Genomic DNA, 288,358 nt, shown 5'->3' with positions numbered 1-288,358 from the left:
GAACCTTAATTGGGTAAGAATATTGAAGTCTATATAGACAACATGGTAGTGAAGAGCAAAGTGGTGTCTGAGCATGTGGGATACCTCAAAAGCATTTTTGAAATACTGAGAAGACACAAGTTGCGCCTTAATGCCTCCAAATGTTCTTTTGGTATGGGATTAGGAAAATTCTTGCGCTACATGGTAACCCACCGGGGGATTGAAGTTAATCCCGATCAGGTTAAGGCGATAAATGAATTACAACCACCTCGGAATCCCAAAGAAGTTCAGAAATTAACCAAAATGATTGCTGCTTTAAACCGATTTATTTCTCAATCCGTAGATAGGTGTAGACCTTTCTTCCTATTGATGAATAAATGGAAAGGATTTGAATGGATTGAAGAATATGCTTTGGCATTTCAGCTACTTAAACAATACCTATCTTGGCCGCCTATTATGTCCAGTCCTAAGACAGACGAAGTCTTGTTTTCTTATATTGCGGTGGCCCCCCACGCTGTGAGTTTGGTATTGATATGGGTCGATAATGGAGTACAATGGCCAGTCGATTATGTGAGCAAATCACTACATGAGGTCGAAATTCGCTATCTACCGCTGGAGAAGGCTATCCTGGCAGTGGTGCATGGTATAAGAAAGCTTCCCCATTATTTTCAAGCACATACAGTCATCATCCTAACTCAACTTCGACTCAAGGTCATACTTCGAAGTGTTGACTACACGAGGAGGATTGCAAGGTGGGGCACAGTTCTAAGGGCTTTTGACATCAAATATATGCCCCGTATCTTCGTCAAGGGTTAGGTATTGGCAGACCTTGTGGCCGAGTTCACTAAACCCCTATTGGAAGAAATATCAACAACACAGAACATGGATGGAAATCGGTTGGCACAGTATCCCTGCAAGAACCTTCATGCTGGAAGGTATATGTTGATGGTGCAGCAAACCAAATGGGCTCTGGAGTGGGGCTAGTTCTGATCTCACCCGAAAAGCTCACTATAGAAAGTCACTAAGATTGGGCTTCTTGGCCTCGAATAATGAAGTTGAATACGAAGCCTTGCTGGAGGGGATGTCCATGGTTCAAAGAATGGGAGGAAATGCGGTAAAAATGTTCTCAGACTCGAGGCTGATCGTCGGCCAGGTGAAGGGCGAGCTAGGAGCAAGAGATGAAAGGATGTAAGGATATTTAAGTCAAGTTAGACATCTGCAATCAGGATTTGAATCCTTCATTCTTCTGCATGTCCCCAGGAGTGGAAACACACACGCTGATTCCCTAGCCATGCTGGCAACATCCTCGGCGCAGAGTCTATCTCGGGTTATCCTTATAGAAGACTTGTGTAAACCCACGAAGGTCAAGGGACCAACGGTTCTTGTCCACCAAATCAGAGTAGGACCCAGTTAGATGGATTCTATAGTACTATATCTGAGAGAAGACATCTTGCCAGAAGACAAATCAGAGGCTGAAAAGATAAGGAGAAAAATGCCTCGTTTCTGGCTATCCGAAGACCAAAAATTGTACAAGCGCTCTTTCTCTAGGCCATACTTACTCTGTGTTCACCCCGAAACAACAAAGCTACTCCTTGAAGAACTGTATGAAGGAATTTGTGGAAGCCACACACGAGGCAGATCTTTATCTCATAGAGCCATCACTCAGGGCTATTAGTGGCCAAATATGCAGAAAGAATCACGAAAGTGTGTGAAGAAATGTGATTAGTGTCAGAGATTTGCACCAAACATACACCAGCCAGGAGGAATTTTGAACCCCCTGTCTAGTCCCTAGCCTTTTGCCCAATGGGGCTTAGATATAGTTGGCTTTTCCCCAAGGCAACATGGAATAAGAGGTATTTGCTGGTCGGCACTGACTATTTTACTAAATGGGTTGAAGCTGAACCACTAGCAAATATCAGAGATGTGGATGCTAAAAAGTTCATTTGGAAAAACATTGTTACCCGATTCGGGGCCCTTCATTCCCTCATCTTGGATAATAGTCTTCAGTTTGACAGTAAGTCCTTCAGGAGATACTGTTGTGAATTGAGAATTACGAACAGATATTCTACTCCAGCTTATCCTCAGGGAAATAGGCAAGCCGAGGCTATTAATAAGGTCATAGTTAGTGGACTCAAGAAAAGATTAGATGATGCGAAGGGAAAATGGGTGGAAGAATTGCCACATATCTTGTGGACATATCGAACCATGCTCCGCAGGTCAACAAGGGAGACCCCCTTTTCGATGACTTATGGAGCCGAGGTTGTTATTCCCTTAGAGACAAGCTTCCCAACACTAAAAACCAGCTTATTCAGTCCAAGCAGTAACAATAACTTGCTAGAAAGGAGCTTGGATCTTATCGAAGAAAGAAGAGAAAGTGCGATGGTCCAATTGGCGTACTACCAACACAAACTCAAGCAAGGTTATGATACCAAGGTAAAGTTAAGGCCACTAGTACCTGGTGATTTGGTATTGAGGAAAGTTCTGGGAACTGCAAAAAAACCCAACATGAGGAAAGCTAGGACCCAATTAGGAAGGACCATACCACTCACCTTTGTGGCTGGTATAGGGGTCTATTTCCTTGAAGACTTAGATGAATGTGTAATACCACGAACTTGGAATGCAAACAACCTGAAAAGGTATTATTATTAATGAAATTTTCTTTTATCAAATAAATTCTCTTGTTGTGCAAAAGCATTGTGTTCTATGTTACTCATTCAAATATTAAACAGAACCTAAGTCCTGCAACCTATGTCCTGCATGGCTCCTCGGACCACAAGTTTAGGGGAAATTAATTACTTTTGACATTTGTTCAAGTATTAAACAGAACTTCAGTCCTGCATGGCTTCTCGGACCATAGACTTAGGGGAAATTAATTATTTTTGACAATTGTTCAAATATTAAACAAATCTTAAGATATGTCAGGTCTCTCGGACCACATGTTGAGGTGAAATTAATACTCAAAGGTATGTAAATAAGTGTTTAAATAGAACCTAAAGCCAAAACAAATCCTAGGCAAATTTAAACTTATATTTATGAGCAATATATAGATTGTCTACCTCTTTTATTTTCTTTCACATGATATAAGTCTATGAATATCAATCTTCATTACCTAAGATTCAATTCACAATATACACACTTAATTCACAACTTTACTCTTGACACATAATCAGATTATTAAGCAGCGTATTATTGTTGGCCTTAATTGAAGGCACAGTCACATCAATTCAATGCTATGTATAAAACTAATAAAATTCAAATAACATGAGGCAAAAGAACAAAGAATGAAATGAAGAACATTCTCATTAAGTGATAAAGAAAACACATTGAACACATTGACATAATGTCATTAAAAATAAAAAATAAAACTACTACAAAAAGGGATCCTAAGGGCTAAGCTTTAGCAGGAGGATCTTCCTTCTGGCTTGGTTGAGTAGTAGGAGCATCCTTGGCCTTGGGGTCATCTTCTTGAGTCTCGACCTCTGCTTCCTTTGCCTTAGCTGCATCTTTGGCCTTAGCAGAGGGCTTTTCCCCTTGTCTTTGCCCTTGCCTTTCTCCCCTTCAACCCTCTGGCCTTGGTCACCAGCCTGGCTAGATTTCTTTGAAATTTCAGGAAGAGGGAGGGCATCTAGGATGGCCAATGGCTGCTCGGAAGATTTTGGGGCAGGGGCAAGAAGAGAGGAGTCAGCCGGGACCTCACGGATCTCTAGATGATAGTAGACATTTTCAGGCAGCCTCCAAACAAAGTCGGCAGAGACTCCTGCAACAGTCAGGGCCTTATCCCATGTCGTGTTTCAATAGTCCCTGCACACCTTTGCAAGCTTCTCGGAAAGCCTTACTTACGTCTCCTCCACACCAAGCTGATACGCAGCCTTCTTCTCAGCCTCGACTGCTTCCCTGGCCAGTTGAGCTTCTTCCTTAGCCTTCTGCAACTCAGCCTTAAAATTTATGACCAATTGCTTTTGTGTGGCTAGATCTATTTCGGTCAAGTGCAGTTTTTGGTACTGATCCTCAACTTTTCAGCCGTTTTCAAGCCAGCCTCAACACTTGAATAAGCTTGGTTCGCCACTTTGAGTTTCTTGGACAGCTTTATTTGCTCCTGCCTAGCAACCCCCAACGATTTCTCAACATCGGCACGAGTGAGGGCCTCAGCATCGGCCTGTTTATGAGCGTCACGGTACCTCTCCTCGGCCACAAAAACTTGTTGAGTAATCTGCCCAAAGACCACAAAAATAATATGAGTTAAAAACTAAAATACAATTTAACATCTAGGTTCATAAATGGATAAATTTTTTACCATAACAAGGTCTCTCTTTAAGGACATAAAGAGGCCAGTCTGTGAAAAGCGCATGTAAGCCTCCATATCCATAGATAGGAGTAGAGGTTGCTCCAGAACTTCAGCTATGTATCCAGCTCGACCCCTTTGAAACTCCTGAATCGAGGCATTCCAAGGAATGAGAGCCCCGTCCACTTCTAGCCGAGGACTCCATGTTGTTATATGCACATCAACCCTGTTTTGTTCTTCTCGGCTTTCCACAGACTGGGATCTCCTATCCCGGGCATCTGGGATCACCTTCTGCTGCTTCATCCCCTTCTGAGGACCCACATCACCTTCTTCAAGCGTCTCGAGGGGCCTTTTCTTCTTTAGATCAGGATTAGGCTTTAGACCGAGATCAATGGGAATCTGTGGAGGAGGAGGGAGAAGATTTGAGGGAACTTGGGACTTAAGGGCTACCTTCGATGTTGACTCCTTGCCCTTAGAAGCCAAAAGCTCCCTTAAACTCTTATTGCCCTTGTTCAACGCCATACTATCTTCCTTTTCGTTGGAGGAGTTGTCTGGGCGGGCGATTACAAGAATAGGAGTGCGAACACCGAAATTTCTGTCTGACTCACCCTCGATGTCCGAGATGTTGATTAAAGGAACCCTCAGATTATTTTCTTCTTCAAAATGGAATTTGTCTATCTCCTCCTCTAATGATAAATGAGATGAGGCAATCTCCTTTTCAGGAACTGCTGTTACTTCAGGAAGATTTTGTGGAAGCGGTAGTGCAGCTGGTGGAAGGTTTTGTGGAATTGGCAAGGCAACTAGAGGAAGATCCCTTCAAGCCAAAAATCCTGGCTTGGAGACGTCAATTTGAGCCAACCTTGAACTTCCGGCCTTTATTGCTTAGCCTACATCTTGGAAGATGCGGGACAGAGGCTCATAATCCAAGATTAGGTGAGCGGCTCGCAATTGTCCATCCTCGCTCACAAAAATCTCTGACCTCAGAAGGTAATTGAGAGCCTAAACGTTAGTAAAACTGAGCTTTGGTGCAACGTTATTTTTAAATGCAAAAACATCCAAGAAGAAGATCATGGTCAAATCACCAAAAAAGAATATTTTTCAACAAAAGAAGATGAAGTGTCAAGTAAAAAGAGTAAAACTAAAAAGGCTAAGTCCCCTTCTAAAAGGACTAATCCTAAAGGTACCACACCTGAATCTCCTACCTGAGTTGGACAATGAAGACCGTCGTTCCACTCCCCTGAGACAATCAGGTAGTCATCTTTCATACCCTTATTGGACTTGGGGAGACAGGATATCAGCTTGACGACCTCGAACCGGGATTTAAGGTAGTATCCCTCATTGGCGAGCTTGTGGCACTTGTACATGTGAACCACATCGTGCCACGTGAGCCCTAAGCCCAACTGCTCATTCAGGACGTCTACGCAGCCTAAGATCCTAAATAGGTTAAGGGCACACTGCTAAGGGGTCAATCTATGGTTAATCAAATAGTCCCTAGTTATCCTACTCATGGAAAGTGTCATTCCTCCCTCTATGAAAGCAATCATGGGAATGACGACTTGACCTATATCCCTATCAGTAAGTACTCGGTTCGGGGGACAATATTCTAAAACCACCCCCTGTGGGATACGGTACTTAGCTCTAAAACCCTCCATACCGGCTGGTGTGTCTACTAAGTGCTTGAACCTACCCATCTAGATAAACTGGGAGGCCGAGGAGAAAGGCCGAGGGAAAAGAGGACAATATAAAGAAATAAAGACTTACAGGAATTTGTATGTTAATCTCTGAAACTTTCAGAGATTTTTCAAAAACTTCTTACAGGAAATAGCTATGGAGACTCAAGAGTTTAGTGCGTTTTGTGAAGACGGGGCGCTGGAATTCTCTGAAGTTCTTAAAGATTTGTGAAGAAAAGAGGAAAAAGGGGTTCCCTCATCGGTGAGCTTGTGGCACTTGTACATGTGAACCACATCGTGCCACGAGAGCCCTAAGCCCAACTGCTCGTTCAGGACGTCTACGCAACCTAAGACCCTAAATAGGTTAAGGGCGCACTGCTAAGGGGTCAATCTATGGTTAATCAAATAGTCCCTAATTATCCTACTCATGGAAAGTGTCATTCCTCCCTCTATGAAAGCAATCATGGGAATGACGACTTGACCCATATCCCTATCAATAAGTACTCGGTTCGGGGGACAATATTCTAAAACCACCCCCTGTGGGATACGGTACTTAACTCTAAAACCCTCCATACCGACTGGTGTGTCTACTAAGTGCTTGAACCTACCCATCTAGATAAACTGGGAGGCCGAGGAGAAAGGCCGAGGGGAAAGAGGACAATATAAAGAAATAAAGACTTACGGGAATTTGTATGTTAATCTCTGAAACTTTCAGAGAATTTTCAAAAACTTCTTACAGGAAATAGCTATGGAGACTTAAGAGTTTAGTACGTTTTGTGAAGACAGGGCGCTGGAATTCTCTGAAGTTCTTAAAGATTTGTGAAGAAAAGAGGAAAAGGGGTTCCCTCAAGGCTTTATATAGAGGGAGAAAATGAGTGAGAGTACTCCCGCTCAAAATATTAGGAGAAATGTCAGCTATTGGATTGACGTTTCACCGTTGTATGTGGGGGACATAAAGCCGCCTGGAGTAATTAATGACGCCTCGTGGACTACGAAGTGTCAGTGACAATTATGAGGCATGTAAAACCGCATTCTCACACGTGTAAATCAAAAAATCAATTGATCTTATCTCTTAAAAGTCAAAACCCCACTTTTTCTCCTCAGATAGGAGGGAAAAAAATCAGAGTTTTGAGGGGTTATTGTAGGGATTAGGGCCCAAAATAGTATATTGGACCTTAGGCCTTATCTGAGGACATTGATAAGTCCGAAAAGGAGCAAGTAGCTGTTCAAACGTTCCCAGTTAAAGTTTCAAAGATGGGGAACAAGTGAGAGGTTATCCGAAAGGGAAATCCTCCTCAGATATAATGAATATAGTTCATAACATGTACTTTGTCTATTAGCCTAATCCCCCAGAAAGCTCCAATAAAAGAGACATACTTAATGAACATACGAGAAGGAAGGAAACCCAAAAATATCTAAGGGAAAGCTGCCACCACCACATTAAATGTACTGCAACTACTTTTTTGGCCACATTTATGTGGAGAAGACATCTGAATAGTACTACCTTGGTTACTACAACTCACAGAAAACTAGAGAGGGTGTTTGATGGGACAGGTACTTAAGTAAGGATTCAGATGATCCAAAGGAGGATATATAAGGTGAAAGACTCTTCATCGAAGAGGGGTGGTAAAAAAGAGAGAAAGAGAACACTGTAATAATTCAAATTGTTTTTGTATTCAACTGTGATCATTATATATAATTACGGTCTCCTCAGACTGAAAGTCTACTGATATCAATACCTCTTGTTTGTGCCTGATTATCGTTTAAACTCTATACTAGCCGTTGTTCAAATCATTAGGGCCTAGTTCTTTGACCTACTCTCTATAAATTTATTGTATTGGACTCATTGGGCCGAGATTCCATATACTTTGAATTTGGGCCACAAATCGAGATCCTACATAATGAAATATATAATATATTTTGCATTCAATAACAATATATATATATATATATATATGAAGAACATAATTTAATAAAAAGATTTAAATTACATAATTGTAATATTGTTTTATATAAAGAGAAGATGTAATTAATTTTTTTTTTTTAAATATACCATAATCGGTTGAGTAATTTGAACATATCCAAGAATATTTTAAAAAAAATATACATCCTTATTTCATGGAACACATGTAACATATTACATTAAGTTTATTAAGCATTTTTTTTTTCTAAATATAATTACAATGCCTATATTATTGAAACTTTAATTTTAAGGTAATCTTGTGGATATTTATCATTAATATTTCTTTTCTAGGACTCATATAAATTTCTAGTGCCTATTTTGTTTGTATTTTTTAGCCCAAAATTAAAGAGTTTGGCCCAAATAGAATAAAATTTCATACTTTTTTCAACCCAAAATTAAGGGGAAAAAAAATGAAAAATTGAGTCTTAAACTAAAAAGGTATCCTACAAAAATGAATCAATTTTGAGGCCCAAATTGAACAAATTGGACAAGAGGTAACTCCAAAATGCAGACAAGAAGTTTCAAACCCAAGATCTCATGGATATCATAGTTCCTTAGGAACCAGTTAGCCAAATCTATTAACAAATGAAACTGTTTAAACTTTTTTTTAAATAATTTTTATAATAGAAGTCAGCAAAATATAAGGTCTTAATAATCGTGCATCTCATGAATATGTTAAGTTAAAATTTTAATTAAGAAAAAAAAATTTTGAACAGCATCATTTTCTAACATATTTGGAGACAATGATCAAATTAACTCATTTTAATAAAGTGAGTGATTAAATTGACAAAAACTAAACTTTAGAAAACTAATTTGTTAATTGAAATAAAAATCGGACTAGATTTAATTTTAGTCCTTTTTTTTTTATGTGTACAATTGGACCGAATCATCCAATTCAAACAACCAGCAAGAGTTTCATCAAACTAGTTTAATATGTATTAAAATTTTAATGAGCATTTTAGGTAATCTCAAGAAATACTTTTTAACCAAAATTTACATGAAACCCGCAACTTGAAAGTAAAAACTATAGCACTAACGTGTATTAAAAAAAAAAAAAAATTCTACTCTAAAATCTTTATTTTTCTTAAGTTTATGTCTAAAACTTTAGTTCACAAAAAAAAAAAAAAAAAAAAATCAAGAATATCAATTATTTATGAGTAGATAAAATTTCATTGTGAAGGTTAAAACTTGACATATAAAATCGACATTGTAACAAAATTTCCGCCATAAACATTTTTTTTCCTTTGTGTAGTTGTGGTAGTCTCGAAAAAATCCCTAGGACTATGCTTGGTTGTAAGGAAGGGAAGAGAAAGGAAAGAAAGAGAAAAGAAGGAAATAGAAAAGAAAATATATATCTGAATATAAAAGAGAAAATAAAAATAAATGTATAGCATTTTCATCATTTTAAATTGTAAATTAATAAGGATGTAAAAGTAATTACAACAAAATTCAAAAAAAAATTTAAGGGTATAAGAGTATTTTTGGTATTGGAAAAATGGTAGTTCTCACAAAAAAAAAAAAAAAAAAAAAAAATCCTTCTTATTCTCCTTTCTTTCCTCTTTTTCATTTTAACCAAATGGGAGAAATCCTTTCATTTCTCTTCTCTTTCTTCCATTTCCCTGTAACCAAACGTAGCCTTAAATCCCCATGACCCAATTTTCTTCGCGTGAGTTTGGCCTACCAAAACAAAATCACAACAAAACAAAAGACCACTGAATTCTTTTTTCTTTTCTCACGCCCCAAGATTTCAAACACACGTTAGCCGCCCCCACGTTTTTAGTGACGTGCCGTTCTTGAAATTTCAAAGTGGGGTTTCTATAATTGTATTGGAGTGTGGTTGGAGCTGCTCAACATGGAAGACTGCTGTATTTTTTTATTTTTTTTGAGAATCTGGAAGACTGCTGTATTTGATTTTAAACAATAGACAGTGTTTTTTTTTTTTTTTTTTTGGGGGATGACAGGCAGTGTTTAAACGTTGAAAAGTGACATTGTATAATGTTGTAATAAATATATTAAAAATCGTGAGACTCATATGATTTGACCAAACACTCTATAAATGACAGGTGATGGGACTCTCTTTTTTTTTTTCTTTCGCGTTCCTTTTCTCTCTCTCTCTCTCTCTCTCTCTCTCTCTCTCTCTCTCTCTCTTATAGAAACTCACGCCCATTATTAATTTTATGAATTCGGTTAATGTGTGTTTTTAATATTAAGTTATCCATTAAACTATCAATTTTTGTATAGCTTATTAACTTAGACACACATTAAATTATTCATTTTTTGAAGTATTCCTAAAAATAATTAATTATTGTGTGTCTTTAGGACACACATTAACAAAATCCTAATTTTATTGTACATATCAAATCAGTAATCACTTTTGTTATAAAAACACACCTATCAAATATACGATTTTTTTTTTTTTCACTTTTGAAAACTTGTTATTAGAAATATTGTATTAAATATATTTTTTTAATATTATAAGTACTTTGAACATGTGTTTTCATAACATTTTTTAAACTACAGTTTTTATATAATTTTGAAAACGGTTGTTTACAATCACATACCAAACAAGTATATTTTTTTCTTATTTTCAAAAATTTGTATGAAAGATTATATGTTGGATTAAGGGAATTGAAGCATGAACATCCAACTATGCATTGTGACTTGTGAGCATCACCAACAAGAACTCATTGACTTGAAGGAAACACTAGATGCAGACGGTGGCTTTTCATCTGTATCGAAACGCCACCGAAGTCTAAATACAATCCACTTTTGAGCTTCAGATCTAATGCTTAATTATTAGACTTTTTTTTTTAATTTGCATTCCGTAATTGAATATCACTCAACAGTGAATACTACTCGTTTGATATGTGATTTTAAATTGGACAAAATTTGATTACAAACTTGGTTGTAAAAAAAAAAAAAAAAATTTAACATTGCTACATATTTTGAAAAATTGTTGGATTTCATGTTCTTTACACTCTTAACATACCTGTCAAATTTTGTGCTAATTAGATTTTATTTACTATATGATTTATAAATTTATGTTTTATGCATAATTTTAAACTACAAAAACTTTTAATTTATACAATTTATTGATGACATAGTTATTGATCTCGGATTTTTTGAAAATTTTACAAACACTAAGGATATAAGAAGAAAATGTAATCCAATGGTGGATTTGTCAAAGTTCACATTCAATAAAAAGATATTGAGTGAAGTTATAGTTTTAGGTTATAATTAAATTTATAACCAAACTTTGTCCTTTTAAATTTAAACAATAGTAAGAGTTTAGCCATTGAAAACTATGACAAATAAAGTATGTTTGGTTAGGGTATTTGATTAAGAACATCCATAGCAATGCTCTTAAAATAGCTTTTTAGTTATTTTATAGCTCCAAACAAACAAAAACACCACACATCAATGTTGCTAAACTTAAAATATTTTACTAACTTATTACAGTTTGCTACAGTGAGTTGTTAGTAGTAGCAGCTCACTGTAGTAAGTTGTTACAAATATTAAATTATTTTCTCTTTCTTCTCTCATTATTAAATTAGTTTCTCTCTCTCTCTCTCTCTCTCTCTCAATTTTGACCATGTCTAATGTTTATTATATTTATTTTATTTATTTGTTTATATTATTTTAATGTATTATTTGTTAAAATAAAACTTAATATTAAGTGTATTGTAAAATGAGATATTAAAATAAATAAAATAAATTCTTATGTTGTTAAAAGCTATATTTTTTAAAAACCCTACTATGAATGCTGTAAAAGAAAGTCAAAGTTTAAAAAACTCCATATTTTGAAAACACATCAAAATAAACTTCTAGTTTTTGACTAACAATATAAGAGGCATCGTGCATTATGTAAATATATTGAAAATCGTGTAACCCATATGATTTGACCAAAGTCACCAAACACTCTGAATGATTGCTAATAAGACTCTCCTTTTCTTCATTTCACATTCTTTTTTTCTTTTTCTTTGTCTCTCTTTTTAGAAACTCACGACTATTAATAATTTTATTATACATATCAAATTAGTCATCACCTAACAAAAACTCTTACACATGTCAAACATACCATTTTAAAAATCTTACTATAAATGCTCTAAAGAGAGTCATAGTTCTCAATTTAATTTAAAAACATCATATTTTGAAAACACATCAAAATAAGGAACTATTTGGTACATTATTTTAAATATATATTTTTAATTTTTAAACAACATTACACATATTTTTACATTCTTTTTTACTTATATATGTTTTAAAAAAATTAAAAACTATTATTTAAAACCCTAAACTTTTAGTTTTTGACTAACAATATAAGTGGCATCGTGCTTTGTGTAAATATATTGAAAATCGTGTAACCTATATATCATTTGACCAAACGCTCTATGAATGATTGCTAATGGGACCCTCTATCTCTTCATTTCACATCTTTTTTTTTTTTTCCTTTTTCTTTCCCTCTCTCTTTAGAAACTCACGACAATTAATAATTTTACTATGCATATCCATCGGTCATCCCTTAAATAAACAAAAAAAAAAATTCATTCACATATTAAACACATAATTTTATTTTATTTTTTTCTTTTAAAAGTATGTTACTAAAAATATGATATTAAATACAATTTTTTACATTATAAGTATTTTAAACATATATTTTCACAACATATTTTAAATCATAATTTTTACATCATTTTAAAAACTATTATTTGCAATCACATTCCAAGCGGGTATTTTTTTTTTTTTTTTTTTTTTTTTTAAATGTATGAAAGACTATATGTTGGATTAAGGAGATTGAAGCATGAACATCCAACTGTGCATTGAGAGCATCGCCAGTGAGAACTCATTGACTTGAAGTCTAAATGCAATCCGCTTTTGAGCTTCAGGCATTTTAAATTTGCATACCGTATTTGAATATCACTCAACACTCAACAGTGAACAGACATGTACATTTGCAAGTCAAATAAATAAATAAATAAAAAACAGAGAATGGATTCACAATCAAAAATTGGATCTACAAATACACAAATTAAACCACTATATGTACTCCATTTGGAGACTGTATCACCTGTAATGATAATGAATTATCAATACGTACATAAATGCAATAACCACATGAGATTCCTAGCCTTTGAAGATTCATGATCAATGATCAGTTTTGCTCCAATATTTGATATTCATCCTCCAAACACCAAAAAGAAATCCTCCACTTCCAAGAAAGGCGTCCATTTCCACTATTCTTATCCATGGATGTAGTATCTACAGCACAAACTACTATCTTTTCTGTTCTCTTGACATGGAAAAAATCAGACTAGGCAGCAGTGGCCACCTTAAGGCCAGGATGAAAATAAAAAATTTTGGGGTAGTCAAATCCATGATTAACATCAAATGGCATAAATTGGGTTCAATTCTGTATCAGAATCCAAGTGATTCCATAAGCTAGTCCCACTTTTTGACATCTTCTCTTTCTTCCTCACTTTGCGAACTTGTTTCGACTTGACCACGCAATATGTCATGGTTCCAAGAACTCCTGCCATGGTGACTCCCCCTATAACTGTAATAAGCACTGCAGCCCACTTGTTATGCCGACCAACCACTATATATGCTGAAGAGATAAATGCAACCGTAGTGCATACAGAGGCCAACCACATTAGCTTATTGATCACCTCAACAACCCGCCTCTCAGACTTCATCTCCCCTCTGACAATTGTGATTTGTACCAGCACAACAGCCAATGACGTAAAGAGTGCAATGGCATTAAAGATGAAGAAGATCTTGAATGGTGTACTGCTCGCCATCACAGCATTCCCACTATCTGTGTCACCACCAGGAACTGTAAAAATCGCCGCGAATGCAACAGTGGCAAATAGCACGGCAACCACTGTGACTGAGTTGGTGGCATTGTTGATTCCAGCTATGTGGAGCTTACGGAGCTCCTTGGCTATCCCATTCACATTTCTGTTCGTTTTGCGGGTTTGTTCAAGCTGCGTGTGTACATCTTTTTTTATTTCTGTCACTGTTATCCTAAGCTCATCTCGTGGCTGGTTAAGTTCATTTGCTCTAACGGCACCATAACGAGCCAAGCAGTCCTTAATTTCTGAGGATTCTTCTGAGAGGGGCATTCCATCAGCTATGTCAAAGGCTGTTTTATGGTCTCGTGTTAGTGCATTCACATTAGTGTCGGGAAGCAATAACAGCTCATTCACTATCTGCAAGAAATAACAAGTGTCACAATTGTTGCATTTTAACTGACTTTAAAATTGTGATCACGTGTTCCTAACTACCAGTATGGTAATGATTTCTCGTCCAAACATGACAACTATTGTGCTATATCTATGTAAATAATAAAATCCAAAAAAGAAGAAGAAGAAATCGAATAGAAAACAAAAAGTCAATGTACTCTATGGCTTGTTATGAATGTTCGATAAATCATATTTGACCAGCCAAATTATATATGAGAAAATAAATCCAAATCCATTTCCTAGCTGGTATAGAGTTTGCTTCTGAACCAAAATAAAAATGGTAATATGCACTAAAGCGAAATCATACAAAAGACAGTATTTTGCATTTTTGATAATTTCCCTAGAACCTGTAAAAGCATGTTATGCTATCCTTTGAAGCAGTTCCCAACCAATTTCCAGACATCCATTAATCAAAAATAAAAATAAAATCTAAGTTGGGACTTGGGACACGAGAGAGAGAGAAGAAAAGGTTCTCTAAATATTGAAGCAGTTTTTCAAATATAACAAAATTTATTAAAAGAACATTACGTAGGAACATGTGTATAAGATGTGGATAGCCAGCACAAGTTAACTATAGCTGAAATATCTATTAACCTTCACAAGATGTTGTTGCATAACTTAGGGTCGAAATCAAGCAAGGCCGAACCAAATGGTACTTGGCTCATAACATAATGGGCTAGGAATATCATTTGTCAGGGGAAAAAATGAAAAGATCTCCAGTGGTCTAAACTTGAGTAATTAAAGTATTATTTCATGCTCAACTAACACAGTGTTGCAGGTCCAACTGAGCATGAGAATGAGGAAGCATATAAAGACTTAATATCTCAATACTTGGACCAAACTTTGCTCAAACTAGGCTCAAATAAGTTTGAAGAGTGATTTTTTCAAGGAACAAAAAGAAGGTATTAGGCTATCTCAGCTTAATTTGCAACCCTTCTTATAAGGCTGAAAAGCATGAAATTAAGGGAAATAATTATAATTGTAGCAACAGCAGAAAATATCCATACATGAACATAAGATTTAGCAATAACAATAAATACCTCTGCCCGCTTTTTCCTGGTGGCTACATGTAATGCCGTATTGCCAAACTTGTCTGGGAGCATGACAATAGCTGCATCTGCCTCAAGAAGCAACCTCACCACTTCACAGCTGACCCCTTTTACAGCCATATGCAGAGCAGTCTGCCCTTTCTTATCAGTCCTTCGAGCTAACTGTGGATCTTTGTCAAGCAATGCTTTTACAATATCTTCATGCCCTTGCCGGGAAGCTAAATGTAACGCGTTCTTTCCATTGGATCTAGATATCTCCAGCAAGCTAGGATCTTTTGATAGCAATTCTTTAACTACTGCTGTATGCCCTCTTGTGGCAGCAGTTATAAGAGGGGTTGCATTTGATTGGCCAACTGTTTTGCTTAGCCCTGGGTCATGATCTAATAGCACCTGGACAATGGCTGCATAGAGATAGTTAACGATTGAGGATAAGCGGACAAACACTTCATAAGAAAAGCATATCTGTTTCTGAAACCATGTTGAAAACAGCACTACCCTTAAATATTAGAAGACTTATTTTAATAAATGCTTTGAGCAGACCGTAAAATTAAACAGAACGTTACTAGAATGGGCTTTGAACTCCTTCCAATTTTTATTAGTAAGTTACACACGTACTAAGTGGATTTTGAACCCACAACCTCACCCTCCACCTATTTTTATGGGAGAAAGAAGTGTCATTTGAGCTAGAGCTCATTGGCTTTCAATAGCTTACTATTATTTTTTTCTTCTTGCCTTAGAATGTCTCAACAATATCCTTCAATTTCAATCATATACGTTACAGAATCAGTCTCTTGTGGGCATGAAGAACAAATTGCTCCTCTCGTTCAACTTGCACATTAGAGGCATGTTATGGACCTATGGTCATCAATTTTAACATTTACATCATTTGATTCATAGCATATAAAAGAGAACAAGATTAAACAAGCCAACTAAACTATGATACAAATGATTAGACTACACCACAAAATCAAAATTCTAAAAAGGGTTACCTTCATGACCTTGTCTTGCAGCAATGTGCAAAGGATCAAACCATGACCTATTCTTAAACGAAATTGCCTCCTTAGTGGTATACTGCAACAACTCCTTAACAACATCAAGATGACCCTTCTCGGCTGCAGTAAACAACGCGGTCTCGCCCAATTCATTCACCTCATTCACAATGGCTGCCCTTATATCAAGCACCTCAGCATCAAAATCCGCTCCGCTTATTGTCCCAACCAACTGTGCATCAATTTCACCCAAAATTTGCTTCACGGCTTCCAAATCCCCACGCTGCACAGCCAAGTGGAGCTCAGTGTCATTGTGTCGACCCGTCACCTGCTTCACATACTTCTTCTTATCTATCTTCTTGCCCGAATTCGACATAACCAAAGACTTGCTAGAATTCGAAACCAGCAGAGCCTTGCCGGAATTGGATAGCACCATAGTCGGTGTCCTTGGAGTTGGAGGTTCAGAGATATGGTTGGCATTCCGGTCCAGGCCTAAGCCCAAGCCCAAGCCCAAGCCCGGACTCTTTTCCATATACCTCTCGTCTCCTTCACAACCTATCATTTACTTAAGCTTTCACATCAAATCGATCAAACGTACTAAACATACAAAATCTCGCTACATTTTTCCAAAAAAAAATTTGTGGGTTTGATTCAAAGAAACCAAAATATTCAAAAATTAACGCAAACTATAAATCAAACTATGCTATTTCTATAGACGCCAGTATGACGCGGTAACACAAACAAATTCTAAAAAATTATAACATGAAAATGCCAGTACGACAGCTTAAATAAAGTGTATGTGATTCTTAGCTTTTCATTTAAGAAACACATAAAACTCAGTTTTCATTTGCTTTATATCGAAAGATAATGCAAGGAAAAAAAAAATTACCTTCTTCAGGTACGGACTCCATACGGAGATGGGACAATGGAGCTCTATTGATTCATAATTGAGAGAAACTTTTTTTTTTTTTTTTTTTTTTTGATAATAATAAAAAAAAATTTCCAAGAGGTTAGGAGGAGGCAGTGATCTAAGGAAATGGAAATGTCAACGGCGCCGGAGATAGCATAATGACCACCGGACCACCCGGGGTCAGGCGCGAATCACACAACAGGGAGCTTTTATTGCGACTTGGGACTTGGGAGGTAGTTGGGTTTGTTGGTTGGTTGGTTGTTTGTTTTTATTTGCCATGTCAGCACAATAATGATAAAAATAAGTCAAAAGTTATATTCTACATCCTTTTATGTTGGACAGTTTTTAGAAGCGTCTTGCTTTAAGGTGGGGATTGAAACTATCTTTTATATGTATTTTTAGTTTCAATGACTTGTTTAAATCATAATGATAATAATATAGATAGTTTTATAATGAGTTGGAAAAGATAAGTTTTAGTCTGTTTGAAGTCAAACTATATTTTTCTAAAATTTGATCAATTATCATATTCACATACAATTAGTCCCTCTTATATTTTGTTAAGGACTAATTGTGATAGCTAATGTGAAATCACATGACTAAAGTAATAAAAACAAAACTAATAAAACTAAAATGACAATTGACCAAATTTTTTTTTTAAAGAAAGTTTTAACCTATAGTGTCTGCTTTTAATAAATACTCTTTATATTAACTAAGACATCAATCTTTTTTATATAAACGAGAATTGAATTCCAAATCTCTTATTCAACTATAAGAGATTTTACCGAGCTAACTGGAGCATAATTGACCAAATGTAATTTTCTTAACTATGAAAAATTAAATTACAAATTTACTTAATTATGGATATTCTTATATTTAAGATAAAGTAAATATCCTTATATTTAAGATGAAATAAACATTTTGAAAAAGAAAAAACATTATCATTAAAAGATTAAAAAAAAAAAAAAGAGGTTTAAATTGTGTAATTTACTTAACTATGGAAATTTAAATTACAAATTTACTTTAACAATGGATATCCTTATATTTAAGATAAAGTAAACATTTGGGGGAAAAAAAATACATTATCAATAGTAAAAGATAAAAATGAGGTACACTCTCAAATCTAACGGTCCAATAGTGTCCCGCAAATATCAACCAACGAGAAGGCTCAGATGGAATAACATTTTTACATATCCGAAGCAACGAATAAAACCTTAAACCTCGAATGTCGGCAGTTATCTCTGTTAACAGGAGACACAGACAGAAACAGAAACACACACATATACACACAGCTTTAGAGTTCAGTTTCAACTTTAAAAGTTGAAGTTCCAACCTTAATTAATATCTGAGTTAAAAAAGCCGTCTGCAATTAAATGGGGAACATCCATGGCCATCGCAAACACCGTAACAGCTCTCATCAAAATAAACCGCCTTCAAATTCACAGCCCTTTAAATATGGTCCGTCCGATCAAGCTCCACAAGTCCCCAGCTCCACCAAGCCTAAGCCCAAAACCAACATGGTCTCCTTGCCTTACGGTCATGTGGACTCGACCCTACGAGCCCTCGCCGGCCAAGCCGAGGGGTTCGGCCACCGCGCCATCGGTGGGCTCCACGGTTCTCTTTACCATGTCACCACCTTAGCAGGTCACAGCCTTTTCGTCCCTCTATTTTGTTTATATAAAATTATGTGTTTGTGTTTATGAAATTCAAAATTCTGGCATTGGGATTTTTTGTGTTTTTATTAGGTTTCAAAAGTTGGATGCGAAACAGTGGTTTATGGTTATATGTTAGGCTTTTGGGATTTTACTGTTCACTGGTTTAACAGTTAGTTTATTGAGCTTTACTTTTTGGTTACTTATATATATGTAAATATGATCTTCATGATAATGTGAATTGCCTGGACATTGTTAATTCGATGGGGTTGTTTCAACTGGTTAGGTAGATTAGTGAGTTTGGAATTGTTGCATTAATAGGGATTTTACTAATGTAAATAATGGAAATGTTCGAGGTTTTAGCGAATAGCAGAATTTTGGCAAGTGGAATTGAGGTAGAGTTTTACTAGGTTGTTCATTGTTGCAAAGTTTAGACTTTGGAAAATGCTAAAAATCTTAGTGTAAATTTTATTAGAAAAGTTTACAAATTGACATGGCAATGTAACAATGAATGTGATTGGTGTCACTTCAACGATATGATAAGTAAGTTTTGAATTACTTTTTTATGATTGATAACACACCTATTTGTAAAGCTTATATAGTAAAATTTGTAATATCCCTAACATCACTCTTAGACTTTGTAGCACTAAAAGTTTTTATTGGGGCTACAAGTATATTTTATTGATAGTCTTCAGTGTGATTATGGTTATGTGGGCTTCAATCAATAAAAAAAAAAGGTTATGTGGGTTGGGTTGCCAAACCTGAATTTGTAATTCAATTTGGTATTCCCTACCTGAACTATTGATAAATTGCATTGGTGTAGTTGGGGCATCGGCTTGTCAAACTCTTCTCTTTGGAGGGCCATTCTAGAGGTTTCCCAGAGTCTGTATTTGATTGTGTTCTGATGTGCATAACATATTCTTCATTATGGTTTTGCAGATGATGGGCCAGGATCACTTCGTGAAGGATGTCGTAATAAAGAACCACTATGGATTGTGTTTGAAGTTTTAGGCACCATTCATCTCTCTTCTTACTTGAATGTGTCGTCTTATAAGACCATTGATGGCCGAGGCCAAAGGATTAAACTCACTGGGAAAGGTTTGAGGCTGAAGGAGTGTGAACATGTAATTATATGCAATCTGGAGTTTGAAGGTGGTAGAGGTCCTGATGTTGATGCCATCCAAATCAAACCTAATTCAAAACATATATGGATAGACCGCTGCACCCTTCGTGACTATGATGATGGACTGATAGATATCACTAGGGAAAGCACAGATATTACTGTTTCTAGGTGAGATCAAAATTCCTTGTTTCAAGAAATTTCTCTCATTGAAAAATAAAGAATAATAGTTAATGTCTTCAAACATTGGCTTCAGGTGTCACTTTTTACAACATGACAAGACAATGCTCATTGGAGCAGACCCTTCTCATATTGGTGACAGATGCATTCGAGTGACCATTCACCATTGTTTTTTTGATGGGACCAAACAGCGGCATCCTCGAGTTAGATATGGGAAAGTGCATCTTTACAACAATTATACCAGAAACTGGGGCATTTATGCTGTTTGTGCCAGTGTGGAATCACAGGTGCTATTTTTATTAACCAAATTCTATTATTTGTTGGTTTGAACATTTAAAAGGTTTCAAGTTTTTTCCTACTCTAGGTGATTAAAGATCTTGTATCTATATTGTGATATCAGATATACTCCCAATGCAATATATATGAAGCAGGACAAAAGAGGGTTGCATTTAAATATCTCACAGAGAAGGTATATCCACTTTCTAGTTTTGAACTGAGTACATTTCTGAAGTCTGCACAATCATCTAGAACTGATTGGTTTTAATTGTCTGAGGGCTTAAGTAAAGTTTGTATACATAGATGTAAATACACACAAACACAACGGGATTTTGGTTGTGAATTCAGCTCTTTGAGCATTCTTTAATTGAAACGGCAAAAGGAAAGAAATTTTAAAGAAATCCTTGGGAGATTACTATGTAACATACATAAAGACACATTTTTGCATTAAAATATCAGTTTCTTATTCATGTAAAAAATTTATCTGCAGTAAGAGAGCTTTATATGCTAATAATATTCTGCTTTCCAGTAGGTAGATATTTTTTTGCTAGTATATGAAAGTAGAAATGGATAAGCAAACCTATGGAATTTCTGTATCTTTTTTTTTTTCAATTTCTGTTGTCTCTATTGTGTTTTGATCTATGATATCTATCTCTTTATGTTCCTTTCTAAATGTGGTATAGGAGCACAACAATTATGATTGCATAAATTAAGACATTTTGGCTTCCTCTCAACATGAGTGACTATATTTTAGCATTCCACAAGAGCTTTTGTTATCCTCTTTTTGGTTCCCATTTCCATTTAGCAGTGAATTTCTTTCAATATTTCATATGTCTTCAAGTATCAATGATTGTGATTAACAATCTTGCTATCTAGAAGCCTTACAGAACCCAACATTTAGAAGTAGGAAAAATAGAGGAAAAAATAAGAAAGCAAAAGATTTTCAATGATGAGACCCCTGATGCCTATCTAATTGAATTATACAAGAATTATCCGATGGAAAGAGGACACCTCATAGCAATGGAGCAGATGGTATGTGACTTCTGCACATGATGCAAAATTGAGTAGAAAGGCTGTGTGCTCTCTCACTCATAAAGGCGTGTGACCTGTAGTTCATTAATCAAGAACTGTGAAAAGACTCCCAAGTCCTGACCTGTAGTGCCCTTCTACAAGCATTATTTCTTATAGTTCATGACCAGTTGGATTGAACTTTGAAATTAACTTTCAAGGTGTTCATAGGAGTTTTCCACTCCAAAAGTAATCCAAACAATCTCCCATAAGAAAAGAAGACAGATATCTTGAGTTGTCGATTTCATACATAAACCCTTGTGATGGTTTCATGTAGCTGGCTATGTGAATCATTCATATGAACAAGTTGAATTTTCATGAAACACATACATGAGAATCTTTGGATATTGGAGGTCTTAGTCAGGATAGGTAGGAACCGACTCTTATTGTGTTATTTAAAGGTTTGTAAGTATTTTATTTTATTTTTAATTGTCAAGCTTTGTTAGTATTTATGATAGGCTTAAACTCAGTTTTCAAGGAATGGAAGGATGGAGGGAATGGTCCATTAGCTTATACTTATCCGATGTGTCTTGTGTATGCATATCCATTTTTTATTTAATTAATGGTTTCTGGTATTAGCCTCTGCATTGAGAAACAAAATATTTTTTGTTGCTTGACTATATAATTGAGGATGCATGACATAATTTAGAATTGTGTTTATGTTGGATTTTTCTTATTGCCTACTTTGTTTGATCCACCTTTTGATCGTCTTAGCCATATACAAACAACCAAAATGTTGGTTAACCATTTTTCCCTTGTGGCCTTATCCTGTTTTCATCTACTGGATGGTTGACACTATAAATCCCTGTGCTAGATATTGGGAAAAGCATGACATTATGTGAAAGTATATATGTTGGAATTTTACTAGCTGCCCCTACATTGTAAATCCATTGGTTGATAGTAATAGCAATATTTAAAAATGCTTGCCAATTAAGCTGCAGAGACAAATGCCATCAAAAGTGTTGAATCAATAGTTTTTGAGTTGTGAAATTGCGGAATATGATCTTTTTCAAAGTACCACGTCTCCATTTGGTTAGAATGATCCTTCCTGTGAAATTGTATATTTGACTGGAAGTACATGAATTTGTCCATGACCAATAAATTATTTCAGCATCTAACAGCTGAGACGTGTTTTTCCTAATGAGATTGAAATTGGTTTTTTGTGACCTCTGTCTAGGCAACTGACAGGGAGGAGGCAACAACTGGCTGCATAAACTCTGAAGGGGATTTATTCATAAGTGCAACTCAAGCGGGGCTAATGACCAAGGATACTGCGCACAAAATGTTTCATCCTAGCGAACACTACCCTATATGGACAGTGGAACCTCCCACGGATGATCTTAAGCAAGTTCTCCAGCATTGCACAGGATGGCAGTCTGTTCCACGACCTGGAGATCAGAGGGCGGTAGCATAGTATCTTGATAACTACATATATAATCTCTAATTAGTAATTTTGACTATGATGTTTATTTCAACAAAATACCTCTTCCCGTGTGTAAAAGGCAACCAGTGAGTTTTCCTTTTAAGCAAGGATGAAATAAATAAGATTTCTGTTTTGATGTTGTTAGAGCATCCACAGCAGTGGAGCTAAATTTTTAGCAATTTAGCTCCACCAAAAGTTACTTTATCTATTTACCTACACACATGCTGCAGCAGTGGATCTATTTTAACTTTCAACACAATAAAATAATATATTCATCACAATAAAATAATATTTCTACTACAATAAAATAATAATATTTCTACTACAATAAAATAATATATCACCACCAACATATAGCACAAACATCCTTCTCCTCCTTCTCCACCACCCCCAGTCCACAGCAGAAAAAAAAAAAAAAAAAAAAAAAAAAAAAAAAAAAAAAAAAAAACACACCCAAATCCTCAATCTAGACCAAACAAAATCACCAACCGGAGACAAACCCAGCACAAATCGGAGACAAGCCCACGCGTCGATGTTGCCCACACTACACTCCTCGCGACTTCGTCCTCTCAATCCAGCGCCCCAGATCCATCATCATCCTCGTCAAGGCCGGCTCCCCGGTCGATCAAACCATCGCCGCCATCTCCCCTTTCATGGAGCCAGGCGACTCCATCATTGACGACGGCAACGAATGGTACCTAAACACCGAGTGTTGTATCGAACAGGCCTCGTCGCAAGGCTTGCTGTATCTCGGCATGGGCGTATCAGGCGGCGAAGAAGGTGCCCGATACGGTCCTTCGTTGATGCCCGGAGGTTCTTATCAAGCGTATTCGAATGTCCAAAATATTCTTCAGAGAGTCGCGGCTCAGGTCGACAACGGTCCTTGCGTGACCTACATCGGCGAAGGCGGTTCTGGCAACTTCGTCAAAATGGTACACAACAAAATTGAATACGACGACATGCAATTGATTTCCGAAGCCTACGATGTGTTGAAGAATATCGGCGGGCTATCGAATTCGGAGCTCGTCGATATTTTCGCCGAGTGGAATTGCAGCGAGTTGGAGAGGCCGGATTGAGAGAGAGAGAGTGATGTTCAGAGATGAATGAGAGAGAGAGAGAGTGAATGAGAGAGAGAAAGAGAGTGCCATTATTTTAATGCCTCGGATGATTAAAATAATAATTTTTTTTTCTCCTCATAAACAGTGCACATCTATTTTTAGATGTGCACTGTAGCAATGGAGCTAAAATTTTTAGATTTAGCTCCACTGCTGGAGCATCATTTTAACAACAGTGTAGCTAAAATATAGCAATATAAGAATATAGCTACACTGCTGCAGTATAGCTAAAATATAGCAATATATTAATATACCTACTTTTACTTCCCCATTTTCCTGGTTGACATAGACAGTTGACAGGTCTCAGAATTCGTTGTGCCCCATTTCTTTGGTTGGTGTACATCGGATCTTGCTGATAGGTAAGCTTATTATCTAATTTGATGTGTTGGTTTCACTGACAATAAGATAATTATTATAAAAGTTTTCTTGGTCCTGTTTTGCACTTTTCTTCTGCTGTATTCTTTGAATCTTACTTTAAGAAGCAACAAAAATAGTTTTAAATTAGCAGCAGGCCAACTTGGAAAGAAGTTAAAAAGAAAACTATTTGTTGAAAATAGCATCAAAAGATTGGAAAATCCGCATGCAATTAATGTGTTGTAATTAATGTGTTGTTTATGACCCGGCATTATAAATGATATAGGTTTGAGTGTCAAGAGGTACGTCAAATTTTCTTGGAAATTTTTAATGGCTCTAAATGATTCAAATGTATATGCATGGAAACTTTGAAAATGATAATATATATGCTTATATCTAGAAAGTGAAAGGGTATATTGACATGACCATTTCCATACAAACCAATTATAACTAGAATCTTCTTTAGAGCCCATATAAGCAGCGGTTGTTATTTGACTCACCATTTTGTTAAGGAGAATTGTTGCTCATTCATTTCAAGGACAAAAACTTTTTTCAAACCATGACGCGCCCTTTTGAAACTCGAGACCACAACTCAATAGCCTGTTGTCCTCAACGTTCATAAGTATAAACGGGGGAAAAATACCATGCAAGTGAAATTGTCCTAAAAAAAAAAAGAAAAAGAAAAAAAAAAGGTTAATAGGCAAGTATTCCATTATAATAATAATAATAATAATAATAATAATAATAATTATTATTATTATTATTATTATTATTATTATTATCTATATATACATATAAAACCAAAACTTTTGGAGCTCCCACAAATTTCCACATCAGCATAATATTTAAAAAAAAAAACATAAAAAAAAAAAACGTAATAAAAGTTTTCTAAAACCTGATGCTGTGCCTTTCCCTTGCGCGAACCCAACTTTTTTCTGTCCAACGTCTCTTATGCTCTTTCATAAATTCTTAACTCTTCGACAACTTCAGAAGCCAGAAATACTTCCTTAGAATTATCCCAAATCTGCCAATCTGATGCTTCTCTTTTTGTATCATGGTCTCTTCTCTTCTTCTACTTTGTTTCTTGTGAGCTTTGCAATACAATTTTTTCATTGTGGTCTCTGTGTGTTCCTCTGCTCTCGGTCTTCTTCGTTTTTTCTATCAGATCTGTCTCTGTTGGTTACCGCTTCTCTCTATTGGTTTTTGAGTTTTGCTTTGGGTTATCAAGTTATGAATGACGAAAGGTAAAAAGAGCCAACTGCCAAGACTTTTGTTTTGTAAATTTTGAAATGTAAGTACATATTGGAAGAGAACATGTGGAGGAGATAATATGAAGATTAAGAAAATAAATAAAACCTAAAAGCAACAAAGAATGAGTGGAGGTGAAAAAACGTTAGTTAAAAAAAAAAAAAAAAAAAAGGCTGTCAAATGTTAGGTGCTGCAGTACTTTTTTTTTATTTTTTTTATTTTTTATGTTAGGTATTGCGGTACTTGAGATGAGATATGTATAACAAAAAAAATTGTCAGGGATATTACAAATTGGGTTTTACTAAAGTATACTTTTAGGATATATATTAGTAAACCATTTTAGAAAATTTTTTTAGTGAAAAATTAAGTAGCTTAAAGAAGTTGAGAAGAGCTTAAGAAAGGGAGAAAATACATTCTTGAAAAGCATTGAATAAAGCTTGAAGATGTAAGCACAATTGTATATTTATTCTATTTACTAGGTCTTTTGTAATACTTATTAAACCAAATGTAAGAGCACATTATGATTATAGCAATATATTACTTCATAATATTACATGTTTCATCTTATATTAGAGCCAATTTAGCTTTCAATAATTGAAATTTGAGAAATGATTAAACCTGAGCATGTTAACGTTTGATTTAATTTAAAACAATCCTGTGCATCGCACGGGTTAGCGACTAGTTATTATTATTATTATTCTATGCATTGTACAAACATAATAAGTTAATATAAATATATTTAAAAAAAAAAAAAAAAAAAACCTAATTGTGCGGTCAGTGAACTTATGATCCGGCCCACGCTTTACTAAGGTCCAGGGCCCGTGCCGAGGAGGGTATTTGCCGAGGACGAATGGGGAAAAGCCGAAATGCCGGGGGCACAGCCGAGGATGACCCTGTCCTCGGCACTCCAAGACTTCAAAGGGAAGATCAACATCTCGTTGAGGGCTGCCCCCAAAAAGCCCCCTGAAGGAGATGCGAGTAGAATGGGGCCCACATGGGGGTACGGTGAGAAACTGGTTCAAGGTAAATACGTCCCCTCCGCATTAAATGCACCCGCCAACGTCCTAACCATGTTAATGAGAAAAGACGCCTGGACAGGGTGACTTCGATCATTGCAACTAACAAAAAGCAAGGAGGGACAGCTGATGGGACGGGTACTGAAGTAGGCACCTGCCTGATCAACAAGTGGAGGGTTAAGATTAACCAAGAAGGGCTATATAATGTGAAGGTTGATGCACCAAGAAAGGGGGCTGGGAAAAAAGGCCAAGAACCAGAGCCTCCCAGACCGCCTCAAGGAGAAAGATTTCTCGAGCGAACAAGGCCTAATTCTGTACGAACAAGATGACTAATCCTCGCCCGGTGACCAAGACCTAGCCTTTCAAACCCACGCTCTATAAGTGATATTGTTTGGGCCTTTTTACGTGCGAACCCAACCTTATTATGGGTCGTTCCAAATTGTGTCCTTACAATTGGCGCCGTCTGTAGGGAAGGTTTGTGTCTTAGCACAGGTGGTAGGTTGAGACAATCCCTCATATCACTTCCAACAGCCGGATATAGTGTTCTAGCGTAAAGTTCCATTAGGGGCTACGTTTCTCCACTAGGGGCTGCGCTTCGTAGCGTCAGCAGCACAGATGGTTCTAGGGGCTTGGCCGAGGAGCTAATCCCCCCAAACCAAGGTCCCACGCCATAGCCGAGGGGTTAATTCCCCCAACTACTTAAAAAATCAAGTTTTGGACAGAACCAAGGTATTGCATGGTTCTCGGACTCAAACCTATGGGGAAACCAACTACTTAAAAACTAAGTTTTGGACAGAACCAAGGTATCGCATGGTCCTCGGACTCAAACCTATGGGGAAACCAACTACTTAAAAATCAAGTTTTGGACAGAACCAAGGTATTGCATGGTCCTCGGACTCAAACCTATGGGGAAACCAACTACTTAAAAATCAAGTTTTGGACAGAACCAAGGTATTGCATGGTCCTCGGACTCAAACCTATGAGGAAACCAACTGCTTAAAAGAAATTTGGACACCAAGTTGGTCCTAATGGCACATATGACATTTCAGATGATGCCTATGTATCCGCTGAAATAGGTCCAGACACGAGTTCAATACCCTATGGGCGCGGGCGTGCTAGTATTCTGAAACAGGATCCTAAACATGTCATATGTGCAACCATGCATACATGTTACGATAATTAGTTCAGAAATCATAAACAGTAGTAAGTATCGACGAGGGCAACTGACAAGTAACCAAAAGGAAAAAAGAAGAAAAGAATTTCATATATGTGGTCAACAGGTTCAAACTATCAACAGACTACAAAGTTTTGTCAATAAAAAATAAAAAATAAAAAAAAATAAAAAAAACAACTAGTTAATCATTAAACTAAAAACAAATACGAAGCCTGGCCGGGGTTTCTACTTCTTCAATTCTGCGTCGGCCACATCCTGGGAAAGCGGAATGAGATCAGCTTCGACGCCCTGGAGGACAGTCCCTTCTGGGGAAGACTGAGCAGGATCGGTGTTGGTGCTCTTGGGGATCATAGTGAGGGGAATTGCCTGTAGGGGCTGGACAAGTATGGCTGGCTCTTCGGCATTAGGCATCTGAGCGCCGACCACGGGCTCAACATCCTCTTTGGGTACCTCAGGATCCATATGCTCAGATGCTTCTATCACATCCTGAAGCTCTCCCCCTTTGAGCGGCTCGCCAGAAGAGGCGCCAACTTGCATAGCTTCCGACTGAGTGGCCCCTCCCTCATGTTGGTCGCTCACAGCCTCGGAGCTGGTGGAGGTGGCCTCACGGATGGCTGTAGGGTAGAATATGTTCTCTGCTTTCCACAAATCAGACGAAGCATCCACCCCAGCTCGCTTCAAGGCCTCTTCCCAAACCTGGGAGCAGTAAAACCTGCATACTCCGGGAATTTGGGCTTTAAGGGAGGCTTGGGTGTCAGCTACCCCCGCGTTGTAACCCTCATCCTCGGCCGTTTCCTTGGCAGCCTCAGCCTCGTTTCTGGCAAACTCAGCCTCCCGCTTGGCCCTCATGGTTTCGTCCCGGGCATACTCCACCACACCTTTGTCATTCTCTGCCAAGATCAGTCTTTTATTTAAATCACTGATCTGCTCCTTGGCTATTCGCAACTAATCCTCGACTTCGAGCAGACGTTTTGTTTGGTCCTCGGCTTGTTTTTGGGCGCCAGCTAAACCCGCCGAGGCGCTATCCCTATCTCGAATAGCTTCTGTTAAGGCAACCTTGGCCTTGGCGAGGTCGTCCTCGGAAGCTTTGAGAGTCCGCGTGGCCTCTAAGCGCTTGGAGCGTTCATTCTCGGCCGCCTTACTCTGCTTGTTCACTTCCTCCTCCATCCTATAGGTGGCCTGGAGAGCCTGTCAAGGGAGATAAATACATCGTGAATGGCAAACCGAGAGTAAGAGTTAATAAAGCTTTAGGTTTCAAGAGCCTTACCATGCTCAAGTACCTCTTCGTATTGAGGAAAATCTCCTACATCCTCATTTTCTTAAACTCATCCACGTCGGTGGGAAGTAGCATGGTTCTCCCTAGTGCGTCTGCCACATAACCACCCTCGCCATCTCCAAGGTCCCTCATGGACGCGGTTTCCAGCAGTGGCCCCCCGTGGAGCATTGTGGCGAGAAGCCAGGCGCTTGGCAAGGATTGGGTCTCGATCCCCTTTCCCTTGCCTTGGGCAGATTGGGCTTCGGTCTCTTTACCCTTGCTTTGGTGCCCAATCTTCAATTGTTTCACACGCGGGGCTTCCTCCCTCTCCTTAGAAGGTTGGGATTTTCCCCCATCCATGGTTTCCTTGCCCTTGGGACTCCTCTTTCTTTTTGAATCAGTGGTCTCCGGCCGAGGCGGCAGAACTGGTTGGGGAGGAGCAGGAAGTTTGGGGCGGGGGGATTGTGGCTGTGACTTTGTGGAGGATGACCTAGTCTGGATAGTCTGGGGCTGAGGTGGTGGGGACAGAGCATTGGATTGCGGTGTTCCCTACGCACCCTTCCCTGGTTGACCCTCGAGGAGGTCGAACAAGCTGGTCGGGGGCTTTCTCTTAAGTCCCATCTCGGCTTGGGAAGATGTGCCTACTGATGACAATTCCGCCTCGGACAAGGCTGGGTCACCTATATCACCAGAAGGATCCTCGGATTGGTCGGCTAGGTCAAATACCCCAAATCCCTCCTTGGACTGATCTAACTCGCCTTCGTCCTTCGCTCCTTGATGAGATAAGGAGAGGTCCACCAGTGGGATGCCCTCTGGGACAGATGATCCTTCGGAGATTAAAAATCCTGACTCGACCACGGTAATTTTTGGAAGCCGAGGACGACTGTCGCTGATCACGTGCCTAGGGTCGGCAAATGACTTCTGAAGGGGAACGTACCCTAATATTTTGTGAGCGGCTCGGACTTGACCATCTTCGTCATTTACGAAAACTACCGCTTGTAGAACAGTCTCCAAGTCCACCCGGTTAACTAAGTGAAAATGCCGTTGAAAAGCATGTGGATCTGCAAAAAAAAAAAACACATACGCATAATTAGTTACCGAATCACATCAGATTAGAATGGCGCAAAAGGTCGGCGCCCTTCCATTCCCTATACCCCGCCTGGTTCTCCTTCTACCATAGGGCACGGATTGCCATCATGCCATTCACCGGAGACGATAAGGAAATCCTTGTTTAATCCCTTGTTGGAATCAGGGAGGCATTGAATTAGTCGAACCCTCTCGTCTCTCGTCTTCATGTAGTAGGATTTCCCCTTCAAATTTTGGAGATTATAGCACCAATTCACGTCATGGTGGGTCAGTCTTAGCCCCATCTTTTCGTTTAAAGCATCCACATAACCCAGAATCCTAAACATGTTGCCGGTGCACTGGGTGGGGGCTAATCGGAAGTGCCTGAGGTAACCCTTCATTACCGACCCCATAGGGATTCTCATACCCCCCTCTACAAAGGCGAGGACGGGAATTACCACCTCGCCCGTTTCCCTCATATAGTACCACTCCCCCATCTTACAATGCCTCAGACTTACGTTGGGAGGAATCCTGTAATCGGTGATGAACTTTTTCATCGCCTCTTCGGTATTGACTAATTTCCGCAGTCTCAATTTAGCCATCTCTACGATTTACTAAACAAACTCAACCAGCGACGGGAGAAGAAAGGGAACCAAAGAAAAATAAACCCAGAAAAGAAAAAGTACGAGTTAATGGAGGCAGGGAACTTACAAAAAAGAGGAAAGACGCTTCGGACAGGCTTTTTGTGCTGGAGATAGACTTGAGTTTGGACGAAAGTTCAAATGAACCCAGGGTATATGCGCTAGAACTCTTAAGTGCAAAACTGAAGAGACAAATCCGTTCCAAAAAACATTTATGTTTCCTATTAAGAGTAACTGCACGAATTTTCCCACCCATAAAGGCCAAGAAATCCCCACCGTTAGATCTCCATCATGCCGTAGAACGTGGGAAACACAGAGCCACCCGCATTTAATGAGGCCACGCTTCACCTTCCAAAGTCTCCAGGAACGTGTCTCGGGCAGACGAAAAGTCTCGGGAACCGATAGGTGATAAGGATTGACAGGCATTGACAGATGTCTGATGTCATCAAAACCCTCCTATCTGTCCGAGGAGTCGGATAGCAGGATTTTGAGGGGCTATTGTGGGGCCAGGGAACTTATGATCCGGCCCACGCTCTACTAGGGCCTAGGGCCCGTGTCGAGGAGGGTATTTGTTGAGGACGAATGGGGAAAGGCCGAAATGCCGGGAGCACAACCGAGGATGACCCTGTCTTCGGCACTCCAAGACTTCAAAGGGAAGATCAACATCTCGTTGAGGGCTGCCCCCAAAAAGCCCCCTGAAGGAGATGCGAGTAGAATGGGGCCCACGTGGGGGTACGGTGCGAAATTGGTTTAGGGTAAATACGTTCCCTCCGCATTAAATGCACCCACCAACGTCCTAATCATGTTAATGAGAAAAGACGCTTGGACAGGGTGACTTCAATCATTGTAACTAACAAAAAGTAAGGAGGGACAGCTGATGGGATGGGTACTGAAGTAGGCACTTGCCTGATCAACAAGTGGAGGGCTAAGATCAATCAAGAAGGGCTATATAATGTGAAGGTTGATGCACCAAGAAAGGGGGCTGGGAAAAAAGGCCAAGAACTAGAGCCTCCCAGACCGCCTCAAGGAGAAAGATTCCTCGAGCGAACACGACCTAATTTTGTACGAACAAGATGACTAACCCTCGCCCGGTGACCAAGACCTAGCCTTTCAAACCCACGCTCTATAAGTGATATTGTTTGGGCCTTTTTACGTGCGAACCCAACCTTATTATGGGTCGTTCCAAATTGTGTCCTTACACTAATCAAAATGAAAATGATGGTAACAATAATATTAATTGATGATACTTGATGGATGGTGAAATCTTACCTTGATTACTTACCAACAAGGTAAAAAGTAAAAGCAATCTAGAGATTTGTCAGGAACGATTCTAGCCGAGGACTCTTTCGTACATAAGTTAGTAATGAACTTTTCAATAAAAAGGGAAAAGGTAAAGTTTTGCTACAAACTAGTTATGGCTACAACTCCCACTAAAAAGTTAACACTACTTCATATTTTGTAAATTTAACTACTGGATTGCATGTTCTTAACATGCACGTCAAATTTCGTGTCAATTCGTTGTTATTTACTATTCAATCCATAAGTTTTTTTAAATTTTTTTTTTATGAATAATTTTGGACTATAAAAATTGAAATTTAAACATTTAATTGATAATATAACTATAAGGACCAGATTCGAGATCGAAGCCCAAAGTATGAATGAACTTAGGCCCAAAAAGCCCAAAATAATGAATTTGTAGAGAATGAGTTAGAAAAACTGGGTTTTAATTAGCCAAAAAACAAATTAGGTAGGTTAGACATTAAAAGAATGAAAATACACGAGTGTATGCTAAAGAAAAAACATCATCGGCAAAGTTCGAGGACACTAGTTTTTATTTAATGCTCTTAGGTAACGTTACAAGTTTGATTCTCAATTGCTACAATGTTTCTTTCCTCCTTTTTCCGATCCCCTTTCTCACTCACCCCTTCTCTTTTTATACTGTCTTTCCCTTTCATCTCCACCTTCCACGTGCATTCTAGACGGTTGGTTTGGATACTTGTCCCACCAACACTCCCTATACGTCCTTATGTAGTAGCTGTAAGGCTGAAACCCACTATTCATGCATCATCTCCACATTAATGCGGCCAGAGAGTTAGCTGCAGTACATTTAATGTGGAGGTAGCAGCTTTCACTTAAGATATTTTGGGACTCCTTATTTGATGTCTCTGCAATGCTTGTCCGCTCCAACTGAATCTCCGGGATCGTCACTCTTGCTGATAAACCATCTCTTAGGACCTCGACACACTCTCTTGAGTTATTATGACCAAATCCCACCTTTTTATTTATCAACACTGAAAGTTCAAAAACGTGTACAAAAACACTTTTGAACGTTTAGACCCCCAAAAACCAACTTAATCAACACACGCAATATGTTAAACTACTAGAGTGCGGAAACTTAACATATGCTATAACATGGAATTGATTAAACAACTATCTAAGCCACAACAAAATAAACCACAGCAGATAATGTAAAGGCAGAGATAGAGAGGAAGGAAGATGCAAACACAGCGATAACACCAGATATGTTATCGAAGAGGAAACCGAAGACCTCGGCGAAAAACCTCTCAGCCGCCCTCCAAGCGGTAATCAATCCACTAGAAAATACAGTTGGGATACAAGGACAGCAATAGACCCTCCAAGCCTAATCTACCCAATGCACCTAAGCCCTCCAAGCTTCTTGCTCCAACGAGGTTGCGCCGAACCTTTTTCTTTTCTAGCTTTCCGAATTCCGCTACTACACCGTAGCATCAACCAATGAATATTGGCTCCTTCCTAACTGCTTCCCAGAACTCCAAACGTCTGTCTCACAGGGATGATAATGGTGAGAACCAGGTTTGGTATAAAGGCCTCTCAAGGATTTGACAATGGAGAGGAAGAGAGTGAGGGATTTTGATGAGACTCTAAGGTAGAGATTGTGGGTGAAACAATCTGGTTTTTCTTTAGGGTTTCTCTCTCAAAATTCTCTCTGGAAGCTCTCTTTCAATCGTGGGTTAAAAGGGTATTTATACTGGAGTGAAGAGGAATGCGAAACGTCAGGTTTTTCCAAAACAGGGGTGGCTCGCGGCTTGACCTCGCGGCTTGACTAAGTCGCGAGTTCCAGTCGCGAGTTAACCGTATGGCCAGTTGTCCTGTTTTGTCCTGTAGTGCTCCAGCTAGCATGACTGTTCATCTTCCAGCATGCTTGGCACGTGTGCATCTTCTGGCGGGTTGAAGCCGTGAGTCCACCCGCGAGTCCCAGCCGCGACACTCTGTTTTCTTGCACACTCTTGAGCAATCTTCACACTATCTCACTCACTACCCTTACAACAATCCCACCTAAATACAGGGTTACTAAATGCTGAATTACAAGCAAATTTGGCACGGAATAAAGCCAATTAGATGGTTGAATAAATTCAACCTTACAATCTCCCCCTTTGGCTATTCCGTGACAAAACCCTAAAACAGACTCTAGACTTAACGTGTGAGTTGGGAACAGTTGATCAAAACTCACTCACACCTAACTCTAGAAGCTGTGAAGCACTTGAATCATATGAACATAAACTCCTGAAACACAACAATACACCATGATCATTGTAAGCAGAAAATTATAAATGCATATGAAACAGGCAATATGAGATCAAGCAAAAATGGAGTTAATAAACAAACCATAGCTTGATCAACCAAGTGAACACCACAAGGTAGTGATCACAGTGCTCATTCACACTTGGAATGAACACAAAGACATACAAGTTAACAAGCACAAGGCAAGACACTTGTATGCTCAACACTCAACCAATGCATAGCTCACATGGCATATGCATCTAGGAACAATCCTACAAGGGCACAAGAGTGACAGTACATAGACCAAAATGCAGAACATTTAGATTAAGTACTGATTTCAACATAGCATAAAGGCTGCACTTAAGCATGGTACATACCATAAAGCCTACAAACTATGCATAAAACAATAACCCTAAAAGCTTACAAAAGCATATGGGTACAAACACATTATATTGAATAAAAACTTAAACAATATAAACTAAAAGTGCATAAAGTTTCTCCCCTTCAAAGTGATTAAAGTTTCTCCCCTTCAAAGTGATGAGAAGCTGTGATGCACTTGGAACATATTTATACTTGTACCCTGAAACACTTGCACAAACCACATTAGACCCTCAAGGTAAAGCAAGTAATAAATGACAAGTATAGAAATGACAAGTGTAGAAATGACTACAATGATCACATAGCAAAACAAATGATCATCTGAACATGCATTCAATGAAGTATAATAACATAGGGATATATGCATGTCCAAAGCACAAACATGATGCAATGAGAACACCAAAGCATAACACAAAGCACCATAAAGCCAACAAGAAAACAAACAGAACAAGGTTTTTTAGTTAACACAATGTCTTCTCCCCCTTGGTATATGCATCTCCCCTATGGAATATCTCTCCCCCTACAAATGTGCATGAGAAATAGAATTTCTCCCCCTAAGGATGTGCACAAGAGTCATATAGAAATGACAATACACTCTGACATACTCTTTAGAGTATACTCTCCCCCTTTTTGTCAGGAATAGACAAAGGGTCAAGGAGAAACGAGGGTAAGAGATGAAGGTAAGAACAAAGAGAAAGATGCAGGAGGGAAAAATGAAAAAATTTTGGAAAACAATTTTGAAAATAACCCTCAAAATGCAAAACACGCGATTTTCGCGACTGAGTTAAGTCGCCAGGGCAAGCCGCCAAAACACTCAAAGACAAAATTTTGAAAAATTTTCTAAGTGTTTTTCGCGACTGGAGGGTCTACCCGCGAGAGAGTCGCGAGCTGAGCCGCCAAAATCTCTGAGTAACCCTCGCAACTGGACCTTCCACTCGCGAACAAGATGCCAAAAATGACCCGCGAAGACGCGACTGAGTCTCGCGACTTGACTTACCCGCGACTGAGTCGCCAAAACAGGGCAAAACAGGGATTCTTGAAAAATTTCAGATTTTTTAAACAAAAAAACATTCCAAAAACACCTAAAACACTCAAAAATCTTTTTGCGCTTGAATTAACAAAGATTGAGCATGTGAAAACACATTTCATCAAGTACAATCACACAAATGAATATGGCATTTATTGAACATAAACTTGTGTGTTGTGTGTGGATATCAATAATGAAATAGTCCTTAGTCTAATGTGAAGCTTCAATGATCAATTCAACCAAGGCATACACAATTAGCACTAGATCAAGTGATCCATCTCAATTATAGAAATATGTATATATGACCTCCCACAAAACTTGATAACATATCTTGGAGCTTTACATTTGACTCCATAACATTTGATCATTTTGATCTCTTGAGACAATCGCCTCTCATTGTGAGAGTGATATTTGATATTTCACTTTAATGAACAAGCCTTTGGCTTTTTGAATAAACATTCTCTTTAATATAAGGTCGTTTACCCTTTTTCCTAGTCGAATACTAGAATGTGCGACAGGCTTTTGCAGCTCAATATCTCTTTTCATTTGGAGATTTACATTTGGTGAGCTCTTCTTAGCAAAAACAAAAATAAAGAGTGGGAAGATATATAGACACAAGTCTATGCAAGTTTCAAGATCAACATAACCATTCACTAATCATTCATGACAAGTTTGAAGATCTATTTACAACAATCACATAGATTTCAAGATTTCTTCCACAGTGATATGAGTGCAAAGAAACAAGCAATGCTCGAAAATGCACAAAGCCATTAGCACAAAGGTACAAGGCAAAACAAGTTTTGAGACAAAACTCAACAACGTCGATCAAGCTTTTTGATTTTCTACTTTTTATGTGGTTTTGGATTTTTACACACACAAACCAAAGACATAAAAGTAAGATCAAAACAAAAACAAAACAATGCATATAAAGATATGCATGATGCACAAATGCATGACAATGAAGCATCTAATGCATGAAGGGTCCTACAAAGATCGAAAGAATTAGATCAAGGACCAAAGGAGCAAAAGCTCAACCATAGGAACCCTTCCTCATCCAAACAGAACAATTGTTTGGAATGAGTGTCTCATGAGAAGTGAGACGAGGGTTGGAAGAATGAGAACCGGAGATGCACATAGACAAGGAGTTAAGAGCATTAAACACTTTCTTTAACAACATGCTATTATCACTCAAATCCGGTTTATCCTTTTTAGCACAACTTCCAAGAAGCTCAAGTTTTTCTTTTCTTTTGATTCTTTTAAAAGCATGAAACTTAGAGCATTGAGGTCTTAGATGACCAAAGGCACCACAATGGTGACACACAATGTGTTTAGGTCCACTAGGCCTTTTGGGAAGGGATCTAGCAATATGGTTTTGTTCCCTCTTCAACTTATGACATTGAGGTCTTATATGACCAATCACACCACAATGGTGGCAAGTTGGAACAAACTTAGATCCATCCAAAGCCTTAGGTTGAGACCTAAACAGAGGCTTTGACTTAACAGCCTTTCTCTCCACCTTTTGATTTCTTTTATGTGGAGGAATGTACACCGATTTGTCCTTTAAGGTAGAACACACACTAGGCACAAAATCGGGTATCACAACATGATTGCAACAAATATTTTCATCCTTTTTAACAATAGGTTCAGCAATCAAACACTTGGCATGCATCTTAAGAGATTCATTTTCACATTTAAGATCATCAACAAGTTTGTTAGACAAAACAAGTTTAGCATCCAAGTCCATATTCAAACATTCAAACTCTTTCAGCTTTTCAAGAGAAATTTCAGCAAGTTTTTTATATTTCTCAACCAATTTGTTGGATTCATTGAGCTTAGCAATCAAATCATCATTTTCACAAAATAACTTGCTCAAATTCTTTTGAAACTTCTTAGTATTTTTCTTCAAGAGTTTGTCAACAACACCCATGGATTCAATTAACATGTCATCACAATTATGAGGATTAGCACTCATAGAGGCATTTTCACAAACACATGGCATGTTACAATCAACAATATCCATAGAAGCATACAAAGCATTATCCATGGCAAAACACACAAGGGGTCAAGGATCACACTTAGGTAATAAAACCAAAACAAGTGTACCCGCTCTGATACCAATTGAAAGTTCAAAAACGTGTACAAAAACACTTTTGAACGTTTAGACCCCCAAAAACCAACTTAATCAACACACGCAATATGTTAAACTACTAGAGTGCGGAAACTTAACATATGCTATAACATGGAATTGATTAAACAACTATCTAAGCCACAACAAAATAAACCACAGCAGATAATGTAAAGGCAGAGATAGAGAGGAAGGAAGATGCAAACACAGCGATAACACCAGATATGTTATCGAAGAGGAAACCGAAGACCTCGGCGAAAAACCTCTCCGCCGCCCTCCAAGCGGTAATCAATCCACTAGAAAATACAGTTGGGATACAAGGACAGCAATAGACCCTCCAAGCCTAATCTACCCAATGCACCTAAGCCCTCCAAGCTTCTTGCTCCAACGAGGTTGCGCCGAACCTTTTTCTTTTCTAGCTTTCCGAATTCCGCTACTACACCGTAGCATCAACCAATGAATATTGGCTCCTTCCTAACTGCTTCCCAGAACTCCAAACGTCTGTCTCACAGGGATGATAATGGTGAGAACCAGGTTTGGTATAAAGGCCTCTCAAGGATTTGACAATGGAGAGGAAGAGAGTGAGGGATTTTGATGAGACTCTAAGGTAGAGATTGTGGGTGAAACAATCTGGTTTTTCTTTAGGGTTTCTCTCTCAAAATTCTCTCTGGAAGCTCTCTTTCAATCGTGGGTTAAAAGGGTATTTATACTGAAGTGAAGAGGAATGCGAAACGTCAGGTTTTTCCAAAACAGGGGTGGCTCGCGGCTTGACCTCGCGGCTTGACTAAGTCGCGAGTTCCAGTCGCGAGTTAACCGTATGGCCAGTTGTCCTGTTTTGTCCTGTAGTGCTCCAGCTAGCATGACTGTTCATCTTCCAGCATGCTTGGCACGTGTGCATCTTCTGGCGGGTTGAAGCCGCGAGTCCACCCGCGAGTCCCAGCCGCGACACTCTGTTTTCTTGCACACTCTTGAGCAATCTTCACACTATCTCACTCACTACCCTTACAACAATCCCACCTAAATACAGGGTTACTAAATGCTGAATTACAAGCAAATTTGGCACGGAATAAAGCCAATTAGATGGTTGAATAAATTCAACCTTACAAACACAGTCTCCTCTAATGAAGACTTCTCCTCCTCGGGTAAATCCTTGTTCTCGGCTTGGGCCACAGGCCCAATATATGGGTAGATAATGAACTCCTAAGCCTAAGGACCCTACAATAACATTGATCTTTGATTTTTAGAAACTTTTGCAAACATGGAGAATATAAAAAGAAAATGTTTGATTTGTCGAAATTCACATTTAATAAAAAGATATTGAGTTAAGTTGTAACCAAACTTTGTCTATAAAGAAATGCAATATTTGAAAAAAAGTTGTGCACACCTTTTTGGAGGTCCTTCTTCCCCTTTTAAACTTTGTTTTGTTGGGGGGTGGGGGGGGGGGGGAGGGGAAGAGGAGAAAATGAAAATCTCTTTGCCATTGCAACACATACTTCATATTTGACTTAGGGGTTATTATGGATACGATCCCGAAATATCAAAGGTAGGGTTCAACATTTCCAATGGGATCAGCCGCATTTCTATATTGGAAAAGGACATACTTCAAGTTTGATTTTACACGAGGTAGCTAGGGTTGAGGACAGTAATAGAACTATATTATATATATATATATATATATATATATATATATGAAATTAAAAAAAAAATTATATTCGGCCTCCCTAAAAATTAAAATTGGTCATAAAAGCTGTAGGGATAAAGGGCCCCAGAGTATATATTGGGCCATGGGTCTTGTCCAAGGATGTTTAGTAGTCCGAGGACAGATAAACGATAGTGAAGATGTGAGAATCAGAACTTCATGAGCAAGTTATGACTGAGAAGGTTGGGGAAGGTGGGTTGAGGAGGAATGCCTCCTCGGTTAAGCAAAGCAGAGGTCAGAAGGTGTGGTCTGCCATCCAGAGTAATGTTCTAGGATATCCTCTTAATAAGAATACACATCATGAAAGCACAGGACAAAGGAAAGTTATGAAATATCTAAGAAAAAGTTGCTATCACCGCATTAAATGCTCTGCAGCTAACTCTCTGATCGCATTAATGTGTGATGATTCCTTGATTATCAGTGGGTTGATAAGACTTGAACGTTGATCTTCGGGCTATCTCCTGTAATACCAAACACACAGAATCAGAGGGGACCGGTGAGGACCGGCCAAAAATCCTCCGATGATCAAGTTAGTTACTTTGAACTCTCTGTAACGAAGAAGTATTCTCTTAGAAGTAAGAAAAATGTCTGAATACCTTTTTCCTTCATCGAAGAAGCCTTATATAGTGTGTGTGTGGAACGGTTATCTGTTTGGTAACCGTTCCCAGTGTCGAGGAGTCCGGAGAATTGGGAGTAACCGCTGTGGAAGTTACCTAGGTCGGACGGGCCGATGAACTTGTCCATCCATAGTGAGGATGGACGAGACCTTCATGAGGAGCTCGTCCACTTTTAGTCCATCCATAGTAAGGATGGACGAGACCTCCAGGATGATCTCGTCCACTTTTAGTGAAAGACGGACGAGATCATCTTGGAAGGCTTGTCGTTCATAAATGACGAGTAGATCTTGAGGTATTAAGCTCGTCCATATACGGACGAGGGTCGCTGGTACGCTTGCAATTCTCTCCGCCTATTGTTGCTTCTGTCGTTGGACGAGACATATGGACGAGTTATGGACTTGGGATTATTTGTGACACCATCAGTTGCCCCCTCGTCCATGTGAGTCGTCCAAAAGGTTGAACGTTCTTGGACACAATTGGTTAATAATTACTGTACCACGTGTCTTTTTCTTATTAGAAACTGATTCCGTCGATTTATTTTTCCGAGGTAGATGCCACGTGTTGCTTCTGTATTGGTTGGGTCGTTTCGATTACCCAGGTCAGCATCCTATAAATAGTGGAATGCCTCCCTTGACCCTCCTTATTCCAGAAATTTTCTTCCTTGACATCCACCGTCTAGAGCCTCGTCTAGGAGTTCTCTGCGTCTAGAGTCTTCTTCCGTCTAGAGCCAGGTACTCTTCTTTTTCTCGTCTTTAGGTTTAAGTTTCTTGTTAGGGATGTCTGTCGCTTCCTCGTCTACAGATAGCCTTAATAAGGTTATAGACGAGTATTGTGATGATACTAGTGATAGGTCTAGCTCTAGCAGTGCTAGTGATGAGAGTGGAGGAAGCACGGACGAGAACGACTCTTCTGGGGCCCCTGGGCTCCCTATTGAAGTCGTCCAAGAACAGCTTAGGAGAGCTTCTGGCTCTCAAGCTGGTTCTCCGTCCAATCCTACGGACGAGGTAGAGACCGTCTTTAGTTGCGCTGTAGGCGTCCATTCTAAGACGGACGAACAAAGGTTAGGTAACCTTAGGTCCTGGTATCAAATCCCAGACGAGTTTAACCCTAGGCTACCCGTCCGTGGAGAGTGGTGTTGTGAGCCCCGTTTTGGAATAGGCGTCTATGAATCTTATTTCTTAGGTGGCCTTAGGTTTCCTTTAAATGCCTTTGCTAGGGAGTTACTAGTCAAGTTAGGTTTAGGTGTTTGTCAATTCAATCCCAATGCATGGAGGTTAATTATCTCCATGCAAATTTTGTGGAGGGAAGTTTTTGGTGGGGACCGTCCTCTTACAGTGGACGAGTTCCTTTATTGTTATAAACCTTCTGCCATAAGTCAATCTGAAGGTTTTTATCAGTTTACTGCTAGAGGGAATGATTGTAGGTTGATCAAGTCCCTAGCTTCGTCTGATAGGAAGTGGAAGATGGAGTTCATTTTTCTTTCAGGCTTCTGGGCAGGGAACCCTGTGGACGTTGGCAGGGATCCCTTTCCCCCTTACACTGGGGACTTAGGGAACCTTCGTCCAGAAGGTACGTCCCTTCCCCTTATCTATTTTTATTCTTACTCCTATTTGGTACATTTACAATTTCTAACCTTTATTTGTTCATTGTGTTGTAGCTGCCAAACGTCCGTCCTTGAGCAAATTTCACCGTGACCGCGTCCACAGGGCTCGTCTACACGCAGATAGGAGCTTCCATTCTCTTGTCACGCTTAGACGTCTAGCCAAGTGGGGTTTAGGTCCCGAGCCTTCAGACGAAGCTATAGCTCACGAGGTTACTGTGCGAAAAAGTAAGTTTTTAGCTAAACTTCCTTTCCCTTTTCTTCTTTGTATACATTTCTTAACTTGTTCATCTCGTCTTAGGAATGTCAACCATGAAAGAGAACAAAGGGAAGGAAATTGCTGGAGAAGGGAAGCGTCCTGAGGGTGTAGCCTAGGATCGTCCTGAGGGTCAGACGCGTCCAACGGCTGGGGACAAAAGAAAATTCTTGCCAAAGAGTATTGACCTGGAAGGGCTCCCCAGTCGTAGAGACAAAAGGGTTAAGCAGAGCTCGTCCAAGGTGGTTAAGTCAAAACCTCCTCAGACTCAGCCTGCCGTCCAGATAGTCGACGTGGACTCGTCCACTCCAGTTGAATCCACTCCGTCCAAGACTCCGCCCAGAACTCCTTTAGCCAAGTTTACTATGCCTGGCTCGTCCTAGCCTTCTACGAACATTATTGAGAGCGAAGATCTGGCTTGGGAACGTTTCCAGACAGCCGTCAAGGACGAGGATATAAACATGTGCTACAACATGGGCTTGAAGGAATTTGAACATTCAGGCGTCCATGACCTCTTCAAGGTATGCCAGTATCCCTCGTCCTTGTTCAGTTATTAAATTTTCCTCATCTAATCATTCTATGTTGTTCTGTCTATTCACAGGCCATGTCGAAGTTTATAGCAGCGTCTAGACAGGCAACGGAGCTGGACAAGACGAGAGTCTTGTTGGAGACAAGGATTCAGGAGGTGAACGCTGATTGTAAGAAATGGGCTGGGTTTGCTGAAAAAGCTAAGGACGAGGTCAAAGAGCGTAACAAGTTGATTGAGGAGCTAAGGACGGATGCATTGGAGAAGGAGACGCGCATTGATCACTTACAACAGATGAACAATGAGTTGAATGCTCGTCTTTCCAAGGCAAGAGAGGACGCTGTGGCTGAGTTCAAGTCGTCCAAAGAGTATACAGACACTTTGGATCGCAATTATGCAGTTGGTTTTGAAGATTTCAGAATGGATGCTGTTGAAAACTTTCCTGAAGTTGACTTCAGCACAATCAAGCTTAACCTTGCTGCTGCCACAAGCTCTCTCCTCCAGACTGGCTCTGATGACGTCAACGTGGAAGACGACGCCAGTACTCAGCCTCCTCAGGACGAGCCTGCTGTGAATGCTCCCCCTTCTTAGGACGAGACTTTAACCTTTGTAGTTTTGCTTTTTCTTTCTTTTTGTAACTTTTGTGTTTGGTCCTTTGTTTTTGGACCTTCTTTATGTAACAAGAATACATTATACTCGTCCATGGTTTTAGGATGGGTTTTTTAAGTATACTATTTCTGCTTTTCAAACTAATCAAGGGTTTTTGGACGTAGGATGTCCACCCTTTGAATGAAGTTTTATTTTCTTTGCATGGATAAATGATTTCATTTTCTTTGTATGGACGAGTGATTTCATTTTCTTTGCATGGACGGATGCTGCTAAGCTATTTTACTCCTAGCTCGTCCATGTCGAGAATACATATTTTTCATGTAGTCTAACTCATCTTAGCAGGTAGTATTTTTAATTAGCTTGATTCGTCTTAAGACTTGCAAACTAATTTTATATACCATCTACTTATTTTGCCAACTTTTTGTCTCGTCCAGAATTTGGATTGTTTCAGTTGGCTTTACCTCGTCCATGAGTTGGACGAGTATGGATGTGGTTTCTTTTATTCAAGAAAATTTAGACGTTACATCTCTGCGTCCAGAGATTTTGTTCGTCTTGGATCTTTCAACCCTCTTGAGGATTGAATTGGACGACAATATCATGGAGAATTCACACAACATTTTGTACATAACATAAATATTGTTTACAGACAAGGCACATGCACACTGATGCCTTTTTATTTAATAAATACATACTTCATGACTTCGTCCATAACCACAACACAACTATAAAAAGTAAATCATAGTTTCAAACTTCACACACAAACAATACCAAACATAGTAGTATCAAACAGCATCACTCATAATAGTACGCTAGTAGACAGATAAGACCCAAGTCTCGTCCATAGGTTCACTCTTACTGGTAGTACCTCCTCAGGTGCTCCACATTCCAAGGATGTTCCAATTTTCTCCCGTCCAGGGCCTCCAGGTAGTAGGATCCTTGCCTTTTACAGTTGATTACTCTATAGGGTCCTTCCCAGTTTGGGCCCAACTTCCCATGTGCTGGGTTCTTGGTTGACAAAGAGACCTTTCTCAAGACGAGATCTCCTATATTGAAACGCCTAGGCTTCACCATCGCATCATACTGCCTAGCCATGAGGTTCTTATACTTTGCTGCCCTGTATTCTGCGTTTGCCCTTACCTCGTCTATTAGATCGAGGTTCAGACGAAGCTGGTCCTCATTATCCTTGTCTTGATACGTCATCACCCTGTGATTAGCCATATGCACTTCTGCAGGTATGACTGCATCGCTTCCATAGGCTAACTTGAAAGGGGTCTCCCCTGTAGGGGTCCTCACAATGGTCCTGTATGCCCATAAAACTCCTGGTAATTCATCTGGCCATATTCCCTTTGCCCCCTCAAGCCGAGTCTTGATGATTTTCAATAAGGATCGGTTTGCTACTTCAGCCTGGCCGTTGGCTTGGGGGTGTGCAGGCGAGGAGTAATGGTTCTGAATTCCAAAGTGTAAGCAAAAGTCCTTGAAGAGTGCATTGTCAAATTGCCGTCCGTTGTCAGACACCAATACCTTCGGCACTCCAAATCTGCAGACAATGTTCTTCCACACGAAGTTCTTAACATTCTGTTGTGTGATATTTGCCAACGGTTCTGCCTCCACCCATTTGGTGAAGTAATCGATGCCCACAACTAAAAACTTCATCTGCCTTACTCCCAAAGGGAAGGGACCCAAAATGTCCAATCCCCATTGTGCGAAGGGCCACGGTGCTACCATTGGGGTAAGGTATTCCGATGGTTGCCTGGGGACATTGCTAAATCGCTGGCACTGGTCGTAGACTTTAACGTATGCTTTTGCATCAGCTTGCATGTTCGGCCAGTAATATCCTGCACGGACGACCTTGTGGACAAGTGATCTGGCTCCTGAGTGATTGCCACATGCCCCTTCGTGAACTTCTCTCAGCACGTAGTTCGCTTCGTCCGGAGCTAGGCACCTAAGGTAAGGTTGAGAGAAGCCTCTCTTGTATAGCACTTCATTCATAAGGACGTATCTAGCTGATCTCACCCTCACCTTTCTGGCCTCGTCCTTTTCTTCTGGTAGTCGTCTGTCTTTCAAATATGATATAATGGGAGTCATCCAATTTTCTCTGTTATCCACCTGCTGTACTTCCTGGGCATCTATACTCGGCATATACTGAACTTCATCTGACTTCTCTAATGATTCATCTGCTGAGGCCTCTTTTGTTATAGTATCAGCTTCCACGTTCTCCTCCCTGGGGATTTGAACGAAGTCAGCTTTTTCGAACCTTTTCACAAGGCGCATCACCCTACCAAGGTATTTCTTCATTCGTCCTTCCTTCGCTTCATACATCCCATTCACTTGCCCCATGATCAGTTGGGAATCTCCCATGACACATATGGACTTGGCTTCCACGGACTTCGCCAATTCTAGCCCTTTGAGGAGGGCTTCATATTCGACTTCATTGTTTGTCGTTTGGTACTGTAGACGGACTTTATGTTTCAGTTTGTCTCCCTCTGGGGACTGCAGGACCACACCAATTCCTCCTGCATGCCGTGTAGACGAACCATCCACGTGGACGATCCATCTCTTGCTGTCCTCTGCCTCATTACGACTTGGGGTAAACTCTACGATAAAATCTGCTAGGGCTTGAGCTTTTATGGCATGCCTTGGTTGATATCTGATATCGAACTCACTTAGCTCCACAGTCCACTGGATTAATCGCCCTGCAGCTTCCAGTCTATTCATTGCTTTTTTGAGAGGATGATCTGTCATAACATTAATGACATGTGCTTGGAAATAATGCCTCAGCTTCCTTGAAGCTGTGATTAGTGCGAAGGCCAACTTCTCCATTTGTGGATATCGTCCTTCCGCTCCTTTCAATGCTTTGCTTGTATAATACACAGGTCTTTGGACTTTATCTTCCTCTCTTATCAACGCTGAGCTCACAGCATATGGGGTTACCGCTAGGTACAAATATAGTTCTTCTCCTTCCACTGATGGACTTAGCAGTGGTGCCCTGGTAAGGTATACCTTCAAATCTTCGAAAGCTCTCTGATACTCGTCGGTCCATTCGAATGCTTTTTTGAGAACCTTAAAAAATGGCAAACATTTATCAGTAGCTTTAGAGACAAACCTGTTAAGCGCAGCGACTCGTCCAGTGAGGGATTGGATTTCCTTGGTATTTTGCGGTGGCTTCATGTCCAGTATTGCTTGAATTTTATCTGGATTTGCTTCAATTCCCCTGTGGGATACCATAAAGCTAAGGAATTTCCCTGATGATACTCCAAAAGCACATTTGCTAGGATTCAGCTTCATGTGATACCGCCTCAATGTCTCAAATGTCTCCTGCAGGTCGTCTAGATGTCTTCCTTCGTCCTGACTTTTCACCAGCATGTCATCTACATAGACTTCCACATTCCGCCCAATCTGCGGACGGAACATGTGGTTGACCAACCTCTGATATGTCGCCCCTGCATTCTTTAAACCAAACGGCATCACCTTATAGCAAAATAAGCCTTGACTGGTGACAAAAGATGTCTTCTCTTGATCAGCCTCGTCCATTCTTATCTGATTGTATCCTGAAAAGGCATCCATGAAGCTGAGCAATTTGTGGCCTGCAGTTGAGTCTACGAACTAGTCAATGCGCGGTAACGGATAGCTGTCCTTGGGGCAAGTCTTATTCAGATCAGTGAAGTCAACGCACATTCTCCACTTTCCATTCGCTTTTTTTACCATTACTACATTGGCCAACCAATCCGAGTAGTACACTTCCCGAATGAACTTTGCTACCATCAGCTTTTGGACCTCGTCCTTGATTGCACTATCTCTTTCTGGGGCAAACACCCTCTTCTTTTGCCGCACAGGCTTGGAGGAAGGACATACATTCAAACGGTGGGTAATGACACTAGGGTCTATACCCGGCATATCATCGTGACTCCATGCAAACACGTCGATGTTGTTCTTCAAAAATTGGACGAGGTCCGTCTTAATCTTCTCTTCTAAATCTGCTCCAACCCTGGTACACCTCTCAGGGTTATTTTCATCCAAGGGAATATCTTCCAATGCTTCAGTAGGTTCTGCTACAACCCTCTTTTCTTCAATGTTCATTGCTTGAACTTGTTCATCCATGGCCAGCATGGCCAAGTAACACTCTCTTGCTGCCAGTTGGTCACCTTGTACCTGTCCTACCCCGTGTTCTGTCGGAAACTTGACTGATAAGTGGTAAGTAGAGGTAATAGCTTTCCAACTATTCAAAGTTGGCCTCCCAATGATGGCATTGTAAGAGGATGGACAGTCTACCACAAGGAAGTTCACATCCTTGGTAATCTGTCGTGGATATGCCCCCACTATCACGAATAAGGAAATGGTACCCACTGGTTGCACCTTCATCCCACCAAAGCCTACTAGGGGGGAGTTCACTGGACGGAGCTGGTCTCGTCCTAATCTCATCTGCTGAAAAGCTGGATAATATAAAATGTCTGCTGAGCTTCCATTGTCTACAAGCACTCTTCTGGTTGTGTAGTTTGCAATTAGTAAGGAGATGACGAGGGCATCATCATGAGGGTGATGAATTCTGTCAGCGTCCTCGTCCGTGAAAGTAATTGCCCGCTCGTCCGTGGATCTTGCTATTGGTGATCGTCCAGAAAGCTGGACGCTTTGTACTACCTTCAAGTAAGCTTTCTTGGACTTGGACGACTGGCCAGTTGTACTTCCCCCAATGATGACTCTTATCTCCCCGAGTGGTGGTCGCGATGAATCTTCCATCTTTCCCTTTTGTTTCTCGTCCCTCTGGTCTCGTCCAAGGAAACCCCTCAGCTTCCCTTGCCTTATGAGATTTTCAATTTGTTGCTTCAAGTCAAAACACTCGTCCGTGTCATGACCATGATCCCTATGGAAACGACAGTACTTGTTCCTGTTGCGCTTGTTGGGATCACCCTTCATTTTCTCCGGCCACTTCAGGGAAGGATCATCCTTGATTTGCATAAGGACTTGCTCAAGTGGGGCGTTTAAAGGGGTATACTGCTGGTTCCGTACTGGAGGACCTGGCTTCTTACTTTCTCGATCTCTCCTTTCCTCCATCCGTCCCTTCTTTGGACGAGTACCCTGCTCGTGCTGACGACTGGGATTTGCGTCCATTCTCTCGGACCTCTTCCTCTTCTTAGCAATGATTGCATCTTCCGCATTCATAAAATTTTGAGCCGAATGGACGAGTTCGGCCATGGACTGGGGCTCTTTCTCGTAGAGCTTATGTATAAACAGATCTGAATTCACCCCGTTGTGGAAGGCTGCCAGTAGAAGCTTATCATCTGCTTCGTCCACACTGAGTGCTTCCCTGTTAAAACGGGTGATAAATGACCGAAGGCTCTCGTTCTCTCCCTGCTCTATCGTCAACAAACTGGACGAGGAACGCTTGTGCCTTTGTCCTCCAATGAAATTGTTAACAAATAACTTGCTCAACTCTTCAAAAGAACTCACCGAATTTGGAGGTATTTTACTAAACCAAACTCGCGCCGAACCCTTAAGGGTGGTTGGGAAGGCCCTACACATTATCTCATCAGGCACTCCTTGAAGATGCATGGTGGTCTTGAAAGTGGCTATGTGATCAAACGGGTCACGTGTTCCATCATATGAATCCAGAGAAGGCAACTTGAACTTTGATGGTAGTGGGTGACCGTTGATGGAGGCCGTAAAGGGAGAATCAGTCCTGTGAACCAAGTCTTCTATCGGATTCGCTCTTTTCATATTCTCTTTCATCTCCTCCATAACTCTCTTCATTTGGTCCATTTCTTCCTTCAAGTATGGTACCGTTCGCGAAGTGGTGCCTCTAAACTGACTTCCGACTTCGGTATTCTCTCTTCCACCATGACCATCTGTTTGTCTTCCTTCACGTTCTTCTTGTGTTTGCCTCCTCATATTAATCTCCATTCGTAATTCTTGGTTTTGGCGAGTCAACTCCGCCATAGCGTCTGCCATAGATTGTGCATGTTGGGCAGATGACTGCATGACCGGCGCAGACTGGCGATCGCGAAGCGGGTTGCTGCTTCCCTGATGGCCTGGGCTAGTAGCCCTTGATCTAGTCCGAACCATCAACCCTTTGTCACGGAGAAACAACCTGTAAAAACAATCGTTCCCACAGACGGCGCCAACTGATGATTCCTTGATTATCAGTGGGTTGATAAGACTTGAACGTTGATCTTCGGGCTATCTCCTGTAATACCAAACACACAGAATCAGAGGGGACCGGTGAGGACCGGCCAAAAATCCTCCGATGATCAAGTTAGTTACTTTGAACTCTCTGTAACGAAGAAGTATTCTCTTAGAAGTAAGAAAAATGTCTGAATACCTTTTTCCTTCATCGAAGAAGCCTTATATAGTGTGTGTGTGGAACGGTTATCTGTTTGGTAACCGTTCCCAGTGTCGAGGAGTCCGGAGAATTGGGAGTAACCGCTGTGGAAGTTACCTAGGTCGGATGGGCCGATGAACTCGTCCATCCATAGTGAGGATGGACGAGACCTTCATGAGGAGCTCGTCCACTTTTAGTCCATCCATAGTAAGGATGGACGAGACCTCCAGGATGATCTCGTCCACTTTTAGTGAAAGACGGACGAGATCATCTTGGAAGGCTTGTCGTTCATAAATGACGAGTAGATCTTGAGGTATTAAGCTCGTCCATATACGGACGAGGGTCGTTGGTACGCTTGCAATTCTCTCCGCCTATTGTTGCTTCTGTCGTTGGACGAGACATATGGACGAGTTATGGACTTGGGATTATTTGTGACACCATCAATGTGGAAGTGATATCTAAACAGTAATTTTCAGCCTTACAGCTACCCTCAAAGATTTCAGGAAGGTGCTAATGGGACAAGAATCAACACTAGCAATCTAATCTACATGTGGAGGGTGGAGATGAAAGGAAGAAGATAGTATAATATAGAGAGGAGACCCTAAGGGAAGGGGATCGGAAAATAAAAACAAAAACATTGTAGAAACAAGAACCAGACTTGTAATCAAATTCAAGAGAAATATATATAAAAACTGATCTCCTCGGATTGTGCCGATGACGATTTTTTTTTAGATAAAACCTGTTTATCTTTGCTTTCAAGTGATCTAGACCCACCATAATTGTTGTCCAATTCATTAGAGCCTAGCTTTCTAACCCACTTTCTACAAATTCATTGTATTGAGCTCTTTGGGCCAAAATCCTTTTGACTCTTGGGCTTAGGATCCAAACTAGGTCCTTACAAAAGCCAATAAAACACAATAAACATCTCGTTCCTTGTGACTCTACACTATATAATCAAGTGTATTTGGGTGGTGTGTGTACTTATGTTTATTGATTTTGACTTTTTGTAAACTTTAGAACACATTTATTGATTAATTAGCATTTTTTTTATATGCAAATGACTCAAGTTGTATAGTTGTTTGACTTTGGTTATTTGTTGTTTTGGACTTAAAGTTAGAAGCGTGGTTCTTTTTATTTCCTTGGCGATGTTAATTATTATTTTTAGTTCAATAATATTTGACATATAATTAGATGATAAATATGATTTATATTTGATTGGTAAATCTAGCTACAATATTAGATTTATTTCAAGAAAAAAATGCAAATAATTCAAAAACAACTATCATGTGTCTTTTTTTTTTAATTGATTTGTTAAATGAATTTATTTAGAATGATGGAGCAACTATTATAAATTTTACTAGACAAGTCATAAAAATTGATTTATCAATCGTTGAGACACAACAAATAAATAATTAAGACATTTATTTATTATATTGTTGAAATGATATCAAATACATTCATTGTCATATCAATTTGTAAATATTATATAGTAAAATGATAGGTACTGTAGTGTGACAGTGTGGATATTTGTAAATGTATGCATATGTGGATATTTGCAGGTATTTGTAAATAGGCATTGTGGCAGTTGTAGGCTATTGATATTTGTAGATATTTGTAAGTAGGTGTAAGGATGTGCACAGGTGGTGCGTATATAGTTACCCGGGGGGGGGGGGGGGGCGTGTGTGCCTGCATGTAGGTGCGTGGGAGTGTGCAATGACTACACTGTATTGCAGATAAATTGTACTGCTATTGTGGGTTGTTAGTTGGTTTGGCCAGGGTGTCAAGTAGGTTGTTAGTTGGTTACATGGTGTAGTGCTTATAAGGAAAGGGTAAGGATTGTAAAGCTCATGGAGAAGAATTTCATTGTTTCTTCCCTATTCTTTCTCTCTACCTTGTTCCTTGTTCCAATTATCAATTCTTCTTCCCTTTCCTCCATCGAACTAGAATCTTATCATAAAATTGGTAGTAGTTTTGAAGTTTTATTTATTATGATCTTAACATGACACTAATCTAATTGTAAACTTATAAACATACTGACACACTAATAGTGATTAATTTACAAACTTTATCTATTGTCACGTTAGTTTGTAAACTTGTAACATAATTAATAACAGCTTTAGCGTTTTCTTGTCGAAATTTTATAAATACTAAATAAATACTAGTTTGCATTTAATAAAAGAAAATCAATTATACTTGGCCCCGCCTAAAGTAAATTCTTGGGCCCGTCCCTGACTTAGGAACGTTCCTTGAATTTTTCTTGAGTTGACATCGATTTGGTCAGGCTCCACCCATCAAAGATGACCAGCCATAAATTCATATATCATCATCAATGATGATGACTAACTTTTAAAGTGAAATTTTATAATTATCACTAACTTGAATTTGATCATCCATGCAATCAGGATTTGAGCCATAAGTTTGTTCAGCTGAAATTTTCCAAAAATAAATACCAAAATATAAGCCAACTACACCATTTTTCTTTGTTTTCTGTTCACAGGATGTTTCTTTTGTTTGTTTTTTACTCGAATGTTTGGCGGAAGGATTATTAATAATAATTAACAAATGGAGCAAGCCCGGAAAAACGATAAATTCACATACAATAGACTCCAAATAGGTACACATCCAGATTCCAGTCACATTCAACGAATCAAAAGTCGATTTTGCCATGATTCGAGCAGCACGGTTGGCCTTGTAACCAAATATGGGGTACGCCTTTGTTTATTGTTTCAACAACATCACATCACATATACTAGCTGTTTCAACAGTATCACATCACAAATAAATATAATGACCACTCATTCGGCCTTAATTTTTATAACTTGATCTGAAGTAGGAAAAGATTTAGGGACACGCAAACTTTGCCATAATTTGTTAAAGTAGCCAATCAGGAGAGGGTAAAGAAAACAAAACATGTGAAAGATATTGTTTATCGCTCCCAGTTTCAAGTTTCAACCACTTCGATAAATTATAGCATGTACCTTTTTTTTAACCCGCGCTTATGTTCAACTTATGTCCATATTAGGAGAAATTATAAAGTTCTCTGGTAGATCATGTCGCTTATCTACCATTCCATTAAAAACCTTTCATTTGTTTAAAATTGCTGAGTTAGTAATCAATTTCTATTAAAGATTTTTTTCTAACTCGGTAATTTTAAATAGGTAGAAGTCTTTTATTAGAGTGGTAGATCACATCATTTGTCCATCATAAGTACCTTATAAGTTATATGAGACTACAAGACTACAGTATGAAAAGAGAAAGAGTTTGAGAATCTAAATGGGATTTGGAAAATCTGAAATAACACTTTTCTACAAACGCAGGTATAAAAAATTGAAAAGGGATATAATTATATAACGATATTAGACAAGAGTACAAAACATAGCCAAAAAAGCCGTAGCATTAACTGATTATTCAAACTGAGTACTTTTACACAAAAGGAAAAACAATGAACAACATGTACATCTTTTTATGTAATCGTGTAAAAAAAGTCCAAAATCTGGCGATCAAAACAAAAACTTGCCAACTAAGTCCAAGACTTCTTTCACATATTTAAACAATAATTTTTAATATTTAAATAATAATAACACTTTTAATATGTATTTTTACCACATCTAAACACGTATTTTTATAATACTGAAAATTGAATAACATCGCTTCAAAACTACTACAAACTGAACACTTAACCTCTAGATCACGAATGTCGTTGATGAGACGAGGAGTACGAAGAAGAAACACTAGTACTCCCCGAGTTATTGTTGTTCCCAAAGAACAGGTCCGACAAGTAATTCCCCACATCCTCAGGGGCAAATCTGACAATCAACCCAACATTTCGCTCTCCAACAACATTAGACCTGTGAGCGTCGTAGAATTCCCGATAACTTGGGACAATCTTTCTCGCTAATGAGACTTTCATTTCGTCTCGGAGTTTCGGGTCCGATACGACAAACGAGCTCTGTTTCCTACGAGTTTCGTCGAAGCTCGAATTGAATTTCCTGAAAATTTCCTTCGCCTGAGCTGGAGTAATCGTGGCCGTTGGATTTTCCGGCAGCGTTGCAATCACTGGGCCCCACGCTAATCTCTCGTAATTCGCAGCGAATAGTTTCACTTTCTCTTCGTGCTTTGCGATCCAATCCTCGCCGAGAAGGTACTTCAAGTTCGACGTTTGTACTTTGGAGACAACATGGTTAAGGTTGTTGGCTAAGAATATGTACGAGAGACAAACGTCTTTGTGATGTTCAACTTTACCGTCGAGTTTGCAGAGGAGTACGAGGATTAACCAAGCCATGCGCATGGAAATCGCCGGTGCCGGAGAGTCATCGGTGGATGGACTTTCGAAGTAAGATTCCGGTAACGATGATCTCGGCGGCGGAGGCCAGTCGGCGAAAATGTCTGCGAGGATTTTACTGTAATCGGCGAGGAGAGAGAGGTAGTTCATGGTGGTGAGAGTCAGAGTGTGAACACCGCCGCCACCGTGGATTTTCGACTTCGACGAGTCCTTTTGCATTGTTGACTCGAACTCTGATAGCATTGAGCGGACCGAGTCGCTGAGTTTGTTCAGCGAGTTGAGAGCTTGAGCTCGAACGGTGACGGTTGATTCAAATGAGAAGATGGAATCGATTTCGATCCAGTTGGTTGAAATCGCTGTGTACATGTCGAGCAACCGGAAAATTTTCTCAGGATGAGATTTCTTGCTCTTAGCTACGAGTTCGGGGAATCCGAAGAGAAGAGTAGCTCCTTCTTTGGAAATCTCAGTGAAACAAGATTCTCTGATCGAGTCTGAGGAAGCGAAAACATGGTCGCAGAGGATTCTCTCTCCGTTGAAAAGAGTTGTCATCGAAACTTTCACTGCTTCCAACCAATCCTTGATTCTGCGATCGAGAACTTCCCACTCCATCTTATTGATTTGTGAGGAGCTAATTTTTTCAACACCAAGTCGATAAATGCCTTCGTCGATAATCGATTTTCTGATAATTTTGTATATACTGATACACTCTTTGGCGTAACCAGAAGAGATCATACACTCAGCTATGGATCTCAAGTCAGTCATAGCTATGGATGAAACTTCTTCAACTTCATCGATTGAATCGCCTACGTTGCGCACTTCATCGTCGTGTGAGACTGAGCCATCATCGTCGAAATCAGAAATGCTTGATCGAGCGGAGGCGCGTGAGGATCGAGCGGAGACTGATTCGGGGTCCAAGTGAGCTCGATTCATGGAAAGGATTTGATAGAACTCCTTCTGGAGTCTCTTCATGGCTATCTGCATAAGGTTCTGTGCGTGCACGAGCTTCTCCGAGGTCGAGTTCTCGGTGACCAAGGCGTGCATGGATTTCTGAAGATCGTTCACGCACCTGATGAATTGGATGGCTTCACTTTTGCTTTCGTAGAACAAAGATGTGACTCTGGCATAAGTGGAGGTTTCTGGGTTCCACTTGTTTATCAAAACCGTGGCCGCTTCGATGCTCTGCTCGATCAATGACTCCGAAAAGCTGCGTCGAGGAGTACCTGTTGAAATTGAGTTTCTTGCAGGCGAAGAATATCGAGACATAGAGAAAGATGAAGTTTTGGAGTTGAAGCAAATACTCCTCATTCCTTTTCTAGGCATTTTTAAGATCTTGGAGTGAATATGAGTGATTGTTTGTGTTTGGGTGTGATGGATAAATACTTGAGCTCTGTGATGGTGTGTGAGAAAAGGTATATCACCGTATCAGAACTAAAGATTTATTTCTAGTTCTTATTTAGAGTCTTTGTTTATGGTAAATTGTGAGTTGGAACATTGTTGTGGGGGTATATATAGACAAACGAACAACGCCGTTACTTGGCCGAAACTCAAAAAAAAGAAAAGAAAGAAAGAAATGAACGCCGCCATTATTGCTTAAAGAAATATTCACTGCACGTAAATTGACTCTTACACGTTCCACGCGTACAGTTGTATACCTGTCTTCTCGAGTAATTTTGAGGTACACTCGCATTATAGATAATAATACTAATTTTTTTCATTTTTTTTTAAGGTTTACTCATTAAATTTAGGCTAAAATGTAAAATTAACTTTCTAACTTTTTTCAGATTTTATTTCAGTTTTCTAATTTCGCTTTTATTTATTTCAGTCCTTTAAGTTTTAGATTTATTTAATTAAGATCTTTTCGTTAACTTTTGTTAATTTTTTTTTTTTAAAACACTGAAAAATATTTTTCAATCATTAATTGATTTTTTTTAATTTAAAAAATTTGAAGAAAATTTTATAAAATTGAAAAATTAACCACAACATATAACAAAAGTTGATGGAAAAGCCTTAATTGAATAAACTTGAAAGTTAGAGTACTGAAATGAACAAAAATAAAGTTAGAAGACTGAAATGAAATCTGAAAAAACTTAGAGGGTCAATTTTTTTTAATTTTACCCTTAAATTTATAGTAGAATTCACCATAAATGTAAGGAGAATGAGCATAATTTTTCTGTGAAATATTTAATAATTTTCCATCTTGTATTGTGTGTCTCTCAGAGAAGCTGGGAGCTTGGGACTTTGAAATTTGATAAAAGTAAAACCCAAGGAAATATCAAAATAATAAGAGGTGGAAATATTTTTGTATAAAATTGACGAGAGAAAATAGATTTGCCTGTGTGTAACGACACCCAACTCTTCCGTTTTGTAGTGATACATATTAAAAATAAAATAAAAAAATTCTGAATTGGGTATATTATAAAAATAATAATACTAATTATTTCTGGTCTGTGTTTATTTGAATCAACTATCAAGTCAAATAAATATCATTTCTAAAATAAATAAAAACTATCAAGTCAAAAAGGATAAATTGAACCCTTCAAAAGAGGATAAATTGACATAAATATCAATGGGGATATAAATCTCTTGATAACTTATCGTTATGTGCGCTTGATAGTTTTGAAAGATTATTGCATGTGATTTGAAGATGTTGACTAGATTTTTATAATTTACATACATTCTTTATTTATTTTTCTCTAAATCCCACCTTAAACAATTTTTTTTTTAGTAATCTATATATACATAAAGAAATTTGTGTTTTACTACATGAAAAAAAAAATTGATTTTTTTTTTTTTTTTTTGTTGGTGTCTGGTTCTATTTGAATCAACTATGAAGTCAAAAATGATAAATTGTAATAAATATTGTAAGAACGGGGTTTAGCAACCCAAGCCCTCTTAGAATAGTGGTGCCTTGGACTTTAACCCAAACCCAAATAATAGAATTGTTTTGTGTAGAGGTGGGAAGACAATTATAGTTTAGTCGCAAGCTAAGCTTAAGGCTAGTGATACAGTTGTCAAAATACAGAGGAACAAATCAAGTAGTTGATGGTAAGAAAAGTTTTCCTTTGCCACTTTCGAGGAAGAGTTCTTATATAAGTCTTACCTAGGTTTTTTATCAAGTTATACACTGTTCAATTTTCTATTTCTTACTCTCTTTCTCTCAGCCTCTCCTTGGGTAGACCAACTCCTCGGGTCAAACGCGCTTTTCCGCAATGAGTTGGTGCAAGATATCCCGCTCCTTATTCTTCTCGGTCCTCGGATGTTTGACAAATATAATAGGAGAAATGGAGAATATGATTTGAAGATTATTAAATATGTTTTTGAAAGATCATTAAATGGTTATAAAACCATTATAGGGGCCTTCATGAGCCGCTTCATGTCCGTTACAAACACCTTTATAAGCCATTCCATTACTTTTAATCACCTAGCTCAGGCACAACGTCCAGGGGAGATCAACAAACCTTGCAATAACTCATAAGTTGTCTATATAAAGCCATAAAAAGCAAGTAAACACACATGAACTAAGCTACAATACATATTAGAGATTTCCTAAAAAAGATTAACTAATTTAAGCATTAGAGGGTCTTTGGCTGACACCAATCCAATGTCTTTTATTATCACCTTGTTTTCTTTTAACAGGAAACCTAGGTCATCCATCGAGAGAAACGAGGAATATATGTACTAACAACACTTTCTGTGTTTTATCAATTCTATTCTAGAAAAATAAAATAAATCCATGTGGAAAAAAGTATAAATTGAAATAAATATCATAGGAGAATATAAATCTCTTGATAACTTATCCTTACTAGCGCTTGATAATTTTGAAAGATTATTGTGGTTACACGATTTTCCTGGCCCAACTCGTGTCGATTAGGCCCTGGCCCAAAGCGCAACCCACAATAATTATTTGTAGAGGATGGGTCAAAGAACTTGGCCTCAGTGAACTTGTTCGGTCTTATGCATGGGCAGTATGGTTTGCAAAAGGAAAATAGAAAAACACCAGAATGGATCTTTCTCAAGTCTGATTTTATTTCTTTTTTTGTTTCTGATACAGTTCTCTCGTCCCCTTCTTTGAGGGACTCCACTACATTATATATTTTTCTTCTTTTCATCCCAGCCTTACACCTGTTAATCATCCAAGCATCCACTCGAGCACCTGTCCCATCAGACGCCCTCATCAGACCCTTTGTGAGTTGCAGAGGCTAAGGCGGTACTGTTCAGGAGTCTTTTCCTCATTAATGCGGCCAAGAGGGTGGTTGGGGCGCAATTAATGTGGTGGTAGCCTTCCGTGAGATATTTTTGAATTTAATTCGTTTTATATGTTGGGAAGACGAGCTGAAATGGCTGGGGCAAGTTTCTCGTCTGGGCTTCGCGATGTCCGAGGAGGAGTTACTCCTCGGACAGGTTTCCTTGACGCTATTGGGGTTGAATAGCGCTTCATATGAGGCTTTTCGTTGGACAGGACGCTCCTCGGACGGGCCTGAGCTTGGAATAGCCCATCATTTTTGGGCCGGGCCCCACAATTATCATATGTGATTTGAAGATTTTGACAATATTTTTCTAATTTACATACGTTCTTAATTTTTTCTACATAAAGAAAATTTTTGGGATCTAGTTTTATTTTTTGAGAGAGTTTCAATCTATAACATCCACTTCTAATAATAACTCTTTATCATTAAATCAAGAGTCTGGTTTTAATTAAATCAACTATTAAGTCAAAAATAATAAATCGGAATAAATATAATTGGATAATATGATTTTGAAAGATCATCAAATATGATTTGAAGATATGACCAGTCTTCTAATTTACATACATTCTTAAATTGTATGAATGGAAATTAAATGAGGATGGTGAAACAAGGGGGGAAAAGGAAATAGTATTTGATGTATACTCGTATTTGATATTTGTTTCATTGTTTATTTTTTTAGCACCTCGTCAGCACTTATATAATAGGAGGAAATAGTAAATATTTCTGAAATATTTTTTCATGCGCGGGTTGACTAGATTCACTTGTTCAGAGTCTTTGCCCTTTAGGTTGAAAAGGATGCCATTTCTCTCCACAAAAAAAAAAAAAAAAAAAAAAAAAAAAAAAAAAAAGTTGAAAAGGAAGCCAATAGAAACAAATTTAAGTTGCGATTTACACGTGGACGTACGTAAGCATAAAAATCATGGACAGCCTAGCAAAGAAGAAAAGACTAAACTAGAGAATCAGGCATGACGCAAACACAATTATATCATGGCCCTCGCTCTTTTCGAAGTAATTTTCGAGACAAATCATAATCAAGGTGTTGTAAACAAAATAAAGTACATACTTGTTTCGCACGCGGTTCACTGTGGTTCAACTAAAAGTCTAATTTTGTTTATGTGCGCGTCAAAAGTGAGGCTCATGGGCCATCCTTCATTTGGGTTTACAATCTATTTGTAATGTGGATTTCAAATTTCCTATCTTATGTAGTTCCTTATATAGAGACCCAACAGAGCTGCCTCTCCCTACTATTGCTACCCAAGCTTAATTCTCACTTCTTCCACTCTTAATCTCTTTTAGAACTTTTCCAACCACACCCCTTTCTTCCTTAGCTTCTCATATTTATAACCAAAAATTAGTAGGGAGTTATGATTACTTTCATGGTTAGTGGGAAAGGAGGTTCAATGTCATTAACCTTAAGTGGGTGTTTAGTTGGGAGTGAGGCGTGGTAAGAGTGGCATTGGAACTAGTTCCCACCTAAGTAGAGCTGCTTGGCAATGATATTCCGAAAGGCACTGCTGAGTAGCCAAGAAGCGGTAAACCCGAGCAATTGTCTTAATATTCGGTGAGTGGTTCACCGAGCGTGATCCGAGTGATGAAGCATGGTGCATACTAATTAAGACCATTCGCTTAATGAGCTTTAAGGTGGCATGAGACCTGGGCCTATGGTCCTTGTGGGCCTAGGGCTCGGGCCTCAGGCAAAAAGAGGTTGGTGTCATGGGCCATATTGTTGGGCCGAAGCCCAAGGTCCAAATGGGCTTAGGGTCCGAGTGCTGTACAGTTTCTGTCTTTGCTTGTCAACTAATAATTCTTCTTATTTAAAATTGCAACATTTTTCATGATTATTTCATTGTAATGTTTATGATAAAAAAAAAAAAAATCTAATTAAGGGAAAATTTAACGAATGCCTTAAGGGCATTGTCATTGGAAATATTTTTAGAAAATTTTTATGAGAAAAGTTTTTTTTTTTTTTTTAATTTAATTTTTTTGATACATTTTTATAATATTTCTTGTTCTGAGCGAGTGTATTCTTATAAATAGAAGATGCATTCTTCCAGGAAAATGTCAAAATGGTCCTGGATCACACAACATCCAAGAGAAAATACGACCACAAATTTCATTTCTCTATCAAGAGATTTCTATCTAGGCATGTAATCCTTAGGCTCTTAGAAGGCTTGTGGAAGAATTTAGGCTTGTAAGTTAATTTCCCTCGTACTTGCGGTCTTCTTAAGTCCTATTAATTTAGGCATTACTGAACCCATATCCTCTCTCAGAGTGACTATGCATGTATCACCTTGAGTTGCAAAAAACTGGTTTACACTATAACAGTTTTGCAAGTTAGTCACTTCCTAAACATTATGACATAATTTTGAATGCATATAAGTTAGTAGGGGTTTAATGTAGCTTTAAAATGATAAGTGCAAAAGGGATAAAAAAAAATGTTAAATCTAATATAACCAAAGGAGTAGAGGCGCGCATATTGAGACACTTATGAGGATGTTGTTATACTAGAATGGATGATGCTATAAATTGAAACGAGAGATGTGTAGTTGTCCCATACCCACTATGTACAAGTGGGAAATTATAGAAATATTGGGTAAGACCTAGGGACAGAACTGTTGAGGGGATAAACACTTTGGGGAGCTTCCTTAAGTAATTAATATAACATATAGAAACACATTTTAACCTAAAAGGCTTAAACCCAATGGGTATGTGCTCAATTATGTTATATTAATCACTCATTCTTCTCATCTTTATTCAATGTGGGACTTCACTCACACGTGTAACCTAATAATCTCCCCCTCACGTGTGAGTCTCTGCTCCTCTGTGGGCTTCAAGACCTCTCTATGGGCCATGAACAAGTCCTACTCACTCCCCCTTGTCTAATGGGCTTTTCACTTCATCAATGCATCATCCATGAATCTCTCGTACGTCATCCATGGGAACCACGTGTCAACCCCACACGTACATCCATGGGAACCCCGCACGTCAATGTCCATGGGAACCTTGCATCACACCATTATTTAGCACCATTAGCAATATTCATTTGTTGGGCTCTTTTTTTTCTTCTCCAAGATCTTTGTGTGTGGGCTGTTTAAGCTTTTTTTTTCCCTGCTAGGTAGGGACCATGAACACCTCACCACCTTCGCCGCACACCACCATAGACTCTGATACCACTTGTCGAGGGGATAAACACCTTGGGGAGCTTCCTTAAGTAATTAATATAACATATAAAGACACACTTTAACCCACAAGGCCTAAGCCTAATGGGTATGTGCTCAATTATGTTATATTAATCACTCATTCTTCACATCTTTATTCAATGTGGGACTTCACTCACACGTGTAACCCAACAAGAACCACCCTTGGACTAGGGAGACAATGGCCCCCTAATTTTTTTTAAAAAAAATATTATTATATAAATTTACTAATTTTAGCAATTTTGTTCTATAAAATTACATTTTCTTTCCATTTAACAATATCATTGATTTTTTTTTTTTTTTTTTTTTTAAGAATAATGCTATACTCAAACTTTTTTATAACATTTTTACAAACTGTTTTGGAAACAAATTCTTATTAGTTTACATATGGGCACACCGCTCACATCATTTTTTACTTACCAGTAACCACTTATCACATTGGTAACTGTAAGGACTCGATTTGTGACGACCCACAATAGTGTTGGGTTCGCACGTAAAAATGCCCAAACAATATCATTTATAGAGCGTGGGTTTGTAAGGCTAGGCCTTAGTCACCAGACGGTGGGTTTTTCGTGGTGTTCATACATAGTTAAATCGTGTTCGCCCTGGGAGTCTATCTCCTGGAGGCGGGCTGGAAGGCTCTGGTTTTTGGCCATTTTTCCCAGCCCCCTTCTTGGTGCACTAACCTTTACATTATATAGCCCTCCTTGGTTGATCTTAGCCCTCCACTTGTTAGTCAGGCAGGTGCCCACTTCTGTACACGTCCCATCAGCTGTCCCTCCTTGCTTTCTGTTAGTTGCGATGATCGAAATCACTCTGTCCAGGCGTCTTTTCTCATTAACATGGTCAGGACGCTGACGGGTGCATTTAATGCGGAGGGGACGTATTTACCCTGAACCAGTTTTGCACCGTACCTCCACGTGGGTCCTATTCTACTCGCACTTCCTTTAGGGGGCTTTTTTTGGGGGCAGCCTTCATCGAGACGTTACTCGTCCCCCTGAAGTCCTGGAGTGCCGAGGACAGGGTCGTCCTCGGCTGTTCCCCTTGACACTTCGGCCTTTCCCCATTCGTCCTCGGCACGCACCCTCCTCGGCATGGGCCCGAGCCCTAATAGACCGTGGGCCGGATCATAAGTTCCCTGGCCCCACAATAGCTCCTCAAAATCTTGCTATCCGGCTCCTCGGACGGATAGGAGGGTTTTAATGACATCAGACATCTGTCAATGCCTGTCAATCCTTGTCACCTATCGGTTCCCGAGACTTTTCATCTGCCCGAGACACGTTCTTGGAGCCCCTGGAAGGTGAAACGTGGCCTCATTAAATACGGGCGGCTCTGTGTTTCCCACGTTCTACGGCATGATGAAGATCAAACGGTGGTGATTCCTTGGTCTTTATGGGCGGGAAAATTTGTGCAGTTACCCTAGAAAGTATAAATGACTTTTTGGAACGGATCCGCCTCTTCAGTTTTGCACTTAAGAGTTCTAGCGCGTACACCCTGGGTTCATCTGAACTTTCGTCCAAACTCAAGTCCATCTCCAGCACAAAAAGCCTATCCGAAGCGTCTTTCCTCTTTTATGTAAGTTCCCTGCCTCCATTAACTCGTGCTTTTTCTTTTCTGGGTTTATTTTTCTCTGGTTCCCTTTCTTCTCCCGTCGCTGGTTGAGTTTATTTAGTAAATCATTGAGATGGCCAAATCGAGACTGAGGAAATTAGTTGATACTGAGGAGGCGATGAATAAGTTCATCGCCGATTACAGGATTCCTCCCAATGTAAGTCTGAGGCATTATAAGATGGGGGAGTGGCACTATAAGAGGGAAACGGGCGAGGTAGTAATCCCCGTCCTCGCCTTTGTAGAGGGGGGGTATGAGAATCTCTATGGGGCCGGTAACAAGGGGTTACCTCAAGCACTTCCGATTAGCCCCCACCTAGTGCACCGGCAACATGTTTAGGATTTTGGGTTGCGTGGATGCTTTAAACGAAAAGATGGGGTTAAGACTAACCTACCATGACGTAAATTGGTGCTATAATCTCCAAGATTTGAAGGGGAAATTCTACTATATGAAGATGAGAGACGAAAGGGTTCGACTAATTCAATGCCTCCCTGATTCCAACAAGGGGTTAAACAAGGATTTCCTTATTGTTTCCGGTGAATGGCATGATGGCAATCCGTGCCCCGTAGTAGAAGGAAAACCAAGTGGGGTATAGGGAATGGAAGGGCGCTGACCCTTTGTGCCATTCTAACCTGATGTGGTTCGGTAACTAACCATGCATATATGTTTTTCTTTTGTAGATCCACACGCTTATCAACGGCATTTTCACTTAGTCAACCAAGTGGACTTGGAGACTGTTCTACAAGCGGCAGTTTTCGTAAATGACGGAGATGGTCAAGTCCGAGCCGCTCACAAAATATTAGGGTACGCTCCCGTTCAGAAGTCATTTGCCAACCCTAGGCATGTGATCAGCAAGAGCCGCCCTCGGCTGCCAAAAATTTACTGTGGTTGAGACAGGATTTCTAATCTCCGAAGTACCATCTGTCCCAGAGAGCATCCCATTGGTGGGCCCCTCCTTATCTCATCAAGTAGCGGAGGACGAAGGCGAGTTAGATCAGCCCGAGGAAGGGTTTGGGGTGTTTGACCTAGCCAACCAATCTGAGGATCCTTCTGGTGATATAGGTGACCCAGCCTTATTCGAGGCGGAATTGTCATCAGTAGGCACATCTTCTCAAGCCGAGATGGGACTCAAGAGAAAGCCCATGACCAGCCTATTCGAACTCCTCGAGGGTTAACCAGGGAAGGATGCGCAGGGAACGCCACAACCCAATGCTCCTTCGCCACCACCTCAGCCCCAGAATGTCCAGACTAGGTCAGCTTCCACCAAATCACAGCCACAATCCCCCCGCGCCAAACTTCCTGTTCCCTCCCAACCAACTCTGCCTCCTCGGCCGGAAGGCACTGATTCAAAGAGAAAGAGGAGCCCCAAGGACAAAGAAACCATGGATGGGGGAAAATCCCAACCTTCTAAGGAGAGGGAGGAGGCCCCGCGTGCAAAACAACTGAAGATTGGGCACTAAAGCAAAAGTAAAGAGACTGAAGTCCAATCTTCCCAAGGCAAGGGGAAGGGGATCGAGGCCCAGTCCTCGCCAAGCGCCTGACTTCCTGCCCCAATGCTTCACGGGGGGCCACTGTTGGAAACTGCGTCCATGAGGGACCTTGGAGATGGCGAAGGTGGCTACGTGGCAGACGCACTAGGGAGAACCATGCTACTTCCCACCGACGTGGATGGGCTGAAGAAAATGAGGATGCAAGAGGTTTTCCTCAGTACTAAGAGGTATTTGGGCATGGTAAGGCTCTTGAAACCTAAAACTTTATTAACTCTCACTCCCGGTTTGTCATTCACGGTGTATTTATTTCCCCTGACAGGCTCTCCAGGCCACCTATAGGATGGAGGAAGAAGTGAACAATAAGAATAAGGCGGTCGAGAATGAACGCTCCAAACGCTTAATGGCCGCGCGGACTCTCTAAGCTTTTGAGGAGGACCTCGCCAAGGCCAAGGCTGCCCTAACAGACGCTATCCGAGAAAGGGACAACGCCTCGGCGGGTTTGGCTAGCGCTCAAAAACAGGCCGAGGATCAAACAAAACTTCTGCTAGAAGCCGAGGATTAGTTGCGAATAGCCAAGGAGCTAATCGAAGATTTAAATAAAAGACTGGTCACGGTAGAGCATGACAAAGGTGTGCCGGAGTATGCCCGTGACGAAGCCATAAGGGCCAAGCGGGAGGCCGAGTTTGCCAGAAACGAGGCTAAGGCTGCCAAGGAAACGGCCGAGGATGATGGTTATAATGCGGGGGTAGCTGAAACCCAAGCCATCCTTAAAGCCCAGATTCCTGGAGTATGCAGGCTTTACTGCTCCCAGGTTTGGGAAAAGGCCTTGAAACGAGCTGGGGTGGATGCTTCTTCCGATTTGTGGAAAGCGGAAAACATATTCTACCCTACAGCCATTCGTAAGACCACCTCCACCAGCTCCATGGCTATGAGCGACCAACGCGAGGAAGGGGTCGCTCAGTCAGAAACCGTACAGGTTGGCGCCTCTCCTGGCAAGCTGCTTAAAGAGGGAGAGCTTCAGGATGTGATTGGAACATCTCAGCGTACGGAGTTCGAGGTACCCAAAGAGGTTGCTGAGCCCGTGGTTGGCACTCAGATGTCTAATGCCGAAGAGCCAGCCATACCTGCTGAGCCCCTACAGGCAATTCCCCTTGTTGTGGTCCCCCAGAGCACTGACGCCGATCCTACTCAGCCTTCCCCAGAAGGGATTATCCTCCAGGGCACCGAAGCTGATCCCGTACAACCTTCCCAGAACGTGGCCGATGCAAAATTAAAGAAATAGAAACCCCGGCCAGGCTTCGTACTTGTTTTTAGCTTAACGATTAACTTGTTTCATTTTCATTTTGAAAACTTTGTAATCTGCTAGTAGATTGAACCTGTTGAACACATATATGAAGTTCTTTTCTTCCTTTTTCCTTTTGGTTACTTGTTAGTCGCCCTTGCCGATACTTACTATTGTTTATGAGTTTTGAACTAATTATTTTAACACGTATGAGCAGTCGTGCATGCGATATATTTAGAATCATGTTTTAGAACGTTAGCTTACCTGTACTTATAGAGCCTTGAACTCATGTTTGACCCTCATTCAATGGAGATATAGGCATCATCCGAGATGTCACGTGTAGTGTAAGGTCCTGCTTAGTATCCAGGTTTCTTTAAAGTCGTATATTCTATCTCTTCTTTTTGAAATGGTTATGTCGTAAATAGACGCGTTACTTTGCGACCTCTCTTTTATTTCTATACTTTGAACGATGCTTAGGGCCAAAATCCCAGTTAATAAAAAGATCTTGCTTTGTGCTTATTGAAACTACTCGACTTAATAATACTAAATCGAACAAATGATACTTAGGGCTGAAATCCTTATTAAGAAGAAAAGGAAAAAATATTATGATGAGCTTATTAGGGCTGTCTGGCACAATACCGCCGACCTGAGAACACAATACTTAGGGCCGAAATCCCTTACCAAGAAAAAAGACGCTATCATGAACTTACGAGTGCTGTTCGACGCAATAATACCAACTTGAACAAATGACAATTAGGGTCAAAACCCTTGCTAAGGAAAACATATTATTATGAACTTAATAGAGTTGTTTGGCACAATAATGCCGACCTGAGAAAACAACACTTACCCCAAAATAGCCGAGATGACAGCTGAATGCTCGGTGCGGTGTAGGAGGTAATCATCCGAAGACATATAACCCAAAAATGAACGGCCCCAACAGGTTGCTGAGTAATAAGGTGTTTCACCATCTTCCTAATAACTTTCATAGCTTTAACCTCTTCTAGTATTTGATCCGAGGATTGAGCAACTTAGAATTTTTATTAAGTAGCCGACCTTTCCATAGGTTTGAATCCGTGGACCATGCAATACCTTGGCTCTATCCAAAGCTTAATTTCTATAAGTAGTTGGTTTCCCCATAGGTTTGAATCTGAGGACCATGCAATACCTTGGTTCTGTCCAAAACTTGATTTTGATAAGTAGTTGGTTTCCCCATAGGTTTGAGTCCGAGGACCATGCAATACCTTGGTTCTGTCCAAAACTTGATTTTGATAAGTAGTTGGTTTCCCCATAGGCTTGAGTCCGAGGACCATGCAATACCTTGGTTCTGTCCAAAACTTGATTTTGATAAGTAGTTGGTTTCCCCATAGGCTTGAGTCCGAGGACTATGCAATACCTGGGTTCTGTCCAAAACTTGATTTTGATAAGTAGTTGGTTTCCCCATAGGCTTGAGTCCGAGGACCATGCAATACCTTGGTTCTGTCCAAAACTTGATTTTGATAAGTAGTTGGTTTCCCCATAGGCTTGAGTCCGAGGACCGTGCAATACCTTGGTTCTGTCCAAAACTTGATTTTGATAAGTAGTTGGTTTCCCCATAGGCTTGAGTCCGAGGACCATGCAATACCTTGGTTCTGTCCAAAACTTGATTTTGATAAGTAGTTGGTTTCCCCATAGGCTTGAGTCCGAGGACCATGCAATACCTGGGTTCTGTCCAAAACTTGATTTTGATAAGTAGTTGGTTTCCCCATAGGCTTGAGTCCGAGGACCATGCAATACCTTGGTTCTGTCCAAAACTTGATTTTGATAAGTAGTTGGTTTCCCCATAGGCTTGAGTCCGAGGACCATGCAATACCTGGATTCTGTCCAAAACTTGATTTTGATAAGTAGTTGGTTTCCCTATAGGCTTGAGTCTGAGGACCATGCAATATCTTGGTTCTGTCCAAAACTTGATTTTGATAAGTTTGACTACGGCGTGGGACCTTGGTTTTGGGGTACTAGCTCCTCGGCCAAGCCCCTAGAACCATCCGCGCTGCTAACGCTACAAAGCGCAGCCCCTAGTGAAGAAACGTAGCCCCTAGTGGGACTTTACTTTAAAACACTATATCCGGCTACTGAAAATGATGTGAAAGATTGTCTCAACCCACTGCCTGTGCCAAAACACAAGCCTTTCCCACAGACGGCGCCAATTGTAAGGACTCGATTTGTGACGACCCACAATAGTGTTGGGTTCGCACGTAAAAAGGCCCAAACAATATCATTTATAGAGCGTGGGTTTGTAAGGCTTGGCCTTAGTCACCAGACGGTGGGTTTTTCGTGGTGTTCATAGATAGTTAAATCGTGTTCGCCCTGGGAGTCTTTCTCCTGGAAGCGAGCTGGGAGGCTCTGGTTTTTGGCCATTTTTCCCAGCCCCCTTCTTGGTGCACTAACCTTTACATTATATAGCCCTCCTTGGTTGATCTTAGCCCTCCACTTGTTAGTCAGGCAGGTGCCCACTTCTGTACACGTCCCATCAGCTGTCCCTCTTTACTTTCTGTTAGTTGCGATGATCGAAGTCACTTTGTCCAGGTGTCTTTTCTCATTAACATGGTCAGGACGCTGGCGGGTGCATTTAATGCGGAGGGGACGTATTTACCCTGAACCAGTTTTGCACCGTACCTCCACGTGGGTCCCATTCTACTCGCACTTCCTTCAGGGGGCTTTTTTTGGGGGCAGCCTTCATCGAGACGTTGCTCGTCCCCCTAAAGTCCTGGAGTGCCGAGGACAGGGTTGTCCTCGATTGTTTCCCTTGACACTTCGGCCTTTCCCCATTCGTCCTCGGCACGCACCCTCCTCGGCATGGGCCCGAGCCCTAATAGAGCGTGGGCCGGATCATAAGTTCCCTGGCCCCACAGTAACTTATAAAAAAAACTTGTAGCTCTACCATTTTCCTCATTTTAGTGACTATAAAAAAATTTATAAATCTAAAATCTAAAACAAAATATACAAGCAAAAAAAAAAAATAAAAAGTTCGTAACAAAAATTATTTGTAAAACCAAAAACAAAATTAAGCTCAATTAACTAATTTTATCCAAAATAAATAACCCTGCCCTTTTAAAAAATTCTAAACAAAAATAATTTTGTTCTTACCCACCAAAAAAAAAAAAAAAAAACTCAGCAACTAAGTAACAAAATCAGAGGTTGAAATTGCTGCAAACAGCCAACAGTAAAACCGCTCTCCTAACTCAAAGTTATAGCTTCATCTATAATTAGACCAAACCCAAAATGAGTATATTCATTGGGTTCAACCAACACATTGCTAAAAGTTGTGCCTATTGCCAAGAGTTCCTTCTCTCTCTCTCTCTCTTCTTCTATTTTTTTTTCTTTTTTTCTTGAATCAAGAGTTCCATCTCTTGGCTTCATACTTCTTGGTTATCAATATAAAGCGGATAAGAGCTAATATTTGCAAGAGCTTTTTTACTATGATGTTGTAAGGCAATGACATAACAGCTAATAAAATGTCTCTTTCCCTTCTCATCAATATCAAGGGGGTGGGTTCCTCTTTACTGTTATTAAGGATATCTCCACCACCACCCCCCCCCCCCTCCATATTAAATAAAACCATAGATGCACAGGATCTCAGTTATGCAGTCAAAAGGGATTGCAATCTCTTGTTCGAACCTAAGCTAACACTACGTTTGTTTCATTGAAAAATCTTTTGTAAAAATAGTTTTTTTTTTTTTTTTTTTACATATATTTTTTAGTGTTTGGTAGCACAATAAAAACTAGTTAACCACAATTTTTAGTCAACAAAAAACCATAATAAAAATAAGGTTTATTTTCTATAGGTTGTTTTTCAAAAAATAATTTTGGAAAACAATCTCTTTCACATGTTACATCTCCTATTGCCAAGAGTTCCATCTCTTGGCTTCATATATACTTCTTGGTTATCAATCTCTCTCTTACAATATCAAAGATCCTAAGCTCATTTAAAAGTAACTCTCCTCACTAAGATAAATATCTATTAAGAGCATCCACCTGCCCATTGGTTTTCACCTTCTACCCCAAGATTTGTGAATAGAAGATAAAGAAATTTAAACATAGACCCAAATAATCATTTGCAAAACGGCCTCACATATCAAATAATCAATACGTAAATACCAGATAAGAATATGTCCATAAGAAAGAAAATCTGCAACTCAAGAACGTTGAGAATAGGCACCTGTGCAAGGTTAGGAAATTAAAATAATCATTTGCAAAACGACCTCACATTTCAAATAATCAATACGTAAATACCAGATAAGAATATGTCCATGAGAAAGAAAATCTGCAACTCAAGAACATTGAGAATAGGCACTTGTGCAAGGTTAGGGGTAAATTAATTAGGAGAGAGAAAGAAAGTAGAAAAGAAAATAATATAAGGATCATGCTAACAAGTGCCCTTAAAACAATGGTTAATAATCAATTTTAGGAAATTTTTTACATCACTTTTATGAGAAATTAAAAAAACTATTAAAACATTAATTTTTTTTTCTTTTTCCATATAAATTTTCTTTAAATAGATTGTTAACTCATACCCGATGGGCATTCGTTAACATTTCCCATAATATAATGCTCTCTAAAATTAATTAGCTAGGTTAGCTAATTTGGATAGCAATTAATTTTAAAGATGACATTAATTAGAGTGATTTTCTAATCATTATATTTTTTTTAAAATCTACAATTTAAAAAATGTATAACTTTTGTAGAGTTACACCTCTTTTAAACCATTGGATTTAAGTAGATCCAACGGTTAAAAAAAGACTATAATTATTACAAATATCCTGATTAGAATCTAATTAATTACCCACATTTATTACCTTCTAAACCTATTTTTAAACCTAAAAAAAGTTTGACTTCTGACTCTCTCTCTCATTTACATTTCTCTCTCTCTCCGTTTCTCTTTCTCTTTCTCCTCCGCCACCTCCAACAGCCCATCATATATCTCTCCAGATTTCTGCAAGAGCCGTTGACGTTTTAAGGTCGGAAGTAGGATCTATATATAAAAAAGTTTCCACTTCATCCAAGAACCATGCATACTGTACGAAGGAAGGGAGGACTTATTGATTGACTATATTTTAGGCCAGATTATTGTTCTGTCAAGTAGTTTACACACGTTTAAAATAAAGGTGAGAATTTTCTTAATTAAGAAGTAGTCTCTGTTCGATAAGCATCTTATTTTATAGGCACCATTTTGAGAAATACTCGACTAGAAAATCAAAATAACTCATTCTCGGACATCATCCCCCCAGAATATGTATTTGACATGCAGATCCCAACCCACCAACTATACGAGAAAGGAAGCAGCAAAAGTTTAAAGACTATATTTAATTCACAGAAATATTACGCAAATGTTTACCATGTCTTCCTCCTTGTAATCATTAACACGCACTGTTTTCAACCAAAAAAAAAAAAAAGATGATACGCTTAATTGAAACTCCGTACCTCTGTTCATTTTTTAATTTTGCTGACTCAATCCAGAACCAAGAAAATATTCGATAGCGCTTCATAATTGACTACGTTGCTCCAAAAGAAAACAAGGAAGAAGAAACTTCTATGAGGAAGTTTAAGCATGTGATGATGATGCATTGTTTGAGATATGCTTGATAAATTTATGTCGAATAAAAAAATTGTGACCAAAAAATTGGCATGTGGGTTGTATTTTATTACAGTGAAGATCTATCATGCGAAAACCCTACTTTAAAAAGAAAGAAAGAAAAAAGTCTTCAATTTGAGGCTTCATGCATATATCACTGCCTAATAAGGTTATTATTGTAGTTGTTGTATTTTATTTTTTAGCACCTGCTAATTTTTGTTTTCTTCCAGTTTCATGTGAGACAAAGTTTATATCCGCAGTCTCTGTACGATTACTACATGAACTGCCAATTTTTAATTTGTATTATGGCTCACTTGATTGTACAAATAATTCTTTAATTTTGATTGGATTTCTACGTTTATTTGAGTATTTAGATTAATTCATAATAAAAACATCTAACGTCTTTAAGAAATCAAGGCATACATATAATATTTTAGAAGTTTTCAATATTTGATCATACTGTTAACTTCTAAGTTATTTTATTTTTCAACTCTACTTCTTCTCTCTTTAAAAAAAAAAAAAAAAAAACTTTATGTGATCAACTTTACTTTTAAGTATTCATAAGATTTTTTTTGAATATCTTATACTTTGATTAATTTTTAACTTCATATATTAATTACTATTTTTTTAGAACAATTAATTACTATTTAATGGTTTTCATTTTTACTTGTTTGAAATATACATTTATAGTTAGTTTAAATTATGAAATATCTTAAACATAATAATGATTATACTAATTCCTACAAACACTAGGCTCAAAAATGTTTTTTTGAAACCAAGCATGAAAGGAAAAAATTATAACTTACATTTATATTATAATTTTTCTATGTTAATCAAGTATTTTTTTTTATATAACTTAATTTTTTTATATTTAGAATTTAAAAAAAAAAAAAATTTTATCTTAATCTTGTCCCCTAAATCAAAATCCTAACTCTGTCATTGTCTGTGTAAATAATTATGCATCATGATATATATTATTAATTCATAATTGCATATTACTATTAGCCCATGTCAATTAATTTATAAAATGGATACTGAATTACTGATCATAACTTCTGGAGTCATGGCCGAGTTATGGGCTCTAAAGGATGGTTTCACGCTAACTTCTCAACTTAGAATTTTTGACATATGTGTAGAGCTTGATGCCGAGCTTATTGTTTTACTTCTTACTAATTACTCGATAAATAATCTCATGTTAGAGCCTTTGCTTGATGATTGCCAGACCCTACTGAAGAAATTCCATAGTTCAACTGTCCACCACATTTTCAGGGAGGCAAACCAATGTGCTGATGCATTGGCTAAGTTTGGAGCCACCCTTTCTTTGGACTATGTTAATTTTTAACCCACCACCTGTGGTGGAAGACTTGTTAGCTTTTAACAAGACCGAGCTTTTTTGTAATAGACTTATTAGTGTTTAATCTATTTCAGCGTTGGTTTACCCAAAAAAAAAAAAAAAAAGATCATACAAATTAATCATACATGTGTCAGGAATCATATTTTTATTTATTCATTTATTTTGACAAGTTGGAATCAGATTGTTTTTTATTTTTTATTATAAAAATTGGAATTAGTCAGATTTGTTGAACTACTGAAATGGGAATTTTTAGTCCGCTAATCTACCAGCAGTTAACTATTTGACCTTGTAAGCATATAAGTTTGTAACTAAGAATCTGTATAGACACAACATGTCCTTCCATGCAAATCAGACATAACATTTTGGTAGCAAAATATCATTTGTTACTCGTGTGACGAGTCTTGTAGTACCGAGATAAGTCTAAAATGCAGTTTATTCGGTTTTCTGTAACTTTTAGTTAATCATTTAAAACTTTTAAGGCTTTAAGCTTTAAATTAGAATGTTTTAAAATATAAGGTTTATTACATTATTCATTGTGTTATACTTTTATAATTTAAAATTATTTTATTTTTTATTATTTAAAACTGAAGATACATACATACACATACGAAAGTACAACTTATATTGTCATTAGGGTCTAATAATCTTAGTTATAGAAATTAGAAAGTTCATGATAGATAAGGACCTTTTTTTAAAAAAAAAATTTAATTAAAAAAAAGAATATTTGGATGTTTAATACAAATAGTAGAAAACAGAAATAAAGAATGCTGATTTGATAATTTTCTTATTGTATACTAGTCTCATCACACGCGCTTTGCGCATGCAATGAGACCTTTTTTTTTTTTTTTTTTTAAAATACATGAATTAGTAGAAGGGTGTCCTATTTTGTAGGTATTTTAAAAGGAGTTGGAGATATATTTTTACTGGATTGTTCTTAAGTTTTTTCCTTATTAAAAGTAAGGTTTAGAGATATTTCTAAATCACATAAAAATCCGATCAAAAAAGAGAAATTTTTTTATAAATAATATAGGTAAAATATACTTTATAAAGTCCATAAGAGTTAGTCAAACTAAAATATTTTTATAAAAATTTATATAAATATGAGTATTTTACTAGGATTTGATTGGATACCACTTATTACTGAAAATTAAAAATACTATGACAAAATAATTTTTAAATGTGTGAATAATACCGTAGGACCCAGTTTTTTTTTTTAAAAAGTTGCTGAATAAAGGTAATTGTGGGTCTCGTGAACAGTGCACGGGACCCATAGAAAAAAAATGTTTCTGCTGGGAAATGTGCAAAATGTGCTTCCCAAACAGAGGTGAAATATAACAATAAGTGTGCGTTTGGAACGCACAGTTTTCTGTGCGTTCCTATGTTTTGCTGAAAAATAGTGGGTCTCGTGTACTGTTCATGAGACCCACAAAAACTTTTTTCAGCAAAAAAAAAACTTTAAAATTGGGTCCCACGGTATTATTCACTCATTTAAAAATTATTTTGTTATAATGTTTTCAATTTTCAGTAATAAGCGGTATTCAAACAGACCCTAAAAGTAAAACCCAAGCAGGACAAAATCTATTCGGTTTTATAAACCATGCCGGGCCATTTCCAATTCAACCCTGTCATTCTACGTATGGGTGTGACCATGTAAATAAAGTACGTATACCAATGCGTGAACCTCGTAATAGAAAGTAAAACTTAGTCACCCAATTAATGGACTTTATCTTCTGTGTGCAACCACCATGACGTACTAGTTACTACTATGCTCGTATTTGACTCATTGAGATTGCCTCAATTTGCTTCTATCCCATTTTTTATGTGAACCCTTAGAAGCTGTGAGATATCAGATTTATGGACTTTTTGAGTCTTCTATTAATTAAATGTATTGCATCCATTTCTCGTTTATTTATCTCTGGAAACTTTCACAGTCTTATTTGACGGCTTATATATGTGTGACTCATGAGTTCTTCTGCCATGGAAAATTATTTACTATGATGAACCAACTGGGTAGCTAGGTATACATAATAGTATGGTTGGTGATTATTTTCCAGATGCGTTTAGACCAATTAGTACTTCCACATTCATACATATCGTTGTCTTTTTTTTTTAAATTTTTTTATTGATAGTATTGTCCTATTTAGATAATAATGAACTGAGCTCCATTGTCAAATTCATAACGCTAGTTATTTTAGGAATCTATATATATAATAATAAGTGAAGTTGAGAAAAACTCAAATTATAATTCCAAATTAGAGTTCCAATTTTGCGCCATATATCCTAAATTATTTATTTTTAAAGAGTTTTATTTAATTTTAGAATAAAATACGAGACCACATCATAAATATTCATCTATATATATAATAATAGGTGAAGCTGAAAAAAACTCAAATTAGAATTTCAAATTAGGGTTCCAATTTTGCACCATGTGTCCTAAATTATTTATTCTTAAAGAGTTTTATTTAATTTTAAAATTAAATGTGGGACCACATCATAAATATTCGTACAAGTGAGTTATTAGGTACAAAAACCAAAGACTCTAGAATAAATGAAGTAAAAAAGGGTGTTTCACAATAATTAAAAAAAAAATGGACAATTTACATTTTATACCCAATAATATCCTTACAAATTTTTTTAAAAAGTTAACAAAATATAAAAATGGCTATCAATAGTATTTAAATTATATATATATATATATATATATGAATTATATTATACATCTTATTGTATATCTTTGCATAAGCATGGTTTACAAACTAGTTCAAATAAATGGGATGTCCAAATATAAATAAATTATCTAATATGTGTTTGCTTCTAGGTCAGGCTTAGTTCTAGTGTCCAGTAGTATTGAACCCATTGAGATGATGACATGTGTCGACTTTTGGACATGTATCACCATCTGACCGGGTCTAGTGAATTAAATGTATTGGACCTAAACCAAGTCCTTTGCTTCTTAGAATCAAGAGAGAGAGAGAGAGAGAGAGAGAGAGAGGAGGGGAGGGGGAACTAGATTTATTCCTTTTGGCCATTTGTTCAATCCCATAATGATAACATTGCTTTCAGTCCATTCGCCCCCCCCCCCCCCAAAATTGTTCGTAATATAAAGTCTATTAGATTTTTTTTAGAAGCTTTTATTTATTTATTTTATAATTTGATACATTGGGGGGGGGGGGGGGAATTTGATTATTGGACACTTCTATTGAAAATAATAGGAATTGCTAATTAGAAACAGCGATCGTTTTGTGCTCTCATGTTCTCTGGACATGTGGTAGCAGTGTTCGTCCTGTAGTATTTCTCTTACAGGAGTTTAGTGACCTCCCAACGTGAGGTCTGGTTTCGTGTCTGTGAGTCTGCTAGTTGTGTTTGGTGTAGTGTTCGTTACTGTGCGTGAAAGCAGATCAAATGGCTGATGAGCTGGAACAACTGTGTAGTAAACTTAAGGTTACAGAAGAGGAAGATGAGGGTATAGAACTAGGAAGTAGCTGTACAGAGGCAGCGAAAGCAGTGGGAAAAAACTGTATAGTTATGAAGATTCTGACCATGAGGAGTTTAAATCTAGACACACTGAGGAAGAACTTGAGAATGCTCTGGAAGCCGAACAGGGGATTGCAAATTTCGGAAATAGATGAAGAAATTTTCCTTGTAGAGTTCGGTGATGGAAAGGATAAACAAAAGGTACTTGAAATGTGTCCCTAAAGCTTTGAAAAACAGCTGATTGTCATGAAGGAATTCGAGGGGGAGCTCGTTCTAAGGGATATTGAGATGAAGCATTGTCCGTTTTGGGTGTAGATTTTCAATCTGCCTCTCAAGAGCAGAACAAAGGAAACGGGTTGGGCAATCGGGTCTACACTAGGGGAAGTGCTGGATGTTGATGTATCGGATTCAGGTGTCCAATGGGGGATGCTTGGGGTACGTGTGAATGTTGATATCACAAAGAAACTCATCCGTGGGAAGAAGATAAAAATTGAAGGAGGTGAGAACAGATGGGTAATCTTCAAGTATGAAAGGTTACCAAATTTTTGTTACAGGTGTGGAAGGCTTGACCATGCCATAAAGGAATGTCTAGAGGAGCAATTGGTAAATGAAGGGAAAGAGGAAGGAAGCCTACAGTATGGGGCTTGGTTACGGGGTGATCCATGGAAGAAGTATGGAGGGGACACGACCCATTCTGGTCAGGGGAGAGGTCAGGTACACCGGCAGAAGTATGCCGAGAATGCAGCGGTTAAGGTAGTGGAGCATAGAAGGATGGCTGGAGCTGAACAGGGGCAGATTGGTGAGCTGGTGCGATCAGTTCCAGGCGTGAATCACAATGCCCAAAGGGAGATTTCCCAATGTTCTGACAGCCCAAAGGTGTTGGGGAGTGTTTTACATGATTTGGGAAAGGTCAATGGGAGTCTAGAGAAAGCAGAGGAAAAGGAAGCTAATTTAGGGGATGATAGCCTAGGAATCCAATCAACTCAACCTGACATGAAGATGGCCATGCAGTGGGAAAAAGCTGATGCGGACAAGACTATGCCTCCCTTTAAATTCAATCTGGCGCCAAACAAAATCCCCACTCAACCCGGTTTGGAGGAGGTGATATCTGAGAGCGAAATGGGCCTTATGGCAATGAGCTTTGAAGAAAATGTGGGCTGGGTTGCTGAAAAAATGGGCCCAATATCCAAGCATTGGAAAAGGTTGGCAAGAAAGATTAAGTCTGATGCTCCAAAGAAAAATAAAAGCCCAACAAAACAAAAAAGGGAGTGCCCAACACCATTAATAGAGTTAGACCCAAATGCTCTGGAACTGAAACATAGAAAGGGGAAAAATAAACTTGTTGTCTCAGAAGATGAAAACACAATGGATGGCGGTGTGACGGTGGCTGCGAGGCAGCACCGCTGAGCCAAATGACGCTCTTAGCTTGGAACTGCCGGGGTCTAGGGTCAAACCTGGCGGTTCGAATCCTCACCGACGAAGTGAAGGCAACTGACCAAATGTTGGTCTTTCTAGCAGAAACAAAGGCTGGCATCAATCGAATAAAAGGTGTGTAACGTAAACTTAATTATACTCAGGGGATTATTGTTCCCAGTGACAGAAGAAGCGGCGGCTTGGCATTATTGTGGAAGGAAGGTACTATGATTGATTTTAAGAACTGCTCGAATTCGCATATCGATGTGGTTGTTCGTGAATCACCATCCTCTGAGCCATGGCGTGCCACTAGCTTCTATGGTCATCCGGAAACCAATAAAAGGTACATCTCTTGGCACTTACTTGATTCACTTAGTATACAATGCAATTTGCCTTGGGTGGTTTTGGGAGATTTTAATGAGATTCTATATTCTAATGAGAAGTTGGGTGGTGCTGTGAAAGAGGCAAAACAAATGGCGGATTTCAGGGATTGTTTGAATAGATGCGGCTTAGTTGATCTTGGTTTTATTGGGCAGAAATACACATGGTGTAACGGACGTTTTGGGGGAGATAGGACCAAACTTAGGCTAGACAGGGCTGTAGCCAATGAGGGGTGGATGCTGAGATTCCCGGATGCAAGAGTGTTTCACTCTTCGATGTCTATATCGGATCATTGCCTCATTAAGTTAAGCTTGAAAAGGGATCAGATTAGGAGACCACAAAAAAAGAGGTTTATGTTTGAAGCATTGTGGACGAGAGATACTAGATGCCGGGAAGTTGTGGAGTCATCGTGGGACTTTGGGGGGAATTTTCCTAATGCTCATTTGGTTGATAGATTGAGATATTGTAAGGAAAGGTTAAAGAGTTGGAATTGGAGAGAATTTGGCAATGTGAACCAATTACTGAGGCAAAAGAGAGAACAGCTCCAACACTTGGAATCTATGAACAACCTTCACGAAAAGGCAGAGGAAACTCAGCAGCTAAAAGGGGAGATTAATGAAATATTGACAAGGGAGGAAAAAATGTGGAACCAAAGGTCTAGGACTATGTGGATGAAGTGGGGGGATCGAAACACAAAATTTTTTCATGCCACTGCAAGTCAGAGACGTAAAAGAAACGGTATTGTGGGGCTGGTGGACTCGGATGGGAGATGGCAGGTTGACCCAGGAAACATTGAGGGCATCATTCTGGAGTATTTTGGTTCCATTTTCAAGTCAAACGAGCCTGTTGATTTTGAAGCAAGCCTAAGTGCTATCCAGCCCAAAGTGACCCCGGTAATGAATGCAACGTTGACAGCCAACTTCAGAGCGGAGGAGGTTTGGAATGCACTTCAGCAAATGCACCCTACTAAGTCACCTAGCCCAGACGGTATGTCCCTAATTTTTTATCAAAAATACTGGGATGTAGTTGGTACAAATGTCATTGATTGTGTGTTTCATACTCTTAATACGGGGGTGATGCCCCCTGGTCTGAATGAAACTTTTATTTGTCTCATCCCTAAAGTTAAGTCCCCCCAAAAAATTACTGAATTTCGCCCTATTAGCTTATGCAATGTTAGCTATAAGATAATTTCCAAGGTGCTAGCTAATCGGCTAAAGAAAATTCTTGCCGAGGTTATTAATGAATCTCAGAGTGCTTTTGTTCCAGGGAGGCAAATAACGGACAATGTCCTTGTGGCGTTTGAAACGATGCACTGTATCAATGGAAAGAGGAAAGGCAAGGAGGCTCTGATGGCACTAAAGCTCGATATGAGCAAAGCATATGATAGGGTGGAATGGCGGTACCTAGAGGTGATTATGCGAAAATTGGGTTTTAATGAGAGATGGATTTCTCTGGTGTTGATGTGTATTAGTACAGTTTCTTACTCAGTGCTAATTAATGGGGAAGCAAAAGGAAACATTGTTCCTTCAAGAGGGCTTCGACAAGGGGATCCAATTTCTCCTTATTTGTTCTTGTTGTGTGCGGAGGCATTGTCTGCAATGCTAAGAAAGGAGGAAGAGCATGGAAACATTCGAGGAATCTCAGTTTGCAGAGGAGCGCCCCAAATATCCCATCTATTCTTTGCGGACGACAGTATTGTTTTTTGTAGGGCAAATGTAGAGGAGGGTAGAAGAATCCTTAAAGTCTTGGAGGATTATGAGGGTGAGTCGGGGCAAAAACTAAATAAGGACAAAACTTCCTTATTTTTCAGCAAGAACACAAAGAGGGAGGTACAAGAACAAATTAAGCAGATTTTTGGGGCCCAAATCATCCAACATCATGAAAAGTATCTCGGTTTGCCACCACTAGTGGGAAAGGGGAAGCGGAAGGTTTTTAACCGCATTAAGGATCAAGTGGGCAAGAAAATAGCGGGATGGAAAGGGAAATTGCTATCAAGTGCCGGAAGGGAGATTTTAATCAAAGCCGTCGCCCAAGCCACCCCCACATACACGATGAGTTGTTTCAAGTTGCCGGATTCACTTTGTAGGGAGTTAAATTCAATGATGAGCAGCTTTTGGTGGGGGCAGAAAGATAAGGAGAGAAAACTGGCGCGGATAGCATGGGAGAAGCTCTGTATTCCCAAAGAAGAAGGGGGCATGGGTTTCAGAGATTTAAGAGCTTTCAACCTTGCTCTTCTCGCAAAGCAAGGATGGAGAATCCAACAGAATTCTAACTCCTTAGTGCACCGGGTATTCAAAGCAAGATATTTTGCGGATAGGCATTTTAAGGAGGCCGTACTAGGAAAACGCCCATCATATGCTTGGCGTAGCATTTTTGCAGCGAAGGATGTTGTGCTTTCAGGATCAAGGTGGGTGGTTGGGAATGGTGAGCAAATTGATATTTGGAAGGATAGGTGGTTGCCCACTCCGGATTCCTTCAAAGTTATTAGCCCGAGGACCAGCTTGGAATCATGCAAGGTTGCCTGGCTGCTGGATAAGGAGACCAGATTGTGGGATGTAAGCAAAGTAAGAAGCTCTTTCCTCCCTCATGAAGCCGATACAATCCTTGGAATTTCCATCACTCCGCGCTTGTTGAAGGACTCTTTAATTTGGGCATGGACAGCCAATGGGAGGTTTTCAGTTAAAAGTGCATACAAGGTTGCTCAAAAATGCTTGAAGGTGAGTGGCCACAATGCGAATGCAGGAAGTGCCTCAAAAAGTGATAAGATGAGATCCTTATGGAATTTGATTTGGAAGTTAAAATGCCCAAACAAAATAAAGCAATTTATGTGGAGATCCTGTAGAGACATACTTCCAACAAAACATCGATTGAGAGCTAGGGGAATTCTCATTGAGGATGACTGTGAACAGTGTGGGATGTGTGAATCTGTGGGGCATGTCTTATGGGGGTGTAAGGTGGCTGCTGATGTTTGGGGTGCTTCAAGACTTAAGCTCCCTACAATACCCAACCAGACACAAGTGTTCCTTGATTTAGTGTGGGAAATTAGAGAGAGGAAACCCGACATTGATTGGGAGACTTTTGCAGTCATGGCTTGGAGCATATGGAACCACAGAGATGCTCTCAAACATGGGGGGCAACGTAAAGATGCAGGCCGAATTATAAAAGACGTAGCAGAATATATAAAGGAATTTAGGCAGGAAAATCTCTGCCTGAAAGAGCCTTCTAAATTACCAAAGTCTCATTGGTCTCCTCCTAGGTGTGGCTGGTATAAAATAAATGTGGATGGGGCTGTTTTTAAGGAGTCTGGAAGTTGCGGAGTGGGGGTGGTCATAAGGAATGAAGAGGGGCTGTTGATGGGTGCAATGAGCAAGCGGGTGGAGTTGCCGCTAAAGGCTTTGGAGGCAGAGGCTTGGGTTGTGCAGGAAGGTATCCAATTAGCAGGGGAGTTGGGCTTAAGGGAAATCATAATTGAAGGGGATGCTCAAGTAGTCATAAAAGCTCTGCAGAATTTTGAGTCTTGCCCGTGGCCTGTGCAGAAAGTTGTTGAGGGATCTTTGCAAAGTCTTAGTTATTTTAAGGCGTGGTCTGCTTCTCATGTTCGCAGGTGTGGAAATGAAGCTGCTCATTTGATGGCTAAAATGGCCAAAACTCTATCAACGTGTAAGATTTGGGTGGAAGACATTCCACCTAATATTGTTGACCAAGTGCTCAAAGATGTAACAAACATGTTCTCTGTTTCGGTCAATTGAAAAGTTATCCAAGTTTCTTATCAAAAAAAAAAAAAAACAAAAAGGAATTGCTAATTGAACAAACACATTTTTGTATATTTTATATTTGTGTTAGAATCTCATATTCTTTTTCCCTTGTGTGAGAGCTTGTTTCTTTATAATAAAATCAAATAAAAAAACAAAACAAAAACTAAAATGGTCTTGGGACTCTTGGCAAGTCTATTACACTTATTCTTCTAGAAAACGATCATGATCTTATCTGGAATAAGATCAATGACTTCTTTTAATGGCTGTTTCTGCATGTTGGTCACATGACTCACATCAACATGTGCTTCTCGTTTAGGTTTTAAATCAAAATGTCTGGTTATAATTCATTGTAAATACTAATATATAAGATCACATGTATAATAAAAATTTTCGTTCAATTTCTTTCCTGTTTAGTTGTCCCAATTTTTTCATCGATATTTTAGAGAAAGCAAGTAGCCTGTTCTTGATGAAGTTTGTTTTTAAAGCTCATTAGGTAGAATTAATGATGGACTATATAATTCCCCCATAATTTAGAGGTATTATTAATTTAAACCTTAAATTTCAATTACTTTTAGTTAAAACTAATTAAAACTTCTAAATATTTTTAATTGACTTCTTAGTGAACACTATTAACTAAAACTAACAAAAGCTCAAATAAACTACACTTAAAAACTTATGCTAAATCGCAAATGACTCTTTTTATGTTTGACATGTTTTCAATTTCATTTTTAAGGTTTCATTCTTTTCAATTAATTTGTACCGCAACTATCATTTCCTGTCAGTTTGGCTATTCCTTTCAATGCCGTCAAGTGGTTTGCCGTTAACTTCTCAAAAACAACATATTTGATTTGAATTTAATCAAATTAACTGAATCTTAAATTGGATTTCTTGATAAATTTGTTATTGGAAATATAAATAATATAATGAATAATTTAGATTAAAATCTTACAAATGTATAAGAAATTCATATATATATATATATATATGAGTTAAAAGATAATGAAATACTACTAAAATAGAAATATAATAATTATAGGAATAAGGTCTCAAAATTGTATATTGGGCCTTGGGCTTTGGCCGAGGACGTTGATTGGTCCGAGGATGACTAAACAATAGTGAGAATGTTAAGTTCAAAGTCCCATAAGTAACATGAAAGTAGAAAGGTTAGGAAAGGTGGTCTGAGGAGGAGTGTCTTCTCGGATAAACAAAGCACAGGTCAAACGTATATTCTATTATTCAAAGTGACCTTCTAGGAAATTCCACTGAGAGGGACGTGTATCGTGAATGTACTGGAAGAGTGGAAGCTAGGAAATATCTAATGAAAGTTGCTACCATCACATTGAATGTCTTACAGCTAACTTTCTGACCGCATTTATGTGGAGAAGACCTCTGAACAGTGCTGCCTTGGCTACCACAACTCACAGAAAACTAGAAAGGGTGTTTGATGAGACAAACACTCAAATAGTGACTCAAATGATCAACAAGTGTAGGATCAAGATAGTTTAAGAGGAACTATATAATGTAAGAGATCCTCCATGGATAGAGGATCGAAAAAAGGGAGAAGAAAGCACTGTAGCAAGCAAAATTGTATTTGTAACTGTTTCCAATTAATATACACTAGAACTTATTCCTCGGACTAGGCTGAGAGTGAATTTATTTAGGCTAATCCTTCTGGCTTTTGTTTGATTATCTTTCAAACTTATTCTATCCGTTGTCCAACTCATTAGGGCCTATTTCTTCAACCCACTCTCTACAAATTTATTGTGTTGGGCTCACTGGGCCTATATCCCTTTACATTTTGGGTTTGGACTTCAAAACGTGTTCCTACAATAATGAAATTAATTGCAAAGATATTCAAATATGTATTTTAACAATTCTTGATTATATAATCAAAATTAGTTTGTTTTCTTCTTGTATGTATCGCTTATAGAATTTTACTGACAATGCTTTGACAATTGTTTAGGTAGACATAAAATTTTCAATATTAGAATTTATAAAAACCAACTTCAAATTGATTATTTCATAATAGGATTAAGTGGATTAGCCTAGAGGCTAAAATAATATATATATATATAAAATTAAGGTGATCAAGATAAATATATCAATAATTTTTTAATCCATAAAATAAACACTTACACACACTTATAATTTATACTTAAAGCATATCTTATAACATGATCTACTATATATATTATATCTCATATTGTTGGAAATACACATGTGAGTGAAATCTCAGATTGAATAAAAATGACAAGAGGAAGTGGTTAATTTAAGAGCCCAAACTCATAAATTTAATCTTTTGGATTAAGTGGTGTCTTTAGATGTTATGTTAACATTTCAATTGGAATCTCCTCCAATGTGTTAATTGACTTAACTCCCTAACAAGTGGTGTGGCAAGGTGGTGAGGTGCTCTAGGTAAATTTCCAAGTTGGAGCAAGGGCAAAGCAAAGCCTAAAAGGCTCACCCAAACGATCTTGGAAAAAGACCCAACAAATTAGTATTGTCAATAGTGCAATATCATGGTGTAGCACGAGAACATGGAAGTGTGGATCGGATTCCCATGGATGAGCGTGCTAGGTTGACACAAGATTCTTATGAATGGTGTATAAGAAGCCTATGGATAATGCATTAGTGAAGGAAAAAACTCAGAAGGTAAAGGGAAATCAGTAGAACTTGTTCGTGGCCCACAAAGAGGTAAAGACTCACATGTGAGGCAAAGATTGTTGGGTATATATGAGACAAAGACTCCAATTATGAAAGGAATCTTGATAATCTTGTCACTTTTGGAGAGAATTACTTGAAAAGACTCCTTGAATAGTTAATTAACATATAGAAACACATTTGATTAAAAAAATCAAAGCCTAAGAATATGACCTCAACCATATTATATTAATCTTTCACTCTTCCCATTAATATCCAATGTATGACTTTACTCTATATACCTTACAAATAGATTATATACCTAAAAAATAATGTATGAACTATGTATGAAAGTGAAACTATGGATGTAACATTTTCAACTCATGCAATTTCGCTTTCTGAATTCCGCGGACCTTCATGATTTTCATAAGTATGCATACCCGTCATGAATTCATACACGTAAAATCAAAAATGGTCTGTACATGTATTGATTTCTGTGACGCATATTTCAAAACTGATGGTGATTTAAATCTAATCAAATTTAAGAAGCTTGTACAAGTAATTCAAGACAATGAACCTTCAGCAGCGACCAAATTCATGTATAAATTGTTATTCCTTTTGGCAGTCCTAATGAAAAAGGTTGAAAGACAGAGACCTTTTACAGCTTTAAATTTGCAAATTCAACATTTTAATTCATAGCAGAAGTTCAAGTTCCCCGACAATCAAAGAAGCTATTAGCAAGTTAATTGCCATTGAAAGCTCACATCGACTCGTCCTATACTCCTACGTTGAAGTTGCTCATTTCTAATGGCGACTAGATGTCCAATAGTTATGTGCCACATTTGGCTAGCTGGAATGGAAGTAGAGACTGGGACCAATGTCTAATTCAAAAGGATTGTGATATCATGGAGGTGGACAAGGTGGAAAAGACAATCATATCTTTTTTCTTTTTATTTTTTTAATATCAAATAGCAAGAATTTGTTTTTTTGCCCCTTATATGGTATCGGTAATTGATGAGTGTATAGAAATATTTATTTTAAATTATTTTATTCATTTATAAAGGTTAATTGTATTTTTATTAGTTAAATTTAAGGTATATTGTTGTGGGTTCTTTTTGGGACAGTTTCTTGGTCCAAAGCCAATACAGAATCTTGGGTCATTGAAAAGAGCCTAAAGTAAGTATTGAGAGAACTGTGTCTAACTCACCATGGCTTATTTGGGTCGTTATACGAATTGATTTGTGCATAAGTTAGATGAACTCTATAACAAAATATAGAGGGTAGGTAAATGTCAATTAAGGGGAGAGGAATAGACTAGCATTACATAGATGCTTGAGAGAATTTCAACCTTGCACATTGCATGAAAGTGACCTCACTACCATTCTTAGCATGGCTTGGAAGACAAGATGTTGGATATTTTTTATTTGATGAATTTCAGTTTTAGGGTTTAGGTTTAGGTTTTGGTGGTGATGATGACAGCAATTTGAAAGGAATTTGGGTTAGTGGTTTCATGAGGTGACAGGCTTCGAGGACATGAGAACCTTTTAGGGGAAATAAGGCTTGGGAAGGCCCAATCGTTACTTTGGTTGGTGGTGGATTCATGGTTGGGTCGAGTCTACTATTGGGTTTAGGTCTAGGTTTGAATGTAGGTTTGCTTGCCTATATGTGAGATGATGCTGTTGGGCATTGGAGAGTGTGGGGAAGAAAAAAGAAATTTACCAAATGGTTTTAATAAGATATACTACAAAATGAAAAGCGTGAGATTTTTAACAATGATGAGAGATATGTGGTGTATTTGAAGAGTGGGCAATTAAAATAGAAAAAAAAATGTATACATTTTCTATTTTAATATGTGATCAAAATTTGCAAAACTGGTAATGAATGGTCTTTCTCATGTACTTTAACATCAATTATAGGAGTTCATTTTTAAGTTTCAAAACATTTTTGTCAACTTACTTCTTAGAGCCAAAGAATGCACAAGAAAGAATCACGTAAGAGAAATTGTTCGGTTCTAAAGTAAGAGCTCTCTCTCCTTTCACAACAAGTGTATGCTCTTGTGTGGGACCCATGGGGGGATCCACACTCATTTGAGAATAAGAACTACTATTGTAGGATTGAATAATTTTACAATTACATAGGGGCTGCACTTGATGAAATTGACATTTTTAGGAGACATGAAAAAAAACAAAATTTTGCTCCAAATTGGTTTGGAGCTATCTTTTTCAACCTATTACTTGGTGATTTATAAGATTATTCGTGTGTATTATTTAAATAAGTCACATGACTTATATAAAATTAATGTGACTAAAATTATATGTGAGTGATTTCTTCAATCACCATATAAAGGATTGAAGAAAGATAATTCTAAACCAGTTTGGAACCAACATTTTCCCAGCAAAAAAATCATTTGCTACCACCAGAAATTCAAAGAAACATAATTATTGGTGATGATTTAGCAATTGTTAAAAAGGTTATGATGTTAAAAGAGATCACAAATTTGAATTGCAAAATTAATAAAAGAAAATCTTGATGGTGTCACAAATAATCCCAAGTCCATAACTCGTCCATATGTCTCGTCCAACGACAGAAGCAACAATAGGCGGAGAGAATTGCAAGCGTACCAGCGACCCTCGTCCGTATATGGACGAGCTTAATACCTCAAGATCTACTCGTCATTTATGAACGACAAGCCTTCCAAGATGATCTCGTCCGTCTTTCACTAAAAGTGGACGAGATCATCCTGGAGGTCTCGTCCATCCTTACTATGGATGGACTAAAAGTGGACGAGCTCCTCATGAAGGTCTCGTCCATCCTCACTATGGATGGACGAGTTCATCGGCCCGTCCGACCTAGGTAACTTCCACAGCGGTTACTCCCAATTCTCCGGACTCCTCGACACTGGGAACGGTTACCAAACAGATAACCGTTCCACACACACACTATATAAGGCTTCTTCGATGAAGGAAAAAGGTATTCAGACATTTTTCTTACTTCTAAGAGAATACTTCTTCGTTACAGAGAGTTCAAAGTAACTAACTTAATCATCGGAGGATTTTTGGCCGGTCCTCACCGGTCCCCTCTGATTCTGTGTGTTTGGTATTACAGGAGATAGCCCGAAGATCAACGTTCAAGTCTTATCAACCCACTGATAATCAAGGAATCATCAAATCTAATTGTCTACGAAAGGTTAAAATGGTTGCAGGCAAAATAAAAGTTGTTGAGAATTTTTTGTTGCCATTAATTTTCCATGAATTTAAAAAATAAAATAATTTATACTTTTCTTAAATAGTTTACTTAAAAAATAAGTTAGATAAAAGTATCATTATACCTTAAAAAAATAAGGCCTTCAAAACTGTAGATAAATTCACTATGAAAATAAAGTGAATTTAAGTTATCTAAAAAAATAAATTACAGTTCAGTTAATTCCAATTTTTGCCAACCTCCTATCAAAAAATATTTGTAAAAGAAAAATTAAATAGGACTTTGAAAAGCCTAGACTTCAAATGTATTTTGCTCATTTGATAATATTTGTATAGAATTTTTTTAACTCTGTGATATGGTCCATTGTTCTTTATTAGAAGAATCAAAGTTGATATCTCCTCACTTCCTACTATTAAATTACCAAATCATTCTTTTCACAACGTGTAAAAACGAACGCACATATCAAATATGCAAGGTTGGTACAGCCTTTTATATTTGAATTATTCATTTGAATAATTGAATGATAGTTGTGTTGACATTAGAGAGATTCTAAACACTAATTTCAATGATTTGTACTAAAATAGTTTGTCTTGAACCTTTAATACAATCCCGGTTTTTTTTTTTTTTTTGAAACCATACAATCCCGATGTTTAAAAAAGAAATCAAATATACAAAATTATTATTGGTAGACATGTAAAAATTAAACAAGGAGCAAACTGACACAAGAATTTCTTGTCACTACAACTGAGATTTATAAAAAGGAAGCGTAAGTGCATAACCCGTTCACAAAACACCGCGTAGCGCAGTGGATTAGCGCGTTTGACTTCGGATCAAAAGGTCGTGGGTTCGACCCCCACTATGGATAGACCGCTGCACCCTTCGTGACTATGATGATGGACTGATCAAAATTCGTTGTTTCAAGAATAATAGTTAACGTCTTCAAACATTGGCTTCAGGTGTCACTTTTTGCAACATGACAATTAAGACAATGCTTATTGTGACTATGATGATGGACTGATAGATATCACTAGGGAAAGCACAGATATTACTGTTTCTAGGGTGAGATCAAAATTCCTTGTTTCAAGAACAATAGTTAATTTCTTCAAAATAAAGAATAACAGTTAATGTCTTCAAATATTGGCTTCAGGTGTCACTTCTTGCAACATGACAATTAAGACAATGCTCATTGGAGCAGACCCTTCACATATTGGTGACAGATGCATTCGAGTGCCCATTCACCATTGTTTTTTTGATGGGACCAAATCGCGGCATCCTCGAGTTAGATGTGGGAAAGTGCATCTTTACAACAATTATACCAGAATCTGGGGCATTTATGCTGTTTGTGCCAGTGTGGAATCACAGGTGCTATTTTTATTAACCAAATTCTATTATTTGTTGGTTTGAACATTTAAAAGGTTTCAAGTTTTTTCCTACTCCAGGTGATTAAAGATTTTGTATCTATATTGTGATATCAGATATACTCCCAATGCAATATATATGAAGCAGGACAAAAGAAGGTGGCATTTAAATATCTCACAGAGAAGGTATATCCACTTTCTAGTTTTGAACTGAGTACATTTCTGAAGTCTGCACAATCATCTAGAACTGATTGGTTTTAATTGTCTGAGGGCTTAAGTAAAGTTTGCATACATAGATGTAAATACACACAAACACAACAGGATTTTGGTTGTGAATTCAGCTCTTTGAGCATTCTTTAATTGAAACGGAAAAAGGAAAAAAAAATTAAAAATCCTTGGGAGATTACAATGTAACATACATAAAGACACATTTTTGCATTAAAGTATCAGTTTCTTATTCTTGTAAAAAATTTATCTGCAGTAAGAGAGCTTTATATGCTAGTAATTTTTTGCTTTCCAGTACGTAGATATTTTTTTGCTATTACTATATGAAAGTAGAAATGGATAAGCAAACCTATGGATTTTCTGTGTCTTTTTTTTTTCAATTTCTGTTGTCTCTATTGTGTTTTTATCTATGATATCTTTCTCTTTATGTTCCTTTCTAAATGTGGTATAGGAGCACAACAACCATAATTGCATAAATTAAGACATTTTGACTTCCTCTCAACATGAGTGACTATATTTTAGTATTCCACAAGAGCTTTTGTTATCCTCTATTGGGTTCCCATTTCCATTTAACAGTGAATTTCTTTCAATATTTCATATGTCTTCAAGTATCAATGATTGAGATTAATAATCTTGCTATCTAGAAGCCATACAGCACCCAACATTTAGAAGTAGGAAAAATAGAGGGAAAAAAAAAAAAGCAAAAGATTTTCAATGATGAGGCCCCTGATGCCCAACTGAATTATAGAAGAATTATCCGATGGAAAGAGGACACCTCATAGCAATGGAATAGATGGTATGTGACTTCTGCACATGATGCAAAATTGAGTAGAATGGCTGTGCGCTCTCTCACTCGTAAAGGTGTGTGACTTGCAGTTCATTAATCAAGAATTGTGAAAAGACTCCCGAGTCCTGACCTGTAGTGCCCTTCTACAAGCATTATTTCTTATAGTTCATGACCAGTTGGATTGAACTTTGAAATTAACTTTCAAGGTGTTCATAGGAATTTTCCGCTACAAAAGTAATCCAAACAATCTCCCATACCCTCCCATAAGAAAAGAAGACAGATATCTCGAGTTGTCAATTTCATACATAAACCCTTGTGATGGTTTCATGTTGCTGGCTATGTGAATCATTCATATGAACAAGTTGAATTTTCATGAGACATATACATGAGAATCTTTGGGAAACAGTTTATTTTTTCTTTTCTCTAAAGTTAAGTTCCTACTTCCATCCCTTTCTATCCGTTCTTATCTGAGCTCAGTTGTTATGGAAGAGTTATCAAAACAATGGACCAAATTTTCGTTGTTGGACAAAGAGGGAGACAAAATCACGTTGGGAAAAAATCAAGGATCCAAGGAACATATCATTGCAGCAAAGTTCTTAACCCGAAGAGCTTTGAACATTGATGCTATTGCTAGGACCTTCAAACCTCTGTGGAGAGCGATTAAGGGGTTCACAATAAAAAACATGGGTAACCATGTTCTGTTGTTTGTCTTTGAAAACCAGGAAGATGTACACCGGGTTTTGATCAGTGAACCTTGGACTTTTGATAAACATTTGGTGGTGATTCAGAAGTATGAGAAAAACACCCCATTACAAGATATTAGATTTAACAAAACATCTCTTTGGGTGCAAGTTTTCGATATTCCAATAAGATACATGTCTAAGGAAGTGGCAGAAGATATATACAGTTCTTTGGGTGAGGTTGGCTTCTCGGAAACTTATCCAACAGAGGTAGGAGGCTGTTGTGTGCGTGTGAGGGTCAGAGTAGATGTGACACAACCACTATGCCGGGGAAGAATAGTTAATCTGGAAGAAGGTGACCGAGTATGGGTCTCCTTCAAATATGAAAGGTTACCCATCATATGTTACTGGTGTGGGTGCCTTGATCACGATGAGAAAGATTGCCATCTGTGGATTGAAAGTAAGGGTTCTCTTAAGCCTCAGGATAAACAATTTGGACCATTTATGCGTGCTTCTCAGACAGGCAACATCAGAAAATCTGTTGTTCATGTATCGGGTTTCTTTGAAGACAAAGGGGGTCATCAATCAAATGGGGAGTAGTCACAGGTGAACTCAAGTGCTCAAACGGAGACTTCATCGTCACCGGAAAACTCTGGCCATCCTCCCTCTGGAGAACAAGCCGAAATGGAAGCCTCGGTATTGATAGGGAATGCAATAAATGTCGCTGTGCCTCTGGTTGCCTCGAGACTGCGGACTGATGTGGAGTTGATGACGGATTTGTAGGGTAAAGCTGGCTCTTCCTCACCACCAGCTTTCGCGCACCAAACCAATGACAGCGACGTGAGCACTAGTGGAGGTAGAGCCTCGATGGGTGATGTGGAACACTTACCTATGACCTTAAACTCTGATTTTCTCCCAAAAAGCATGGGAACATATGCTGAGGGAGACCCTTTTCTGGCAAAACTTCAGGAAATTAACAGTGACATACAAAAGTATAATCATGTCCCATGTGAGAAAATAGGGTGCTTAGAGGGTCAACTAGGTTCACAACTACCAAAAGCTAAGGGCTGTCAGAGTAGAGAGGCGGATTGGTTGGGGTGTGTATCAGACAACAAAATGAGTGCAAAAACAGATATAAGTAAAGGGTTGGCTGGACCGGGTAGGAAAGGAAAAGCTGGAGTTGGGCCGGGCCCAATAAAGGAAGTGAAGAAAGGCCAGTGGACTAGATTATTAACTAAGCCCAATTCTGAGTTAATGGAGGAAGCACCCTATGGGGTTGAAGGCCCAAAACGCAAAATAAGGGAAACTCAAGCCCGTGAGGAAGCTAATGCAGTGAAGGAAAAAAAAATAAAAAACAGAGGAGGAAGCTGAAAAACAGAGCATGTTGTTTACTACACAAATAGGATCGGCGGAGGTTGCGAAGCAACTCCGCCAGGAATTATGAATCTTCTATGTTGGAATTGTCGCGGGCTTGGAAACCGGCAGACAGTTCAGGAGCTTGGCGATTTAGTCCAAGCACAAGATCCTACGGTGGTGTTTTTAGCCGAAACATGGCTGGATGAGGTTAGGCTAACTGGTTTACGTGATTCGCTTCGTTTTGGTCATCACCATGGAGTTTCTCGATTAACTCGTGGTGGTGGCTTGGTGTTGTTTTGGAAGAAGGACTTTGACTTGCAAGTCATGTCTTCCTCTCATAATCATATTGATGTCTTGATCAATAGATGAAAGGTGAATGTTTGGCGCTTTATCGGTTTTTACGGTGCTCCTGAAACCCAACTTCGTATGGAATCATGGGATTTGTTACGAGAATTAAATAATCGCTTCTCGATATTGTGGCTATGTGGAGTTGACTTAACGAACTTTTGAAGTCGCAGGAAAAGTTGGGAGGTCGGTTAAGGCCTTATGGTCAAATGCTGAAATTCCGTGAAGCCTTAGATGAATGTGGTTTGTTTGATCTTAGTTTTGTGGGTAGTAAGTTCACTTGGCACAAAACTTATCTGGATGGTGGTATTGTTTGGGAAAGGCTGGACAGGGCAGTGTGTACAACGGAATGGTTTAACCTTTTTCCTGCAACTAAAGTGAAAACTCTAGTGTGTGCTTCATCGGACCATAGTCCTATCTTGGTCCTACCCGATGGGATTAGTTTAAACCCTCAACGCCCCTGGCGTTTTGAAAATATTTGGTTAGAAGAGCAAGGCTACCATGACACAGTGAAGAGCACTTGGAAGACCATCTCCTCGGAACCACCTATGCCCAAAGTTATGATGAACGTCGATACATGCAAAACCCAGTTGCGTGATTGGAGTAAGAAATCTTTTGGTAATGTTGTAAGTACATTGGCAGAGAAAAAAAAGAATCTAAAATTAGCGGAAGAGGCTACAACGAAAGGAGGGAGTGTGGAGTTTTTTCTTCAATTAAAAACTGAAGTGGCCGATTTGCTTAGAGTGGAAGAAAAAATGTGGCTGCAGCATAGTCATGTGCACTGGATGATCTCTAGGGATAAAAATTCTAGCTATTTCCATAACCGTGCGTCTCAGCGTTTCAGGAGAAACAACATTACTGAACTCAGAGACTCTCGGGGAAGAATAGCTTCAGGTGATGAAAAGGTTTCTAAGATGATTATTGAATATTACAACCAATTGTTTACTACCTCTAATCCGTACAACATTGAGGAAGTAGTCCAACATACAAAAAAGGTGGTGTCCAATGATATGAATAACTGTTTAACCAGAAATTTCTCGAAGGAAGAGGTGGAGACAGCCTTGAAGCAAATAGCCCTTTTAAAAGCGCCGGGCCCAGATGGAATGCTGCCAATCTTTTTCCAACATTATTGGGAGAGTATTGGGGATGACGTAGTCAAAGCTGTGATTTCTTGTCTAAATTCGAATTCAATTGAACCAGGTTTGAATCACACTTTTATTACTCTAATTCCTAAGGTGAAAAGTCCCGAATTTGTTACTGAATTCCGTCCAATTGCTCTATGTAATATTTTGTGAAAGCTTGTTTCGAAAGTTTTGGCCAACAGGTTGAAGAAAGTGTTACCCCATATTATCTCAGAATCTCAGAGCGCCTTTCAATCGGACAAAGCTATTTTCGATAACATTTTGGTGGCCTTTGAGACGTTGCATCACATGAAAAGAAAAAGAACAGGAAAAATGGGTCATATGGCCTTAAAATTGAATATGAGTAAAGCATACGACCGGTTGGAATGGGTGTTCCTTCAAAGGATCATGGAGAAAATGGGCTTCGACTCGAAGTGGATAGGATGGATTATGGAGTGCATAAAATCTGTATCCTATTCGATCTTAGTCAATGGCGAACCTAAAGGTCATATAGTGCCAACTCGAGGTATTCGGCAGGGTGATCCTCTCTCCCCTTATCTTTTTCTAATATGTTCTGAAGGTTTAAATGGGTTAATTGATCATGCAGTGGACAATAAGCATATTGAGGGGGTTTCCCTTTGCAGAAATGGCCCAAAGATCTCTCATCTATTTTTTGCAGATGATAGTGTATTGTTCTGCCGAGCTAGGGTGGGGGATGTGGAAAAAATTTAGGAGATATTGGGAAAATATGAACGTGCATCCGGTCAAAAAATTAACTCGGATAAAACTACCCTCTTTTTCAGTAGCAATGCCTCTATTGCTACAAAGGAAGAAATAAAAAATTTGCTTGGGGTGGCCGAAATAAAGGAGTATGAAAGGTATTTGGCCTTACTGACGGTGGTTGGGAGGAAAAAAAAGGCGAGCTTAAATTTCATAAAAGATAGGGTGTGGGGTAAACTCCAAGGGTGGAAGGAGAAATTATTGTCGCAAGCGGGCAAAGAAGTTCTATTGAAGGCGGTGGTTCAAGCCATCCCTACGTTTGCAATGAGTTGTTTTCGATTGCCTATTGGGCTTTGCCAAGACATTGAGATGCTCATTCGAAAGTTTTGGTGGGGTCAAAGGGGTGATAGGAGAAAAATTCATTGGAAAAAATGGAAGGTTTTATGTCAACCAAAGAGTGAGGGGGGACTAGGTTTCAAAGATTTATGTAAATTCAATAAAGCCATGTTGGCTAAACAGGTGTGGAGGTTGATTCATGATAAGGAGTCTCTTTTTTACAGAGTGTTCAAGGCAAAGTCTTTTCCAAATTGCTCAATTTTTGAAACTAAGACTTCTACGGGCTCTTTTGCATGGAAAAGTATTTTGTGGTCTAGAGATTTAATTAACAAAGGAGCTTTCTGGAGAATAGGTAGTGGAGAATCTATTCAGATTTATAGAGATGCTTGGCTTCCTAGTCCTGATGGTCGAATCAGCTCTCCTGTTTTGCATCTAACACCAGAATCCACAGTAGTTTCTTTGAATAATTCTGCAACGGGTTGGTGGAATACCAACCTTATTGATTTGTGCTTTTTTCCACCTGAAGCAAGTCTCATCAAGTCTATTCCCCTGTGTTCTACCCCACAACCCGACACTTTGGTTTGGAAAACAGAAAAATCAGGCTGCTATACGGTAAAGTCTAGTTATAAACTCCTTTGCAAGCTCCATAATTTTGAAATGAATTGGCCTCAAGTCTCGGACTCGCAGAAAGGCTCTGGAAAAACATATGGAAGTTGAAGGTGCCCGGCAAGGTCAAGCATTTTCTCTGGAAAGCTTGCACCAATTCGCTGCCCACTAAAGATAACCTTCTGAAGCGAAAAATTCTCCATGAATCGGGTTGTTCTCGCTGTTCTGGGGACTCGGACTCTGTAGTGCACACTTTATGGAGTTGTAGTTGCATCCAAGTTGTTTGGGATTCGGATTTTGGATGGGTGGACAGGAGCTTAATGGCCCCTGTTTCTTTCTCGGAAGTTCTGCAAAAAATCCGAGTCAAATCGTCTTTGTTACCGTTATTTGCAGTTACGGCTTGGTCAATTTGGTATCAAAGGAACAAATCTCACCTCAATGAAAATCCCCTGCCTCTTCGCAATATCGCTGATTTTGCCAAGAACTACCTCTACGAATTCAGGGGGCTGGACAGCCACCATTCCTACAGACGCCGAGCTACTCCTATCAGATGGCAACCTCCTAGTGCAGGTTCAATGAAAACTAACTATGATGGTGCCATGTTTGCGGAATCTAATAAGGCCGAAATTGGGGTAGTAGTCCGCAACAGTGAGGGTCGGGTGTTAGCTGCCCTATCCGAGCAGATCGTGAAACCTCCAGCGGTGGAAATCCTTGAACTCCTCACTGCCCGGCGCGCCATAAGCTTTACTACTGAATCGGGTTATGATCAGTTTGTATGCGAGGGCGATTCTGAGTTTGTGGTAAACTCTTTAAGGTGAACCGGTATGGAGAATTCTCGAGGTGGGCATCTCATCAAGGATATTGTCTACCTATCAAACTCAATTCGGAGTATATCTTTCGCTCACGTACATCGGCAAGGCAATGCGGTCGCTCATGCCTTAGCCCAGCGAGCGAGACAATTTTTTTCTTCTCTAATTTGGTTGGAGTGTGTTCCAACTGATGTTATGTCTTTTGTATTGGATGATTCTCCCTCTATTGCTTAATATATATCAGCAAGTATCCATTTCTCAAAAAAAAAAAAAAATGATATAAGTTTGAGTGTCACGAGGTAGGCCATAAAATCTTGGAAATTTTTAAAGGCTCTAAATGATTCAAATGTATATTGTGGGGCCAGAGAGTTTGTAACCGCAGCCCATTTCACGTTAAGGCCCAAGGCCTGCACTGAGGAGATACAGGGTAGAGGATGCACCATGAGAGTCAAGGACGGTCTAAGGAAATGACTGAGGACGAACTCCTGCTCGGCATGCCATAAATGCCCCTAAAAGGAAGAGTGATCATAGTGCGGAACAGCACGATTAAAAGGCTGCCAAAACTGCAATAAAGCATTCTGCACCTGACAGAGCCATACTCTTCAACTTTTACAACCACCCCCAACCACTTTGGGTATGGGCTGATGGGATAAGTATCAGCCTTGGAAAAGTCGATCCTACACGTGGACGAAGGATAAGAAGTACAGGCTAATATAAAAGGAGGAACAAGCAATCCGGGAGAGAGGCTGAGAAAAATGGCCAAAAACCAGAGCCTCTCAGCCCGTCTCCAGGAGAAAGACTCCTAGAGCGAACACGACTTAATTATGTACGAACACCACGAAAAACCACCGTCTGGTGACCAAGGCCTAGCCTGTCAAACCCACGCTCTATAAATGATATTGTTTTGGCCTTTTTACGTGCGAACCCAATATTATTCTGGGTCATTACAAATTGTGTCCTCACAATTGGCGCCGTCTGTGGGGAAGGCTTGTGTCTTGGCAATGGTGGTGGGTTGATACGATCCTTCACATCATTTTCAGTAGCCGGATATAGTGTTTTAGCGTAAAGTCCCACTAGGGGCTATGTTTCTTCACTAGGGGCTGCACTTTGTAGTGTCAGTAGCACGGATGGTTCTAGGGGCTTGGCTGAGGAGCTAATCCCCTTAAACCAAGGTCCCACGCCATAGCCGAGGGGATAATTCCCCCAACTACTACTTAAATATCAAGTTTTGGACAGAACCAAGGTATTGCATGGTCCTCGGACTCAAACCTATGGGGAAACCAACTACTTAAATATCAAGTTTTGAACAGAACCAAGGTATTGCATGGTCCTCGGACTCAAACTTATGGGGAAACCAACTACTTAAATATCAAGTTTTGGACAGAACCAAGGTATTGCATGGTCCTCGAACTCAAACCTATGGGAAACCAACTACTTAAATATCAAGTTTTGGACAGAACCAAGGTATTGCATGGTCCTTGGACTCAAACCTATGGGGAAACCAACTACTTAAATATCAAGTTTTGGACAGAACCAAGGTATTGCATGGTCCTCAGACTCAAACCTATGGGGAAACCAACTACTTAAATATCAAGTTTTGGCCAGAACCAAGGTATTGCATGGTCCTCGAACTCAAACCTATGGAAATGTTAGCTACTTAAGAAGAATTCTAAGTTGCTCAATCCTCGGATCAAATACCAGAAAAGGTTAAGGCTATGAAAGCTATTAGGAAGATGGTGAAACGCCTTATTACTCAGCAACCTGCAGGGGCTGTTCATTTTTGGGTTATATGTCCTCGGATGAGTACCTCCTACACCGCACCGAGCATTTAGCTGTCATCTCGGCTATTTTTGGGGTATGTATCGTTTTCTTAGATCGGCATTATTGTGCCAAACAACCCTATTAAGTTCATAATAATATCTTTTTCTTAGCAAGGGTTTCGACCCTAAGTATCATTTGTTCAAGTTGGCATTATTGTGCCAAATAGCTCTCATAAGTTCATAATAACGTCTTTTTTCTTGGTAAAGGATTTCGGCCCTAAGTATTGTTTTCTCAGGTTGGCGTTATTATGCCAGACAGCTCTAATAAGCTCATCATAATATCTTTTTCTTTTTTTCTTAGTAAGGATTTCTGCCCTAAGTATCATGTGTTCAAATCGGCATTATTATGCCGGATAGTTTCAATAAGCACAAAGCAAGGACTTTTTATTAACTGGGATTTCGGCCCTAAGTATCATTCATAGTATAAAAATAAAAAAGAAGTCACAGGGTAGTACGTCTATTCACGGCATAACTATTTCAAAAAGAAGAGATAGAATATACGAAATAAAGCAATGATGACTTTTATTAATATAAAGAGGTATTACAGCATACAATGAAGGGCTTAAACAAGCCTATATAGAAAATGAATTACAAAAACAATAAAAAACAAAACAAACAAACGGCCAGAAATCTTTTTAAGATCTGCTTTCAAGTCTTTCCAAATTTTGCCCCAGTAGCACCCATATTGAGAGAAGGACCTTCCTTGGTGGAAGAGGAGAAGAAGAGGAAGAAGGAAAAACACCAGGATGGATCTGGTGATGGGAAAGAAGAAGAAGGGGAGGCAAAAGGAGGCGCCAGTGAAGGAAGAGAGGAAGAAGCAGGGGTACTTTGTCCCTGCGTCAGTCCTGACTCTTAACACGCTGGTGTCCTATTAGCTATGCTCATAAGAGAGCGGTTGGTACTAATAATGGGTGACCCCAGCTCAGTCGCACCAATAGTTTGACGCGATGAGCCCCTGCTTCGGATTTTGGCTAAAGGGAGGATGAGAGGTATCTTGAGTCTCTGCCATCCCTGCCCTGACTGAGCCATTTTAAGCTTCAGAAGAACATAGCATTTCTGGGAAGGGTATGGTCCCTTCATTCTCGCTCCTATCTCGAACGTATCACAATTCAAAGTATAAACTAGCGGATAAAGGAAACTCTGGGGGAGGCTAAGGGTTTCAGACCTTAAAAGGATTAAAAGGTCTCTGTGTAAGAGAAGTAACCTCTTGTCTTTCTTCTTATATGAAGGACGAAACAGGAGGCATTTAATCTATCCAAATTTCCAAGGAAATCTGTAAACGAGAATATACCCGTTCCACTTCCCCACGCCGTCAGTAAACTGTTGAATTTAAATGATCTCGTAAAGGGAAGTCATTAAAGGCGCGTTTTGAATAATGAAACGGCAAGAACGCAGCGTGAATGAATTCAGAGGAATGTCTCGTAGTTCGGTGTGCTTCCTGGATAGATGAAGAGACACTCACATTAATGAAGGGCAAAACTAGGCAGATTGCAATAAAGACGTGACATCACCCAAAACCCTCCTCTCTGAACAAGAGGTTGGACAGTAGGATTTTGAGGGGCTATTATGGGGCCAGAGAGTTTGTAACCCCAGCCCATTTCACGTTAAGGCCCAAGGCCTGTGCCGAGGAGATACAGAGCAGAGGACGCACCATGAGAGTCAAGGACGGTCTAAGGAAATGACCGAGGACGAACTCCTGCTCGGCATGCCATAAATGCCCCTAAAAGGAAGAGTGATCATAGTGCGAAACAGCACGATTAAAAGGCTGCTAGAACTGCAATAAAGCATTCTGCACCTGACAGAGCCATGCTCTTCAACTTTTACAACCACCCCTGACCACTTTGGGTATGGGCTGATGGGACAAGTATCAGCCTTGAAAAAGTCGATCCTACACGTGGACGAAGGATAAGAAGTACAGGCTAATATAAAAGGAGGAACAAGCAATCCGGGAGAGAGGCTGGGAAAAATGGCCAAAAACCAGAGCCTCTCAGCCCGACTCCAGGAGAAAGACTCCTAGAGCGAACACGACTTAATTATGTACGAACACCACGAAAAACCACTATCTGGTGACCAAGGCCTAGCCTTTCAAACCCACGCTCTACAAATGATATTGTTTGGACCTTTTTACGTGAGAACCCAATATTATTCTGGGTCGTTACAAATTGTGTCCTCACATAAATATATGCTTATATCTAGAAAGTGAAAGTGAAAGGGTATATTGACATGACCATTTCCATACAAACCAATTATAACTAGAATCTTCTTTCGGGCCCATATAAGCAGCGGTTGTTATTTGACTCACCATTTTGTTAAGGAGAATTGTCGCTCATTTATTTCAAGGTCAAAAACATTTTCAGACCATTACGCGCCCTTGTGAAACTCGTGACCGCAACTCAATAGCCTATTGTCCTCAACGTTCATGTGTAAGTATAAACGGGGGAAAAAACCATGCAAGTGAAATTGTCTTAAACCCAAAAACAAAAAAAAAGGTTGATAGACAAGTATTCCATTATTATAATATGCCCTTAGGGCACTGGTTAAGAATCCATTTTAAGAAAATTTTAACATCACTTTTATGGGAAATGAAAAAAACTGTCAAAACATTAATTGTTTTTTTTTCTTTTCCCATAAAAACTTTCTTTAACTGAATTTTTAACCAGTACCCTAAGGGCATTCGTTAGCATTTCCCTTATTATTCTATGCATTGTACAAACATAATAAGTTAATAATAAATAATAATAATAATAATAAAAACCTGATCAAAATGATGGTAACAATAATATTAATTGATGACACTGTTGATGGATGGTGAAATCTTACATAGATTACCTACCAACAAAGTAAAAAGTAAAAACAAACTAGAGATTTGTTAAGGATGATTCTAGTAGGGGACTCTTTGGTACATAAGTTAGTAATGAATTTTTCAGGGCAAAGTTTTGCTACAAACTAGTTTGTAATGGCTACAACTCCCACTAAAAAGTTAACACTATTACATATTTTGTAAATCTAACTATTGGATTGCATATTCTTAACATAAATGTCAAATTTCGTGTCAATTCATTGTTATTTACTATTCGATTCATAAGTTTTTTTTTTAATGAATAATTTTGGACTATAAAAACTTGAAATTTAAATATTTAATTGATAATATAACATTGATCTTTGATTTTTAGAAACTTTTTCAAACATGGAGAATGTAAAAAGAAAATGTTTGATTTGTTAAAATTCACATTTAATAAAAAGATATTGAGTTAAGTTGTAACCAAACTTTATCTATAAAGAAATGCAATATTTTTGGAGGTCCTTCTTCCCCTTTTAAATTTTGTTTTTGGGGGGTTGGTTGGGGGGGGGGGGGGGGGAGAGGAGAAAATGAAAATCTCTCTGCCATTGCAACACATACTTCATATTTGACTTTAGGGGTTGTTATGGATACGATCTTGAAATATCAAAGGTAGGGTTCAACATTTCCAATGGGATCAGTCGCATTTCTATGTTAGGAAAGGACATACTTCAAGTTTGATTTTACACGAGGTAGCTAGGGTTGAGGACAGTAATAGAACTATATATATATATATATATATATATATATATATATATATATATATATAAAATTAAAAAAAAATATTTGGCCTCCCTAAAAAATAAAATTGGTCATAAAAGCTAAAGGGATAAAGGGCTCAAGAGTATATATTGGGCCATGGGCCTTGACCGAGGACAGATAAACGATAGTGAAGACGTGAGAATCAGAACTTCATGAGCAATCTATGACTGAGAAGGTTGGGGAAGGTGGGCTGAGGAGGAATCAAGGAAGTTAATCTCGTACCGTACTGGCTAGTAAACCGGTACAAATACCCTCCTTGTTTCGTACCGGAAAAAATACCGGCCGTATCTACGAAATTCGGCTGTTTCAGCCGGTAAATGGATACCGGGCCGAAACATGAAATGCTTACCCTTTTTTTTGTGGTAATTTTGGCAGTTTTTTAAGGGCAAGATGGTGCAAATCTGAGTAAGTTAAGAAAACCCAGTAGAAAGAAAGAGAAAAATGAAAGAAAAATGCACAATAGCTTTGCAAAATGAAGTTAGAATCATCTCTTCTTCAAGACTTCGACTTCATTATTCTTCACATTTTTCTTTTACCATCTTCTTCTTTAAGGACTCAACGACAACCGATTTGCTTCTTCTGTTTTGTAACTTCCGTTCTCTACACTTAGAGCAATTACATCAGCTTGTGCATAAATGTGCAAAATGGAAAAACTAACTACTTTTACACAATTTAAGTAAAAAATCACCTACATCAGTGGGTGTAAAATTGTGTATAAATACACAATTGATACAGTAACCGTGCATATATGCATGGTTTCTATAGCATGTGTATTTATTATTTTATTAATTTCTCGTTCGCTCCTTTTTTTCCTCTCTCTTCTCCGTGCACAACGAACTCACTGGCTTCTCCTCTCCTAATCTTCTTTTTCCTCAAATGCACACAAACACACCCACGCACAAACACATCCACACAGACAAATCAACACACAAATACACAAACACACCCACACACAAATACACAAACACGCCCACACACAAACAAACCCACACGGACAAACCAACAGAGAGACAGATCGGTGCTTGTGGAACGATCGGTGCTTGACTAGAGTTCTTGGGTCTTGATTGGTGCTTGACTGGAGCTCGTGGGTCTTGATCGGTGCTTGACTGGAGTTCGTGGGTCTTAATCGGTGCTTAACTGGAGCTCGTGGTCTTGATCGGTGCTTGACTGGAGCTCGTAGGTCTTGATTGGTGCTTGATCGGAGCTTGACCGAGATGGGTCTTGCCTGATCGGAGCTAGGGAGATCTGACCAAGAGGGAGAGTTGATCTGTGTTGGTATAGAGTTGGGTAGAGAGATGGGTCTTGCTGGACATCAGTGCTTGTTTGGAGATTGGGTCTTGTTTGAGGAGTGAAGCTATCTACGGAGATCTGACCGGGTATAGAGATGGATGGAGATGGGTACAGAGATGAGTTACATGAGTACAGAGAGAGAGCAACAAATCAAAAAATATGGGTAGAGAGAGAGAGAGAGAGAGAGAGAAAGCGCGTATGTGTAAAGGGGGTAGTTGAGAGAAATAATAAAAAAATTGAGAAGAATGAATATTTTATTGAAATATTTTGTAAAATAGATAAACTGATATGAATGTTTTGTAAATGTGATGGTGTAAAATAGAAAAAGTAGATTTTAAGTGTAAAATAGACGGAATCTTATGTACAATCTGATGTTATTGCTCTAACCATGCATATATACACAGTTACTGTTCACCGTGTAAATAATTTTTTTATTCTTTTTTCTCTCTCCTCTCTTCACCTCACTCTCTTTTCCTTTCTCTCTCCTTTCACAGTGACTGTTCACAATGTTAAAAAATGAATATTTTATTTGATTAAATGTGTATAATAGACAAACTGATGTGGGTGTTTTGTAAAAATAGATGTGTAAAATAGAAAAAATAGGTTTTAAATGTGCAAAATGGAAAAACTTTTGCACATACTGATGTAGATGCTACCTGTTTAGTGACTGAGTTCAAACTCACATTTTCACATTTTAAACAATATTATACATTTCCACACACTTTTTCACCCATACGCATTTTAAAAAATTTCAAACAATCATTCTCAAACTACTCTACCAAACACCGCCTAAATGAGATATGGAAAATCCGAAATAACACTTTCCTAAAAAAACGCAGGTATAAAAAATTGAAAAGGGATATAAGCATATAACGATGTTAGACAAAAGTACGAAACATAGCAAAAAAAGTCATAGTATAAACTGATTATTCAAACAGTACTTTTACACAAAAGGAAAAATTATGAATAACATGTACATCTTTATATATAATCAGGAAAAATAAGTCAAAATCTGGATGTCAAAGCAAAAAATCGCCAACTAAGCACAAAAACTGTTTGATATGGTCGTTTAAACAATAATTTTCAATATTTAAATAATAATAATACATTTAACATGTATTTTCACAGTTCAACAACAATACTTAACCATTACTACCGAACAGCCCTTTACCTCTAGACCACGAATGTCGTTCATGAGACGAGGAATTTGCAGAGGAAACACTAGTACTAGTACTCCCTGAGTTATTGTTGTTCCCAAAGAACAGGTCCGACAGGTAATTCCCCACATCCTCAGCGGCAAATCTGACAATTAACCCAACATTTCGCTCTCCAACAACATTAGACCTGTGAGCGTCGTAGAATTCCCGATAACTTGGGACAATCTTTCTCGCTAATGAGACTTTCATTTCGTCTCGGAGTTTCGGGTCCGATACGACAAACGAGCTCTGTTTCCTACAAGTTTCGTCGAAGCTCGAATTGAATTTTCTGAAAATTTCCTTTGCCTGAGCTGGAGTAATCGTGGCCGTTGGATTTTCCGGCAGCGTTGCAATCACTGGGCCCCACGCTAATCTCTCGTAATTCGCGGCGAATAGTTTCACTTTCTCTTCGTGCTTTGCGATCCAATCCTGGCCGAGAAGGTACTTCAAGTTCGAGGTTTGGACTTTGGAGACAACGTGGTTAAGGTTGTTGGCTAAGAATATGTTCGAGAGACAAACGTCTTTGTGATGTTCAACTTTGCCGTCGAGTTTGCAGAGGAGTACGAGGATTAACCAAGCCATGCGCATGGAAATCGCCGGTGCCGGAGAGTCATCGGTGGATGGACTTTCGAAGTAAGATTCCGGTAACGATGATCTCGGCGGCGGAGGCCAGTCGGCGAAAATGTCTGCGAGGATGTTACTGTAATCGGCGAGGAGAGAGAGGTACTTCATGGTGGTGAGAGTCAGAGTGTGAACACCGCCGCCACCGTGGATTTTCGACTTCGACGAGTCCTTCTGCATTGTTGACTCGAACTCCGATAGCGTTGAGCGGACCGTGTCGCTGAGTTTGTTCAGCGAGTTGAGAGCTTGAGCTCGAACGGTGACGGTTGATTCGAATGAGAAGATGGAATCGATTTCGATCCAGTTGGTTGAAATCGCTGTGTACATGTCGAGCACACGGAAAATTTTCTCAGGATGAGATTTCTTGCTCTTAGCTACGAGTTCGGGGAATCCGAAGAGAAGAGTAGCTCCTTCTTTGGAAATCTCAGTGAAACAAGATTCTCTGATCGAGTCTGAGGAAGCGAAAACATGGTCGCAGAGGATTCTCTCTCCGTTGAAAAGAGTTGTCATCGAAACTTTCACTGCTTCCAACCAATCCTTGATTCTGCGATCGAGAACTTCCCAGTCCATCTTATTGATTTGTGAGAAGCTAATTTTTTCAACACCAAGTCGATAAATGCCTTCGTCGATAATCGATTTTCTGATAATTTTGTATATACTGATACACTCTTTGGCGTAACCAGAAGAGATCATACACTCAGCTATGGATCTCAAGTCAGTCATAACTATGGAAGAAACTTCTTCGACTTCATCGATTGAATCGCCTACGTTGCGCACTTCATCATCGTGTGAGACTGAGCCATCATCGTCGAAATCAGAAATGCTTGATCGAGCGGAGGCGCGTGAGGATCGAGCGGAGACTGATTCGGGGTCCAAGTGAGCTCGATTCATGGAAAGGATTTGATAGAACTCCTTCTGGAGTCTCTTCATGGCTATCTGCATAAGGTTCTGTGCGTGCACGAGCTTCTCCGAGGTTGGATTCTCGGTGACCAAGGCGTGCATGGATTTCTGAAGATCGTTCACGCACCTGATGAATTGCATGGCTTCACTTTTGCTCTCGTGGAACAAAGATGTGACTTTGGCATAAGTAGAGGTTTCTGGGTTCCACTTGTTTATCAAAACCGTGGCCGCTTCGATGCTCTGCTGGATCAATGACTCCGAAAAGTTGCGTCGAGGAGTACCAGTTGAAATTGAGTTTCTTGCAGGTGAAGAATATCCAGACATAGAGAAAGATGAAGTTTTGGAGTTGAAGCAAATACTCCTCATTCCTTTTCTAGGCATTTTTAAGATCTTGGAGTGAATATGAGTGATTGTTTGTGTGTGGGTGTGATGGGTGTGATAGATAAATACTTGAGCTCTGTGATGGTGTGTGAGGAAAGGTATATCACCGTATCAGAGCTAAAGATTTATTTCTAGTTCTTAGAGTCTTTGTTTATGGTAAATTGTGAGTTGGAACATTGTTGTGGGGGTATATATAGACAAACGAACAACGCCGTTACTTGGCCGAAACTCAAAAAAAAGAAAAGAAAAGAAAGAAAGAAATGAACGCCGCCATTATTGCTTAAAGAAATATTGTAACGTGTATACTGTATAGGCCTTAGGGAAGAACGTGGGATATTGACTGCACGTAAATTGACTCTTTCACGTTCCACGCGTTCAGTTGTATACGGAACTCTCGGTAGAGAATAATACTCATTTTTTTCATATTTTTTGTAGGGTTTTTTCATTAAATTTAGGTTAAAATGTAAAATTACTCGAAAAGTGAAATCTGAAAAAATTTAAAGGGACAATTTTGTATTTTACCCTTAAATTTATAGTGAAATTCACCATAAATGTAAGGAAAATGAACATAATTTTTCCGCGAAATATCTAATAATTTTCCGTCTTATATTGTGTGTCTCTCAGAGAAGCTGGGAGCCTAGGACTTTGAAATTTGATAAAAGTAAAACCTAAGGAAATATCAAAATAATAAGCGGTGGAAATATTTTTGTATAAAATTGACGAGAGAAAATAGATTTGTCCATGTGTAACAACACTCAACTGTTCCATTTTGTAGTGATACATATTAAAAATAAAATAAAATAATTCTAAATTGGGTATATTATAAAAATAATAATACTAATTATTTCTGGTCTGGGTTTATTTGAATCAACTTTCAAGTCAAATAAATATCATTTCTAAAATAAATAAAAACTATCAAGTCAAAAGGGATAAATTGAACCCTTCAAAAGAGGATAAATTGACATAAATATCAATGGGGATATAAATCTCTTGATAACTTATCCTTTCGTGCGCTTGATAGTTTTGAAAGATTATTGCATGTGATTTGAAGATCTTGACTAGATTTTTGTAATTTACATACATTCTTTATTTATTTTTTCTCTAAATCCCACCTTAAACAATTTTTTTTAGTAATCTATATATACATAAAGAAATTTGTGTTTTACTACATGAAAAAATAGGTTTATGGTAAACAATTTTTTTTAGTAATCTAGTTCTTAGTGTCTTTGTTTATGGTAAATTGTGAGTTGGAACATTGTTGTGGGGGTATATATAGACAAACGAACAACGCCGTCGCTTGGCCGATAGTAAAAAAAAATAAATAAAAAAAGAAAGAAAGAAACGTGTATACCGTATAGGCCTTAGAGAAGAACGTGGGGTGTTGACTTTTTAAACTGTACAAGGAGTCACGTAAATTGAGTAATTGACTCTTACAGGTTCCACGCGTACAGTTGTATTTGTGTGTCTCTCAGAGAAGCTGGGACTTTGAAATTTGCTAAAAGTAAAAAGATATTAAATTCTACAAAGATATTAATATGTGAATACCGTATTAATGTTACATTATAAACCATTTTATAATATTTTTATAAATTACTGATATAGTTTTAACATTTTCCAAATAGTTATTGTCATTAAAAATGTAATGTTACGGATAAGCCCATATTAGAACTAGTAAGAATTTACCACGTCATCAGTTTGTAAAAATATTGTAAAATAATTTGTGTCCATAGTATTACTCTTGATGTATACTTGTATTTGATATTTGTTTCATTGTTTATTTTTTTAGCACCTCGTCAGCACTTATATAATAGGAGGAAATAGTAAGTATTTCTGAAATATTTTTTAATGCGCGGGTTGACCAGATTCCTCAAAAAAAGAAAAAAAAAAAGGTTGACCAGATTCACGTACGTAAGCATAAAAATCATGGACAGCGCCTAGCAAAGAGGAAAAAACTAAACTAGAGAATCAGGCATGACGCAAACACAATAATATCATGGCCCTCGCTCTTTCCGAAGTAATTTTCGAGACAAATCATAATCAAGGTGTTGTAAACAAAATAAAGTACAATACTTGTTTCGCACGCGGTACACTGTGGTTCAACTAAAAGTCTAATTTTGTTTCTGTCTTTGCTTGTCGACTAATTCTTTTTCTTATTTAAAATTGCAACATTTCTCATGATTATTACCTTGTAATGTTTATGATAAAAACACAAAAAATTCTAATTAAGGGAAAATTTAACGAATGCTTTGAGGACATTGTCATTGAAAATATTTTTAGAAAATTTTTATGAGAAAAGTTTTTATTTTTAATTTAATTTTTTTGATGCATTTTTATATTTCTTATTCTGAGCGAGTGTATTTTTATAAATAGAAGATGCATTCTTCCGGGAAAATGTCAAAATGGTCCTTGACCACGCAACATCCAAGAGAAAATATGACCACAAATTTCATTTCTCTGTCAAGAGATTTCTATCTAGGCATGTAGGTAAACCAGGTAATCCTCAGGCTCTTAGGCTTGTGAAAGATTTTAGGCTTGTAAGTTAATTTCCCTTGTACTTGCGGTCTTCTAAAGTCCTATTAATCCTTAGGCTCTTAGGCTTGTGGAAGATTTTAGGCTTGTAAGATAATTTCCCTCGTACTTGCGGTCTTCTTAAGTCCTATTAATTTAGGCATTGCTGAACCCATATCCTCTCTCAGAGTGACTATGCATGTATCACCTAGAGTTGCAAAAAAACTGGTTTACACTCAAAACAGTTTTGCAAGCTAGTCACTTCCTAAACATTATGACATAATTTTGAATGCATATAAGTTAGTAGGGGTTTAAAGTAGCTTTAAAGTGATAAGTGCAAAAGGGATAAAAAAAAAAAAATGTTAAATCTAATGTAACCAAAGGAGCAGAGGCATATTGAGACACGTATGAGGATGTTGTTCTACTAGAATGGATGATGCTATAAATTGAAACGAGAGATGTGTAGTTGTCCCATACCCACTATGTACAAGTGGGAAATTATAGAAATATTGGGTTAGACCCAGGGACAGAACCACCCCTTGGACTAGGGGGACAATGGCCCCCTAATTTTTTTTAAAATATATATATATATATATATATATATATATATATATATATATATGTGTGCCAATTTTAGCAATTTTGTTCTATAAATTTACATTTTCTTTCCTTTTAACAATATCATTGATTTTTTTAAGAGTAATGCAATACTCAAACTTTTTTATAACATTTTTACAAACTGTTTTGGTAGCAAATTCTTATTAGTTCACATATGAGCACACCGCTCACATCATTTTTACTATGATGTTGTAAGGCAATGGTATAACAACTAATAAAATATCTCTTTCCCTTCTCATCAATATCAAGGGGGTGGGTTCCTCTTTACTGTTGTAAGGACTCAATTTGTAACGATCCCCAAACTCGTATTGGATTCGAACGCTGAAGGCCCAAATAATAAATTTGTAGAGCATGGATATAAAAGAATTAGATTAACTTCAAAAGAAAAACGATTAAACTTAACATTTCTTAGATGGATTAACACAAATATTACAATCAATTTCTTCTTTAATCAAGCTAAGTTTTCCTCTAAGCGTCCCTTGTTTAGAAGTTCCAATCCCCTCTCTCAATGCATTCTTCTACGTTATATACTATCCCGTTGGTATCATCTTTACCACATATGTGTAGGTTGGATTCGGGGAATCCCTTCCTGTCCCATCCAACCATTCTTGGATCCTTTAATCAGCAGCTGTAAGGCTGCTTCATCACTGTTCAGACATCACCTCCACATTAATGCGGCCAGAGAGTTGGTTGAGAGGCAATTAATGTAGAGGCAGTAGTTATTTAAGATATTTGTTTACCTTTTCTTTCTTACCCTTGGTCCCATGTCCCACTTTTAGTGGTAATGTAGCTTTAAAGTGTGTTTGTAACAATATGGCGTTCAGGTCGTCCTCGGACACATATTGCCGAGAAGGATTTTTTCCTCGGACGAATACTAAACTCACCTAACGTGATATCTACTCTTATTTTCATTTGGTTACTCTTATAACTTGATATGGGCCTTCTCGGAAAGTTTTACGTTCTCGAATGGGCCACAGGCCCAGTTAACACGGTTTTAATAATTATTGATTAACCGGCCCCCACAACTGTTATTAAGGATATCCCCCCCCCCCCCCGCCCCCAATTTTTATTAAATAAAACCATAGATGCACAGGATCACAGTTATGCAGTCAAAGGGATTGCAAATCACTGTGATTCCTTCGCTTGTTCGAACCTAAGCTAATGCTATGTTTGTTTCATTGAAAAACCTTTTGTAAAAATAGTTTTTATTTTTTTTATTTTTTAGTGTTTGGTAGCACAAAAAAAAAAAAAGGGTTAACCACAATTTTTAGTCAACAAAAAACCATAATAAAAATAAGGTTTACTTTCTATAGGTTGTTTTTCAAAAACTAATTTTGGAAAACAATCTCTCTCACATGTTGCATCTCCTATTGCCAAGAGTTCCATCTCTTGGCTACATATATACTTCTTGGTTATCAATCTCTCTCTTACAATATCTAAGATCCTAAGCTCATTTAACAGTAATTCTTCCTTACTAAGATAAATATCTCCCTTATTAAGAGCATCCACTTGCCGTTGATTTTCACCTTCTACCCCAAGATTTGTGAATCAAAGGTAAAGAAATTTAAACATAGACGCAAATAATCATTTTCAAAATGGCTTCACATATAAAATAATCAATACGTAAATACCAAATAAGAATATGTCCATGAGAAAGAAAATCTAAAACTCAAGAACGTTGAGAATAGGCACTTGTGCAAGGTTAGGTAAATTAATTAGGAGAGAGAAAGAAAGTAGAAAAGAAAATAATATAAGGATCATGCTAATGAGTGCCCTTAAGGCAATGGTTAATAATCCATTTTAGGAAATTTTTTATCACTTTTATGGGAAATGAAAAAAGCTGTTAAAACATTAATTGTTTTTTTTTTTTTCTCATAAAAAATTTCTTTAAATAAATTGTTAACCTGTGCCTTGAGGATATCTGTTAGCATTTTCCATAATTATAATACTCTCTAAAATTAATTAGATAGGTTAGCTAATTTGGATAACAATTAATTTTAAAGATGACATTAATTAAAGTAATTTTCTAATAATTATATATTTTTTAAATCTACAGTTTAAAAAATGTATAACTTTTATAAAGTTATACCAGATATAATTTGAACCTATATCATATATATATATATATATATATATATATATATATATATATATATAAAAGTTTCCCTTTCGATCCAAGAACCATGCATATTGTACGAAGGAAGGGAGGACTTATTGATTGACTATATTTTAGGGCAGATTATTGTTCAGTCAAGTAGTTTACACTTTACACACGTTTAATGGGTCTGGCTCCCCTGCCGTTTAAACCCTCCATTTTTCTCCAGTTTTTATTTTGATGAATGACACCTGGCAAGAAAATGATCCAACGGCTAAAAAATAAAAGCAAGTCAATCCCATCTTCTTTACCGCTTTATTTCCCTTTTTTTTCTGCAACATCTCCTACAGTATGAGAGAAGCCCCTCAAAGCGCACCAACGTCACAAATTCTAATGAGCTTCTTTTCAACCAGCTAGTGTAAGTGTTCATTTATGTTTTCCTCTTTTGAGAGACCCAAAAAAGAATTCTGCTATGAAAAGGCTTTATTGTTTCCTGCTAAGTGCTAAATTGAAATCAATCTCTCCAAGATCCATTTCTTTGTTTTCTTCCTTCTTCTCATTGTAAGCATTAGAACACAGAGGCCCTTTATAGAATTATATATATATATATATATATATATATATATATTTATTTAAATTGAAAGTAGTGGGCTTTTGGGATTTGCAGAGTAGTGACTGGCAGGTCGAGGTCAACGGGGTTGGCTCTTGGCATTGAGTTTCACTTTCATTGTGCCGTTACCACCTTATAGTTACCAACTTTTCTTCATCTTCTCTCTCTCTCTCAGTGTGTGCAATGAGATTTGGAAATTCTCATTTATGGCATTGGTGACCTTAAATTGCACAATTGATTCAGTCTATTCGTGATTATTTTTTGGAGACGTGCTGGTACAGACTTTGTGATGGGATACACTCGTAGACTTTTCTCATGCTCCGGCGGTGATGCTGCGAGAAGAGGACTTGCCTTTTTAAAACTATTGGGTTCCTCTCATACTTTTTTTTTTTAAATTGATACGTACGCTTAATTGAAACTCTGTACCTCTGTTCATATTTTAATTTTGCTGACTCAATCCAGAACCAAATTTAAAAAAATTGATACTGTGGGGACCGGCCCAGAATAATAAGTTGACTGGGCCCTGGGCCCGTCCGAGGACCAGTCTATCCGAGGAGATATCGTGGCCTAGAATCCTTATTTAGGCCCACTGGGGCAAAGAGAACATGTCCGAGGAGGAATTCCTCCTCGGACACTGCAAAATCCAGATCAAAGGTGCGTCTCAGCCACTGTAGTCCATTCCCCGAATACGCAAAAAGGAAGGAAACCCAAAATATCTTAGCAAAGGCTGCCACCACCACATTAAATGCATCACAACTACTCTTCTGGCCGCATTAATAAAGAGAAGACCCATGAACAGTACTACCTTGGCCACTGCAACTCACAAAGAATTGATAAGGGTATCTAATGGGACATGTGCTCAAGTGAGGGTTTGAATGATCAACAAGTGTAAAGTCCAGATAATAGGAGAGGGCCTATATAATATGTAAGAGTCCCCCAAGAGAGAGGGACGAAAAAGAGAGGAGGGAATGAACACAGGAGAGAAATCTTACTGTATGAATACATGTCTATGAATAAAGTTTGGAGCCTGATCACTTGAGAGGGATCTCTCTTCACGTCCATCTTTTTCGTTCTTGTTTCTGTATTTCCTTAACTCATGCAGCAAACCGTTTAAGTTAATTGAAACCAAGTTCTTTAGCCTATACTTTACAAAAAATTCATTGTGTGAGACTTCTTGGGCCAAGAATTGACCGACAAGGATTGGACCATTAAAATTGTGCCCCTACAATTAGCGCCGTCTGTGGGAAAAACTAAAGTGTCAGTAAGCACAACGGTTGAGCATGGCAGGGCTAGGTCCACACCTCGAGAATCCTCACCAGGCTAACCCTTAACAGACAGAACCCATTGAGTCTCAGCAGCAAAATGATCCTGCCAACCCAGGCAACAGAAGGAATCATGAGGGGAGCGTACATACTACCCAGACAAGCCAAAGTCATACCAAAATAGGTAGTCACGTATCCCAAAGGCGAAACAATCATCAGCCCATGCAGCGAGAGATAGATGACCTGAAAAGAAAGTTGCAACGTGCGCAGCGAAAGCAATCTCCCTCTAGCTCAGACGCATCCTCTAACGAGGAGGACATTAGTTATTGACGGAGGTCGAGAACACCCCCAAGTGAGACCTTTTCTTACGAAAAGGAGTCTCACCCTATGCGAAAGCATGAGAGCCCATCCAGCAAGGGTTTGGGAAATGACGCTATGAACAAGGCATTAGATCAGATCTTCAGATCACCTTTCGCACACAGAATCGAAGGGGCTAAGTTACCTCGAAACTTTAATCAACCAACGTTTGCCATCTACAATGGCCGAGCAGACCCGGTGGAGCACGTAAGCCAGTTTAACCAAAGAATGGCCATCCACTCCCAAAATGAGGCTCTGATGTGTAAAGTCTTCCCGTCGAGCTTGGGGCCAATGGCGATGAGATGGTTCAACAGCCTAGAGGCAAATTCCATAGGCTCCTATAGGCAGCTCACTCAGGCTTTTTGTTCTCGCTTTATTACGAATAGTAGGGTCCCTCGACCCTTAAGTTCGTTATTGTCTTTATCCATGCGCGAAGGAGAAACCCTAAAGACGTACTCGGATAGATATTGGGAGATGTATAACGAGCTAGATGAGAACCACGATAACGTTGCTATCAGTACGTTCAAAAGCGGTCTCCCTACCGAGCATGGCTTAAGAAAATCTCTCACTGGTAAACCCGTTACCAACGTTCATCAGCTAATGGATAGGATTGACAAGTACAAAAGAGTAGAAGAAGATCAGCTACAAGGAAAGGGAAATGAGAAGATCGTTCCCCCCAAAGGGAATGATTTCAGGTCGGAACGATATAACCATAACTAGCCAAGGAGAAATTTTTCAAGACAGGCTGGACAAAATAACATGCAAACGGTTAATGCTGTGTTCAGAGAGCCAGTACAACAAGTTTTAGAGAAAGTCAAGAATGAACCCTTCTTCAGATGGCTGGGAAAAATGGCTGGGGACCCTTCGAAACGTAACCAGAACCTGTATTGCCACTATCATCAGGACCATGAACATACCACTGAGGATTGTAGGAATCTATGGAATCACCTAGATCAGTTGGTCCGAGAAGGAAAGTTACGTCACCTTTTACACCCCTCAAGCAGTCATCTGGGCCAGGTAATGCAAGAGCCTCGAAAAGATGTATCCTTAAGACCCCCCACAGGAACGATCCATGTCATCCTCGCCACTCCAGGAAGAACCAGGTCATTTCCTTCCAGGGTGCTGTCTGTGGCTCGGCTCTCTGCCGAGGACAGGGAAAGAGGATTTAAAAGGTCTAAAAAGGGAAGCTCTTTGATATTAGGATTCTCGGACGAGGATAAGAAGGGAACTATCCAACCTCACGACGATGCCTTAGTAGTTACGCTGAGAATCGGAGGCTTCGATATGAGAAGGGTACTGGTAGACCCGGGTAGCGCAGTAGAAGTAATGTACCTTGATCTATACAAGGGGCTGAACCTGAGGCCGGAGGATTTGATGGCTTATGACTCTCCCCTTATCAACTTCGAAGGGATGACTGTTACGCCAAAAGGGCAGATCAGACTACCCATACAAACTGGGTCAGAGGTGGTGGAGGTGAACTTTATCGTAGTCGATGCCTACTCACCCTACACAGCGATAGTAGCCAGGCCATGAATTCATGCCCTAGAAACTGTATCTTCCACGCTTCACCAAAAGGTAAAATACCCGTCCAGAGGCCAAGTAGAAGAGATTCGTGGAAATCAGGCCATGGCCAGGCAGTGTATGGTGGCCGCCATCTCACGTCGGTCCAATGCCGAGTCCTCGGCCTCTGAGAACTTATAGCAACCAGTCACCTCAGCGGGGCAAGTCAATGAGCCAGCTGAGGAGATAAGGTGTAAAAGTTTAGAAAAGTTTATCGTTGACAATGACCCGGAGACATTTTTCCAGGTCGGCTCCGAGTTGCCTCCTTAAGAAAAAGAGGATCTGGTTGGGTTTCTAAGAAGAAACGTCGATGTGTTTGCATGGGACGCTTACGATGCCCCGGGGATTGACCCTAGCCTTATTTGTCACCACTTGAATGTTAACTCATCTTCCATTCCAAAGAAGCAACCACCCCGACGTCCCTCAAAGGAACATGCCAGTGTCGTTAGAGACAAAGTGACAAAACTGAAAAAGGCAGGGGCTATCAAAGAAGTCTTTTACCCCGAATAGCTGGCAAATACGGTGGTGGTAAGAAAGAAAACGGGGAAGTGGCGAGTCTGCGTAGACTTCACAAACTTGAACAAGACATGCCTGAAAGACCCGTTCCCGTTACCTCGAATAGACCGACTGGTAGACGCGACTGAAGGCCATCCTCGAATGAGCTTCCTGGATGCCTTCTAGGGCTATCATCAGATACCTCTGGCATTAGAGGATCAAGAGAAAACGGCGTTCATGACACCTGTCGGAAACTACCACTATAAGGTGATGCCTTTCGGACTAAAGAACGCAAGGTCAATGTACCAAAGGATGATGACCAGAATGTTTGAACCGTAACTAGGCAAAGTTATTGAAGTCTACATAGACGATATGGTGGTGAAAAGCAAGGTGGTGTCCGAGCACGAAAAAGACCTAGAGATCATTTTTGACACCTTAAGGGAGCACAAGTTGTGGCTCAATGCTTCCAAGTGTTCATTCGGGGTCGGATCTGGGAAATTCCTAGGCTATATGGTAACCCACAGAAGGATAAAGGTAAGCCCAGATCAAATCAAAGCGATTAATAGCCTACAAGCTCCTCGGAATCCGAAAGAAGTGCAAAAACTCACTGGCATGGTTGTGGCATTGAACCGATTCATATCACGATCTGCAGACCGATGCCGACCTTTCTACCTATTAATGAATAAGTGGAAAGGGTTTGAGTTGTCAGAAGATTGTGTCCTGGCCTTCCAGCAACTCAAAGAATACTTGTCGTGACCACCCATTATGTTTAGCCCTGAGGTAGACGAGGTACTGTTTGCATACATAGCGGTAGCCCTTCATGCTATAAGCCTGGTACTGTTATGGAATGATAATGGAGTTCAGCAACCAGTGTATTACGTGAGTAAATCGTTACATGAGGTTGAAGTGCGTTACTTACCACTGGAGAAGGCAATTCTAGCAGTGGTGCACGCCACGTGAAAACTCCCTCATTACTTTCAGGCACACACGGTCATCATTCTAACCCAGTTTCCCCTTCGATCGGTTCTTCAAAGCGCCGACTACACGGGAAGGATCACCATGTGGAGTGCACTTTTGGGGGCCTTTGATATCAAATATATGCCTAGGTCCTCTGTCAAGGGTCAAGTCCTTGCGGACTTAGTCGCAGAATTCGCTGAACCCTCTGTAGAAACAATAACCGTGAAGGAAGGCATGGATGGAAAATCGGTTGGCACAATCTCAACATGGGAGACCTTGCACTGGAAAGTCTACGTGGATGGCGCGGCCAACCAAAGAGGATCTGGAATTAGGCTAGTTCTAATATCGCCCGAAGGTATTGCCATTGAAAAATCGCTAAGGCTCGGGTTCTCGACCACGAACAACGAGGTCGAGTATGAAGCCTTACTTCAAGGAATGATGATGGTTCAAAAATTGGATGGAAGGGCAATGGAAGCGTTCTCGGACTCCAAATTGGTCGTTGGTCAAGTGATGGGTGAGTTAGAAGCTAGAGATGCTAGAATGCAAGAGTATCTCGGACGAGTCAAACGCCTGCAGTCAGACTTTGAATCCTTCAATCTGACACATGTTTCCAGAAGTGGGAACACACATGCAGATTCGCTGGCCACTCTTGCCACGTCTTCAGCGCATGATCTATCGCGAATGATCCTTGTTGAGGATCTAGTCCAAGCGAGTTCAATTAGAAGAGACCCAACTCAGGTCCATTAGGTTAGAAAGAGTCCAAGTTGGATGGATCCTATAATGAACTTCCTCAAAGATGATACATTACCAGAGGGAAAACTAGAGGCCAAGAAGATACGAAGGAATGCTCCTCGGTTTTGGTTGTCGGAAGACCACAAGCTATATTGGCGTTCCTATTCTGGACCGTACCTATTGTGTATACACCCAGAGGGGTCCGAGTCCCTACTTAAAGAGCTACACGAGGGAATTTGTGGGAGTCACATAGGAGGAAGATCGTTGGCGCACAGGGCACTCACCCAGGGATATTGGTGGCCGAATATGCAGAGAGATGCCCAAGAATATACAAAGAAGTGTGATCAATGCCAGAGATTCGCCCCAAATATCCACCAACCTGGAGGAATCCTTAACCCCCTCTCCAGCCCTTGGCCGTTTACTCAATGGGGTCTTGATATTGTCGGTCCTTTCCCTAAAGCAACAGGGAATAAGCGATACATAATAGTCGGCACCGACTATTTCACCAAGTGGGTAGAGGCTGAACCTTTGGCCAACATCAAGGACGTGGATGCCAAGAAATTCATTTGGAAAAACATTATTATGCGCTTTGGAACTCCTCACACCCTCATCTCGGACAACGGTCTTCAATTTGATAGTAAGAACTTCAGGGAATACTGCAACGAATTTGGCATCACCAATCGATATTCCACTCCTGCCTACCTCCAAGGAAATGGGCAAGCCGAGGCCGTGAACAAAGTCATAGTAAGCGGTCTGAAAAAAAGATTGGATGATGCAAAGGGGAGATGTGTGGAAGAGCTCCCGCATGTTTTATGGACCTATCGAATGACGCTGCGATGGTCAACGGGCGAAACTCCCTTTTCAATGACTTATGGGGCCGAAGCTGTACTCCCAATCGAGAACAGCTTCCCCACATTGAGGTCTAGCACTTTTACCCCAGAAAACAATGACGAGTTATTGGGGAGAAGTCTAGACTTAGCTGAGGAAAAAAGGGAAAAAGCGATGATCCATATGGCCTATTATCATCAGAAGCTAAAGCGGGGATATGACGCTAATGTAAAGCTGCGACATTTAAGTCCAGGCGACCTCGTAATGAGGAAGATTCTCGGCAGCGCTAAGAACCCTTCCTAGGGCAAGCTGGGACCCAACTGGGAGGGACCATATCGCATCGCATCTGTGGCCGGAACAGGTGCTTATTACCTAGAAGACTTAGATGAAAAAACTGTACCTCGCCCGTGGAATGTAAATAATCTAAGAAGATATTATTATTAACGAAAATAGCTCTGCCTATGTTTTGTTCCATGATCATCGCATTGGTCCATTTCCGTCTATCCAAGTTTTATCCATAGCCAACATGTTCATATCTGGAGGTCTTCAAGAGGCACCAACAGTGGGATCTGAGGGTTGGTATAATGGTTCTTTGTTCTTTTCTTTAGGAAAAGGTTCATTTTGTGACTTAGCTTGAGGTTCTGGTTAAGACGGAGCTGAATATGTTATGCTAGGGAATATTCCACTTGGTTTAAAAGGGTTATGATCAGGATGTATCATGACTAATGGTTGGAGGTTTTGGTAGGGAAAAGTTGGTGAAAATGGAGAGGATAAAGGTATAGCCAGGACTTTGTATAGTGATTGTCGAGGCTGGTAAGGCATATAGACATGCATTGGGAAAGTTTAGATGGCTTCTTTCTGTGATCCTTCCAAGGATTGAAGTTGTGTCAGCAACTTTTTTTTTTTTTTCCCTTTTGCCCAATAAAAGGAAAAGAAATAGACAAATCTTTGACTGTGGAAGCAATTGTTGCCAATTCTTGTTCAACCATCTTGATCTTCTTCTTTAAATCTTAAATAAGAGAATTGGAGGATGGGAAAGTATGAGTAACTACCTCAGCTATCCTTTGTTGATTATTAAGAATCTTGGAAAGGGCTTGGTTTTGTGGCTTGCCAGTTTAAAGCTGCTTCAGTTGAAGAAACCTGTCTCTTGGTTCCAACAGGAATTTTAATTTTCCAAACGTGTTTTGTGTTGGTTTGGGGATGTTCAAAACTTTCAAGAGAAGGAAAATTCTGTGAATAGGAGGTTGAGGCTGGTCAAACATATAACAAGGTAAAGGCTTCTATGTTTAGGTTTGTCTAGTAGAAAAGGATCAGTATTTTGATATTTGGGTAAGGACTTTTTGGTAGTATGGGATCAAAGGAGGTTTAGAGGTTTGATTATGGTCTTTCTTGCATGGAGGGGAAGGAGGGGTTTTTTGCTTTCTAGTTCTAGGATAAAAAACATAATAATCAAATTTTCCAGAAGATTCTCCAAGGAGATCAACTTCTGGATCTCTTGCATCATATCTTTCTTTGAGTATTATCTGGGAAGATTTTTTCTTTTGTTTTGAATGATCTTCTTCAAAAGCTTCTTCTTCTTGGCAATCAGCACAATCACAAATATCCCACCATATGTGACCAGAAGGTGATTTACCTTCATAGCAAGGCTTTCCATCTTCTCGAAATGTCTTGATTTTAAGACCACTTTCACAAACATATGACACTGGTTGAAGCATAGCAATTTGTGTTGGAAAGACCGTTACATCTTTCTTCTCTGGGGGGGGGTCGTCAAGAATCTTGTCTCCACCTCACCATTTGCTTTCCTGATAAGGAAAGGATCATTTGACTAAATCGGTTTAGTTGCCTGATGAAGCATCTAATATCTCGTAATCCATGATTCTAGAAAGAGAGTAGTCATCTGGTCTCTGTTAAGTTGTCACGGAACAAACGTACACATGGGTGTTATTCTTGGATCAACTTGAATCAGCAATGCATCATTGGATTGAACTATGTCTGGTACCGTCATGTCAAAAGCATGATTCTGAAGTCTATAAGCAAGCTGGTAATGAAAAAAGCTGTTAAAACATTTTTTTTTTCTTTTCCCATAAAAACTTTCTTTAAATAGATTGTTAACCTGTTCCCTAAGGGCATCCGTTAGCATTTCCCATGGTATAATACTCTCTAAAATTAATTAGCTAGGTTAGCTAATTTGGATAGCAATTAATTTTAAAGATGACATTAATTGGAGTGATTTTCTAATCATTATATATATTTTTTAAATCTACGGTCTAAAAAATGTATAACTTTTATAGAGTTATATCAAGTGTAATTTGAACCTATATCATATATATATATATATATATATATATATATATATATATATATTGTAAGGTCTCAATTTGTAACGATCCTAAAACCAGTCTTGGGTTCGTACATTAAAAGGTCGAAACAATATAATTTGTAAAGCGTGGGCTTGAAGGGCTAGGCCTTGGTCATCGAACGGAGGTTAGTCATGGTGTTCATACAAAAGTAAACCATGTTCGCTCGAGGAGTCTTTCTCCTCGATACGGTCTGGGAGGCTCTGGTTCTTGGCCTTTTTTCCCAGCCCCCTTTTGGCGCATAAGCCTTTACATTATATAGCCTTTCTCGATTGATCCTGACCCTCCATCTGTTGATCAGGCAGGTACCTACTCGAGTACCTGTCCCATCAGCTGCCTCCCCCTACTTGCTGTTAGTTGTAATAACCGAAGCCATACTATTCAGGAGTCTTTTCCCATTAATATGACCAGGACATTTGTGGGTGCATTCAATGCGGAGGTGACGTCTTTTCCTTGAACCACTCCCACTCCGTACCCCTATGTAGGTCTCATTCTACTCGCCTTATCTTCTGGGGGCACTTCGGAGGCCGCCTTTGACAACATGCTGCCCTTCCCCTTGAAGTCTTAGGATGCAGAGAACAGGGTCGTCCTCGGCTGCATTTCTAGGCCATTCGGTCTTTCACCACTCGTCCTCGGCAACTACACTCCTCAGCACGAGCCCTGGGTCCTGACTAGAAGTGGACCGGGTCATAAGTCTTTTGGCCCCACAATAGCCCCTCAAAATCCTGCTGTCCGGATCCTCGGCCGGATAGGAGGGTTTTGATGACATCAGGCCTCTGTCAATTCTGGCTCCTAGATTTTCATTCATAATATATTTGTCTCAATTGGCAGGCTATTCAGGCCACCTATAGGATGGAGGATCAAGTGAAGGGGCAAAGTAAGGCTGCCGAGGATGAGCACACCAAGCGCATAGATGCTTTGCGGACCTTCAAAACTTCCGAGGCTGACCTCGCAAAGGTTAGGGAGAACTTAAAGGAGGCTACCCGAGATAGGGATAGTGCCATGGCAGGTTTAACTGGTGCCCAAAAGCAGGCCGAGGAGCAGACAAAGCGCCTACTTGATGTCGAGGAGCAATTGCAGATAGCCAAGGAGCAGATCAGTGATTTAAAGAAGAAACTGATCATGGCCGAGAATGCTAAGGGCGTGGTGGAGTTTGCCCGAAACAAGGCCGAAGCTGCTAGGGACAAAGCCGAAGAGGAGGGTTACGAGATGGGGATGGCTGAAACCCAAGCCTCCCTTAAAGCTCAAATTCCTGGAGTATGCAGACTATACTACTCCCAGGTTTGGGAAGAGGCCTTAAAACGAGCTAGGGTGGATGCTTCGTCTGACTTGTCGAAGGCGGAGAGCATATTTTATCCTCCAGCCATCCGTGAGACTGCCTCCGCCAGCTCCGAGGCTATGAGCGATCAACACGAGGCAAGGGTTACTTAGTCAGAAGCTGCACAGGTCATCGTCCCTCCTAGCGAGTTGATTGAAGGAGGAGAGCCTCATGATGCGACAGAAGTACCTGGAGGTATGAATCCCGAGATACCCAAAGAGGGTGTCGAGCCTACGGTCAGCGCTCTGACCCCTAATGCCGAGTAGCCAGCCATTCTTGTTTAGCCCCTACAAGTAATTCCCCTTACTGAGATCTCCAAGGGCATCGAAACCGACCCTGCTCAGCCTTCCCAAGAATGGGATGTCTCCCAGAGCCTCGAGGCTAGTCTTGCTCTGCCTTCCGAGGACGTGGACAAAACGACATTGAAGAAGTAGTAGCCCTGGCCAATCTTCGTATTTGTTTCCAGTTCAACGTTTTAACTAGTTTCCCTTTTGTTTTGAAAATTTTATAGTTTGACTACAGTTTGAACTTATTAGCCACATATATAAAATTCTTTTCTTCCTTTAAATTGTATGTTAGTTGCCCTTGCTGATGCTTACTATTGTTGCGGATTTCTTGATTTTTGAATTGGTTATCTTAACATGTATGAATGGTAGTGCATATGATGTATTTGGGATCATATCCCGGAATTCTAACTTACCCGCGCCCATAGGACGTTGAATTTGTGCCTGAACACACCTCTAAGGAGATATAGGCATCATCCGAGATGTCATGCATATTGTTAGGCCGAGCCTGGTATCTAGATCTCCTTTAAGTAGTTGGTTTCTCCATAGGTTCGAGTCCGAGGACCATGCAATACCTTGGTTCTATCCAAAACTTAGATATTTTCATTAAGTAGTTGGTTTCCCCATAAGTTTGAGTTCGAGGACCATGCAATACCTTGGTTCTGTCCAAAACTTAGATATTTTCATTAAGTAGTTGGTTTCCCCATAGGTTTAAGTCTGAGGACCATACAATACCTTGGTTCTGTCCAAAACTTAGATATTTTCTTCAAGTAGTTGGTTTCCCCATAGGTTTGAGTCCGAGGACCATGCAATACCTTGGTTTTGTCCAAAACTTAGATATTTTCATTAAGTAGTTGGTTTCCCCATAGGTTTGAGTCCGAGGACCATGCAATACCTTGGTTCTGTCCAAAACTTAGGTATTTTCATTAAGTAGTTGGTTTCTCCATAGGTTTGAGTCCGAAGACCATACAATACCTTGGTTCTGTCCAAAACTTAGATATTTTCTTCAAGTACTTGGTTTCCCCATAGGTTTGAGTCCGAGGACCATGCAATACCTTGGATATGTCCAAAACTTAGATATTTTCATTAAGTAGTTGGTTTCCCCATAGGTTTGAGTCCGAGGACCATGCAATACCTTGGTTCTGTCCAAAACTTAGGTATTTTCATTAAGTAGTTGGTTTCTCCATAGGTTTGAGTCCGAAGACCATACAATACCTTGGTTCTGTCCAAAACTTAGATATTTTCTTCAAGTACTTGGTTTCCCCATAGGTTTGAGTCCGAGGACCATGCAATACCTTGGATATGTCCAAAACTTAGATATTTTCATTAAGTAGTTGGTTTCCCCATAGGTTTGAGTCCGAGGACCATGCAATATCTTGGTTCTGTCCAAAACTTAGATATTTTCATTAAGTAGTTGGTTTCCCCATAGGTTTGAGTTTGAGGACCATACAATACCTTGGTTCTGTCCAAAACTTAGATATTTTCATTAAGTAGTTGGTTTCCCCATAGGTTTGAGTCCGAGGACCGTGCAATACCTTAGTTCTGTCCAAAACTTAGATATTTTCATTAAGTAGTTAGTTTCCCCATAGGTTTGAGTCTGAGGACCATACAATACCTTAGTTCTGTCCAAAACTTAGATATTTTCATTAAATAGTTGGTTTCTCCATAGGTTTGAGTCCGAGGACCATGCAATACCTTGGTTCTGTCCAAAACTTAGATATTTTCATTAAGTAGTTTGGGGGGACCAGCCCCTCGGCCAAGGTGTGGGACGTTGATCTGACGTTGGAGGCCCCAAGAACTGCCCGTGCCACTGGTGCTTCGAAGCGCAGCCCCTAGTGGAACTTTAGGTTAGGGCACAACAACGGGCCGTTGGAAATGGTGGAGGGACTTTCTCGATCCACCGCCTGTGCCAACGCATAAGCCTTTCCCACAGACGACGCCAATTGTAAGGACTCAATTTGTAACGATCCCAAAACCAGTCTTGGGTTCGTACGTTAAAAGGCCCAAATAATATAATTTGTAGAGCGTGGGCTTGAAGGGCTAGGCCTTGGTCACCGAACGGTGGTTAGTCATGGTATTCATACAAAAGTAAACCATGTTCGCTCGAGGAGTCTTTCTCCTCAACACGGTCTGGGAGGCTCTGGTTCTTGGCCTTTTTTCCTAACCCCCTTTTGGTGCATAAGCCTTTACATTATATAGTCTTTCTCGGTTGATCTTGACCCTCCATCTGTTGATCAGGCAGGTACCTACTCGAGTACCTGTCCCATCAGTCGCCTCCCCCTACTTGCTGTTAGTTGCAATAACCGAAACCACACTGTTCAGGAGTCTTTTCCTATTAATATGGCCAGGACGTTTGTGAGCGCATTCAATGCGGAGGTGACGTCTTTTCCTTGAACCGCTCCCACTCCGTACCCCTATGTAGGTCCCATTCTACTCGCCTTATCTTCTGGGGGCGTTTCAGAGGCCGCCTTTGACGACATGCTGCCCTTCCCCTTGAAGTCTTAGGATGCCGAGGACAGGGTCGTCCTCAGCTGCATTTCTAGGCCATTCGGTCTTTCGCCACTCATCCTCGGCAACTACACTCCTCGGCACGGGCCCTGGGTCCTAACGGGAAGTGGGCCGGGTCATAAGTCTTCTAGCCCCACATATATATATATATATATATATATATATATATATATATATATATATATATAAAAGTTTCCATTTCGATCCAAGAACCATGCATACTGTACGAAGGAAGGGAGGACTTATTGATTAAATATATTTTAGGCTAGATTATTGTTCTATCAAGTACTTTACACTTTACACACATTCAATGGGTTTGGCTCCCCTGCTGTTTAAACCCTCCATTTTTCTCCAGTTTTTATTTTGATGAATGACACCTGGCAAGAAAATGATCCAATGGCTAAAAAATAAAAGCAAGTCAATCCCATCTTCTTTACCACTTTCCTTCCCTTTTTTTCTGCAACATCACCATCGTCACAAATTCTAATGAGCTTCTTTTCAACCAGCTAGTGTAAGTGTTCATTTATGTTTTCCTCTTTTGAAAGACCCAAAAAAGAATTCTGCTGTGAAAAGGCTTTATTGTTTCCTGCTAAGTGCTAAATTGAAATCAATCTCTCCAAGATCCATTTCTTTGTTTTCTTCCTTCTTCTCATTGCAAGCATTAGAACACAGAGGCCCTTTGTATAGAATTATATAAATATATATATATATATATATATATATATATATATATATATAAATTGAAAGTAGTGGGCTTTTGGGATTTGCAAAGTAGTGACTGGCAGGTGGAGGTCAACGGGGTTGGCTCTTGGCATTGAGTTTCACTTTCATTGTGCCGTTACCACCTTATAGTTACCAACTTTTCTTCATCTTTTCTCTCTCTCTCAGTGTGTGCAATGAGATTTGAAAATTCTCATTTATGGCATTGGTGACCTTAAATTGCACAATTGATTCAGTCTATTCGTGATTATTTTCTGGAGATGTGCTGGTACAGACTTTGTGATGAGATAGACTTTTCTCATGCTCTGGCGGTGATGTTGCGAGAAGAGGACTTGCCTTTTTAAAACTATTGGGTTCCTCTCAAACTTTTTTTTTAAAAATTGATACGTACACTTAATTGAAACTCCGTACCTCTATTCATTTTTTAATTTTGCTGACTCAATCCAGAACCAAATTTAAAAAAATTGATACGTACACTTAATTGAAACTCCGTACCTCTATTCATTTATATATATATATATATATATATATATAACTGAAACTTTTGAAGCTCCCACAATTTTTCACATCAGCATAATATTAAAAAATAAAAATAAAAATATAATAAAACCTTTCTAAAACCCCGATGCTCTGCCTTCTCTTTCACGATGCGCTCCCCTTTCTTTCACCAAAACATCTTCTTCCTCAGAACAGAGACAGAAAAAAGGAGATTGAGAAAGGATCATCGGAGTGTCAGACTATCATCCACCGGCAAGCCAGTCGCTCATCAACATCAGGCCGCCTAAACTGCTACCGGTAATATATATATATATTTTTTCTAAATCTGGTACTCTTTTTTTCTCCCAAAATACCCGATGCCCTCCACTCTCTTTTCAGATTCTTTCATGCAACCCTCTCCTTCCCCAAAATCAAAACCCAAAAACCCAAAACTCAAATGCTACCGGTGTCATCGAGGAAGCTATGAGCAAAAACCCTCTCCTTCCCCAAAATCAAAACCCAAAAACCCAAAACTCTGCAACCCTCTCCTTCCCCGAAAATCAAAACCCTCTCCTTCCCCAAAATCAAAACCCAAAAACCCAAAACTCAAATGCTGCCGGTGTCATCGAGGAAGCTATGAGCAAAAACCCTCTCCTTCCCCAAAATCAAAACCAGAAAACCCAAAACTCAGATGCCGCCGATGTCATCGAGGAAGCTATGAGCAATCTAACGTAGCCTCTGAAGCAGGTTTTGGAATTTTCCTTTTGTGGGTATTGTTGAATATTGCTAAATGACTGAAATATTTGTTTTGGGTTTGTCTTTATTTTCTATTTCTATTTTCGTTTGTGGAATGCAAATTATGTCTTTGATGAAATGCTTCAATGAACTATCTATGAGTTTTTGTCATATTTGCTGTGTTTGCACTGTGTTTGAGATATTTTCCAACCATTGTATAAAGTTGTTTTGATGCTTGAAAGTAGTGGTGGGATTAATTAAATTATATTATATTAAGATATTTGTCTTCTTGAATCTTTGTTTGACTGAGCATTGGTCTATATATTTGCTGGTCTGTGCGTATTGTGCCTGCGCTGCATTGTTTGGTTTTGAAAATTTTTTTTTTTTCTTTTTTGAGAAACGTTTGGTTTTGAAATATAGTTGGCTTATAATATATTATATGAGGTTAAAGCCTTTTTGTCTCTTACAGTTTATTGCTTGGCTGGGAATTATTTAATCTGTAGTGTGTTCGTATTGTGCTGCTCTTTTTCTGCAATTCGGTGATGAAGTCAAAGCAAATGTTTTATTTGCATCTCTTGGTAAGTGGTGATTGGTCATTGTAGTACATACACGACAGTATATGGTAAGGCAATGAATAACTACCTTAAGATTTTATGTTTCATACATTTTATGGATAGTTGAAGATATTTAAGATTTAATTCTTCATTTTATTTTAAACTTAAGTTTGATTTCTATTTTTTATTAAGTAATTGAATGTTTCATCTTTATACAAAATAGGTTTCCCGTGCATCGCACGGATTTAGCGACTAGTTTTTTTAATTTTGCTGACTCAAGCTAGAACCAAAAAAATATTCGATAGCGCTTCATAATTGACTACGTTGCTCCAAAAGAAAACAAGGAAGAAGTAACTTCTATGAGGAAGTTTAAGCATGTGATGATGATGCATTGTTTGAGATATGCTTGATATATTCATGTCGAATAAAAAAATTGGCATGTGGGTTGTATTTTATTAATTACAGTGAAGATCTATCATGCGAAAAACCTACTTTAAAAAAAAGAAAGAAAAAAGTCTTCAATTTGAGGCTTCATGATAAGGTTATTATTGTAGTTGTTGTATTTTATTTTTTAGCACCTACTAATTTTTGTTTTCTATTTGAGGCTTCATGATAAGGTTATGATTGTAGCTGTTGTATTTTATTTTTTAGCACCTACTAATTTTTGTTTTCTATTTGAGGCTTCATGATAAGGTTATTATTGTAGCTGTTGTATTTTATTTTTTAGCACCTACTAATTTTTGTTTTCTATTTGAGGCTTCATGATAAGGTTATGATTGTAGCTGTTGTATTTTATTTTTTAGCACCTACTAATTTTTGTTTTCTATTTGAGGCTTCATGATAAGGTTATTATTGTAGCTATTGTATTTTATTTTTTAGCACCTACTAATTTTTGTTTTCTATTTGAGGCTTCATGATAAGGTTATGATTGTAGTTGTTGTATTTTATTTTTTAGCACCTACTAATTTTTGTTTTCTTCCAGTTTCATGTGAGACAAAGTTTATATCCACTGGTCTCTATATGATTACTACATGAACTGCCAATTTTAAATTTGTATTATGGCTCACTTTATTGTACAAATAATTCTTTAATTTTGATTGGATTTCTACGTTTATTTGAGTATTTAGATTAATTCATAATAAAAACATCTAACGTCTTTAAGAAATCAAGGCATACATATACTATTTTAGAAGTTTTCAATATTTGATCATACTGTTAACTTCTAAGTTATTTTATTTTTCAACTCTACTTCTTCTCTTTTTTTTCTTTTTTTCTTTTTTAAATCTTTGTGTGATCAACTTTACTTTTAAGTATTCATAAGATTTTTTTCAATATCTTATACTTTGATTAATTTTTAACTTCATATATTAATTACTATTTTTTAGAAGAATTAATTACTATTTAATGGTTTTCTTTTTTACTTGTTTGAAATATACGTTTATAGTTAGTTTAAATTATGAAATATCTTAAACATAATAATGATTATACTAATTACTACAAACACTAGGCTCAAAAATGTTTTTTTGAAACCAAGCATTAAAAGAAAAAAATATAACTCACATTTATATTATAATTTTTCTATGTTAATCAAGTATTTTTTTTAATAACTTAATTGTGGGGGCCGGCCCAAAAATGATGGGCTATTCCAGACTCAGGCCCGTCCGAGGAGAGTCCTGTCCGAGGAAAAGCCTCGTATGCAGCATTACCCAATCCCAGCAGCTCGAAGGAAACCTGTCCGAGAAGTAATTCCTCCTCGGACATCGCGAAGCCCAGACGAGAAACTCTGCTCAGCCATTTCAGCTCGTCTTCCCAACATATAAAACGAATTAAATTCAAAATATCTCACGGAAGGCTACCACCACATTAATTGCGCCCCAACCACCCTCTTGGCAGCATTAATGAGGAAAAGACTTCTGAACAGTACCGCCTTGGTCTCTGCAACTCACAAAGGGTCTGATGAGGGCGTCTGATGGGACAGGTGCTCGAGTGGATGCTTGGATGATTAACACGTGTAAGGCTGGGATGAAAAGAAGAAAAATATATAATGTAGTGGAGTCCCTCAAAGAAGGGGACGGGAGAACGGTATCAGAAAAAAGGAAAAGAAATAAAATCAGATTTGAGGAATCCTTCTTTAGTTTCTTATTTTCTTTCTGCAAACAGTACACTACATGCATTAGACCTGCTAGTTTCACTGAGGCCAAGTTCTTTAACCCATTCTCTACAAATAATTATTGTGGGTTGCGCTTTGGGCCAAGGCCTAATCAACACGAGTTGGGCCAGGAAAATCGTGTAAACACATTAATTTTTTTATATTTATAATTTTTTAAATTAATTTTATCTTAATCTTGTCCCCTAAATCAAAATCCTAACTCCGTCATTGTCTGGGTGGATAATTATGCATCATGCATGATATATATTATTAATTCATAATTGCATATTAATGTTAGCCCATGTCAATTAATCTATAAAATGGATACTGAATTGCTGATCATACAAATTAGTCGTGCGTTTGTCAAGAATCATATTTTTATTTATTTATTTATTTTGACAAGGTGGAATCAGATTGTTTTTATTTTTTATTATAAAAATTGAAATTAGTCAGATTTGTTGATCTATTGAAATGGGAATTTTTAGTCCGCTAATCTACCAGTTAACTATTTGACCTTGTATGCGTATAAGTTTGTAACTAAGAATCTATATAGACACAACATATCCTTCCATAGTTCCATGCAAATCAGACATGACATTTTGGTAGCAAAATATCATTTGTTACTCATGTGACGAGTCTTGTAGTACCGAGATAAGTCTAAACTACAGTTTATTCGGTTTTCTGTTACTTTTAGTTAATCATGCATTGTGGGCAGGGCCGGCCCAACGCCTAGGCAACTTAGGCCCAGGCCTAAGCCCCCACAACAAAAAATATTTACCCTTTACAAAAAAAGGCCCCTATTCTGTTGTAAAATGTCCAAAATTTTATAAAAAATATGAATTTTTTCAAATAATTGTGCACTTTTAATTATTAGTGATGTTAGGGATATTATAAATTTTACTATAAATTTATAAATTGACATGTTATCAATCACAAAAAAATATTTTAAATATTCATCAATTACATTATTGAAGTTCATAAACCACTATTATTGTCATATTATATTGTGAACGTATTGTAGTAACTTTAGCATTTTTTTTTTCCTAACGAGGCTTTAAAAAAAATTTACAAATATGTTAGATCATCAATGATGATTAATCTTCCTTAATAGTTTGAAACTTTCATATCTGTAAACTAATCTACTACAAAGCCACACATCAATTAATATCATATATTATACATTAGATTATAAATGTAATTAACTATGTATCGTCACATATCCAAGATAAATTAATTTTCTTTTTAAATTTTTTTCTTTTTGTTAAATTTATGTTTCAACTATTATATTCAATTCTCTATATGAAATTAACCTTAGTTTTAATTAGTATTATTCATTAAATTATGTATTTAATTCATCAAATTAACCTCAATTTGATTAACATTAAATAATTTTATTTAATTAATATATACATATAAAAGGCCCCACATAAATCTTTTGCCTTATGCCCCAAATTAGGTTGGGGCGACCTTGATTGTTGGGGTGGGGGGGGGGGGGGATAATTGAAATACTTTAAAACTTTTAAGGCTTTAAGCTTTAAATTAGAATGTTTTAAAATATAAGGTTTATTACATTATTTATTGTGTTATACTTTGATAATTTAAAATGATTTGATTTTTGTTTATTTAAAACTGAAGATACATACATAAACATACGCAAGTACAACTTATATTGTCATTAGGGTCTAATAATCTCAGTTATAGAAATTAGAAAGTTCATGATAGATAAGGACTTTTTTTTTTTTTTAATAAAAAAAATAATATTTGGATGTTTAATACAAATAGTAGAAAATAGAAATAAAGAATGCTGATTTGATCATTTTCTTATTGTATACTAGCCTCATCACACATGCTTTGCGCATGCAATGAGTCTTTTTTTTTTTTTTTTTTTGTCTAGTGTCATAATTTTTCTTTTAAAAAAAAATTGGATAGTTTTTTTTTTTTTTTTAATACATGAATTAGTAGAAAAGTGTCTTATTTTGTAAGTATTTTAAAAGAAGTTTGAGATATATTTTTACTGGGTTGTTCTCAAGTTTTTTTCTTATTTAATGTAAGGTTTAGAGATTTTTTAAATCACAAAAAAGTCTGATCCAAAGAGAAAAATCATTTTATAAATAGTATAGGAAAAATATACTTTATAGAGTCTATAAGAGTTAGTCAAACTATAATATTTTTATAAAACTTTATATAAATATTAGTATTTTACTGAACATAACAGTAAGAGTAAAACCCCAAGCAAGACAAAATCTACTCAGTTTTATAAACCATGCAGGACCATTTCCAATTCAACCCTATCATTCTACGCAGGGCATAGCCATAAATTTTAGTTTTTTGGGGGGGGGGGCGCATATTCATATATAAATACATTTGCACAACTACATTTTTACCCCTAACATAAAATTATCCTCTATTTTTTTTTCATTCAACATTTTTACTCTAAATAAATCACTGAAAAACAATGGGAAACTTAACAATAGAAAATTTCTTTTTAAGTATTGTCGCTCCCTAATGTCACATATCCTCAGTGTAGGTTTTTTTTTTTTTTTTTTTTTTTTTTTTTTTTTTTTTGTGACTAACTAATTAAGTATTGACAAACAATTTGAAACTTCACAAAAACAACAAAAAGACTTAGTCCCAAATAAAATAAGATAACTCTAAGAGAAAATTTATTTTATTAAAAACTTACTTTTTGAACCTAACAACCGAAACTACCAATTAAGAGAGGAAAAAACTAAAAATTTGAAATTAACAACTATTTTTGTTACAAGGTGGATAGTTTGTTGTTCTTATCAACTATTTTTTGGAACCCAACAATTAGTTGCTCAATTCTTTTTTGCAGGGCCAGCTCTTATTTTTTGGAGGGGCCAAATATTGATTTTAAGGTCTAATATTTTAAACAATTGCAAATTATGCATACATTATTATGAAGTTTTTTAAAAATTTTAGGGGGGCCATCCCCCCCCCCCCCCCCCCCTCATTGCTAAGTGTAGCTCTGCCCTTGATTCTACTAATGGGTATGACCATGTAAATAAAGTACTAATACCAATGCATTAACCTAGCAATAGAAAATAAAACTTTAGTGGCCATTTGGTATGGTAGTTTAAGCAGCACTTTTCAGTTTTTAAATAATATTACACGTATTTTCACACACTTTTTCACTCACATGTATTTCCAAAAAAATACAAACAACGTTACCAAACAGCCACTTAGAGCATCTCCAGCAGCTTCAGCAAATTTTTGTACTGTTTGGAGAATGAATAGTGATATTTAGCTTTTACCTACCCACTTTTTCAAATACATTTCTAACAGATTCTCTATCCCATTCTATATCTCATTTAAATATTATTTCTTCATTCATTGTTTATTCTTTTTTTAATCACCGTTTATTCTTTTTTTAACAACTATATTTTTCAATGAGAAGTGTTATGTTTACAACATTTTTCGTAATACTTTCACAACAAAATTTATGTGGAAAGTTGTTACTAGTTCTAATTTGAACCCACTACTGAAATTGTTTTTACTCGCCAATATTAATTAATAACAATCTGTTACTTAAAATTTATTGTGAAAATATTGTAAAAATATTGTGGTAATATTTTTCAATTAGGATTTTTTTATTATTTTTCTTCCAACCATTTCATTTTCATCCACGTTTCCTTTCATTTTTTCTTTTTTCTTTTTCTTGTTTTTCTCCTCCACACAAGTGTCCAGCCCCCTTCTTTTTATTTTCTTTTTCACCTCATCAAGAACATTCCAGCATCTCTTTGCTTCACATCAAAGAGAGAGAGAGAGAGAGAGAGAGATCGGCTTGTCTTCCTCCAGCCGCTGTAGCATCTCCACCACCGCTGGGTCAGATCGGCTTGTTCTTTCTTTTCTTTTCTTTTTTTTTTTTTTTTTTTTTTTTTTTTTTTTTTTTTCATATTTGCTTGTTTTGATTCAACTTTATTTTAAGAATTGGATTTTGTTTTGTGATTGGATTAATTCTTTTGCTCATGAATAGGTCTCTCTCTTTTCTCTTTTTTATTTTTTTTTCTTTTATTTTTCTGATTTCATTTGGTTTATGAGAAAAAAAAGAAGCAACGGCAACAAAGTGAATGAGAGAATGAGAGGAAAAAAAAAAAAAAAGAAGCAACGGAGTGAATGACAGAGAAAAAGAAATTTGGAGGAGAGAGAAAGAATTAATATAAAAAGTAGTTGGTATAATATTTTATTCAAGAAATTCAATAGCTAATGAACAATAGCCCATCAGACTAGATGGGCTACTTTTCATAAGCCAAAAAAAAATTTGGGTATGCATAATCCGCTGGAGTTGGTTTTTTTGCTCACATTCTCTATTATAGCTAATATTTTGGGTATGCATGCACTGCTGGAGATGCTTTAGTCACCCAATTAATGGACTTTTTCTTCTGTGTGCATTGTGTTGGCTTCCTGGACCATCAACCACCATGACTTATTACAATGCTCGTGTTTGACTCATTGAGATTGCCTTAATTTGCTTCTATCCCATTTTTGATATAAACCCTTAGAAGCTGTGTGATATCAGATTTATGGACTTTTTGAGCCTTAAAACTTTTAAGGTTTTAAGCTTTAAATTAGAATGTTTTAAAATATAATTAGGTTTATTACATTATTTATTGTGTTATACTTTTATAATTTAAAATGATTTGATTTTTGTTTATTTAAAACTGAAGATACATATATACACATACGCAAGTACAACTTATATTGTCATTAGGGTCTAATAATCTCAGTTATAGAAATTAGAAAGTTCATGATAGATAAGGACTTTTTTTTTTTAAATTTAAAAAAAAAAAGAATATTTGGATGTTTAATACAAATAGTAGAAAACAGAAATAAAGAATGCTGATTTGATAATTTTCTTATTGTATACTAGCCTCATCACACGTATTTTGCACATCCAATGAGGCTTTTTTTTTTTTTTTTTTTTTCTTTTTCTTGTCTAGTGTCATAGTTTTTCTTTTTTTTAAAAAAAAATTTTGGATAGTTTTTTTTTTAATACATGAATTAGTAGGAGAGTGTCCAATTTTGTAGGTATTTTAAAAGGAGTTGGAGATATATTTTTACTAGGTTGTCCTCAAGTTTTTTCTTTATTAAAAATAAGATTTAAAGATATTTCTAAATCACATAAAAATCCGATTCAAAGAGGGAAATCTTTTTATAAATAATATAGGTAAAATATATTTTATAGAGTCCATAAGAGTTAGTCAAAATAAAATATTTTTATAAAACTTTATATAAATATGAGTATTTTACTGAGTATAACAGTAAAAGTAAAACCCCATGCAAGACAAAATCTACTCGGTTTTATAAACCATGCAGGACCATTTCCAATTCAACCCTGTCATTCTACGTATGGGTATGACCATGTAAATAAAGTACACATACCAATGCGTGAACCTCGCAATAGAAAGTAAAACTTTAGTCACCCAATTTAATGGACTTTATCTTCTGTGTGCATTGTGTTGGCTTCCTGGACTTTATCTACTGTGCTTGCGTTTGACTCATTGAGATTGCCTCAATTTGCTTCCATCCCATTTTTGATGTGAACCCTTAGAAGCTGTGTGATATCAGATTTATGGACTTTTTGAGTCTTCTATTAATTAAATGCATTGCAGTCATTTCTCGTTTATTTATCTCTGGAAACTTTCACAGTCCTATTTGACGGCTTATACATGTGTGACTCATGAGTTCTTCTGCCATGGAAAATTATTTACTATGATGAACCTTCTGGCTAGCTAGGTATACATAATAGTCTGGTTGGTGATTATTTTCCAGATGCGTTTAGACCAATTAGTACTTCCAAATTCAGGGCCGGCTCAACGACTTTTGGGGCCTTATGCAAAAATTTTAAATAGGACCTTGTTCTTTTTGATAAGTTTCTTGTTCATTTGTAATATTTTCACCCAAACTTTCTATTGTGTTTTTTTTAACACTAGTAACAAATTTATCCATAAATTCTTTTTGAGATTCAATTAGTTTTTCAATTTTTCTCTTTTTTAGAAGTTTTTCATATCCGGATAAATATTTTCTAGTATACATAAGACATTTATGATAAGAAAATATTTATAGATAAATAAAACACAATTTTATAATTAAAAATGATAATTTAACTAAAAATAAAATTTAAAGTATAGAACAATAGAACCTGGTTATTGTAATTTTTCTAAAGCCGTGACCACTTTAAAGTTTAAACCTGCACAAATAAAAATTAATTTAATACATGGTTTAATAAACTAATGTCACTATAATACAAATGAATTGATATGATACACATCAAATTATTAATTGATATAATAATTTATAATAATAGATAAAATGTCACTGTGTCAGATTTAAAAAAAAAAAAAGAAAAGAAAAAAAAAAGGTGAGTAACCGGCCAGCCTGTACTCCACTACTCCTATCATCCAATCCAATGGCTAAGTTTTAAAGAAAAAACGTGTCCTATCACTCTATCAATTCATGGCAGAGAAGGGTCCAAACAGGGGCTTAGGGCAGAAAAGCTACCACAGCAAAAAAGTGACAAACGTGTCCCATCCCATCAAACAATTGTGCAGACTGCAATGAAAGTGTGAAAAAAACTAAAAATATATATAATTTAAGTTAAATAAATAGAAGAATTTTTGAGTCTTCATTTTTGGAAAGACAAAAAGAAAGAGGGGAAGAGTTGAAGAAGAATACCTTTGGTGACTGCCGACTGGTATGCTGGAATCAACAAAGAAAAATTTCAAGCCAGACGACTGAGTTTATGGAAAAAGATCAAGAATCAAGGATTCAAGATGAAGATGATGAAAAGAAAGGTGAGATCGTAAGAATATAGATGGAGAGGCAGAGAGATAGAGAGATGAGAGGTTTTTTTTTTTTTTTTTTTTTTTTTTTTTTTTTTTTTTGAAATTTATAATCTCTATTTTAGCATATTTTAAGACAATTAATGAATTTGTCTGTTATTAATTTTGATTTTAGCATATTTTAAGAATGAATTAATAAATTTGTCTCCTAAAATTTAATTTGGTTAGCAGAAGTTTGACTATTTTTATTTTTTCTATTTTAATCTTTTGCATTTTAGGATACAATGGGGCTTTTTTAATGCATTTTATTGATCAATAAAAGGGCTTAAATTTTTTTAATTAAAATATATAAATAAATATATTATATATAATTTTTTTTTTTACAAGTGGGGCCTTCTTTTATTTGAGAGCTTTAGACGATTGCATTAATTACATCACCTGTTGAGCCGGCCCTGTCCACATTCATACATATCATTGTCTTTTTTTTAATTTTATTGATAGTATTGTCCTATTCTATTTAGATAATAATGAACTGAGCTCCATTGTCAAATTCATAATTCTAGTTCTTTTAGGAGTCTATATATAATAATAATAATAATAATAATAATAATAATAGGTGAAGTTGAGAAAAATTCAAATTAGACTTCCAATTTTACGCTATGTGTCATAAATTATTTATTCTTAATTTATTCTTAAAGAGTTTTGTAGGGGCTGTTTTTGGGGCTCAGGCCCAACAGGCAAGCGATTCTGGCCCAAAAGTCCCTTAACAATGAATTTGTAAAGAGTAGGTTACAGAACTAGGTCTTGACAGAGTGAAAATAGTTATGAACAAGCCATGCAACCATTTGGACGTGGGGATATTCCTCTAAGCTTCCTAGGATAACAGTCCGTGGGGCTGTATCTTCTGCTTTGTTACTCCAATTCCTTTTCTCTTTCTCTTTGCTTTCTCTTCCTCTTTTCCGCGATCCCCTGGCCATGGGGATTTTCTTCTCTTATATAGCATCCTTCCTACGATAATGACCCTACACTTGTTAATCATCTAGGCCTCTACTTGAGTGCCTGTCCCATAGGACATCCTCCTCCTTTTCTGTGAGTTGCACTGGCCAAGATAATTCTGTTCTCCTGTCCTTTCCACATTAATGCAGCTGGAAAAGTAGCTCATTTGCATTTAATGCGGCAGTTGTGGTTGCCCCCCCCCCCCCGGAACGTCATGCACTCTTCCTTGATATTGGATGACCTTTCGCCATGTAAAGGGTGTGAATCGGACTCCCATTTGGTGCGTCCGAGGAGGTACTCCTCCTCGGACGCCCATAAGCAAGCCCGGCCCAACATGATTGGGCTGGGGGGTCCTCTGCCCGTGTCTTCGCTTCTTATTGTGGTTGGGCTTAGTACAAGTACTATGGCCCAACGTAGACTGGCGAACTTTACCCCCATAATAGCCCCTCAAAATTCCGGCTTTTCTTCTGGGTCCGAGGAGGAAAGACGGGATTTTGATACCCATTGGACAGTTCATGGTGGATTCCTGCTTCACACGTGTAAGGGGGGGGGGGTATGCCCTTACGTGCCTCATTAATGCTGAGGGCGTTTAATGACCCGGGGGAAAGTAATTGCAGCTTTTGGGGTTTTATACTCATCCAATCCAATGGTTGGAGACCGAATCTACGGTGGACAGCGTTTCACTTGCTCTAGACGTAAGTATGTCTGTTCAACTTCTTCTGAGTATAAAAGGTTTTGAAGGCGTTCGTCCCTCACTTTTGACGAACACTCTAGTATCCAGAATGTCTCAGAGCCTTCTCCTTCAGTCCGTTCTCACTTTCGCCGCCATTCTCTTGAAGACTCCGTCGAGCTTCTTACCCGTAAGTGCGTGCTTCTTCTTCGTTATTCTCCATTAATCAAACTGCCTTCAAGTTGTTTTAGGATTAGAGGGGATGGGTAGGCTTGAGAAAATGGTAGATTCTCCGGCCGGTATGGCGGGCTTCAGGGCGAAGTATCTTATTCCACCGGAGGTAGGTTTAGAGTATTGCCATCAGGAGGACATTTTGTTCAAGAGGAAAACAGGGGAAGTCGCAATTCCAATGATAGCCTTCGTGGAAAGAGGAATGGCGATTCCAATGGGGAGAATAACTAGGGATTACCTACGTGGTCATAGATTGGCCCCCCATCAATGCACCGCGAACCTGTTCCGGATCCTGGGGTGTGCCGACGCCCTAAATGATCAGATGAACCTCGGCCTTTCATGGCACGACGTGGTTCATCTTTATGAATGCCATAATCTCGGCGACTCATACTACCTAAAGTCCAGGACTGACGAAGTGAGGTTGATATCTTGCCTTCCAAAGTTCAGCAAAGGCTTGAAGGACGACCATTTGATCGTCTCCGAACCATGGCATGACGGCCCTCACTGTCCGACTAGGGCGGGAACGCCAGGTGGGGTGTCATAGAATTAGATTCCGTGGGGAGGACCTTAGTTTTGAGCTCCTCTCCCCCCTTTTTTCTTTTTATTTTAAACTTGTTGGTTTAGATGCATGCCTCCTCGGACTAACATAAACCTTTTAACGGCCTTTGCAGACAAGGAGCGAACATCCCCTCGGCTGAGCTTGGTTAACATCCAGGCTCTAAATTACCTCCTGAGGTCCGAGATTTTCATTAGCGAGGACGGACAACTACGGTCGGCTCCTTTGATTTTAGACTACGTTCCCCTCACTTGATCCCCGGTGGAAGCCGGACAAGCTATAAGGGCTGGCAGTCCGAGATTGGCACGCATTGACGTATCCGTACCAGGGTTCCTCGCTGCAACAGACTTGCCTTCTATTCAGTTACCTCCCCAACACGCCTTTCCCCCAGTAGTTATCCCGGAGGAGGAGGCTGGTTCTTCGCATTCATCCTTAGAGGATCAAATAGACCAGTTTCAATTTACCGAGGAAGGAGAGGCGTCGGTCAGGGTAGTAGAGCTCTCGGACTCTGACGCTGATTTAGACCGCGCCTCAGCGGCTCCTGGTACTGGTTTAGTCATCGCACAACCTGATATCAGCGAAGACACAGAAGAAGAAGAAGGAATGGATCTGCAGCCAAGGACTGGCCTCAGGGGCCTTCTATCTAACAGGTCCAAGGGGCAGACCTCTAAGGACGTCTCGAAGGGACAGACTGCCCCTAAAGCTCTCGTTCCTCCTCTCCCTCCCTCGTCGGATGCGGCGCTGCAGCCTATGCCTAACTTAAGGCGAAAAAGGCCTGTAGAAGAGACGGAGGAGGGAGAGATTGCCCATGAAAAGGCCGGGCCTAAAAAGAAGGGCAAGGAGACGAAAGAGCCCCGAGAGAAGAGGACCAAGTCCACTGATAGCCGAGACGAGGCGGCCATTCTTAGGGGACAACGAACATGGTCTCCTCGGATTGAGTTAGACGGCGCCCCAATCCCCTGGGATGCGACCCTATGGGAATCCCAACGAGAGCAAGTATCATTCTTGGCCGAGGCCCTGCAACAGCCTCTTCTCTTGCCCCGTGATATGGAGGGTCTCAAGAAGACTCGTCAGCCAGAATTTTTCATGTCACTGAAGAAGGACATGGCCATGGTAAGTGGAATCTTCTATCTTGTCTCTATACTGTGTACCCTCTTATCGTCATGTTTTAATAGTGTTTTCATTTCCGTCCGAGCGCAGGTCACTCAACAAATTTATGTTGCTGAGGAGTGGGCCAAGAAGGCTCATGAGGACATGCATAGGGAGGCTCAGTCCCGTTCTACAGCTGAGAGGGCCGCTGGCGATCTCAAACGAGATTTTGATCGTCAGAGTAATGAACTAAAGGAGGTGAAGAAGGCTAATGCGAGTGCAGAAGCTGGCCTCAAAAATGCTGAAAAGCAAGGTGACGAGCTGCGCATACAGCTCCGCCACTCTGAGGAGAAGTTGACAGCGGAGCAGTAAGCGGTTTCAGAGCTTAAGGCTGAGCTTGCAAGGACCAAGGAGGAAGCTCGCTTGTCCAGGGAAGCTGCCGAGAAGGCCGTGGCGGCTTCATATGAACGTGGAGTCCACGACACTGAGGTTAGACTGGTCGAGGAAGTTGCCACCGTCTGTAGGGAATACGTCACCATGTCCTGGGGTGTAGCCCTGGATCGGGCAGCCGTCCCAGCAGATTCTGATCTCAGGAAGGCTGAGAACATCTTTTTCCCAGAGGACATACGCGAGGTTCCTGACGAGGTTGCCTCCACTGAGCCTCTTCCAACAGACTCCTCTGTTCCCGAGGCTGGGGGTACGGAGCAAGCCACGCAGGGCCAGTCACCCGAGGACAGTCTTCGCATCAGCGAGATCCTTGCACAAGCCCAGGAGATTGCCCCGGAGAACCCAGCAGTGGATGATCAGCCTGCTCTGACTCAGGGCTCTTAGGAACGTAGTATAGGAATTCATTTGTTTTGCTTTTTGTGCTTCGTTTTGTTTAGTATTCCTAATGTTTGTGAACCAAGCTACTTTGAAGATTAAATGACAAAAGTTATTTCATTTCAGATATCGTTGCTTTATTCTATTTTGTTTTCATCATGAATGGATATTGGTTTTGTCATTTACTGCTGAAAGTTAAGTATAAATGAATGAGTACGTTAGAATAGCGATAATTCATAATTAGGCAAAAACGGCTACGAAGCTGAATTCTCCCAAGTCCGTGGCCGAGAATCCGTGCAGGACTTGGGCTCCATTTAACACTTAGTGAGAATTGTGGTGTGGTTAATTTCCCCCAAGTCTGTGGTCCGAGGAGCCATGCAGGGCTTGGGTTCTGTTTAACACTTAGTGAGAATCGCATAACGGTTAATTTCCCCCAAGTCTGTGGTCTGGGGAGCCATGCAGGACTTGGGTTCTATTTAACATTTATTGAGAATCGTGGTGTGGTTAATTTCCCCCAAGTCTGTGGTCCGAGGAGCCATGCAGGACTTGGGTTCTGTTTAACACTTATTGAGAATCGTGGTGTTGTTAATTTCCCCCAAGTCTGTGGTCCGAGAATCCATGCAGGACTTGGGTTCTGTTTAACACTTATTGAGAATCATGATGTGGTTAATTTCCCCCAAGTCTGTAGTCCGAGGAGCCATGCAGGACTTGGGTTCTGTTTAACACTTATTGAGAATCGTGGTGTGGTTAATTTCCCTCAAGTCTGTGGTCCGAGGAGCCATGCAGGACTTGGGTTCTGTTTAACACTTATTGAGAATCGTGGTGTGGTTAATTTCCCCCAAGTCTGTGGTCCAAGGAGTCATGCAGGACTTGAGTTCTGTTTAACACTTATTGAGAATCGTGGTGTGGTTAATTTCCCCCAAGTCTGTGGTCCGAGGAATCATGCAGGACTTGGGTTCTGTTTAACACTTATTGAGAATCGTGGTGTGGTTAATTTCCCCCAAGTCTGTGGTCCGAGGAGCCATGCAGGACTTGGGTTCTGTTTAACACTTATTGAGAATCGTGGTGTGGTTAATTTCCCCCAAGTCTGTGGTCCGAGGAGCCATGCAGGACTTGGGTTCTGTTTAACACTTATTGAGAATCGTGGTGTGGTTAATTTCCCCCAAGTCTGTGGTCCGAGGAACCATGCAGGACTTGGGTTCTGTTTAACACTTATTGAGAATCGTGGTGTGGTTAATTTCCCCCAAGTCTGTGGTCCGAGGAGCCATGCAGGACTTGGGTTCTGTTTAACACTTATTGAGAATCGTGGTGTGGTTAATTTACCCCAAGTCTGTGGTCCGAGGAACCGTGCAGGACTTGGGTTCTGTTTAACACTTATTGAGAATCGTGGTGTGGTTAATTTACCCCAAGTCTGTGGTCCGAGGAGCCATGCAGGACTTGGGTTCTGTTTAACACTTATCCCAAATAGTTGTACAGTAACACGACATCAAGTATAGTGTCTTTCATTAATAAAAGTACCTTTTCAGGTTATTTACATTCCACGGACGTGGCACTACACATTCGTCCAAGTCTTCCAAAAAGTACGCTCCAATGACGGCCACGGATGTGATACGGTATGGGCCCTCCCAGTTTGGTCCAAGCTTTCCCCATGCAGGGTTCCTCGCGGTGCCCAGGACTTTCCTCAGCACTAGATCCCTGGGCGTCAAGGGCCTCGACTTCACCTTGGCATCGTAGCCCTGTTTGAGCTTTTGTTGATAATAAGCTAGGTGCACCATCGCGCTTTCCCTTCTCTCTTCGAGGAGGTCCAGGCTTTTTTCCAGAAGTCCATCGTTAGCAATGGGGTTGAATGCAGTAGTCCTCTGGGAGGGAAAGTTTATCTCTAATGGTATGACGGCCTCAACCCCGTAGGTCAACGAAAAGGGGGTTTCTCCCGTGGACCTGCGAGGCGTGGTGCGGTACGTCCACAAGACATGGGCTAGCTCTTCAACCCACCTCCCTTTCGCGTCGTCCAACCTCTTCTTCAGTCCATTCACTATGGTTTTGGTGATGGCTTCCGCCTGTCTGTTACTCTGCGGGTAGGCTGGTGTGGAGTATCGGTTGACAATCCCCAGTTCATTGCAATATTCCCTAAAGGCCTTGCTGTCAAACTGGAGGCCATTGTCCGAGATCAGGGTGTGTGGGGTTCCGAACCTGGTGACAATATTTTTCCAGATAAACTTCTTGACATCGACATCCCTAATGTTTGCCAGCACTTCAACTTCGACCCATTTCGTGAAATAATCGGTGCCGACGAGAAGAAACTTCTTGTTCCCGGTAGCTTTGGGGAACGGCCCTAGTATGTCTAGGCCCTATTGTGCGAATGGCCAAGGGCTGGACAACGGGTTAAGTACTCCGCCCGGCTGATGTATATTCGGGGCGAACCTTTGGCATTGGTCACACTTCTTCACATATTCCAGAGCCTCCTTATGCATGCTCGGCCACCAGTAACCCAGCGTCATGGCCCTGTGGGAGAGGGACCGGCCCCCCGTATGGCTTCCGCAAATCCCTTCATGCAACTCCTCCAGGATGAGTTCCGTAGTCCCTGGGTGCACACACAGCAAGTATGGCCTTGAGAATGAGCGTCTGTAAAGTTTGGAATCCTCGGACAACCAGAATCGATGAGCTTTCCTCCTGATTTTGTCAGCCTCAACCTTATCGTCCGGTAAGGAGTCGTGCTTTAAGAATCGGACAAGAGGGTCCATCCAGCTTGGTCCCTCCCCGACGTTGTGTACCCGAATACCGTTGGGCTCATCTTCCGTTGGGCGGTAGAGGTCTTCAACTAAAATAACCCGCGGAAGGGGCTGAGCCGAGGAGGTGGCCAGTGTCGCTAGAGAATCAGCGTGGGTATTCCCACTTCTGGGTATATGCGTTAAACGGAAGTCGTCGTTATAGGCCTGCAGGTGTTTAGCCCGGGCAAGGTACCCTCGCATTCTTTCATCCTTCGCCTCCAATTCCCCATTTACTTGCCCCACTATGAGTCTCGAATCTGAGAATATGCTCGCGCATTTCCCACCCAATTTCCGGATCATAGACATCCCCTCCAACAGTGCCTCATACTCGGCTTCGTTATTCGTTGCCGGGAATCCCAGTCTCAACGACTTTTCTAAGGTTATACCTTCGGGAGAGATTAGAACGAGTCCCACCCCGGAGCCCCTTTGGTTTGCTGCACCATCGATGTATGCTCTCCACTTATCGTGTTCTTGCTGAGAGATCGTGCCGACCAATCTCCTATCGGCACTCGGTGATCCTGACACTTCCACCCCTTCTAAGGTGGGCTCCGCGAATTCAGCTACCAGATCGGCGAGGACCTGACCCTTTATGGCGGTGCGAGGCATGTATCTAATGTCGAAGGCGCCCAAGATGGTTCCCCATTTAGCTATTCTTCCTGTGTAGTCGGCGCTATGGAGGATTGATTTCAGTGGAAGTTGGGTTAGCACAACTACTGTATGTGCCTGAAAATAGTGGGGGAGCTTCCGCGTAGCTTGCACGACGGCCAATATTGCCTTTTCGAGGGGGAGGTACCGGGTCTCCGCCTCCTGTAGTGATTTGCTTACGTAATACACGGGCCGCTGCGTGCTGTTGTCCTCTCGGATTAGCACTAGGCTCACCGCGTGAGCGGCGACTACGATGTATGCGTACAACACCTCATCGGCGTCGGGACAGGACATGATTGGTGGTTGGGCGAGGTATTCCTTGAGCTGTTGGAAGGCTAAATCACACTCTTCAATCCACTCGAAACCTTTCCACTTGTGCAATAGGAGGAAAAAAGGTTTGCATCTGTCCGCTGAGCGGGAGATGAAATGGTTTAAAGCGGTTATCATGCCGGTAAGCTTCTGGACCTCTTTGGGATTCCGAGGAGGCTGCATGCTATGAATGGCTCTTATTTGGTCAGGGTTAACCTCGATTCCTCGGTGGGTTACCATATAGCCCAAGAATTTCCCCGATCCCACCCCAAATGAGCATTTGGATACGTTCAGTCGCAGCTTGTACCTTCTTAGGATTTGAAACACTTCGCCGAGGTCTCTGATGTGGTCGGCCACCAATTTACTCTTTACTACCATGTCGTCTATATATACCTCGATGGTTTTGCCCATCTGTTGCTCAAACATCCTAGTCATCATCCTTTGATAGGTCGACCCGGCATTCTTCAGGCCAAAGGGCATCACCTTGTAATGATAGTTGCCAACTGGGGTGACAAAAGCAGTTTTTTCCTGGTCTTCGGTGGCCAAGGATATCTGATGGTAGCCCTGGAAAGCGTCCAAAAAACTCATTCGGGGATGCCCGACAGTCGCATCTATCAGTCGGTCTATCCGCAGCATCGGGAAAGGATCCTTTGGGCAGGCCTTGTTTAAGTCCGTGAAGTCCACGCAGACCCGCCATTTCCCGCTCTTCTTCTTCACCACGACTGTGTTCGCCAACCATTCGGGGTAGAATACTTCCTTGATAGCCCCAGCTCTCTTCAATTTTGCAACTTCCTCTCTCACAGCGTCCGCATGCTCCTTTGATGGGCGCCGGGGAGGCTGCTTCTTCGGTGTAATAGCCGGATTAACGTTAAGGTGATGGCGTATGAGGTCTGAGTCAACCCCGGGGGCTTCGTAAGGATCCCAGGCGAATACGTCCTCATTTCGTCGAAGAAAATTAATTAGCGCTGACTTCTCCTGTGCTGGTAATTCCGAGCCAATTTGGAAAAACTTCTCGGGGTCTGATCCGACGAGCACTTTCTCCAGCTCCTCACAGCTCACCTCCATGGCCGGTCCTCCATTACCCGTAGTTAGGACCGGGGTCCTTGATTGCTATAAGCTATTCCCGGCTGAAGTGGAAGGTCCGCTGCTTGATCGTCGAGAAATTGCTGACACCATGCATTGTCTGGCCATTCCTTGGTCCCCTGCTATCTCTTTGATTTGACCTTCTAACGAATATTTCACTTTCTGGTGCAGGGTTGACGACACAGCCCCTAGTGCATGAAGCCATGGCCGTGCCACAATAGCTGTGTAGGGGGAGTATGCATCTACCACGATGAAGTCCACTTCCACTACTTCTGAGTCTGTTTGCACAGGCAGCCTAATCATGCCTTTCGGGATGACGACTTTTCCTTCAAAGCTAAGCAGGGGTGAATCGTATGGCGACAGGTCTTCCTGCTTCAAGTTCAGCCCCTTATACAAATCTGGGTACATTATCTCCACCGCGCAACCCTGATCAACCAACACCCTCTTCACGTCATAACCTCCTATTCTGAGCGTCACGACTAGGGCATCTTCATGGGGTTGAATAGTTCCTTCCTTATCCTCCTCCGTGAACCCGATTAATGGCGGGGCCCTCACTCTGGCTCTCTTGGATCCTCTTTCGCCTGGCTCTGTCGGGAACCTACTCACTGACATTACTCTGAACGGGCCGGAACCGGTTCTCCCAGGTGCGGCAAAAATGACATTTATCGTGCCTATGGATGGCCTCAATGTGCCTTGTCTGGTTTCGACATTCGACTGCTCAGGACGGTGCAACAGATGCCTTAGCTTTCCTTCTCGGACAAGCCAATCCAAATAGTTTTTCAGGTTCCTGCACTCATCAGTGGTGTGACCGGGCTCTTGATGATACGCACAGTATAGATTCTGGTTGCGTTTTGAGGGGTCGCCTGCCATCCTATTCGGCCACTGAAAGAAGGGTTCGCGCTTTACTTTCTCCAGGATCTAGTGCAATGGTTCTCGGAATACAGCATGGACTACCTGAGTCCCAGTAGGTCTGGACTGTTCCATGTAATCTCTCCTCGGCTTGTTACTGCTGCTAAAGCGGTCCGACCTGAAGTCCCTCCTTTCCTGAGGGACAACCTTCACCTTTCCCTTCCCAATCTGCTGGTCCTCCTCGACCCTTTTGTACTTGTCTATCCTGTCCATGAGTTGTCGCACGCTGGTGACTGGCTTCCCAATGAGAGACTTTCTCAAGCCATGCTCTGTCGGCAGGCCCCTTTTGAATGTACTAATGGCGACGTCATCATAGTTTCCTTCTATCTCGTTGTACGTTTCCCAATATCTGTCCGAGTAGGCTTTCAGCGTTTCTCCTTCTCGCATGGATAAGGATAAGAGGGAATCGAGGGGCCGAGGGACTCTAGTGCTGGTGATGAAACGGGAACCAAAAGCCTGCGTCAGCTGTTTAAAGGAATCTATGGAATTCGGCGGGAGGGCATCAAACCATCTCATTGCCAGGAGTCCCAAGCTGGACGGAAACACCTTACACATTAACGCTTCGTCCCTGGAGTGGACGGCCATCCTCTGGTTGAATTGGCTCACGTGCTCCATTGGGTCAGTTCGACCATTGTATATGGCAAACGTTGGCTGATTGAACCGCCGAGGAAGCATCACCCTCTCTATTCTACGTGTGAATGGCGACTGGGAGATTCGATCCAGGGCCTTGCTCATGGCGTCATTGGCCAGGCCTTGGTAAGACGGGCTTTTGCGGCCGCGTTTGCGAGGCCGTTCTTCCTCATAGGAAAACGTCTCGCTCGGAGGGGTTCTCGACCTTCGTCTGTATTCACCGTCCTCACCACTACTAGTGTCCGAGACGGGTGAAGGACGTTTTCGCTGGGCTCGATGCAGCTTCTTCTTCAAATCGTCAATCTCTTACTGTAGAGCCTTTCGCTCGTTGTGCTGGTGGGACGTGTGATCCTTCCCTTTCGAGCGGCTTCTATTCGTGTGGGAGGTGTTCACACTGCCCTCTCGTTGATTATCTTGGTCCTTCGCTCGTTCGAGGTTTAGAAAGTTGTCCTGTCGTTGAGATTCTGTACGTCCGGTTTGGCGCGGACCTGATCCTTCCATCCCTTACTGTTTCACTTGTCGAGACACAAGTTCTCCCCACAGACGGCGCCAATTGTAGGGGCTGTTTTTGGGGCTCAGGCCCAACAGGCAAGCGATTCCGGCCCAAAAGTCCCTCAACAATGAATTTGTAGAGAGTAGGTTACAGAACTAGGTCTTGACAGAGTGAAAATAGTTATGAACAAGCCATGCAACCATTTGGACGTGGGGATATTCCTCTAAGCTTCCTGGGATAACAGTCTGTGGGGCTGTATCTTCTGCTTTGTTTCTCCAATTCCTTTTCTCTTTCTCTCTGCTTTCTCTTCCTCTTTTCTGCGATCCCCTGGCCATGGGGATTTTCTTCTCTTATATAGCATCCTTCCTACGATAATGACCCTACACTTGTTAATCATCTGGGCCTCTACTTGAGTGCCTGTCCCATAGGACATCCTCCTCCTTTTCTGTGAGTTGCACTGGCCAAGATAATTCTGTTCTCCTGTCCTTTCCACATTAATGCGGCTGGAAAAGTAGCTCCTTTGCATTTAATGCGGCAGTTGTGGTTGCCCCCCCCCCTCCAGAACGTCATGCACTCTTCCTTGATATTGGATGACCTTTCGCCATGTAAAGGGTGTGAATTGGACTCCCATTTGGTGCGTCCGAGGAGGTACTCCTCCTCGAACGCCCATAAGCAAGCCTGGCCCAACATGATTGGGCTGGGGGGTCCTCTGCCCGTGTCTTCACTTCTTATTATGGTTGGGCTTAGTACAAGTACTATGGCCCAACGTAGACTGGCGAACTTTACCCCCACAAGTTTTATTTAATTTTAGAATTAAATGTGGGACCACATCATAAATATTCATCTATATATATATAATAATACGTAGAGCTGAAAGTAACTCAAATTAGAATTTCAAATTAGAGTTTCAATTTTGCACCATGTGTCCTAAATTATCTATTCTTAAAGAGTTTTATTTAATTTTAAAATCAAATGTAAAACCACATCATAAATATTCGTACAAGTGAGTTATTAAGTACAAAAACCAAAAACTCTAGAATAAATGAATCGTAAAAAAAAAAAAGTGCTTCATAATAATTATAAAAAAAAATGGACAATTTACATTTTTGGTCCATTTGGATACAACTTATTTTGCTGAAAACTAAAACCTGAAAACACTGTAGCAAAATAATTTTTAAATGTGTGAATAGTGCTGTGAGACACATTTTTAATGAAAAAGTTGCTGAAAAATGAAGTTTGTGGGTCCCGTGAATAGCGCACGGGACCCATTGATGTGCATTGTACACTAAAGAAAAGTCAACAACTGCGGCTAAAAGAAAAAAGAAAAAAGAAAAGAGAAAACACACAAATTGAAAATGCAGACGTGAATAAGTTGAATCCAAACCGAGCTTTTATACCCAATAATATCCTTGCAAAATTTTTTAAAAAGTTAACAAAATATAAAAATAGATATCAATAGTATTTAAATTATATATATATGAATTATATTATGCATCTTATTGTATATATTTAAGTGTATCCATGCATATGCATGGGGTTACAAACTAGTTCAAATAAATGGGATGTACAAATATAAATAAATTATCTAATATGTGTTTGCTTTTGAGTCAGGCTTAGGTCTAGTTTCCAGTAGTATTGGATCCGTTAAGATAATGACATGTGTTAACTTTTGGACATGTGTCACCATCTGACCGGGTCTAGTGAACTAAATACATTGGACCTAAACTAAGTCTTTTGCTTCTTAGAACCGAGAGAGAGAGAGAACTAGATTTATTCCTTTTAGCCATTTGTTCAAACCCATAATGAAAACTATAGGGCCCTTGAGGCCAGAAGTTCATTATTTATCCATATATTGGGCCTATGGCCCAAGCCGAGAACGAGGATCTACCTGAGGAGGAGAAGTCTTTGTCAGAGGAAATTGTGCTGTTAAATAAAAGGTGGGGTTTGGTCATAATAGCTCCGGAAAGTGTGCCAAGGATGAAAACTTCCTCGGTCGGACTTGGTCGAGGTCCTGGAAGATGGTTTGACAGCAAGGATGACAACCCCTAAAATTCAGTTAGGGCGGACAAGCATTGCAAAGATATAAGATAAGGATGAGCCCCAAAATATCTAGGGAGAAAGCTACTACCTCCGCATTAAATGTATTGCAGCTAATCTCCTGCTTGCATTAATGTAGAAGTGATACCTGAACAATGTATTTCAGCCTTACAACTACTACATGAGGACTTATGGGAAGCGTTGATGGGACAAGTATCAGTCCTAACCATCTAGCATACAGGTGGAAGGTGGAGATGAAAAGGAGGAGAAGTATAAAAGAAGAAGGAGGAAACAAGATGAGGAGATCGAAAAATTGAGAGAAGAGATACTGTAGAAATCCACAATCAAATTTGTAACGTAAGCTAAGAGCATTATACAAGAACCATTGTCCTCGGATTTCACTGAGGACGTTCTTTCTTCATTTTACAGTTATCCATTTTTATCTTTTTGTCATCAAGCCTATCTAGCTCACAACTAAAGCCCAGTTTTCCAACCCATTCATTTACAAATTCATTGTTTTGGGCTTCTTGGGCCTAAGTCCATCCACGTGTTAGGTTAGGAACTCAAATCAAGTCCTTACAATTGGCACCATCTGTGGGAAATTACTGGTGCGATAGTGAGTTAGACACTGAATGATGGTAGAATTAGGTCCAAATCCAGCAGAATGTATGGGCTTTCAACAACAAGATCATTTCCGTGAACTTGAGTGAAGGAGAGACTGGGAGGGAAGTGTACGCACTACCCACACCAATAAGAGTCAGTCTCAAGGTAAAAACCATATCTCTCATGAGGAAAATGCCAGAAACATGTAGAAGGAAATTGATCACCCTAAAAGAAGCTTACGCCACAAGCGCAGAAGGCAAGCTCCCTCTAATTCTGACTACTCTTTCGATGATGAGGAGGATCAAGACTATCGGAAAAGATCGAGAGGCCTGGTAAATGACGCTATGAATAAAGCACTCAACTAAGTTTCTAAATCACCTTTCACCCGCTAGATTGAGGAAGGAAGATTTCCTCGACGGTTCACTCAACCCAATTTTACCTTGTATAATGGCAGAACGGACCCTGTTGAACATATTAGCCACTTTAATCAAAAGATGGTTGTACATTCCAAGAACGAAGCCTTGATGTGCAAGGGTTTCGTCCAGTTTGGGGCCTGTGGTGATAAGGTGGTTTGATAGTCTGAGGGCAGGATCCATCAATTCCGTTAAGGAACTCACCCAAATGTTTGGGTCCAATTTTATTACGTGCAGCAGAGTTCCTCATCCTTTGGCTTCTTTGCTATCTCTGTCTATGAGAAAGGGAGAAACTCTGAAAACATACTCGGACCGATATTAGGAGATGTTCAACGAGATAGAAGGTGATTTTAAGGACATGGCCATCAGTACTTTCAAGCTCGGCTTGTCTGCAGAGCACGGCTTAAGGAAGTCTTTGACGAGGAAACCTGTCACCAGTATATGTCAACTCATGGATCAGATTGAAAAGTATAAAAGGGTTGAGGAAGATCAGCAGCAAGATAAGGGGAAGGGCAAGGTTATCCCTCAGGAGAGGGGGGATTTCAGGTCAAAACGTTACAATAATAACAAACCCTGGCGAGATTTTGCCGGAAAATCTGGACTTGCAGCCTTACAAGTAGTAAACACTGTGTTCCGAGAACCAGTGCATCAAGTTTTAGAGAAAATCAAGAACGGGCCATATTTTAAATGGCCGAACAAGATGAGTGGAGATCCTTCAAGGTGCAACCAAAGCCTCCATTGTCAGTATCATCAGGATCGAGGACATACCACTAAGAATTGTCGAACATTATGGAACCATCTGAAACAACTGGTTAAGGAGGGGAAGCTGCAACAATTTCTGTACCAACTTAATAGACAGGGAGACCAGTCAGGGTCATGGGGTTAGAGGAGTGCTTCTTCAAGGCCCTCATTGAGCATAATCAATGTCATATTTGCTGCAACTGGAAGGACTGGCTCTCAACCTGCCAGGGTGATGTCTATGGCCAAGTCACCAGCCAGGGACCCAAACTCTGAGCCGAAGAGGGCTAAATTAGAGATTCGACCTTCATTGAGTTTCTGAGATGAAGACAATATCGAAACTATCCAACCACATGGTGATGCTTTAGTGGTCACCCTTTGAATATGGGGGTATGATGTGAAGAGGGTAATGGTGGATCAAGGCAATTGTGTAGAAGTCATGTATCCTAACCTATACAAAGGACTGAACTTGAAACTTAAAGACCTGACAGCTTACGATTCGCCTCTGGCAGGTTTTGATGGAAAGCTTGTTGCCTCGAAGGGTCAAATTAGGTTGCCTATGCAGGTCAGTTCAGAAATGGTGGAAGTGGACTTTATAGTGGTGGATGCATACTTCCCCTACACGGCTGTTGTCGCCAGACCTTGACTTCATACCTTGGGTGCCATTTCTTCAACTTTACATTAAAAGATTAAGTATCTATCCAGAGACCGAGTTGAGGAACTAGTAGGGGACCAATCTATGGCTAAGCAGTGCCTTATGTCTGCAATTTTGCATCAACTAGTAGCTAAGTCCTCTGCCATAGTCAAAGAGGGTTTATAGCAGTCAATGTCTCCAGAATTACCAACGAGGGGGCCTGTTGAGGAGGCGAAATGTGAGGATTTGGAGAAATTCCTTATTGGTGACGATCCAAAATTTTTTTTTTTTCAGGCTGGGGCTCAGCTTCCACCTCGAGAGAAAGAGGAGTTGGTAGTCTTTCTTAAGAACAACATTGATGTATTTGCTTGGAATGCTTACAAGGCTCCGGGAGTGGATCCAAGCTTCATCGGCCATCATCTAAATGTTAATCCATCTGTCACCCCCAGGAAACAACCACCTCGATGTTCATCCAAGGAGCATTCGAATGCTGTAAAGGACGAGGTGATGAAACTTAAGCGGGCTGGGGCTATTAAAGAGGTTTTTTACCTTGGATGGCTGGCTAACACCGTAGTGGTTAAGAAGAAGACGAGGAAGTGGCGTGTATGCATAGATTTTATAGACTTGAACAAAGCCTGCCTAAAAGACCCTTTCCTTATGTCTCGAATTGATTAATTGGTGGATGCCACTGTGGGCCACCCTCGAATGAGTTTTTTGGATGCCTTTCAAGGGTATCATCAAATACCTCTAGCCTTGGACGACCAAGAGAGGACAACTTTTGTCACTCCTATAGGAAACTATCATTACAAAGTGATACCCTTTGGTTTGAAGAATGCAAGGGCTACCTACCAAAGGATGATGACTAGGATGTTTGAACCACAATTAGGGAAAAACATTGAGATTTATATCGATAATATGATAATAAAAAGCAAGGCAGAGTCCGAGCATGTTAATGATCTCAGGAATGTTTTTGATATCTTAAGGAAGTACAAACTACGACTTAACACTTCCAAGTGTTCTTTTGGTGTCGAGTCAGGCAAGTTTTTGGGCTACATGGTCACACACAGGAGAATTGAAGTCAATCCCGACCAGATTAAGGTGATCAACAACCTGCAACCACCTCAGAATCCAAAAGAGGTCCAGAAGCTTTCGGGAATGATCGCTGCCCTGAACTAGTTCATCTCTCGATCAGCTGACAGGTGTAGACCTTTCTTTAAATTGTTAAACAAGTGGAAGGGGTTTGAATGGACCGATGAATGTGCCGGGGCTTTCCAGCAGTTGAAAGAATACCTTTCTTGGCCACCAATTATGTCAAGGCCCAAGGTGGATGAGGTTCTGTTCGCTTACCTTGCCGTGGCCCCCCACGCAGTAAGTCTAATTTTGTTCCTGTCGACTGTGGTGTGCAAAGACCAGTCTATTACATAAGCAAGTCATTACATGAAGCTGAGTTCCGATACTTACCACTTGAAAAGGCCATTTTGGCGGTGGTGCATGACACACGTAAGCTCCCCTATTATTTCCAATCACACACGGTTGTTGTCTTGACTCAACTCCCGCTTAGATCCCTACTTCAGAGTGCCAATTACACAGGGAGAATTGCAAAGTGAGGCACAATCCTAGGAGCTTTTGATATCAAATATATGTTTCGCACCTTGGTCAAAGGTTAGGTCCTTGTCGATTTGGTAGCTGAGTTTGCCGAGACCCCATCAGAAGATATATTAGAAGAGAAAAACATGGATGAAAAATCGGTTGGCATAATCTCCTTGCAAGAACCTTTGTCCTGGAAGGTTTACGTTGATGGTGCAGCTAATTACAGAGGATCTGGAGTGGGGCTAGTCATAGTATCCTAGAAAAGATCACAATCGAGAAATCCTTGAGATTGGGATTCTCAGCTACAAACAATGAGGCCGAATACGAAACTCTCTTGGTAGAGATGACCATGGTTCAGAAAATGGGTGAAAAAGTAGTGGAGATGTTCTATGATTCAAGGCTGGTGGTAGGCCAAGTCCAAGGGGAGTTGGAGGCAAGAAATCCCAGAATGCTGGAGTATTAAAGCCAGGTTAGACACTTGCAATCTGGATTTGAGTCTTTTGTTTTATCACAAGTTCCTAAAAGTAGGAATGCACATGCGGACTCTCTCGCCACACTGGCAATCTCCTCGACATAGGGCTTACCCTGGGTAATCCTTGTGGAAGACTTATACAAACCTTTTGAGGTGGTAAGGAATGTGGTTCATGTTCACCAAGTAAGGGTGGGGCCTAGCTGGATGGACCCTATTACGTTGTTCCTTAAAGAAGATGTTTTGCCCAAGAATAAATCTGAGGCTAACATGGTGCGAAGAAAAACACCTCGATTTTTGCTGTCCGAAGACTAGAAACTGTATAAAAGATCTTTTTCTGGCCCATATCTGTTGTGCGTGCACCTTGACGTAGTGGAGCTGCTCCTAGAAGAATTGCACGAAGGAATTTGTGGAAGCCACACGGGGGGCAGATCTCTGTCTCACAGGGTCCTCACATAAGGCTACTGGTGGCCAAACATGCAAAAGGAAGCTCAAGACTATGTAAAGAAGTGTGACCAATGCCAAAGATTTGCACCAAAGATCCACCAACTTGAAGGAGTCCTTAATCCCTTGACTAGTCCTTGGCCTTTCACTCAGTGGGGCTTAGATATTGTGGGGCCTTTCCCTAAGGCAGTAGGGAATTAGAGGTATTTATTAGTTGGTACGGATTACTTCACTAAATGGGTAGAAGCTAAACCCCTGTCAAACATCAGAGACATGGACACCAAAAAATTTGTTTGGAAGAATATTATCACTTGGTTTAGAATTCCTCATACCCTCATTTCGGACAATGGGCTTCAGTTTGATAGTAAAACCTTTAGGAGATACTGCTGTGATTTGGGAATAAAGAATAGGTATTCCACCCCAGCCTATCCACAAGGAAATGGGTAAGCCAAGGCTGTCAACAAGGTTATAGTGAGTGGACTCAAAAAAAGACTAGACGACGTAAAAGGGAAATAGGTAGAAGAATTGCCATACGTCTTTTGAACCTACCAGACTACACCTCGTAGATCTATTGGAGAGACGCCTTTCTCAATGACCTATGGTGCCGAAGCTGTCATTCCTTTGGAAACTGGGTTCCCCACACTTAGAACAAGTTCTTTCGCTCTGGGCGACAATGATAGGTTGTTGGAAAAGAGCCTAGATTTAATTAAGGAACGGAGAGAAAATGCCAGGGTCCAATTAGCTTATTATCAACACAAGCTCAAACAAAAATACGATGCTAACATGAAGCTGAGGCCACTGGCACCTGGAGATTTGGTTCTAAGAAAAGTTATGGGGACTACCAAAAACCCAACATGGGGGAAGTTGGGATCTAACTGGGAGGGGCCCTATCGTATTACATCAATGGCCGAGATTGGTGCATATTATCTAGAAGATCTAGAGGAAAGGGTTGTACCACGCCCCTGGAATGTATATAACATAAGGAGATATTATTATTAATGGAGATTCTCTTCACCCTATTTTGGGTTTGTTATATTGCATGTCATATGTTCTGGACATCTATCTAAGTATCAAACTGAACCTTGGCCATGTCTGGCTCCTCGAACCACATGCCTTGGGAAAATTGATAACTTTATTTATTATTCTAAGTATTAAACAAAACCTTAGCTATGCCTGGTTCCTCAGACCATCTGCTTTGGAAAAATTAATACTCCTTGACATCTATCTAAGTATCAAACTGAACCTTGGCCATGCCTGACTCCTCGGACCACATGCCTTGGGAAAATTGATAACTTTATTCATTATTCTAAGTATTAAACAAAATCTTAGCTATGCTGGGTTCCTTGGACCATCTGCTTTGGGAAAATTAATACTCCTTGACATCTATCTCAGTATCAAACTGAACCTTGGCCATGCCTGGATCCTTGGACCACATGCCTTGGGAAAATTGATAACTTTATAAATTATTCTAAATATTAAACAAAACCTTAGTTATGCCTGGTTCCTCGGACCATCTGCTTTGGGAAAATTAATACTCCTTGACATTTATCTAAGTGTCAAACTGAACCTTGGCCATGCCTGGCTCCTCGAACCACATGCCTTAGAAAAATTGGTAACTTTATTCATTATTCTAAGTATTAAACAGAACCTTAGCTATGTCTGGTTCCTCAGACCATCTGCTTTGGGAAAATTAATACTCCTTGACATCTATCTAAGTATCAAACTGAACCTTAGCCATGGCTGGATCCTCGGACCACATGCCTTGGGAAAATTGATAACTTTATAAATTATTCTAAGTATTAAACAGAACCTTAGCTAAGTCTGGTTCCTCGGACCATCTGTTTTGGGTAAATTAATACTTAGAAATATTTTCCTGAGCATCAAACAAAACCTTAGCTAAGCCTGGTTACTCGGACCATCTGCCTTAGGAAAGTTAACAGGTCTTGACCATTACCTAAGTGTTTAAGCATGACATACTCTAGGTACAGTTACAATGGGCGACAATAAGTGTCATTGCAACAATGGTCTCAATTAGATGTTCATGAGCATCACTTAAAGCATTTGCAAGCATGCCCATGTCCGTATGAAAGTGGTATGCCATTTAGGTCCTATAAAGTTGTTTTTAAGTAAGGCAAATTGTAACTTTAAAACCTATGCTCACGTCACAATGTTGTGTAAGTTTTTCAAAAAAGAATTAGGCATGGCCGCGGTGATTAACTGAGCAGATTCAATTTGTTTTAAAACTGATCATATTTTTGCACAAGGTACATGTTGTTACTTAGACGGATTGGTCACTCAAGATATATCTCATCACAACAAGCAAAGTTTTAAGTAGGGGCAACATAAAAACCAAAATCATAAAAAGAAAATTTGCAACTTCCATTAAGTTTTGGCCTCTAACAAAGGCAGCTAGATAACAAGAAAAAGATACAACTATTTTTTCATCTTTATTACAAGCTTTTCCTTTACATCTTTGGGAGGCTGGGTATCCGCTGCTGTGGGGGGTACTTGAGCCTTATCCTTTGGGTCCACTTTTGGGGGTATGGCAAGAGTTGCCAACACCAGCTCCATGCTCTGAGAGGTTTCTTTTTCTTTGAGGAAATCCCCTGGAATAGTTGGAGTTAAGTCAACGCCTTGGACTATGCTTTTGTTGGCATCCCCAGCTCTTGTAGTGTCCTTGGCTTGCTCCCCACCCTCAGAAGAAGTATTAGCTGCAGGAGGGGCTCTGGGTGGATTTCCTTGGACTTCATCTGCTTCCCAAGGCGCTGGGTCAGCCTTAGAATCCGAAGAACTCGCAAGGCATATGGCTGGCGAGTAGTAGACACTTTCTGCCCTCATGAGCATGAAAGAGGCCTTAACCCCAGCCTAGTTGAGGGCTTTGTCCCATGTTAGGGCACAGTAAGTTCTACAAACAGTAGGGACCTCAGCCCTAAGGGCGTCCTCAGTCTCGGCCACGCCTACATCATAGCCATGCTACTTTGCTTCATCTTTGGCTTTCTCTACCTCCTCTCGGGCCTTCTCGGCGAGAACTATAGCCTTCTCAACCCCTTCCAATTTCTTTTTTAGTGCAGCAATCTGAGTTTGGAGGAGGCCAGGTTGTCCTCAGCAGTACGCAGCAGTAGCCTTTGGCTTTCAGCTTGTTTTTCAACATTCTCCAGGGCTGCCGCCGCATACTTCCTTTCTTTTTCCTCCCTCTGTAGCTCCTTCTTAAGCTCTTGGATGCTCTTTTCGGCCACATGAAAGGCATCCACAGCAGCGTTGCACCTCCCTTCCTCCTCTTTCATCTGTCGATGGCAGGAGTTGGCCATTTCCTTGGCCTAGAAAGATGCTTGAACAGCTTGCCAAGGTAAGAAAAAAGAATCAGAAGAGGAAAGTGAAGAGAATAAGTTAGAAAGAAAGGAGGGGGACGTACCATAGCCAGATATATTTTGAGACTGAGGAAAACCTCATGTCTCCTCATATCTCGTAGCTCGACCATGTCCTCGGGGAGCAACAAGGCTTGCTCCACTGCGTCAGCCATGTAACCGACTACTCCTCCTTAAAAGTCGCAAATTGAGGCATTAGCAAGGAGAGGTTCCCTATTCAGCATTAGGGTAGGGAGCCAAGCTAAAGGTCTAACCTGGGGATCGCTCCACTTCTCGGCAACCCTTTTGGTGCTCCTTTGCCTCGTTTTGGCTTGTTTGGATGCCTTTTGAACCTCGTCCTCTAGGGGGGGGGGAGGGTTTTTCCAGCTCCCATCACCTCCTTTCCTTTTGACTCTCTCTTCCTCTTCAGCTCTGCTGCTTGAAAGGGTAAGGCAAGTGGAGAAGTAGGAAGCTTAGTGTGAGCAGCCTTCTCAGGTGCATCCTTCCTAGGTTGAGACTTTATTAAATCAAGCAAACTAGACTTTGGTTTGTGCTATATCCCCATCTTGTCGATTATTGGTGAGAATGGAAGGCCAAGATTAGGATTTGAAATTTTCGGGGACAAGGCTCGGTTGAAAACTTCAAACTCGTCCTCGAAATCAGCTACTTCTACCACTTCTTCTTCTTGTATGTTGGGGGGGTGAGACGAAGTGGCCGCACTAGTTGTTTGTTGTAGCGATGAGGCCCCTTACTTTTGGCATACCTTCAAGAATAGGGGTTGTGATTTCTGCGCTCTCTACTTTTGGACCAGGAAGAAGGAAACCTGGCGCAGCTACGCTTATCTGGTGTAGGCGGGGGTCTCTGGCCCTTATGACACACTTAGGAACTTGGAAGCTTGATGAGATCAACATGTATCCTAGGATCAAGTGAGCCACTCGTAACTAACCGTCCGAATTCACAAACACCTCAGCCTTAAGGATTTTGTCTAGGCTATCCTTGTTGACCAAGTTGAAATTTGGTTCAACAACATGTCTGTCTGCAAATTCATCAGTGAAATAAATTTTTATCAGATATAAAAATATAGCAAATCAAAGAAAGGACTTATAAATGAGTACCCTAGACCTAGTACCCCACCTGGTTCTCCCTCTCTCGTCGGGCAAGAGAGACCATCACTCCACTCCCCTGACAAGATCAAGAAGTCTTTGTTCAGCCCCTTGTTGGATTCGGGGAGGCATTGAATGAGCCTAACCTCGGGATACCTTGATTTCAAGTAGTATCCCTGCCCCTTTAGACGGTGAAGGTTATAGACCCAATTGACATTGTGGTGGGTTAGACCTAAACCCATTTTTTCGTTGAGGGCATCCATGGAGCCTAAGATCCTAAACATATTAGGGGCACACTGAGTGGGAGCCAACCTATGAGCTCTAAGGTAGTCTCTAGTGACTCCACCCATGGGGATTTTCATCCCTCCTTCTATGAAGGCAATCATCGAGATTACTACCTCCCTGACTTGCCTATCCTCGTGCCATTGACTCTCATCACAATACCTAATTCCTACTTCTGGAGGGATGCTATAACGAGCCCTAAAGCTTTCTATCCCTTTCTCTGAATCTACTAAACTCTTAAATCTACCCATTTCTAGAAAAAGCTGGGAAAACTAAAGAGATTGAGAAACGAAATTAGAACCGAGGAGAAAAAGAAAAAACAAGAAGAAAAGAGGAAGGTGTAGAAAATTAAAGAGTAAAAGTTCAAGAAGACTTACAGAAAGAATAAAGGTGTCCTCGGACAGGTCTTTAGTATTTGTAAGGGCTTAGGAAAGTTGAAAAAGTGTGCAGGTTCAAGGTATGAGCGCTAGAATGAAATGAATGCTAAAGTGAGAAAAAAGTTGATTTAATAGATATTTATACCAAGGAAAGAGCAGAGAGTGGGAAAGTTCCCGCTCAATTCCCAACGAATCCCTCAACCTTACGATTCGCATCATGCCGTAGAACGTGGGGGACAAAGAGCCAACAGAATTTAATAAGGACGTGCCTCAAATGCTGCAGCGCTAGGAGCGCGTCTTGGGTAGACAGAAGGGCGTCTTCATAAGCAGAGGAAGAGCGAAATAGGCATGAAACTAATTTAGAGACATCGAAATCCTCCTTTCTTCCTGAGGAGCCAGAAAGGGGAATCTCGAGGGGCTATTGTAGGGCCCTTGGGCCCAGAAGTTCATTATTTATTCATATATTAGGCCTGTGGCCCAAGTCGAGAATGAGGATCTACCCGAGGAGGAGAAGTCTTCGTCATAGGAGATTGTGTTGATAAATAAAAGGTGGGGTTTGGTCATAATAGCTCCGAAGAGTGTGCCGAGGATGAAAACTTACTCGGCCAAACTTGGCTGAGGTCCTAGAAGATGGTTTGACAGCAAGGATGACAACCCCTGAAATTCAGTTGGGGCGGACAAGCATTGCAGAGATATAAGATAAGGATGAGCCCCAAAATATCTGGGGAGAAAGCTGCTACCTCCGTATTAAATGCACTGCAACTAATCCCCTAGCTGCATTAATGTAGAAGTGATACCTAAACAGTGTATTTCAACCTTATAGCTACTACATTATGGGAAGTGCTGATGAGACAAGTATCAGCCCCAACCATCTAGCATACAGGTGGAAGGTGGAGATGAAAAGGAGGAGAAGTATAAAAGAAGAAGGAGGAAACAAGATGAGGAGATCGAAAAATTAAGAGAAGAGATACTGTAACAATCCACAATCAAATTTGTAACGTTATCTAAGAGCATTATACAAGAACCATTGTCCTCGGATTTTGCCAAGGACGTTCTTTCTTCAATTTACAATTGTCCATTTTTATTTTTTTGTCATCAAGCCTATCTAGCTCGTTGTTTGACCAACTAAAGCCTAGTTTTCCAACCCATTCCTCTACAAATTCATTGTTTTGGGCTTCTTGGGCCTAATTCCATCCACTTGTTGGGGTAGGAACTCAAATCGGGTCTTTACAATAACATTTAAAAAAAAAAAAAATTGATAATGACAACATTGATGTTCAATCCCATAATGATAACATTGCTTTCAGTCCATTCGCACCCAAAAGAAATTTGTTCGTAATATAAAGTCTATTAGATTTTTTTAGAAGCTTTTATTTATTTATTTTATAATTTGATACATTGGAGGGGGGGGGGGGGATTTGATTATTGGACACTTCTATTGAAAATAATAGGAATTGCTAATTGAACTAACACGTTTTTTTATATTTTGTATTTGTGTTAAAATCTCATATTCTTTTTCCCTTGTGTGAGAGCTTGTTTCTTTATAATAAAATCAAATAAAAAAACAAAACAAAAACTAAAACGGTCTTGGGTTTTAAATGAACATGTGCTTCTCGTTTAGGTTTTAAATCAAAATGTCTGGTTATAACTCATTGTAAATACTAATAAGATCACATGTATAATAAAAATTTTCGTTCAATTTCTTTCTTGTTTAGTTGTCCCAATTTTTTCATCGATATTTTAGAGAAAGCAAGTAGCCTGTTCTTGATGAAGTTTGTTTTTAAAGCTCATTAGGTAGAATTAATGATGGATTATATAATTCCCCCATAATTTAGAGGTATTATTAATTTAAACCTTAAATTTCAATTACTTTTAGTTAAAACTAATTAAAACTTCTAAATATTTTTAATTGACTTCTTAGTGAACACTGTTAACTAAAACTAACAAAAGCTCAAATAAACTACACTTAAAACTTATGCTAAATCACAAGTTACTCTTTCTATGTTTGACATGTTTTCAATTTCATTTTTAAAGTTTCATTCTTTTCAATTAATTTGTACCGCAACTATCATTTCCTGTCAATTTGGCTATTCCCTTTGATGGTGTCATGAAACATCCAAGTCCATAACTCGTCCATATGTCTCGTCCAACAAAAGAAGCTACAGTATTCGAAGAGAAAGTTCTAAGCGTTCTGGCGAACCTCGTCCATATATGGACGAGGAATACCTCATGGAATCTACACCATTTACGCAGGGCAAGCCTTCCAAGATGGTCTCGTCCATCTTTCACTAAAGATGGACGAGTTCATCACGGAAGTCTCGTCCATCTTTACTAAGGATGGACGAATTCACCGGCCCGTCCAACCCAGGTAACTTCCACAGCGGTTATGGAAGTTACCCCCAATTCTCCGGACTCCTCGATATTGGGAACGGTTACTAAACAGATAACCGTTCCACACACACACTATATAAAGCTTCTTCGATGAAGGGTAAGGAGATTCAGACAATTTCATTTTGAGAGAATACTTATTCCTTACAGAGAGTTCAAAAGTAACTAACTTCATCATCGGAGGATTTTTGGCCGGTCACCACCGGTCCCCTCTGATTCAGTGTTCTTTGTATTACAGGAGATAGCCCAAAGATCATCGCTCGAGTCTTGTCAACCCACTAATATCCAAGGAATCATCACCCTTCACTGCCGTCAAGTGGTTTGCCGTTAACTTCTCAAAAACAACATATTTGATTTGAATTTAATCAAATTAACTGAATCTATAAAATAAACACTTACACATGTATAAGAATGTGACAATGAAGTTTGTTTTTAAAGCTCTTGATAAATTTGTTATTAGCAATATAAATAATATAATGAATAATTTAGATTAAAATCTTACAAATGTATAAGAAATTCATATATATATATATATATATATATATGTAGGGTCACGATTTATTTAACGGCCCAAGAATAACGTTGGACTCATATGTAATGGACCCCAACAATATGATTTGTAGAGAGTGGGCTTGAATGGCATGACATTGGGCACAGGTGGACGGTTTGATCGTGGCGTCCATGGAAATTCTTGTACGGTTGGGCCTTGCTTGACTAGCTAAGCCCTCCAGTGGAACGGGTTGTAGGACTTTTGTCCTCGGACGCTGCCCAAGAATCCTTGTGTCCTTCCCTCTCTCCTCTTTTTTCGAGGGGAGAGAGTCCTCTTCTTTTTCTGGGGAGTTCTTCCTTTTATATCCGTGTTTCTTCTCTTCCTTCAAGTTCACGTGTAAGTCTCACCCTTTTTTCGGGGTGCAGACCTGTCCTGTCAACCCATACTCCAGTATGGTTTGGGGTCGCTGGGAAAGTTAAAGGGTATGGTTTAGAGCATGGACTTGTCAGATACAGGGCTTGGTATTATGATGTTGGTAGCTTTTTCCCTTACCCTGCCCCTGAACTCAGTTTCCCCCCCTTCCTCAGGCATTTCGTGAGGTGCCGAGCAGGAGGTTGTCCTCGACAATGGCTCTCCTCGGCGTGGGCCCTAGCCCCTGGGCTCCCATGCAGAATGGGCCTGGGCCGCAAATTCGCTAGCCCCACAATATATATATATATATATATATATATATATATATATATATATATATATAAAAGAGTTAAAAGATAATGAAATAGAAATATAATAATAATGAAATTAATTGCAAAGATATTCAAATATGTATTTTAACAATTCTTGATTATAAATCAAAATTAGTTTGTTTTCTTCTTGTATGTATCACTTATAGAATTTTCCTGACAATGCTTTGACAATTGTTTAGGTAGAAAGAAAATTTTCAATATTAGAATTTATAAAAACCAACTACAGATTGATTATTTCATAATAGGATTAAGTGGATTAGCCTAGAGTAAAAAATAATAATAATAATAATAATAAATTAAGGTGATCAAGATAAATATATCAATAAATTTTTAATCCATAAAATAAACACTTACACACGTATAATTTATACTTAAAGTATATCTTTTAACATGATTTATTATATATATTATATCTCATATTGTTGGAAATACACGTGTGAGTGAAATCTCAAATTGAATAAAAATGACAAGAGGGAGTGGTTAATTTAAGAGCTCAAACTCATAAATTTAATTTTTTGGATTAAGTGGTGTCTTTAGATGTTATGTTAAGTGTTAACATTTCAATTGGAATCTCCTCCAATGTGTTAATTGACTTAACTCCCTAACAAGTGGTGTGGCAAGGTGATGAGGTGCTCAAGGTAAATTTCCAAGTTGGAACAAGGACAAAGCAAGCCTAAAAGGCTCACCCAAACGATCTTGGAAAAAGACCCAACAAATTAGTATTGTCATTAGTGCTATATCACGGTGTAGCACGAGAACATGGAAGTGTGGATTGGATTTCCATGCATGGATGAGCGTGCTAGGTTGACACGGGATTCTTATGAATGGCGTATAAGAAGCCCGTGGATGATGCATTTGTAACAATCCATAATTTTGATGCCAATTTAATTCTTATACGTGAATTAAAAAGGAGGCCTACAATTAAATGGATTTAATTGATTTGGGCCTAAGATATTAAAAATAAGATAAATACTATGGTATATGAAGCCCAAGTGAGGTGGCATAAGTAAATATATGGATCTTGATAAGCTTTTAAAAACCCTAGCCTTTTACCTCTTAAGTTACACGTGTATGTACATAAGAAGGTTCCTTTTGTTTCAGCTGCAACACACGATTAAGGTTTTCTTTTCTTCTATGCAGTTGTGCGTGGAAACCTTTTTTTTTTTTTTTTTGAGAAAGTATGATTTTCTCATGCTCTAAATTTAAGAAGTTTGAATATTCAATAGCTAGCAATTGTCATGAACCTAGACTATCATTCTATTAATAGAAAAAGGGCTCCTATAATTGTTATTATATTAGATTAGGAATGGTCAGTATGGCTGTTTGTTAGGAAAGGGTACTCCACAGGCTTTGAAATTGTACCTAATAGATTAATAGGCTTGGACCTTATAAATTCAAGTTTGTCACCATGTGAAAGGGAAAAGGTTGCTTTATGGTTGATATTTATCTTATTATTATCCTTCTAATGACATGTATTCATCTCTAAATTATTGTAGAAGGCAACAATGCTTTCAAGCCTAGAATATCTTGTTAGCCCCTACAACGTAGGAATAAGAAATTATATATTATTTAAGTTAACCAATTTGCCATCCACGCACTGCCATTGTTCAGAAAATTGATTAGCAATATCTTATGTTTTGTGGCATCAAGTGGTTTATGGTGGCAGATATAGGTAAACACTAAAATTAGAATAGTTGTGAAAGTTTTGGAAACTTGATTGACAAGTTCAGGCATCAAACAAGACATTTCAACGTTCCTATTTATCAATTTAATAACTATAATCCCAAGTAGTGATAGCCACGAATTCAATAGCCAAGCCCATTGACAAAGCTGAAATGTATTTCAATGAAACTAGAAACCTTCGTAGGCCTTAATGATGATAGGTTAAACTATTTAAGTGTGAAAACTGATTTTATGTGGGAACTTGTGTATTGATGGACCTATCTTTGGTGTTGCTAGGTTCTAATTCTACTGATTTGTTGTGATTCAAGGGAGGTTGGTTTCATATTTTTGCAACTAAGGGGTAAGTGGTGTTTACTAATTTTAGGGGTTTTTCCAAAACAGTGTTGATTATTAAACTATTTTATATCAAAGAAATATGTTGATATTCTATATATAAATTGACATTTTATAAATGTTTGATGTGCACATTGACTATTCGTTTTATGAAAAACTTGTGGAACAACTTAAATTTATTTAAACTTGTATGTGGGAATATATTTTTATATTTTTGAGAATTATGAATGGATTATTTTTGTGAGCATATTGAATATGTTTTGAAAACTTATGACAAGTCGTGATTAAAAGCTCAGTATTGTATTTAGTCCTTAGTAAGGGATAGTCATACTACAGCTAGTCCTTAGCAAGGGATGGTCTCAGAAAAGGGGACAGTGCACATTTGATAGCTCCTTAGCAAGGGAGTATACTATGGAGGATCCAAAAAGGAAGCTCCTTAGCATAGGAGTGCATCTTTAGGTTCCAAAGGAGCCACCCTTAAGAAAAGGGATGAAAAAGAGGTTCCAGTTCCAAAAAGAGGACAACATAATCCTGTCAACAGGGCGTAAATGTTGATTACAAGAAAAGCCTAGGAAATTGTTTATATGATGGTATTGATATATATATATATATATATATATATATTATATGATGGCTCACAATATAAAGATATTATTTTTATATAAAATATTTGATGATAAAATGTTGATGAGTTACAAGTTATGAATTTGTTGTAAGAATTATTTATTTAAAAAGTTTGTTCTCACACCCTAATGTTAGTGAATTCCACTTATTGAGTTATCTCACCCCCCCCCCCCCTTTTTATTTCCCCTTACAGATACATTAGAGGGATTATTGGAGTAGAGATTCTTGGAAGACAACAGTTACGAACTATTTTGTGGAACTGAGGATTTTATTATTATTTTTATGGTATTAAACATTGTACAGGAGAATTATTTTGAGGATGTTTTATCTTTGGTGGATTAGAGCACTGACATTCGTGACGAGATTTTAGGTTGTTGGTTGCTTTTATTTAATATTTTTATGGAATATTTAGATTGAATAGACTTTTATTATTTATGATTTTGGGGCATTACAACATTAGTGAAGGAAAAAACTCAGAAGGCAAAGGGAAAATTAGTAGGACTTGTTCGTGGCCCACAAAGAGGTAAAGACTCACATGTGAGACAAAGATTGTTGGGTATATATGAGACAAAGACTCACATGTGAGTGTTAGTGAAGAAAAAAACTCATAAGGCAAAGGGAAATTAGTAGGACTTATTTGTGACCCACAAAGAGGCAAAGACTCACATGTGAGACAGAGATGGTTAGATATATATGACACAAAATCTCACACGTGAGGCAGAGATTGTTCATGACCCACATTGATAATTTAAAATTTATAATCTAAACACAAAATTTTAATTAATATATAATCTTGCATTTAAAAAAAAATTATAATATAGCAAGTTAAATAAATATCATTTTATACATATTTAAATATAAAAAATACTTAACTTAAAGGTATGGTCTTAGAGCATTCTCATCAGGTGTGTCAAATGCCAAATATTTGGCATTTGACACACCAAACACCACAATTCAAGCCTCATCAGCTGTTCTAAATGTTTCAAAAATTTGAAACATGCTACAGTACCGTCTCAAATATGAGACGGTATGCATAGCAATGCCAAAATTTTTTATTATTTTTTTATTCATCAGGTTCTCTCTCATATATTCACTCCGGCTCTCTCTCTCTCTCTCTCTCTCTCTCTCTCTCTCTCATCTTTTCTCTTTGCATTTGAGTTCTTCTCTCTTGCCGATCTCGTCGAAGTTGCCGATCTCACCGGAGCCATAGTCGTCCTCCACAGCTCCCTCTTCACTCTCATTCTCTTCCTCTTTCATCCTCAAGTCGCCTGAAGCTGATCTTGCCTAAAGCCACCTCAAGCCGCTGAAACCGATCTCGCCTGAAGTTGCCTGAAGTCGATCTCATTGCTGACGTCTCCCGCCTGAAGCAGATCTCGTCGCCTGAGCTGTGGGTTTGTTTGATTTGGGATGGGTTTTGAGGTTTGTGAATGTGGTGGGTTGTGGGTTAGTTGTGGCAGTGGTATTGTGGTTGTGGCGGCAATTTGATGGTTGTGGTGGTGATTATTGGGTAGTTGTGGTGGTTATTTTTTGGGTTGTGGATTTTTTTTTTTTTTTTTTTTTAAGGTGATGTAGGTGGACGTGGGTTTGTGCCGGTGGTGGCTGTCGGTGTTGTTGCAGCAGTGGTGGAGGAGTTGTTGTTGTTGTTGTTGGAGGAGTTTAATATATTATTTTAATGTGGTGTAAATATTATTTTAATATATATAAGGGAAGAATAAAATATCTGATAAATGAGATATTGTAAAACGATGTGTTAAAATGATAAAGTAGGTTTTTGATGTGTCAAAATGACATTTTTTATGAGAGAGCTTATGAAAATGCTCTTAGACCTCAAATTGTATCGAGTTGATGTAGACAAGAGCCACAATTCTTCAAAAAGTATTTTCTTTCTCAAAGGATAGCAACACATCACCAAACAATATGGTGTGTGAATGCAAAACTGTCATTTCAAGGCCAGAACAAAAAATATATGAGGTTAGTTAAATTGTCAACCGAATAACCAATTGGCAAAAGAAAGTTGCCTAAATTTTTGGTTAAACATATCTACATAATAATAATCCAGTCATGAATAAAACCAAGTTCTTTCGAAAACGTGCTAGGGCTTTATTGTTCACTATTAATCAAAAACCAGGAAAAAAAATTGTGGTAGTGGCTGAAATTCATCAAAAGAAAGGAAAAAAAAAAGTGGGAGTTTTATTATTTCTTAATTAGGTAGGTCAGTCTATCGAAATTTGAAAGGTCCTAATTCACTTTTCAGGGCTTAAACACCACAGAAAAAAAAAAAAAAAAGAAGGTATACATTGCCAACGACGTATAGCTGAATTCGGACCATAACTTCATTTAGAAGTATAGAATAACTGGACAGCGTAAAGAAAGAGAGATTCACAGCGACATTTCGAAATTCAAATATTAATTATATTACTAACTATTATAACATGCATGCAAGTTGCAACGGCATTTATCATCCGTGATCGATTAGTGCCTCTTTTGACATCAACTATTTTTACTTTTATGCTTTTAGTTTATTTGCATATTTATAATTTTTAAAAGTTTTATTTTATTTTTCTAGATTTAATTGATACTTTAATAAACTTTCAACAAATAAATAATTAGCAACAAAAAGTTTTATAAATAGAACACTTTAAAAGAGACTTTTTGAGTAGTTAATATAATATATAGAGACACATTTAACCCAAAAGGTTTAAGTCCATTGGATATGAACTCAACTATGTTATTTTAATCGCTCAATTTTCTCATTAGTGTCCAAAGTGAGATTTTACATACACGTGTATAGTCAACAATATCCCTTTTACATGTGAGCCTCTGCCACTTATTGGGTTTCAAGACCTTTATATGGGTTATGAACAAGTCCTACTCACTCCATGGAAACCTTGCACCTCACTATTGTCTAGCACTATTGACAATACTCCTTCGTTGAACATTTTTTTTTCCAGAATTGTTTGTATAGGTTTTATGGGCTTATCTTGTGCGATATATCATCTTCGCTCCATTTGCGAAAAAGCTCCAAGTATACATGCACGTATACGTACCTAGTTGATCCCCACTCCAACTACGAAAGGGATTTTGATTTTTGATAACCTTGCCACCTTTGCTGCACATCATTCCATTTGTGAAACGGTTCTAAGTACATGTATCTCGTCCTGCACTTCAACTACGAAAGGAATCTTGATAACCTTGCCACTTTTGGATTGAACAACTTGGAGAGACTCCTTGAATAGTTAATATAACATATAGAAACACATTTAATTAAAAAAATCAAAGCCTAAGAATATGACCTCAACCAAAGACGGACCTAGCCCCCACCCCCCCCCCCCCCACCCCCAAATTTTGAAAAAAAAATTCTTAGTATGTGTGTACACAAAGAAGATTTTCAATTTGCCCCAAAATATGCAATCTTGGCCCCCTCCCTCCAAAATAATTATAAATTGGCCTATGAAATCCAAAAGTATATGTTCTATGCTATCCCTTTTGCCTAGTTGCCTGAAAAATAATTACAATACCCTTTGGATAATAACAAAAATAATAAAAAAAAAAATAATAATAATAATAAAGCACAAATTTGGTCCAAAGAAACCCAATTGCCCAAAAACTAATATGAATTACCTGTAGACAAAGAAACCCAATTGCCTCAAAAATAACATGAATTACCTGTAGACAAACTAATATTGACAACAAAAGTAAAGCACAAATTTGGCATTATCAAATGTATGATTTTCATTTCACATGGTGTGAACTGTGAAGTGCTTATTGTTATATTTTTTAAGTTACTTTTTAAAAAGTTTTTAGCTGTGCTTGCTGTAATAATAGTGTTTATTTTTTTTATTAAAAAAATTATATAATGAGCTTGCTGTAATAAATTGTTTGGTAATGTTACTTTTTAAGAAATGAGAGAAATTTGTCAATCTTATGTCAAAATATTATTTAAATGGTTAGGTAGATGTAGGATATTAAGAAATATTCAAAATAATTTAGAAGCTCATATTGAAAATGCAGTATTGTCAACATCTAGTTTGATGTCCCAATTTCTAAAATCCATCAAATAAATTTTTGAAAAATCACCATATATAAAATTGGTAATAGTTCATTATAGAATAACCTAGAATTACCACGAATATATTATGATGTTAATTAACACAATGCAATTGAACAAGCTTATGTTTAGTTTGGTCTATACCAATTTCCGAATCCTGGTTCCGTCCCTGACCTCAACCATATTATATTAATCTTTCACTCTTCCCATTAATATCCAATGTATGACTTTACTCTACATACCTTACAAATAGATTATATACCTAATAAATAAATCTATGAACTATGTATGAAAGTGAAACTATGGATGTAACATTTTCTACTCATGCAATTTCGCTTTTTGAATTCCGAGGACCTTCATGATTTTCATAAGGATGCAAACCCGTCATGAATTCGTACACGTAAAATCAAAATTGGTCCATACATGTATTTATTTATGTGACACATATTTCAAAACTGATGGTGATTTAAATTTAATCGAATTTAAGAAGCTTGTACAAGTAATTCAAGACAATGAACCTTCAACACCGACCAAATTAATGTATAACTTGTTATTTCCTTTTGGCAGTCCTAATGAAAAATGCTAAAAGACAGAGACATTTTACAGCTTTAAATTTGCAAATTCAACATTTTAATTCATGACAGAAGTTCGAGTTCCCCGACAATCAAAGGAGCTATCGGCAAGTTAATTGCCATTAAAAGCTCACAGCGACTCGTCCTACGTTGAAGTTGCTCATTTCTAATGGCAACGAGACGTCCAATAGTATGCCACATTTGGCTAGCTGGAATGGAAGTAGAGACTGGGACCAATGTCTAGTTCAAAAGGATTGTGATATCATGGAGGTGGACAAGGTGGAAAAGAAAATCATATCTTTTTTCTTTTTCTTTTTTTTAATATCAATTAGCAAGAATTTGTTTTTTTGCCCCTTATATGGTATTGGTAATTGATGAGACTGTATAGAAATATATATTTTAAATTATTTTATTCATTTATAAAGGTTAATTGTATTTTTATTAGTTAAATTTGAGGTATATTGTTGTGAGATCTTTTTGGGACAGTTTCTTGGTCCAAATCCAATACAGAATCTTGGGTCATTGAGAAGAGCTTAAAGTAAGTATTGAGAGAACTGAGTTCAACTCACCACGGCTTATTTGAGTCATTATACGAATTGATTTGTGCACAAGTTAGATGAAATCTATAACAAAATATCGAGGGTAGGTTGTAGCGCCCCAGTTGTTAAGTGTAATTTGGAGGAAGCTTGAGGGGCAGATTGGTAATTTACTCACAAGATATTTTGGGGCAAATTGGTAATTAAGCCTTTCAATTTAAGTCAGCCCCCCTTTTCTTCCTCATCTTCATGTTGATATCTCTCTCCCTCTTGACCGACTGCCCCTTCTCTCTATTTCTCTATTTTCCTATCTCACTTAGCCACCGAAGCCCACACACATAAACACTCTAGCTCCCTCTATTTCTCTTACTCCCTCACCGGTAAACCAGTCATCCACCACCACTTTTGACAGATTTCACTGGAGAACCCCATTAGCAACCCCATACGCTCCATTCTCTCAAAGCTTTAAAGGTAAAACTCTTAATTGTTTGGTAGCTTTTCAAGTTTTTCTAAGATTTCTTTCTAATCTAAGCTACATGAGTGGTATACATGTGATTGAGTACATGGGTTTTTGATTTGGTGGATTTATTTGTTAATTGGTTAAGGGCTTTTACAAATGATGATCATTTGGGGTTTCTTCATGGTTAACAACTTGGGTTTCCTTCAGCAAATTGTGTGGGTTGATTTTGTGGGAGTTTGGGTTGATTTTTGGAAGTGTGTTCTTTGCATTTTAGATGACTTTGGCAAATGTGGGTCTGAGTGGAGTGATAACTACGAATTTATGCAAGTTAAGTATGAGCATGTGCTTTTGCATACCAAGTGTTTGATAAGTTTTTTATATGAGATTTTTGGGTTTGATTTCTTGTTTTCAATATGCTTTAAATCTGGTGGTTTTAATGTGAGTAAATTCTCAAATAATTTGGGCTAGTCTTACAACTATAAAGCTGTCATGACAGATTTGAGTCAGCCGCAATGCATGATTTTTAATAAATTACAGAAAAATTGTTTTGGGCTGAATTTTATGTGGTACATTTTATACATATAGGGGAATGTTCCCTTAAAGTTTTGAATTAATCGGATAACTCTTCATTGACCAAACAATTTTTACAAATGGCTGCCCTGTTATGTACTGAATCTGAAAGCAAGACTAAAACGCTGAGAAATTGTGGAATTAATCCCAAACCTCGGTTGATCTTATCTTGGCTTAAATATATTATTTAGTACTCAAAGAGATTCATGAGTATGTTATATTATCTTATGATGCACTTTTTTTGTGGTAGTGAATTTAAAATGTTTTGGTTGTGTCAGCACTATGAGTTCCTTGGATGCTTGTTTGGTTCCTGCTTGGGAAGGGTACTTGTCTTAGGACGGGCAAGCTAGAATTTAGGGCCTTTGGTTTGATTTTAGGGTATTGTTACGATTTATGGAGATAAGTGTGATGGTACTTTGTGAAAGACCTTGTTATTGATAGGTTTGATCATTGTGTTTCTAGGTTCTGATATTCTTGGTGATGGACCTAGTGACTGGATTAGTTGATTTTGTGGTGCCCAGTTGAGGTAAAATTGGTTGGCCTTCCAAGGTAAGTAGCTTTTTAATGGGATTTTTGAAAAATAAACATATTGCATAAAGGTTGTTTTTGGGTTAGACACGCTTTTGGAAACTACCTATGGAAACTATATTTTCCTAAAAACTATTGTGTCGTAACCTTAATATATATATATATATATATATATACACACACATATATATACAAAAATGCATCATATTTGGTATCGCATTTGGGGAATGCATGAATTGTGAACATGGAAAATATAAGCATGTTTTATTTAATCTTTGATAAGGAAATCATAGATTTTATGGTATATTAGAAAATTTAAAGATGCTTATCTTGTCTTGTATTATTTGGGAAATTGATAGAAAATAGAAAAGAATGAAGTTGAAAACCTTACAAACTTTGTTGTAGTTAGATTATTTAAGGTTTTTTTGAAACTACCTAGTTATAAACTATGTTTTTGAAAGGGTATGTATACTTGTGAGCTTTATATGGTTTTGACACCGTGCCATGTGTGATTTCCCCGTGATCACCCGATTTGGTTTCCGTAGTCTTTGTGACAATGGAATCAAATCCAGGTTAGTGCCCTTTCACTTTGGATGACGCGTTCTTCCCTACTGCCCATGGAGGGAAGAGGTTCCTTGATTGTGTGTGGGTGAGGCTGCTGCCCATGGAGCCAAGAGACCACATGCAAGAGAGGTCCTATTTGACGCGCTCTCTCTACTGCCCATGGAGGGAGAGAAAAACCTTGAGGGTATGAGTGAGGTTGCTGTCCATGGGGCCAAGAGTCTGCATGCCAGAGAGGACAATATCATGCCAGTTGTGAATGGGTGGATCCCCTAATCGGTCTATGTGGTAGTATGGTAGATTTGTGATGAAATTACCGTATGTTAGATTTTATGGCTTTGGAAATTATATTGTTAGTGCTCACAGATTATAATATATAGTTTCCTGGTATTATTTTGAGAAACTTTGTGTTTCATCATTTAATCATTCTTGTTACATTATTACAAAAAATGATCTTGCAGTATTCAGTTAGCAATTTCCCAAACTAAAACATGTTTTGCAAATTGTTTATAATCATGAAACTTGCATTTCCCCCACCCCCATTAATTATGCTACTTACTAGGCTTTAGCTCATCCCACTCTCTAACAATTTTACAGATAAATTAGCTATACGTTGGGCACGAAGCTTAGTTATTGGTGGTGACTAGAGTACTGTGCTAAGTGGGAGATTTGTGCCATAAATTGTTGGTGCTCAGTTTACTAAATTATTCGAGGCCATAGCTATATCTATTGGAGGTTGGATACTTGAGGTTTGTTAGTTTTAGGCATTGTAGGCCTAACTCCAATATTGATGTTGTGTATTCTAGAAGGGATTGTGATTTTGTGTTATCCATTTGGAGTTTTGAAATATATTCATGTATTATTTGGAGACACATGATTTGAGTTATTGTTTGTAAATGTGTTATAGAGCTCTAACTTGTAATATGGAGATTTTAGTATGGTTATTTATCCTTAGCATGTGTTGAGGAAAAACTAAAAAAAAAAAATCTCCTACGTACTCGCTCTTAATGGTTCTTCTCTCACGCTTTGGACCCTTCTGGGTTTGGGGCGTGACATAGGTAAAGGTCAATCAAAGGGAGAGGAATAGACTAGCATTACATAGATGCTTGAGAGAATTTCAACCTTGCACATTGCATGAAAGTGACCTCACTACCATTCTCAACATGGCTTGGAAGACAAGATGTTGGATATTTTTTATTTGATGGATTTCAGTTTTAGGGTTTAGGTTTAGGTTTTGGTGGTGATGATGACAGCAATTTGAAAGGAATTTGGGTTAGTGGTTTCATGAGGTGACGGCTTCTAGGACATAAGAAACTTTTAGGGTAAATGAGGTTTGGGAAGGCCCAATCGTTACTTTGGTTGGTGGTGGATTCATTGTTGGGTTGAGTCTACTATTGGGTTTAGGTCTAGGTTTGAGTGTAGGTTTGCTTGCCTATATGTGAGATGATGTTGTTGGGCATTGGGGAGTGTGGGGAAGAAAAAAGAAATTTATCAAATGGCTTTAATAAGATATACTACAAAATGAAAAGCCTGAGATTTTTAACAATGATGAGAGATATGTGGTGTATTTGAAGAGTGGGCAGTTAAAATAGAAAAAAAAATGTATACATTTTCTATTTTAATATTTGATCAAAATTTGCAAAACTAGTAATGAATGGTCTTTCTCATTTACTTTAACATCAATTATACGGGTTCATTTTTAAGTTTTAAAACATTTTTGTCAACTTACTTTTTGGAGCCAAAGAATGCCCAAGAAAGAATCACATAGGAGAAATTGTTCAGTTCTAAAGTAAGAGCTCTCTCTCCTTTCACAACAAGTGTATGCTCTTGTGTGGGACCCATGGTGGGATCCACACTCATTTGAGAATAAGAACTACTATTGTAGGATTGAGTAATTTTACAATCACATAGGGGCTGGACTTGATGAAATTGACATTTTTAGGAGACATGAAAAAAACAAAAGTTTGCTCCAAATTGGTTTGGAGCTATCTTTTTTAACCTATTACGTGGTGATTTATAAGATTATTCATGTGTATTATTTAAATAAGTCACATGACTTATATAAAATTAATGTGACTAAAATTATACGTGAGTGGTCTCTTCAATCACCATATAAAGGATTGAGGAAAGATAATTCTAAACCAGTTTGGAACCAAACATTTTCCCAACAAAAAAATCATTTGCTACCACCAGAAATTCAAAGAAACATAATTATTGGTGACGATTTAGCAACTGTTAAAAAGGTTATGATGTTAAAAGAGATCACAAATTTGAACTGTGAATTCATAAAAGAAAATCTAAGAGCACGTTTGGTACACTGTAATGATTATTACATGAGAATAGGAATAAGTATTACAAGAAATACATTAAGTTGGAATGTAATAAGTATTACTATTCATTAGTTTAGTGACCATTTAGGAATAGAATCCTGAATATGTATTCACAATTTAGTAGAGTCTAAAAAGAATGTGCAATTAAATCATTTTAAAGTCAAATTTCCTAAAATACACCTATCTTAGGGTATTCAAAATAGAGCTAATAATTAACAATAAGAAAATTTTATTTTCTTTCCTTTTGAAGATGTGGCAACTAATGGCTTTTTAGGAAATTTTTCTAAAAAGTTATTACATAATGTGAAGGAATAAATATTCAGTTCTTTTGATAAGGAATAGTTATTCCTCATTTTGAAGAATAGTTTTTCATAAAGAATAACTATTCATTGTAATAAAAACATAACCAAACAATCAAATAGTTATACCATAGGAATATCTATTACATTACAGTCAGGGCCGGCCCTAGACATTTTGGGGCCTTAGGTGAGAAATAAAAATGGGGCCTTTTTTTATACTTATATATTAATTAATTTAATATTAATTTAATATTTTTATATTATAATATATTTCATTTAAAATCTATTTTTCTTGCCTTTTGAGATGCAAATTGACTAATCAAATATTTGTATTCAAGTTTTTCTAACATCTCCTTTTCAATTGTATCATTTCATTATCTTGCAATTGTATCATTGTTATCTTGCAATTGTATCATTTCATTATCTTCTAACTCTTTTTGGTGAATTTCTTGCTCATTTGTGATATTTTCATCTAAATTTTGTGTTATATTTTGTTTATTACTAATAACAAATTTATATATTGATCCTTTTTGAGACTCAATTAATTTTTCTTCTTTTTTTCTTTTTTTAAGTTTTTCATATCTAGATGCATATTTTTTAGTAGACATTCCTAATCAAACAATATATTTATAAAGACTAAAATAAAAAATAACTTTCAAGTGTAGAGCAAATGAAAAATAGAACCTGATTTATATAAAAATTATTATTGTAGTTTCACCGAAAAATAACAAGTTTTTAGCAATCTCAACCTGCATAAATAAAACATTATTCAATATATTACCACTAACTAAAATATATATATATATATATATATATATATATATATATATATATAAACACAAAATTAAAATTAAAAAAAAAAATTAAGCACAAGCATAACAAAAATTTAAGCACAACCATAACACAAGACTTATTGATAAGACCCACCAAAAAAAACACCTAAACAAACTGTATCTATTATCTATAACCACACCCCCCCCCCCCCCCCCCGAAAAAAAAAAAAAAAAAAAAAAAAAAAAAAAAAAAAAAAACGTAGGCTTTATTTATAAAAAAAAAAAAAAAAAAAAAAAATTGAAGGCCCAAACAAAGTGAAACGTCCAGGCAGAAGGCAGGCCCATTGGACAAAAAAAATGAAGAGAAAGGCTGAACTGAAAGCCAACCAAGCAAATATTATACTTGATACGCACTGCACCATATCAGAAAACTCAAAGCCCTAGAGCTGTTGAGAGAGGCAGAGACTCCGGAGAGCAGAGAAACAGAGATTTAGAGAAGGAATGAGAGTCAGAGAGGCGGAGAAAGCTTGCAGCTTGCTTGAGCAGTTGAGAGAGGTGGAGGAAGCTTGAGAGAGGTAGAGAGCAAAGAGAAAGAAGTAGAGGGAATGGTAAAACTAAAAATTTTAGGGATTTGAGTTGTTTTATTTGTTTTGATTTGTGATTGTTTTGTGGTTAATCTCTTAGACTGGATTTGTAATTTATCTTTTTGATTTTTGGTTTGTCTAGAGGATAATAATGTTATTGTTGGACAATAATTTTGTTTAGAACCAATGTTTAACCGGATCTACCAAAATTTTTGTTTTTTGGTTAAAAGGATGTGTCGGATATTTCTAATTCATCTGAAACTATATATATATATATATATATATATATATATATATATATATATATATATATATATATTTATATATATATATATATATATATTTTTTTTTTGCCCCTACTACCCCTTCTTTTCTAAAATTTTGGGACCCCCTTCCACTTGGAGGCTTTAGGCAATTGCCTAATTCGCCTAAGGGTAGGGTCGGTCATGATTATAGTATCTATTATAGTTTACCAAACATGCCATAATTGTCAGAATACGAAAGGTTAAAATGGTTATAGTAAAAATAAAAGTTGTTAAGAATTTTTTGTTGCCATTAATTTTCCATGAATTTAAAAAATAAAATAATTTATACTTATTGTGGGGCCAGAGAACTTACGACGCAGCCCACTTTCCATTAGGACCCAGGGCCCGTGCCGAGAAGAGTAGTTTCCGAGGACAAGTAGTGAAAGACCAAATAGCCTATAGATGCAGCCGAGGATGATCCTGTCCTCTACATCCCAAGACTTCAAAAGGAAGAGCGACATATCGTCAAAGGCAGCCTCCAAAGCGCCCTCAGAAGAAAAGACGAGTAGAATGGGACTCACATGGGGGTACGGAGTGGGAGTGGTTCAAGGAAAAGACGTCACCTCCGCATTGAATGCGCCCACAAACGTCCTAGCCGTATTAATGGGAAAAGACTCCTGAACAGTGTGGTTTCGGTTATTGCAACTAACAGAAAGTAGAGAGAAGCGGTTGATGGGACAGGTACTCGAGTAGGTACCTACCTGATCAACAGATGGAGGGTCAGGATCAACTGAGAAGGGTTATATAATGTGAAGGTTTATGCGCCAAAAGAGGAGGCCGGAAAGGAGGGACCCAAAATAGGAAAAGGAAGGATAGAAACATTAAGCTTCATGGACAAGATCCATGGACAACCTTAGCTCGTCTCTACGTGACCGCCATGAGTACCACAACTAACCGCGGTTCGGTGACCAAAGCCCAGCCTTTCAAGCCCATGCTCTACAAATTATATTGTTTGGGCCTTTAACGTACGAACCCAATACCATCTTGGGGTTGTTACAAATTGAGTCCTTACACTTATCTTAAATAGTTTACTTAAAAAATAAGTTAGATTAAAGTATCATTATACCTTAAAAAAATAAGGCCTTCAAAACTGCAGATAAATTCACTATGAAAATAAAGTGAATTTAAGTTATCTAAAAAACTAAATTACAGTTCAGTTAATTCCAATTTTTGTCAACCTCCTAACAAAAAATATTTGTAAAAGAAAAATTAAATAAGACTTTGAAAAGCCTAGGCTTCAAATGTATTTTGCTCATTTGATAATGTAGGGACTGGGTTCGAGTACTTCTATTATTGGATGAAAGGTCTTAAGCCCAACTAGCCCAATACAATAAATTTGTAGATAATGAGTTTAAGAACTAGGTCTTAGTCCAAATTACAATTACTAGACACAGTTATGTATGAGTTGAGTAACAAGGATATGGGTTAAAGCATGAAATTTTGTCCTCGGGCGTTTCGTTCGAGGAATTTAGTATTCTTCTTCTTCCTTCAGTACTAGGTTACCAAGGTTTCCAAGATCATGCAGACTGCTACCGTCCTCTCCTTTTTCTCTCCTCCTGCTCTTTCTTCTGTGATCCCCCATTCTTGGAGGGTCTCTCACATTATATACTTCTTTCCAGTCGATCTTAACCCTCCACTTGTTGATCATGCAGGTCATTACTTGAGTGCTCGTCCCATCAGCCACCTTCCCAAACCCTTTGTGAGTTGCGGCAACCAAGGCCGCACTGTTCAAGGGTCATTTCCTCATTAATGCGGCCAGAACGTTAGTTGGGTGCATTCAATGTGGAGGTGACAGTTTCTCCTTGAATTGTTCCTACACCATACACCCATGGGTATCCTATTGTACTTGTCCTTCTCCTGGGGGCGCTTTGGGAGGCTGCCTTTGCCAGCATGCTGTTCTTTTCTCCTGGGCTTTGGGATGCCGTGAGCAAGATCGTCCTTGGTAATGTTTCTAGGCTATTTGGGCTTTCTTTGTTCTTTCCTCCTACTATTTCTTCTGTGATCCCCCATTCTTGGAGAGTCTCTCACATTATATACTTCTTTCCAGTCGATCTTGACCCTCCACCTGTTGATCATGCAGGTCATTACTCGAGTGCTCGTCCCATCAACCACCTTCCCAAACCCTCTGTGAGTTGCGGCAATCAAGGCCGCATTGTTCAGGGGTCATTTCCTTATTAATGCGGCCAAAACGTTAGTTGGGTGCATTCGATGCGGAGGTGACAGTTTCTCCTTGAATTATTCCTACACCATACACCCATGGATATCTTATTGTACTTGTCCTTCTCCTGGGGACGCTCTGGGAGGCTGCCTTTGCTGACGTGTTGTTCTTTCCTCCTGGGATTTGGGATGCCGAGAGTAGGATTGTCCTTGGCAACGTTTCTAGGCTATTTGGGCTTTCTTTATTCGTCCTCGGCCATTTCTCCCTCCTCGGCGTGGGTCTTGGGCTTAGTATAAAGTAGGCTGGGATTGTCAAATTCTTTGACCCCACAGATAATATTTGTTTAGAATTTTTTTAACTCCGTGATATGGTCTATTGTTCTTTATTAGAAGAGTTAAAGTTGATATCTCCTCACTTCCTACTATTAAATTGCCAAATCATTCTTTTCACAGCATGTAAAAACAAACGGACATATCAAATACGCGAGGTTGGTACAGCCTTTTATATTTGATATATACATTTGAATAATTGAATGATAGTTGTGTGTTGACATTTGAGAGATTCTAAACTCTAATTTCAATGATATGTACTAAAATAGTTTGTCTGGAACCTTTAATGCAATCCTGATGTTTAAAAAAGAAATCAAATATACAAAACTATTATTCGTAGACATGTAAAAATTAAACAAGGAGCAAACTGACACAAGAATTTCTTGTCACTACAACAAGCACCGGTTCGGTGCTTGTTAAGGTGAAAAAAGACAACACAAATAAGAGGCATAACTCGTTCACAAAGGACCGCACAGTGCAGTGGATTAGCGCGTTTGTCTTCGAATCAAAGGGTCGTGGGTTCGACTCCCACTATGGATAAACCGCTGCACCCTTCGTGACTATGATGATGGACTGATAAATATCACTAGGGAAAGCACAAATATTACTGTTTCTAGGTGAGATCAAAGTTCCTTGTTTCAAGAAATTTCTCTCATTGAAAAATAAAGAATAATAGTTAATGTCTTCAAACATTGGCTTCAGGTATCACTTTTGTCAACATGACAAGACAATGCTCATTGGAGCAGACCCTTCTCATATTGGCGACAGATGCATTCGAGTGACCATTCACCATTGTTTTTTTGATGGGACCAAACAGCGGCATCCTCGAGTTAGAAATGGGAAAGTGCATCTTTTTTTTTTTCGGTAAAACAGGCTTAATCATTACTTAGGAATTCACAAGTCTATTACAATGAAAATTAGCCTTATCAAAAGCTAATATATCCTCCACCACAGACGGTGGGTTACAAAAAGTGCATCTTTACGGCAAGGATTTTGTTAATGTGTGCAGGTCATACAATAATTTTTATTTTTAGAAAAAATTTTCTTGAGAATTGAAAAACTATTGACAATTTTTTTAATTTCTGAAAAAATGTTTCCAAAAACTAGGGCATTTATGCTGTTTGTGCTAGTGTGGAATCACAAGTGCTATTTTTATTAACCAAATTCTATTATTTGTTGGATCGAACGTTTAAAAGGTTTCAAGTTTTTTCCTACTCTAGGTGATTAAGGGCTTGTTTGGTTAGTTTTTTTTCATCACTCAGTTTTCGTCACTCATTACTCATCACTTAAAATATCCCAACTCTCACACCCCACCTGTTTGGCACTATCACTCAACTTGTCATAACTCAAAATTTTCAACTATTTGTAGGCACCATACCTGTAACTTGATATAGCTTTTTTTTTCTTTTCTTTTTTTTCCTCAACCCCCAATACCCAAACTAACCAAACCCGGGAAAAAAGAAAAGAAAAAGAAACCCAAACTCACAGAACCTCGTGAAAATAAATAAATAAATAAAAAAAAAAAATTTAAAAAAAAAAAAAAAAAAAGAGAAGCAAGCCAGAAACCAGAACCCAATGAAATAAGAAGAAGAAGAAGCCACCTAGTGTGAAAGGAAAAAGAAGATGAAGAAACCAAACTCATCAAACCTAGTGAAAAAAAAAAAAAAACGTTTGCGGCTAACTCTAACCGTAGGACCCAACATATAGTTTTAATTACAGAAATGCTATTGAAAACAGAGTTATGGAAACTGAAAATACCTAAAATGTGTTTTCAGCTTCCATAACCCATCACTCAAAAATTAGAGAATTTAGTGATAGAAACAATCATCCAAAATCAAGCCAAACAAACATCCATTTATGAGACCCATTTGTTTTGGATGATAGAAACAGAAAACTGAGTGATATCACTCAAAACTTATTCCATCCAAACAAGCTCTAAGGATTTTGTATCTATATTGTGATATCGGATATACTCCCAATGCAATATATATATATATATATATATATATATATATATATATATATATATGAAGCAGGACAAAAGAGAGTTGCATTTAAATATCTCACAGAGAAGGTATATCCACTTTCTAGTTTTGAACTGAGTACATTTCTGAAGTCTGCACAATCATCTAGAACTGATTGGTTTTAATTGTCTGAGGGCTTAAGTAAAGTTTGTATACATAGATGTAAAACACACAAACACAACGGGATTTTGGTTGTGAATTCAGCTCTTTGAGCGTTCTTTAATTGAAATGGCAAAAGGAAAAAAAATTTAAAAAAATCCTTGGGAGATTACTATATGTAACATACATAAAGACACATTTTTGCATTAAAATATCAGTTTCTTATTCATTTAAAAAATTTATCTGCAGTAAGAGAGCTTTATATGCTAATAATTTTCTGCTTTCCAGTGGTTAGATATTTTTTTGCTAGTATATGAAAGTAGAAATGGTTAAGCAAACTTATGGATTTTCTGTCTTTTTTTTTTTTTTTTTTCAATTTCTGTTGTCTCTATTGTGTTTTGATCTACGATATCTATCTCTTTATGTTCCTTTCTAAATGTGGAATAGGAGCACAACAATTATGATTATATAAATTAAGACATTTTGGCTTCCTCTCAACATGAGTGACTATATTTTAGCATTCCACAAGAGCTTTTGTTATCCTCTTTTTGGTTCCCATTTCCATTTAGCAGTGAATTTCTTTCAATATTTCATATGTCTTCAAGTATCAATGATTGAGATTAATAATCTAGCTATCCAGAAGCCATACAGCACCCAACATTTAGAAGTAGGAAAATTAGAGGAAAAAATAAGAAAAGCAAAAAATTTTCAATGATGAGGCCCCTGATGCCTATCTAATTGAATTATAGAAGAATTATCCGATGGAAAGAGGACACTCCTAGCGATGGAATAGATGGTATGTGACTTCTGCACATGATGCAAAATTGAGTAGAAGGGCTGTGCGCTCTCTCACTCATAAAGATGTGTGACCTGTATGTAAGCGACTAAATTTCTAGTTTGAAATAAATCAAACAAGTAAAATAGTTTCACAAATGCGAATTTATATTGATGATTGTGTGGTACAATTCTCTGGAATTACAAAAGAGTGATCCTCTGATTCGATCTCCTTGCAAAACTTATTGATTAGATTTGTGGTAATGTGGATTTGACTTGAACACAAAATATCCTTCAATTTAGTTGAGGGATGGATCGAAAATTGCTGGAATGGAATTATAATGAATCTCTGGCTATGAGCTTGTTTAGATATCCTTTGTTCTTCGCGTTCTTCATATTCTTCGTGCGTTCTTCGTCTTCGAAGGTTTGTGGTGGAAGTTCTTCGGAGCTTTAGAGGCTTGAATCCGTTGAGCTTCAACGATTTGTGATTTGTTGATGTTTTCAGACACTTTTGGCTTGATTCCCGTGAACTTTAGGATCTAGGCAGATGATATGGATGATTCTGCTTCGAATGTTCTCTGATTTTGGGGTTGAAGTTCTTGAAGTTCTTGAAGGCTTTGAGGCTTGATCTTCACAGAGCTTTTTCACTTCTGGATTCTGGTCTTCTGAATCTTCTTCCTCTGAATCTTCTTCCTTCTAAATGTCTCAGGAAGGCTTCTATTTATAGGAGTTTTGGGGTAGGTGAGCGACACGTGGCGGAGCTTGATTGGTGACACATGTCACAGCCTGATTGGTCCGCTTAAGTCATCGCTTACACGTGCGAGGTTGCTTGAGTCATTGCTTACACGTGCGAGGCTGCTTGAGTCATCGCTTACACATGCGAGGCTGCTTGAGTCATCGCTTACACGTGCGTTGATGCGTGATTGGTTCTTGCATGACACTTGGCAAATTTCTGTTGGCTTCTGAATAGTGATAGCAAAACCTAGCAGCAGTATGTGGTGCTTTGTAATTGGCTGTATTTTGTGGACTTGGTAATGTGACGTGTCAGCTTGTAATAGGTCGGGAATTTTCCCTCTCTACACTGTAGTTCATTAATCAAGAACTGTGAAAAGACTCCCGAGTCCTGACCTGTAGTGCCCTTCTACAAGCATTATTTCTTATAGTTCATGACCAGTTGGATTGAACTTTGAAATTAACTTTCAAGGTGTTCATAGGAATTTTCCGCTCCAAAAGTAATCCAAACAATCTCCCATACCCTCCCATAAGAAAAGAAGACAGATACCTTGAGTTGTCGATTTCATACATAAACCCTTGTGATGGTTTCATGTTGCTGGCTATATGTGAATCATTCGTATGAACAAGTTGAATTTTCATGAGACATATACATGAGAATCTTTGGATATTGGAGGTCTTAGTCAGGATAGGTAGGAACCGACTCTAATTGTGTTATTTAAAGGTATGTTAGTGTTTTATTTTATTTTTAATTGTCAAGCTTTGTTAGCATTTAGGATAGGCTTAAACTCAGCTTTCAAGGAATGGAAGGATGGAGGGAATGGTCCATTAGCTGATACTTATCTGATGTGTCTTGTGTATGCGTATGTATTTTTTATTTAATTAATGGATTCTGGTATTAGCCTCTGCATTGAGAAACAAAATATTTTTTGTTGCTTGACAAGATAATTGAGGATGCATGACATAATTTAGAACTGTGTTTATTTTGGATTTTTCTAATTGCCTACTTTGTTAGATCCACATTTTGATCGTCTTAGCCATATACAAACAAGCAAAATGTTGGTTAACCATTTTCCCCTTGTGGCCTTATCCTGTTTTCATCTACTGGATGGTTGACACTATAAGTATATATGTTGGAATTTTACTAGCTGCCCCTACATTGTTTTCATATACTGGATGGTTGACACTATAAATCCCTCTGCTAGATATTGGGAAAAGCATGACATTATGTGAAAGTATATATGTTGGAATTTTACTAGCTGCCCCTACATTGTAAATCCATTGGTTGATAGTAATAGCAATATTTAAAAATGCTTGCCAATTAAGCTGCACAGACAAATGCCATCAAAAGTGTTGAATCAATAGTTTTTGAGTTGTGAAATTGCGGAATATGATCTTTTTCAAAGTACCACGTCTCCGTTTGGTTAGAATGATCCTTCCTGTGAAATTGTATATTTGACTGGAAGTACATGAATTTGTCCATGACCAATAAATTGTATCAGCATCTAACAGCCGAGACGTGTTTTTCCTAATGAGATTGAAATTGGTTTTTTGTGACCTCTGTCTAGGCAACTGACAGGGAGGAGGCAACAACTGGCTGCATAAACTCTGAAGGGGATTTATTCATAAGTGCAACTCAAGCGCGGCTAATGACCAAGGATACTGCACACAAAATGTTTACTGGTTGACATAGACACTTGACAGGTCTCAGAATTCGTTGTGCCCCATTTCTTTGGTTAGTGTACATCAGATCATGCTGATAGGTAAGATTGTTATCTAATTTGATGTGTTCGTTTCACTGCCAATATATATAATTATTACAGTATAAAAGTTTTCTTGGTCCTGTTTTTCACTTTTCTTCTGCTGCATTCTTTGAATCTTACTTTAAGAAGCAACAAAAATAGTTTTAAATTAGCAGCAGGCCAACTTGGGAAGAAGTTAAAAAGAAAACTATTTGTTGAAAATAGCATCAAAAGATTGGAAAATCCGCATGCAATTAATGTGTTGATTATGACCCGTCATTATAAATGATATGGGTTTGAGTGTCAAGAGGTAGGTCAATAATCTTGGAAATTTTTAAAGGCTCTAAATGATTCAAATGTATATGCATGGAAACTATGAAAATGATAATATATATGCTTATATCTAGAAAGTGAAGGGCATATTGACGTGACCATTTCCATACAAACCAATTATAACTAGAATCTTCTTTCGAGCCCATATAAGTAGCGGTTGTTATTTGACTCACCATTTTGTGAAGGAGAATTGTTGCTCATTCATTTCAAGGTCAACAACTTTTTTCAAACCATGACGCGCCCTTTTGAAACTGGAGACCACAACTCAAATGCCTATTATCCTCAACGTTCATATGTAAGTATAAACGGGGAAAAAAACCATGCAAGTGAAATTGTCCTAAAAAAAAAAAAAAAAAAGGTCAATAGGCAAGTATTCCATTACTATAATAATAATAATAATTATTATTATTATTCTATGCATTGTACAAACATAATAAGTTAATATAAAAAAAATAAACCTAATCAAAATGATGGTAACAATAATATTAATTGATGATACTGTTGATGGATGGTGAAATCTTACCTTGATTACCTACCAACAAGGTAAAAAGTAAAAACAATCTAGAGATTTGTCAAGGATGATTCTAACAGGAGACTCTTTGGTACGTAAGTTAGTAAAGAACTTTTCAATAAAAAGGGAAATGGCAAAGTTTTGCTATAAACTAGTTTGTGATGGCTACAACTCCTATTAAAATGTTAACACTACTACATATTTTGTAAATCTAGCTATTGGATTGCATGTTTTAACATGCATGTCAAATTTTGGATCAATTCGTTGTTATTTACTATTTGATCCATAAGTTTTTTTTTTTTTTTATGAATAATTTTAGATTATGAAAACTTGAAATTTAAAATTTAGTTGATAATATAACATTGATCTTTGATTTTTAGAAACTTTTGCAAACATAGAGAATATAAAAAGAAAATGTTTGATTTGTCAAAATTCACATTTAATAAATTGAGTTAAGTTGTAACCAAACTTTGTCTATTGGATTGCATGTTGTGAGGACACAATTTGTAACGACCCAGAATAATATTGGGTTCGCACGTAAAAAGGCCCAAACAATATCATTTATAGAGCGTGGGTTTGAAAGGCTAGGCCTTGGTCACTAGACGGTAGTTTTTCGTGGTGTTCGTACATAATTAAGTCGTGTTCGCTCTAGGAGTCTTTCTCCTGGAGGCGGGCTGGGAGGCTCTGGTTTTTGGCCATTTTTCCCAGCCTCTCTCCCGGATTGCTTGTTCCTCCTTTTATATTAGCCTGTACTTCTTATCCTTCGTCCACGTGTAGGATCGATTTTTCCAAGGCTGATACTTGTCCCATCAGCCCATACCCAAAGTGGTTGGGGATGGTTGTAAAAGTTGAAGAGCTTGGCTCTGTCAGGTGCAGAATGCTTTATTGCAGTTTTGGCAGCCTTTTAATCGTGCAGTTCCGCACTATGATCACTCTTCCTTTTAGGGGCATTTATGGCATGCCGAGCAGGAGTTCGTCCTCGGTCATTTCCTTAGACCGTCCTTGACTCTCATGGTGCGTCCTCTGCCATGTATCTCCTCGGCGCAGGCCTTGGGCCTTAACGTGAAATGGGCTGGGGTTACAAACTCTCTGGCCCCACACATGTTTTTAACATGTATGTCAAATTTTGTGTCAATTCGTTGTTATTTATTATTCGATCCATAAGTTGTTTTTTTTTTTTTTTTTAATGAATAATTTTGGATTATAAAAACTTGAAATTTAAAATTAATTGATAATATAACATTGATCTTTGATTTTTAGAAACTTTTGCAAACATGGAGAATATAAAAAGAAAATGTTTGATTTGTCAAAATTCACATTTAATAAAAAGATATTAAGTTAAGTTGTAACCAAACTTTGTCTATAAAGAAATGCAATATTTGAAAAAAGTTGTGCACACCTTTTTGGAGGTCCTTCTTCCCCTTTTAAACTTTGTTGGGGGGTGGGGGGGAAACTTTGTTGGGGGGGGGGGGGGGGGGAGGGGGGAGAAATGAAAATCTCTCTGCCATTGCAACACATACTTCATATTTGACTTAGGGGTTGTTATGGACACGATCCCGAAATATCAAAGGTAGGGTTCAACATTTCCTATGGGATCAATCGCATTTCTATGTTGGGAAAGGACATACTTCAAGCTTGATTTTACACGAGGTAGCTAGGGTTGAGGACAATAACAGAACTATATTATATATATATATATGAAATTTTAAAATAAAAAAAAAAAATATATATATATATATATATATATTCGGCCTCTCCAAAATTTAAAATTGGTCATAAAAGCCAATAAAACACAATAAACATCTCATTCCTTGTGACTCTACACTATATGATCAAGTGTATTTGGGTGGTGTGTGTACTTATGTTTATTGATTTTGACTTTTTGTAAACTTTAGAACACATTTATTGATTAATTAGCATTTTTTATATGCAAATGACTCAAGTTGTATGGTTGTTTGACTTTGGTTATTTGTTGTTTGGGACTTCAAGTTAGAAGCGTGGTTCTTTTTATTTCCTTGGCGATGTTAATTATTATTTGGCGAAAAACACATTTTGGTCCCTACATTTTGACCCGATTCCCGTTTTAGTCCCTAAGTTTTTTTTTTACCGCTTTTAGTCCCTCTCTAGAAAAACGGTTCCATTTTAGTCCCTACCGTTACTTTATAAACGGATATTGCTGATGTGGCAAACGGCATTGGTAGTCAATAATAAAATAATGTCTACAGTACCACTGTTAGTTACTCCCGCCCTTACTAGTCACTTGCCACTCACGTGACGGTCCCTAACCAAACAAAACCCCAAATCAGTTAGATGAGATCTAACGACGAACTTGCTGAAAATCCCTAATCTCTTACCTTACCTTACCCGTTGCTCATCACAAGACCGATCAAAGAACCCACAAATCGGCAAGCACAAAAATCCCACAAATCGGCAAGCTTCAGTATGTTTGTGTGTGCTGAGCAGATTGAGAAGGTTGTATTTCTCTCCAACTCTCTCTCTCTTTAGTTATGTTATGAATGCCATTTTAAGTGCTGGGTAATCGTTCTGGGTTTGAATCGCAGTTGTTGGGTTTTGAGAATTTGGGAATTTTGAGATGTTGTGTTTTGTTATTGCTCTGGAATTTCAATCTATCTTTGTTTCTCTCTCGTTGTGTCTCACTTTCACTCTCTCTCTTCCTCTCTCCCTTTATAGCTTTTGTAGTGGACATAATACTGACCATGATAGTGGAATATTGTTTGGCTGTTGTGTGTTGCTTTTGTTATTTGCGTCTCCCTTTATAGCTTTTGTTTTACTTTTGTTTATCAGGGACCACATTATCAGGGACCACATTACTGACTGTATTTTTGTTGGCAATTGCATTGTTTGTCTGTACTATGTGTCACTATTGTTTATCAGGGACCACTATATTGACCTTTGATAAACCATGGAATCTTTGTGTTGGTATTTGCACTGATTGTCTGTATTGTGTCTTGCTTTTCAAGAAGTGGCTGGGTCCCTGTGATCCCTTTGTCGGTATTCTATGCTTTTTTATTTGTTTATTAGCCTAACAAAGTATTATTAATATCTGTTTTCATTTTCATTCTGTTTTCTTCCCGTGACTTGCATGCAGGATGAATGAGCTTTTTACTCTGCATGTCCACCATGGTGGGTATTTCATGTGGAACCCTCAAGCGTATGTGGGAGGGACAGTTGATATAATGGATAACTGTGACCCAGATAGGTGGTCAAAAGTAGAGATTGAGAGTATATGTAGGGATTTTGGCTACTCTGAAGTAGATAAGCTATGGTATAAAATGCTTGGTGTGGACCCAGAGCGGTCAAATTTCCATCAGGTGGTTGATGATGATGCTGCTATGTTCATGACTGACTTGGTGAAGGGATATGGGGAGATTCATGTCTTTGTGGAGCATCCAGTGCATGAACCAGTTGAGTTACCAATGGAGGATTTTGATCCCTTAGCTGCTGGAGTACTTGGTAGTGAAGTAGAAGGTGTAGGTGTAGAGGTTTTTGCTAGTGACAGAGTGCTTCAAAATGATAATGAAGAGTACAGACTTGATTTTTCACAATTTGGAGGCCATGATGATGCTGAATTTGTTAATGAGGAAGTTTGTGCTAGGAGGGCTGGCAAAGCACCAGTTGTTGATGACCAAGTTGAGGAGAGTAGTGAGGGTAGTGAGGGCAGTGAGGGCAGTAAGGGTAGTGAGGATGAGAGGAGTGACTTAGAAGAAGAGGCAGAGCCAGAACCAGAAGTGCAACCAATGAATATTGGTGAAGATAGTCCTGATAGTTGGGACAATCAAGCTGAAAATGCTGAGGTTGAAGCAGGACAAATGGGTGGTGGTGTCATGAATTCTGACTATGAGAGTGAGAAGTTGCTTAGCCTTGATGAATCATCATCAAGCAGTGAGGGTGGTGATGATTCAAGTGATGATGACATCCCTGTTGCTGAGGTTGACAATTCTATTAAGAGCAGCAAATATCCAATCTTTAGGCCAGTAGCCAAAGCTGAGAACCTTAGGTTTGAAAAGGATATGTTGTTCATCTCAGCTAAACAATTTAAAGATGCTATAACTGATTATGCAGTCCATGGTGGGTGGGGTATAAAATTTGTAAAAAATGACTTGGTGAGAGTGAGAGCCCGATGCCAGCCAAGGTGCAATTTTGTTACCTACCTTGCAAAGGTGCCAAGGGAGAAGAGTTTTAGATTGAAAACACTGAACATGGAACACACATGCAGCAGAAGCTATAGAAATCCAAAGTGAACATCATCATACATTGGGAAGAAGTCAGTGAAGAGGGTTAGGAGACAGCCTGGCATAAAGCTTAAGGATATTCAGGAGGCTATGCATGAGAAGTATGTGGTTGACATAAGTGCAGGTAAGGCAAGTAGGGCTAGAGAGAGAGCTCAAGATGCTGTTGATGGGACCCACACTGCACAGTTCAACCAACTATGGGAGTACTGTGATGAGTTGAGAAGGTGCAGTCCTGGGAGCACAATATTGATGAAGGTGCATACTTATGAGGATGGTGATTTGGCAACTGAGCATGGATTGGCAATCGGGCTGCCATATTTTGAAAGAATGTACATCTACCTTGAAGGTTGCAAGAAGGGCTTCTTGGCAGGGTGCAGGCCAATCATTGGTCTAGATGCATGCCATCTGAAGACCAAGACAGGTGGTCAGCTGATGTGTGCTGTTGGCAGAGATCCCAATGATGAATACTTCCCATTCGCATATGCAGTAGTAGAGGCTGAAACAAAGGACAGTTGGACCTGGTTTCTTAATTTATTGCTTGCTGACATAGGAGATGACAAGCAATGGGTGTTCATATCCGACCAGCAGAAGGTATGATGGTAGCTTTATTGCTTGTTGAATTATTTGTAGTTAATGGTAGCTTCATTGCTTGCTGAATTAAATGATTGTGCTTTGCAGGGGTTGGTGAACACCTTTGTTGACAATTGGCCACAGTACGAGCACAGGATCTGCTACAGACATTTATACCAAAATTTGAGGAAAAATCATCCTGGTGTCATTATTAGAGACCTTTTTTGGAAAGCAGCCAAGGCTACCTATTGGCAAGCATTTGAGAGGGCAATGAATGAGCTAAAGGAGGTGGATGAAGATGCATTCAAATGGCTGCAATCTCAGTCAACAACTATCTGGGCTAGGCACATGTTCAAAAGTGATGGGCAGAGTGACACGGTCTTGAACAACATGTGTGAAAGCTTCAACAGCACGATAGTTAAGTTCAGGAGCAAACCTATAATCACCATGGTATGCATAATTCTCCCTTTCATGTGCATTATGATCCATAGACCTATGTAATTCATGAATGATTAATTCTCCCTTTCTCTCTATGTGTTTGCAGCTTGAGTGTATTAGGCTATATCTGATGACTAGATTTCAAGCAAACAGAGAAATGATTATGAATGTGGAATCTGAGTTGGGTCCTAAGATAAGGAAGAGGCTGTACAAGGAGAAGTTGGCATGCAGCAAGTGGATAGCATGTTGGGCTGGTCGTATGAAGTTTGAAGTGAAGAATGGGCTTGAGAGTTTCATTGTGGACTTGGAAGAGAAGAAATGCAGCTGTAGGAAGTGGGACATAGTTGGCATACCATGTTGCCATGTCATTTCTTGCATATTTTTCAACAGAGAAGATGCTGAAAAGTATGTCAATGCTTGCTACAAAAGGACTACCTACATTGATTGCTATGAACCCATTATAGAGCCCATCAATGGCCAGAATATGTGGGGTCCTAGTGGACTGCCATCTGTGCAACCCCCTATCAAGAGGAGACCTCCTGGCAAGCCTAAGAAGAAGAGGGCACTGGAGCCTGATGAACCTAGAAGTCACAGAAAAAAAAAAAAGAGGCCTAGGCATCTCAAAACAATGCAAGTTATGTGGGAAATTAGGACACAACAAGAGGAGCTGCAAGGGAGAAGTAGGAGGGAACTCCTCCTTGCCTGGGAGTGCATCCCAAGCCAGTAGGACCACTAGAAGGGTAAGTATACACTTTGACTTAGATATCCTCATTGTTTTGTTTTTCAGTTGGCAAACTATTAATTGTTATTGTGCTTATGCTTGCAGGCAGCCAAGGATGCTCAGCCAACAGTACACAGGGCACAACCAAGCTCTAATGATGATGTAACCACAAGTGCACCTCCAACCCCCATTGATAACCAGTCCAATATAAGACCAAAAAAACAGAGGAAGAGAAGTGCAGTCACTACTGAAACCTTGAATGCAACTGGGAATGCAGCAAGATATATGGCAGCAATGAGATCTGCTAAAAGATAGCAAACTGAAGCAGGACCTTTTTTTTGTTGTGCTATATGTTGAAGCACTCTTCATATATTTATGTAACTGCTAGAACAATTGGCATATGTTTATGGGCTGACCAAATCCTTTTTTGTATGCATGTGCTTTGTCACATATTTTGTAATTATTGTGATACACCAAAAACTACCATTGGTGTTAAATATTTTGTAATTATTCTCCCATTGTTATGATGATTCAGCTTCCATTATTCAGATTTGCTTTGCTGGTTTTTAGCTTTGGTTTTTAAAATGCTTAAACTCAAATTTGCTGGTTTTTAGCTTTGTTGGGCAGTTTGGTGATTATGCAGATTTGGTGAGCATTGGAGTTTAATGTGCTGTGAGTAGCCACTTTAATGTGTAATGATGTATGATGTATGAATAAATGTGTAATGATGTATGAATAAAGAGCTGCTGGTTTGGTAAGTTATGCAGAAACTATGCAGGTTTGGTAAATTATGCAGGCTGCTGGTGATGCATGCAGGTTTGGTAAATTTTGCAGCCAGCTCCTTTAATACATAAAGAGAATTTTGCAGCCATTCAAAATTGCAGGCTGCTGCTGGTTTCCATTCAAAATTGCAATGTCAAATTGACAGTGCACAGTTAATATCACAAACTGCTTTGGCACAAACACTTAACAATAATGTAATAAATTGGTACACAAATCATAGATTAATTAAAAAGACCATATTTCATTGCTAAAGTCTTGGATTGCAAAGAGAATTACACCAAAAAATCAGGCATTTTCCCACTACTACAAACAACACATTGCAACACAAATTATGGCCTTTTTCCACTAATACATACACCAAAATTCAGGCTTTTTGCCACTAATATATACAACAAAATTCAGGCCTTTTTCCACTAACACCTACCCACCTAATTACCCATTCCCCCCCACCTATTTAGCCAACCAGAAGAAGCATCAAACAAAGTAGCACCCCACTTATCACCAGAGACAGCCCCAGGCAAATGAGCAGCCTCTTCTCTCTCTTCCTGTAGCCTACAATTTGAGCTTCAAGGGTCAAAATCCGTTGCCTTTGCTCCGGAATCAGCACCTTCCCACGCTCGCAGATTTCATCATCAAGCCACTGAAAAAATTTACACTTGCGTCCAACCTGACACCCAAGGACCAGATAAATGATGTTAAATGAACAACCAAAATCATGAAAAACAGTAACAAATAGTATTAGCAAATACTACCTTACCAGAAACTAAAATAGTATTAGCACAATGTTCTTGTATTAGCACAATGTTATTGTATTAGCACAATTTATATTGTCAGCAACACGCTCAGTTTTTTTTTTTTTTTTTTTTTTCCTTAAATTTTTTAAAATTTTTATTTATTTAAGAAAAGAAATTCTGGGTTAGACTTAGACTAAAGGGGATTGCAAGATTGAAGCAAGATTGAAAAGAAAATGAACCTGAAGTGCTTCCAAAGTTAAAAACCCAGAAATTTAAAAACATTACAAAGAGAGATACTACCTTACCCAGTAATTTGGACAACCGTAAAACCTTCTTCCAGGGTTGTCAGATGTCCACGAAACGACCACAACGGGTCTCTCCGAGCAGAAGCATCGGGCTGGGCCCCTTTTCCTCAAGCTTCCACTCGATGACATCGAGCTTGAATCCATGGAAAGCAGTTGATTTGAAGATGGTTTTCGGCTGTGTGGTGAGCGAGGAGCAATTGATTTGAAGGTGTTTTTGAGTTCGTGACTGGTGAGGGACTTCAATCTGTGTGGTGACTGATGAGCGAAGAGCTGAGGAAATTTGGGGGTTAGGGATTTCTATTTGGGTGATTTGGGGTTTTGCTTGGTTAGGGACCGTCACGTGAGTGGCAAGTGACTAGGAAGGGGCAGGAGTAACTAACAGTGGTACTGTAGACATTATTTTATTATTGACTACCAATGCCATTTGCCACATCAGCAATATCCGTTTATGAAGTAACGGTAGGGACTAAAATGGAACCGTTTTTCTGGAGAGGGACTAAAAGCGGTAAAAAAAAAACTTATGGACTAAAACGGGAATCGGGTCAAAATGTAGGGACCAAAATGTGTTTTTCGCCTTATTATTTTTAGTTCAATAATATTTTACATATAATTAGATGATAAATATGATTTATATTTGATTGGTAAATCTAGCTAAAATATTAGATTTATTTCAAGAAAAAAAAATCAAATAATTCAAAAACAACTATCATGTGTCTTTTTATTTATTTATTGATTTGTTAAATGAATTTATTTAGAATGATGGAGCAACTATTATAAATTTTTCTAGATAAGTCATAAAAATTGATTTATCAATAGTTGAGACACAACAAATAAATAATTAAGACATTTATTTATTATATTGTTGAAATGATACTAAATACATTCATTGTCATATCAATTTGTAAATATCATATACTATATAATAAAAGTTGGGCTTAGAAGCCGTGTTTATGTCAAGTGGCTTCACCAAATTGTAGAATTTTCTTTTAGATTTTTCTTAAAAATAGATATAATTTTTCTTCTCCAATAATTTCTAACTTGATAAAAATCATAATTTTTTAAAAAAAACCAGCAACACAGTACACGTTTATATGATTTTAATTTCTACTATAATTTCTAAGTTGATAAAAATCATAATTTGATTAAAATCAAAATTCTATTTTATAAAAAAATCTTAATTAAAAAAAAAACTAGCAACATAGTACACGTTAAAGTTGAAAAAATAATCTTAATTAAAAAAAAAAAAAAAAAAAAAAAAAAAAAAAAAAAAACCAACAACATAGTGCATGTTTCTATGATTATAAAAAAAAAAAAAAATAAAAAAAAAAAAAAAAAAAAACAGATATAACTACATTTAAAAAGGAAATAGCAAAAAAAAAAAAAAACATATAATAATAATACTACACGTAAAAAGAACCATAATTTTTATAAAAATCAAAGAACCAACACCATAGTACACATTTATATGATTTTAACTTCTATAATTTCTAAGTTGATAAAAATCATAATTTTAATACAATCCAAATTCTATCATAATTTGATTACAATCCAAATTCTATCTTAATTTGATTACAATCCAAATTCTTCATCTAATCATTTATAAAAGAAATTCTTAATTAAAAAAAAGGTAAAATCTAAGTTGATAAAAATCATAATTTAATTACAATCAAAATTTTATCTTTATTTGATTTCAATCTAAATTCTTTATCTAATCCTTTATAAAAATAAAATAAAAATAAAAATTTACTTAAAAAAAACCTGCAACATAGCACACGTTTGACTTGAAAAAAAAAATATTATCAAAAAAAAAAGTTGAAAAACAATTCTTAATTAAAAAAAAAAAAAAAGCAACATAGAGCACGTTTTTATGATTAAAAATAAAAATCGATATAGCTACACTTAAAAAGAAAACAGCCAATAAAAAAAACATATAATAATACACGTAAAAATAAAATAGCTCTACCAATTAAGTTTGAATCCAAGAGAAACTGAGTTGAACTAAAACTCTTGAATCCAAGAGAAATTGAGTTGAACTAAAACTCTATTAAACCTACTCCACTCTACTATTTAAGAATGCTAAAATCAATACATAAAAAAACCAAAATTAATTAAGTGAAGAACTACTAAATGAAGGATTTGGCTTCTTCAATGAGATAGCTATCTTTTTTTTTACTTTTTGCATTTTTCTATTAATGTAGTTCAATTATTGCTTAAGTTCTATGCTTTTTTAAAAATATTTTACATAATGCAATTCATCTTAATTATTGATGTATTTTTTTGATTTAGTGTTCTTAATTGATTGTGTAGATTATTTCCTCACTTATAGCAATATCAAGATGGCTAGATACAAATGACAACATCAAAATAGTTAGACACGGGTAATTTATATGTAAACTTTTACACATTTACATTGCAATACAATTTTTCATTTTTCTTTATGTACTTTCATTTATCTATTTTTTAAATTATTTTGATTGTGATACTCAAGAAGGTCTAGATACTTATATTTTTTTTGTAATTTATAGAATATTTGTTTCGGTCAAAATATTATCACTGAATCTATTTGGGATGGAGCTCATCTACAATATGAAATTATGAGATTTACGTGAGAAGAGCTATCTTCATTTTTTTTTAGTTTCTATTTTTCTATTAAAGTAGTTCAATTATTGCTTAAATTATATGATTTTTAAAAAAATAGATAATGCAATTTATCTTAATTATTGATACTATTTTTTTTATTTGGTGTTCTTAATTGATTATACAGATTATCTCCTCCCTTATGGAAACATTAAAGTGGTTATGATTGGTAATTTATAGATAAAATTTTACATTTATATTGTAGTCTAAATACTTACATTTTTTTGTAATTTATGGATTTTTTTTTTGGTAGTTTATGGATTTTTTTTGGGGCCATATATGCAAGAAATTTATCTATAATTAGAATGGAAAGATTTTTAAGCGCCACACACACACACACATAATCAAATTACAATTTTAATACTAAGATCTTTTAGAAATTTAAAAACTTGCCATAATTTTTTTAAAATATTTTATGATATCTTTTTTTGCAAAAAAAAATTACTTACATAATATACATTTTCCATGTACTTAATTTTAAAAATATTTTTACCATTTTATTTGTTATTAAATTTGATTATATTATCAAAAAAAATTAATTTATATATAAGTTTTTTTATTAAGCCGTGCATCGCACGGGCGTAATACTAGTTATATAGTAAAATTGGTTGTAGTTTTGAAGTTTTATTTATTATGCTCTTAACATGACACTAACCTAATTGTAAACTTGTAAACATACTGACACACTAATCTATATATATAAATATATATATATATATATAAAACCGAAGCCTTGCTCTCTCCACAATTTTCCACATCAGCATTTTTTATTTATATTTTTTTAATAAAAAAATAATTAATAAACTATTAATTATCTAATTGTGGGCCGTAGCTTCAAGTTGATCAGGACACGATAATGATCTAATAGTGGGCCACAGCTTCAATTTGATATATACTGTAGCTTCAATTTGATATATATTAGATATATTAAAAAACCTATCTTTCTTCCCCAAAAGCAACCCGATAAAACTCCTGAAACAAACCTAATTAAAAAACCTCTCTTTCTTCCCCAAAAGCAAACCCGTTAAAACTCCTCAAAAAAACCTATTTTGCTAGCAGACTAAAAAATCAACAAAGAAACAACAAATCAAGCAAAAGATTGTTATCTATCCTCTCTCAAACGCTGACCCAAGCGCGACTATGGGTGTTCCTCTCTCAAACGCAGAACCAAGCTCGACCATGGGTGCCAACGTTTTCAATCTCTGACCCGGCTGCCATATCAGATCATTCTCTCTAGGTATTTCTCAATTAATCTATGACTAATCTCTTTTCCTACTGTCTTCAATTAGGTTTTCTGTCAATTTAGGGATTTCAATTCCTAACCCTTTTTTCCTCTCTATTCTTCTTTTGTTGAAGTCAGGGAAACACTAATAGAAAATCAAATTCAACAGGTTTTGTAAGAAAATATTGTGGATATGAATGGGTTTTGTAGTGGAGATAGTATTGAAGAGCCTCCCAACCCTCAAAATCTGACAACAATCCTACAGGTTTTGCTTTATCTTCAAGTTCTACTTTATTTGCTATTTAGGTTTTTTTACCATATCCGATTTACCTTAGCTTAATCGTCTATTTGGTTGAATAATTATTTGGCTACCTAAAATGCTAGCCTTCTGCCTCTTCATTATAGAGAAATAGGGAATTAAAAATGTGTTGATGAATTTTTATTTCTTGCTTTATAATTAATTCTTAATTTGGTTTGTATTCTAGAGTTGATTGTATTTTGTAGTTTATAATTTTCAATTTGGTTGGAAATTTTTATTATTATTTGTGAATTTGAAATTTAAAGCAGTTGAGTATGAGGATATTTGTAAACCTGTAGTTTGGCTTTGTGTGTGGTTCTAATATATATCAAATTTCAGGAAGGGGTTACTCAGTTTGTGGTTTGACCTGTAAAACTTCAATGCTGCTATATCCTCCTCCTCTCAGGTTCTCACATTTTCTTATTTAGTATTTTAATTCCTTTTTCTATTTGGTGGGAGATTTGTACTTTTCTTTATTTTTTTTTTGTTATTATTAGTAGCCTTGGTTGGAGGTTCTTAATTCCTTTAAGATATTGTTTGAAATACAAAGTGTTTTGGCTAAATTATTATGTAAGCATCCAAATAAGAAGTTGTATAACTGACTGGAAACTCAGATTCAGTTTGTTATTTTCTATTTGATTATTGAATTCCCTGTAGATTTTTTGTTTGGGGTAGGGTTGGAGTAGACTGTGTGTATCTGTGGGAGTCTTTTTTATATCATTATTGGTTTATTAAGTTTAATCTAAACTGTATATGCAATACTGTGGCTCTATTTGGATTTTGAAGTTTATTTTATATCAGAAGTATTTGCCAAATAAAATATTAGTAGTGAATAGTTTTAGGGTATGAAAATATCAAAACACAAGTACCGTTTTACATAAAATATACCTGGCTGGCTCTGGTAATTTAGTCTTTGCACATTCATGATATCATTATAACTACGGTGTGTAGCTCTGGACAGGTGCTTCCAATAATTGGGTTATTGGATTTAATTTTGTGAATTCTTATCTGGGTTCATGTATGGCTGCCAATGTCTGAATTCTTATTGTAATTTATGCACGATTGGGTGTAGGTTACCTGAGATTTTAAGTTTATTTTAGGTTTCTAATTGTGATGGAAATGCCCCGTTTCAAACATATTGTCTTTCATTTCTATTTGCTGGGAAATCTAACTAAATATCCAGCACAAACTTTGTGATATTGATGGCTGATAGACCGTTATTATTCTACTGTTATAAGTATGAATATTTGATCTAAATTCAATGTGTTTCAAATCTTGCTGTAGTTGCATGAGCCCTTTGTTGCATGCCATAAATGACCTACGAAAATCTTAGAATAAAATGAGAGGTAGCTAACCTAACTTCTAGCTAGCACTTCAAGCCTTTAAGAGACAATGGATCCTCTGTAAACAAATTGAATCTATAAATATTGAAGCTGTAATGTCATGTGTTCTGTGCATTGTCCATACACTCCTTGCTCAAGAAGTGTCCAACAATTACATGTGATAGGAGGGTCCATTGATGGGCTTGAAATTAACAATCTCAATTCTCCAGCTCATCTTTTCAGTTTCAACGTCGACCATTACATTTTATGCATGAATGGTCTTTTTGTGATGGTATGAAAGTGTTTAATAAGGTCAATTTAATTGGCTCTACCAGCCCTGAGATGCAGTGCGTTTACGTTGGAAGAAAGAAAAGGCCACTGCATTTCAAGTTGAATGTTGAATTGTACAATGTCATATATACATCAGTGTATTCATTATTGTACAACATATATAAGTTTATATATAGATAATTGTTTTTTTTAATGAATCCCGTGCATTGCAGGAGAGTATAACTTATTGTCAACAAGTGAAACAAGAGTTTATATTGATTTGGATTCAAATTTTTAATGTATTACAATCTCTACAATACTATGTCTAATATCTTTATGTAATATAATAGGCTGGTGGAAAATAACCAACCAATAATACAAATGCCAAAGCAATTCAAACCACAAGTGGCAATTCAAGAAGAGATGAATATCAACAGAAGAACCATAAGTGAAATAACAAAAGTTATGTGGGACTCTGGTAATGAGGTACGAAAAAAGAAAACCTTGAACAATAACATTGTGTTCTTAACATTGCTTTATGTAATATAGACTTGCTTTTACAAAATTTAACTATAAAATTATGAATTGATTGATATCAAATTCAATTTCTAGGAAACTATCTTTACCTGTTAGGGAAAGATTATAAACATTAAGATAGATAATTTTGGGTGGTATTTCATCTGTTGCGAAGTATGTCGTAAAAAGGTAAAATCAAGAGATGAATTTTTATGGTGTGACAATTGAAACAAAAAGGCATGCTTCCCAATCCCAAGGGGTACACAAAATAAAATGTTTACTTTTAATATTAAAATACACAATAACTAATATGATATTAACATTATATATGTCATTTCTCTTATCAGGTATTGAATTCAAAAGCAATGTGCAACTCACACTAACATCTGTACTCAAGGAAAACCAAAGGACATATTCAGTGTCTACTACGAAGCAACAAAGGAAGAAAATACAAAAAACACTTTAAAGTTGTCTTTCGATTTATTTTAAATATTGATTAAGTAGTTCTTTAAATTTGTGTTTCATACATTTTATGGATAATTGAGGATGTTAAAGATTTAATTCTTCATTTTATTTTAAACTTATGTTTGATTTCTATTTTTTATTATGTAAATTAATGTTTCATATCAAGATTAATATTTCATATCAAGGATAGGAAGCTATAAAACTGGAATCCTAATGTACAAGCAAAGAGGAAGAGAAAAAGAATAGCTTACATCTTTATACACTAGCTTTTCCGTGCATCGCACGGGTTAGCGACTAGTAGTAATTAGTTTACAAACTTTATCTATTGTCACGTTAGTTTGTAAATTTGTAACATAATTAATAGCAGCTTTAGCGTTTTTCTTGTTGAAATTTTATTAATACTAAATAGATACTAGTTTGCATTAAATAGAAGAAAATCAATTATACTTGGCCCCGCCTAAAGGAAATTCTTGGGCCCGTTCCTGACTTAGGAGCGTTCCTCGAATTTTTCTTGAGTTGACATCGAGTTGGTCAGGCTCCACCCATCAAAGGTGACCAGCCATAAATTTATATATCATCATCAATGATGATGAATAACTTTTAAAGTGAAATTTTATAATTATCACTAACTTGAATTTGATAATCCATGCAATCAGGATTTGAGCCGTAAGTTCGATCAGCTGAAATTTTCCAAAAATAAATACTAAAATATAAGCCAACTACACCACTTTTCTTTGTTTTCTGTTCATAGGATGTTTCTTTGGTTTGTTTTTTACTTGAGTGTTTGGTGGAAGGATTATTAATAATAATTAACAAATGAAGCAAGCTTGGAAAAAAGAGAAATTCTCATACAATAGACTCCAAATAGGGACACATCCAATCACATTCAAAGAATCTAAAGTCGATTTGCCATGATTCGAGCCGCACGGTTAGCCTGGTAGTGAAATATGGGCTACGCCATTGTTTACTATTTCAACAGTATCACATCACATATACAGATATACTAGCTCTTTCAATAGCATCACATCACACATAAATATAGCAATCACTCATTCTGCCTTAATTTTTACAACTTGATCTGAAGTAGGAGAAGATTTAGGGACACAAACTTTGCCATAATTTGTTAATGTAGTCAATCACAAGAGGGTAAAGAAAACAAAAACATGAGAAAAACATATGAAAGTCATTGTTCATCGCTCACAATTTCAAGTTTCAACTCCTTTGATAAATTATAGCATGTACTTATTTTTAACCTGCCCTTCTGTTCAACTTATGTCTAGATTAGGTACTACAAGACTACAGTATGAAAAGAGAGAGTTTGAGAATCTAAATGGGATATGGAAAATCCGAAATAACACTTTTCTAAAAACGCAGGTATAAAAAATTGAAAAGGGTTATAACTTATAAGTATATAACGATGTTAGACAGAAGTACAAAACATAGCCAAAAAAGTCGCAATATAAACTGATTATTCAAACTGATTACTTTTACACAAAAGGAAAAACAATGAACAACATGTACATCTTTATATATAATTGGGTAAAAAAGTCAAAATCTGGCGACCAAAATAAAGAATTGCCAATTAAGTCCAAAACCTGTTTAAACAACCATTTTCAGTATTTACATAATAATAATACTTTTAATATGTATTTTTATAACATTTAAACACATATTTTCACAATACTGAAAATTGAACAACAATACTTAAACGCTACTACCGAAAGAGCCCTTAACCTCTGGACCACGAATGTCGTTGATGAGACGAGGAATTTGAAGACGAGGAATTTGAAGAGGAAACACTAGTACTCCCCGAGTTATTGTTGTTCCCAAAGAACAGGTCCGACAAGTAATTCCCAACATCCTCAGGGGCAAATCTGACAATTAACCCAACATTTCGCTCTCCAACAACATTAGACCTGTGAGCGTCGTAGAATTCTCGATAACTTGGGACAATCTTTCTCGCTAATGAGACTTTCATTTCGTCTCGGAGTTTCGGGTCCGATACGACAAACGAGCTCTGTCTCCTAAAAGTTTCGTCGAAGCTCGAATTGAATTTGCTGAAAATTTCCTTCGCCTGAGCTGGAGTAATCGTGGCCGTTGGATTTTCCGGCAGCGTTGCAATCACTGGGCCCCACGCTAATCTCTCGTAATTCGCAGCGAATAGTTTCACTTTCTCTTCGTGCCTTGCGATCCAATCCTCGCCGAGAAGGTACTTCAAGTTCGAGGTTTGAACTTTGGAGACAACGTGGTTAAGGTTGTTGGCTAAGAATATGTACGAGAGACAAACGTCTGTGTGATGTTCAACTTTGCCGTCGAGTTTGCAGAGGAGTACGAGGATTAACCAAGCCATGCGCATGGAAATCGCCGGTGCCGGAGACTCATCGTTGGATGGACTTTCGAAGTAAGATTCCGGTAACGATGATCTCGGCGGCGGAGGCCAGTCGGCGAAAATGTCTGCGAGGATGTTACTGTAATCGGCGAGGAGAGAGAGGTAGTTCATGGTGGTGAGAGTCAGAGTGTGAACGGTGACGGTTGATTTCGAAGAGTCCTTTTGCAATGTTGACTCGAATTCTGATATCATTGAGCGGACCGAGTCGCTGAGTTTGTTCAGCGAGTTGAGAGCTTGAGCTCGAACGGTGACGGTTGATTCGAAGGAGAAGATGGAATCGATTTCGATCCAGTTGGTTGAAATCGCTGTGTACATGTCGAGCACACGGAAAATTTTCTCAGGATGAGATTTCTTGCTCTTAGCTACAAGTTCGGGGAATCCGAAGAGAAGAGTAGCTCCTTCTTTGGAAATCTCAGTGAAACAAGATTCTCTGATCGAGTCTGAGGAAGCGAAAACATGGTCGCAGAGGATTCTCTCTCCGTTGAAAAGAGTTGTCATCGAAACTTTCACTGCCTCCAACCAATCCTTGATTCTGCGACCGAGAACTTCCCAGTCCATCTTATTGATTTGTGAGGAGCTAATTTTTTCAACACCAAGTCGATAAATGCCTTCGTCGATTATCGATTTTCTGATAATTTTGTATATACTGATACACTCTTTGGCGTAACCAGAAGAGATCATACACTCAGCTATGGATCTCAAGTCAGTCATGGCTATGGAAGAAACTTCTTCAACTTCATCGATTGAATCACCTACGTTGCGCACTTCATCATCGTGTGAGACTGAGCCATCATCGTCGTAATCTGAAATGCTTGATAGAGCGGAGGCGCGTGAGGATTGAGAGGAGACTGATTCGGGGTCCAAGCGAGCTCGATTCATGGAAAGGATTTGATAGAACTCCTTCTGGAGTCTATTCATGGCTATCTGCATAAGGTTCTGTGCGTGCACGAGCTTCTCCGAGGTCGAGTTCTCGGTGACCATGGCGTGCATGGATTTCTGAAGATCGTTCACGCACCTGATGAATTGCATGGCTTCACTTTTGCTCTCGTGGAACAAAGATGTGACTTTGGCATAAGTAGAGGTTTCTGGGTTCCACTTGTTTATCAAAACCGTGGCCGCTTCGATGCTCTGCTGGATCAATGACTCCAAAATGTTGCGTCGAGGAGTACCAGTTGAAATTGAGTTTCTTGCAGGTGAAGAATATCGAGACATAGAGAAAGATGAAGTTTTGGAGTTGAAGCAAATACTCCTCATTCCTTTTCTAGGCATTTTTAAGATCTTGGAGTGAATTTGAGTGATTGTTTGTTTGTTTGTGTTTGGGTGTGATGGGTGTGATAGATAAATACTTGAGCTCTGTGATGGTGTGTGAGAAAAGGTATCACCGTATCAGAGCTAAAGATTTATAGTTCTTAGTGTGAGTAGGAACATTGTTGTGGGGGGTATATATAGACGAATGAACAACGTCATTGCTTGGCCGAAGTTCAACCAAAAAAAAAAAAAAAAGAAAAAGAAATGAACGCGACTATTATTGCTTAAAGAAATAATGAAACGTGTATACTGAATAGGCCTTAGGAAAGAACGTGGGATATTGACTCTTACACGTTCCACGCGTACAGTTTTATACTTGTATTTGCTAGTGGGAAAATTATTGTGTATTCTTTTTTTTTTTTTTTTTTTTTTTTTTTTTTTTTTTTTGATACAAGATAGAATTCTACTCTAGCCTAATCTAAGTGTATATGTGTGTGAAACTCCCTCCTGGAGACTTGAACCCCGGCCCTTGCCCCCCACACTCCACAAGCACTTATACTTGTGGAGTGACCATCGCACCAAGAGAGTACTATAAATATGTATTTTTTGTGTACTTTTAGAATACTATGAATTTAATTAGTGGGACCCATCATTCATGTGAGATGAGGGACTACACATTTATGATACTCCGAGAGTACTTAATAATTTTCCTTGTGGGTGGGACTTTGAAATTTGATAAAAGTAAAAAGGGGTTAAATTTTACAAGGATAGATAGTAAAACTTATGTTTTACACTACCTAATAAATGATTGTAATATCAGTATTTTACTTAAAATTTAATACATCCTATTACACTTAATAACATCTCGATAGATTCCTAATTTGGTTAGATTTATATATGAGTATTAGAATTGATTGAGTGTAATTGTGTTTATTCTTAAATATGTTATAAAATGATATAACATGTTAGGATTGAAGGGGTAAAACATGAGTTTTACACTACGTCCTTATAGAATTTAATTTCAGAGTAAAACCCAAGGAAATATCAAAATAATAAGAGGTGGAAATATTTTTGTATAAAATTGATGAGAGAAAATAGATTTGCCCATGTGTAACGACACCCACCTGTTCTGTTTTGCAGTGATACATATAAAAATAAAAAAATAAAAAAATTCTGGATTGGGTATTATAAAAATAATAATACTATCAAGTCAAAAAAATATCAATTTTCTAAAATAAATAAAAACTATCAAGTCAAAAAGGATAAATTGAACCCTTCAAAAGAGGATAAATTGAAATAAATATCATTGGAGATATAAATCGCTTGATAGTTTTGAAAGATTATTGCATGTCATTTGAAGATCTTGACTAGATTTTTGTAATTTACATACATTATTTATTTTTCTCTAAATCTCACCTTAAACAATTTTTTTTAGTAATCTATATATACATAAAGAAATTCATGTTTTACTACATGAAAAAAACCTTAATGGTGTATATATTGTTTGCTTTTTTTTTTTTTTGGCCTGGTTTTACTTGAATCAACTATGAAGTCAAAAATGATAAATTGTAATAAATATTGTAAGAACTAGGTTTAGTAAGAACTGGGTTTAGCAGCCCAAGCCCACTTAGAATAATGGTGCCTTGTACTTCAACCCAAATCCAAACAATAGAATTTTTTTGTGTAGAGGTGGGAAGACAATTACAGTTTAGTCGCAAGCTAAGCTTAAGGCTAGTGATACAGTTGTTAAATACAGAGGAACAAATCAGGTAGTTGATGGTAAGAAAAGTTCTCCTCTGTCACTTCCGAGGAAGAGTTCTTATATAAGTCTTACCTAGGTTTTTATCAAGTTATACACTATTCAATTTTCTATTTCTTACTCTCTTTCTCTCAGCCTCTCCTTGGGTAGACCAACTCCTCGGGTTAAACGTGCTTTTCCAATGAGTTGGTGCAAGACCCGCTCCTTATTCTTCTCAATTCTCGAACATCCCACAAATATAATTGGAGAAATGGAGAATATGATTTGAAGATTATTAAATATGGCTTTGAAAGATCATTAAATATGATTTGAAGATTTAACTAGAATCTTCTAATTTACTTGCATTCTTAAATTGATTGAATAGAAATTAAAATCACATTAATTTGTGTCTAGAAATTTGGAAATGATTCTTGACTAGTAATAAATAAATGGTCCACATGGACAATTACATTCAAGCCAGTAATAAGTAACGGTTATAAAACCATTATAGGTGCCTTCATGAGCCGCTTCATGTCCATTACAAACACCTTTATGAGCCGTTCCATTACTTTTAATCACCCAGCTTAGGCACAACGTCCAGGGGATCTCAACAAACCATGCAATAACTCATAAGTTGTCTATATAAAGCCATAAAAAGCAAGTAAGTAAACACACACAAACTAAGCTACAATACATATTAGAGATTTCCTAAAAAAGATTAACTAATTTAAGTATTGGAGGGTCTTTGGCTGACACCAATCCAATGTCTTTTATTATCACCTTGTTTTCTTTTAACAGGAAACCCAGGTCATCCATCAAGAGAAACGAGGAATATATTTACTGACAATACTTTCTATGTTTTATCAATTCTATTCTAGAAAAATAAAATAAATCCACATAGAAAAAAGTATAAATTGAAATAAATATCATAGGAGAATATAAATCTCTTAATAACTTATCCTTACTAGCGCTTGATAATTTTGAAAGATTATTATATGTGATTTGAAGATTTTGACAATATTTTTCTAATTTACATACGTTCTTAATTTTTTCTACATAAAGAAATTTTTTGGGATCTGGTTTTATTTTTTCTATTTTATTTTTTTTAGAGAGTTCCAACCTATAGCGTCCACTTCTAATAATAGCTCTTTATCATTAGACCAAAAGTTTGGTTTTATTTTAATCAACTATTAAGTCAAAAATAATAAATCGGAATAAATATTGTCGGAGGAACGAATCTTTCCTCAATCAGATATTGTTTGCTTTGAGAATGGGCCAAGGAGCCGATGCCACCCTTACGAATTTGCTCAATCCCACATCGAGAAGAGACGTCTCCCACCCTTGCCTTATAAGCGTTGAGCCTAAGGAAGGGTGTACCACTACTACACATGTGGAGCAAGTCTCAAAAACTGCCATATACCTGTACGTAGTACACTCGGGTGGCATCAACCTCAACGGTCTAGTCCCAGGGAAGGTGTAGGTTTCCCCTTAAACCCCAAAAGGCTCTTTTTTGTGGGAGGAACGAATCTTTCCCCAATCAGGTATTGTTCGCTTTGGGAATGGGCCGAGGAGCTGATGCCACCCTCATGAATTTGCTCAATCTCACATCGGGGAGAGACGTCTCCCACCCTTACCTTATAAGTGTTGAGCCTAAGGAAGGGTTTACCACTACTACACATGTGGAGCAAGTCTCAAAAACTACCATATGCCTGTACGTAGTGCACTCGGGTGGCATCACCTCAACGATCCAGTCCCGGGGAAGGTGGGGATTTCCCTTTAAACCCCAAAAGGCGCCTTTTTGTGGGAGGAACGAATCTTTCCCCAATCAGGTATTGTTCGATTTGGGAATGGGCTGAGGAGCCAATGCCATCCTCACGAATTTGCTCAATCCCACATCGGGGAGAGACGCCTCCCACCCTTGCCTTATAAGCGTTGAGCCTAAGAAAGGGTGTACCACTACTACACATGAATCTTTCACTAATCAGGTATTTTTCACTTTGGAAATGGGCCGAGGAGCCGATGCCACCCTCACGAATTTGCTCAATCCCACATCGAGGAGAGACGCCTTCCTTAGGCTCAACGCTTATAAGGCAAAAGGGTAGGAGGCGTTTCTCCTCGATGTGGGATTGAGCAAATTCGTGAGGGTGGCATCGGCTCCTCGGCCCATTCCTGTTTGGGATTTAAGGGGAAACCCCCACCTTTCCCTGGACTGGACCGTTGAGGCTGATGCCACCCGAGTGCATTACGTACAGGCATATGGTAGTTTTTGAGACTTGCTCCACATGTGTAGTAGTGGTACACACTTTCTTAGGCTCAACGCTTATAAGGCAAGGGTGGGAGGCGTCTTTCCACGATATGGGATTGAGCAAATTTGTGAGGGTGGCATTGGTTCCTTGACCCATTCCCAAAGCAAACAATACCTGATTAGGGAAAGATTCGTTCCTCCCACAAATATAATTGGAGAATATGATTTTGAAATATCATTAAATATGATTTGAAGATTTGACTAGTCTTCTAATTTAAATTGTCTTCTAATTCACATACATTCTTAAATTGTTTGAATGGAAATTAAATGAGGATAGTGAAACAAAGGGGGGAAAGGAAATAGTATTTTATATATACTCGTATTTGATATTTGTTTCATTGTTTATTTTTTTTAGCACCTCGTCAGCACTTATATAATCGGAGGAAATAGTAAATTAATACTTCTAAAATATTTTTTCATGCGCGGGTTGACCATATTCACTTGTTCAAAGTCTTTGCCCTTTAGGTTGAAAAGGAAGCCATTGGAACCCATGGCATCACTCTCAAGCGAAGAAGAAGACACTCTCCAGAGAAGCACTAAAAAGATAAAAGATGGACACACGGGTGGATTCTCGTTCCACTCCAATGAATCTAGCTAAAAGAACAAGCTACTTGGACAGTTGCCAGAAGCGTATGAAAGTGCGTTCAGCCTCTTGGATCAAATGCAAGAAGATGTGGAGTCTGACACGGAGGAAGAAAATCTTTGTGAAAACTTTGCCATAGTCTCTCTCTCTAAAGAAGACAAGGTGCGCATCAGGTCTCAATGGTCTCATCCACTCATCTTAAAAACCTTTGGTCGCACTATTGGCTACCAATACCTATCACAGCGTGTCAGGGAACTATGGAAACCTTCAGGTAAACTTGATCTTGTGGACTTGGGCTATGATTATTTCCTGGAAAAATTTGAAGCTAAGGAAGACTTCGATCGTGTTCTAAGTGATGGCCCATGGTTCATTGGACAGCACTTTTTGGCCATCAAACCATGGCAACCAGAATTTTCAGCATTTGATGCCAACCTCTCACAGGTAGTAGTGTGGGTAAGACTTCTTGGGCTTCCCATTGAATACTATGATACTGTAGTCCTAAAGAAAATTGGTTCCTCCATTGGTCCATTACTCCGCATAGATAGTCACACAGCTGCAAATGCCAGAGGACGCTATGCACGGCTGTGTGTCCAAGTTAATTTAGAGAAGCCATTAAAAACTACTGTCCTCATTGGCAAATACAAGCAGCAAGTCATGTATGAAGGTATTCACTCGTTGTGTTTTACTTGTGGACGTTTAGGGCACAAGAAAGAAGTTTGTCAATATGAGATTAAGGGACCACAGCAGCCCACTACCTCCACCCTTGCTGATGCTAGTACAGATTAAGTGGATCATCCCATAGTGACCCCTGATGCAACAACCACCCCTCCACACTCCACCACCCCCCCACCAGCTGAGTTGGACACCTTTGGTCCTTGGATGCTAGTCTCTCGAAGAAAGCACAATGCCAGGAAGTCCCCTCAACCAGCCAACCCATCCCATCAGCCGACTGCAAGCACCACTTACGCTGCTTCTAAGCATGGGAAGCCTCTCCCTTGGGTCACATCAGATGAAGTCATGTACACGGATGCTGACTCATCAATTGGGAAAGGTAAAAGAAAGTAGGTTGCTTCCTCTGAACATCACCAAAGCACGTGGCCCACCAAACCCAAAGCCCACCTCACTCCAAAGCCCACATCTCGAAACATAAAGAACCTGAACCAAAAAGGAAGTCAAAGAAATGGGCACCTTTCAAAGTCCACAAAGTCCATTGCTTCCCTTAAAGCCTCAGATAAAGCCACAAATCCTTCAAGTTCTACAACCTTCCAGTTTAGTACCAGAGCACCATCAAGCTCCACAAAAGCTCCTCTCTCCCTTGCTTCGCAAAAACCCAACAATGTCGTGGGCAATCTGGATCAACAATCATGTAGTAGAGCTCAACAGCTCCATGATCAACAACATTTGATGGGATCCACTCATGATCTATGGGTGGACGGACAAAGATCTACTGAACTCCTGGAGTTTCATCTTCCCTCTGACAGAGCAAAGCAAGATGGATGGGTTCCTTCCTCTCACGCACCCAGCATGGCATAACACTCCGAATCCATGGTGGAGATTCAGCCTAGACCAACCACCTCTGCTTCCTCTGGGTCAAAGGACATCAAGCACCTCAGGGGATCGCTTGTAGTTCGACCTCTCAGAAATATCACTGGACCTACTAGAAAGGGAGCTAGCTCTAGTGGAAATTTGTCTGAGAAAGTTTCTCACGGGCGAGACAATAGGGGTTTTGATTCAAGGGACTCTTCCACAGCTCAAGCTCATTCAGACTCTGTCATTCACGGAGAGCTTCACCTTGGGGACTGTTACAAGGCAGATGCAGTTGCAATTGCTGGAGCATGCCATTACACTAGCACAGAACCTTGTGATGCCCAAGGAGGAATTAAGGCAGGTGGGATGGAAATGGATGACGACCAGGTGGGCTTTTGCCCAGGAATGTGAGTCCTTTTATCCCTCTCTATCCCCAAAAATGAACATACTAGTTTGGAATTGTAGAGGGGCTATGAAGCCCTCTTTTCATAGCACTATTCGTGATCTGACAAATTTTCATTCTCCTGGCATTGTGGTTGTCACAGAGACTCGTATAAGTGGCTCTAGAGCTGGTGAAATCCTCCATACCCTACCTTACGATGGAATCCACACAACTGATCCCATTGGCTATGCTAGAGGAATTTGGCTTTTATGGCGTAGGGATATGGTGGACATGGACATGTTCACTGCCATGAAATAGGAGATACATGCTATAGTTAAGGTATTATCCTCTCCTTATCCTTGGCTTCTTTCCTCTATATATGGAAGTCCTAGATTTGAGGAACGTCAAATTCTTTGGGATAATTTATGCTCAATCTCTCTTCTTCATGGCCTTCCCTGAACCATTGTGGGTGATTTTAATGATGTCATTGATGGCACTGAAAAATTAGGGGGTAATCCAGTTAGCCTTAAACGCACTACAGCCTATAGGAACTGCATGAACTTTTGTAACATGATTGATATGGGTTTCTCTGGTGCCTCTTTCACGTGGACCAATCGTAGAGATATCAATGCATTAATCCAACAAAGAATTGATAGATGTTGGGCTAATCCTGACTGGACCTTACTCTTCCCTGATGCCAATGTCACCCATCTTCCTAGGGTGAGCTCGGATCATTGCCCCCTTCTCCTAAGATTATTTGAGAATGGTTAGAGGAGACTGGAATGACCTTTTCGTTTTGAAAAAATGTGGCTCAGCCATCCAAGTTTTTAGCAAATTGTGGAAAAGGCCTGGGAGATTATGCCAAGTCTGGGTCTAGCCATCTCCACCTTCAAAGATTTGGCAACCACCTGGAACAAGGATATTTTTGGGAACATCTTTGCAAGGAAAAGGCAGCTCCTTGCCAAAATTGGGGGTTTGTAGAAAGATTTAGCTACTCGACCTTCTGCTTTCCTTATTTCTCTGGAACAAGAACTCTCCCTGGAATATGCCTCTTTACTAAATCAAGAAGAGGATTTTTGGGCTTTAAAATCTCGGGTGGACTGGCAACTTTTTGGTGATAGAAATAAGACATTCTACCACACAAAAACAATTATTAAGAGGAAGTACAATCGAATTCCGAGGATCATGAATCAATCTGGGGAATGGGTTGAGGACAAAGATCAGGTGATGGACATTATTCTTAGTGGATACAAAGAGCTTTGTCAAACCCAACACCTGACCTCCATCTCCACTGCAGACTTGGAAATTGAATGGGCTATTGCTCTCTCTGAAGAGGACTCCCGCAAGCTTTCTGTCATACCCTCGAATACGGAAATTCTCAAAGCCCTCTCCTCTTTGAAACCTTATAAAGCCCCAAGAGTGGACGGTCTTCATGCTGGCTTCTTCCAACATTTTTGGCACATTCTTGAATCATCAGTCATTGATGAAATTCTGACTATCTTCGCAACTAAGCGAATTCCCTCATATCTAAACCATACCTTGGTGACTCTCATTTCGAAGAGAAATGGCCCGGAAGTCCTTGGCCATTTTAGGCCAATTAGTCTCTGCACAACTATTTATAAAATTGTCTCAAAGATCATTGTCAATAGAATAAGGCCCCATGTGCAGCATTTAGTCTCTCCACTTCAAGAGGCCTTCATCCCTGGTAGAAAAGGGCTTGACAACATGATCATAGCCCAAGAGATTCTTCACTCTATGGAAAAGAAAAAAGGGAGGGTTGGCACTATGGCATTAAAGATCGACCTTGAAAAGGCTTTTAATCGCCTTGAATAGAGTTTTATCAGGGAAGTTCTTGTCCATTTTAATTTTCCCTTTAATCTCATTGCCATTGATGATTCCTTGATTATCAGTGGGTTGATAAGACTTGAACGTTGATCTTCGGGCTATCTCCTGTAATACCAAAGACACAGAATCAGAGGGGGCCGGTGAGGACCGGCCAAAAATCCTCCGATGATCAAGTTAGTTACTTTGAACTCTCTGTAACGAAGAAGTATTCTCTTAGAAGTAAGAAAAATGTCTCAATACCTTTTTCCTTCATTGAAGAAGCCTTATATAGTGTGTGTGGAACGGTTATCTGTTTGGTAACCGTTCCCAGTGTCGAGGAGTCCGGAGAATTAGGAGTAACCGCTGTAGAAGTTACCTAGGTCGGACGGGCCGATGAACTCGTCCATCCATAGTGAGGATGGACGAGACCTTCATGAGGAGCTCGTCCACTTTTAGTCCATCCATAGTTAGGATGGACGAGACCTCCAGGATGATCTCGTCCACTTTTAGTGAAAGACGGACGAGATCATCTTGGAAGGCTTGTCGTTCATAAATGACGAGTAGATATTGAGGTATTAAGCTTGTCCATATACGGACGAGGGTCGCTGGTACGCTTGCAATTTTCTCCGCCTATTTGTTGCTTCTGTCGTTGGACGAAACATATGGACGAGTTATGGACTTGGGATTATTTGTGACACCATCAGCCATCATCATGGATTGTATTTCGTCAACCTCTGTTTCCGTGCTTTTTAATGGTGGTAAGCTCCCTACTTTTAGTCCATCCCGTGGTATCTGGCAAGGAGACCCGATATCACCATACATTTTTATTATGTGTCTTGAATATCTTGGGCTTCTTATTCATGATAAAACTGCAAATAATTCTTGGAAGCCCATCAAAGCTTCTAGGTTCAGGCCAACCTTCTCCCATCTATTCTTTGCCGATGACTTGATACTTTTCAGCCAAGCTAGTCTTAAGAACAGTGGGACAATTGATGAAGTGCTAACTACTTTTTGTCAGCTCTCTGGGCAGAAAATTAGTAAGGAAAAATCTAGAGTCCTTTTCTCAAAAAACACTCCTGAAGAAACTAGAAGAGCAATTTGTAGTTCTATGGGCATGCTCAAAACCTGAAAATTTGACAAGTATCTTGGGTTCCCGCTAAAATTTGCTGATCGTGGTGCTAGGAACTTTAACTTCATTATCCATAAGGTGCAAGAAAAGCTAGTAGGATGGCAAGCTAGGCTACTATCCCTTGCTGGTAGGACCCTTATTAAGTCATCTTCAGGTGCAATTCCTGATTATGTCAAGCAAGGTGCCTTGCTGCCAAGTAAAGTTTGCAAAGAAATCGACCATGCAAATAGAAACTTCCTTTGGGGCTCAACTCCAGAAAAAAGGAAGATGCACCTTGTGAATTGGGACACTGTCACTCGGCCTAAAGACCATGGTGGATTGGGTATTCTTGAAACAAGACCGCGGAATCTCGCTCTTATTGCTAAACTGAACTAGAAATTACTGTATGAGGACCACTCCCTTGGGCTTAAGTTCTAAAAGCTAAATACCTCTCCAACAATACTAGCAGGAACCCATGGACCTCTAAAGGCTCTTGCTCCCGCACATGGGCAGCTTGTAAAGTAGCCAAACCCCTTCTGGATAGCGGTATACGGAAGGTAATTACCTCTGGTGCCTCTACTTCCTTTTGGTTTGATAACTGGACTTCTCTCGGCCCTCTAAGAGCCCAATTAATTGCCCCTCTCAATTATGGTGAGGAAAATCAACTTGTCAGCCAAGCCATTGACACATATGGCAATTGGAACATACAACTCTCTTTTGATCTCCCTGATAATATTTTGAAAATCATTCAAGCTATCCCTACCAATTTAGCTTCCCAAGAGGAAGACTTGATTGCTTGGGCCTTCACTAATGATGGTGTCTTCTCTCTTCGAACTGCCTATACTACAGCAAAGGGTTTAAATACCTTGAACCCAAACACTCCCTCTCTCACTTGGATATGGAAGCTTAGAGTTCCTTCGAAGCTCGTCCTCTTTATTTGGCTTTGTACTCATAATAGCATACCTGTAAAAGAAGTTTTGGGTTCACAGGGTTTAAGCCTTGATCAGCGATGCTCCATCTGTAAATCACAAACCGAGTCCATTAGCCACATGCTTAGAGAATGTCCCTCCTCTGTCAGTTTTTGGAACCGGCTTGGCCCTCCTACAGGTCTATACAACTCATTCGGCCTCCCTCTATTAGATTGGTTGCATGACAATTGCTCCTCTACTCTGCCCTCTCAGCACCATGGCATACCAAGGTTTCTCTAAACCATTAGACACTGCCACGGTCCTAATGGCTGAACTTTGGGCTTTGAGAGAAGGGCTTCGCATGGCAAGACAACTTAATATATATTATCTTATAGTTAATGTTGATTCCTCTGATGTTGTCAAGGTCTATTCCTCCTCATCTTCTTCTAATAGGCTAACCTGGCCATTGGTAGCTGAATGCAGGGACATTCTCCAAGCTTTCCATCAGGTCCAGCTCAGCCACTGCTATAGGGAGGCCAACCACGCTGCTGACTTACTTGCTAAAATAGGAAGTTCACAACGCGAGGATTTTGTTTATTATGTTACTCCTCCTTTTTCTTTGTTGGATGTATTAAATTTTGATTGTGCTAGTGATAGCGCCCCTAATGTTTCTGTAAATCCTGAAACTACTGTATCTTTTGATACCCATTTCTTTGCGGGTTAGTTTGCAATAGACTCTTGGTTTAATAAAATAAAAAATAAAAAAAAAGGAAGCCATTTCTCTCCCCACACACACACACACACAAAAGTTGAAAAGGAAGCCAATAGAAACAAATTTAAGTTGCGATTTACATGTGGACGTACGTAAGCATAAAAATCAAGGAAAGCCTAGCAAAGAGGAAAAGACTAAAATAGAGAATCAGGCATGACGCAAACACAATTATATCATGGCCCTCGCTCTTTCCGAAGTAATTTTCGAGACAAATCATAATCAAGGTGTTGTAAACAAAATAAAGTACAATACTTGTTTCGCACGCGGTTCACTGTGGTTCAACTAAAAGTCTAATTTTGTTTCTGTCTTTGCTTGTCGACTAATAATTCTTCTTCTTATTTTAAATTGCAACATTTTTCATGATTATTTCCTTGTAATATTTATGATAAAAACACAAAATTCTAATTAAGGGAAAATTTAAAGAATGCCTTAAAGGCATTGTCATTGGAAATATTTTTAGAAAATTTTTATGAGAAATTTTTTTCTTTTAATTTAATTTTTTTGATGCATTTTTATATTTCTTGTTCTGAGCGAGTGTATTCTTATAAATAGAAGATGCGTTCTTCCAGGAAAATGTCAAAATGGTCCTGGATCACACAACATCCAAGAGAAAATAGGACCACACAAATTTCATTTCTCTGTCAAGAGATTTCTATCTAGGCAGGTAGGCAAACCAAGTAATCCTTAAGCTCTTGGGCTTGTGTAAGATTTTAGGCTTGTAAGTTAATTTCCCTTGTACTTGCAGTTTTCTTAAGTCCTATTAATCCTTAGGCTCTTAGGCTAGTGGATGATTTTAGGCTTGTAAGTATTTTAAAAGAAGTTGAAAATATATTTTTATTGGGTTGTCCTCAAGTTTTTTCCTTATTAAAGGTAAAGTTTAGAAATATTTCTAAATCACATAAAAACCGATCCAAAGAGAAAAATCCAAAAGAATTAGTCAAACTAAAATACTTTTATAAAACTTTATATAAATATTAGTATTTTACTGAGTATAACAGTAAAAGTAAAACCCCAAGCAAGACAAAATCTACTCGGTTTTATAAACCATGCAGGACCATTTCCAATTAAACCATGTCATTCTACGTAGGGGTGTAGCCATAAATTTTAGTTTGGGGGGCCAAATTACATATTCATACATAAATACATTTGCATAGCTACATTTTTACCCCTAACATAAAATTATCCTCTATTTTTTTATCATTCAACATTTTTAGTCTAAATAAAGCGTTGAAAAACAATTGGAAACTTAACAATAGAAAATTGATTTTTAAGTATTGTTGCTCCCTAATGTCACATATCCTCAGTGTAGTTTTTTTTTTTTTTTTTCATTTAATGTTTTGTGACTAACTAATTAAGAATTGACAAACAATTTGAAACTTAACAAAAACAACAAAAAGACTTAGTCCCAAATAAAATAAGATAACTCTAAGAGAAATTTTATTTTATTAAAAACTTACTTTTTGAACTCAACAACCAAAACTACCAATTAAGAGAGGAAAAAACCTAAAAATTTGAAATTAACAACTATTTTTGTTACAAGGTGAATAGTTTGTTGTTCTTATCAACTATTTTTTGGAACCCAATAATTAGTTGCTCAATTCTTTTTTGCAAGGCCAGCTCTTATTTTTTAGAGGGGCCAAATATTGATTTTAAGTCTAATATTTTAAACAATTGCAAAATATGCATACATTATTATGAAGTTTTTTAAAAATTTGAGCGCGCCCGGGGGGGTGGAATCCACCCCCAATTGCTAAGTGTAGCTCCGTCCCTAATTCTACGTATGGGTATATGACCATGTAAATAAAGTACGTATACCAATGCGTGAACCTGGCAATAGAAAGTAAAACTTTAGTCACCCAATTAATGAACTTTATCTTCTCTGTGCATTGTGTTGGCTTCCTAGACCATCAACCAGCATGACGTATTACTATGCTCGTGTTTGACTCATTCAGATTGCCTCAATTTGCTTCTATCCCATTTTTTATGTGAACCCTTAGAAGCTGTGAGATATCAGATTTATGGATTTTTTGAGTCTTCTATTAATTAAATGCATTGCATTCATTTCTCATTTATTTATCTTTGGAAACTTTCACAGTCCTATTTGACGGCTTATACATGTGTGACTCATGAGTTCTTCTGCCATGGAAAATTATTTACTATGATGAACCTACTGTATACATAATAGTCTGGTTGGTGATTATTTTCCAGATGCGTTTAGACCATTTAGTACTTCCACATTCATACATATTATTGTCTTTTTTTAATTTTATTGATAGTATTGTCCTATTTAGATAATAATGAACTGAGCTTTATTGTCAAATTCATAATGCTAGTTCTTTTAGGAATCTATATATATAAAAAATAATAATAATAAGTGAAGTTGAGAAAAACTCAAATTAGAATTCCAAATTAGAGTTCCAATTTTGCACAATGTGTTCTAAATTATTTATTCTTAAAGAGTTTTATTTAATTTTAGAATCAAATGTAGGACCACATCATAAATATTCATCTATATATATAATAATAGATGAAACTGAGAAAAACTCAAATTAGAATTCCAATTTTGCACCATGTGTCCTAAATTATTTATTTTTAAAGAATTTTATTTAATTTTAAAATCAAATGTTGGACCACATTATAAATATTCGTACAAGTGAGTTATTAAGTACAAAAATCAAAGACTCTAGAATAAATGAATCATAAAAAAAAAAAAAAATGCTTTACAATAATTAAAAAAAAATTGACAATTTACATTTTATACCCAATAATATCCGTACAATTTTTTTTTAAAAAGTTAACAAAATATAAAAATAACTATCAATAGTATTTAAATTATATATATATATATATATATGAATTATATTAGGTATCTTATTGTATATCTTTAAGTGTATTCATGTATATACATAGGGTTACAAACTAGTTCAAATAAATGGGATATACAAATATAAATAAATTATCTAATATGTGTTTGCTTTTGGGTCAGGCTTAGGCCTAGTGTCCAGTAGTATTGGATTCGTTGAGATGATAACATATGTCCACTTTTATATATGTGTCACCATCTGACCGGGTCTAGTGAACTAAATGCATTGGACCTAAACCAAGTCCTTTACTTCTTAGAACCGAGAGAGAGAGAGAGAGAGAGAGAGAGAGAGAGAGGAGGGGGAACTAGATTTATTCCTTTTGGTCATTTGTTCAATCCAATAATGATAACATTTAAAAAAAAAAAAAAAAAAAATTGATAATGACAACATTGATGTTCAATCCCATATCGCTTTCAGTCCATTCGCCCCCCAAAAAAAATTTGTTCGTTAGAATTTTTTTAGAAGCTTTTATACATTTCTTTATTTATTTTATAATTTGATACATTGGCGCGGGGGAGGGGGGATTTGATTATTGGACGCTTCTATTGAAAATAATAGGAATTGCTAATTGAACTAACACGTTTTTTTATATTTTGTATTTGTGTTAGAATCTAATATTCTTTTTCCCTTGTGTGAGAGCTTTTTTTTTTTTTTTTTTAATAATAAAATCAAATAAAAAAACGAAACAAAAACTAAAATGGTCTTGGGACTCTTGGCAAGTCTATTAGACTTATTCTTCTACAAAATGATCATGATCTTACCTGGAATAAGATCAATGACTTCTTTTAATGGCTGTTTCTGCATCTTGGTCGCATCTTGGTCACATGACTCACATCAACATGTGCTTCTCGTTTAGGTTTTAAATCAAAATGTCTGGTTATAACTCATTGTAAATACTAAAAAGATCACATGTATAATAAAAATTTTCGTTCAATTTCTTTCCTGTTTAGTTGTCCCAGTTTTTTCATCGATATTTTAGAGAAAGCAAGTAGCCTGTTCTTGATGAAGTTTGTTTTTAAGGCTCATTAGGTAGAATTAATGATGGATTATATAATTCCCCCATAATTTAGAGGAATTATTAATTTAAACCTTAAATTTCGTGGGTTCCAGTTAACTTAACTGGTAAAGTCTCTGATGGTTGTATAAGAGATCTAGGATTTAATCCCCGCCTACACCAAAAACTGATTGGTGTCTTGATCTGATGATAAAGAGCTATCATCAGGAGCGGACGCCATAAGTTGAAACTCTCTCAAAAAAAAAAAACTTTAAATTTCAATTACTTTTAGTTAAAACTAATTAAAAATTTAAAACTTCTAAATATTTTTAATTGACTTCTTAGTGAACACTATTAACTAAAACTAACAAAAGCTCAAATAAACTACACTTAAAACTTATGCTAAATCACAAATTACTCTTTCTATGTTTGACATGTTTTCAATTTCATTTTTAAAGTTTCATTCTTTTCAATTAATTTGTACCGCAACTATCATTTCCTGTCAGTTTGGCTATTCCCTTCACTGCCGTCAAGTGGTTTGCCGTTAACTTCTCAAAAACAACATATTTGATTTGAATTTAATCAAATTAACTGAATCTTAAATTGGATTTCTTGATAAATTTGTTATTAGCAATATAAATAATATAATTAATAATTTAGATTAAAATCTTACAAATGTATAAGAAATTCATATATATATATATATATATATATATAAGAGTTAAAAGATAATGAAATACTACTAAAATAGAAATATAATAATGAAATTAATTGCAAAGATATTCAAATATGTATTTTAACAATTCTTGATTATATAATCAAAATTAGTTTGTTTTCTTATTGTATGTATCTGTAGGGACACGATTTTTAACGACCCAAGAATAACGTTGGTCTCGTATATAAAAAGGCCCGAACAATATAATTCATAGAGAGTGGGATAGAAAGGCTGGACCTTGGTCATTGGGCGGCGGTTTAGTCATGATTTTCATGGAAGTCCATAAGAAGGTGGATTTGGCCTGTATAGCTAAGCCTTACACGGATGTGGTTTAAAAGGTTTGTCTCCTCGGACTTAGTCCGAGGAGCGTCTCATTCTCACCATTCTCCTTTTTTATGGGCTCCCCCCTTTTGTCTCCGCTCTCTTTCCCTTTTATACTAGTATTTACTTCCCGTTCTTCACCTACGTGTCAGTTTTTCCTTCGTTGGGGTCAGTACTCGTCCTATCAATCCATACGTCAGAGTGGTTGGGGGTGGTTGGGGAAAGTTGAATAGCAAGGTCTGGAGTATGGGCTTGTCAGGTGCTGGGCTCCACATTACGGCGTGGACAGCTTTCTTCATTGTAATGCTTTTGTATTGAGTTTGTCCTTTACTTCAGGCGTTTTGTGAGGTGTTGAGAGTGAGATCCTCCTCGGCCACATTCTTGGGCCTTTAAGGGACTTTCATCATACGTCCTGGGTTGTAGGGCTCCTCGGCCTGGGCTTTGGGCCCTTAATACAAGGTGGGCTGGGACCGCAAATTTTGAGCCCCACAGTATCGCTTATAGAATTTTACTGACAATGCTTTGACAATTGCTTAGGTAGAAAGAAAATTTTCAATATTAGAATTTATAAAAACCAACTTCAGATTGATTATTTCAAAATAGGATTAAGTGGAGTAGCCTAGAGGCAAAAATAATATTAAAAAAATTAAGGTGATCAAGATAAATATATCAATAATTTTTTAATCCATAAAATAAACACTTACACACACACGTATAAATAATATCTTTTAACATGATTTATTATATATATTATATCTCATATTGTTGGAAATATACGTGTGAGTGAAATTTCAGATTGAATAAAAATGACAAGAGGGAGTGGTTAATTTAAGAGCTCAAACTCATAAATTTAATCTTATGGATTAAGTGGTGTCTTTAGATGTTATGTTAACATTTCAATTGGAATCTCCTCCAATGTGTTAATTGACTTAACTCCCCAACAAGTGGTGTGGCAAGGTGGTGAGGACAAAGCAAGGACAAAGCAAGCCAAAAAGGCTCACCCAAACAATCCTGGAAAAAGACCAAACAAATTAGTATTGTCAATAGTGCTATATCACAGTGTAGCACGAGAACATGGAAGTGTGGATCGGATTCCCATGGATGAGCGTGCTAGGTTGACACAGGATTCTTATGAATGGCGTATAAGAAGCCCATGGATGATGCATTAGTGAAGGAAAAAACTGAGAAGGCAAAGGGAAATTAGTAGGACTTGTTCGTGGCCCACAAAAAGGTAAAAACTCACATGTGAGGCAAAGATTGTTGGGTATATATGAGACAAAGACTCACATGTGAGTGTTAGTGAAAAAAAAAACTCATAAGGCAAAGGGAAATTAGTAGGACTTGTTCGTGACTCACAAAGAGGCAAACACTCACATGTGACACAGAGATGGTTAGATATATATGACACAAAAACTCACATGTGAGGCAGAGATTGTTCGTGACCCACATTGATAATTTGAAATTTATAATCTAAACACAAAATTTTAATTAATATATAGTCTTGCATTTAAAAAGGAATTATAATATAGCTGGTTAAATAAATATCATTTTATACATTTTTAAATATATAAAAAATACTTAACTTAAAGGTATGGTCTTAGACCTCAAATTGTATCGAGTTGATGTCGACAAGAGTCACGATTCTTCAAAAGTTATTTTCTTTCTCAACGAATAGCAACACATCACCAAACAATATGCATGTGAAAGCAAAACTGTCATTTCAAGGCCACAACAAAAAATATATGAGGTTAGTTATATTGTCAACAGAATAACCAATTGGCAAAAGAAAGTTGCCTAAATTTTTGGTTAAACATATCTACATAATAATAATCCAGTCATGAATTAAACCAAGTTCATTCGAAAACGTGCTAGGGCTTTGTTGTTCACTATTAATCAAAAACCAGGAAAAAAAATTGTGGTAGTGGCTGAAATTCATCAAAAGAAAGAAAAAAAAAAGGTGGGAGTTTTATTATTTCTTAATTAGGTAGGCCAGTCTATTGAAATTTGAAAGGTCCTAATTCACTTTTCAGGGCTTAAACACCACAGAAAAAGAGAAAAGAAAAAAAGGTATATATTGCCAACGACATATAGCTGAATTCGGATCATAACTTCATATAGAAGTATAGAATAACAGGACAGCGTAAAGAAAGAGACATTCACAGCGACATTTCGAAATTAAAATAGTAATTATATTACTAACTATTATATATAACATGCACGCAAGTTGCAATGGCATTTATCATCTGTGATCGATTAGTGCCTCTTTTGACATCAACTACTTTTACTTTTATGCTTTTAGTTTATTTGCATATTTATAATTTTTAAATATAACATATAGAGATTCCTTGAATAGTTAATATAACATATAGAAACAGATTTAACTAAAAAAATCAAAACCTAAGAGTATGAGCTCAATCATATTATATTAATCTTTCACTCTTCCCATTAATATCCAATGTATATGACTTTACTCTATATACCTAACAAATAAATCTATGAACTATATAGCTCAACCATATACGTTTGAAAGTGAAACTATGGATGTAACATTTTCTACTCATGCAATTTCGCTTTCTGAATTCCAAGGACCTTCATGATTTTCATAAGGATGCAAACCCATCATGAATTCGTACACGTAAAATAAAAATTGACATATTTCAAAATTGATGGCGATTTAAATTTAATCGAATTTAAGAAGCTTGTACAAGTAATTCAAGACAATGAACCTTCAGCATGGACCAAATATAACTTGTTAATTCCTTTTGGCGGTCCTAATGAAAAAGGCTGAAAGACATAGACCTTTTACAGCTTTAGGGCCTGTTTAGTAAAGGAGTTTAAATAATGTTGTTTGTACTTTTTTAAAATATGTGTGGGTGAAATAGTATGTGAAAATACGTGTAATATTGTTTAAAAACTAAAAATATGTGTTTAAAATGCTCTATCAAACAGACCATTAAATTTGCAAATTCAACATTTTAATTCATAACAGAAGTTCGAGTTCCTCGGGCACAATCATAGGAGCTGTCAACAAGTTAACTGCCATTAAAAGCTCACAGCGACTCGTCCTACATTGAAGTTGCTCATTTCTAATAGCAACGAGTCGCCCAATAGTTATGTGCCACATTTGGCTAGCTGGAATGGAAGTAGAGACTGGGACCAATGTCTAGTTCAAAAGGATTGTGATATCATAGAGGTGGACAAGGCGAAAAAGACAATCATATCTTTTTTCTTTTTCTTTTTTTAATATCAAATAACAAGAATTTGTTTTTTTGCCCCTTATATGGTATTGGTAATTGATGAGAGTGTAAGAAATATTTATTTTAAATTATTTTATTCATTTATAAAGGTTAATTGTATTTTTATTAGTTAAATTTGAGGTATATTGTTGTGGGATCTTTTTGGGACAATTTCCTGATCCAAAGCCAATACGGAATCTTGGGTCATTGAAAAGAGCCTAAAGTAAGTATTGAGACTCTTGAGAGAACTGAGTTCGGCTCACCACAACTTATTTGGGTCGTTATACGAATTAATTTGTGCACAAGTTAGATGAACTCTATAACAAAATATCGAGGGTGGGAGGAGGTCAATCAAGGGGAGAGGAATAGACTAGCATTACATAGATGGTTGAAAGAATAGATGCTTGAGAGAATTTCAACCTTGCACATTGCATGAAAGTGACCTCACTACCATTCTCAGCCAGGCTTGGAAGACAAGATGTTGAATATTTTTTATTTGATGGATTTCAGTTTTAGGGTTTAGGTTTAGGTTTTGGTGGTGATGATGACGCAATTTGAAAGGAATTTGGGTTAGTGGTCTCATGAGGTGACGGCTTTGAGGACATAAGAAACTTTTAGGGGAAATGAGGTTTGGGAAGGCCCAATTGTTACTTTGGTTGGTGGTGGATTCATGGTTGGGTCGAGTCTACTATTGGGTTTAGGTCTAGGTTTGAGTGTAGGTTTGCTTGCCCATACATGAGATGATGTTGTTGGGCATTGGGGAGTGTGGGGAAGAAAAAAGAAATTTATCAAATGGTTTTAATAAGATATACCACAAAATGAAAAGTGTGAGATTTTTAACAATGATGAGAGATAGGTAGAGTATTTGAAAAGTGGGCAATTAAAATAGAAAAAAAAAATGTATACATTTTCTATTTTAATATTTGATCAAAATTTGCAAAACTGGTCATGAATGGTCTTTCTCATGTACTTTAACATTAATTATAGGAGTTCATTTCTAAGTTTTAAAACATTTTTGTTAACTTACTTCTTAGAGCCAACGAATGCACAAGAAAGAATCACATAGGAGAAATTGTTCCGTTCTAAAGTAAGAGCTCTATCTCTTTTCACAACAAGTGTATGCTCTTGTGTGGGACCCATGGTGGGATCCACACTTATTTGAGAATAAGAACTACTATTGTAGAATTGAATAATTTTACAAGAGCAAAAAAATAAAAAATAAAAAAATAATTTTACAATCACATAGTGGCTGGACTTGATGAAATTGACATTTTTAGGAGACATGAAAAAAAAAACAAAATTTTGCTCCAAATTGATTTGGAGCTATCTTTTTTAACTTATTACGTGGTGATTTATAAGATTATTCGTGTGTATTATTTAAATAAATCACATGACTTATATAAAATTAGTGTGACTAAAATTATACGTGAGTGGTCTCTTCAATCACCATATAAAAGATTGAAGAAAGATAATTCTAAACCAGTTTGGAACCAAACATTTTCCCAGCAAAAAAATCATTTGCTACCACCAGAAATTCAAAGAAACATAATTATTGGTGACGATTTAGCAATTGTTAAAAAGGTTATGATGTTAAAAGAGATCACAAATTTGAACTGCGAAATTCATAAAAGAAAATCTAATTGTCGGAATACAAAAGGTTAAAATGGTTGCAGGCAAAATAAAAGTTGTTGAGAATTTTTTGTTGCCATTAATTTTCCATGAATTTAAAAAATAAAATAATTTATACTAATCTTAAATAGTTTACTTAAAAAATAAGTTAGATAAAAGTATCATTATACCTTCAAAAAATAAGGCCTTCAAAACTGTAGATAAATTCACTATGAAAATAAAGTGAATTTAAGTTATCTAAAAAAATAAATTACAGTTCAGTTAATTCCAATTTTTGCCAACCTCCTAACAAAAAATATTTGTAAAAGAAAAATTAAATACGACTTTGAAAAGCCTAGACTTCAAAGTATTTTGCTCATTTGATAATATTTGTTTAGAATTTTTTTAACTCTGTGATATGGTCTATTGTTCTTTATTAGAAGAATCAAAGTTGATATCTCCTCACTTCCTACTATTAAATTACCAAATCATTCTTTTCAATACGTGTAAAAACAAACGTACATATCAAATATGCAAGGTTGGTACAGCCTTTTATATTTGATATGTACATTTGAATAATTGAATGATAGTTGTGTGTTGACATTTGAGAGATTCTAAACTCTAATTTCAATGATATGTACTAAAATAGTTTGTCTTGAACCTTTAATGCAATCTCGATGTTTAAAAAAGAAATCAAATATACAAAATTATTATTGGTAGACATGTAAAAATTAAACAAGGAGCAAACTGACACAAGAATTTCTTGTCACTACAATTGAGATTTATAAATAAGAAGCATAACTCGTTCACAAAGGACCGCAAAGCGCAGTGCCTTCGTGACTATGATGATGGAAAGCACAGATATTACTGTTTCTAGGTGAGATTAAAATTCCTTGTTTCAAGAAATTTCTCTCATTGAAAAATAAGGCCAAAATGGCCCATTAGCATTAATTTTTGAAATATTTAGTAACAGAACACTGTTTCGGAAATAATTAGGGAAATACCACTTTTTCTGGTACTCGAGCTTGGTGAGCTCGAGTACCATGTTTTTTTAATCCACCATTGCCCCATATTCAAGGAGCCCTATAGTGGCGTTTTTAAGCCCTATAGTGACGTTTTCGGTCCCTATAGCGGCGCTTTTAAGCCCCCATACCAGGCTAGGGGCCCTATAGTGACGTTTTCGGGCCCTATAGCGGCGTTTTCCTGCAAAAAAATTTTTTAAGTCCCCATAACAGGTTAAGGGGCCCTATAGTGGCGTTTTTAAGCCCTATAGTGACGTTTTTGGGTCTTATAGCGGCGTTTCCCTGCAAAATTTTTTTATAAGTCCCCATAACAGGTTCAAGGGGCCCTATAGTGGCGTTTTTAATCCCTATAGTGACGTTTTCGGGCCCTATAGCGGCGTTTTTTTTTTTTTGAGAAGATGTTTGACCAATGAAAAGATGGTACTCGAGCTCACCATGCTCAAGTACCAGAAAAAGTGGTATTTCCCTAATTATTTCCAAAACAGTGCTCTGTTGCTAAATATTTCAAAAATTAATGCTAATGGGCCATTTTGGCCGAAAAATAAAGAATAATAGTTAATGTCTTCAAACATTGGCTTCAGGTGTCACTTTTTACAACATGACAAGACAATTAATGCTCATTGGAGCAGACCCTTCTCAGTTCTCATATTGGCGACAGATGCATTCGAGTGACCATTCACCATTGTTTTTTTTTATGGGACCAAACAGCGGCATCCTCGAGTTAGATATGGGAAAGTGCATCTTTACAACAATTATACCAGAAACTGAGGAATTTTTTTTCTAAATAACAATAAATATTAAAAAATTTAATTAGTTGTCACATTTCAAAATAATATTGAAAACTAACATCTCGAGTGTCTAAAACTCGAGTTCCAAGATAAAACTCAAGTTCCAAGATAAAACTCGAGTTTTTAAGTCTCGATTTGTAAGCGGATGGGTCTAATGTGGAAAAAAATCCACGTGGAAATCGAGTTTTAAAGACTAAATTTCTATAAATTGCATAAAAGCGCTGCTATAAGAATTTAAAACGTCACTATAAGGCTTAAAAACACCACTATAGGGCTCCCAGAACCTGATATGGAGTGATCACACTTATAAAAAAATTTTGCAGGAAAAAACCGCTATAGGGCTTTAAAACGTCACTATAGGACTTAAAAACGCCACTATAGGGGAAAACTTTTTTTGCGTGGAACTCGAGTCTTAAAGACTCGAGATCTATGTGGCATTTTCAGTCCAAATCGTCCAGTCAAGTACTCGCAAAACGAGTCTTTGGGACTAGGGTTTTAATATGGATCTCGAGTTTCTAAAACTCGAGATGCTATTTTCCTTAAAACTTTGAAACGTTGCCTAACTTATTACATACTTGCCCATCACACAGCTACTCTGCCCATTCTCTCAAAAACTGAGGCATTTATGCTGTTTGTGCCAGTGTGGAATCACAGGTGCTATTTTTATTAACCAAATTCTATTATTTGTTGGTTTGAACATTTAAAAGGTTTCAAGTTTTTTCCTACTCTAGGTGAATAAAGATTTTGTATCTATATTGTGATATCAGATACACTCCCAATGCAATATATATGAAGCAGGACAAAAGAAGGTGGCATTTAAATATCTCACAGAGAAGGTATATCCACTTTCTAGTTTTGAACTGAGTACATTTCTGAAGTCGGCACAATCATCTAGAACTGATTGGTTTTAATTGTCTGAGGGCTTAAGTAAAGTTTGTATACATAGATGTAAATACACACAAACACAACAGGATTTTGGTTGTGAATTCAGCTCTTTGAGCATTCTTTAATTGAAACGGAAAAAGGAAAAAAAATTTAAAAATCCTTGGGAGATTACTATGTAACATACATAAAGACACATTTTTGCATTAAAGTATCAGTTTCTTATTCTTGTAAAAAATTTATCTGCAGTAAGAGAGCTTTATATGCTCATAACTTTCTGCTTTCCAGTAGGTAGATATTTTTTTGCTAGTATATGAAAGTAGAATGGATAAGCAAACCTATGGATTTTCTGTGTCTTTTTTTTTCAATTTCTGTTGTCTCTATTGTGTTTTTATCTATGATATCTTTCTCTTTATGTTCCTTTCTAAATGTGGTATAGGAGCACAACAACTATGATTGCATAAATTAAGACATTTTGGCTTCCTCTCAACATGAGTGACTATATTTTAGTATTCCACAACAGCTTTTTTTATCCTCTTTTTGGTTCCCATTTCCATTTAACAGTGAATTTCTTTCAATATTTCGTATGTCTTCAAGTATCAATGATTGAGATTAATAATCTTGCTATCTAGAAGCCATACAGCACCCAACATTTAGAAGTAGGAAAAATAGAGTGAAAAAAAAAAAAAAAAAAAGCAAAAGATTTTCAATGATGAGGCCCCTGATGCCTAACTGAATTATAGAAGAATTATCCGATGGAAAGAGGACACCTCATAGCATTGGAATAGATGGTATGTGACTTCTGCACATGATGCAAAATTGAGTAGAATGGCTGTGCGCTCTCTCACTCATAAAGGTGTGTGACCTGTAGTTCATTAATCAAGAATTGTGAAAAGACTCCCGAGTCCTGACCTGTAGTGCCCTTCTACAAGCATTATTTCTTATAGTTCATGACCAGTTGGATTGAACTTTGAAATTAACTTTCAAGTAGGGGTGGCAAATGAGTGAGTTTGGGGTGGGTATAGTTGGATTGGTATATAAAACTCATTTACCCAATTAAAACTCATTTAACTAATTCCTTCTAACCCAAATCCAACCCAACCCAATTATTATGGGTAAACCCCAACCCATCCAATTACCCAATTATCAAAATTACCAAAATGCCACTAAAGTGAAAATGACCAAAGTACTCTAAAATATTCAAAAATGATCAAAATACCCCCAAATTTAAAATTACCAAAATACCCCCAAAACCTAAAAAATGACAAAAATACCCCTAAAACCTAAAAATGACCAAAATATCCCCAAAAACTCAAAAAATAACCAAAATACCCATGCAACCCAAAAAATTACCAAAATACCCCCGAAACCTAAAATTACCCCCAAAACACAAAAAATGACCAAAATACTCCCGAAACCAAAAAAAAATTACCAAAATACCCCCCAAACCCCAAAAATTACCAAAATACATCCGAAACCCAAAAAATGACCAAAATACTCCCGAAATCCAAAAAATTACCAAAATACCCCCGAAACCCAAAAAATGACCAATGTACCTCCTGATAGTTCCTTGGATATCAGTAGGTTGATAAGTCTCGAACGCTGATGATCTTTGGGCTGTATCCTGTAAACAAGAACACTGAATTAGAGGAGACCGGTGGGGACCGACCAAAAGTCCTTTGATGGCGAAGTTAGTGAACTTGAAATTCTCTGTAAAAAGGGAGTATTTTCTTGAATAAAAAATGTCTGAATGCCTTACCTCTCATCGAAGAATCCTTATATAGTATGTCTGTAACGGTTATCTGCTTAATAATCGTTCCTAATGTCGAGGAGTCCGGAGAATTGGGGGTAACTTCCATAACCGCTATGGAAGTTACCTCAGTTGGACGGATCGTTCCATAGTAGTTAATGTAGAATTTGGCACTTAGTAGTTTAATCCAGTGAACTCGTCCATTTTTCATTAAGGACGGACGAGACTATCTAGGACGGCTTGTCCTTGTCCAAATGATTAAGGATGGATAAGATTCCCATGGGATCTTGTCCATCCAAAGATGGACAATGTTAGCAAGGACGCTTGGGATGATCACTTCGCTTGTCTGGTTCGCCCTAGCTTGTCTTTCATTGGACGAGCCATATGGACGAGTTCAGGAGTTGATGTTTTTTGTGACACCATCAGTTGCCCCCTTGTCCATGTGGGTCGTCCAACGAGTTGGGTGAGCTGCCAACACGTCCTTGGACGTATATAATTGGTTAATAAATCAATGCGCCACGTGTTATTTTTTTATTAGCGACTAATCTTGTCGATTTAGTTTTTCGAGGTAGATGCCACGTGTCATTTTCGTATTGGTGGTGTTGTTTCAAATACCCAGGTCAGCATCCTATAAATAGTGGAATGCCTCCCTTAACCCTTCTCATTTCAGAAATTTTCTTCCTTGACATCCATCGTCTAGAGCCTCGTCTAGGAGTTTCTCTACGTCTAGAGTCCTCTTCCATCTAGAGCCAGGTATTCTTCTTCTCTCCGTCTTTAGGTTCTGATTTTTTTTTGTCAAAAATGTCAGTTGCTTCTTCGTCTACTGATAGCCTTGATAAGGCTATAAACTAGTATTATGAGGATAATAGTGATAGGTCTAGTTCTAGCAGTACTAGTGACGGTAGTGGAGGAAGTACAAACGAAAATTATTCTTCTGGGGCCCCTGGGTTCCCTATTGAAGTCATCCAGGAGCAACTTAGAAGAGCTTCTGGCTCTCAAGCTGGCTCCCCATCCAGCGTCCCTCCGACTAATCCGACGGACGAGGAGGAAACCGTCTTTAGTTTTGTAGTAGGCATTCATTCTAAGACGAATGAACAAAGATTAAATAATCTTAAATCCTGGTATCAAATTCCAGACGAGTTTAACCCTAGGTTGCCCGTCCGTGGAGAGTGGTGTTGTGATCCTCGCTTTGGAATAGGCATCTATAAAGCTTATTTCCTGGGTGGCCTTAGGTTTCCATTAAACGCCTTCACTAGAGAGTTGTTGGTCAAGTTAGGTTTAGGTGTCTGTCAATTTAATCCTAATGCATGGAAATTAGTTATCTCCATGCAAATTTTGTGGAGGGAAGTTTTTGGTGGGGATCGTCCTCTCACTGTGGACGAGTTCCTTTATTGTTATAAACCTTCCGAAATAAGTCATTCTGAGGGTTTTTACCAGTTCACTGCTAGGGGGAATGATTGTAGGTTAATCAAGTCCCTAGCTTCGTCTGATAGAAAATGGAAGACGGAATTCATCTTTGTCTCTGGTTTCTAGCAGGGAATCCTGTGGACATTGGCAGGGATCCCTTTCCTCCTTATACTGGGGACTTAAGGAACCTTCGTCCAGAAGGTACGTCCCTTCCCCTTGTTTATCTTTATCTTTCTCTTTCTATTTGATCTGTTTACAATTTCTAACCTTTGTTTACTCACTATGTTGTAGCCGCCAAGCGTCCGTCTTTAAGCAAATTTCATCGTGACCGCATCCATAGGGCTCGTCTTCACATAGACAGGAGCTTTCGTTCTCTTGTCACTCTTAGACGTCTTGCCAAGTGGGGTTTGGGTCCTAAGCCATCAGACGAAGCTATTGCACACGAGGTTACTGTGCGCAAAAGTAAGTTTTAAGCCTAGGGTTTTTTGTTTTTTTTTTTTTTGAAAGTTCTATGTTATACATTCCTGATCTGCTTATTATCTCATTTTAGGAATGTCAACAATGAAAGAAAACAAAGGGAAAGAAGTTGTGAGTGAGGGAAAACGTCCTGAGGGTCAGTCCCAGGATCGTCCTACGGCTAGGGATAAAAGAAAGTTCTTGCCAAAAAACATTGATTTAGAAGGGCTCCCCAGCTGTCGAGACAAAAGAGTGAAGCACAGTTCGTCCAAGGTGGTTAAGTCTAAACCTCCACAACCTCAGCCTTCCATCCAGATAGTTGATGTGGACTTGTCCACTCCAGTTGAGTCCACATCGTCTAAGACTCCTCCGTCCAAGACTCCTTTGTCCAAGTCAACTGTGCCTGGCTTGTCCCAGCCCTCTACGAACATCATTGAAAATGAAGATCTAGCTTGGGAGCGTTTTCAGATGGTTGTCTTGGACAAAGACATAAACATGTGTTATAACATGGGCTTAAAGGAGTTTGAGCATTCTGGCGTCCATGACCTCTTTAAGGTATGTTAATATTCCTTTCTCGTCCTTGTTCATTTAACAACTTTTCTTCATTTAACCATCCTATGTTCTTTACCTATTCATAGGTCATGTCAAAGTTTATGGCAGCGTCCAGATAGGTAACAGAACTAGACAAGACGAGGGTCTTGTTGGAGACAAGGATTCAAGAAGTGAATGCTGACTACAAAAAATGGGCTGGGGCTGCTGCAAAAGCTAAGGAGGAAGTCACTGAGCATAAAAAGCTGATTGAGGAGTTAAGAACTGATGCACTGGAGAAAGATACTCATATTGACCATTTGCAAAAGATGAACGACGAGCTAAGTGCTCGTCTCTCCAAGGCAAAAGAAGACGCTGTAGTTGAATTCAAGTCGTCCAAAGTGTACACAGACACCCTGGATCGTAATTATGCAGCTGGTTTTAAGGATTTCAGAATGGATGCTATTGAGAACTTCCCTGAAGTTGACTTTAGCTCAATCAAACTTAACCTTGCTGCTGTCATCAGCTCTCTTATTCAGACCGGCTCCGATGACGTCAATGTGGAGGACGATGCCAACACTCAGCCACTCCAAGATGACCCTAATGCTCATGCCCCCTCTTCTTAAGGACGAGACTTTCATACTTTAAACAATCTTTGTGTTTGTTTTCCTTTTAGTTGGTTTTTGTTTAGTCCTCTGTTTTGGGACCCCCTTATGTAACCAAAGTACACTTGCCTCGTCCATGGTTTTAGGACGGGGTTTTTAAACAATCATTTCAGTTTTTTGACTTAACAAAGGCTTTTGGACGTAGGACATCCACCCTTTGAATGAATGAAGGCTCATTTTCTTTGCATGGACGAGTGCTATTATGCTGTTAATTATATCAACTCCAGCTTTGGCTCGTCCATGGCGAAAATATATATTCTTCATATTATTTGTTAGTCTAACTCGTCTTTGCAGGTAGTATTTTTATTCAGCTTTATTCTTCTTAAGACTTACAAGCTGATTTTACATACCATCCAATTTATTTTGCCTAACTTTTCTCTCGTCCAAAGGTTGGATTGTTTCAGCTGGCTTTTGATTCTCGCCTTTAAATTGGACGAAAATGCTCTATAAGGCTTTTACTCGTCCATGAGTTGGACGAGTGTACCTAAGGTTTTTTCCTTGTTTTACTCAGGAAAATTTAGACGTTACATCTTTGCGTCCAGAGAATTTATTCATCTTGAATCTTTCAGTCCCTTTGTGGGTTGGCTTGGACGAAAATAGTATGGAGATGTAAAATTCACACAACATTTTGTACATAACATAAATATCATTTACAGATAAGGCACATGCATACTAATGTCTTTTTATTTAATAAGTACAAACTTCATAACTTCGTCTATAATCATGACACAATCATAATAAATAATAAGGTAGTAGTTTCAAACACAAACAGCATCAAACATAAGTAGTATCAAATACAAACAGCATTAAACATAAGTAGAACGTAAGTAGACGGACAAGGTCCAAGCTCGTCCATAGGTTCACTTTTACTGATAGTACCTCCTCAGGTGCTCCACATTCCAAGGATGTTCAAATTTTCTCCCGTCCAGGGCCTCCAAGTAGTAGGATCCTTGCCTTTTACAATTGATAACTCTATAGGGTCCTTCCCAATTTGGGCCCAACTTCCCATGTGCTGGGTTTTTGGTTGACAAAGAGAACTTTCTCAGGACGAGATCTCCTATGTTGAAACGCCTTGGCTTCACCATCGCATCATCCTGCCTAGCCATGAGGTTCTTGTACTTTGCTGCCCTGTGTTCTGCGTCTGCCCTTACCTCGTCTATCAGATCAAGGTTCAAACAGAGTTGCTCCTCATTATTATTGTCTTGATACATCATCACCCTGTGATTGGCCATATGTACTTCTGAAGGTATGACTGCGTCGCTTCTATAGGCTAGCTTGAAAGGAGTCTCCCTCATAGGGGTTCTCACTGTGGTCCTGTACGCCTATAAAACTCTTGGTAACTCGTCTGGCCATACTCCCTTTGCCTCCTCAAGCCGAGTCTTAATGATTTTCAACAAGGATCGGTTTGCAATTTCAGCTTGGCCGTTAGCTTGGGGGTGTGCAGGCGAGGAATAATGGTTTTGAATTCCAAAGTGTAAGCAAAAGTCTCTGAAGAGTGCATTGTCAAATTGTCGTCCGTTATCAGACACCAATACCTTCGGTACTCCAAATCTGCACACAATGTTCTTCCACACGAAATTTTTTACATTCTATTGTGTGATATTTACTAACAGTTCAACTTCCACCCATTTGGTGAAATAATTGATGCCCACCACTAGAAACTTCATCTGCCTTGTGCCTAGAGGGAAATGACCCAAAATGTCTAGTCCCCATTGTGCAAAGAGCCACGGTGCCACCATCGGGGTGAGGTATTCTGATGGTTGTCTGGGGACGTTACTAAACCGTTGGCAATGGTCGCAGACCTTAACGTATGCTTTAGCATCAGCTTACATATTTGGCCAGTAATACCCTGCACGGACGACCTTATGGACAAGTGACCTGGCTCCTGAGTGATTGCCACATGCTCCTTCATGAACTTCTCTCAGTACGTAGTTTGCTTCGTCCGGAGCCAAGCACCTAAGATAAGGTTAAGAAAAGCCTCTCTTGTATAGCACTTCATCCATAAGAACGTACCTAGCCAATCTCACCCTCAACTTCCTGGCTTCGTCCTTCTCTTCTGGTAGTCGTCCATCTTTCAAGTATGATATAATCGGGGTCATCCAATTTCCTCTGCTATCCACCTGTTGTACTTTCGGGATATCTATACTTGGCATATACTGAACTTCATCAGATTCGTCCATTGATTCATTTGCTGAGGCTTCTTTTGCTATGATATTAACTTTCACGTTCTCCTCCCTTGAGATTTGAACGAAGTCAGCCTTTTCAAATCTTTTCATAAGGCGCATCACCCTACTAAGGTATTTCCTTATCCGTTCTTCCTTCACTTCATACATCCCATTTACTTGCCTCATGATCAACTAAGAATCCCCCAGGACGAGTATAGACTTGGCTTCCATAGACTTAGCCAATTCTAGCCCTTTGAGAAGGGTTTCATACTCGACTTCATTATTAGTTGCTTGGTACTGTTAACGAACCTTATGTTTCAGTTTGTCTCCTTTTGGGGATTGTAGGGCCACACCAATTCCACCTGCATGCCCTGTAGACGAACCATCCACATGGACGACCCATCTTTTACTGTCTTCTGTCTCATCATGACTTGGGGTAAACTCCGCAATGAAATCTGCTAGTGCTTGAGCTTTTATGGCATGCCTTGGTTGATATCTAATGTCAAACTCACTAAGCTCTACAACCCACTAGATCAATCGTCCTGCAGCTTCCAGTCTATTCATTTCCTTCTTGAGTGGATGATCTGTCATGACATTAATGACATGTGCCTGGAAATAATGTCTCAGCTTCCTGGAAGCGGTGATAAATGCGAAGGCTAATTTCTCCATTTGTGGATACCGTCCTTCCGCTCCCCTCAATGCCTTACTCGTATAGTACACAGGCCTTTGCACTTTATCTTCTTCTTTTATCAATGCTGAGCTCACGACATGCAGGGTTACTACTAAGTATAAATATAACTCCTCTCCCACCATTGACGGACTCAGCAACGGAGCCATGGTAAGGTATGCCTTCAGATCTTCGAAAGCTCTCTAACACTCATCGGTCCATTCGAATGCTTTTCTAAGAACCTTAAAAAACGGCAAACATTTTTCAGTGGCTTTAGAGACAAACCTATTGAGTGCAGCAACTCGTCCAATAAGAGATTGGATTTCTTTGGTATTTTGCGGAGGCTTCATGTCCAATATTGCTTGAATTTTATCAGGATTCGCTTCAATTCCCCTGTGGGAGACCATAAAGCCAAGGAATTTCCCTGATGATAATCCAAAAGTACATTTGCTAGGATTCAGCTTCATGTGATACTGTCTCAGAGTGTCAAATGTCTCCTGCAGGTCATCTAGATGCCTTCCCTCGTCCTGACTCTTCACTAGCATGTCATCTACATAGACTTCCACATTCCGCCCAATCTGCGAGCGAAACATGTGGTTGACCAATCTCTGATATGTCACCCCTGCGTTCTTTAAGCCAAATGGCATCACCTTATAACAGAATAAGCCTTGACTGGTGACAAAGGATGTTTTCTCTTGGTCTATCTCGTCCATCCTTATCTGATTGTATCCAGAAAAAGCATCCATGAAACTAAGCAACTTGTGTCCCGTAGTTGAGTCTACCAACTGGTCAATGCATGGCAGCGGATAACTATCCTTGGGGCAAGCCTTGTTTAAGTCAATGAAATCTACACACATTCTCCACTTGCCGTTTGCCTTTTTGACCATTACTATATTGGCCAACCAATCCGGGTAGTACACTACCCAAATAAATTTCGCCACCATCAACTTTTGAACCTCGTCTTCGATAGCATCATCTCTTTCAGGGGCAAACACCCTCTTCTTTTGCCGCACTGGCTTGGAGGAAGAACATATATTCAAACAGTGGGTAATGACACTAGGGTCTATACCCGGCATGTCCTCATGACTCCACACAAACACATCAATATTTTCCTTCAAAAACTGGACGAGGTCCTTCTTAATCTTCTCTTCTAGATCTGCTCCGACCCTAGTACACCTCTCAGGGTTATCTTCATCTAAGGAAATATCTTCCAATGCTTCGGTAGGCTCTGCTACAACTCTCTTTTCTTCAATATTCATGGCTTGAACTTGTTCATCCATGGCCAACATGGCCAGGTAACATTCTCTTGCTGCTAGTTGGTCCCCTTGTACCTGCCCTACTTCGTGTTCTGTTGGAAACTTGACTGATAGGTGGTAAGTAGAGGTAACAGCCTTCCAACTATTGAAAGTTGGTCTTCCAATTATGGCGATGTAGGAGGATGGACAATCTACCACAAGGAAGTTCGCATCCTTAGTGATTTGTCGAGGGTATGCCCCCACTACCACTGATAAGGAAATAGTACCCACGGGTTGCACCTTCATTCCACCAAAACCTACTAGGGGGAGTTTACTGGGTGGAGCTAGTCTCGTCTTAACCTCATCTGCTGAAAAACTGGATAATATAAAATGTTTGCCGAGCTTCCGTTATCCACAAGCACACTTCTAGTTGTGTAGTCAGCAATTAATAAGATGATGACGAGAGTATCATCATGGGGGTGATGAATTCTCTCAGCGCCTTCGTCTGTGAAGGTGATTGCTTGTTCGTTCATGGACCTTGCTCTCGGTGACCGTCCAGAAAGTTGGACGCTCTGCACTACCTTCAAGTATGCTTTCTTGGACTTGGACGACTGGCCTGTTGAACTTCCCCCTATAATGACTCTTATTTCTCCAAGCGGTGGTCGTGATGATTCTTCCATCTTCCCTTTCTGTTTCTCGTCCCTGTGGTCTCGTCCAAGGAAATTCCTCAACTTCCCTTGCCTTATGAGATTTTTAATTTGCTACTTTAAATCGAAACACTCGTCTGTATCATGACCATGATCCCTATGGAAGTGACAATACTTGTTCCTATTGCGCTTATTGGGATCTCCCTTCATTTTCTCCGGCCACTTCAAGGAAGGATCATCCTTGATCTGCATAAGGACCTGCTCAAGTGGGATGTTCAAAGGGGTATATTGCTGATTCCATGCTGAAGAGCCCGGCTTCTTACTATCTCGGTCTTTCCTTTCTTCCATTCGTCCCTTCTTTGGACAAAGGCCTTGATCGGGATGGCGACTGGGGTTTACGTCTACTCTCTTAAACTCCTCCTCTTCTTAGCAATGATCACGTCCTCTAGATTCATAAAATTTTGAGCTGAATGGACAAGTTTGGCTATGGACTGGGGCTCTTTTCCATAGAGTTTATGTATAAACAAATCCGAATTCACCCCATTATGGAAGGCTGCCAATAGGAGCTTATCATCTACTTCGTCCACACTCAGGGCTTCTCTGTTGAAACGGGTGATGAATGACCACAAACTCTCATTCTCCCCCTGCTTTATGGTCAACAAGCTGGACGAGGAACGCTTGTGCCTTTGTCCCCTAATGAAATTGTTAACGAATAACTTGCTCAATTCTTCAAAAGAACTTACCGAATTCGGGGGTATTTTGCTAAACCAAACTCGTGCTGGGCCCTTGAGGGTGGTAAGGAAGGCTCTACACATTATTTCGTCAGGCACCCCTTAAAGATGCATGGTGGTCTTAAAGGTGGCGATGTGATCAAACGGGTCGCGTGTTCCATCATACGAATCCAGAAAAGGCAACTTGAACTTTGGTGGTAGAGGGTGACCGTTGACGGAAGCCGTGAAGGGGGAATCAGTTCTGTGAACCAAATCTTCTATTGGATTCGCCCTTCTCATATTCTCTTTCATTTCCTCCATGACTTTCTCCATTTGGTCCATTTCTTCTTTCAAGTGTGGTACCATTCGTGAAGTGGTGCCTCTGAACTGACTTCCAATTTCAGTATTCTCTCTATCACCATGACTCTGTGTTTGTCCTCCTTCTTCACATTCTTCACTTGTCTGCCTCCTCATATTAATCTTCATTCTTAACTCTTGGTTTTGGCGAGTCAACTCCGCCATAGCGGCCGCCATAGATTGCGCATGTTGGACAAATGATGTTTGCATGACCGGTGCAGATTGGCAATCGCGATGAGGATTGCTGCTTCCCTGATGGCCTGGGCTAGTAGTCCTCGATCTAGTCCGAACCATCAACCTTTTGTCACAGAGAAGTAAACTGTAAAATAATCTCTTCCCACATATGGCACCAACTAATATTTCCTTGGATATCAGTAGGTTGATAAGTCTCGAATGCTGATGATCTTTGGGCTGTACCCTGTAAACAAGAACACTGAATCAGAGGAGACCGGTGGGGACCGGCCAAAAGTCCTCCGATGGTGAAGTTAGTGAACTTGGAATTCTCTATAAGAAGGGGGTATTTTCTTGAATAAAAAATGTCTAAATGCCTTACCTCTCATCGAAGAATCCTTATATAGTATGTGTGGAACGGTTATCTGCTTAATAATCGTTCCTAATGTCGAGGAGTCCGGAGAATTGGGGGTAACTTCCATAACCGCTATGGAAGTTACCTTAGTTGGACGGATCGTTCCATAGTAGTTAATGTAGAATTTGGCACTTAATAGTTTAATCCAGTGAACTCGTCCATTTTTCATTAAGGACGGACGAGACTATCTAAGACGGCTTGTCCTTGTCCAAATGATTAAGGATGGATAAGATTCCCATGGGATCTCGTCCGTCCAAAGACGAACAAGGTTAGCAAGGACGCTTGGGATGATCACTTCGCTTGTCTGGTTCGCCCTAGCTTGTCTTTCATTGGACGAGCCATATGGACAAGTTCAGGAGTTGATGTTTTTTGTGACACCATCACCTCCAAATCCTAAAAATTACGAAAATAGACCCAAAACCCAAAAAATTACCAAAATACCCCTAAAACCAAAATACCCAAAAATGACCAAAATACCCCTAGAACCTATAAAATGACCAAAATACCCCTAAAACCTAAAAATTACCAAAATAATCACAAAACCTACAAAATGACCAAATACCCCCAAAACCCATAAAATTACCAAAATACACCCGAAACCAAAAAAATTACCAAAATATCTCTCGAAACATAGAAAATGACCAAAATACCCCTGAAACCTAAAAATGACCAAAATACCCCCAAAACCCAAAAAAAAAAATGTCCAAAATACCCCCGAAACCTAAAAAATTACCAAAATAATCTCGAAGTCTAAAAATTAACCAAAATAACGCCGAAACCTAAAAATGACCAAAATACCCCCGAAACCTTAAAAAATGCCAAAATAACCCCGAAGCCTAAAAATTGTCCAAAATAACCTAGAAACCAAAAAATGATCAAAATACCCTCGAAACCTAAAAAATGATCGAAATACCCTTGAAACCCAAAAATTAACTGAAATACCCCTTAAAATCTAAAAAATGACCAAAGTACCCTTGAAACCTAAATATGACCAAAATAACCCCTAAACCTTAAAATGACCAAAATATCCTCGAAATCTAAAAAATGACCAAAATACCCCGAAACCTATAAAATGACAAAAATGCCCCCTTAAACCTATAAGTCGATAAAAATACACCCTAAACCTAAAAAAATTACCCCAATCCCTCCTAAAACTAAAAAATGACCAAAATACTCCCTAAACATAAAAAATGACCAAAATACCCCCCCTAAACCTAAAAATGACTAAGATAGCTCAGAAACCTAAAGAATGATTGAAATATCCCCAAAACCAAAAAAGTTATTAAACGACTTCCAAAACCTAGAAAATTACAAAAAAATGGCCCCAAAATCTAAAAGTTAACAAACACCCCTAAAACCTAAAAAATTAGTGACATTCCCGCAAAACCTACAAAATGACTGAAATACTCTTAGAACCTTTAATTTAATGAAAATACCCTCGAAACATCCAAAATACCCCAAACCCCTCTTTTGGTAATTTTAGAGGCTTCGGGTGTATTTTGTTCATCTTATAGGATTAGTGGTATGTTGGTCATTTTAGATATTTTGAGGGGTATTTTGGTCGTTTTATAGGTTTAGAGGTATTTTGATCGTTTTAGGGGTTTCAAGGTATTTTTGGTAATTTTAGAGGTTTCAGGTTGTTTGTGGCCATTTTAGAGGTTTTGGGTTTATTTGGGTCATTTCAAAGATTTAGGGGTATTTTTGTCACTTTATAGTTTTGAGGGTATTTTGGTCATTTTTTAAGTTTCATGGGTATTTTAGTAAATTTTTAGGTTTAGGGGGTATTTTGGTCATTTTATAGTTTTAGGGGGGAAATTTGTTCATTTTATAGTTTTAGGGGGTATTTTGGTCATTTTTAGGTTTCTAGATTATTTTGATCAATTTTTAGGTTTCAGGGTTATTTTGGCCATTTTTAAGGTTTCGAGAGTATTTTTGTCATTTTTTAGCTTTCAGGGGTATTTTGGTCATTTTGTAGATTTGCGGTTATTTTGGTCATTTTTTAGGCTTTGGGAGTATTTGCCCATTTGTTAGGTTTCAAAGGTATTTTGGTCATTTTTAGGTTTTGAGGGTATTTTGGTCATTTTTTGGATTTCAGGGGTATTTTGGTAACTTTCTAGGTGTTAGGGGTATTTTGGTCATTTTTTGGGTTTCAGGGGATTTTGGTCATTTTTTGGATTTCAGGGGTATTTTGGTAATTTTTAGGTTTCGGGGGTATTTTGGTAATTTTTGAGTGCTGAGGGTATTTTGGTCATTTTTTGGGTTTCAAGGGTATTTTGGTAATTTTTTTGGGTTTTGGGGGTATTTTGGTAATTTTTAGGTTTTAGGGGTATTTTGGTCATTTTTTGGGTTGAGGGGGTATTTTGGTCATTTTGTAGGTTTTGGGGTTATTTTGGTCATTTTTAGGTTTTGGGGGTATTTTGGTCATTTTCAGGTTTTAGGAGGGGTATTTTGGTAATTTTCAAGTTTGGGGGGGGTATTTTGGTCAATTTGTAGGTTTCGGGGTTATTTTGGTAATTTTTAGGTTTTGGGGGTATTTTGGTCATTTTTAGGTTTGGAGAGCATTTTAGTCATTTTTTGGGGTTTGGGGGTATTTTGGTCATTTTTTGGGTTTTGGGGGGTATTTTGGTCATTTTGTAGGTTTTGGGGTTATTTTGGTAATTTTTAGGTTTTAGGGGTATTTTGGTCATTTTTTGGGTTGAGGGGGTATTTTGGTCATTTTGTAGGTTTTGGGGTTATTTTGGTCATTTTTAGGTTTTGGGGGTATTTTGGTCATTTTCAGGTTTTAGGAGGGGTATTTTGGTAATTTTCAAGTTTGGGGGGGGTATTTTGGTCAATTTGTAGGTTTTGGGGTTATTTTGGTAATTTTTAGGTTTTGGGGGTATTTTGGTCATTTTTAGGTTTGGAGAGCATTTTAGTCATTTTTTGGGGTTTGGGGGTATTTTGGTCATTTTTTGGGTTTTGGGGGGTATTTTGGTCATTTTGTAGGTTTTGGGGTTATTTTGGTAATTTTTAGGTTTTAGGGGTATTTTGGTCATTTTTTAAGTTTAAGGGGTATTTTGGTCTTTTTCTAGGTTTTAGGGGTATTTTGGTCATTTTTAGGTTTAGGTGTTATTTTGGTCATTTTTTAGGTTGAGGGGTATTTTGGTAATTTTAGTGGTTTTGGGGCATTTTAGAGTTGGGTGATTTGTAAAAATGATAGTTGGATCATAATTGGGTCAATTGGGTATCCAATTAAAACTCAATAAACATTAATATTAATTGGGTTAATACCCATTTAACCCAATTAATAATTTGGTGGATTTTGGTCTAATTTAAGTGGGTGGGTTTAGGTGAGCAAATGGGTTTGGGTTGATTTTTCCACCCCTACTTTCAAGGTGTTCATAGGAATTTTTCGCTCCAAAAGTAATCCAAACAATCTCCCATACCCTCCCATAAGAAAAGAAGACAGATATCTTAAGTCGTCGATTTCATACATAAACCCTTGTGATGGTTTCATGTTGCATTTTCCTTTTTATTTTTAATTGTCAAGCTTTGTTAGTATTTAGGATAGGCTTAGACTCAGCTTTCAAGGAATGGAAGGATGGAGGGAATGGTCCATTAGCTGATACTTATCTGATGTGTCTTGTGTATGCGTATGGATTTTTTATTTAATTAATTGATTCTGGTATTAGCCTCTGCATTGAGAAACAAAATATTTTTTGTTGCTTGACTAGATAATTGAGGATGCATGACATAATTTAGAACTGTGTTTATTTTGGATTTTTCTAATTGCCTACTTTGTTAGATCCACCTTTTGATCGTCTTAGCCATATACAAACAAGCAAAATGTTGGTTGACCATTTTCCCCTTGTGGCCTTATCCTGTTTTCATCTACTGGATGGTTGACACTATGAATCCCTGTGCTAGATATTGGGAAAAGCATGACATTATGTGAAAGTATATATGTTGGAATTTTACTAGCTGCCCCTACATTGTAAATCCATTGGTTGATAGTAATAGCAATATTTAAAAATGCTTGCCAATTAAGCTGCACAGACAAATGCCATCAAAACTGTTGAATCAATAGTTTTTGAGTAGTGGAATTGCGGAATATGATCTTTTTCAAAGTACCACGTCTCCATTTGGTTAGAATGATCCTTCCTGTGATATTGTATATTTGACTGGAAGTACATAAATTTGTCCATGACCAATAAATTGTATCAGCATCTAACAGCCGAGACGTGTTTTTCCTAACGAGATTGAAGTTGGTTTTTTGTGACCACTGTCTAGGCAACTGACAAGGAGGAGGCAGCAACTGGCTGCATAAACTCTGAAGGGGATTTATTCGTAAGTGCAACTCAAGCGGGGCTAATGACCAAGGATACTGCACACAAAATGTTTCATCCTAGCGAACGCTACCCTAAATGGACAGTGGAACTGCCCACGGATGATCTTAAGCAAGTTCTCCAGCGTTGCACAGGATGGCAGTCTGTTCCACAACCTGCAGATCAGAAGGCGGTAGCGTAGTATCTTGATAACTACATATATAATCTCTAATTAGTAATTTTGACTTTGATGTTTGTTTCAACAAAATACCTCTTCCCGTGTGTAAAAGGCAACCAGTGAGTTTTCCTTTTAAGGAAGGATGAAATAAATAAGATTTTTGTTTTGATGTTGTTTACCTACTTTTATTTCCCCATTTTCTTGGTTGACATAGACACTTGACAGGTCTCAGAATTCGTTGTGCCCCATTTCTTTGGTTAGTGTACATCAGATCATGCTGATAGGTAAGCTTTTATTATCTAATTTGATGTGTTGGTTTCACTGACAATATATATAATTATTATAAAAGTTTTCTTCGTCCTGTTTTGCACTTTTCTTCTGCTGTATTTTTTGAATCTTACTTTAAGAAGCAACAAAAATAGTTTTAAATTAGCAGCAGGCCAACTTGGGAAGAAGTTAAAAAGAAAACTATTTGTTGAAAATAGCATCAAAAGATTGGAAAATCCGCATGCAATTAATGTGTTGTTTATGACCCGGCATTATAAATGATATAGGTTTGAGTGTCACGAGGTAGGCCATAAAATCTTGGAAATTTTTAGAGGCTCTAAATGATTCAAAGATTCAAATGTATATATATGCTTATATCTAGAAAGTGAAAGGGTCTATTGACATGACCATTTCCATACAAACCAATTATAACTAGAATCTTCTTTCGGGCCCATATAAGCAGCGGTTGTTATTTGACTCACCATTTTGTGAAGGAGAATTGTCGCTCATTTATTTCAAGGTCAAAAACTTTTTCTCACCCTGCAAGAGAGCTCAAAAAAAACGAAGCAATGACACACCAACCGGTCACGGTAGAGGTAGTGACAGCAGCATAATCAAAGAAATACACAAAGCTCATCCGAGACACTCGAGTCCCGACTAGAAATGTCAAGAATACTCCTAGAGAGAGATAGTATAAGCATTGAAGGCAAAGAATTTGGGCAACAATAAGCCAAGGGTCCCATGCCGCTGTACCATAGAACATGACTACAATAACCTCTTTCCAGACACCCAAACCACCCTCCAAATCTCCAAATAGTCACAAAATTTTGAAACTCGAGACCACAACTCAATAGCCTATTGTCCTCAACGTTCATGTGTAAGTATAAACGGGGGGAAAAAACCATGCAAGTGAAATTGTCTTAAACCCAAAAACAAAAAAAAAGGTTGATAGGCAAGTATTCCATTATTATAATAAGAATTATTATTATTCTATGCATTGTACAAACATAATAAGTTAATAATAAATAATAATTAAAAAAAATAAAAATAAAAACCTGATCAAAATGATGGTAACAATAATATTAATTGATAATACTGTTGATGGATGGTGAAATCTTACCTAGATTACCTATCAACAAGGTAAAAAGTAAAAACAAACTAGAGATTTGTCAAGGATGATTCTAGCAAGGGACTCTTTGGTACATAAGTTAGTAATGAACTTTTCGGGGCAAAGTTTTGCTACAAACTAGTTTGTAATGGCTAAAACTCTCACTAAAAAGTTAACACTACTACTGTGAGACCAGAGAATTTGTGATCTCGGCCCACTTTACATTAGGGCCCAAGGCCCGAGCTGAGGAGGGACATTGCCGAGGACATACAACGAAAGACCAAATGGCCTAGAGATATAGCCGAGGACGATTCTGTCCTCAGCATCCCAAAGCACTCCTAGAAGAAAGGGCGAGTACGGTACAGGAGCGGTGCATGGAAAAGCTAAACGCCTCCGCATTGATGGGGAAAAGACCCCTGAACAATGTGGCGACAAAGGACAAAGGAAAGGCTACCATTACTGCAATTAAGTACTCTGCGCTTGACAGAGCAATACTTTACAGTTTTTACAACCACTCCCAACCACTTTGGATATGGGCTGATAGAACAAGTATCAGCCCCAGGAAACTGAACCTACACGTGGACGTTAGAGGAAGGATAAAGGCTAGTATAAAAAGGAGAGGGAAGCAATCCAGAAGGGGGGGACTGGACGAAGGCCAAGAACTAGAGCCTCCCAGGCCGTGCCGAGGAGAAAACCTTTTTGGGCAAGCACGATTCACCCTTGTGTAATTACTATGAACACCATGATTAACCACAGTTCGGTGACCAAGGTCTAGCCTTTTAGCCCACTCTCTACAAATTTATTGTTTGGGCCTCTAACGTTCGAACCCAATAAACCAATTTGGGATCGCTACAAATTGAGTCCTTACAACTACATATTTTGTAAATCTAATTATTGGATTGCATATTTTTAACATACATGTTAAATTTCGTGTCAATTCATTATTATTTACTATTCGATTCATAAGGTTTTTTCTTTTTTTAATTAATAATTTTGGACTATAAAAACTTGAAATTTAAACATTCATTTGATAATATAACATTGATCTTTGATTTTTAGAAACTTTTGCAAACATGGAGAATATAAAAAGTAGGGACGAATGCAGGATTTTAAGCCGGGGGGGCCGGAGATAAGCAAAAAAAAAAATTTCAAATACGCATCCATATAGTATTAATAAACTATCAACCAAGACAAATACCCAAAAAAAATTGTTTCTTAATATATTAAGATACAATCTACTAACAAAAACAAAAGATACGAAGCACTATTGTTTCTTTATACAATCATCTATGAAAAGGGAACTCGACACTCTTTCAAATCTTCAAAATCATCTACTATCGAATCCAAACTAAATGTTAAAGCTATATCATTTTCAATGTATAACATCAAAGAATCATTCAAAAAGTCATCTTCCATTTTGTTTCGAAGTTCAGTTTTGACAAGTTTCATAGCTAAAAATGCTCACTTTGTAGTAGCAGTAGAAACTGGAAGAGTAAGCACAAGTCTCACCATTCTATAAACAAGTTTGTAGTGTTCTGAATTTCCAGTTCTCACTAACCATTGAGACAACTCAGATAAAATTTTCAATTTTTTGAACTCTGGATCTTAGACTACATTATGCTCAAAATGATAAAGCTCCTTCTCCAACACTTGTTTATCATAATCTGTGAAATCTTGTGAATAGAAATTCTTTACCAACAAACAAAGATCACTAATTCTGAAAGATTTTAATGCCTCTCAAGGTTCTAAAGCTGAGCTAAGCCTAAGTAACTCCATTGCATATTCATTAAACCGATAATTTAGTTCCTGTAGTTGAGAATCTATTGCAGCATAAAAAATATTTACTCGATAATGATGCTCATTTGTAACATTATCTTGTTGATTACGAGCTCGAGCTCGCCTCGCAACATAACAAGCATTCATATCTAGGACATCAATGCGATGCTTCTCACAAAATGATATCACAGTGGTGAGTAAGCCATCCCATCCATCATCTCTAAATTTTTGGATAAGTGCTTTAGTAGATGAAACTAAATGCATGGCATTTAAAATGTCTTGAAATTGGCTTTGCAAAGCTTGACAAAGTTTATCAGTGATCTCCATAGTTTCCTTCTCAAGATGCAAGATGAAGACAAATTCAAATGAAGTTAAACCTTCATAAGCTGACTCTCCTTCTGCCCAATTTTCTCCATCAATTGCACCATTAATTATATTTTGTAAAACTTCAACAGTTGAACTAAACATCCTTAATAAGCTAAAAACTAATCTAAAATGTGAACTCCAACGTGTTTCTACAGGTCGTTGTAAAGTGCCAATTTGATTAAGTCCACTTTCAGTCTCAGGCTCTTCAAGATCAATCAAACATGCTATTTCATTAGCATTGGCAACTTTCAATTGCTCATTGCGCTTGCATGAAGCATTAACAATTTTGATCAGAAAAAACAATGTAAGAAAAAAATGACTAATGGGAACAACTTGTTTTGATGCTTTTACTAATGCCAATTGTAAGCGATGTGCAAAACAATGGATATAGTAAGCATATTGGCAATCATTCAAAATCAAAGCTTGTAATCCATTCCACATACCTTGCATGTTGCTTGCTCTATCATATCCTTGCCCTCGAATATTTTGTATATCTAAGCAATGTTGAAATAACAAAGAATATATCCCCTTCTTTAGAATCAAAGTTGTAGTGTCAACAACATGAATAAGCCCAAAAAAGCGTTCTTTCACAAAGCCTTCTGCATCAACATATCTAAACACCACAGCCATTTGCTCTTTCATGGACTCATCACGAGCTTCATCAACTATTATGCAAAACTTTGCATCACCAATTTCTTCCCGAATGGCCTTCTTCACTTTGGCTGAGAAAACATGTAGAATTTCCTTTTAAATCCTAGGTGATGTGTAGGTTACATTTTTTGGAGCTTTTTATATTATTTCAGCAACCTTCTCATTCCAAAAAGTCACAATACCCAATAATTCATGAAAGTTCCCACGATTTAATGAACTAAAACTTTCATCTCGACCTCTAAAAGCTATAGCTTGAAAGGCAAGATATCGGACAATAAAAATTGTGGTCTTCAGTTACAACCGATTATTTGCAATTTGTTCAGTAGTGAAATGATCAACTACCCTTTGCAAAACCTATAAAATAGAAAAAATAGGTTTTAGATGTGAAAAACGGAAAAAATTTTGCACATACTGATGTAGATGTTGCCTGTTTGGTGAGTGAGTTCAAACTCACATTTTCACATTTTAAACAACATTATACATACTTTCACACACTTTTTCACCCACACGTATTTCAAAAAACTCCAAACAATAATTTTCAAACTACTCTACCAAACACCTCCTAAATGAGATATGGAAAATCCAAAATAACACTTTCCTAAAAACGCAGGTATAAAAAATTGAAAAGGGATTTTTTTTTTTTTTTTTTTTTTTTTTTTTTTTTTTTGAGAATGAATTGAAAAGGTATATAAGTACATAACGATGTTAGACAAAAGTACAAAACATAACCAAAAAAGTCGTAGTATAAACTGATTATTCAAACGGTACTTTTACACAAAAGGAAAAACTATGAACAACATGTACATCTTTATATATAACCGAGTAAAAAGAGTCAAAATTTGGCTATCAAAACAAAAAATTGCCAGCTAAGCCCAAAAACTGTTTGCTAGTGTTGTTAAACAACAATTTTTAGTATTTAAATAATAATAATATATCTAACAAGTATTTTCACAATACTGGAAATTGAACATCAATATTTAACCATTACTACCGAACAGCCCTTAACCTCTAGACCACGAATGTCGTTCATGAGACGAGGAATTTGAAGACGAAACACTGGCACTCCCTGAGTTATTGTTGTTCCCAAAGAACAGGTCCGACAGGTAATTCCCCACATCCTCAGGGGCAAATCTGACAATTAACCCAACATTTCGCTCTCCAACAACATTAGACCTGTGAGCGTCGTAGAATTCCCGATAACTTGGGACAATCTTTCTCGCTAATGAGACTTTCATTTCGTCTCGGAGTTTCGGGTCCGATACGACAAACGAGCTCTGTTTCCTACAAGTTTCGTCGAAGCTCGAATTGAATTTCCTGAAAATTTCCTTCGCCTGAGCTGGAGTAATCGTGGCCGTTGGATTTTCCGGCAGCGTTGCAATCACTGGGCCCCACGCTAATCTCTCGTAATTCGCAGCGAATAGTTTCACTTTCTCTTCGTACTTTGCGATCCAATCCTCGCCGAGAAGGTACTTCAAGTTCGAGGTTTGTACTTTGGAGACAACGTGGTTAAGGTTGTTGGCTAAGAATATGTACGAGAGACAAACGTCTTTGTGAAGTTCAACTTTACCGTCGAGTTTGCAGAGGAGTACGAGGATTAACCAAGCCATGCGCATGGAAATCGCCGGTGCCGGAGAGTCATCGGTGGATGGACTTTCGAAGTAAGATTCCGGTAACGATGATCTCGGCGGCGGAGGCCAGTCGGCGAAAATGTCGGTGAGGATGTTACTGTAATCGGCGAGGAGAGAGAGGTAGTTCATGGTGGTGAGAGTCAGAGTGTGAACACCACCGCCACCGTGGATTTTCGACTTCGACGAGTCCTTTTGCATTGTTGACTCGAACTCTGATAGCATTGAGCGGACCGTGTAGCTGAGTTTGTTCAGCGAGTTGAGAGCTTGAGCTCGGACGGTGACGGTTGATTCGAATGAGAAGATGGAATCGATTTCGATCCAGTTGGTTGAAATCGCTGTGTACATGTCGAGCACACGGAAAATTTTCTCAGGATGAGATTTCTTGCTCTTAGCTACGAGTTCGGGGAATCCGAAGAGAAGAGTAGCTCCTTCTTTGGAAATCTCAGTGAAACAAGATTCTCTGATCGAGTCTGAGGAAGCGAAAACATGGTCGCAGAGGATTCTCTCTCCGTTGAAAAGAGTTGTCATCGAAACTTTCACTGCTTCCAACCAATCCTTGATTCTGCGATCGAGAACTTCCCACTCCATCTTATTGATTTGTGAGGAGCTAATTTTTTCAACACCAAGTCGATAAATGCCTTCGTCGATAATCGATTTTCTGATAATTTTGTATATACTGATACACTCTTTGGCGTAACCAGAAGAGATCATACACTCAGCTATGGATCTCAAGTCAGTCATAGCTATGGATGAAACTTCTTCAACTTCATCGATTGAATCGCCTACGTTGCGCACTTCATCGTCGTGTGAGACTGAGCCATCATCGTCGAAATCAGAAATGCTTGATCGAGCGGAGGCGCGTGAGGATCGAGCGGAGACTGATTCGGGGTCCAAGTGAGCTCGATTCATGGAAAGGATTTGATAGAACTCCTTCTGGAGTCTCTTCATGGCTATCTGCATAAGGTTCTGTGCGTGCACGAGCTTCTCCGAGGTCGAGTTCTCGGTGACCAAGGCGTGCATGGATTTCTGAAGATCGTTCACGCACCTGATGAATTGGATGGCTTCACTTTTGCTCTCGTAGAACAAAGATGTGACTCTGGCATAAGTGGAGGTTTCTGGGTTCCACTTGTTTATCAAAACCGTGGCCGCTTCGATGCTCTGCTCGATCAATGACTCCGAAAAGCTGCGTCGAGGAGTACCTGTTGAAATTGAGTTTCTTGCAGGCGAAGAATATCGAGACATAGAGAAAGATGAAGTTTTGGAGTTGAAGCAAATACTCCTCATTCCTTTTCTAGGCATTTTTAAGATCTTGGAGTGAATATGAGTGATTGTTTGTGTTTGGGTGTGATGGGTGTGATGGGTGTGATGGATAAATACTTGAGCTCTGTGATGGTGTGTGAGAAAAGGTATATCACCGTACAGAGCTAAAGATTTATTTCTAGTTCTTAGAGTCTTTGTTTATGGTAAATTGTGAGTTGGAACATTGTTGTGGGGGTATATATAGACAAACGAACAACGCCGTTGTTTGGCCGATAGTAAAAAAAAATAAATAAAAAAAGAAAGAAAGAAACGTGTATACCGTATAGGCCTTAGAGAAGAACGTGGGGTATTGACTTTTTAAACTGTACAAGGTGTCACGTAAATTGAGTGATTGACTCTTACACGTTCCACGCGTACGGTTGTATTTGTGTCTGTCTCTCGGAGAAGCTGGGACTTTGAAATTTGCTAAAAGTAAAAAGATATTAAATTCTACAAATATATTAATAAGTGAATATTATATCTACATTTTATTTAAAATTCAGTACATCTTATCACAATTGATAGATTACTAATTTTGTTGAATTTATATATGGGTATTAGAATTGATTGAGTGTAATTGTGTTTATTCTTAAATTTGTGATAAGATGATGTGACTTGTTGGCATTAGAGGGGTAAAAATATAGGTTTTACAGTACATGCTTATAGAATTTAATCTCAAAATAAAACCCAAGGAAATATCAAAATAGTAAGAGGTGGAAATATTTTTGAATAGAATTGATGAGAGAAAATAGATTTGCCTGTGTGTAACGACACCCAACTGTTTCGTTTTCTAGTGATACATAAAAAAAAAATTCTGGATTGGGTATTATAAAAATACTAATACTATCAAGTAAAAAAAAAATATAAATTTTCTAAAATAAATAAAAACTATCAAGTCAAAAAGGATAAATTGAACCCTTCAAAAGAGGATAAATTGAAATAAATATCATTGGAGGTATAAATCTCTTGATAACTTATCCTTACGTGCACTTGATAGTTTTGAAAGATTATTGCATGTGATTTGAAGATCTTGACTAGATTTTTGTAATTTACATACATTCTTTATTTATTTTTCTCTAAATCCCACCTTAATTTTTTTTTTTTTAGTAATCTATATATACATAAAGAAATTTGTGTCTTACTACATGAAAAAAAACCTTAATGGTGTATTATATTGTTTGCTTTTTTTTTTTTTTTTGGGTCTAGTTTTATTTGAATCAACTATGAAGTCAAAAATGATAAATTATAATAAATATTGTAAGAACTGGGTTTAGCAGCCCAAACCCACTTAGAATAATGGTGCCTTGTACTTTAACCCAAACCCAAACAATAGAATTGTTTTGTGTAGAGGTGGGAAGACAATTACAGTTTAGTCGTAAGCTAAGCTTAAGGCTAGTGATACAGTTGTCAAATACAGGGGAACAAATCAGGTAGTTGATGGTAAGAAAAGTTCTCCTTTGTCACTTTTGAGGAAGGGTTCTTATATAAGTCTTACCTAGGTTTTTATCAAGTTATACACTGTTCAATTTTCTATTTCTTACTCTCTTTCTCCCAGCCTCTCCTCGGGCAGACCAACACCTCGGGTCAAACGCGCTTTTCCAATGAGTTAGTGCAAGACCCGCTCCTTATTCTTCTTGGTCCTCAGACGTCCCACAAATATAATTAGAGAAATGGAGAATATGATTTGAAGATTATTAAATATGACTTTGAAAGATCATGAAATATGATGTGAAGATTTGACTAGAACCTTCTAATTTACATACATTCTTAAATTGTTTGAATAGAAATTAAAATCACATTAATTTGTGTCGAGAAATTTGGAAATGATTCTTGACGAGTAATAAATAAATGGTCCACACTGTTCAATTTTCTATTTCTTACTCTCTTTCTCCCAGCCTCTCCTCGGGCTGACCAACACCTCGGGTCAAACGCGCTTTTCCAATGAGTTAGTGCAAGACCCGCTCCTTATTCTTCTTGGTCCTCAGACATCCCACAAATATAATTAGAGAAATGGAGAATATGATTTGAAGATTATTAAATATGACTTTGAAAGATCATGAAATATGATTTGAAGATTTGACTAGAACCTTCTAATTTACATACATTCTTAAATTGTTTGAATAGAAATTAAAATCACATTAATTTGTGTCGAGAAATTTGGAAATGATTCTTGACGAGTAATAAATAAATGGTCCACATGGACGATTACATTCAAGCCAGCAATAAGTAACAGTTATAAAACCATTATAGGTGCCTTCATGAGCCGCTTCATGTCCGTTACAAACACCTTTATGAGCCATTCCATTACTTTTAATCACCCAGCTCAGGCACAACGTCTAGGGGAGATCAACAAACCTTGCAATAACTCATAAGTTGTCTCTATAAAGCCATAAAAAGCAAGTAAGTAAACACACACGAACTAAACTACAATACATATTAGAGATTTCCTAAAAAAGATTAACTAATTTAAGCATTGGAGGGTCTTTGGCTAACACCAATCCGATGTCTTTTATTATCACCTTGTTTTCTTTTAATAGGAAACCCAAGTCATCCATTGAGAGAAACGAGGAATATATGTACTGACAACACTTTTTGTGTTTTATCAATTCTATTCTAGAAAAATAAAATAAATCAACGTAAAAAAAAGTATAAATTGAAATAAATATCATAGGAGAATATAAATCTCTTGATAAATTACCCTTACTAGCGCTTGATAATTTTGAAAGATTATTGTAAGGACACAATTTGTAACGACCCATAATAATGTTGGGTTCGCACGTAAAAAGGCCCAAACAATATCATTTGTAGAGCGTGGGTTAGAAAGGCTAGGCCTTGGTCACAAGACAGTGGTTTTTTCGTGGTGTTTATACATAATTAAATCGTGTTCACCCTAGGAGTCTTTCTCCTGGAGGTGGGCTGGGATGCTCTGGTTTTTTGCCATTTTTCCCAGCCCCTTTCCCCGGATTGCTTACTTTCCCTTTTATACTAGCCTGTATCCCTTATCCAACGTCCACGTGTGGGTTCGATTTTCTAGGACTGATACTTGTCCCATCAGCCCATACCCAGAGTGGTTGGGGGTGGTTGTAAAAGCTGAAAAGTATGGCTCTGTCAGGTGCAGAGTATTGAATGGCAGTAAGGGCAGCTTTCTCTTTGTTCTTGGTCGTTATACTATCCAGCGTACCCTTCTCTATTGACCTAGATATTTTAGATTTTTTCCCAAACTGTTCCTATACCGTTTTTGCCCTTCCTTCCAGGGAGACCTCGGATATGCCGAGGACAGAATCATCCTCGGCTGTGTCTCAAAACTATTTGGACTTTTATTACCTATCCTCGGCTATAACCTTCCTCGGCTCGGGCCTTGGACCCCAATGTAAAAATGGGTCAGGACCACAAATTATTGGACCCCACAATTATTATATGTGATTTGAAGATTTTGACAATATTTTTTTAATTTACATACGTTCTTAATTTTTTCTACATAAAGAAAATTTTTGGGATCTAGTTTTATTTATTTATTTATTTAGAGTTCCAACCTATAGCGTCCGCTTCTAATAATAGCTCTTTATCATTAAACCAAAAGTCTGATTTTATTTTAATCAACTATTAAACAATTAAATGAATTGAACAACGGTTAGTATTAAATTGAACAACGGTTAGTATTAAATTAAATGACAATCAAGCACGAATAAGAAGTATTGATCTTAATGGACTTTCAGTTCGTGGAGATCACAATTATATATATTGATCATAGTTGGATACAAAGACAATTTGAATTGCTACAGTGTTCTCTTTTTCCTTTTTCCGATTTCTTCTCCATGAAGAGTCTTTCACCTTATATATCCTCCTTTGGATCATCTTCACCTTCCACCCGAACCCTTACTTGAGTACCTGTCCCATCAGACACCCTCTCTGGTTTTCTGTGAGTTGTGGTAGTCAAGATAGTACTGTTCAGAAGTCTTCTCCATATAAATACAGACAGAAAAGTAGTTGCAGTGCATTTAATGCGGTGGTGGCAGCTTTTCCTTAGATATTTTTAGGTTTCCTTCCTTCTCGTATGTTCATAAAGCATGTCTCTCTCATTGGAGCTTCTTGGAGGTTTACGCTAACAGATGGAGTACATATTGTGAACTATATTCATCATATCTAAGGAGGAATTCCTCCTCGGACAACCTCTCATTTGTTAACTACGTTAATCGAGTATTTTTTAAATAACTTAATTTTTTATATTTAGAATTTTTTTTAAATTAATTTTATCTTAATCTTGTCCCCTAAATCCAAATCCTAATTCCATCACTGTCTGCGTAAATAATTATGCATCATGATATATATTATTAATTCATAATTGCATATTAATATTAGCCCATGTCAATTAATTTATAAAGGACTTTGATAACAGGTGCTAGCCAACACCTGTTAATGAACCAGCTGTGGTTCATTTATGATCTATCACAAATCCCACCTGCATAGGAAATTGGCAAAATTTTACTTTTCAACTGTGGTTTATGTTAGATGTGTACTTTGGTTTTTTCAATACATCATCTAAACTAACACACATTTAATACATATTCAGTTTTTTCCATATCCCTAAAAAAAAGGTGAATAGTTTAGTTTAAATTTTATCACATTAACGGGTGTTGTACAACACCGTTAATAGCACCCATTTATAAAATAGATACTGAATTACTAATCATAACTTATGGAGTCATGGCTGAGTTATGGGCTCTAAAGGATGGTCTCACGCTAGCTTCTCAACTTAGAATTTCTGACATATGTGTAGAGCTTGATGCTGAGCTTATTGTTTTACTTCTTACTAATTACTCAATAAATAATCTCATGATAGAGCCTTTGCTTGATGATTGCAGGACCCTATTGAAGAAATTCCATAATTCAACTGTCCACCACATTTTTAGGGAGGCAAACCAATATGCTGATGCATTGGCTAAGTTTGGAGCCACCTTTTCTTCGGATTATGTTAATTTTGTTAATCCATCACCTGTAGTGGAGGACTTGCTGGCTTTTGACAAGACCAAGCTTTTTTGTAATAGACTTATTAGTGTTTAATCTATTTCAGCGTTGGTTTACCAAAAAAAAAAAATCATACAAATTAATCATACATGTGTCAGGAATCATATTTTTATTTATTTATTTATTTTGACAAGGTGGAATCAGATTGTTTTTATTTTTTATTATAAAAATTGGAATTAGTCAGATTTGTTGAACTACTGAAATGGCCCAAATGGGAATTTTTAGTCCGCTAATCTACCAGTTAACTATTTGACCTTGTAAGCATATAAGTTTGTAACTAAGAATCTGTATAGACACAACATGTCCTTCCATGCAAATCAGACATAACATTTTGGTAGCAAAATATCATTTGTTACTCGTGTGACGAGTCTTGTAGTACCAAGATAAGTCTAAAATGCAGTTTATTCGGTTTTCTTTTACTTTTAGTTAAATCCAGTTTTTTTTTTAAAAGTTGTTGAATAAAGGTAATTGTAGATCCGTGAACAGTACATGGGACCCACAGGAAAAAACGTTTCTGCTAGGAAACATGCAAAATGTGCTTCCCAAACGGAGACTGAGTATAACAATTAGTGTGCGTTCATGCGTTCATGCGTTTTGCTGAAAAACAGTGGGTCCCGTGCATTGTTCACAGGATCCATAAGTACTTTATTTAGCAAAAAAAAAAAAAAAAAAACTAGATCCTATGACACTATTCACATATATATAAAAAAATTTACTATAATATTTTCAATTTTCAACAATAAAAGGTATCCAAACATACCCTAAAAGTAAAACCCAAGCAAGACAAAAACCATGGTTTTAAAAACCGAACCGGTCAAAGAACCGTTTTTTTGTAAATTTCCGGTTCAACCCCGATTTTTGACCGATTTTTGGCCGGTTTTCCGGTTGTTGACCGGTTATTGACCGGTTTTGGAGCTTTTAACCGGACCGGATTGACTTCCGGTTCCCGGTTGAACCGGTCGGACCGGCCGGTCCGGTCCGATTTTTAAAACAGTGACAAAAACTACTCGGTTTTATAAACCATGCAGGACCATTTCCAATTCAACCCTGTCATTCCACGTATGGTTATGCCCGTGTAAATAAAGTACGTATACCAATGCGTGGACCTCACAATGGAAAGTAAAACTTTTAGTCACCCAATTAATGGACTTTATCTTCTGTCACCCAATTAAGGGACTTTATATCTTCTGTGTGCATTGTGTTGGCTTCCTGGACCATCAACCACAATGACTTATTACGATGCTCGTGTTTGACTCATTGAGATTGCCTCAATTTGCTTCTATCCCATTTTTGATGTGAACCCTTAGAAGTTGTGCGATATCAGATAAATGGACTTTTTGAGTCTTCTATTAATTAAATGCATTGCAGTCATTTCTCGTTTATTTATCTCTGGAAACTTTCACAGTCCTATTTGACGGCTTATATATGTGTACGTGACTCATGAGTTCTTCTGCCATGGAAAATTATTTACTACGATGAACCAACTGGCTAGCTAGGTATACATAATAGTCTGGTTGGTGATTATTTTCCAGATGCGTTTAGACCAATTAGTACTTCCACATTCATACATATCATTGTCTTTTTTAATTTTATTGATAGTATTGTCCTATTTAGATAATAATTAATGAACTGAGCTCCACTGTCAAATTCATAATGCTAGTTCTTTTAGGAATCTATATATATAATAATAGGTGAATTTGAGAAAAAATTAAATTAAAATTTCAAATTAGAGTTCAAATTTTGTACTATATGTCCTAAATTATTTATTCTTAAAGAGTTTTATTTAATTTTAGAATCAAATGTGGGACAACATCATAAATATTCATATATATATATATATAATAATAGGTGAAACTGAGAAAAACTCAAATTAAAATTCCAATTTTACACCATGTATCCTAAATTATTTATTCTTAAAGAGTTTTATTTAATTTTAAAATCAAATGTGAGGACCACATCATAAATATTCGTAAAAAAAAAAAAATCAAAGACTCTAGAATAAATGAATCGTAAAAAAAAAAAAAAAAAAAAAAAAAAAGTGCTTCACAATAATTAAAAAAATGGACAATTTACATTTTATATCCAATAATATCCTTAAAAAAAATGTAAAAAGTTAACAAAATATAAAAATGACTATCAATAGTATTTAAATTATATATATATATATATAAATTATATTATGCATCTTATTGTATATTTTTAAGTGTATCCATGCATATGCATGGGGTTACAAACTAGTTCAAATAAATGGGATGTACAAATATAAATAAATTATCTAATATGTGTTTGCTTCTGGGGTAGGCTTAGGTCGAGTGTCCAGTAGTATTAGACCTGTTGAGATGATGACATGTGTCCACTTTTGAACATGTGTCACTATCTAACCGAGTCTAGTAAACTAAATGTATTGGACCTAAACCAAGTCCTTTGCTTCTTAGAGAGAGAGAGAGAGAGAGAGAGAGAGAGAGAGAGAGAGAGAGAGAGAGAGAGAGAGAGAGAGAGAGAGAGAGATTTATTCCTTTTGGCCATTTGTTGAATCCCATAATGATAACATTTAAAAAAAAATGGTAATGACAACTGTAGGGACACGATTCTCAAACGACCCAACGATTACGTTGGGCTCGCACGTGAAGGATCCCTCACAATAAAATTTGTAGAGAGTGGGCTTAAAAAGCTAGCGTTTGGTCACAGGGCGTTCGTTCAAACCGGATTTTAAGGAACTCAGATAAGAAAAGGCTTCGGCCTGGATATCCAAGCCCCACAGTTTTATAACTTGTGGGATTGGGCTTCTCAGATCAGGTCCGAGGAGCACTAATGTTTTTCTCCGGTTATCCGGCGGTGACTTTTTCGTGGTGGTTTACATATATTATCCGGTCATTCTCATCCCTGGAGCTTTTTCCGCAGGAAGTGAGATGGATCCCCACCTAATTAGTTTACCTTTCCTTTTATACTAGCCTACGTTTGTTGTCTCTCGTCCACGTGTAGGGTCAATTTTTCCAGGACTGATACTTGTCCCGTCAATCTAATCTCAGAATTGTTGGGGATTGTTAATAAAGCCTAAAAATCAGGTTCTGTTAGGTGTAAAGTCTTATCAATGAAGGGTATTAAGGACAACTGTCCTGAGATATTTTAGATCTTCTTATGGATTTGTTCTTATAGCTCTCTTTTACCCCTTTTGTCAAGGGAGCTTTAGGCTTGCCGAGGACTAAGCCGTCCTCGGCGGAATATCTGGGCCATCCTCGGCCTTATACTTTGGAGCTTGGGCCGCGACTTTCTTCAGCTTGGGCTTGCGGGCTCCCCACGAGCAAATGGGCCTGGCCCATAAACTATCGGGCCCCACAATAGCCCCTCAAAACCCTGCTGTCCAACATCTTGGTTGGAAAGGTGGGTTTTGGTAATGCTGAGCCTTTATTGTGGCTCATTCATTTCAGCCCTTGAAGGACGCGGGTAACTCTTCACATGCCCAAGGAATGTACCAGTCCACGAGCTGTTCCCCTTAATTTGCGCACGTTGCCCTTATGTCGTTTGGGTATTCAAGGCGCGTCTTTAATATCCTCCCTTTACGATGCCTCCTAGATCTGACGGTTATGGATGGTGTGGGAGAACGAAACGGCGCATTCTTATCTGTAGGTTTCCCTGGGGATCTGAACGGGTTATGCACCCTTTTCTTCGTCCCTTATATAAAGAGAGAAGACAAAAGGTGATTCTCTCATATCAGAATCACCAGGCTTTTCCCAGAGTTCACTTCTTCTCTCTGGTTATACCCTATCCATTAATACGTTCACCATAGCAGTCAGCCATGAATAGACCATTCCTTTCCCAGAAACGCCATGTCCTAATAAAGCTTGAGATGGCTCGGTCAGGGTAAGGATGGCGGAGACTCAAGATTTGTCTCCCCTTCCTTTTAGCCAAAATCCGAAGCAGGGACTCGTCACATCTTACTTTCGGTGTGACTGAGTCAAAAACAGCCATTATCACCACCGTTCGCTCTCTCACGAGCATATCTAACATGGCGCCAGCGTGTTAGGAGTCAGGACTGGGGCAGGGATTAAGTGCCCCTGCTTCTTCCTCTCTTTGTTCACTGGCGCCTCCCTTTGCCTCTCCCTCTTCTTCTCCTCCTTCCTACTCATGTCCTCCATCTTCTTTTTCTTTTGCGCTCCTTGGTGGCAAGAGCTTGCTGAAGTGCTTCCATGTGTTCCAATTCTTCTTCCTTCTCCTTCATCTTTTTCTAAAGGAAGTTCTTCTCCTGATATGAGCAGTACGGAGGCAGAGATTGGAGAGACTTTGAAGGCGAGTTTAAAAGACACCTGACCGTTTACTGATCTGTATTGCGGATGCTATTGTTGCTTTTAGCAATTCATTTTTTGTATAGGCTTGTTTAAGCCCTTCTTTGTACGTTGTAATAATTTTTCATATTAATAAAAGTTATTGTTATTCTACTTCGCATGTTCTATTTATATGTTTTAATAAATTTGCAAACACTGCTCGGCACAATAGTATAGCATATGAATCAAGGACAACTAAGGCTAAAATGTTTGCTAATAAAAAGATTCCATCATAACTTTAACAGAATTACTTGACATAGCAATGCCGACCAGGGAGGGACGACACTTACCTCAAAATTAGCCAAGATGAGGACTGAGTATTCGATACGGTGTAAGGAATAACTATCCGAGGACATGTCATCCGCAAAACGAACAGTTTCCTTAGGCTATTGAATAGGGGGTCATTTTGCCATCTTAACATATTGGCCTTAACATTTTACGGTATTTGAGCCGAGAACTTTCCCGTCCGAGTACTTGGTTTCCCCATAGGCTTGAGTCCGAGGACCATGCAATGCCTTGGCTCTGTCTAAAACTTATTTAGAGTACTTGGTTTCCCCATAGGCTTGAGTTCGAGGACCATGCAATGTCTTGGCTCTGTCCAAAACTTATTTAGAGTACTTGGTTTCCCCATAGGCTTGAGTCCGAGGACCATGCAATGCCTTGGTTCTGTCCAAAACTTATTTAGAGTACTTGGTTTCCCTATAGGCTTGAGTCCGAGGACCATGCAATGCCTTGGTTCTGTCCAAAACTTATTAGAGTACTTGGTTTCCCCATAGGCTTGAGTCCGAGGACCATGCAATGCCTTGGTTCTGTCCAAAACTTATTAGAGTACTTGGTTTCCCCATAGGCTTGAGTCCGAGGACCATGCAATGCCTTGGTTCTGTCCAAAACTTATTAGAGTACTTGGTTTCCCCATAGGCTTGAGTCCGAGGACCATGCAATGCCTTGGTTCTGTCCAAAACTTATTGAATTCAATTTCTCCCTTTCTTCAGGTATATCACGAGGCGCCGAGCAGAGGTTGCCCTCGGCAGCGGCTATTCCTCGGCGTGGGCCATAGTCCCTGGGCCCTTATGCAGAACGGGCCTGGGCCGCGAATTCACTAGGCCCACGAATTAAGAGGTATTTATGCAATCTTTGGCCACGCGGCACTTTCTGATGTCCCAGTGTTTGAGGTGCGCCTTTGCGAGGCTCCTTTAATCTTGTGGTTGCAGTTGACGTTGGAAGTTGGGCCAAAGCCATTTTGTCTGTAGCGTTCCTTGGGACGCTGCGTGAGTTGACTGCCATCACCTTGTCTTTTCAAATAAATATGAGGGAGAAAGAGTTGCTTTATATACACACAGCTCCTTCAGTTTCCTCCCAAATCACAATTCCTACATTCAGTGCTATCCTCTCTTAACATAACATGTTTGAGGCGAAGGTTGGGAAGGAAGAAATCTCTCCGTCACAGAAGCGTCGTGTCCTCATGAGACTCAAAATAGTAAGGTATGGGCACAGGAAGCATAAATTCAGGGGAATACTCCATTTCGACCGAGGGAAAAGGGTGTCTCTCCCTCTTTTAGTCAAAATCCGAAGCAGGTTCTGTTCATGCCAGAATTTTGGTGTGTCAGAAGAAAGATTCTCCGCCATCAGCGCCTTTGCCTTGTGGCAGGCAAATATTTAGAGAAAGCCCCTCAACTTCCAACTCCCTGCACCTTTCCTTCAGCGGTGTCAGGCTCAAGTTGGGTCTCTTTTGCTGTTTGAGTTGTGGGCATGTGAAAGCATTGAGGAAGAACAAGGTCTTGGAGCTGTAGCCAACCTCTCCTCTGATCTACTTCCTCAGCTTTATTTTATTCTCTTGTATCTTCCTTTCTTTTTGGTTATGTAGTGAGCTTTAACACAAACTGATTCCAGCTTTTCATTGTACGCTGTACTATTTCTTTGTTTTAGTAAAAATGGAAATTTCTTTACTTGTTTTGGATACTGTTCCTTTGACAACACTACTTTGTGAATGGGTGTGCCCTATGTGTGTGTTTCTTCAAGAATATTTAGAGCAAAATAGCTTGAAACATAATCTAACTAACTCCAATTTATCAATACTACCAGGCATTATATCGATAATTCATAGTAAATCAAACTTAGGAAACTAACCAGGATAACAATTGAATATTCTGTGATAAGCGCGTGAATACCGTCCAAGGCTGATAATCTCTAAATAATCCATCCGAGCAATCGACTGGGAAGTAGGGAACTCCGATGGTGCTTTTGTGTACTTGGTTTCCCCATAGGCTCGAGTCCGAGGACCATACAAGGCCTAGGTTCCGTCCAAAACTTATGGTTTTTATTTTGTGTACTTGGTTTCCCCATAGGCTTGGGTCCGAGGACCATGCAAGGCCTTGGTTCTGTCCAAAACTTGTAAGACTTCTTTTTTGTACTTGGTTTCCCCATAGGCTTGGGTCCGAGGACCATGCAAGGCCTTGGTTCTGTCCAAAACTTGTAAGACTTCTTTTTTGTACTTGGTTTCCCCATAGGCTTGGGTCCGAGGACCATGCAAGGCCTTGGTTCTGTCCAAAACTTGTAAGACTTCTTTTTTGTACTTGGTTTCCCCATAGGCTTGGGTCCGAGGACCATGCAAGGCCTTGGTTCTGTCCAAAACTTGTAAGATTTCTTTTTTGTACTTGGTTTCCCCATAGGCTTGGGTCCGAGGACCATACAAGGCCTTGGTTCTGTCCAAAACTTGTAAGATTTCTTTTTTAAGTAATTTTTTCTCTATACTTATTTATTTTTCGAAGGTTAACCCCTAGGCCAGGGAGGGGAGAGTTGGCTTGAGGCCGGAAGCCCCTAGAGCTGCCCGCGCCGTTAGCAGTGCAAGGCGTAGCCCCTAGCAGAAGCTTATGTCAGGGTAACAACTGCACGTCGCCGGAGATGGGAAAAAACTCGCGAATCTCTGCTTGCTAGAGAGCTGACTCATGCACCACCCGTGCCAACGCGCAAGCCTTCCCACAGACGACGCCAATTGTAGGGACACGATTCTCAAACGACCCAACGTAATCGTTGGGCTCGCACGTGAAGGATCCCTCACAATAAAATTTGTAGAGAGTGGGCTTAAAAGGCTAGCGTTTGGTCACAGGGCGTTGGTCCAAACCGGATTTTAAGGAACTCAGATAAGAAAAGGCTTCGGCCTGGATATCCAAGCCCCACAGTTTTATAACTTGTGGGATTGGGCTTCTCAGATCAGGTCCGAGGAGCACTAATGTTTTTCTCCGGTTATCCGGCGGTGACTTTTTCGTGGTGGTTTACATATATTATCCGGTCATTCTCATCCCTGGAGCTTTTTCCGCAGGAAGTGAGATGGATCCCCACCTAATTAGTTTACCTTTCCTTTTATACTAGCCTACGTTTGTTGTCCCTCGTCCACGTGTAGGGTCAATTTTTCCAGGACTGATACTTGTCCCGTCAATCTAATCTCAGAATTGTTGGGGATTGTTAATAAAGCCTAAAAATCAGGTTCTGTTAGGTGTAAAGTCTTATCAATGAAGGGTATTAAGGACAACTGTCCTGAGATATTTTAGATCTTCTTATGGATTTGTTCTTATAGCTCTCTTTTACCCCTTTTGTCAAGGGAGCTTTAGGCTTGCCGAGGACTAAGCCGTCCTCGGCGGAATATCTGGGCCATCCTTGGCCTTATACTTTGGAGCTTGGGCCGCGACTTTCTTCAGCTTGGGCTTGCGGGCTCCCCACGAACAAATGGGCCTGACCCATAAACTATCGGGCCCCACAACAACATTGATGTTCAATCCCATAATGATAACATTACTTTCAGTCCATTCGCCCCCAAAAAAAATTTGTTCTTAATATAAAGTCTATTAGATTTTTTTAGAAGCTTTTATTTATTTATTTATTTATTTTACAATTTGATACGTTGGCCACTTAAAGCATATCTTTTAACATGATTTATTTTATATATATATATATATATATATATATATATATATTATATCTCATATTGTTGGAAATACACGTGTGAGTAAATCTCAGATTGAATAAAAATGACAAGAAGAAGTGGTTAATTTAAGAGCCCAAACTCATAAATTTAATCTTTTGGATTAAGTGGTGTCTTTAGATGTTATGTTAACATTTCAATTGGAATCTCCTCCAATGTGTTAATTGACTTAACTCCCTAACAAGTGGTGTGGCAAGGTGGTGAGGAGCTCAACGTAAATTTCTAAGTTGGAGCAAAGACAAAGCAAGCCTAAAAGGCTCACCCAAACAATCTTGGAAAAAGACCCAACAAATTAGTATTGTCAATAGTGCTATATCACGGTGTAGCACGAGAAAATGGAAGTGTGGATCGGATTCCCATGGATGAGCGTGCTAGCTACGTTGACACGGGATTCTTATGAATGGCGTATAAGAAGCCCATGGATTATGCATTAGTGAAGGAAAAAACTCAGAAGGCAAAGGGAAATTAATAGGACTTGTTCATGGCCCACAAAGAGATAAAGACTCACATGTGAGGCAAAGATTGTTGGGTATATATGAGACAAAGACTCACACATGTGTGTTAGTGAAAAAAAAAACTCATAAGGAAAAGGGAAATTAGTAAGACTTGTTCGTGACTCACATGTGAGACAGAGATGGTTAGGTATATATGACACAAAAACTCACACGTGAGGCAGAGATTGTTCGTGACCCACATTGATAATTTGAAATTTATAATCTAAACACAAAATTTTAATTAATATATAACCTTGCATATTAAAAAAAATTATAATATAGCTAGTTAAATAAATATCATTTTATACATATTTAAATATAAAAAATACCTAACTTAAAGGTATGGTCTTAGACCTCAAATTGTATCGAGTTGATGTCGACAAGAGTCACGGACTCACAATTCTTCAAAAGTTATTTTCTTTCTCAAAGGATAGCAACACATTACCAAACAATATGCATGTGAAGCAAAACTGTCATTTTCAAGGCCAGAACAAAAAATATATGAGGTTAGTTAAATTGTCAACCGAATAACCAATTGGCAAAAGAAAGTTGCCTAAGTTTTTGTTTAAACATATCTACATAATAATCCAGTCATGAATAAAGCCAAGTTCATTCGAAAACGTGCTAGGGCTTTATTGTTCACTATTAATCAAAAACCAGGAAAAAAGAAATTGTGGTAGTGGCTGAAATTCATCAAAAGAAAGGAAAAAAAAAAAAAAAAAGTGGGAGTTTTATTATTTCTTAATTAGGTAGGTCAGTCTATTGAAATTTGAAAGGTCCTAATTCACTCTTCAGGGCTTAAACACCACAGAAAAAGAGAAAAGAAAAAAAGGTATACATTGCCAACGACATATAGCTGAATTTGGATCATAACTTCATACGGAAGTATAGAATAACTGGACAGCGTGAAGAAGGAGAGATTCACAGCGACTTTTCGAAATTCAAATAGTAATTATTACTAACTATTATAATATGCATGAAAGTTGCAATGGCATTTATCATCCGTGATCGATTAGTGCCTCTTTTGACATCAACTACTTTTACTTTTATGCTTTTAGTTTATTTGCATATTTATAATTTTTAAAAGCTTTATTTTATTTTTCTAGATTTAATTGATACTTTTATAAACTTTCAGCAAATAAGTAATTCGCAACAAAAAGTTTTATAAATAGAATACCTTAAAAAAACTTTTTGAGTAGTTAATATAATATATAGAAACACATTTAATCCAAAAAGCTTAAGTCCATTGGATATGAACTAAACTATATTATTTTAATCGCTCAATTTTTTTATTAGTATCTAACGTGAAATTTTACTCATAGCGTAAAGAAAGAGAGATTCAGAACGACTTTTCAAAATTCAAATAGTAATTATATTACTAACTATTATAACATGCATGCAAGTTGCAATGGCATTTATCAACCGTGATCGATTAGTGCCTCTTTTGACACCAACTACTTTTACTTTTATGCTTTTAGTTTATTTGCATATTTATAATTTTTAAAAGTTTTATTTTATTTTTCTAGATTTAATTATACTTTATTAAACTTTCAGTAAATAAGTAATTTGCAACAAAAAGTTTTATAAATAGAACACCTTAAAGAGATTTATTGAGTAGTTAATATAATATATAGAGACACACTTAACCCAAAAGGTTTAAGTCCATTGGATATGAACTCAACTATGTTATTTTAATCACTCAATTTTTTCATTAGTATCCAATGTGAGATTTTACTCATAGCGTAAAGAAAGAGAGATTCACAGCGACTTTACGAAATTCAAATAGTAATTATATTACTAACTATTATAACATGCATGCAAGTTGCAACGGCATTTATCATCCGTGATCTATTAGTACCTCTTTTGACATCAACTACTTTTACTTTTATGCTTTTAGTTTATTTGCATATTTATAATTTTTAAAAGTTTTATTTTATTTTTCTAGATTTAATTGATACTTTAATAAACTTTCAGCAAATAAGTAATTAGCAACAAAAAGTTTTATAAATAGAACACCTTAAAAAGACTTCTTGAGTAGTTAATATAATATATAAAAACACACTTAACTCAAAAGGTTTAAGTCCATTGGATATGAACTCAACTATGTTATTTTAATCACTCAATTTTCCCATTAGTATCCAATGTGAGATTTTACTCACACGTTTATAGTCAACAATATCCTTCTTACATGTGAGTCTCTGCCTCTTAGTGGGCTTCAAGACCTCTATGTGGGATATGAACAAGGCCTACTTGCTCCATGGAAACCTTGCACCTAACTATTGTCTAGCACTATTGACAATACTCCTTTGTTGAACATTTATTTTTTCCAAAATCGTTTGTATAGGTTTTATGGGCTTATCTTGTGCGATATATCATGTTCACTCCATCTGCGAAAAAGCTCCAAGTATACATACACATATACGTACCTAGTCGATCCCCACTCCAACTACAAAAGGGATTTTGATTTTTGATAACCTTGCCACTTTTGCCGCACATCATTCCATTTGTGAAAGGGTTCTAAGTACATGTATCTCATCCTCACTCCAACTACAAAAGAAATCTTGATTACCTTTCCACTTTTGGAGAGAATAACTTGGAGAGACTCCTTGAATAGGTTTTTTTTTTTTTTTTTTTTTGAGAGAGAGAGCGAGTTTTAACCTATAGCGTCCACTTCTGATGATAGCTTTTTATCATCGACCAAGACACCAATCAGTTTTTGGTGTAGGAAGGGATTGAACCCTAGATCTCTTATACAATCATCATAGACTTTACTAGTTGAGTTAACTAGAAACACATTTAACTAAAAAAATCAAAGCCTAAGAGTATGACCTCAACCATATTATATTAATCTTTCACTCTTCCCATTAATATCCAATGTATGGCTTTATATACCTAACAAATAAATCTATGAACTATATAGCTCAACCATTTATGTATGAAAGCGAAACTATGGATGTAACATTTTCTACTCATGCAATTTCGCTTTCTGAATTCCGAGGACCTTCATGATTTTCATAAGGATGCAAACCTGTCATGAATTCGTACACGTAAAATCAAAATTGGTCTGTACATGTATTGATTTCTGTGACGCATATTTCAAAACTGATGGTGATTTAAATTTAATCAAATTTAAGAAGCTTGTACAAGTAATTCAAGACAATGAACCTTCAGCACCGACCAAATTAATGTATAACTTGTTATTTCCTTTTGGTGGTCCTAATGAAAAAGGCTGAAAGACAGAGACCTTTTACAGCTTTAAATTTGCAAATTCAACATTTTAATTCATAGCAGAAGTTCGAGTTCCACGACAATCAAAGGAGCTATCGGCAAGTCAATTGCCATTAAAAGCTCACAGCAACTCGTCCTACGTTGAAGTTGCTCATTTCTAATGGCGACAAGACGTCCAATAGTTATGTGCCACATTTGGGTAGCTGGAATGGAAGTAGAGATTGGGACCAATGTCTAGTTCAAAAGGATTGTGATATCATGGAGGTGGACAAGGTGGAAAAGACAATCATATCTTTTTTCTTTTTCTTTTTTTAATATCAAATAGCAAGAATTCGTTTTTTTGCCCTTTATATGGTATTGGTAATTGATGAGTGTATAGAAATATTTATTTTAAATTATTTTATTCATTTATAAAGGTTAATTGTATTTTTATTAGTTAAATTTGAGGTATATTGTTGTGGGATTTTTTTGGGACAGTTTCCTAGTCTAAAGCCAATACAGAATCTTAGGTCATTGAAAAGAGCCTAAATTAAGTATTGAGAGAATTGAGTTCGACTCACCACGGCTTATTTGGGTCGTTATACGAATTGATTTGTGCACAAGTTAGATGAACTCTATAACAAAATATCTGAGGGTAGGTAAAGGTCAATCAAGGGGAGAGGAATAGACTAGCATTGCATAGATGCTTGAGAGAATTTCAACCTTGCACATGGCATGAAAGTGACCTCACATGGGAGAAATTGTTCAGTTCTAAAGTAAGAGCTCTCTCTCCTTTCACAACAAGTGTATGCTCTTATGTGGGACTCATGGTTGGATCCACACTCATTTGAGAATAAGAACTACTATTGTAGGATTGAATAATTTTACAATCACAGAGGGGCTAGACTTGATGAAATTGACATTTTTAGGAGACATGAAAAAAACAAAATTTTGCTCCAAATTGGTTTGGAGCTATCTTTTTCAACCTATTACGTGGTGATTTATAAAATTATTCATGTGTATTATTTAAATAAGTCATATGACTTATAAAAAATTAATGTGATTAAAATTATACGTGAGTGGTCTCTTCAATCACCATATAAAGGATTGAAAAAAGATAATTCTAAACCAGTTTGGAACCAAACATTTTCCCAGCAAAAAAATCATTTGCCACCACTAGAAATTCAAAGAAATATAATTATTGGTGACGATTTAGCAATTGTTAAAAAGGTTATGATGTTAAAAGAGATCACAAATTTGAACTGCAAAATTCATAAAAGAAAATCTAATTGTCGGAATACGAAAGGTCAAAATGGTTGCAAGCAAAATAAAAGTTGTAGAGAAATTTTTTTTGCCATTAATTTTCCATGAATTTAAAAAATAAAATAATTCATACTTATCTTAAATAGTTTACTTAAAAAATAAGTTAGATAAAAGTATCATTATACTTTAAAAAAATAAGGCCTTCAAAACTGTAGATAAATTCACTATGAAAATAAAGTGAATTTAAGTTATCTAAAAAAATAAATTACAGTTAAGTTAATTCCAATTTTTGCCAACCTCCTAACAAAAAATATTTGTAAAAGAAAAATTAAATGGGACTTTGGAAAGCCTAGACTTCAAATGTATTTTGCTCATTTGATAATATTTGTTTAGAATTTTTTTTTTATCTCTGTAATATGGTCTGTTGTTCTTTATTAGAAGAATCAAAGTTGATATCTCCTCCCTTCCTACTATTAAATTACCAAATTATATATATATATATATATATCATTCTTTTGACAACGTGTAAAAACAAACGTACATATCAAATATGCAAGGTTGGTACAGCCTTTTATATTTGATATATACATTTGAATAATTGAATGATAGTTGTGTGTTGACACTTGAGATATTCTAAACTCTAATTTTAATGGTATGTACTAAAATGGTTTGTCTTGAACCTTTAATGCAATCCCGATGTTTAAAAAAGAAATCAAATATACAAAATTATTATTGGTAGACATGTAAAAATTAAGCGCAAGAATTCCTTGTCACTGCAATTGAGATTTATATATAACAAGCATTACTCGTTCACAAACGACCGCATAGCGCAGTGGATTAGCGCGTTTGACTTCGGATCAAAAGGTCGTGGGTTCGACTCCCACTGTGGTCGATCCGTGCCTAAGGAGTTACCTAAACCGTGTCTTCAATTTTTCATTTTTTGACATTTCGTTTTCAATTCTTTGGAGAGGCCATGCCTGATGTCTCTATTTTGATATGGGCCAGTGCTCAAGTCTTGGTGTCCTGGTCCTCCACAAGTCAGCTAAAGTTTAGTAAATCCCTCTAGGCTCTAGCCCAAAATCAATATATTACTTGAATGAAAACTCACATCCATAAAAAAGACTTCTTTGGATTCTCTTATGTTAGGGTTGTAAATGCACAAAGCTCTATATGACATAGCAGACTCGTTTCATGAAAAATCTTGGTTCAAATTCTGTCTCTTGTGTTAATATTTGTCTTGGCTTGGCTCGTTAACAATCCTATTCGATATAGAAACAAGTGTGAGGCCTTTTTAAAGAAATACTTTGTCCTTAGACAATATTAATCAAAATAGAATCACCTTATGCTAATAACGGAACAAGGAGGTCCCCTATTACCAATTTCTTTTGTCAATTTGGAAGCCCAATTTTACCTACTGCATCAACAATTTTGTGAAGTTTACATAGATATAGTCACCTGTCCATCACTAACTTAACCAAAATTTAAAATTCCTTGGTAATAAATCGATCGGTGGAAAAGGACACATCCATCAGAAAAGTCTTGTTTCCCCTTAAATAATATTATTCCTTATGGATATTTGAAATCTAATGGCATTTTCTTTTAATAAAAAAGGTATGAAGTCAAAGAAAAACTCACATCCATAAAAAAAGGCTTCTTTTAATTCTCTTATGTTAGGGTTGTAAATGCACAAAGCTGTATACAACACAGTAGACTCGTCTCATGAAAAATCTTGGTTCAGATTCTATCTCTCGTGTTAATATTTGTCTCAGCTTGGCTCGTTAACAATCCTATTCGATATAGAAACAAGTGTGATTTGACCTTTTTAATGAAATTTTTTGTCCTTAGACAATATTAATCAAAATAGAAGCACCTTATGCTAATACGGAACAAGGAGGTCCCCTATTACCACTTTCTTTTGTCAATTTGGAAGCCCAATTTTACCTGTTGCATCAACAATTTTGTGAAGTTTATGTAGACATAGTCATCTGTCCATCACCAACTTAACCAAATTTCTAAACTCCTTGGTAATAAATTGATTGGTGGAAAAGGACACATCCATCGGAAAAGTCTTGTTTTCCCTTAAATAATATTATTCCTTATGGATATTTGAAATCTTATGGCTTTTTCTTTTAATAAAAAAGGTACGAGTCAAAGAAAAATTGTGACTTATAAGAACTAAGAACATTAGCATTGATGGTAGGGGTGTCAATGTTTGAACCCGCGAACACAACACGGGTATTTACAGGTTAGGGTTGGGCCTTAGTGGGTTTGGATTATAAACGGGTTAACCCAAAAGCGACACGATAAGAAACGTATCATAAGCAGATCAACCCACAGACTCGCAATAGACACATTTGACATGCTAATTTATTTGTGTCAATCCGAAATAACCTATTTAACACGACCCATTTAACTCGCATAACAAATAAATATTCATTTTATTTTAGATTTGTCAAATACCTTTTATATCCAACCTATACTTTAAACTTAAAAAGAAAAGTAATTACAAATACTTACAAGTGACATAATTGTAAATTGAAACTTTATAAACACTAGTCATGATCAGTCTACTTTTTGCACCAATTCTTTCAATATTGATACTTAACATTTTGCGAGTTTAATTTGTGAATGTTATATTTTTGTTGAACTATGTCATTTTGAATTTGTGTTAAAGTGTATGCACTTATTTTGAAGGGTAAAGAACTTATTTCTAGATAGATGTTCTATTTTCGTTGAACTATGTTATTTTGAATGTGGGTTGAAGACTTGAAGTATATGCATTACTTTTAGGATGTAAAGAACTTATTTCTATATGGATGTTATATTTAATATTAAGTAGGTTAAAATGGGTCGTGTTGCATTCGTGTCAATCTAACACGACCTGTTTATTAAGTGTGTCAAATGGGTCAGGTTGGATCGTGTTAACCCCCTTCATTAACAAGTCGGGTTAGGGTTGAAAGCCATGACATGATTATTAAATGGGTCAGGTTCGGGTTAAGACATTTAGTCGAATACCCCTACCTCGACACGACACGAACTCAATACTCTAAACCGAATTTACACCACAAAAAGCAACTTTATTTATTTTACCACCTTACTTTACAAAACACTCAACATCAGTGATTTTATTTTAGCATTCAATACAATAAAATAATATAAATAATACGATAAAATAATATATCTACTACAATAAACAATAACCACCACCAACACAATAAAATAATATAACTTTTAATATATATATATATATATATATATATATATTTTACCATCTTAGCTACAGTGCACAACCATCTTTGTTTGAGCCAAATTTGTTGGGTTTCCCTCCATCATTGTAGTATGCTTTTTAGTATTAATGGTGCTAAAAATTGCAATATGGGTTTTCAGCATCACCAGTTCTAATGCTCTTACAACGCAAAAGGAAATTGCCAGAACTTGCACATTTAGCAAGGGTATGAGCCACACCATCGGCCTCCCTTTTAATCTAATTAAAAACACAACTAGGATAATTTCTCGAGTCTAGTGCATTGCCAAGCAGAGTAGAAACAGACTATATCAGCATTGTTGATTGCGCCAAGACAAACTTTTGCATCACCTTCCTCCATAATATTCAGGAAATTTTCCTCTTTGTCAATTAGAGAGCCTATACCATAGCAATGGCCTCTGCAAATTGTAAATCATAGTATAAATGACTCCTAACCCATACTTTGAAAATAGCACAATGTTCATTTTGGACAATCACAACTAAGGAGGTGAACTCTTTGGCCAGAGCTGCGTCTACATTAAGTTTATTAGAACCTAGGAAGGGGCACTACCCTATTTTTTAGCAATCAAAACAAAATATTTTAGTATTGGTGTATTCCTACTCCTAAGTCCTACCTACCATTCCAAGATTATATATACAATTTGTATATTTATAAATAATAATAATTGTAGGGACCCGATTCTCAAACGGCCCAACGATTACGTTGGGCTCGCGCGTGAAGGATCCCTCACAATAAAATTTGTAGAGAGTGGGCTTGAAAGGCTAGCGTTGGGTCACGGGGCGTGGGCCCAGACCGGATTTTAGGGAAACTCAGATAAGAAAAGGCTTCAGCCTGGATATCCAAGCCCTATAGCTGTGTAACTTGAGGGATTGGGCTCCTCGGATCAGGTCCGAGGAGCACTAATGTTTTTCTCCGGTTATCCGGCGGTGGATTTTTCGTGATGGTGTACATATATTATCCGGGCATTCTCATCCCTGGAGTTTTTCCCAGGAAGTGAGATGGGATCCCCTTTCTTTGTTACCTTACGTTTTCTTTTATACTAGCCTACATTCGTTGTCCTTCGTCCACGTGTAGGGTCGACTTTTCCAGGACAGATATTTGTCCCGTCAGTCTAATCCCGAAATGGTTGGAGATGATCAATAAAGCCTAAGAATCCGGTTCTGTCAGGTGCAATGTCATATCAATGAAGGGTATTAAGGACTATTTCCCCGAGATATTTTCTGATCTTTTAAGTTTGTTTGTATACCACTTTCATCAATGAGATTTTGGGTCTGCCGAGGACTAAGCTGTCCTCGGCTGCATCTTCGGGCCACTTTGGGCTTACTATTTTTGAGCCTGGGCCCTGGCTTCCTTCAGTTTGGGGCATGTGGACTCCCCATAAGCGAGCGGGCCGAGCCCACAAACTATTGTGCCCCACATTAGCCCCTCAAAACCCTGCTGTCCAACGTCTTGGTTGGAAAGGTGGGTTTTGGTAATATCAAGCCTTTATTGCGCTTCATTCAATTCAGCCCTTGATCAACGTTGGCGACTCTTCACCTCCCCAAGGAATGCGCTGGTCTATAAGACGTTTCCCTCAATTTTCGCACGTTGCCATTATGCCGTTTGGTTATCTGAAGCGTGCCTTTAATATCTTCATATTTACGAGATCTCCCAGATCTAATGGTTACTGATGGCGTAGGAGAACGAAACGGCGCGTTCTTCTTTATAGATTTCCCTAGGGATCTGAACGTGGTATATACCCTTTTCTTCGTTCCCTATATAAAGAGAGAAGACAAAAGGCGATTTTCTCATATCTGAATCCCTCAGGCCCTTCTCAGAGTTCACTTCTTCCATCTGGTTATTCCTTATCCAATAATACATCCACCATAGTAGTCAGCCATGAATAAACCCTTCCTCTCCCAGAAATGCCATGTCCTAACAAAACTTGAGATGGCTCGGTCGGGGCAGGGATGGCGGAGACTCAAGATTTGCCTCCCCATTCTTTTAGCCAAAATCCGAAGCAGGGACTCGTCACATCCCACTTTTGGTGTGACTGAGTCGAAAACCTCTATTATCATCTCCACCCGCTCTCTCATGAGCATACCTAATATGGCTCCAGTGTGCTAAGAGTTAGGATTGAGGCAGGGACTAAATGCCCTTGCTTCTTCCCCTCTTTGTTCACTGGCGCCATCCTTTGATTTCCCTTCTCCCTCTTTTGCTCCTTTCTTTTTCTTTTCATTTTTTCCCTCTTCTTCTCCTCCTTCTTACTCATGTCCTCCATCTTCTTCATTCATCTCCTCCATCTTCTGCTCATGTCCTCCATCTTCTTTTTTCTTCGCGCTCCTTGATGACAAGAGCTTGCTGAAGTGCTTCCATGTGTTCCAATTCTTCTTCCTTCTCTTTCATCTTTTTCTAAAGAAGGTTCTTCCCCTGATATGAACAGTATTGAGGCAGAGATTGGAGAGACTTTGAAGGCGAGTTTAAAAGACACTTGACCGTTTACTGATCTGTATTGCGGATGCTATTGTTGCTTTAGCAATTTATTTTTTTTTTTTGTATAGGCTTGTTAAGCCCTTCTTTGTACGTTGTAATAATTTTTCATATTAATAAAAGTTATTGTTATTCTACTTTGCATATTCTGTTTATATGTTTTAATAAATTTGCAAGCACTGCTCGGCACAATAGTATAGCATTTGAATCAGTGACAACTAAGGCCAAAATATATGCTAATAAAAAGAGGCCACCATAACTTTAACAGAATTACCTGACATAGCAATGCCGACCAGGGAGGGATGACACTTACCTCAAAATTAACCAAGATTAGGACTGAGTATTCGATACGGTGTAAGGAATAACTATCCGAGGACATGTCATCCGCAAAACGAACAGTTTCCTTAGGCTATTGAATAGGGGGTCATTTTGCCATCCTAACATACTGGCCTTAACATTTTACAATATTTGAGCCGAGGACTTTCCCGTCCGAGTACATGGTTTCCTCATAGGCTTGGGTCCGAGGACCATGCAATGCCTTGGTTCTGTCCAAAACTTTCTAGAGTACTTGGTTTCCCCATAGGCTTGGGTCTGAGGACCATGCAATGCCTTGGTTCTGTCCAAAACTTTTTAGAGTACTTGGTTTCCCCATAGGCTTGGGTCCGAGGACCATGCAATGCCTTGGTTCTGTCCAAAACTTTTTAGAGTACTTGGTTTCCCCATAGGCTTGGGTCCGAGGACCATGCAAGGCCTTGGTTCTGTCCAAAACTTTTTAGAGTACTTGGTTTCCCCATAGGCTTGGGTCCGAGGACCATGCAATGCTTTGATTCTGTCCAAAACTTTTTAGAGTACTTGGTTTCCCCATAGGCTTGGGTCCGAGGACCATGCAAGGCCTTGGTTCTGTCCAAAACTTTTTAGAGTACTTGGTTTCCCCATAGGCTTGGGTCCGAGGACCATGCAATGCCTTGGTTCTGTCCAAAACTTTTTAAAGTACTTGGTTTCCCCATAGGCTTGGGTCCGAGGACCATGCAATGCCTTGGTTCTGTCCAAAACATTTTAGAGTACTTGGTTTCCCCATAGGCTTGGGTCCGAGGACCATGCAATGCCTTGGTTCTGTCCAAAACTTTTTAGAGTACTTGGTTTCCCCATAGGCTTGGGTCCGAGGACCATGCAAGGCCTTGGTTCTGTCCAAAACTTTTTAGAGTACTTGGTTTCCCCATAGGCTTGGGTCCGAGGACCATGCAATGCCTTGGTTCTGTCCAAAACTTTTTAGAGTACTTGGTTTCCCCATAGGCTTGGGTCCGAGAACCATGCAATGCCTTGGTTCTGTCCAAAACTTTTTGAGTTCAATTTCTCCTTTTCTTTAGGTATATCACGAGGCGCAGAGCAGGAGGTTGCCCTCGGCGGCGGCTATTCCTCGGCGTGGGCCATAATCCCTGGGCCCTTATGCAGAACGGGCCTGGGCCGCGAATTCACTAGGCCCACGAATTAAGAGATACTTATGCAGTCTTTGGCCACGTGGTACTTTCTGACGTCCCAGTGTTCGAGGTGCGCCTTTACGAGGCTCCTTTAATCCTGTGGTTGCAGTTGATGTTGGAAGTTGGGTCAGAGCCATTTTGTCTGTAGCGTTCCTTGGGACGCTGCGTGAGTTGACTGCCATTACCTTGTCTTTTCAAATAAATAGGAGGGAGAGAGAGTTGCTTTACATACACCCAGCTCCTTCAGTTTCCTCTCAAAGCACAACTCCTACATTTAGTGTTGTCTTCCCTTAGCATAACATGTTTGAGGCGAAGGTTGGGGAGGAAGAACTCTCTCCGCCACAGAAGCGCCGTGTCCTCATGCGACTCAAAATAGTAAGGTATGGGCACAGGAAGCATAAGTTCAGGGGAATACCCCATTTCGACCGAGGGGAAAGGATGTTTCTCCCTCTTTTAGTCAAAATCCGAAGCAGGTTCTGTTCATGCCAGGATTTTGGTGTGTCAGAAGAAAGATTCTCCGCCATCAGCGCCTTTGCCTTGTGGCAGGCAAATATTTAGAGAAAGCCCCTCAACTCCCAACTCCCTGCACCTTTCCTTCAGCGGTGTCAGGCTCAAGTTGGGTCTCTTTTGCTGTTTGAGTTGTGGGCATGTGAAAGCATTGAGGAAGAGCAAGGTCTTGGAGCTGTAGCCAACCTCTCCTCTGATCTACTTCCTCGGCTTTATCTTATTCTCTTGTATCTTCCTTTTTTTTTTTTTTTTTTTTTTTGGTTATGTAGTGAGCATTGACACAAACTGATTCCAGCTTTTCATTATACGCTGTACTACTTCTTTGTTTTAGTGAAAATAGAAATTTATTTACATGTTTTGGGTACTGATCTTTTGGCAACACTACTTTGTGAATGGATGTGCTCCATGTGTGTGTTTCTTCGAGAATATTTAGAGCAAGATACCTTAAAACATAATCTAACTAACTCTAATCTACCAATACTACCAGGCATTATACCGATAATTCATAGTAAGTCAGATTTAGGAAACTAACCGGGGTAACATTTGAATATTCTGTGTGGTGCGTGAATACTATCCAAGGCTGAACCTCTAAATAATCCATGCGAGCAGTCGACTGGGAAGTAGGGAACTTCGATTGTCTTTTTATGTACTTGGTTTCCCCATAGGCTTGAGTCCGAGGACCATGCAAGGCCTTGGTTCTGTCCAAAACTTGTAAGATTTCTTTTCTGTACTTGGTTTCCCCATAGGCTTGGGTCCGAGGACCATACAAGGCCTTGGTTCTGTCCAAAACTTGTAAGATTTTCTTTTCTGTACTTGGTTTCCCCATAGGCTTGGGTCCGAGGACCATGCAAGGCCTTGGTTCTGTCCAAAACTTGTAAGATTTCTTTTCTGTACTTGGTTTCCCTATAGGCTTGGGTCCGAGGACCATGCAAGGCCTTGGTTCTGTCTAAAACTTGTAAGATTTTCTTTTCTGTACTTGGTTTCCCCATAGGCTTGGGTCCGAGGACCATGCAAGGCCTTGGTTTTGTCCAAAACTTGTAAGATTTTCTTTTTTGTACTTGGTTTCCCTAGAGGCTTGGGTCCGAGGATCATGCAAGGCCTTGGTTCTGTCCAAAACTTATAAGATTTTCTTTTTTGTACTTGGTTTCCTCATAGGCTTGGGTCCGAGGACCATGCAAGGCCTTGGTTCTGTCCAAAACTTGTAAGATTTCTTTTTTGTACTTGGTTTCCCCAGAGGCTTGGGTCCGAGGACCATACAAGGCCTTGGTTCTGTCCAAAACTTGTAAGATTTCTTTTTTGTACTTGGTTTCCCCATAGGCTTGGGTCCGAGGACCATACAAGGCCTTGGTTCTGTCCAAAACTTGTAAGATTTCTTTTTTGTACTTGGTTTCCCCAGAGGCTTGGGTCCGAGGACCATACAAGGCCTTGGTTCTGTCCAAAACTTGTAAGATTTCTTTTTTCTACTTGGTTTCCCCAGAGGCTTGGGTCCGAGAACCATACAAGGCCTTGATTCTGTCCAAAACTTGTAAGATTTCTTTTTAAGTAGTTTTTTCTCTATACTTATTTATTTTTCGAAGGTTAGCCCCTAGGCCAGGGAGGGGAGAGTTGGCTTGAGGCCGGAAGCCCCTAGAGCTGCCCGCGCCGTTAGCAGTGCAAGGCGTAGCCCCTAGCAGAAGCTTATGGTGGAGCAACAACTGCACGTCGCCGGAGATAGGAAAGACTCGTGAATCTCTGCTTGCTAGAGAGCTGACTCATGCGCCACCCGTGCCAACGCGCAAGCCTTTCCCACAGACGGCACCAATTGTAGGGACACGATTCTCAAACGGCCCAACGATTACGTTGGGCTCGCGCGTGAAGGATCCCTCACAATAAAATTTGTAGAAAGTGGGCTTGAAAGGCTAGCGTTGGGTCACGGGGCGTGGGCCCAGACCGGATTTTAGGGAAACTCAGATAAGAAAAGGCTTCAGCCTGGATATCCAAGCCCTATAGCTGTGTAACTTGAGGGATTGGGCTCCTCGGATCAGGTCCGAGGAGCACTAATGTTTTTCTCCGGTTATCCGGCGGTGGATTTTTCGTGATGGTGTACATATATTATCCGGGCATTCTCATCCCTGGAGTTTTTCCCAAAAAGTGAGATGGGATCCCCTTTCTTTGTTACCTTACGTTTTCTTTTATACTAGCCTACGTTCGTTGTCCTTCGTCCACGTGTAGGGTCGACTTTTCCAGGACAGATATTTGTCCCGTCAGTCTAATCCCGAAATGGTTGGAGATGGTCAATAAAGCCTAAGAATCCGGTTCTGTCAGGTGCAATGTCATATCAATGAAGGGTATTAAGGACTATTTCCCCGAGATATTTTCTGATCTTTTAAGTTTGTTTGTATGCCACTTTCATCAATGAGATTTTGGGTCTGCCGAGGACTAAGCTGTCCTCGGCTGCATCTTCGGGCCACTTTGGGCTTACTATTTTTTAGCCTGGGCCCTGACTTCCTTCAGTTTGGGGCCTGTGGACTCCCCATAAGCGAGCGGGCCGAGCCCACAAACTATTGTGCCCCACAATAATAATTCTCTTTGATTTAAAGCATGTATAAATGTTTTCTCCCAAAAAAAGAAAAGAAAAGAAAAAAGAAACGTATAGGCTACATTACATTGAGTTGACTTTTGTGCTGTTGTACCTTACCTTCTTGTTTTGTTTTTATTTTTTTTGTTTTTTTTAACTACCAATTTAACACATTTACTTTTGACAGAAATTTTTTGACCCGTTTTTGAAACTTTATATATTGTCGCTTCTGAACTAGGGCTAGGGCTTGATGATTATAAGCCACCTATGTAGTTTGTATTGTCCTCTCTTACGTAGAGAAAATCATTGCAACACTGTGAACATAGCCCAAGTGTTGAACCATGTAAATGTGTCGTGGTTATTCTTTGCGTGTTCTCTATTTTTGCTTCTCACATGTTCTGGGAATTATAGATTCAATTCCCATCACACTTTGGGAAAGGCCTAGATGAAGTATTCTTTTGTTTACCTGCTAGGAACATTTTCTATTCTAATTTGAAAAATCCTGGATCAAATTTGTGTTTAATAGTGTATTAAGGAAAGGAAAATAATCAAAATTGAGCATCTTCCATTATACTACCTAGCAGCTTAGTAACATGTACAGTAAACAATTTTCCAGCATACCAAATTCAAAGGCAGCAAACAAGCTGAATTCTAAGCAGCAAATTGACATCAAATCTTGCCACAAAATAACACGACAGGCAAAATTGATCATTTCACCTAAGGCAAGGAATGTATGATGGGGTGACGAACTAGGGGTTTCCAAGAAAAGGGGTTGAGGGTTTGCCCCCTATCTACCCTCTCATCAAACCAAAGCATGGGCCTAGAACAGACATCATACAGGAGAAATCAAAGATAAAATTACAGAAAGATGAGTGAAAAACAATCTCATGTTTAAAACTTCAAGCTAGATGGTTCAAACCCAATACAAGATAAACAAAAATGCTGCCTGCATGGCTGCAACTAATGGCAAATTCAGAAGAAAAAAAAAAAAAAAAAAAAAAAAAGGTAACATGTCCATAATGAAAATTAGGAAAAGTAGACCCTAGAGGCCTAGCCTACACTTTGATAGCATACTTCCTCAATGGAAAGTACATCTCCTTCTTCTTCTCACGTTCTGTCTTCAAAGATGCCTGCATGAATACAAGGAAAAAGGAATACAATATAAGATCTAGAACATCTATCACCCCAAGTAGAGCAAGCAAACAGGAAAAGGCTTTCCAATAGATTGGATTTTATGGTTATGTGAAATCATGGTACTGGAAATGCATAGAAATTTTTTAGGTTCTTAAATTACCAATAGCTACAGATTTCTTTTAAATAAGCTTGTTACTTAAAAAGTTCATGAAACTTCATTTGAAATTCAACATGCGGATAAGAACCAAGATTTTACCATCAATCTATCAGGTACAGCAAGATAACAATCAAGTATTTCTATCATTGTAGAAGTTTCCCATATACATTAACCGATTTTACAAATCCATCCTTTTCTGTACATTCTCTCTTCATTTGAAATGAATCCATTTTATGCTTGAGATTAAGTATTACAAGTCTAAGATTGTATCATTTAAAAAAAAAAGATGTGGTGACAGATACAAAATTGAAGTCTTAACCATGAAATGGACTGTGTCAATTTCACTTCAAATGGAGAGGACATATGGTTAGATAACTCCAAATCCAAGAAGCAAATAAAATTTCAAACAAATGGATGGGGTGAAAACATAACGACATTAGAAAAGTAGGTGAACAACGCTTGTTCCTAACATGCTTCGTTACCATTGCTTTTACATAGGGTGAAGTTTCCATTAAATTAAACATGAACACGGTTCCACTCACTAAAATCCCTCATTTCTTTTTCTCCTAGTGTCACCTCAAAAGCCATTGCAACCAATTACTATATCTCATCTATTGATATACTAAATTCACAATAATATTCACAAACCCATCATTTTCCATTAGTCCATCCCAACATTCAACAACATCAACCTTATATTAATTGAAGTAACCACCAAAAAAGCACCAAACTAAATTCAAAGAAAAGTTATATCAACAATTATATAAAATTTAAAAAAAAAAGAAAAAAAAAAAAAAAAGAAAAAAGAAAAAGGCATAGATTACAAATAATGACCTGTTTCTTGGTGAGGCGTCTGCGGATAGCACGGGTTTTCTTGGGACGAAGATCGAGAGGGATGTATTTCTTGTTCTTGTAGACCTCCCTAAGAGCTGATTTCTGCTTCTGCGATATCACTGTCAACACTTGCGCTATTCCAAGCCTCACTACCTTTCTGCACACACACACAATCACAAAACTATGAGTATTTTGTATACACAAGAGAGAGAGAGAGAGAGAGAGTTTGTACATCTTGGAGAGCTTGTTGGGTGCACCACCAGTGACCTTAGCGACACGGAGAAGAGCGAGCTCAGCTTTGAGGTCCTTCAACTGAGCCAGCAGCTCTGCCTTTGTCTTGTTCCTCAACTCGTGTACTTTGATCCTCGCTAAAACAACAACATTTTCAATCAATCAGGTAAATTCAGATCAAAATCGAACCACGAAACAAAACATACATTAACAAATACTAAGGATTAATAATAAAACATCAAATAGTTTTAAGGATCTTTTTTTCTTTTTCTTTTTTTTTTTCTTTTCTCTGTGTGTCTCTTACCCATTGTGAGATAACGCGGCGGCTTCGGTTCCTCGTTGCTCTCTGAATGAAAAACCCTAGAAATCTGAAATGAAAGGAGGCAGAGAGAGGCAGAGAGAGCTTGTAGTGCTTTAAGCCTTGTGTGATGACTTTGTGGGCCTTGTTCTAGCTACTGGGCTTTATTCAATTTATGTTAATTGGACTCGGGACAAAAAGTGTTAACTGGGTTCGGGCTTCAGTGGCCATCAACAAAATTCATTGATTGGGCTGCTAAAATAGAACTGTTTGGGCCTCGACTGACTGAATGGGCCAACCCATAGCTTGCCTTTCAATTTTTTTTTTTTTTTTTAGATTAAATTATGAATTATACATTCTAATTTGATATGGTTTCAATTCAGTCTTTTAAGTTATTTTTAATTGATGTCAGTTCATTAACTTTCATTTGTTTCCAATGTAGTCCAATACTAACAGTGAGATTTGATGAAACTAAGACAACATAACTACACTAAAAAAATAATATAAAAAAAGTTAAAGGATGTAATTTCAAGGATTCAATTGAAAGCAATTCTCTTCTTTTTTTAAAAAAAAAAAGTTTGAAAACGAATCAAAGTTATAGGATATAATTTGTAAATTTATTTGTTTATTTTGTTTTTAAGTGTGAAAAATGAGTAGATGAAGGTTTTACATGCATGAGTCCTGATAAATCAGAAAATAATTCGTCCAAATAATAACAAATGGACATTAATACGAACTTAAGTACACCAGTAACTGACAAAACCTCCAGCTGGTTTTGTAGTCAATGATTATTAAAGATGGTCGATTCAATCACCTGATACGTTGTAGAGGCAATAAAGCCCAATCAATGACGTAATAAAGCAAATCATAAAAGGCTTTGATAGCGATCAAGGATTCAGTTAGTTGAACGACACAGATCACGATGGTGTTGAGGGCCTAAAAGATAAGAAATAAGAGATCAGAGGAGACCGGGGTTGGCCGGTCAAAATCCCTTCGATGATGAAGTTAGCAATTCTCCTCTTAAAGAAATATTTTGTTTGGAAAGAAGAAATACTTAGCCTTTTCTTGTCGGAGATTCATCCCTTTTTATAGGTTTAGGAAACGGTTATCCGTTGGATAACTTCCCCCTATTTCACGGAGTCCGGAGCGTACAACTTGATAACCGCTACAGCGGTTATCTTTTCATGTCAAAACTACCTTGGTCTCGTCCTAAGTGCTGTTGGACGAGAAATGGTACATCAGTCAGTAGACGCCGTCCAGAGGTTTCCACGGACGACAGGCGGGTAGTCTATGCCTTGTGAATTAAGGACGACTTACCTTTTCTATGGACGACATCCATGGATGAATAAGGAGTTGGCTATTTTTTAGACACCATCAGTTGCCCCCTTGTCCATGGGTCGTCTCAAGGATAATTTAGGCAATTTACAAAATGTATACTTTATGCCACGTGTCGCACTTTGGTTGGCTGCGTCGTTTCACATCCCAAAGTTTACAGCCTATAAATAGTAGAATTCCTCCAGTGCCCTTCACATTTCTGAGATTTCCTTCCCTGAGCATCCTCGTCTTAGCGCCTCGTCTAGAAGTATCGTCTCGTCCTTAGTTTCCTCGTCTAGATTTCAGGTATTTCTTTACTCCTCGTTCTCAGATTTTAAGTTTTCCTAAAATGTCTGAGACCGTTCTTTCCTCGTCTAGTAATAGTTTGGGCAAAGTCATAGACGAGTATCATGACCCAAGTAGTTTTAGTGGCTCTAGTGATAGTAGTAATAACAGTACTAGAAGTGGAGGAAACACCACGGACGAGTATGTGTCCGGCGTCCCTGGGGTACCTTTAGAGGTTTTCCAAGGACTCAAGATGAGGAGTGAGTCTGGATCCTAGGCGGGTACAAGTGCCCCCTCGTCCACAATTCAAGACGAGGTTGAGGTAGTATATAGTTGTGCCATAGGAATAGAATCCAAGACGGATGATAGGAGATTAGATTTGCTTAAAAAATGGTACCAAATCCCAGACGACCTCAACCCTAGGTTAGCAGTTCGTGGGGAGTGGTGTTGTCAACCACGTTTTGGGGTAGGTATTTACGAAGCCTATCTTTTAGGTGGACTTAGGTTACCTTTAAATGCTTTTGCCAGAGAATTACTCACTAGGTTAGGTATAGGTGTTTGTCAGCTTAACCCCAATGCGTGGAGGTTAATCGTCTCCATGCAAGTTTTGTGGAGGGAGGTATTTGAGGGGAACCCTCCTCTGACTGTGGACGAGTTCCTCTACTGTTACAAGCCTTCTGAGATCAATCAGTCCCTTGACTTTTATCAATTCACAGCCAGAGGGAAGGATTATAGATTGATCAAGTCCATAGTTTCCTCGGATAGGAATTGGAAGACGGAGTTCTTCTTCGTCTCAGGTTTCTAGGCTGGACGCCCGCTCGAGGTTTCTCAAGACCCATTTCCTCCCTACACAGGAGAGTTAGGGAACCTTCGTCCTGAAGGTATGCTTGTGTTTGTCATTTTACTGTGTTGTAATTACCTTTGTAGACGGCTATATAATAATAATTATTATTATTTATTTTTTTATTTTTGCAGGTGCTGGATGACCTCACTTAGGCAGGTTTCATATTGAAAGAATTCAAAAGGTTCGTCTATACACTGATAGGGCTTTCCATTCTTTGGTAAGCCTCCAACGTCTTGCCACCTGGGGTTTGGGTCCCAACCCGTCCAGTGAAGCCCTCGCACATGAGCTCACCATTCGTAGACATAAGTCCGTATAATTGTTTCCCTTTCTTCCTTTCTTTCTTTTTTTTTAACACCTTTCTTTTCAGGAATAGCTACAATGAAGGAAAACAAGGGTAAAGAAGTTTTGGACTAGGCTGCTGTCGCTGGGCAGGACGCACCACCTCAGTCTCACCCGTCCGTAGGTGAGAAAAGAAAAAACTTGTCACTGGGAGTTGACCTGGGGAATCTTCCCAGCAGGCGCAGGGAGAAAAAGGTCAAGCATAAGTCGTCCAAGCCCAAAGACGTTCAACCTACGCCTATTCCTATTCATGAGTCTAAAGACGTCCAGATCCTTGACTCTGAGCCCAAAGATTCACCCATGCAAGTCCCGTCCACAGTCAAGGCGCCGTCCACGTCTCAGCCTTCTCCCCAAGCACCTCAATACCTCATTGGGAACGAGGATCTGGCTTGGGAAAGATTTAGGATGGTTGTGACTGATGCAGACATGTCTGCCTGTTATAACATGTCTCTGAAGGACTTCGAGCATTCTGGGGTTCATGATCTTTTCAAGGTATGTATTTTTATTTTTATTTTATTTTGTGTCTCGTCTCTCCTTTTTAAACTTCCTAACTAAACCACAATTCAAGCCATGTCTAAGTTCATCGCTGCGTCCAAGCAAGCAACTGATCTGGACAAGATGAGGGTCCTGTTAGAGAAGAGAATCAAGGAGGTGAAGGACGATAGCAAGCGGTGGGCTGAGGCAGCTGCTAAGGCCAATGAAGGGGCAAAGGAGCTGCAAAATCAGATTGTAGAGCTAAAGAATGATATGGTGGAGAAGGACGCTCGTCTTGATCACTTGCAAAAGAAGAACGACGAGCTGAGTGATCTTCTCAAGAAGGCGAAGGAAGACGCAATTGCAGAGTTCAAGGCGTCCAAGCAATTCACTGATCTGCTAGATACCAACTATGCAGCTGGGTTTGAGGACTTCAGGATGGACGCCGTGAAGAACTTCCCCAACATTGATTTCAGCTCTATCAAGCTCAATCTTAGTGGTGCTCCTACCAGCTCCCTCCTCCAGACGAGCTCAGAAGATGTTAATGTGAAGGATGATGCTACAACCCAGCCACTCCAGGGCGAGCAGAACCCCACCAGCCTGATGCTCTTTTTTTGTTCTTTTTAAGACTTGATGTAACTTTCTATTTATCTCGTCCTTAGTTTCAGGACGAGTTATCATGTAACTTGAGGGTGTTTGGACGTTGGTCGTCCATCCTTTAAACAATTGTGTTTTCTTTTTTGTTATATCAAGGACGAAAGTTATGCTTTTGTTTTAAAATTTCTACTCGTCCATGAGGGTGATCTTATGAAGTGCTTGGAACTTTCTACTCGTCTTGGTGAAATCCCAAGTATCAACATCACCCGTCTTGAAACTTCGCCTCTTTTTTTATTATTTCTCTAATGCAAGACTTTACATTCGTCCATAAGCTTAATTGCTCTGGAACGTTCTTGGTTAATAAACCAAAACATCGTCTTTGCATGTATCCGTCCATGTGTGGACGTGTAAATCTCATCCGTTGTTTCAGGTGAGCTTTGTGGACGTAGTATTGTTCGTCCGTGTGTGGACGTACTATTTTCCATCCCGTCTATTTCAGGGACGAATGTTTTATGGACGTGTCATTTCAAGGAAAATTTTCTCGTCTACACTTGGGCGTGCATACATTTCCCTTGTTTGTTGAAGTTATATCCTTGCGTCCGGAAAGTTTCCTTGTCTTGGGCTTTTCAGCCTTGTGGTGGGTTAGTTCAAACAAAAATAGCATGGAGACTAGGAATTTACACAATACTTTGTACATAACATAAATATTGTTTACAGATAAGGTATATACATATATTTGTGCCTTTCTTTTTTATTAAGTACAAGCTCCATAACTTCATCCATAAACACCACAACATAAATAGTAAAATAGTAGTTCCAAACACAAGCAACATTAAATATAAGTAGAATCATAAGTCTGCAGACAAGGTCCAGCCTCGTCCATGGCCATACTTCTGTCTAGGCTGACTTTTACTGATAGTACCTCCTTAAGTGCTCCACGTTCCAAGGGTGCTCCAGTTTCCTCCTGTCCAGGGCCTCCAAGTAGTAAGATCCTTGCCTTTTACAGTTGATAACTCTATAGGGTCCTTCCCAATTCGGGCCCAATTTCCCATGTGCTGGGTTCTTGGTTGCCAAAGAGACCTTTCTCAGGACGAGATCTCCTATGTTGAAATGCCTTGGTTTCACCATTGCATCATATTGCCTAGCCATGAGGTTCTTGTACTTTGCTGTCCTGTATTCTGCATCTGCCCTTACCTCGTCTACTAGGTCAAGGTTCAGACGGAGCTGCTCCTCATTGTCCTTATCTTGATACATCATCACCTTGTGATTAACCATATGTACTTCTGCAGGTATGACTGCTTCGCTTCCATAAGCTAGCTTGAAAGGAGTTTCCCCCGTAGGGTTTCTCACCGTCGTCCTGTAGGCCCATAGAACACCAGGCAACTCATCTGGCCATAACCCCTTTGCCCCCTCTAGCCGGGTCTTGATGATTTTCAACAAGGATCGGTTTACCACTTCAGCTTGGCCATTTGCTTAAGGATGAGCGGGTGAAGAATAGTGATTCGTATTCCGAAGTGTGCGCAGAAGTCCCTAAAGAGTGCGTTGTCAAACTGTTGTCCGTTATCAGATACCAATACCTTGGGTACTCCGAATCTACACACAATGTTCTTCCACACGAAATGCTTAACATTTTGTTGTGTGATTGTTGCCAACGGTTCAGCTTCCACCCATTTTGTGAAGTAATCGATGCCCACAACTAGAAATTTCATCTGCCTTATGCCCTGAGGAAAGGGACCCAAAATATCTAGTCCCCATTGCGCGAAGGGCCACGGTGCCATCATCGGGGTGAGGTACTCTGACGGTTGTCTAGGGACGTTGCTAAATCGTTGACATTGGTCGCAGACCTTGACGTACGCTTTATCATCAGCTTGCATATTCGGCCAGTAATACCCTGCACGGACGACCTTGTAGACAAGGGACCTGGCTCCTGAATGATTGCCACATGCTCCTTCATGAACTTCCCTCAGTACGTAGTTTGCTTCGTCCGGAATCAAGCACCTAAGATAAGGTTGAGAAAAGCCCCTCTTGTATAACACTTCGTTCAGAAGTACGTATCTAGCCGATCTCACCCTCAGCTTCCTTGCTTCGTCTTTCTCTTCTAGTAGCTGTCCGTCTTTCAGGTATGATATAATCGAGGTCATCCAATTTCCTCTATTTTCCACCTGTTGTACTTCCGGAATATCTATGCTTGGCATGTACTGAATTTCATCAGATTTGTCCACAGATTCATTTGCTGAGGCTTCTTTCGCTATAGTATCAGCTTCCACGTTTTCCTCCCTCGGGATTTGAACGAATTCAGCTTTTTCAAATCTCTTCATTAGGCGCATCACCCTACTAAGATATTTCCTCATCCGTTCCTCCTTTGCTTCGTACATTCCATTTACTTGCCTCATGACCAACTGAGAATCTCCCAGGACGAGTATAGACTTGGCTTCCACAGACTTAGCCAATTCTAGCGCTTTGAGAAGGGTTTCATACTCAACTTCATTGTTAGTTGCTTGGTACTATAGACGAACCTTTTGCCTCAATTTGTCTCCTTCTGGGGATTGTAAAACCACACCAATTCCACCTGCATACTTTATAGATGATCCATCCACATGGACGACCCATCTGTCACTGCCTTCTGTCTCATCATGACTTGGGGTAAATTTCGCAATGAAATTTGCTAATGTTTGAGCTTTTATGGCATGCTTTGGTTGATATCTGATGTCAAATTCACTGAGTTTGACGGCCCACTGAATCAATTGTCCAGCAGCTTCCAGTTTGTTCATCGCCTTCTTGAGAGGATGATCCGTTATGACATTAATGACATGGGCCTGGAAATAGTGCCTTAGTTTCCTGGAAGCGGTGATCAATGCGAAGGCTAACCTCTCCATTTGTGGATACCGTCCTTCCACTCCCCTCAATGCCTTACTCATATAGTACACGGGTCTTTGCACTTTACCTTCTTCTCTTATCAGTGCTGAACTCACGGCATACGGGGTTACCGCCAAGTATAAGTATAATTCCTTTTCCACTATTGACGGACTCAACAATGGAGACTTGGTAAGGTATGCCTTCAGATCCTTAAAAGCTCTCTGACACTCGTCGGTCCATTCGAATGCTTTTCTAAGAACTTTAAAAAATGGCAAACATTTGTCAGTGGCTTTAGAGACAAATCTGTTGAGTGCAACGACTCATCCAGTAAGGGATTGGATCTCCTTGGTATTCTGCGGAGGCTTCATGTCCAGTATTACTTGAATTTTATCAGGATTCGCTTCAATTCCCCTTTGGGAGACCATAAAGCCAAGGAATTTCCCTGATGATACTCCGAAAGCACATTTACTAGGATTCAGCTTCATGTGATACTGTCTCAGTGTGTCAAATGTCTCCTGCAGGTCGTCTAGATGCATTCCTTCGTCCTGCCTCTTTACTAGCATGTCGTCTATATAGACTTCCATATTCCGCCCAATTTGCTGTCGAAACATGTGATTGACCAATCTCTGATACGTGGCCCCTGCATTCTTTAAGCCGAATGACATCACCTTATAACAAAATAAGCCTTGACTAGTGACAGAGGATGTTTTCTCCTGGTCCGCCTCGTCCATCCTTATTTGATTGTATCCAGAAAAAGCGTCCATGAAACTAAGCAACTTGTGGCCTGTAGTTGAGT

General features: G+C 38.3%; 14 protein-coding genes, 3 long non-coding RNA genes and 2 other non-coding genes across 23 annotated transcripts; 12 read left to right on the top strand and 7 right to left on the bottom strand.

The window, feature by feature from the left end:
• Nucleotides 1–12,866: 12,866 nt before the first annotated feature.
• LOC126691701 (ankyrin repeat-containing protein ITN1) lies at nt 12,867–17,356 on the bottom strand. Its single transcript, XM_050386798.1, has 4 exons — nt 17,064–17,356; nt 16,175–16,729; nt 15,177–15,586; nt 12,867–14,103 (listed from the first exon to the last, which is right to left on the bottom strand). The coding sequence occupies exons 1-4, from the start codon at nt 17,083–17,085 to the stop codon at nt 13,279–13,281; spliced, it is 1,812 nt and encodes a 603-aa protein (XP_050242755.1). The 5' UTR covers nt 17,086–17,356; the 3' UTR covers nt 12,867–13,278.
• A 961-nt stretch (nt 17,357–18,317) lies between these two features.
• On the top strand, nt 18,318–22,939 carry LOC126691700 (probable pectate lyase 4). Its single transcript, XM_050386797.1, has 5 exons — nt 18,318–18,725; nt 19,673–20,024; nt 20,110–20,320; nt 20,434–20,502; nt 22,555–22,939. Exons 1-5 carry the CDS (start codon nt 18,455–18,457, stop codon nt 22,789–22,791), a joined length of 1,140 nt encoding a protein of 379 aa, XP_050242754.1. The 5' UTR covers nt 18,318–18,454; the 3' UTR covers nt 22,792–22,939.
• Nucleotides 22,940–42,297: 19,358 nt separating this feature from the next.
• LOC126690781 (uncharacterized) lies at nt 42,298–43,027 on the top strand. Its single transcript, XM_050385908.1, has 2 exons — nt 42,298–42,431; nt 42,512–43,027. The coding sequence occupies exons 1-2, from the start codon at nt 42,372–42,374 to the stop codon at nt 43,025–43,027; spliced, it is 576 nt and encodes a 191-aa protein (XP_050241865.1). The 5' UTR covers nt 42,298–42,371.
• A 9,707-nt stretch (nt 43,028–52,734) lies between these two features.
• Nucleotides 52,735–249,790, bottom strand: LOC126691692 (exocyst complex component EXO70H1-like). Of its 4 annotated transcripts, XM_050386791.1 has the most exons (3): nt 249,740–249,790; nt 203,374–203,432; nt 103,347–105,482 (listed from the first exon to the last, which is right to left on the bottom strand). In XM_050386791.1, the coding sequence occupies exon 3, from the start codon at nt 105,441–105,443 to the stop codon at nt 103,488–103,490; it is 1,956 nt and encodes a 651-aa protein (XP_050242748.1). In that variant the 5' UTR covers nt 105,444–105,482; nt 203,374–203,432; nt 249,740–249,790; the 3' UTR covers nt 103,347–103,487. The 4 variants fall into 4 exon arrangements, with proteins under 4 accessions (XP_050242750.1, XP_050242749.1, XP_050242748.1 ...); XM_050386793.1 differs by lacking the exons at nt 203,374–203,432; nt 249,740–249,790 and adding an exon at nt 52,735–54,706 and having other exon boundaries at nt 105,190–105,733; XM_050386792.1 differs by lacking the exons at nt 203,374–203,432; nt 249,740–249,790 and adding an exon at nt 52,735–53,499 and having other exon boundaries at nt 103,983–105,728.
• On the top strand, nt 88,083–88,158 carry TRNAR-UCG (transfer RNA arginine (anticodon UCG)). Its single transcript has one exon. It is a non-coding gene; the product is annotated as a tRNA-Arg (tRNA).
• On the top strand, nt 112,924–113,613 carry LOC126690779 (uncharacterized). The gene has a single exon (XM_050385907.1). It carries the CDS (start codon nt 112,924–112,926, stop codon nt 113,611–113,613), a length of 690 nt encoding a protein of 229 aa, XP_050241864.1.
• On the top strand, nt 149,950–150,510 carry LOC126690778 (uncharacterized). Its single transcript, XM_050385906.1, has one exon. It carries the CDS (start codon nt 149,950–149,952, stop codon nt 150,508–150,510), a length of 561 nt encoding a protein of 186 aa, XP_050241863.1.
• On the top strand, nt 170,285–173,085 carry LOC126691698 (uncharacterized). Its single transcript, XR_007644821.1, has 2 exons — nt 170,285–170,493; nt 171,515–173,085. It is a non-coding gene; the product is annotated as an uncharacterized LOC126691698 (long non-coding RNA).
• On the top strand, nt 177,490–178,998 carry LOC126691699 (uncharacterized). Its single transcript, XR_007644822.1, has 2 exons — nt 177,490–178,374; nt 178,513–178,998. It is a non-coding gene; the product is annotated as an uncharacterized LOC126691699 (long non-coding RNA).
• LOC126690776 (probable pectate lyase 4) lies at nt 179,170–242,562 on the top strand. The gene is made up of 7 exons (XM_050385904.1): nt 179,170–179,176; nt 179,431–179,536; nt 179,622–179,783; nt 179,874–179,880; nt 180,027–180,062; nt 226,768–226,836; nt 242,325–242,562. Exons 1-7 carry the CDS (start codon nt 179,170–179,172, stop codon nt 242,559–242,561), a joined length of 624 nt encoding a protein of 207 aa, XP_050241861.1. The 3' UTR covers nt 242,562.
• Nucleotides 189,478–191,558, top strand: LOC126691696 (uncharacterized). The gene is made up of 4 exons (XM_050386796.1): nt 189,478–189,978; nt 190,066–190,407; nt 190,502–191,135; nt 191,222–191,558. Exons 1-3 carry the CDS (start codon nt 189,478–189,480, stop codon nt 191,120–191,122), a joined length of 1,464 nt encoding a protein of 487 aa, XP_050242753.1. The 3' UTR covers nt 191,123–191,135; nt 191,222–191,558.
• LOC126691697 (uncharacterized) lies at nt 196,508–199,800 on the top strand. Of its 2 annotated transcripts, none has more exons than XR_007644820.1 (5): nt 196,508–196,812; nt 196,936–197,062; nt 197,435–197,501; nt 199,038–199,173; nt 199,551–199,800. It is a non-coding gene; the product is annotated as an uncharacterized LOC126691697 (long non-coding RNA). The 2 variants fall into 2 exon arrangements; XR_007644819.1 differs by having other exon boundaries at nt 196,932–197,062.
• On the bottom strand, nt 201,109–203,380 carry LOC126691693 (exocyst complex component EXO70H1-like). The gene has a single exon (XM_050386794.1). The coding sequence runs from the start codon at nt 203,324–203,326 to the stop codon at nt 201,398–201,400; it is 1,929 nt and encodes a 642-aa protein (XP_050242751.1). The 5' UTR covers nt 203,327–203,380; the 3' UTR covers nt 201,109–201,397.
• On the bottom strand, nt 245,650–246,684 carry LOC126690774 (uncharacterized). The gene has a single exon (XM_050385901.1). The coding sequence runs from the start codon at nt 246,682–246,684 to the stop codon at nt 245,650–245,652; it is 1,035 nt and encodes a 344-aa protein (XP_050241858.1).
• Nucleotides 247,431–249,790, bottom strand: LOC126691695 (exocyst complex component EXO70H1-like). The gene has a single exon (XM_050386795.1). It carries the CDS (start codon nt 249,630–249,632, stop codon nt 247,707–247,709), a length of 1,926 nt encoding a protein of 641 aa, XP_050242752.1. The 5' UTR covers nt 249,633–249,790; the 3' UTR covers nt 247,431–247,706.
• Nucleotides 249,791–254,336: 4,546 nt separating this feature from the next.
• LOC126690772 (uncharacterized) lies at nt 254,337–254,693 on the top strand. The gene has a single exon (XM_050385900.1). It carries the CDS (start codon nt 254,337–254,339, stop codon nt 254,691–254,693), a length of 357 nt encoding a protein of 118 aa, XP_050241857.1.
• Nucleotides 254,694–268,740: 14,047 nt separating this feature from the next.
• TRNAR-UCG (transfer RNA arginine (anticodon UCG)) lies at nt 268,741–268,814 on the top strand. The gene has a single exon. It is a non-coding gene; the product is annotated as a tRNA-Arg (tRNA).
• Nucleotides 268,815–279,034: 10,220 nt separating this feature from the next.
• Nucleotides 279,035–280,992, bottom strand: LOC126691691 (60S ribosomal protein L35-like). The gene is made up of 4 exons (XM_050386789.1): nt 280,860–280,992; nt 280,557–280,692; nt 280,325–280,481; nt 279,035–279,329 (listed from the first exon to the last, which is right to left on the bottom strand). Exons 1-4 carry the CDS (start codon nt 280,861–280,863, stop codon nt 279,255–279,257), a joined length of 372 nt encoding a protein of 123 aa, XP_050242746.1. The 5' UTR covers nt 280,864–280,992; the 3' UTR covers nt 279,035–279,254.
• Nucleotides 280,993–285,538: 4,546 nt separating this feature from the next.
• LOC126690771 (uncharacterized) lies at nt 285,539–287,624 on the bottom strand. The gene is made up of 4 exons (XM_050385899.1): nt 287,223–287,624; nt 286,159–287,105; nt 285,832–286,063; nt 285,539–285,670 (listed from the first exon to the last, which is right to left on the bottom strand). The coding sequence occupies exons 1-4, from the start codon at nt 287,622–287,624 to the stop codon at nt 285,539–285,541; spliced, it is 1,713 nt and encodes a 570-aa protein (XP_050241856.1).
• Nucleotides 287,625–288,358: the final 734 nt, after the last annotated feature.

The sequence above is a fragment of the Quercus robur genome, chromosome 7, assembly GCF_932294415.1.
Source record: "Quercus robur chromosome 7, dhQueRobu3.1, whole genome shotgun sequence".
Lineage (NCBI taxonomy): Eukaryota > Viridiplantae > Streptophyta > Magnoliopsida > Fagales > Fagaceae > Quercus > Quercus robur.
The sequence above is the reverse complement of the archived record's forward strand: the minus strand, read 5'-3'. Positions and strand labels throughout refer to the sequence as shown.

Bases quoted from the DNA above. Each gene is read 5' to 3' on its own strand.
- LOC126691701 (XM_050386798.1), bottom strand. From the start codon at position 17,085: ATGGAGTCCGTACCTGAAGAAG. The intron at 16,730-17,063 runs GTAATTTTTTTT...AGTAAATGATAG, and splicing joins GGAGTCCGTACCTGAAGAAG to GTTGTGAAGGAGACGAGAGG. The intron at 15,587-16,174 runs GTAACCCTTTTT...ATCTCTATGCAG, and splicing joins TGCAAGACAAGGTCATGAAG to CCATTGTCCAGGTGCTATTA.
- LOC126691700 (XM_050386797.1), top strand. From the start codon at position 18,455: ATGGGGAACATCCATGGCCATCGCAAACACCGTAACAGCTCTCATCAA. The intron at 18,726-19,672 runs GTCACAGCCTTT...ATGGTTTTGCAG, and splicing joins CCATGTCACCACCTTAGCAG to ATGATGGGCCAGGATCACTT. The intron at 20,503-22,554 runs GTATATCCACTT...ACCTCTGTCTAG, and splicing joins TTAAATATCTCACAGAGAAG to GCAACTGACAGGGAGGAGGC.
- LOC126690781 (XM_050385908.1), top strand. From the start codon at position 42,372: ATGTGCTACAACATGGGCTTGAAGGAATTTGAACATTCAGGCGTCCAT. The intron at 42,432-42,511 runs GTATGCCAGTAT...GTCTATTCACAG, and splicing joins GCGTCCATGACCTCTTCAAG to GCCATGTCGAAGTTTATAGC.
- LOC126691692 (XM_050386791.1), bottom strand. From the start codon at position 105,443: ATGCCTAGAAAAGGAATGAGGAGTATTTGCTTCAACTCCAAAACTTCA.
- LOC126690779 (XM_050385907.1), top strand. From the start codon at position 112,924: ATGCGAAAGCATGAGAGCCCATCCAGCAAGGGTTTGGGAAATGACGCT.
- LOC126690778 (XM_050385906.1), top strand. From the start codon at position 149,950: ATGTTCAACGAGATAGAAGGTGATTTTAAGGACATGGCCATCAGTACT.
- LOC126690776 (XM_050385904.1), top strand. The intron at 179,537-179,621 runs GTGAGATCAAAG...CATTGGCTTCAG, and splicing joins ACAAATATTACTGTTTCTAG to GTATCACTTTTGTCAACATG. The intron at 226,837-242,324 runs GTATATCCACTT...ACCACTGTCTAG, and splicing joins TTAAATATCTCACAGAGAAG to GCAACTGACAAGGAGGAGGC.
- LOC126691696 (XM_050386796.1), top strand. From the start codon at position 189,478: ATGCATGAGAAGTATGTGGTTGACATAAGTGCAGGTAAGGCAAGTAGG. The intron at 189,979-190,065 runs GTATGATGGTAG...TGTGCTTTGCAG, and splicing joins TCATATCCGACCAGCAGAAG to GGGTTGGTGAACACCTTTGT. The intron at 190,408-190,501 runs GTATGCATAATT...ATGTGTTTGCAG, and splicing joins GCAAACCTATAATCACCATG to CTTGAGTGTATTAGGCTATA.
- LOC126691693 (XM_050386794.1), bottom strand. From the start codon at position 203,326: ATGCCTAGAAAAGGAATGAGGAGTATTTGCTTCAACTCCAAAACTTCA.
- LOC126690774 (XM_050385901.1), bottom strand. From the start codon at position 246,684: ATGGCTGTGGTGTTTAGATATGTTGATGCAGAAGGCTTTGTGAAAGAA.
- LOC126691695 (XM_050386795.1), bottom strand. From the start codon at position 249,632: ATGCCTAGAAAAGGAATGAGGAGTATTTGCTTCAACTCCAAAACTTCA.
- LOC126690772 (XM_050385900.1), top strand. From the start codon at position 254,337: ATGGCTGAGTTATGGGCTCTAAAGGATGGTCTCACGCTAGCTTCTCAA.
- LOC126691691 (XM_050386789.1), bottom strand. The intron at 280,482-280,556 runs GTACAAACTCTC...GTGTGTGTGCAG, and splicing joins CCCAACAAGCTCTCCAAGAT to AAAGGTAGTGAGGCTTGGAA. The intron at 279,330-280,324 runs GTCATTATTTGT...GTATTCATGCAG, and splicing joins GACGCCTCACCAAGAAACAG to GCATCTTTGAAGACAGAACG.
- LOC126690771 (XM_050385899.1), bottom strand. From the start codon at position 287,624: ATGAGTAAGGCATTGAGGGGAGTGGAAGGACGGTATCCACAAATGGAG. The intron at 286,064-286,158 runs GTAAACCGATCC...ATGGGCCTACAG, and splicing joins CAAATGGCCAAGCTGAAGTG to GACGACGGTGAGAAACCCTA. The intron at 285,671-285,831 runs GTGAAACCAAGG...GGCCCTGGACAG, and splicing joins CTAGGCAATATGATGCAATG to GAGGAAACTGGAGCACCCTT.